Source organism: Mauremys reevesii, linkage group 16, assembly GCF_016161935.1.
Source record: "Mauremys reevesii isolate NIE-2019 linkage group 16, ASM1616193v1, whole genome shotgun sequence".
In the NCBI taxonomy this organism is placed as follows: domain Eukaryota; kingdom Metazoa; phylum Chordata; order Testudines; family Geoemydidae; genus Mauremys; species Mauremys reevesii.
The window spans coordinates 6,039,289-6,283,081 of NC_052638.1; the positions used below are offsets into that span (position 1 = coordinate 6,039,289).

At 56.8% G+C, this 243,793-nt stretch overlaps 9 protein-coding genes across 20 annotated transcripts; 3 read left to right on the forward strand and 6 right to left on the reverse strand.

Moving 5' to 3' along the window:
* Positions 1-30,020: 30,020 nt before the first annotated feature.
* LOC120384653 (chymotrypsin-like protease CTRL-1) lies at positions 30,021-39,132 on the reverse strand. Its single transcript, XM_039503634.1, has 7 exons — positions 39,081-39,132; positions 36,912-37,015; positions 35,372-35,451; positions 34,633-34,714; positions 33,837-34,017; positions 33,494-33,627; positions 30,021-30,333 (listed from the first exon to the last, which is right to left on the reverse strand). Exons 1-7 carry the CDS (start codon positions 39,130-39,132, stop codon positions 30,172-30,174), a joined length of 795 nt encoding a protein of 264 aa, XP_039359568.1. The 3' UTR covers positions 30,021-30,171.
* Positions 39,133-49,457: 10,325 nt separating this feature from the next.
* EXOC3L1 (exocyst complex component 3 like 1) lies at positions 49,458-71,184 on the reverse strand. 2 transcript variants are annotated; one of them, XM_039503411.1, is made up of 13 exons: positions 71,058-71,184; positions 69,071-69,231; positions 66,644-66,863; positions 65,215-65,893; positions 64,912-65,029; positions 62,478-62,603; positions 61,131-61,231; positions 60,064-60,174; positions 59,573-59,714; positions 57,144-57,266; positions 55,703-55,858; positions 53,485-53,609; positions 49,458-51,186 (listed from the first exon to the last, which is right to left on the reverse strand). In XM_039503411.1, exons 1-13 carry the CDS (start codon positions 71,101-71,103, stop codon positions 51,000-51,002), a joined length of 2,295 nt encoding a protein of 764 aa, XP_039359345.1. In that variant the 5' UTR covers positions 71,104-71,184; the 3' UTR covers positions 49,458-50,999. The 2 variants fall into 2 exon arrangements, with proteins under 2 accessions (XP_039359345.1, XP_039359346.1); XM_039503412.1 differs by lacking the exon at positions 62,478-62,603.
* Positions 71,185-79,184: 8,000 nt separating this feature from the next.
* On the forward strand, positions 79,185-97,478 carry E2F4 (E2F transcription factor 4). Its single transcript, XM_039503419.1, has 10 exons — positions 79,185-79,380; positions 83,193-83,302; positions 84,068-84,229; positions 84,995-85,038; positions 88,225-88,286; positions 88,582-88,867; positions 89,481-89,672; positions 92,310-92,357; positions 95,055-95,099; positions 95,402-97,478. Exons 1-10 carry the CDS (start codon positions 79,255-79,257, stop codon positions 95,515-95,517), a joined length of 1,191 nt encoding a protein of 396 aa, XP_039359353.1. The 5' UTR covers positions 79,185-79,254; the 3' UTR covers positions 95,518-97,478.
* Positions 97,479-99,355: 1,877 nt separating this feature from the next.
* ELMO3 (engulfment and cell motility 3) lies at positions 99,356-120,176 on the forward strand. Of its 3 annotated transcripts, none has more exons than XM_039503968.1 (21): positions 99,356-99,377; positions 102,568-102,699; positions 102,861-102,901; positions 103,442-103,514; positions 103,619-103,669; positions 104,096-104,265; positions 105,222-105,321; positions 105,413-105,564; positions 107,265-107,343; positions 108,350-108,400; positions 108,701-108,823; positions 110,392-110,523; positions 111,684-111,788; positions 113,082-113,190; positions 113,473-113,609; positions 114,301-114,464; positions 115,004-115,116; positions 116,109-116,213; positions 116,844-116,926; positions 117,609-117,689; positions 118,806-120,176. In XM_039503968.1, exons 2-21 carry the CDS (start codon positions 102,622-102,624, stop codon positions 119,016-119,018), a joined length of 2,160 nt encoding a protein of 719 aa, XP_039359902.1. In that variant the 5' UTR covers positions 99,356-99,377; positions 102,568-102,621; the 3' UTR covers positions 119,019-120,176. The 3 variants fall into 3 exon arrangements, with proteins under 3 accessions (XP_039359902.1, XP_039359904.1, XP_039359903.1); XM_039503970.1 differs by having other exon boundaries at positions 99,362-99,475; XM_039503969.1 differs by lacking the exon at positions 99,356-99,377 and adding an exon at positions 99,759-99,879.
* A 58-nt stretch (positions 120,177-120,234) lies between these two features.
* On the reverse strand, positions 120,235-130,742 carry LRRC29 (leucine rich repeat containing 29). 5 transcript variants are annotated; one of them, XR_005589142.1, is made up of 9 exons: positions 130,678-130,742; positions 130,152-130,293; positions 125,738-125,839; positions 123,885-124,868; positions 123,468-123,683; positions 122,970-123,182; positions 122,242-122,459; positions 121,879-122,133; positions 120,628-120,727 (listed from the first exon to the last, which is right to left on the reverse strand). XR_005589142.1 is itself a non-coding variant. In XM_039503972.1 (8 exons), exons 2-8 carry the CDS (start codon positions 130,176-130,178, stop codon positions 120,256-120,258), a joined length of 2,166 nt encoding a protein of 721 aa, XP_039359906.1. In that variant the 5' UTR covers positions 130,179-130,293; positions 130,678-130,742; the 3' UTR covers positions 120,235-120,255. The 5 variants fall into 5 exon arrangements, 4 of the variants coding, with proteins under 4 accessions (XP_039359906.1, XP_039359905.1, XP_039359908.1 ...); XM_039503972.1 differs by lacking the exon at positions 121,879-122,133 and having other exon boundaries at positions 120,235-120,727; positions 122,970-123,116; XM_039503971.1 differs by lacking the exon at positions 121,879-122,133 and having other exon boundaries at positions 120,235-120,727.
* A 41-nt stretch (positions 130,743-130,783) lies between these two features.
* Positions 130,784-139,986, forward strand: TMEM208 (transmembrane protein 208). The gene is made up of 6 exons (XM_039503977.1): positions 130,784-130,935; positions 132,318-132,413; positions 133,354-133,413; positions 134,319-134,455; positions 138,158-138,242; positions 139,526-139,986. The coding sequence occupies exons 1-6, from the start codon at positions 130,930-130,932 to the stop codon at positions 139,661-139,663; spliced, it is 522 nt and encodes a 173-aa protein (XP_039359911.1). The 5' UTR covers positions 130,784-130,929; the 3' UTR covers positions 139,664-139,986.
* A 334-nt stretch (positions 139,987-140,320) lies between these two features.
* KIAA0895L (KIAA0895 like) lies at positions 140,321-186,568 on the reverse strand. Its single transcript, XM_039503976.1, has 7 exons — positions 186,438-186,568; positions 184,364-185,002; positions 173,621-173,764; positions 153,798-153,930; positions 151,363-151,668; positions 148,141-148,238; positions 140,321-141,472 (listed from the first exon to the last, which is right to left on the reverse strand). Exons 2-7 carry the CDS (start codon positions 184,931-184,933, stop codon positions 141,308-141,310), a joined length of 1,416 nt encoding a protein of 471 aa, XP_039359910.1. The 5' UTR covers positions 184,934-185,002; positions 186,438-186,568; the 3' UTR covers positions 140,321-141,307.
* Positions 186,569-191,822: 5,254 nt separating this feature from the next.
* Positions 191,823-215,674, reverse strand: LCAT (lecithin-cholesterol acyltransferase). Of its 5 annotated transcripts, none has more exons than XM_039502562.1 (6): positions 215,462-215,673; positions 202,890-203,046; positions 199,179-199,294; positions 195,522-195,617; positions 194,861-195,085; positions 191,823-192,615 (listed from the first exon to the last, which is right to left on the reverse strand). In XM_039502562.1, exons 1-6 carry the CDS (start codon positions 215,613-215,615, stop codon positions 191,978-191,980), a joined length of 1,386 nt encoding a protein of 461 aa, XP_039358496.1. In that variant the 5' UTR covers positions 215,616-215,673; the 3' UTR covers positions 191,823-191,977. The 5 variants fall into 5 exon arrangements, with proteins under 5 accessions (XP_039358496.1, XP_039358499.1, XP_039358498.1 ...); XM_039502565.1 differs by lacking the exon at positions 215,462-215,673 and adding an exon at positions 210,313-210,330; XM_039502564.1 differs by lacking the exon at positions 215,462-215,673 and adding an exon at positions 207,387-207,567.
* A 9,949-nt stretch (positions 215,675-225,623) lies between these two features.
* Positions 225,624-243,342, reverse strand: LOC120384794 (SNF-related serine/threonine-protein kinase-like). The gene is made up of 6 exons (XM_039503839.1): positions 243,212-243,342; positions 239,524-240,153; positions 231,423-231,564; positions 230,760-230,972; positions 229,841-229,978; positions 225,624-228,671 (listed from the first exon to the last, which is right to left on the reverse strand). The coding sequence occupies exons 2-6, from the start codon at positions 240,110-240,112 to the stop codon at positions 227,534-227,536; spliced, it is 2,220 nt and encodes a 739-aa protein (XP_039359773.1). The 5' UTR covers positions 240,113-240,153; positions 243,212-243,342; the 3' UTR covers positions 225,624-227,533.
* Between the last annotated feature and the right edge of the window lie 451 nt (positions 243,343-243,793).

Here is a 243,793-nt window from a genome sequence, read left to right on the forward strand (position 1 = left end):
TCCAACTGTCCGCCAGCCCCTGGGCCTCCCCAGTGGTGCTGGTCCCCAAGAAGGACGGGTCGATCCGGTTCTGCGTGGACTATCGAAAGCTCAATGCCATCACCGTATCTGATGCCTACCCCATGCCAAGGCCTGATGAGCTCCTAGACAAACTGGGAGGCGCTCGTTACCTCACCACCATGGATCTTACAAAGGGCTACTGGCAAGTGCCGCTGGACGCAGATGCCAGGCTGAAATCGGCCTTCATCACCCCCCTGGGGCTCTATGAGTTTCTGACCCTGCCCTTCGGCCTCAAGGGAGCGCCGGCCACCTTCCAGCGCCTGGTGGATCAGCTGCTGAGGGGGATGGAGAGTTTTGCTGTGGCGTATATTGATGACATCTGCGTCTTTAGCCAGACCTGGGAGGACCACGTGTCCCAGGTTAGACGAGTGCTGGACCGACTCCGGGAGGCGGGGTTAACCGTAAAGGCTGAGAAGTGCAAGGTGAGGATGGCAGAAGTATCTTACCTGGGCCATCGGGTGGGGAGCGGCTGCCTAAAGCCGGAACCAGCCAAGGTGGAGGTGATCAGAGACTGGCCCGCTCCCCAGACCAAAAAGCAGGTCCAGGCCTTTATTGGGATGGCGGGGTACTATCGGAGGTTCGTGCCCCACTTTAGTGCCATAGCCGCCCCCATCACTGAGCTGTGCAAGAAGGGGAAGCCAGACAAGGTGGTCTGGACCGAGCAGTGCCAGGAGGCTCTCCAGGCACTGAAGGAGGCTCTGCTCAAAGGCCCAGTTCTGGCAAACCCAAATTTTGACAAGCCCTTTATGGTGTTTACCGACGCCTCAGACACGGGCCTGGGGGCGGTGTTGATGCAGGAGGATGAAAAGGGGGAGAGACACCCCATCGTGTACCTGAGCAAGAAGTTGCTACCCCGGGAGCAGAACTACATGGCCAGCGAGAAGGAATGCCTGGCCATGGTGTGGGCCCTGAAGAAACTGGAGCCATATCTCTTTGGGCGCCACTTCACCGTGTACACCGACCACTCTCCCCTGACCTGGCTGCACCAGATGAAAGGAGCCAACGCCAAGCTCCTGAGGTGGAGCCTGCTCCTGCAGGACTATGACATGGACGTGGTCCACGTGAAGGGAAGTGCCAACCTGATAGCGGATGCGCTGTCCCGGAGAGGAGGCCCTGAACTTCCCCAGGTCACTGGGCAAAGTGACCCCGCTCAGTTCAGTCTCGGAGTGGGGAGAGGTGTGATGGAGTAGGGACTGTTTGTGTGGTTGATAGGTGAGAGCCAGGTATTCAGCTGTAACATGAACCTGGCCTGGGGGAGGGGAGGTCGTCACCTCTGGCTGGGGCTAGACAAAGGGAAGGGTGGAGTGGAGTCAGTCTTCAGTTTGGGAGCTGGGTGGTGGGTTTTCAGGGGATCCTAAGCTGGGATCCAAGCACCCTGAACCCCCCAGAAAGGCCAGATTGAGAGGTCCTGGCTCTGAACACAAGCTGGGCTGTATCCTGTGTTCCTGTTGTTCAATAAACCTTCTGTTTTACTGCCTGGCTGAGAGTCACTGTGAGTCCAGGAAGAGGGGCGCAGGGCCAGACTCCCCCACACTCCGTGACAACTGCCCAGGACAGTGCCCTGAAGAAACAAAAGGGAAAAGACCCGCGTGGGTAAGTGATGCTCAGTGGGGTAGTTTGGAATCACCCAGAGGGATTCTTCTCAGAGCTCCTCCGCTTCTAGGTTCATCTCCAGTGTTTCAACAACCAGAGCAAGAGCCACCTCTAGAAGGTCCTTCGCTGACGGTACCTACACACAGGTATTGGCTGAGAATAACGTGATCGTGGCACCCAGGGGTGGCTCCAGTCCCCAGCATGCCAAGCACAGGGGGCACTCTGCCGGCGCCGCGAGGGCAGCAGGCAGGCTGCCCTCGGCAGCTTGCCTGCGGAGGGTCCGCCGAAGCCGCGGGACCAGCGGACCCTCCGCAGGGAAGCCGCGGAAGGCAGCCTGCCTGCAGTGCTTGGGGTGGCAAAATTCCTAGAGCCGCCTTTGGTGGCACCAGAACTGGAGGTGCCCGAAGTCCATGGCCCCATCACTTTTCCTTTTTACCAGCCGTAAGGGCGAGCGACAGGGGAGGGGGGCAGAGCGAAGCAAGTAGGGGGTTGGCCCTTGGGGGGAAGAGGTGGGGGGGCCTCAGGGGAAGGGGCAGGGGCTCAGGGAGAAGGAGCAGGACGGGGCAGGGCCTTGGGGGCAAGGGAGCGGCACAGGGGGCCATAGTTCGGGCATTGGTGGCACCCCACTTTTCCGGAACGTTTGCCGCTCCTGCTTCTGCTGTGTGTGTTTAATAGGTACCAACATGGGGGAAGACATTAGTAACGGGCTCCTCAGTCCAGCAGAGAAACGTCTAACGCGAGCCGGGGCCTGACGCTGAAGCTAGACAAATTCAGCCTGGAAAGAAGGTGTCAATTAGTAACCGTGAGAGTAATTAACTGTTGGAACGATTTACCAAGTGTTGGGTTCTCCAGTCCGACCATTTTAAAATCAGGACTGGCTGTTTTTCTCAGAGCTCTGCCCCAGGAGTTATCATGGGCCAGGTCTAGATGATCACAATGGTCCCTGCTGGCCTTGCAATCTCTGACAAATGGCCTGTTGATCTCCAGTGCAGCCAGTGGGTTTGCACCCTCTGATTGCTCTGCAAGCCCGTTTGCTGCCAGCTGTGCAGCCCTGCACCTGCCCCCTTCCCCAGCAGACAGCGGGATGCAGGGGCCTCCATGTGCTCCGTTTCCCCCCCCCGAGATTTGGGGCTGAGCTTCACACAGGTTTGGTACCTAGACATTTACCCCTTTGGCTTGAGAAGGGAGTGACCCTGGAGCAGCCTGGGATCCCTGCGAAGCCGGGGGATGAGCTGTAGCCGCATCCCTGGGTCTCTCAATGCCTGGCAGGGGTGGGATTTCAGCCCGCCCCACTGTCCCGCCTTCTGGGGTAGAGCAGCCAATCAGGGCTGCTGCAGGAGGCAGGCAGAGTTCTCTCCCCACCCCTCAGGAGCCCACATTGTTCTCACGGGGGGAGGGGAGGAGCTAAAGAGCCCAGCAGCTAAGGGTGGCGCTGCCCCTTCTCCCCCTGTGAGCAATGGGGACGGGACGGCGCTTCCGCCCCTTCTCCCTCCCACCTACACGCACAAGCACACCCCCCACCCACACACCGACGTCCCCGCGCTTGTTATTGTGTCTGCGTGGCTGGTAGGTCAGTGACGCTTCTCCATAGAAGGGAGGGCCCAAGTAAGGTGACCATTTTTTTCAAATTTAAAACTAGGACATTTAAAATTGGTCGATTTTGGCGGGCTCTGTGTGATGACATCATCATCGAGTTCCCACGGTCGGGCTGTATGTAATGCGCGGGAGTATTATTGAAGAGTCGCCGCGGCCACAATATAGTGAGAGTGTGTGTGCTGAATACCGAGTATTGCCGAGATCCAACGACAAGAACCGTCGTGTAAAATAAAACTAAAACTAGGATAAATTAATAAAATTGATTTAGGCTGGTTTATCAAGGATTGATTTGATGTACTCAATCTTTTGATAAATTAATAATTTTTGATTTTGTAGTCCTAAACTGTACTGGTTACATCTCACGACTAACCAGACCAATGTTCAAAAAACCAGTACTGTACTGGTAAAACCAGTACATATGGTCACTTTAGGCCCAAGACCAGACCCACGAATGTGACTCACGTGTCTCTTGTGTCTAGTACAGAGTCAGACACCAAGATGAACTTTGTTAACACAGAAAAAACCAGCTTGACCAACCACACGGCTGTGCAAGCTGAGCAGCAGGCCATGTGCTCCGGAAACACGGGCTACCTCTTGCTAGCCCAATGGCCTTCTTCCATGTTAAGCTATGCGATGGCACCATTTTCTGGCGGGTGGGGGAGCCAACCAGGCGGAGCAGGGTCAGGGTGTGTGGGGCAGGACGTAGCGAGGTTACGGGCTGGTTCTGTTTCCATGTGACTGGAAGAGGACTGGAGAGCCTGGATAGTCTCTGACGTGGCCTTTGAGCACCAGAGGTGGAAGTAAAAGCCATGAGGCAGAGAACCAACATGATGGTGTCTGTACAGTATCCGGGCAGGTATAACCCCCACCCCGGTGTAGTTCAATGCATCATTTCAATACTTACCGGCATTCGGATCAACCCTGGGTTGGGTCGTGTCCGGAGGTTCAGGCTCATCCTCCAGCTCTGGAAGGACGTGGTGTGGGGACACTGGGGCTCTGTCTGGCTCAGGGTTCACTAGGCTCTGGGTCGCCCACATCCTGGCCTTGCGGTTCAGTTGGGGTGGCCACAACAAACGGCAGTGGTGGCACATTTACCAACGATACGGTCACGCTTCTCATAGTCAGAGCAGACCGAGGTCCCAATCTGTGCAGTCAAATTGTGCTTGGCGTGTCTGCTGGCCAGCCAGATCTCCCTGGAGTGTCCCAGTTGCGTCCTTCCTGAGCACTGGAGATGATCCCTCTTGTGTCCCTGTGCCAAGTTACTTATGGATGGATGGGCACTGTAATGAGTAGCCTCCTCCCGGGCCCCACAAGTGGCCCCTTGCCTCAGTTTCCTCTTGAGTAACCCAAAGGATTCCATTTCAGGCTTTGACTTCAACAAATACCCCTCCTGGGGCCAGTTTATTACAAAAACCTTGTGCAAATAGTCTAACAAAAGTCCCAGACCATAGGCCCTGTCAGCTCAATACCTATAGTTCTTGTTCTCACCCTGCCCCAGCGTCCTCCATCACAGCCAGGCTCCTTATCCGACCTCTTCCATCTTTTCTCAGGTGCACTGACCATCTACACTAATATAGTCACCACTTTGAGAAAATTGTGATACTTCTTGTACGAAGTATGCCTTGTGAAGCGTCACTGGAAAAGCTATAATCTGCTGAGTATTAGTATCTTGTTATAACGTGTATTGACATTGTGGGTGGAGTTATTAAATGTCGCTATACATTATGAGTCTGAGACATGCCCATAGGTTCTCTCTTCAGGAATAACAAAGGAACTGTAAACAAAAGCCTCTGTGTGTCACTCCTGGAGACACCTCAAACGGGATGTATGCAGAAGGTGCAAGCAAAAATTTGCAATTCATATGAAGCCCTGAGGGCAAAGCACAGACACCCTGGAACTGTCTGAGCCCATGACACAACCAAGATTTTTCCAGCCAAAAGGGTCAAGGTATAAAAAGGGAGAACAAAGGCCTCTCTCTCCTAACCCATCTCGGGACTGGTGAATTCTGACAGGGGAGATTTTGAACAAAAGGACTGAGATCCCCGCCAAACTCTTTGGGCCACCCAGGGGGCCGAATAGAAAACTAGCAGATTTCCCACCCCTGCTATCACTTTGGACTTACAAACTTGAATTCACCCGTAACGTGTTTTACCTGCTTTAACCTTTGACTAACTTTCCTTCCTTTTTCTTAGCTAATAAATCTCTAGCTAGTTCCCCAAAGAACTTGGCTGTCAGCGTTGTCTTTGGTGCGAGATTCTGAGCATCCATTGACGTGGGGTAAGTGACTGGCTCACCCCGGTGGGTGCTCAACCCCCCTCTGCCCCTGCCCCGCCCCCATCCTAACCCCTTCCCCAAAGTTCCCACCTCAACTCCGCCCCCTCCTTGCCCTATTCCGACTCCTTCCCCAAATCCCTGCCCCAGCCCCGCCTCCTCCGCTGAGGGGGTTATGTTCCCGCGCCTCCCCCTCCCTCCCGGAGCTTGCTACGCTGCCAAACAGCTGGGAGGTAGGCAGAGGAGCGGGGAGGAGGCGGAGGAGGAAGTGAGGCGGGGGGGAGGGGACCTTGGCTGCCGGTGGGTGCAGAGCACCCACTAATTTTTCCCCGTGGATGCTCCAGCCCCAGAGCACCCCAGAGTCGGCGCCTGTGCTCCTGGCAATGGTATTTCAGCACCCTACGAAAACCCAACATGTCCGTTGGGGAGAACTTGCTCCTTTTACTCCATGGAGTGGGGCTCCTTCCTTTTCCCTGCCCTGCCGCATTGCTGAGAGACACCTACCCTGACCGTGGCGAGTAGCAGAACGACATGCTCTAGCCATGCTCTAGACACTGCCTGTTTCAGGATGGATCATCCAACCTCTGCACTGGGCTCTGATTTCTGCAATTCCCATGATCCCGGGCAGGGGAATAGCAGTGAGTGATGGGGGAAGAGAAGTGACGGGGGTGGGGCCTTGGGGAAAAGAGGTGGGGCAGGGGCGGGGCCTCAGGGAAGAGGCGGGGCAGGGGAGGTTCCGGCACGCCAGCTGGACTGTCTGATTTAAATATTACAAAGTTGGCAACCCTAGTTGCAAGACAGTTTGGATTTGTCTGTGTTATAATAACTAGGCTGGGAAGGAATCGATTTGAACTGGTAAATGTCAGTACACGTTGATTTCACCGCCCCCCGCCCCCTCCCAATGAAAAACATTTCCCTCGATAAGCACTGAAATGCACCGATCGGCAAAGGAAGAACAACGCTGCTGAAGTTCTTCTTTGAGTTTGATCGAAGGCTCTTTACTGTGTATATTCTGGGATGTTGACGGATTGTCTCATAATGGCATTAAAACTTTAACTGGGGGAATCTCAACATCCACTGTCACTAAATAATAGTTGTCTGATCCCTGCACTGTCTGACCCCTCCACTGTCTGACTCGCCCCTTCCCCCCTCATTTTCTGCAGCTGTGAACATTTAAAATAGATAAAAATAAAAAAATGCTTCAACATCAATGTTATCCATCAGAATTATAAACCAGTAACTGAAATCTGCCCAGTCCAGTTAGACCCCGTCAGGCTCTGCTCTGAGCTGGCCTCTGGCACAGCTTGGGAACAGACTGCCCTGGGCACGCTCAGGTGCATGGGAGTGGGGAGGGGAGGGGAGAGGCGGTTGTGGCTGGACCTGAGGAAGGAATCCTGGGGAAAAGACGGTTACTCACCGTAGTAACTGTTGTTCTTCGAGATGTGTTGCTCCTATCCATTCCAGTCAGGTGTGCGCGCTGCGCGTGCACGGCTCTGCGGAACATTTTTACCCTAGCAACTCCGGCGGGCTGGCTGGCGCCCCCTGGAGTGGCGCCGCTATGGCGCCTGTTATATACCCCAGCCGGCCCGTCCGCTCCTCAGTTCCTTCTTGCCGGCTACTCCGACAGTGGGGAAGAAGGGCGGGTCTGGAATGGATAAGAGCAACACATCTCGAAGAACAACAGTTACTACGGTGAGTAACCGTCTTTTCTTCTTCGAGTGATTGCTCCTATGCATTCCAGTCAGGTGAATCCCAAGCCTTACCTAGGCGGTGGGGTCAGAGTGAGATGTCGCGGAGTGTAATACTGCGGAGCCGAAGGCTGCATCGTCTCGTGATTGCTGAACCAACGCGTAGTGGGAGGCGAAGGTGTGGACAGAAGACCAGGTAGCCGCTCTACAGATGTCCTGGATGGGGACATGGGCCAGGAAGACGGCCGACGAGGCGTGCGCTCTCGTTGAGTGAGCAGTGAGGCAGCATGGTGGCACGCGAGCAAGCTCGTAGCACGTTCGAATACATGCCGTAACCCATGAAGAAATTCGTTGCGAGGAGACCGGCTCGCCCTTCATGCGGTCGGCGACAGCTATAAACAACTGGGTCGAACGTCGGAAGGGCTTCGTCCGCTCGATGTAAAAGGCAAGCGCCCTGCGGACGTCCAGGGTGTGCAGTTGTTGCTCACGAGGGGAGGCATGCGGCTTCGGGAAGAAGACCGGGAGGAAGATCTCCTGGTTGAGGTGGAAGGCCGACACCACCTTAGGGAGGAAGGCCGGGTGTGGTCGAAGCTGCACCTTGTCTCCGTGGAAGACGGTGTATGGTGGACCAACCATTAGAGCACGGAGCTCAGAGACTCGTCTTGCTGATGTAATTGCAACGAGGAAGGCTGTCTTCCAGGAGAGGTAGAGCAGAGAGCACGTGGCTAGAGGCTCGAAGGGCGGTCCCATAAGCTTGGCCAGAACGAGGTTCAAATCCCAGGTTGGGGCAGGACGCCGCACGGGCGGGTACAAGCGGTCCAGGCCTTTAAGGAAGCGGGAAACCATCTGGTTGGAGAAGACGGACCGACCTCCCGTAGGTGGACGAAAGGCAGACACAGCTGCCAGGTGTACCCTCAAGGAGGCGACCGCCAGACCTTGCTCCTTAAGGTACCAGAGGTAGTCCAGGATGGTAGGGACAGGGACTACGAAGGGATTGAGGCCTCGTTGGTCACACCAGAGCGCGAACCGCTTCCATTTCGCAAGGTAGGTGGAGCGAGTGGAAGGCTTTCTACTCTCTAGCAGGACTTGCTGTACCGCCGCCGAACAGTCCCTCTCCGCGTGGGTCAACCATGCAGGTACCAAGCTGTAAGATGGAGGGACTGCAGGTTCGGGTGGTGGAGTCTGCCGAAGTCCTGAGTGATGAGGTCCGGCCACAACGGAAGGGGGATGGGATCCCGAACGGAGAGCTCGAGCAGCAGGGTGTACCAATGCTGCCTCGGCCAGGCCGGAGCGACGAGTATGACATGAGCTCTGTCCCTCTGCAGCTTCTGCAGCACTCGGTGTACGAGCGGGAACGGAGGGAAGGCATAGAGGAGGTGATCCTTCCAGGAGTAAAGGAAGGCGTCCGACAGGGAGCCCGGCGAGTGACCCCGGAACGAGCAAAACAAGTGGCACTTCCTGTTCTCCTTGGACGCGAATAGGTCTACTTGGGGAAACCCCCACCTCCGGAAGATTGTGTGCACGACATCTGGACGGAGGGACCACTCGTGGGAGAGGAACGACCTGCTGAGATGGTCGGCCAGCGTGTTCTGCACTCCCGGAAGAAAAGACGCTTCCAGGTGAATTGAGTGGGAGACGCAGAAGTCCCACAGGAGCAGCGCTTCCTTGCAGAGGAGGGAGGAGCGGGCTCCGCCCTGCTTGTTCAAGTAGAACATCGCCGTCGTGTTGTCCGTGAACACTGTCACGCAGCGGCCCTGCAGGCGGGTGCGGAAGGTGTGACACACCAGACGGATCGCTCGCAGCTCGCGGATGTTGATGTGTAGAGCGAGCTCTTGGGGTGACCAAAGACCTTGGGTGTGAAGGTCGCCCAGGTGTGCCCCCCAGCCGAGTGCTGAGGCGTCCGTGGTCAGAGAGGCGGATGGGCGAGGAGGGTGGAACGGGACTCCCGCACACACGATGTCTGGGTCTAGCCACCAGCGTAGGGACTCGAGGGTTGGCTTGGTGACCGTGACCACCATGTCGACCGGGTCTCGATGCGGTCGGTACACCGACGCTAGCCAGGACTGGAACGGGCGAAGGTGGAGCCGAGCATACGCAGTGACATATGTACAGGATGCCATGTGGCCCAGGAGGCGGAGGCAGGATCGCACCGTCGTGGTAGGAAAGGTGACGATGTCTTGAATAATGGAGACCAGTGTCTGGTGCCGAGAGCGCGGTAGGCAGGCCCTGGCCAACTTGGAGTCAAGAACCGCTCCAATGAACTCCACCCGCTGCGATGGGATTAAGGAGGACTTCTCGGCATTGATGAGAAGACCGAGCCATTGAAATAGAGACAGGATTTCTGTCATCTGGTCCATTACCAGCCGCCGAGACGTTCCGCGAACCAGCCAGTCATCGAGATATGGGTAGACGTGTATCTGATGACGGCGGAGGGCTGCGGCAACCACTGCCATGCACTTGGTAAACACCCTCGGTGCGGTGGATAGGCCGAATGGCAACACTGCGAACTGGTAGTGTACGTTGTTCACCACGAAACGCAGGTAACGTCGATGGGGAGGGTAGATCGCAACATGGAAGTACGCGTCCTTCATGTCGAGGGTGGCAAACCAGTCTCCCGGATCCAGAGAGGGAATGATGGTCCCCAGGGTGACCATGTGAAACTTGGGCTTGAGCAGATATTTGTTCAGCTCTCGAAGGTCCAGGATAGGACGTAGCCCTCCTTTCGCTTTGGGGATGAGGAAATAACGGGAATAGAATCCCCTTCCCCGCCTGTCTTGAGGCACCACCTCTATGGCACCCACGCGCAACAGAGACTGGACCTCTTGTAAGAGGAGTTGCTCGTGAGAGGGGTCCCTGAAGAGGGACAGGGAGGGTGGGTGGGAAGGGGGGGGCGAAACAAACTGAAGGCGGTATCCCGACTGGACTGTTTGGAGCACCCAGTTGTCCGTCATTATTTGGGACCATGCCGAAAAGAAATGGGAAAGGCGGTTGTAAAACAAAAGGGTAGGATCCGGTAGGGAGAGTGATCGGCCGTCCCCGGGTGTCCCATCAAAAGGCCTGTTTGGACCCTTGGGGGGCCTTGGAGGGGGCCTGTGGCTGATTGCGTCTGCTGCCAGATGGTCGACAGCGATTTAAGCCAGGCCGCCTGGTGTTGTAGGGACGGTACCGTGGCTGGGCGAAAGGCCGGGAGGGTTGCTGCCTGAAGGACCTGCGCTGTGTTGCCGGTGTATGCATCCCGAGAGTGCGGATGGCTATACGACCGTCCTTCAGGGTCTGGATTTGGGAATCAGTTTTTTCGGAGAACAGGCCCTGAGTATCAAAAGGCAGGTCCTGCAGCGTGTACTGCACCTCCGGTGGTAGGGTGGAGGACTGCAGCCAGGAGATGCGCCTCATAGTCACTCCTGAGGCCAGGGTCCTTGCTCCCGAGTCCGCAGAGTCAAGAGCGGCCTGGATGGAGGACCTGGAAGATTTTTTCCCCTCGTCCAACAGCGCTGAGAACTCCTGGCGGGAGGCTGTTGGGAGCAGCTCTGTAAACTTCGCCAGGGACACCATGATGTCATAGGCGTACCTGGCAAGGAGAGTCATCTGATTGGCGATCCGAAGTTGCAGACCACCAGCAGAGTAGACCTTGCGGCCCAACAGATCCATCTACCTCGCCTCCTTAGACTTCGGCGCTGGGGCGGGCTGACCATGCCACTCCCTGTCATTGACCGACTGTACGACCAACGAGTCTGGGGTCGGGTGAGTATACAAATACTCATATCCCGTGGGGGGGACGGAGTACTTTCGCTCGACCCTGCGGGCAGTAGGAGGGACGGACGCCGGCGACTGCCAGATTGTCGTGGCGTTCTTTTGGATTGTACGGATGAACGGTAAGGCCACCCGTACTGGAGCCTCCGCTCCAATGACGTTCGTAACCGGGTCCTCGTCCTCCTTGACCTCCGCCACGGGGAGATCGATAGCCTTTGCCACGCAGCGAAGCAGGTCTTGGTGGGCCCTCAAGTCTATTGGTGGCGGATCTGTGGCAGATGATCCGGCCACCGCCTCGTCTGGAGACGATGACGAGGATAAGCCCTGGACTACAGCCTCCGTGGATGGATCTTCCAGCGGTTGGTCGGCTGGCTCGGGCTGAAGGTGCCTCTGGGGGTCAGGCGGTATCGAAACCGAACCCAGTGGCGAAGGGGGCGGTCGACTTAAGGTGGCCTCTGGTACTCTGCGCTCGGAGGCAGGGGCTCTTGGGGGGACAGGCACCCCCTGAGTCTCGTATTGGGCCCAGGGGACCCAGAAGCCCCACTGCTGTGCACCCTGAGGTTGACCCTGTAGAGCAGGCGGGAGGTGCCCGTTGCTGCCTGCCCCGGACGCGACCGATGCGGGGCGAGATGGCCAAGGGGGTGCAGAGGCGCTGATGGACTGCGCCGTCGAAAGTGGCAGCCTGTCCCTGAACAGTGCCGAGGATCGGTGCCGGTCATCACGGTACCGGGATGGTGACCGAGACCAATGTCCGCCGCGGTGCCGGGAACTCGACCGGAGCTGGGAGCTCGACCGGGATCTGGACCTGCGGTGCCGGGAGCGGCTGCGAGAGTCATGGTGCCGGGAAGCGGACCTCCATCGGTGCCGACGCGAAGGCGATCGGGACCTGGAGCGACGCCGGGAGTGCGACCGGTACCGCGATGTTGAACGGTACCGGGACTGCGACCGGCGTCGAGACAGCGACCGGTACCGTAATGGCGAGCGGTGCCGGGATCTGGAGCGGCGGGACGGTGACCTTCGACGGGACCGGGAACGAGACCGGGACCGGGAGCGCCGTCTGTGCCGTCCATCCGGAGAAGGGGGCCGAGTCATCATCGCCGGCTTCCCCGCCGATACAACAGCCCGCACCGGCGGTGCCGGGGGCCGGAGGCTCGGTGCCTCTGTGAGCTCTATGAGCTCCCGCGCCGTTGAGAAAGTCTCAGGCGTGGATGGCAGCTGCAGCTCAACCGCGGTCGGCGCCGGGGAGCAAGGCGGTGCCGGACTCGACGGCCCTTGTGGCGCCGGAGGCAACGGCACAGTGCACGTCCTGTGCACGGTCACAGCCGGTACCGTAGGTGGTGGTATTGGCTGGGCTTCTTGACCCTGAGCATGGGTCTTTGCAGCTGCCTTCGCCGGCTTACGCTTCCTGGAAGGCGAGAGGGAGCGGTGCCGGGTCGCCGGTGCCGCTGGCTGAGGTTGGGGAGCCTCGGTGCCGGAGCGGCTCGGGGCCGCCGGTGCACTACGTGCCGATGAAGCCCTCGGTGCCGGCGCGGTCGGTGCCGGGGGCTGGAGCGATGCCTCCATCAGGAGCTGCTTCAGGCGAATGTCCCGCTCCTTACGTGTCCGGGGCTTAAATGCCGAACAGATAGGGCACTTATCTGTCCTGTGACTCTCCCTGAGGCAACGGAGACAGGAGTCGTGAGGATCCCCGACTGGCATATGCCGCTGGCAAGATGTGCAGGGCTTAAAGCCCGGTGCCTTGGGCATGAGCCCGCACCGGTAGAGGAAAAGGGGGGGAAAAACCCCCTTATCCTAATCCTAAAACTATCTAACTAACTGAATAATCTATCTACACTAAGTAATGACAAAAAACTATGTACAGAAAAAGTAGCGAGAGCTAGGGTTGTGGAGGACAGAGAGCACTCCACAGTTCCAACTGGCCGTCACGGGCGGCAAGAAGGAACTGAGGAGCGGACGGGCCGGCTGGGGTATATAACAGGCGCCATAGCGGCACCACTCCAGGGGGCGCCAGCCGGCCCGCCGGAGTTGCTAGGCTAAAAATGTTCCAGAGAGCCGTGCACGCGCGGCGCACACACCTGACTGGAATGCATAGGAGCAATCACTCGAAGAAGAAATTCCCTTTCTGCTCCCCCAGCTCTGTGATGCTGCCACGCTTGACTGCCTTGGCTGGCCCATCCCCACCGCAGGCTCTGGGCTGCACATACCCTGGGAGGGCTGAGCAGAGGGGGCAGCTGGGAAGCAGCATGGAGCAGAGGCCCGGAGACCTGAATGGACAGAGCTGAATCTGGTGGTTTAGCAGTTAGGGCCAGACCTACAGCTGGGTTCAGCCCATCCAGGGTTACATGGCCCGGGGATCAGTGGGCTGAGGGCTCCCTGGTGCCAGCAAAGCAGGTGCCAAGGTGTCGGCCACTGGGGGATGGGTGTGGAAGCCTCCCCTCTCCTCCCTGCACAGCAGGGCTGATGCCCAGGCTTTCCCTGCCACGTCTCTGGAGCCCAGACAGCACCTCACGCACGGCAGAGACCCAGCGTCTCTGCCCAGCCCCACCCAGGGTCTCTCAGAGGTCCGTCATTCGGAGACACCGCTGGCCAGGGCAGGCTGCAGACAGCCGGGCTGCGGCATGCGTGTCTCAGGCACACTTGCTCTTGTGAAGGCAGAAGGGAAGCTCCGGAGCTGGGACCAAGATATTGCTGAAGATGGGCTGGTAGTTTTCGGGCAGGGACTGCGGATTCTGCGCCATCATTTCCAGCACCACGTTCCGGACCTCCTTGGAGACATCGCCCCGCAGATCCAGCAGGATGGAGACGTGCTTGTCGCTGTGGGGAACAGGAAACCAGAGACTGAGACACCGAACCCCTTACCTGCTGCTACCTCCTGGGCCCTGGTGCTCACACGCGGGCCCTCCTCTCAAACCCACGCACCTCTGAGTCCCCCTGAAGTGACTGACACCACGCTGCAGAGCCTGGAGTGACGGGTACTGCACTGAGGGAAGAATCCCTCAGCATCGTCTGTTTCCTCCAGGCGTCCTGTGCAGGGACCTATAAAATTCACGGCCGTGAAAAACATGTCACGGACCATGAAATCTGGTCTCCACTGTGAAATCTGGCTACTGTAGGCAAGGGCGGATTTCCAGTAAGGCACAGTAGGCACGTGCCTAGGGGTGCCAGCATTCTAGGGGTGTCTAAAAGTGAAAAGTGGGTTAAAAGTTTCAGTTTTTATGGAAAACACAAAGGTCAGTGAAGGCGGGGGGGGGCACTGAAGATGCTGTTCCTAGGTGTGCATAAGGTGTAAATCTGGCCCTGATTGTAGGGGGGCCATGGTATTGCCATCCTTACTTCTGTGCTGCCGTCAGAGCTGGGCAGCGGGAAAGCAGTGGCTGCTGGCCAGGCAGCCAGCCCAGAAGCCAGAGTGGTTTCCAGCAGCAGTGCAGAAGTAAGGATGGCATGGGATGGTATTGCCACCCTGACTTCTGTGCTGCTGGCAACGGCGCTGCCTTCAGAGCTGGGTTCCTGGCCAGCAGCCACCGCTCTCCAGCCGCCCATTCTGAAGGCAACACAGAAGTAAAGGTGGCAATAGTGTAACCCCCCACTAGCCTTGCAACCCCCTACGCGACCCTCTTCTGGGTCGGGCCCCCCATGGTTACAAACAGTGATTTCCCTACACCCCCCCAGGGGGGGTGTACACCCCCCCTGAATTTTCCCAACACCCCCCCTAGTTTTGTGAGCTAGTTACATACCAATTTAGTGACCGTTTGGAAATCTGAATTTAAACTGAAACATTAATACACACTTTAAAAGCTTATATAGTGTATGATAAAATATGTGTATCTGAAAAAGTATAATAGATTTGAAAAGTATGAACATAGACTAGCTTCCTTGCTTCCTTATACAGCTGTTTTTTTATGATGTCAGTGCATTCATTTTGGTGATATTGGCCAACCTAATAATTTCAAATGCTGATTTGTAAGCAAAGTCTAAATGAGTTCACCCTGACAGCTAGTGATGAGCTGGGGGCTAAGGCTTCAGGGCCAGATTATATTTACATTCACACCTAATCTACCTAGGTATGCAGCAAACAGAGCTGTGTTGTCCAAGTGATAGATTTTGGCTGGGGTTGGATTACAAACCACTTGAATGTGGGGGGAAAAGGGATGAAATGTTGTTCTTATTGTATGAGTAAAGGGCAGTAGAACTGTGCTTAGCCTGTGATGATTTGAAGGCATCAAGAGAGAGGGTGGGGACCTGTCCCTCTCCACTGTTTAAAGACAGAGCTGATTAGGCTCCAATAGATAGTCTTTTGTTCTGTTAAGTGACCTCTGCAGCTGAAATCACTGACAATCAGGTCTAAGTGCTTAGTCCTGTTGTGGGGATAGTGTTCCTGTGGGTACAGTGTTTTTGTGTAAGAGACGGCCCAGACTGCACTAGCAGCGAGGTTCCCGCACTGAGAGCTCAGCTGAAATCACTGAGAGCTGGTGGAACCTCAAGAGACCAACTCTCAGCGGTCACAGTGGTAGGTGACAGCAGAAGGTGACTGCGCAGGGCCATTGGCAACAGAGTGGTGGAGTGAACGGTGGCACAACGAACAGCCGTGGCCAGAGCAAACTGTGCCTTTTTGTCCCCCACCTGGGAGGTGTACTCACGTGAAAGCACCTCTGAACTCTGAGTCTCCACTGACCAAGGACAACACCGGTGAGTGGAGTGCGGTGGAGGGAAAAGTGAGGGGCACGTTAAATAAACATTTGTTTGTTGGACTATATTTTAGTCACTTTGCTCCAGAATGCTAGATTTGTGACTGGGAATGGAAACTTATATAAATATGTTTCCCAGTAGGCCAAGATTTTTAAAATGCAGTATTTGCCAAGGTTGTTATCTCACATTGTTGCTATCTTGGGAGGTCATTATGTTGGGGAGTTTCTGTACTAAACATTTTTATTATAATTAATTTTTACACAAGAATGGTCATACTGGGTCAGACCCATGGTCCATATAGCCCAGTGCCCTGTCTTACAACAGTGGTCAAGGCCAGGTGCTTCAGAGGGAATGAATAGAACAGGGAATCATCAAGTGATCCATCCCCTGTTGCTCATTCCCAGCCTCTGGCAAACAGGCTAGGGACACTCAGAGCATGGAGCTGCATCCCTCTCATCCTGGCTAATAGCCACAGATGGACCTGTTCTCCAGGAATTTATCTAGTTCTTTTTAAAATCCTGTTATAGTTTTGGTCTTCACAGCATCCCCTGGCAAAGAGTTCCCTGGGTTGACTTTATATTGTGTGAAGAAATACTTTCTTTTGTTTTTTTAAAATCTGCTGCCTATTAATTTCATTGGGTGACTGCTAGTTCTTGTGCTATGTGAAGAATTAAATAAAATTTCCTTATTCACCTTCTTCGCATCAGTCAAGATTTTGTAGACCTCTATCATATCCCCATTAGTCATCTCTTTTCTAAGCTGAAAATGCCCAGTCACTTTAATCTCTCCTCCTGTTTCATACCCCTCATCATTTTAGTTGCCCATCTCTGTACCTTTTCCAATTCCAATATATATATTTTTAGGATGAGTGACCAGATATACACACACTATTCAAGGTGTGCATGTACCATGGATTTATATACAGGCAATATGATATTTTCTGTCTTATTATCTATCCCTTTCTTAATGATTCCCAACATTGTTTGCTTTTGTGACTTTTGCTGCACATGGAGTGGATGTTTTCAGAGAACTATCCACAATGACTCCAAGATCTCTTCCTCGAGTGTTAACAGCTAATTCAGATGCCATCATTTTGTATGTATAGTTGAGATTGCTTTCCAATGTGCATTACTTTGCATTTATCAACACTGAATTTAATTTGCCATTTTATTGCCCAGTCACCCAGTTGTGTGAGATCCCTTTGTAGCTCTTCGCAGTCTGCCTGGGACTTAATTATCTTGAATAGTTTTGTATCATCTGCAAATTTTGCCACCTCACTGTTTACCCATTTTTCCAGATGAATATGTTGAATAGGACTGGTCCCAGTACTGACCCCTCAAGGATACCACTTTTATCTCTTTCCATTCTGAAAACTGATAATTTATTCCTACCCTTTGTTTCCCATCTTTTAACCAGTTACTGATCCATGAGAGGATCTTCCCTCTTACCCTGTGATGGCTTACTTTTCAAAAGTCAATTTAAATTAAATACATTTTTTTAAAATTATATATTTTTTTAGAAATCTAGATCTGTTATGTGTTTTGGTGTAACTTGCATTTTCCTCATGTTAAATTTGCATTATCCTAACAAAACATTTACTTTGTTCACTTTCTTCACATCAGTCAAGATTTTATAGACCTTTAGCATATCCCCCCTTAGTCATCTCTTTTCTAAGCTGAATATTCCCAGTCATTTTAATTTCTTCTCCTATTTCATACTCCTAATCATTTTAGTTGCCCATCTCTGTACTTTGTGCATTTCCAGTATGTCTTTTTTGGGATGGGGTAACCAGATCTGCACACAGTATTCAAGGTGTACATGTGCCATGGATTTATATAGAGGCAATATGATATTTTCTGTCTTATTATCTATCACTTTATTTAAAATGCAAAGGTTTCAGAGTAGCAGCCATGTTAGTCTGTACTGCAAAAAGAACATAAGCTTTCGTGGGCTACATCCGATGAAGTGGACTGTAGCCCACGAAAGCTTATGCTCAAATAAATTTGTTAGTCTCTAAGGTGCCACAAGTGCTCCTGTTCTTTTTAAAAAAGCAAACAGAATGTTGGGAATCACTGACTGCCGCTGCACACTGAGTGGATGTTTTCAGAGAACTATCCACAATGACTGCAAGATCTTTCTTGAGTGTTAACAGCTAATTCAGACTCCTTCATTTTGTATGTATAGTTGAGATTGTTTTCCAATGTACATTACTTTGCATTTATCAACACTGAATTTCATCTGCCATTTTATTGCCCAGTCACCCAGTTGTGTGAGATCCCTTTGCAGCTCTTCGCAGTCTGCCTGGGACTTAATTATCTTGAATAGTTTTGTATCATCTACAAATTTTGCCACCTCACTGTTTACCCATTTTTCCAGATCATTTATGAATATGTTGAACAGCACTGGTCCCAGTACCGACCCCTCAGGGATACCACTTTTTCTCTCTCTCCATTCTGAAAACTGATAATTTATTCCTGCCCTTTGTTTCCCATCTTTTAACCAATTACTGATCCATGAGAGGACTTTCCTCTTACCCTATGATGGCTTACTTTTCAAAAGTCAATTTAAATTAAATACTTTTTTTTTAAATGTATGGTTTTTTAGAAATCTAGACCTGTTATGTGTTTTGGTGTAACTTGCATTATTCTTATGTTAAATTTGCATAATCCTAACAAAACATTTACTTTATTCATATCTTTTTTATATATCTCATTGGTCCTGACACCCCCCCTGTAAATTCGAACACCCCCCCCTAATTTCAATTCCTGGGGAAACCACTGGTTACAAACACTGTGAAATTGTGGAAGCAGGGAAAGAATTAACAAGGATTTGAAGGGGATTTTAATGCATGTCAGTCAGTTAGCAAGAGTTAGGCCAGCTGTAACCCTAATGACGTGAGACTTGTAGAAGCAAGGATAGTGTGAGGCAAGAGGAAAAGAACTGTGTAAAAAGTTATTCTTCTTCGAGTGATTGCTCCAATGCATTCCAGTTAGGTGTGCGCGCCGCGCGTGCACGGCATCTCGGAACTTTTTTCCCTAGCAACCCCGGCGGGCCGGCTGGCGCCCCCTGGAGTGGCGCCGCTATGGCGCTAAATATATACCCCAGCCGGCCCGTCCGCTCCTCAGTTCCTTCTTACCGCCCGTGACGGCCAGTTGGAACTGTGGAGTGCTCTCTGTCCTCCACAACCCTAGCTCTCGCTACTTTTCCTTGTACATAGTTTGTTTAGTGTTAGTATAGTTAGTTCAATAGTTAGTTAGTTAGTGATTTAGGTAAGGATAAGGGGGGTAGTTCCTCCCTTTCCTTCCCCGGTGCGGGCTCATGCCCAAGGCACCGGGCTTTAAGCCCTGCGCAGCGTGCCAGAGGCCTATGCCGGTTGGTGATCCCCACGGCTCTTGCCTCCGTTGCCTGGGCGAAGGACACCGCACGGACAAGTGCGCTATCTGCTCGGCTTTCAAGCCGCGGACCCGTAAGGAGCGAGACATTCGCCTCAAACAGCTCCTTATGGAGGCGTCCCTCCAACCCCCGGCACCGCCCGCGCCGGCACCGAGGGCTTCATCGGTGCAGAGTGCACCCGCGGCACCGAGCCGTTCCGGCACCGCGGCCCCGGTGCCTAAGCCGGCGGCCAAGAAGACCCGGCGCCGCTCGCTTTCGCCTTCAGACAGTCAGCAGCTGGCGAAAGCAGTGGCAAAAGCCCGCACGGAGGACGCCGCGAGAGTGGCTGCGGCCGTGCGTAAGGCGTGCCCTGGGCCCTCGACTCCGGCACCGCAAGCGCCGTCGAGTCCGGCATCGCCGCGCTCCCCGGCACCGACCGTGGTGGAGCCAAGGCTGCCGTCAACGCCGGAGACGTTCTCCTCCGCGCGTGAGCTAATCCGGCTCATAGAGGCACCGAGCCTCCAGCCCCCGGCACCGCCGGTGCGGGCTGTTACATCAGTGGGGAAACCGGCCAGAATGACACGGCCGCCCTCTCTGGACGAGCGGCACGGAAGGCGCTCCCGGTCCTGCCGCAGGTCGCCGTCCCGTCGTTCGGGATCTCGACGCCGCTCCTCATCTCGGCACCGAGCACCATCCCGACGCCGCTCCTCATCCCGGCACCGGGCACCATCCCGTCGCCGGTCTGAGTCCCGGTACCGTTCTCAATCTCGGTACCGGTCGTACTCCCGGCACCGGTCCAGGTCCAGGTCACCGTACCGGCGGTACCGCCGGAGATCTCCATCCCGGCACCGTTCACGACACCGCGACTCGCGAAGTCCTTCCCGGCACCGCAGATCCCGGTCCCGGTCGAGCTCCCGACGCCGGTCGAGCTCCCGGCACCGCGGTGGCCGACGGTCGCGATCGCCGTCCAGCCGGCGCTACTCTTATCGACCCTCGGCTCCGTCGGCGGAGGGACTCCCGTCCTCAGCGGTTCACTCCCTCGGCGCCTCGGCACCGCCTTGGCCATCCCGCCCAGCATCGGTGGCCTCCGGTGCAGACGATACCGCCCATCAGTTGCCGACCCCGCAAGGACTCCATCACGAGCAGTGGGGCTACTGGGTCCCCTGGGCGCATCATGAGGCGCAGGGCACCCCTTTTCCTTTGCGGGATGGGACCGCCGGGACCAGAGTCCCCGAGGCAACAGTTAGCCGACCGCCTCCCTCTCCTCCACACGAGCCCCCCGCTCCTACGGACCGCCAATCAGCCACTCCGCACGACAAAGCGGAGGCTCAACCACCAGCCCAGGTGCCAGAACCAATCGGGCAGGGCGTCTCTTCATCGTCCTCGCCGGACGAGGCGGTGGCAGGTGCTGTGGCCAACGAGCCCCCGCCCATTGACCTTCGGGCCTTCCAGGACCTGCTTCGCCGAGTGGCGGCGGCCATGGGTCTCCCCGTGGCGGAGGTCCAAGAGGATGAGGACCCGATCACCAATGTGGTGGGCGCGGACACTCCCGTCCGAGTGGCATTGCCCTTCGTGAGGACAATTCAAAAAAACGCCACTACGCTCTGGCAGACCCCCGCTTCTATTCAACCTACAGCACGCGGGGTCGAGCGTAAGTACTTAGCCCCCCCAACGGGCTACGAGTACCTCTACTCCCACCCTACTCCGGACTCCCTGGTCGTTCAATCCGTTAACGACCGTGAGAGACACGGCCAACCTGCCCCAGCGCCCAAATCCAAGGACGCCCGCCGCATGGACCTGCTCGGCCGTAAGGTCTACTCCGCAGGGGGCTTACAAATGCGGATTGCGAACATTATGGTCCTTCTCGCCAGGTACGTCTTTGACATCCTGACGTCCCTGGCGAAGTTCACGGAGCTCCTGCCATCAACATCTCGCCAGGAGTTCTCGGCCTTGTTGGAGGAGGGAAAGAGGTCCTCCAGATCCTCTATCACGGCCGCCCTCGACGCCGCGGACTCCGGGGCTCGGACCTTGGCATCTGGCGTGACGATGAGGCGCATCTCCTGGCTGCAATCCTCCACCCTGCCGCCGGAGGTGCAGTATACTCTCCAGGACCTCCCTTTCGACACCCAGGGTCTGTTTTCCGAAAAGACGGATTCTCGGATCCAGACCCTGAAGGACGGTCGCACGCCATCCGTGACGCTCGGGATGCACACGCCGGCGACGCAACACAGACCCTTCCGGCCGCAACCCTCCCGCTACCAACAGCGCTATCGGCCGTATGCTAGCCGGCGACCGGCCCAGAACCGCCGTCGCCCGTCGGGCAATCGGCGGAGCCAGGGGCAGGCCTCGTCCAAGGCTCCCCAGGGGGCCAAGTCCACTTTTTGATGGGACGCTCGAGGACGGCCCATCTCTCTCCCTACCGGATCCTTCCCCATTATTTTACAACCGCCTTTCCCATTTCTTTTCGGCGTGGTCCCATTTGACATCGGACAGCTGGGTGCTGCGAACAGTCCAGTCGGGATACCGCCTTCAATTTGTTTCGCCCCCGCCTTCCCACCCACCCTCCCTGTCCCTCTTCAGGGACCCCTCTCACGAGCAAGTCCTCTTGCAAGAGGTCCAGACTCTGTTGAGCGTGGGTGCCATAGAAGCAGTGCCTCAAGACAGGCGGGGCAGGGGATTCTACTCCCGTTATTTCCTTATCCCCAAGGCGAAAGGCGGGCTACGTCCTATCCTGGACCTTCGCGAGCTGAACAAGTTCCTGCTCAAGCCCAAGTTTCGCATGGTCACCTTGGGGACCATCATTCCCTCCCTGGATCCGGGAGATTGGTTTGCCGCCCTCGACATGAAGGACGCTTACTTCCATGTCGCCATCTATCCTCCTCATCGACGTTACCTTCGATTTGTGCTCGGCAACGCCCACTACCAGTTTGCGGTGTTGCCATTCGGTCTCTCCACCGCGCCGAGGGTCTTTACCAAGTGCATGGCGGTGGTCGCCGCAGCCCTCCGCCGTCGTCAGATCCACGTGTACCCGTATCTGGACGACTGGCTGGTTCGCGGGCAATCTCGACAACTCGTGATGGGCCAGGTGGCAGAGATCCGGTCCCTCTTCAGGCGGCTCGGCCTCCTCATCAACGTCGAGAAGTCCACTTTGATTCCTTCTCAGCGCGTGGAGTTCATCGGAGCGGTCCTCGACTCCACCATAGCCAGGGCCTGTCTCCCTCGCGCCCGCCATCAAACGATGGTCACTCTCATCATGGACCTAGTCACCTTCCCGACCACGACGGTGCGCTCCTGCCTCCGCCTCCTGGGCCACATGGCGGCTTGCACGTATGTGACCGCGTACGCGCGGCTCCACCTCCGCCCGTTCCAGTCCTGGCTGGCGTCGGTGTACCGGCCGCATCGAGACCGCCGAGATGGTGGTGACGGTCTCCAGAGCGACCCTCGAGTCCCTCCGATGGTGGCTCGACCCGGAGATCGTGTGTGCCGGGATCCCGTTCCACCCTCCACGCCCGTCCGCCACGCTCACCACGGACGCCTCGGCACTCGGTTGGGGGGCCCACCTGGGCGATCTCCACACCCAAGGCCTCTGGTCGACCCAGGAGCTCGCCCTCCATATCAATGTCCGCGAGCTGCGAGCGATCCGTCTAGCATGCCAAACTTTCTGCCCCCATCTGCAAGGCCGATGTGTGACAGTATTCACGGACAATACGACAGCAATGTTCTACGTGAACAAACAGGGCGGAGCGCGCTCTTCCCCTCTGTGCAGGGAGGCGATGCTTCTGTGGGACTTCTGCGTGACCCACTCCATTCACCTACAAGCGTCCTTTCTTCCGGGAGTGCAGAACACGCTGGCCGATCGGCTCAGCAGGTCGTTCCTCTCACACGAGTGGTCCCTCCGTCCGGATGTCGTCCACACAATCTTCCGGAGGTGGGGGTTTCCCCAGATAGACCTATTCGCCTCCAGGGAGAACAGGAAGTGCCACCGGTTTTGTTCATTCCAGGGTCGCTCGCCAGGCTCCCTGTCCGACGCCTTTCTCTACCCCTGGACGGATCGCCTCCTCTATGCCTTCCCTCCAATTCCGCTCGTGCACCGAGTGCTCCTGAAGCTTCGGAGGGACAGAGCCCACGTCATTCTCATAGCGCCGGCCTGGCCGAGGCAGCACTGGTACACCCTGCTGCTCGAGCTCTCCGTTCGGGACCCCATCCCCCTCCCGTTGTGGCCGGACCTCATCACCCAGAACTTCGGCAGACTCCGCCATCCGAACCTGCAGTCCCTCCATCTTACAGCTTGGTACCTGAGTGGTTGACCCACGCAGAGAGGGGCTGTTCCGCGGCAGTTCAGCAAGTCCTCCTTGAAAGTCGAAAGCCTTCCACTCGCTCCACTTACCTCGCGAAGTGGAAGAGGTTCGCGCTTTGGTGCGATCAGCGATCTCTGAATCCATTCGTAGTTCCGGTACCTACCATCCTCGACTACCTTTGGTACCTTAAGGAGCAAGGTCTTGCAGTCTCCTCGTTGAAGGTTCACCTGGCAGCAGTGTCCGCCTTTCGTCCATCGCTGGAAGGTCGGTCCATCTTCTCCAACCAGATGGTTTCCCGCTTCCTTAAAGGCTTGGACCGCTTGTACCCGCCGGTGCGGCGTCCTGCCCCGACCTGGGATTTGAACCTCGTCCTGGCCAAACTGATGGGTCCCCCCTTCGAGCCCTTGGCCACGTGTTCGCTACTCTACCTCTCCTGGAAGACAGCTTTCCTCGTCGCCATCACATCCGCGAGACGAGTTTCTGAGCTTCGAGCACTAACGGTGGGCCCACCTTACACCGTCTTCCATGCAGACAAGGTACAGCTTCGGCCGCATCCGGCCTTCCTCCCTAAGGTGGTTTCGGCCTTCCACCTCAACCAGGAGATCTTCCTCCCGGTCTTCTTCCCGAAGCCGCATGCCTCGCCTCGGGAACAACAGCTTCACACCCTGGACGTCCGCAGGGCGCTTGCCTTTTACATCGAGCGGACGAAGCCTTTCCGGCGTTCGACCCAGTTGTTTGTCGCCGTTGCCGACCGCATGAAGGGTGAGCCGGTCTCCTCCCAGAGAATTTCGTCCTGGGTCACCGCATGTATTCGGACCTGTTACGAGCTTGCTCGCGTGCCACCATGCCGCCTCACCGCTCACTCGACGAGGGCGCACGCCTCATCGGTTGCCTTCCTGGCCAACGTTCCGATCCAGGACATCTGTCGAGCGGCCACCTGGTCTTCAGTCCACACCTTCGCCTCCCACTACGCGTTGGTGCAGCAGTCTCGAGACGACGCAGCCTTCGGCTCTGCGGTATTACACTCCGCCACGTCTCACTCCGACCCCACCGCCTAGGTAAGGCTTGGGAATCACCTAACTGGAATGCATTGGAGCAATCACTCGAAGAAGAAAAGACGGTTACTCACCTGTAGTAACTGTTGTTCTTCGAGATGTGTTGCTCCAATCCATTCCAGACCCGCCCTCCTTCCCCACTGTCGGAGTAGCCGGCAAGAAGGAACTGAGGAGCGGACGGGCCGGCTGGGGTATATATTTAGCGCCATAGCGGCGCCACTCCAGGGGGCGCCAGCCGGCCCGCCGGGGTTGCTAGGGAAAAAAGTTCCGAGATGCCGTGCACGCGCGGCGCGCACACCTAACTGGAATGGATTGGAGCAACACATCTCGAAGAACAACAGTTACTACAGGTGAGTAACCGTCTTTTACGACCTTGTAGCTGATAACCAAATATGCAGACTGGTGTCTTCTAGGAGTGAGAAAAATAAGATAGCAGGATGGCTTATGTATAAACAAAATGCAGTTGTTGCTCATTATTGTCTGTATTATTGCTAGTTATTGTCTGTAACAAAAGTATAAAGGCTTGCTGTAATTGTTTACTAGTTGAGAGACCTGTCCAGGACTGGGGCGACCCTGTGTCCTAGGGCACTCCCTCCCTCTATTGTAATTACTAGAGAAAGAATAAAGTATTTGATTTTGCTGCACCCAAACGAAAAGCGAGACTGAGTTTTTCTCCGACAAAATTTACAATTTCAACATCTCAAACGCTGAAATTCAAGCGTTTTGAAAGGCTCTGACCACGAAATTTTCCAAAATGGATCATGACTTGGTAAGGCCCTAGTCATGTGGCTGCATCCCTCCTTCTGCGTCCGGTGCGCTGGGGCAGGCTGAGGCGCCCGGCCAGCAAAGCCGCAAACCAAAGCTCGAGCATTTGTCGCTAAATGATGAACTTTTTTCAAAAGCAAAATCACCCTTTTTTCATTCTTCCAAATGTTCTCGTTTGGGCTGCTTTGGAATATCGAATGTTGGCCATTTCGCTTCTCTCCTTTCAGCCCTTTGGCCCCTGAGCACAAGTGAATGAAAGGAGGAGTGGGGGCTCTTCAGGGAAATGATTTTTCTTTTCTTTTTTTCCCTCCATTTTTTGTTTGGTGCTGGGAGTTTTCAAACCGCCCTCGCCGCCGGAAGAGTCAGAGCGTAGCACAAGGAAAGAGAGGGTGGGATCCACCCCCCACCCCACCCCTGGCCACCAGTCATTGCTTTATCTCGCATGGGGCCAAAATGAACAAAAGGGGGCAGGGAGCCCAAAAGCTCAACATTTGGAAATAAAACCTAACTCTTGTGAAAATCATGGCACAGCGGGCACCTGGCTCTGGGCTGGGCTCAGCGGAGGGGAAACAATCTCCCTAGGAGCCAGGGGCTGCTCTCTGCCCGTCTGTGCCACTCCGATTCGGTGACTCTCTCCTGTGCGCTGCTCACAGGTGAGCCTGGGTGGAGTGGCCAGCGCCAGCCGGCCCGTCCGTAGCTGTGCCTAGAGGCTCTGCCCTGTGGCTATCAGGGATGAACAGGATTGCGAATTCCTCTGGAGAGGTGCTCCAGACGCATGCCTTGGGGTGGGGGTTCAGGCTTACACGGGAGACAGCCTGTGTGAAGGCAGCTCCCCCTACTGGCAGGGCAGGACCGCCCCATGGCCGCCCCGTGTAACGGGCCTTTCCCGCCACGCTGGGTTCGTTACCTGATGTCGGGATATTTTGTCATAAATCCCAGGACCTCCAGGCTGAGCAAGGCTGGGTCCTGGAGGCGGATGAGCTCCTGGAGGGCGAGTATCACCTCGAGGGTCTGCTCACTCTCGGCCAGGCCCTGCAGGAAGGAACCAGCCAGCACAGGGAGCGTCAGGAGCAGGTCAGAGACACAGCGCCGCCCCAGGGAGCCACAGAGCAGCATTGTGCCGGCAGGCTGGACCCCAGCACCGGCTGGAGAGAACTCACAGACACGCTCAGCACCCAGGCCCGATGCATACATACATGTTCCTGTATGTCAGACGTGTGCATTACTAAGCGGGGACATTGCCAAAGACGTGCAATAGGAAGGGTGTTCTGTGATGGTGCTGCGTGCCCAGAGCACAGCTTTGTCCCTTGCTGCTCTGACCACTCCCTTGGTGAACAGTGCCTGGGAGGAGAGGCCACTGCCTGCCTGACGATATTCCCGTCTCCATCTGCCTTTCCCTCAGTCCTCCTATGCACAACATACTGTAGATTCTCTCCTCGGTACCAGACTTGCTGCCGGCTGTGTTCTGAGAACTTTGCACTGTGGTTGCCTTTTGACTGTGGAAGAAATCTGGGCCCAAGTGTAGGTACCTGGTAGGCAGAGCACCTGCCATGAGCACACATGAAGTTGCTGTGATCCTTCCTGTTACCTTTCATGACACGCAGATGCCTCTTGGAAGCCCTCAGGACTGGAGGTCTTGATGCACTGGCTCCAATTTTGTCGCCAGGTCTTCCCTTGCCGTGTAGGAGCTGCTGAAGGTACTCGCATCATGTCCCACTTTGTCTCCTCTCAAAAGGCTGTGCTGTTTGTCTTGAGAAGTGTCCGGTTCTGTGATTTGCCTTTGACCTCTTTTGTACACTAAGGAGTCTCTTGTAGAGTGAGATCGGATCCATGGTAATTAACCTGTAATGTTAAAATGAGTGTATAGAATTATTTATTTTGTGTATTCAGTCTGTTACATGTGTAAATGTATCCCGTGTATCCAATAAACCTTTTGTCCTGGTTCCCTGGCTGAGGCCTGCTCTCTGCCGGACACCCAAAGGAGGGGGCTTTTCTGGGGTTACAGTTGCTGAATGTATCTGGGGCTAAGAGCGATGCCCACCTGGGGCATTTCCCTGCACTCCACTCCTCTCCCAAACACACCAGGTGCGGTAGTGAGTCAGGGACCCTTTACGAGGAGACCTTGCTCCTTCCCTTAAGGAAATGTTGCATTGTCCCCATTAAAATAATAGTGGTCGCCATTTCTGTAGGCTGTCTTCAGCCAAGGATCTGCAAGCACTTGGCAGCGGAGGGAAGGCCTGGAGACGTGAGATCTTCAAAGGTCTCGAAGGGAGCTAGGCACCCATCTCTCACTGAAAGCCACTGGGAGCTGGGTCTCCTTCAACGTACTCTTCATGCTGTCTGGGCAGGACCTAGGATCGTGTGTTTGCGGAAGCGCCCAGCAGATCTTTGGTGCTCACCATTATAGATAACCTGCTGTCCACAAGCACCCCTAGCCAGCAGCACCAAGTCTTGGCTTACCCTTCCCGGCGGCACTGTCCCCAGCCAGCCGGAGCTGCCTAGGAGAGGCTTTCTCTAATAGACGGAGCTCCCCCTCTTGCTTTGATCCCATTGCTCCTGTGTCACCCTGACTGACTCCAAGGAGGCCGAAGGGCGGACACCCTGAGTTGGTGGCAGGTTCACCTCAGCCCTGAGCTGTGGCTTAGCCGCAGGTTGCGCTCTTTGTCTCTCATCTCTCATCCCGCCAGGCCCCGGTCAGGGCAGCTGCTCTTCGGCAAGTTCCCTCCATTCTGTCGCTCCTGGCAAAGGGGACCCAGGTGTGAACCCTCATTCCAGGTGGAGAAAGGTGCTGCCCCCGGCCTGGTGTGACTGTCTACGCAGCCCTCCACCGCACAGGCCTTTGCAAACTCCTGCCTCCATTACTCTCCACTAGTACCTGTCTCTCAGCCATTGCTGCTTGCTGGGACTGCCTCAGACCCATTAGCTGCCTTTCCCCAGGATGTCTCATTGGCTCGGTTCCTGCCCCTAGGTCCTGCTGGGTAGCTCTCTGGCCTGATTCTCCATGCTCCGGAGATGCATGGCTGCCCAAAGGCCTTGCCTGGTCCATGACAAGCTGGAAGCTGATGGGTTTTGCAGTGATGTTGTGAGATAGCTGCAGTTCTTTGCTCATCTCCCAGGCTAGCCCTGATCCTGTGCTCTCACCCCTCTCACTCTATAGCTCTGCTAAACACGAGCAGTCATCTTGCTCTGGCCTGATGCTTCCATTCCCAGCAGGGAGCCCAGTGCATAGCTACTAGCCCGCAGGGCAAGGACCTTCCCATGCTCTTCTGACCTGCTCTCGTTGCCCATTGGGGAAGGCCTGGCACCCCTGCCCCAAGCTGGGACACCCTGCCCTGCTCCAGGTTGCTGGGAGCTGGGTCCTGGCTCTGGTATAAATAAATGCACTGATGCCAGTGGGAGGAGACTCTAATAAGCAGAGTCTGCATATCCTCTAGGGGAAACTCAGGCAAAGCAGCTGGGGACTCCGTGCTTATGCTTAGAAACCTTCACCCCTCAGAGTTCAAGCAGCATAGGAATGTTTGTCTTCCCCCACTGTGATGGGGCAGGGGCACGTCCCCTCTTCCAGGCTGTGGGGAAAGCAGTCAACAAAGTCTTTTGTGCAGTGTGTGTGTAGGGGGCATAAATGCCCTGGCCTGGGGGCATTGGGGGGGCAGTGCTGTGTAAATACAGGGCCTGTGTGTGTGTGTGTGCGCGCTCTCTGGAAATACCCTGGCCTGGGTGTGTGTCTGGGGGGGCAGGGGATGCGGTGTAAACACCCTGTCCTGGGGTGTGTCCAGGGTTTCCTCTAGGGGCTGGCTCTGGTCCCGCTGAGCCGGTTGCAGAAGCAGGCTCTGAGAGCTGGGGCCCGTCCCTGGTTTTGTTTGGGGGCAGAGGCCCATGATTTGGTGCCAGACGCACCAGGTTGAGTTCTGCTGGTGACTGTCACATGCCTGGTGCCCAGAGAACTGCGGGGGCTGCAAGGAGCCAGTGTCACCTCCCCTGCAGGTGGGTGTCATTGTAAGTGGGGAGTGTGGTAAGGGGTGTGATGGGGGGAGAAGCGGGCACCCTTTTCCCTCCCTCTCCTGCATGGGAACAGGACCGCTGGGCAGCCCTAGGGGCAGGATGGGAGGGTACCGTTGCTCCTCGGTGCTCAACCCTCCCCACCCCAGCTCCAAGCCTCCCACCCTCTGGCTTCCTGCGCTGGGACTGACGGACCCCCAGGGATGGGCAGGCGGGTGACGCGCTGGGACCAATGGACCCCTGGCGATGGGCAGATGGGCAATGTGCTGGGACCGATGGTCGTCCCCCCCCCCCCCCGGGATGGGTGTGCGGGCGATGTGCTGGGACCAATGGACCCCCCCTGGGATGGGTGTGCAGGCAACGCGCTGGGACCGATGGACCCCGAGGGATGGGCAGGTGGGGAACGCGCTGGGACCGATGGAGCCCGGGGGATGGGCGGGCGGGCGGGTGATGCCCTGGGACCGATGGACCTCCCTGGTGACGGGAGACGGGCGACGCACTGGGACTGATGGACCCCCAGAGATGGGCAGGCGGGTGATGCGCTGGGACCGACGGACCCCGGGGGATGGGCAGGCAGGTGGGGAACGCGCTGGGACCGATGGACCCCCGGCGATGGGCAGGCAGGTGATGCGCTGGGACCGACGGACCCCGGGGGATGGGCAGGCGGGTGATGCGCTGGGACCGACGGACCCCGGGGTGGGCGCCGCGCTGGGATTGTCAGAGAGGGCAGAGGATCAGGTCTCACCTGAAACCCCCCAGCTGCCTCTCTTGCCCCAGGCTCCTCCCACACCTGGTCCCTCCCGGCACAGCGTGGGGCTGGGCGTGGGTAGCCAGGACCCCCCGGCGCTGCAGGGGCTGAGCACAGAGGAGCTGGACAAAACACCGGCTGCGCAGACAGGTCCTTTATTCCTTTGTACAGGGCCTGCAGGGGGAAGTGCCGGGCTCTCAGCCCAGGGCCCCGAGCAGCTGCCCGCGGGCCCAGGCCAGCACTGCCCACTCTCCCTGGCGCTCCACAGCAGTGTCTCTGCCAGCTGGGCGCTAGTTGGAGGCCAGGACACTGTCGATCCAGGTGCGGAAGGCGCTGACTCGGCCATACACAGCGGGCGTCCGGATGTTGCAGTTGCTAGTTCCCCAGGAGACGATCCCAATCAGGGTCCAGGCCCCCCCTTTCAGGTACACAAGGGGGCCGCCCGAGTCCCCCTGGCAAGAGAGCGGGGCTGATGCGGCACCATGCCAGGGCCCAGTGCAAGAGGGAGGCAGTGCCTGGGCACTGGCAGGGGGAGGGCTCCCTGGGGCACTAGCTGAGTGGGGGTGAGGGGCTCCAGAGGAATCCTCCCCATCTCTGGCCCAGCCGGCCGTGCCCCTCCCCACACCTGTCCACCCTGCCCTGTGCCCCACGCCCTCCTCTATCCACCCTGCTCTGTGCCCCACCCCCTGCCCATCCACCCTGCCCTGTGCCCCTCCTGCCTCCCCTACCCATCCTGCCCTGTGCCCCTCCCGCTGCCCGTTCACCCTGCCCTGTGCCCCTGCCCCCGCCCATCCATCCTGCCCTGTGCCCCTCCCCCTTCCCCTCCACCTCCTGCCCTGTGCCCCTCCCGCCTCCCCTACCCACCCTGCCCTGTGCCCCTCTCCCTGCCCGTTCACCCTGCCCTGTGCCCCTCCCGCCTCCCCTACCCATCCTGCCCTGTGCCCCTCCCCTGCCCACTCACCCGGCCCTGTGCCCCTCCCGCCTCCCCTACCCATCCTGCCCTGTGCCCCTCCCCCTGCCCATTCACCCTGCCCTGTGCCCCTCCTGCCTCCCCTACCCATCCTGCCCTGTGCCCTTCCCCCTGCCCGTCCACCCTGCCCTGTGCCCCAAGCCCTCCCCTACCCACTCTGCCCTGTGCCCTACCCCTGCCCATCCATCCTGCCCTGTGCCCCTCCCCTTCCCCTCCACCTCCTGCCCTGTGCCCCTCCCGCCTCCCCTACCCACCCTCTCTTGTGCCCCTCCCCCTGCCCATCCACCCCACCCTGGGCCCCTCCTGCCTCCCCTACCCACCCTGCCCTGTGCCCCTCTCCCTGCCCGTTCACCCTGCCCTGTGCCCCTCCCGCCTCCCCTACCCATCCTGCCCTGTGCCCCTCCCCTGCCCATTCACCCTGCCCTGTGCCCCTCCGCCTCCCCTACCCATCCTGCCCTGTGCCCCTCCCCTGCCCATTCACCTGCCCTGTGCCCCTCCCGCCTCCCTACCCACCCTTCCCTGTGCCCTTCCCCTGCCCGTCCACCTGCCCTGTGCCCCAAGCCCTCCCCTACCCACTCTGCCCTGTGCCCCACCCCTGCCCATCCACCCTGCCCTGTGCCCCTCCTGCCTCCCTACCCATCCTGCCCTGTGCCCCTCCCGCTGCCCGCTCACCCTGCCCTGTGCCCCTGCCCCCGCCCATCCATCCTGCCCTGTGCCCCTCCCCTTCCTCCACCTCCTGCCCTGTGCCCCTCCCGCCTCCCCTACCCACCCTGCCCTGTGCCCCTCTCCTGCCCGTTCACCCTGCCCTGTGCCCCTCCCGCCTCCCCTACCCATCCTGCCCTGTGCCCCTCCCCTGCCCATTCACCCTGCCCTGTGCCCCTCCCGCCTCCCCTACCCATCCTGCCCTGTGCCTCCCCTGCCCATTCACCCTGCCCTGTGCCCTCCCGCCTCCCCTACCCACCCTTCCTGTGCCCTTCCCCTGCCCGTCCACCCTGCCCTGTGCCCCAAGCCCTCCCCTACCCACTCTGCCCTGTGCCCTACCCCTGCCCATCCATCCTGCCCTGTGCCCCTCCCCTTCCTCCACCTCCTGCCCTGTGCCCCTCCCGCCTCCCCTACCCACCCTATCTTGTGCCCCTCCCCTGCCCGTCCACCCCACCCTGTGCCCCTCCTGCCTCCCCTACCCACCCTGCCCTGTGCCCCTCTCCCTGCCCGTTCACCCTGCCCTGTGCCCCTCCCGCCTCCCCTACCCATCCTGCCCTGTGCCCTCCCCTGCCCATTCACCCTGCCCTGTGCCCCTCCCGCCTCCCTACCCATCCTGCTCTGTGCCCCTCCCCTGCCCATTCACCCTGCCCTGTGCCCTCCCGCCTCCCCTACCCACCCTTCCCTGTGCCCTTCCCCTGCCCGTCCACCCTGCCCTGTGCCCCAAGCCCTCCCCTACCCACTCTGCCCTGTGCCCTACCCCTGCCCATCCATCCTGCCCTGTGCCCCTCCCCCTTCCTCCACCTCCTGCCCTGTGCCCCTCCCGCCTCCCCTACCCACCCTATCTTGTGCCCCTCCCCTGCCCGTCCACCCCACCCTGTGCCCCTCCTGCCTCCCCTACCCATCCTGTCCTGTGCCCTCCCTCCGCACATCCACCCTACCCACCGTGCACTGTGCCCCTCCCTCCGCCTGTCCACCCCACCCTGTGCCCCTCCCGCCTCCCCTACCCATCCTGTCCTGTGCCTCTTCCGCCTCCCCTACCCACCATATGCTGTGCCCCTCCCTCCGCCTGTCCACCCTGCCCTGTGCCCCTCCTGCCTCCCCTACCCATCCTGCCCTGTGCCCCTCCCCCTGCACATCCCCCTACCCACCGTGCACTGTGCCCCTCCCCCTCCTGCCTCCTCTACCCACGCTGCCCTGTGCCCCTTCCCCTCCCCCTCCTGCCCTGTGCCCCTTCCCCTCCCCCTCCTGCCCTGTGCCCCTCCCCCTCCTCTACCCATCCTACCGTGTGCCCTTCCCCGCCCGTCCACCCTGCCCTGTGCCCCTCCCGCCTCCTCTACCCATCCTGCCCTGTGCCCCTCCCGCCTCCTCTACCCATCCTGCCCTGTGCCCCTCCCCCTGCCTATCCACCCTGCCCTGTGCCCCTCCCCCCGCACATCCACGCTACCCTGTGTCCCTCCCGCCTCCCCCTCCCACCCTGCCCTGTGCCCCTCCCCCTCCTCTACCCCTCCTACCTTGTGCCCCTCCCCCCGCCCGTCCACCCTGCCCTGTGCCCCTCCCGCCTCCCCTACCCACCATATGCTGTGCCCTTCCCCCCTCATGTTCTCTGCCCCTCCTGCCTCCTTTACCCACCCTGCCCTGTGTCCCTCACCCTCCTGCTCTGTGCCCCTCACCCTCCTGCTCTGTGCCCCGCCCCCGGGCGCCCCCCCTGCCCGGTGTGTGCCCCTCCCGCCTCCTCTACCCACCCTGCTCTGTGCCCATCCCCCCTCATGCTCTGTACCCCTCCCCCTCCTCTACCCACCCTGCCTTGTGCCCCTCCCCATCTCTGCCCACCCTACCCTGTGCCCCTGCTTTGTGTCCCTCACCTGCACACCCTGCTGTGTCCCTCCCCCCCCCCCCCTGTGCCCGACACCCGTTGTGTGGGTGACATTACAGATCTTTACCTGGCAGGAGGAGGCGCCGGCTCCCCCAGCACAGATCATGGAGCTGGTGATCCTGCTGCCCCAGTATTGCTGGCACTGGCTCACTGTGACCAGGGGCAGGGACACCTGCTGCAGCCGGACGGCCCCACCGCTCGCTGGGAAAGAAACCCCGGATCAGGGCCAAGGGTGGAGACCGACAGATGCAGCCCGCCACCCAGAGAAGTTCTTGCTAGCTGCCTGCTGGTTGCATTGCCATGCTCTGGCCTGGTGCCCCAGCGCTGGGTGCCGCATGGAGCCCATACGGGTGGGCGAGGTCCAAGCCGCCCCCCACCCCCAGGGGCTGGCATCGGCTGTGCGTACGTACCGGTGCCGCTGGTCCGCCCCCAGCCGGTGGTGATGCAGGTGGGGTTGGAGGCCAGCGACTCGCTGGCTGTGGCCAGGCAGACGGGGGACACGCGGGAGTCCAGCTGGGCGGGGGAGGCGAGCTTCAGCAGGGTAATGTCGTTGTTCATGGTGTTGGCGTTCCAGTAGGGGTGGGTGATGGCCTGGAGGGGGGAGGCAGGGACAAGCAGCCCTTAGCGCCGGGGGCGGGGGGACCGCGGCGTCGCCCTCGCTGCTCCCCTAGGTGCGATGCCGTCCTGCCCCACTCGCTCGCTGGAGCCTGCCTGCCCTAGTGCTGCCCCGAGGGACAGGGCTGAGCTGGGCATGGGGCCTCCAGGCAGCTCCCACCCTCACCTCACTAACTGCCTGCTCCCGGGGCACAAGGGACTGGGCCGCACTCCCCAAGGGCTCGCTCCAGGCCGGGCCTCCATGGCTCCCATCGCCATGGGAACGTGCCCATCTCCAGGAGGCGCAGGGCGCCTGACCCAGGGAGCCCCGGGCAGAGCTGGGCAGGGAACATGACTGCAGAGTCCCAGCCCAGCGGCTTGTCCCTACACCCATCCCTGCTGGGTGGAGAATGGGCCCCCATGCCCAGCCGTGCCACCGCCAAGCGGTGCTGAGAAGGGGGTTTGTCTCTGCCAGCCCCTTCTCTTCCCCCAGCAGGGCACAGCCCCAGGCACAGAGCTGGGGAGCCTGCCCCCTGCCCCGGGCTCTGTGGGACTGCCCAGCATCTTGCCCCCTCTCTGCAGAGCCCCAGATGGCATTGGGGGGTGACTCACCTTGGCAATGGATTTGACCTGGATTGGCTCAGCTCCGGAGCTCCTGTCGTATTCCCCAAGGATGGCAAAGTGAGTCCCGGCTCTGCAAGGGAGAGAGCCAGTGGGGCTGGGCACCTGGGCAGAGGGTGCCAAGCCCGCCCCTGGGGATTCGTCCTAGGAGCCCTCACTAGCTCCAGGATCCCCTGTGCCCTCCAGTGGGCCACCTCTGCCTGCCCTGCCCCAGCCCAGAGGAGCTGCCCTGGGGCACAAGCTCTGAGCCCCAGAGGGGCCAGGCTCCAGCCGGAGGAGACAGCACCAGGGAGGCTCTGCAGGGGTGTTTGTTAACGGCGGGTGTAGCGCAGCGTCCGGGTCTCAGGCCCTGGGTTGGCAGCAGGGAACTGGCAGGAAGGGCTGGGGCAGGGGCAGCCCCAGGGCAGGGGGCAGGTCGGCTCTTTGGCTCCATTCTTCCCAGGAGAACAACCTCAGCACTGGGTAGCGGCCCCCCTCCCTACCTCCCCACCCCCCAGGCAATGCTCACCTGGGGAGCAGAGCCACGATCTTGCCTCTGTGCCCAGCTCCCCCATGCCCCAGGCATGCTCTGCTCAGCCCACGGTGCCCCGCTGCCATGCTGGGGCTGGGTGTGGGGCAGCAGCGGGGGTGTCACTCACTGGGGCTGTCCCTGTGCCCAGGCAGAGCCATGGCACCAGCCAATGCACAGTGGCTCCTGCAACTGGCCTGGCCTGCGGCACCGTCTCCTTACCTGACTTGGCAGTGCGCAGCCGTCACCACCCAGTTCTGGTTGATCAGGGAGCCACCGCAGAAGTGGAAGCCGTTTCTGTCCTGGAACGAGAATGGCGGGAGGAGAGGGAGTCTGCGACGGGCTGAGGGACCTACCCTGGCATTTGCCCAGCGCTCCAGGCCCGGGGGACCCTGAGCTGCCTGCCTGCAGGTTGGCACTTAGCCTGCCATTGGCAGCCTCTGCCTCTGGGTAGCTGGCACCACCACAAGCCAAAATACCACCCAGATCCTCCTGCGCTCTGTGCCCTGCCCCCCATCCTGATCCGCAGGCTGGGAGCAGCGTCCGGCCCCTGGGCATGGGGCCCGGCTCCCTCCATTATTCCTCCTTCCTGGCTGTCCCTGGGATCCTGGCCTGGTGCCCACAGGGCATGGGGGGTCCCTGGGGATCCCACTCCAGCCATTGCAGACCCCGCCAGGCCCAGGGCAACATGCCGGCTCAGCACTCATCAGTCCCAGCCTGGCCGGGCGTGCCCAGCTGCAGTGCACAGTCAGGGCCGGCTCCAGGCACCAGCTGAGCAAGGTTGGCTTTTTTCGGTTTGCCGCTCCGGCCACCCTGTAGGGGGCGGCAGTGCGGAGGAGGGGAGCGCCCTGCAGCACAGCCCCTGGTCTTTGGAGCGGCGCGGAGCCCTGGCCGCTCCCCTGCTCTCTCTCCCCCGCACTCCGCTGCACGGCAGCAGCACAGGGAGTCCCCCCGCACCCTGGCTCCGGCTGCCTGGCAGGGGTTTTTTGTTTGTTTTGTTTTTTTCCCTTCCTGCTTTGCTGCTCCGCCCCCCCCCACCTTTTTTTTTTTTGCTTGGGGCAGCAAAAAAGCCCAAGCCGGCCCTGTGCACAATGCAATGGGTGCACCAGTCGGGCCCCCGCCTGCATGCGATCACCCCTGGGCGGGGGGGCTCTCCCCAGGCTTGGGTGTCTGCACCAGCCAAACCGCTTTGGGTTTCTTCCTAAGCCGAAACGCCCAGCTAGGCCGGGGGACGCCCCACGCACAGGCTGCTCCCGCTCCCGCTCCCTGGGCCCTGGGCAGCACTTAGCTCTCGTTCCAGGGGCTGAACTGGCTCGTGGATTAGTCAGGCCCTTGAACCCGCACATCAGAACATCCCTGGGGGGTCCCAGCCTGCGCTGAGCCCGTGCAGAGACCCTGACGGCTGGACTGTCCCACCCTGTGAACGCCTCTGAGCTAGGGTGACCGTACGGCCCGTTTGGCCGGGACAGCCCCTTTTCTAAGCCCTGTCCTGACCGTCCAAACCGCTTTTGGCAGAAGTGGGCATTGGGTCATTTGCTCGCGGTGGGGAGGGCAGGGCTCAGGCAAGCAGCAACGCCAGCCCCATGCAGGATGGGGGGCTCGGGCCCTCCCTGCTGGCCCATGGCCTTAGAAGAGTGACGGGGCAGCCCAGCCTGGGGGCTCCCTGCTCACTGACCCAGCCCCTGGAGCCAGCGCGAGGTGTGTGCTGCGCCGCATGTCAGACTGGGCAGCTGGGCTCCGCGCCGTGAGGAGCGAGCGTTACCTGCAGGGACACTTGCCAAGGCCAGGAGCCGGGTATCGCGTTCTCCCCATTGACGATTCGCTGCAAGCTGTTCACGACTGGTTTGATTGCAGGGACCCCGCAGCCTGGAAATGGAAAACCAGCCCTGATCGGTGTGCAGCGAGCTCCCTCAGCAGCCACAGCACTGCAGGGCTCAGGCCAGTCCCAATCTGCAGGGGCGAGCTGCCCGGGGGTCTGCTGGTCACCGAGGGGTCTGGGCGAGTCACCATGGGGCTGGCGGTCCCTGAGGGGTCTGGGCGAGCTGCCTGTGGGGCTGGCAGTCACTGGGGGGTCTGGGCGAACTGCCCATGGGGCTGGCAGTCACTGGGGGGTCTGGGCAAGCTGCCCGTGGGGCTGGTGGTCACCGAGGGGTCTGGGCGAGCTGCCCGTGGGGCTGGTGGTCACTGGGGGGTCTGAGCGAGCTGCCCATGGGGCTGGCGGTCCCTGAGGGGCCTGGGCACGCTGCCCGTGGGGCTGGCGGTCCCTGGGGGGTCTGGGCAAGCTGCCCGTGGGGCTGGTGGTCACCGAGGGGTCTGGGTGAGCCATCCTGGGGGCTGGCCGTCCCTGAGGGGTCTGGGCGAGCTGCCCGTGGGGCTGGCGGTCACTGGGGGGTCTGGGCAAGCTGCCCGTGGGGCTGGCGGTCACCAAGGGGTCTGGGCGAGCTGCCCGTGGGGCTGGCGGTCCCTGGGGGGTCTGGGCGAGCCACCCTGGGGGCTGGCGGTCCCTGAGGGGTCTGGGCGAGCCGCCCGTGGGGCTGGCGGTCACTGGGGGGTCTGGGCAAGCTGCCCGTGGGGCTGGCGGTCACTGGTGGGTCTGGGCGAGCTGCCCGTGGGGCTGGCGGTCACTCTGGGGTCTGTGCGAGCGTCCCTGTGGGCTGGCGTTCCCTGTTGGGTCTGGGCGAGCTTCCCGTGGGGCTGGCGGTCTGTGGGGGGTCTGGGCGAGCTGCCCGTGGGGCTGGCGGTCCCTGGGGGGCCTGGGCGAGCCGCCCGTGGGGCTGGCCGTCCCTGAGGGGTCTGGGCGAGCCACCCTGGGGGCTGGCGGTCCCTGAGGGGTCTGGGCGAGCTGCCCGTGGGGCTGGCGGTCACTGGTGGGTCTGGGCGAGCCGCCCGTGGGGCTGGCGGTCCCTGGGGGGCCTGGGCGAGCCGCCCGTGGGGCTGGCGGTCCCTGGGGGGTCTGGGCGAGCCGCCCGTGGGGCTGGCGGTCCCTGGGGGGTCTGGGCGAGCCGCCCGTGGGGCTGGCGGTCACCGAGGGGTCTGGGTGAGCCACCCTGGGGGCTGGCGGTCCCTGAGGGGCCTGGCGGTCCCTGAGGGGCCTGGGCAAGCTGCCCGTGGGGCTGGTGGTCACTGAGGGGTCTGGGCGAGCTGCCCGTGGGGCTGGCGGTCACTGAGGGGTCTGGGCGAGCTGCCCGTGGGGCTGGCGGTCACTGGGGGGTCTGGGCGAGCTGCCCGTGGGGCTGGCGGTCACCGGGGGGTCTGGGCACGCTGCCCGTGGGGCTGGCGGTCACCAAGGGGTCTGGGCACGCTGCCCGTGGGGCTGGTGGTCACCGAGGGGTCTGGGTGAGCCACCCTGGGGGCTGGCGGTCCCTGAGGGGCCTGGGCACGCTGCCTGTGGGGCTGGCGGTCCCTGGGGGGTCTGGGCGAGCCGCCCGTGGGGCTGGCGGTCACTGGGGGGTCTGGGCACGCCGCCCATCGGTGGTGGGATCCTGGCTGGGTCAGAGCAGCTGTGCCAGTCTCCCCAGTGTGGGGCTCAGTGCACAGTAGGCGTTGCTGGCACAGCAGGAAGGCTGGTCCCCTGCCAGCTGGCTGAGCAGAGCGAGGGAGCCCCTCTGGCAGTGTCCTCTCGGACAGCAGTGCAGCTAGGGGGGGCTCTGGCACCCAGTCTGTGTGAACAGGTGCTGCCCAGGCCCCTGGCGCTGACAGGGCAGCAGTACCCAGCACTGCCCCGCGGGGTCCCACCGAGCTGTCTCCTCACAGCCCAAAGGGGCAGACTGGCCGTTTGCCCGCGTAGCCCAGGGTCGGTGTCCCGGCTTAGTGGCTACACCCAGCTCCTGTAGCTTCCCCCAGGTCCAAGCCGGAGCGGCCCAGCGGCAGGGCGCTGCCCCTGCACTCAGCCAGGCTCCAGCCGCAGCGCCCGCAGATGGGCATCACTTACCAGAGGCACCCGCGAGCAGGGCCAGGCAGAGAGCCGCGTGCAGGAAAGCCATGCTGGGTCAGTGCTCACAGCTGTGCCGGGCTGTCAGAACCACACGCTTTATACCCGCTGGGTGCCCTGAGACCACCAGTCACGCCCGGAGCAGGGCTGGGCGTCTGCCCCACCTGCTCCACCCAGGCCTTGAGCTGACAGTGACAAGCCAAATATAGCGTCTCCCTGCCCCCGCTGCCCCACATGCGCTGCTAGGAGCCGGCGTCGGCTGGCTGGGGGCGGGCGTCCAGGGGAGAATCATAGAATCATAGAATCTCAGGGTTGGAAGGGACCTCAGGAGGTCATCTAGTCCAACCCCCTGCTCAAAGCAGGACCAAACCCAACTAAATCATCCCAGCCAGGGCTTTGTCAAGCCTGACCTTAAAAACCTCTAAGGAAGGAGATTCTACCACCTCCCTAGGTAACCCATTCCAGTGCTTCACCACCCTACTAGTGAAATAGTTTTTCCTAATGTCCAACCTAAACCTCCCCCTCTGCAACTTGAGACCATTACTCCTTGTTCTGTCATCTTCTACCACTGAGAACAGTCTAGATCCATCCTCTTTGGAACCCCCTTTCAGGTAGTTGAAAGCAGCTATCAAATCCCCCCTCATTCTTCTCTTCTGCAGACTAAACAATCCCAGTTCCCTCAGCCTCTCCTCATGTGTCATGTGCTCCAGGCCCCTAATCATTTTTGTTGCCCTTCGCTGGACTCTCTCCAATTTATCCACATCCTTCTTGTAGTGTGGGGCCCCAAACTGGACACAGTGCTCCAGATGAGGCCTCACCAGTGGTGAATAGAGGGGAATGATCACATGCAGCTACCCACAGCTGGCGGCAGGCTGCCCCTTCCCAGCCCCGCCCCCCTGCCACCTGACATGGGGGTTGGGACACGTGTGAAATGAGTTGCGGGAGTCTCGGCCTAGCCCTCAGTTTGGCACATGGGGTATGACTGGCAGAGTCTCACCAGCTGGGCCCAGGGCTGGACTAGCAGGGGGCAGGCAGGTAGGTCCGAGAGGCGTTGGCAGAGACGTGAGGGTGCCCAGGGCTGGACTAGCAAGGGGCTGGGACCAAGGGACAGCTGCAGATCTGTGGGTGTTGGGGCAGGGCTCATGCCTGGCCAAGCTGCATGGGGGAGCCTGGCCAGTCCCTGCCCTGACTGGGCCTGGCAGAGCATCCTGGCACGAGCACAGATCTCCTCCACCAGGACAGTTACAGCTCTGCTCACTCGGACACCCCCCTGCACCCGATTTGGCCCCTGGCAGGTGGAGAGTGGCGCAGAGCTTCTCTGGCACAGGACAGCTCAGAGCAGCCTTGGCATTGGGCTGGTTTTCTCTGGCTCATGTCCAGTGCACCTGTGGAGGCCTCACGCTGGCCAGCGGGAGCAGGTGGTGGTGGCACCTTCTTCCCAGGGGCTGCGAACTCTCAAGGCCGAGCCAGCTCTGCTGGGTTTGCGTGCTCAGGGACCTGGTGTGTCGCTGGCAAAGCAGGCACCAGCTTATACCAAAGTCCCCATGCTCAGTGGTGGATTAGCTGCTGGGCCAATGGGGCCTGTGCCATGGGGCCTTGGCCAATTGGGGGGCCCTGGAAAAATGGGTACCCCCATGCCCTGACCCACCCAGCCACCTGGTGCTCCTGCCAGGAAGTGGGGTTGGGGCATGGGGGCAGGGCAGGGTGGAGGGACTGTTGGTGGAAGAGGGGAGAGGAGGCCCCCACTTGCTCTGGCCCAGGGCCCCACAAATCTCTAATCTGCCCATGCCTCACTTGCTAGTGACAAATCCAGCCGGCATCACCCCGATGGCATTGGCAGTATGAAAACAAGCATTGGGTTCAGATGTCATCGAGCGCTTGTGAGTTGCTGCCTGCGTTAATTTCATGTAACTGCTGTGGCCCACACTGTGAGTACTGCTGAGCATTTGCCCTGGGAGCCCCCGGAGCTGGGAGGCACCAGCCAGGAGAGAGACGTGAGTGAGTGTGAAATGCTGTCTGCCAACAAAAGGTGTGATCCTCTGCCCAGCCGAGCCGGCCCAGCGACACCAGACCAACTGTCGGGGAACATCAGCGGCCAAAAGACTCTGTTAATGGCTCTTGCCCCGTGCAGCAGAGATGTGCTAACGAATTATTCCTTGACAAGGGGAAACTATCTCAATGCTGCTTGGACTCTGGGGACCAGGGTTTCTAGGCATAAGCAAGAGATCCCCAGTGTTTAGCCTGGGTTAGCCCTAAGAGACATATACAGCTTGCTTATTATAAAAGCTTTGTTACTCTTTGCCAATTAAGAGTGTAACTCATTTGTGTGTGTATTTACCTGCTTTAACCTTGTAAAGACCTCTGGCATTTCCTTCCCCTTGTTAAGAACTCTGCCGATGGTTTGTTACAGGATTGGCTACAAGTGTTGTCTTTGGTGTCAGATCTAAGGTGCGATTGTCCTGGGGTAAGTGACGAGTCCTTTGGGACTGGAAGTAACCTGACTATTGCTGTGATCTTTGGTGTAGGGGACCATCTCTCACAAAGGTGGGCTCACCTGGGTGGCAAGACAGACCGAGTGCCCCCCAAAGCCCACACCCCGCTCAGCCTCCTCCCCCAGAAGCCCTGCCCACATTGCACACCCAGCCCCCCTTGCCCCCTGTGATGGAGCGATTCTGGCGGGACCCAACTGAGAGTGCCAAATCAGGACCAATTGCTCAAACAGGGCAGTCACAGCCCTAGGCTGGGGTTTTTCCACCTCTAAGGCAAACCAAACCAGCCAGACAAAAAGGACTTTGGTCTCACCCCACTGGCTAACCACAAGTCACACAAGCAATTTCCTTAGACACTCCAGTCTCCCAGCATCACCACCAGTGCACTCGTCCTGGGGATGAATGGTTATGAAAACCAACACCCCAATAAAAGAAAAAGGTTCTCTCGATCCCAAAGGACCAAGCCCCAGACCCAGGTCAATATACACATCAGATCTTACCCACAAATCACGCTGTTGCCAATCCTTTAGAATCTAAAATCTAAAGGTTTATTTACAAAGGGAAAAAGGTAGAGATGAGAGGTAGAATTGGTTAAATGGAATCAATTACATACAGTAATGGCAAAGTTCTTAGTTCAGGCTTGCAGCAGTGCTGGAGTAAACTGCAGGTTCAGATTAAGTCTCTGGAATACATCCCCCACTGGGATGGGTCCTCAGTCCCTTGTGTAAAGCTTCAGTTTGTAGCAAAGTCCCTCCAGAGGTCAGAAGCAGGATTGAAGACCAGATGGAGATGATGCATCAGCCTTATATAGGCTTTTCCAGGTGTAAGAACTTCTTTGTCCTCACGGTGGAAAATTACAGCAAAAATGGAGTCTGGAGTCACATGGGCCAGTCCCTGCATACTTCACTGAGTCACAAGGCGTGTCTGCCTTCTCTCCATGGGTCAATTGTGTAGCTGATGGTCCTTAATGGGCCATCAAGCAGGCTAAGCAGAGCTAACACCAGCTTGTCTGGGATATCACCCAGAAGCACATCACCAACTTGACCTACAGACAGTATAGAGCCAATATACATAACTTCAACTAAAAATGATACATGCATACAGACAGCATAATCATAACCAGCAACCCAAACCTGGTCTTAGACACCTTATATGACCCCCTTTACCTGAGATTTGGTGCCACTACAGGACCTTGGTTGCAACCCATGTTCTATATGGTCCCAATTTATATCAATAACGTCACACCCCCCTTGCCTATGCCTCGCGCTTGTTCACCGCCTTCCCCAGACCCCCTCCTCCCCCTGCTCATGCCTCTGCACCTCCTCCCCCCAGCCCTCCCTGCCCACCGGCCGGGAGCCAGCCAGCCAGCCACTCATACGGGCATTCCTCTCGCCCCAGCCCCCCTCGCCTGCCAGCCGAGCCAGCCGGCTGCTCACAAGCCTCTGCCCCCTCCCCTAGGACCTCCCCGAGCCCAGCCACTCATGTGCTCACCCTCGCCCGCCTGCCGCCCACGCGCGCCTCTGCACCCTCCCCCGCGAGGCTCCCATGCGGGCGGAGCTGGGATGGGAAGAGGCCAAGTGGGACCGGGGTCTCAGGGGGGGAAGCGTGACGGGACCCCAGTCGGGGCTCCCACCCTTTCGGCGATGGCGCGCTCCAAGGGCTGCGGGCAGGCAGGCTGTGTGGAGAGGCTTCGCCTTCCCTGGCCTTTTCTACCCACCGCCTGTGCATCGAACTCCCAGCCAGTGCGGGGTTTGTGCCCTGGCTCACAACAGCAAGTGTCCCTGCAGGCCCCGGGCGTGCAGGGGCTGTTCTGAGAGGTCCCTTTCGCACAGCCCCTGCCAGGGTGCCCCAGGACCTGGAAAACAAAATCATCACTGGCGAAGTGTCCAGATGACACAAACACTGGGGGAGTGGCAAACAATGAAGGGGCCGGGGCCCTGATTCACAGCAGTCTGGGTCGTCCGGGAAGCTGGTCGCAAGCAAACGGCTCAATGTGAACGTGTCCATCTAAGAACAAAGGACATAGCCAGACCTACAGACGGGGGCACGTATCCTGGTGGATTTGGGGTGGGGGGCGGGGGGGGGATAAGCTGTTGAGCAGGAGCTCCCAGGGGGATGCTGTGGGCGAAGGAGCCTTGGCTGCATGACCAGGGCTGTGTCAAGCAGGAGCAGAGCGGTTATTTTACCGCAGTATTCGGCGCTGCTGGAGCCCTGTGGCCAGTTCTGGGGTCCCGACTCAAGAAGGAGGTTGATGCGGACGGCCATTTAGGGATGGCGGGCACCTTCCCCGAGTTGTGGACCATGTTATAATTTTACGAATAATTTTGCAAAGTTTGCCAATGGATTTATCAGTGTGTCTATAAAGGGCTGAGGGCTCCCCCCGGTGGACATCAAGTGAGCCCCTGAGCTGGGCTCCAGCTGGGGTGTGTGTGTGTGTGTGTGTGTGTGTGTGTGTGTGTGTGGTCACACAGCCCCTCCCCTGAGCTCCTTTGATGTCGACAGCCCGTGGCGGGGGCTGCTCTGCCTGGCTCGCACACCCTGTTCTGCGCCTGGTGGGCGCTCCCTGCCATGCCTTGGGCTTGCTCTACCCCAGGCTGCTACTTTGCTGGACTTTCCTGGGGAGAGGACAGGGGTAGATTGCTGGTCCCTGGATCCTGAGGCTTCTTCCTCCTCCAGGCTGCGGACTGCACCCCCCTCACCCACACCCCTTTCCCCCAAAAGGATTTGAACTAATGCTCTCAGACCCGTATCTGCCCAGGGGAGCTATGTCACCTTTGGGGAGTTCATCCTATTTTTGAGAAGTTTTCTAACCTTTCCCAACTGAAGGCTGCTGCTGTCCGCCCTGCCCTCACTCGACACCAGCGCTTTCCCAGACATGATGTGGGATTCTTGCTGTAATGCCCAGGACAGTGCCCTGAAGAAACAAAAGGGAAAAGACCCGTGTGGGTAAGTGATGCTCAGTGGGGTAGTTTGGAATCACCCAGCGGGATTCTTCTCAGAGCTCCTCCGCTTCTAGGTTCATCTCCAGTGTTTCAACAACCAGAGCAAGAGCCACCTCTAGAAGCCCCTTCGCTGACGGTACCTGTGCACAGGTATTGGCTGAGAATAACGTGATCGTGGCACCCAGGGGTGGCTCCAGGCCCCAGCACGCCAAGCACAGGGGGCGCTCTGCCGGCGCCGCAAGGGCGGCAGGCAGGCTGCCCTCGGCAGCTTGCCTGCGGAGGGTCCGCCAAAGCCACGGGACCAGCGGACCCTCCGCAGGGAAGCCGCGGAAGGCAGCCTGCCTGCAGTGCTTGGGGTGGCAAAATTCCTAGAGCCGCCTTTGGTGGCACCAGAACTGGGGGTGCCCGAAGTCCATGGCCCCATCACTTTTCCTTTTTACCAGCCGTAAGGGCGAGCGACAGGGGAGGGGGGCAGAGCGAAGCAAGTAGGGGGTTGGCCCTTGGGGGGAAGAGGTGGGGGGGCCTCAGGGGAAGGGGCAGGGGCTCAGGGAGAAGGAGCAGGACGGGGCAGGGCCTTGGGGGCAAGGAAGCGGCACAGGGGGCCATAGTTCGGGCATTGGTGGCGCCCCACTTTTCCGGAACGTTTGCCGCTCCTGCTTCTGCTGTGTGTGTTTAATAGGTACCGACATGGGGGAAAACATTAGTAACGGGCTCCTCAGTCCAGCAGAGAAACGTCTAACGCGAGCCGGGGCCTGACGCTGAAGCTAGACAAATTCAGCCTGGAAAGAAGGTGTCAATTAGTAACCGTGAGAGTAATTAACTGTTGGAACGATTTACCAAGTGTTGGGTTCTCCAGTCCGACCATTTTAAAATCAGGACTGGCTGTTTTTCTCAGAGCTCTGCCCCAGGAGTTATCCTGGGCCAGGTCTCCGGCCTGGGCTCTACAGGGTCAGACTAGATGATTACAATGGTCCCTGCTGGCCTTGCAATCTCTGACAAATGGCCTGTTTGCACCCTCTGATTGCTCTGCAAGCCCGTTTGCTGCCAGCTGTGCAGCCCTGCACCTGCCCCCTTCCCCAGCAGACAGCGGGATGCAGGGGCCTCCATGTGCTCCGTTTCCCCCCCCCGAGATTTGGGGCTGAGCTTCACACAGGTTTGGTACCTAGACATTTACCCCTTTGGCTTTAGAAGGGAGTGACCCTGGAGCAGCCTGGGATCCCTGCAAAGCCGGGGGATGAGCTGTAGCCGCACCCCCGGGTCTCTCAATGCCTGGCAGGGGTGGGATTTCAGCCCGCCCCACTGTCCCGCCTCCTGGGGTAGAGCAGCCAATCAGGGCTGCTGCAGGAGGCAGGCAGCGTTCTCTCCCCACCCCTCAGGAGCCCACATTGTTCTCACGGGGGGAGGGGAGGAGCTAAAGAGCCCAGCAGCTAAGGGTGGCGCTGCCCCTTCTCCCCCTGTGAGCAATGGGGACGGGACGGCGCTTCCGCCCCTTCTCCCCCCCACCTACACGCACAAGCACACCCCCCACCCACACACCGACGTCCCCGCGCTTGTTATTGTGTCTGCGTGGCTGGTAGGTCAGTGACGCTTCTCCATAGCAGGGAGGGCCCAAGACCAGACCCACGAATGTGACTCACGTGTCTCTCGTGTCTAGTACAGAGTCAGACACCAACACAGAAAAAACCAGCTTGACCAAGCACACGGCTGTGCAAGCTGAGCAGCAGGCCATGTGCTCCGGAAACACGGGCTACCTCTTGCTAGCCCAATGGCCTTCGCACTCTGGCTTCCTCTCCTCGGCCTTATGATGCCGGTTCAGTGAAAAATTAAGACTAAGGGGGCGGGATGAAGGTAATTTACCAGAAAAGTGCCTGTAGCTAAAACACTCTTCTTCCATGTTAAGCTATGCGATGGCACCATTTTCTGGCGGGTGGGGGAGCCAACCAGGCGGAGCAGGGTCAGGGTGTGTGGGGCAGGACGTAGCGAGGTTACGGGCTGGTTCTGTTTCCATGTGACTGGAAGAGGACTGGAGAGCCTGGATAGTCTCTGACGTGGCCTTTGAGCACCAGAGGTGGAGGTAAAAGCCATGAGGCAGAGAACCAACATGATGGTGTCTGTACAGTATCCGGGCAGGTATAACCCCCACCCCGGTGTAGTTCAATGCATCATAAGAACATAAGAACGGCCATACCGGGTCAGACCAAAGGTCCATCTAGCCCAGTATCTGTCTACCGACAGTGGCCAATGCCAGGTGCCCCAGAGGGAGTGAACCTAACAGGCAATGATCAAGTGATCTCTCTCCTGCCATCCATCTCCATCCTCTGACGAACAGAGGCTAGGGACACCATTCTTACCCATCCTGGCTAATAGCCATTTATGGACTTAGCCACCATGAATTTATCCAGTTCCCTTTTAAACATTGTTATAGTCCTAGCCTACACAACCTCCTCGGGCAAGGAGTTCCACAAGTTGACTGCGCTGCGTGAAGAAGAACTTCCTTTTATTTGTTTTAAACCTGCTGCCTATTAATTTCATTTGGTGACCCCTAGTTCTCGTATTATGGGAATAAGTAAATAACTTCTCCTTATCCACTTTCTCAACATCACTCATGATTTTATATACCTCTATCATATCCCCCCTTAGTCTCCTCTTTTCCAAGCTGAAAAGTCCTAGCCTCTTTAATCTTTCCTCGTATGGGACCCTCTCCAAACCCCTAATCATTTTAGTTGTCCTTTTCTGAACCTTTTCTAGTGCTAGAATATCTTTTTTGAGGTGAGGAGACCACATCTGTACACAGTATTCGAGATGTGGGCGTACCATGGATTTATATAAGGGCAATACTATATTCTCCGTCTTATTCTCTATCCCCTTTTTAATGATTCCTAACATCCTGTTTGCTTTTTTGACCGCCTCTGCACACTGCGTGGACATCTTCAGAGAACTATCCACAATGACTCCAAGATCTTTTTCCTGACTCGTTGTAGCTAAATTAGCCCCCATCATATTGTATGTAAAAACCAAGATTTTTCCAGCCAAAAGGGTCAAGGTATACATCATTTCAATACTTACCAGCATTCGGATCAACCCTGGGTTGGGTCGTGTCCGGAGGTTCAGGCTCATCCTCCAGCTCTGGAAGGACGTGGTGTGGGGACACTGGAGCTCTGTCTGGCTCAGGGTTCACTAGGCTCTGGGTCGCCCACATCCTGGCCTTGCGGTTCAGTCGGGGTGGCCACAACAAATGGCAGTGGTGGCACATTTACCAACGATACGGTCACGCTTCTCATAGTTAGAGCAGACCGAGGTCCCAATCTGTGCAGTCAAATTGTGCTTGGTGTGTCTGCTGGCCAGTCAGATCTCCCTGGAGTGTCCCAGCTGCGTCCTTCCTGAGCACTGGAGATGATCCCTCTTGTGTCCCTGTGCCAAGTTACTGATGGATGGATGGGCACTGTAATGAGTAGCCTCCTCCCGGGCCCCACAAGTGGCCCCTTGCCTCAGTTTCCTCTTGAGTAACCCAAAGGATTCCATTTCAGGCTTTGACTTCAACAAATACCCCTCCTGGGGCCAGTTTATTACAAAAACCTTGTGCAAATAGTCTAACAAAAGTCCCAGACCATAGGCCCTGTCAGCTCAATACCTATAGTTCTTGTTTTCACCCTGCCCCAGCGTCTTCCATCACAGCCAGGCTCCTTATCCGCCCTCTTCCATCTTTTCTCAGGTGCACTGACCAGCTACACTAATAAAGTTCCCACCTCAACTCCGCCCCCTCCTTGCCCTATTCCGACTCCTTCCCCAAATCCCTGCCCCAGCCCCGCCTCCTCCGCTGAGGGGGTTAGTCCCGCGCTCTCCCTCCCCCTCGGCCTGCGCTGCCTGCCAAACAGCTGGGAGGTAGGCAGAGGAGGGAGGAGGAGGGAGGAGGAAGTGAGGCGGGGGAGGGACCTTGGCTGGTGTGGGTGTGGGTGCAGCATTAATTTTTTTTCGGATGCCTCCAGCAGCACACCCCCAGAGTCGGCGCCTGTGCTCCTGGCAATGGTATTTCAGTGCTTTGAGAAAATTGTGATACTTCTTGTACGAAGTATGCCTTGTGAAGCGTCACTGGAAAAGCTATAATCTGCTGAATATTAGTATCTTGTTATAACATGTGTATTGACATTGTGGGTGGAGTTATTAAATGTCACTATACATTATGAGTCTGAGACATGCCCATAGGTTCTCTCTTCAGGAATAACAAAGGAACTGTAAACAAAAGCCTCTGTGTGTCACTCCTGGAGACACCTCAAATAGGATGTATGCAGAAGGTGCAAGCAAAAATTTGCAATTTATATGAAGCCCTGAGGGCAAAGCACAGACACCCTGGAACTGTCAGAGCCCATGACACAACCAAGATTTTTCCAGCCAAAAGGGTCAAGGTATAAAAAGGGAGAACAAAGGCCTCTCTCTCCTAACCCATCTTGGGACTGGTGAATTCTGACAGGGGAGATTTTGAACAAAAGGACTGAGATCCCCGCCAAACTCTTTGGGCCACCCAGGGGGCCGAATAGAAAACTAGCAGATTTCCCACCCCTGCTATCACTTTGGACTTACAAACTTGAATTCACCCGTAACGTGTTTTACCTGCTTTAACCTTTGACTAACTTTCCTTCCTTTTTCTTAGCTAATAAATCTCTAGCTAGTTCCCCAAAGAACTTGGCTATCAGCGTTGTCTTTGGTGCGAGATTCTGAGCATCCATTGACGTGGGGTAAGTGACTGGCTCACCCCGGTGGGTGCTCAACCCCCCTCTGCCCCTGCCCCGCCCCCATCCTAACCCCTTCCCCAAAGTTCCCACCTCAACTCCGCCCCCTCCTTGCCCTATTCCGACTCCTTCCCCAAATCCCTGCCCCAGCCCCGCCTCCTCTGCTGAGGGGGTTATGTTCCCGCGCCTCCCCCCAGAGCACCCCAGAGTCGGCGCCTGTGCTCCTGGCAATGGTATTTCAGCACCCTACGAAAACCCAACATGTCCATTGGGGAGAACTTGCTCCTTTTACTCCATGTAGTGGGGCTCCTTCCTTTTCCCTGCCCCGCCGCATTGCTGAGAGACACCTACCCTGACCGTGGCGAGTAGCAGAACGACATGCTCTAGCCATGCTCTAGACACTGCCTGTTTCAGGATGGATCATCCAACCTCTGCACTGGGCTCTGATTACTGCAATTCCCATGATCCCGGGCAGGGGAATAGCAGTGAGTGATGGGGGAAGAGAAGTGACGGGGGTGGGGCCTTGGGGAAAAGAGGCGGGGCAGGGGCGGGCCTCAGGTAAGAGGCGGGGCAGGGGAGGTTCCGGCACGCCAGCTGGAGTGTCTGATTTAAATATTACAAAGTTGGCAACCCTAGTTGCAAGACAGTTTGGATTTGTCTGTGTTATAATAACTAGGCCGGGAAGGAATCGATTTGAACTGGTAAATGTCAGTACACGTTGATTTCACCGCCCCCCACCCCCTCCCAATGAAAAACATTTCCCTCGATAAGCACTGAAATGCACCGATCGGCAAAGGAAGAACAACGCTGCTGAAGTTCTTCTTTGAGTTTGATCGAAGGCTCTTTACTGTGTATATTCTGGGATGTTGACGGATTGTCTCATAATGGCATTAAAACTTTAACTGGGGGAATCTCAACATCCACTGTCACTAAATAATTGTTGTCTGATCCCTGCACTGTCTGACCCCTCCACTGTCTGACTCGCCCCTTCCCCCCTCATTTTCTGCAGCTGTGAACATTTAAATAGATCAAAATAAAAAAATGCTTCAACATCAATGTTATCCATCAGAATTATAAACCAGTAACTGAAATCTGCCCAGTCCAGTTAGACCCCGTCAGGCCCTGCTCTGAACTGGCCTCTGGCACAGCTTGGGAACAGACTGCCCTGGGCACACTCAGGTGCATGGGAGTGGGGAGGGGAGGGGAGAGGCGGTTGTGGCTGGACCTGGGGAAGGAATCCTGGGGAAATTCCCTTTCTGCTCCCCCAGCTCTGTGATGCTGCCACGCTTGCCTGCCTTGGCTGGCCCATCCCCGCCGCAGGCTCTGGGCTGCACATACCCTGGGAGGGCTGAGCAGAGGGGGCAGCTGGGTAGCAGCATGGAGCAGAGGCCCGGAGACCTGAATGGACAGAGCTGAATCTGGTGGTTTAGCAGTTAGGGCCAGAGCTACAGCTGGGTTCAGCCCATCCAGGGTTACATGGCCCGGGGGTCAGTGGGCTGAGGGCTCCCTGGTGCCAGCAAAGCAGGTGCCAAGGTGTCGGCCACTGGGGGATGGGTGTGGAAGCCTCCCCTCTCCTCCCTGCACAGCAGGGCTGATGCCCAGGCTTTCCCTGCCACGTCTCTGGAGCCCAGACAGCACCTCATACACGGCAGAGACCCAGCGTCTCTGCCCAGCCCCACCCAGGGTCTCTCAGAGGTCCGTCATTCGGAGACACCGCAGGCCAGGGCAGGCTGCAGACAGCCGGGCTGCGGCATGCGTGTCTCAGGCACACTTGCTCTTGCGAAGGCAGAAGGGAAGCTCCGGAGCTGGGACCAAGATATTGCTGAAGATGGGCTGGTAGTTTTCGGGCAGGGACTGCGGATTCTGCGCCATCATTTCCAGCACTACGTTCCGGACCTCCTTGGAGACATCGCCCCGCAGATCCAGCAGGATGGAGACGTGCTCGTCGCTGTGGGGAACAGGAAACCAGAGACTGAGACACTGAACCCCTTACCTGCTGCTACCCCCTGGGCCCTGGTGCTCACACGCGGGCCCTCCTCTCAAACCCGCGCACCTCTGAGTCCCCCTGAAGTGACTGACAGCACGCTGCAGAGCCTGGAGTGACGGGTACTGCACTGAGGGAAGAATCCCTCAGCATCGTCTGTTTCCTCCAGGCGTCCTGTGCAGGGGCCTATAAAATTCAAGGCCGTGAAAAACATGTCACGGACCATGAAATCTGGTCTCCCCCGTGAAATCTGGCTACTGTAGGCAAGGGCGGATTTCCAGTAAGGCACAGTAGGCACGTGCCTAGGGGTGCCAGCATTCTAGGGGTGTCTAAAAGTGAAAAGTGGGTTAAAAGTTTCAGTTTTTATGGAAAACACAAAGGTCAGTGAAGGCGGGGGGGGGGCACTGAAGATGCTGTTCCTAGGTGTGCATAAGGTGTAAATCTGGCCCTGACTGCAGGGGGGCCATGGTATTGCCACCCTTACTTCTGTGCTGCCGTCAGAGCTGGGCAGCGGGAAAGCAGTGGCTGCTGGCCAGGCAGCCAGCCCAGAAGCCAGAGTGGTTTCCAGCAGCAGTGCAGAAGTAAGGATGGCATGGGATGGTATTGCCACCCTGACTTCTGTGCTGCTGCTGGCAACGGCGCTGCCTTCAGAGCTGGGTTCCTGGCCAGCAGCCGCCGCTCTCCAGCTGCCCATTCTGAAGGCAGCACAGAAGTAAAGGTGGCAATACTGCAACCCCCCACTAGCCTTGCAACCCCCTACGCGACCCTCTTCTGGGTCGGGCCCCCCATGGTTACAAACACTGTGAAATTGTGGAAGCAGGGAAAGAATTAACAAGGATTTGAAGGGGATTTTAATGCATGTCAGTCAGTTAGCAAGAGTTAGCCCAGCTGTAACCCTAATGATGTGAGACTTGTAGAAGCAAGGATAGTGTGAGGCGAGAGGAAAAGAACTGTGTAAAAAGTTATTACGACCTTGTAACTGATAACCAAATATGCAGACTGGTGTCTTCTAGGAGTGAGAAAAATAAGATAGCAGGATGGCTTATGTATAAACAAAATGCAGTTGTTGCTCATTATTGTCTGTATTATTGCTAGTTATTGTCTGTAACAAAAGTATAAATGCTTGCTGTAATTGTTTACTAGTTGAGAGACCTCTCCGGGACTGGGGCGACCCTGTGTCCTAGGGCACTCCCTCCCTCTATTGTAATTACTAGAGAAAGAATAAAGTATTGGATTTTGCTGCACCCAAATGAAAAGCGAGAACTGAGTTTTTCTCCGACAAAATTTACAATTTCAACATCTCAAACGCTGAAATTCAAGCGTTTTGAAAGGCTCTGACCACGAAATTTTCCAAAATGGATCATGACTTGGTAAGGCCCTAGTCATGCGGCTGCATCCCTCCTTCTGCGTCCGGTGTGCTGGGGCAGGCTGAGGCGCCCGGCCAGCAAAGCCGCAAACCGAAGCTCGAGCATTTGTCGCTAAATGATGAACTTTTTTCAAAAGCAAAATCACCCTTTTTTCATTCTTCCAAATGTTCTCATTTGGGCTGATTTGGAATATCGAATGTTGGCCATTTCGCTTCTCTCCTTTCAGCCCTTTGGCCCCTGAGCGCAAGTGAATGAAAGGAGGAGTGGGGGCTCTTCAGGGAAATTATTTTTCTTTTCTTTTTTTCCCTCCATTTTTTGTTTGGTGCTGGGAGTTTTCAAACCGCCCTCGCCACCGGAAGAGTCAGAGCGTAGCACAAGGAAAGAGAGGGTGGGATCCACCCCTGGCCACCAGTCATTGCTTTATCTCGCATGGGGCCAAAATGAACAAAAAGGGGGCAGGGAGCCCAAAAGCTCAACATTTGGAAATAAAACCAAACTCTTGTGAAAATCATGGCACAGTGGGCACCTGGCTCTGGGCTGGGCTCAGCGGAGGGGAAACAATCTCCCTAGGAGCCAGGGGCTGCTCTCTGCCCGTCTGTGCCACTCCGATTCGGTGACTCTCTCCTGTGCGCTGCTCACAGGTGAGCCTGGGTGGAGTGGCCAGCGCCAGCCGGCCCGTCCGTAGCTGTGCCTAGAGGCTCTGCCCTGTGGCTATCAGGGATGAACAGGATTGCGAATTCCTCTGGAGAGGTGCTCCAGACGCATGCCATGGGGTGGGGGTTCAGGCTTACACGGGAGACAGCCTGTGTGAAGGCAGCTCCCCCTACTGGCAGGGCAGGACCGCCCCATGGCCGCCCCGTGTAACGGGCCTTTCCCGCCGCGCTGGGTTCGTTACCTGATGTCGGGGTATTTTGTCATAAATCCCAGGACCTCCAGGCTGAGCAAGGCTGGGTCCTGGAGGCGGATGAGCTCCTGGAGGGCGAGTATCACCTCGAGGGTCTGCTCACTCTCGGCCAGGCCCTGCAGGAAGGAACCAGCCAGCACAGGGAGCGTCAGGAGCAGGTCAGAGACACAGCGCCGCCCCAGGGAGCCACAGAGCAGCATTGTGCCGGCAGGCTGGACCCCAGCACCAGCTGGAGAGACCTCACAGACACGCTCAGCACCCAGGCCCGACGCCCATGGGTGCAGCTCAGTGTCTGTCATAGAGTCATAGACTCTAAGGTAGAAGGGACCATTATGATCGTCTAGTCTGACCTGCACAACACAGGCCACAGAACCTCGCCCACCCACTCCTGTAACAAAACTCTGACCTGTGTCTGAGCTATTGAAGTCCTCAACTCGTGGTTTAAAGACCTCAAGGTGCAGAGAATCCTCCAGCCCCCCCGGGCCGATGTGCCCACGCCTGACCCCTCCACAGGCCTAAGAGAGGGGCGATCCAAACTCCCGCAGCCAGCGCTTGGCTCGGCCTAGCATCGAGAGGCCGCCTCCTAACCCGAGCTGGGCAAGATGGTTAGCTGCCGAACAACGCAGGTTTGGATTCGTGAATCTGTGTCATGGTCACCGAAGAGTTTCGACCGAACTGAACCGATGGAAAGGTTCCAGGCATGTCGAAAGGCAACGTTTCGACCCGACAAGAAAAACTGGTTTCGATTTCGGGCATTTTGATAAGAGGCAAAGGAAAGGAGGACGTGCGTCACAAAACAGCTGGAGGCGGAGGAGACCAGAGGCGGCTGTATCAGCTTAAGCCCGGTGGGTAGCATGCGCCCCTAGCGCGTGGGAGATCCAGTTTCAGTCCCCCCAGGAGGGGTTTGAACTGGGGTCTGCCCGGTTGCAGGAGTGCTCTATCCAGTGGGCTATGTGATATTCTGGAGCGGGGCTGTCTCAAGCTGTGTTACTTGGTATATTTCAGTAGCCCATGGAGCAGGGACTTGGGTCTCCCACATCCTAGATCAGGGCTGGGCAAACGTTTTGGCCCGAGGGCCACATCGGGGAATAGAAATTGTACGGGGAGGGGGGGGGGCATGAATGCTCATGAAATTGGGGCTGGGGCGTGGGAGGGGGTGAGGGCTCTGGTTGGGGGTGTGGGATCTGGGATGGGGCCAGAAATGAGGAGTTCAGAGTGCGGGAGGGGGCTCCGGGCTGGGGGGGGAATAGGGTGCGGGAGGGATGAGGGCTCTGGGATAGGGCTGGGGATGAGGAGTTTGGGGTGCAGGTGGGTGCTCCGGGCTCAGACCGAGGGGTTTGGAGGGCGGGAGGGGGATCAGAGCTGGGCAGGGGGTTGGGGTGCAGGAAGGTGTGCAGGCTCCGTCTGGGGGTGCGGCCTCTGGGGTGGGCCTGGGGATAGGGGGGGTGAGGGCTCCGTCTGGGGATGCAGCTGAGGATGAGGGGTTTGGGGTGCAGGAGGGTGCTCCGGGCTGGGATTGAGGGGTGCAGGAGGGTGGGAAAGGGATCAGGGCTGGGTCAGGGAGCTGGGGCGGGAGGGAGGCTCAGGGGTGCAGGCTCTGGGCCGCACTTACCTCAAGCAGCTCCTGGAAGCAGCAGCATGTCCCTTCTCCGGCTCCTACGAGGAGGCGCGGCCAGGCAGCTCGGCACGCTGCCCCGTCTGCAGGCACCACCCCTGCAGCTCTCATTGGCCGCGATTCCCAGCCAATGGGAGATGCGGGGGTGGTGCTTGGGACAGGGGCAGCTTGTAGGAGCCAGAGGAAGGCCATGCCGTTGCTTCCGGGAGCCGCACAGAGTGGACCCCAATTCTGCTCCCCGGCTGGAGCGCTGGAGCGGGACAAGCCCCAGACCCCACTCCCCAGCAGAAGCTCAAGGGCCAGATTAAAATGGCTGGTGGGCCAAATCCGGCCTGTGGCCCATAGTTTGCCCACCCCGTCCTAGATCCACCAGGCGAGAGTTGTTCTTACACACTTTCCCTGGCCCCATGATCACCCACTGCCAGTGTGAACGACTGTGAATTTCCACTGGGGACGGCAGCAGACAATTCCCTATCCCTGTGTGGCTGAAACGTTTCCGTCTGCCTCCACCTCAGCCGGCCACCATGACCACCCACCGGCGGTACTGACCCGCAGGCCTTGACCTCGCATCTCTGGGGCTGCAGCTTCCCTTACCAGGTTGTGGAAAAGCTCCCGCAGCTGGGAGGCATCCTGGAGCAGCCGGCTGGAGAGCTGGGTCCGCTCCTCGGCGCTCCGGCACACCATCTTCTTCTCCATGAGCGCCCGCACGTAGTGATTCATGACCAAGTGCTCGCTCTCGGCCAGCAGAAACTAGACTCCAGCAGGAGGGGAGAGCGAGAGACAGTGAGACAGGAAGGGGAGAGGGGGGACCTGGGGCAACCGTAGCCAGCAGCAGCGTGGACTGAGTGGGATTCCTGCCAGGCAACATGGCAGCACAGGGCAGGGAGCCACGGCAGCCCCTGGCACCACTCAGCAGCACCTGCAGCAGCCTGGGCATCTCCGCGTGAGGAGGGCAGACGGGCCCGGCTCCACAGGAGGGGAAGGGCTACGTGTCTACAGCAGCTTGGCTGGGTGGCCTACGGGAGGGAAGAAGCTGCAGGGTGATCCCGGCAGGAGGGGGAAGGAGCACGTAGAGCACCCCCGGGGGTGGCGCCGCCAGCACCGGGGTGCGATTCGGGCGGCTGAGCACCAGGGGCATCTCCTGGCAGTGATCTGAGCTGTCTCCCAAAGCTGAAGACCTGAGGAAGAGCTCCGGGGAGCTGGGGAGCTCGTCTCACTTACTTCCAGAAGCTAGTCCAATAAAAGATATGAACCCCCCGCACCATCTCCCCAAGGCAGGTGCGACGCCCCATCAGCCGGGGCAGGCCAGGAGCCCAGCATCCGTGCCTGCATCTGTGGGGCATCCGTGCCTGCATCTGTGGGGCATGGGGAGAGCGAGCCCTCCGGCAGCCAGGCACTGCTGGGGCCAGGAAGGAGCAGCTGGGGCAGGTTATTTCAGTGTTACCCCCACCCCCCGCTTTCTCCCCTCCTCTCTCCAGCCCCGCCCTGCTCCCCGCAACCTCCTTGCTCTCACTCCCCAGCCCTGCTCCCTTCCCCGTGGCCGGGCTGTGCCAGCTGACTCCATTACCCACGCCAGTGTCTGGGGGTGGGGGGCAGGGTCTGAGGGTGGGGGGCAGGGCTGGCTTGCTCTCCAGCCTGTCCCTCTGGGGCCACCCCTTGTGCCACTGCTGCTCCTGCCTGCGGAGAGCTGCTGCCTCCACTGTCACCTGCTCCTCGGAAAGTAGCCAGGACGCAGGAATGTGCTACCTCGTCCGGCCCCTGCAGAGGGGCAGCTCCAGTCTGAAAACCAACTGCTCTGACCCCCAGAAGGCCAGCTCCTCCCCGGGTCCCACTGGCCCTGCTCCCGGGCACGGGGCTAATGCAGTCCCCGTGGGAGGCACCATGCCTCCTGGAGCTCCCCAGTGTGCAGGGGCCATGCTCAGCACCCCGCCCCTCCCAGGGCACAGCATGCACCCCGCCAAGGGGAGCCAGCCACGCCAACTCCACGCAAATGGCTCGACAAGGAGAGGCCCCCGGCACCTCTGGAGCGCCGTACCGTGAAGACGGGGTTCCTGACGTGGGAGAAGTCTCTCATGTACTTGTCGATCACCTCGCACATGCTGTTCACCAGCTGGGCGCTAGACAGCCACTTGCGGGACGGCAGCTGCACGTACAGGGGCTGAAACATACACAGCACCCACAAGGCGTCAGGCGGAGGCTCAAGCCCATCCAGCTCGGCTTGCTCCTGTTCCACTGGTACCTCAGTGGGGTGTTAAACAGCAGCTACTCAAGACAGGTATTTGTAAATCAGCAAGTCCAGATAACTTGCATCCAAGAGTTTTAAAGAGCTGGCCGAGGCGCTTGCTGGCCTGTTAGTGTCGTACCCCTCCCTCCTGCACTAGCGGGACAGAATGGTGCCCTGGGGAAAGAGACAGCCAAGGAGAAGGCAGCTCGAGCTGGGGAGGGGCCGGGGGCTTGGAACCCACTCAAAGGGTCAGTTGGAAAAATCTGTTCGAGAAGGAGCCGACTTGAGGTGCTGAGCTAGCAGGTGAACTGGAACCTGGGTAGGAGGGGAAGTGACAAAAATAACAGGAGAACAAATGCAGGGAACTGGGAAGTGAGGAGGAGGAAGGAAGGAAGGAAACAGGAAAGGTTGCAGGTCGGAAGAAGCAGTAAGAACAAGAGCTGGGTACGTGAGCAGCCTATTAGAGCAGGCCGGAGAGGGAAATAAAATCTCCGGCCACGCTGGAGAGAGTCTCAAGGCAGAAAGGAACGGCAGTGGGACCGGTGGGACAGGGGACTGAGCGGAAAGCTCTGCTGCCTGCAGACAGATCCTGGAAGCAGCAAACGAGACCCACCCACAAGGGCCCTAAAGGACATGGACAGGCAGAGGGACCATTTGAACTTCTATCGATGGATACAGTTCAGACCCCGCTAGGGGGACCAGACGTCCTGATAAAATCGGGACCGTCCCGCTGTTTAGGTGTTTGTCCCACGTCCCGACTGATCTTTGGTCGGGATGCAGTTTGTCCTGATATTTCGCTCCGCCGGCAGCACTGGTTTTTTTGTTGTTGTTTTTGCTCCACCGGCAGCACTCGGCTTTTTTTTTTTTTGCTCCACCGGCGGACCCCCCCCTGCAATGTGTCCCAATATTTTCTTCCTCTCATCTGGTCACCCTAAAGGTGCCTAATGGACACGTGAGGGCCGGCAAGGTGAAGAGCCCCCGCCTGTGGATAAACTCAGTGGAAAGAGGTCCAGGCACAGGAATAGCGAATCTACGGAGCACTTCAAGCCGAAGAGAAGCAAAGAACAGGCCAGGACTCACAGCCACGGAGAGGAAAAGCTGATTCTGCTCTGAAGTGACACAGGCTATTGGTAAGAAATCGCTTTTGTTCTTGTTGACAGCACTGCATTTGGTACTAGCGGCACAGCGCGCACACAGAGCTTAACGAGTGGGTAAGCAGTGCTGTGGTGTAAGTAGTAGGGCTTTGCAATAGTCTAGATTATTTATGCTCCTGGTACAAGATGGGAGTTTTCCCTTATAAAGTCCTGAGAATTTAAAAGGATCCCTTTTGTCTTGGTTGACTGCCTCTCCTCACAGTGCAGCCTAGCCTCGCCGGGTCTGTGGGGCAGCACGTTCCTGTCCATTCTCTGTAAGTTTGGAGCAGTGGGAACGCTCCAGACGACTGGAAGAAAGCTATCGCTCTGCCCTATTTTAAAAAGGGTAAAGGGGCTGACCTGGGTTGCTATCGCCTGCCATCAATTGCGAGGCAAGATAATAGAGCAGCTGATACCGGACTCAGTAGGGAATGAAAGGAGGGTAATGTAATTAATACCAATCAACATGGGCTTCTGGAAAATAGATCCTATCAAAAGCTCTTTTGTTGATGTGGTCGCACGTTTGGTTGACGAGGGTAATGGCGGTGCCGTAATATACTTTGACTTTTGTGAGGTGTTTGACGTGGTACTGCACAATGTTTGATTAATAAACTAGCCCAGGGGTAGGCAACCTGTGGCACGGGTGCCGAAGGCAGCACGTGAGCTGATTTTTAGTGGCACTCACACTGCCCGGGTCCGGGCCACCGGTCCTGGGGGGGCTCTGCATTTTAATTTAATTTTAAATGAAGCTTCTTAAACATTTTAAAAACCTTATTTACTTTACATACAACAATAGTTTAGTTCTATATTATAGACTTAGGGAAAGAGACCTTCTAAAAACGTTAATGTGTATGACTGGCACGCGAAACCTGAAATGAGAGTGACTAAATGAAGACACACCACTGCTGAAAGGTCGCCGACCCCTGAACTAGAATGATCTAAAATGAACAGGGCCCCCATTAACCGGGTTGAAAACTGGCTAACTCCAAATGGGGCTGTAAACAGGAAATGGTCACCTAGCAGGGGTGTCTCCAGGGGGGTCCTGCAGGGAATCACTTCTTGGCCCTACGCTGTTCCCGGCCTGCAGCCCCTCCTGGACGTGTGTACCTGCAAATCCAGCAGCAGCTCCTCCAGCAGCAGCCGGCAGGCCTTTTTCTGGGCCCTGTCCAGCGCCGTCTGCAGGGAGGAGGGGATTTCAGCGGGCTTGGCCAGAGATGCACTGCCGGGGTGCAGAGTGGAGATGGAAGAGCTGGAAGGAGAAAGGAGGAGCTGAGGGATGGACAGCTGGGGCAGAGGGCCTGGGAGAAGGGGAGCATGTGCTCTGGAGAAAGGGGGGAGGAGCTCTGGGGAACAGGGAGTGGAGGGCAGGGAATCAGGCCTAATAGTGGGGACATGGGCTCTGGGGAAGGGGTCAGAGCCAAGACGGGAGTGCAGGGGCTTTGGGGAAACAGTGGGTCTCGTGTCCCTGGGGGCGGGGGCTCTGGGGTAGCAGTGAGGGGGATCTGTGCCCAGTGTGGGGGCCGTGTGCTCCGGGGAAGCAGTGAGGGGGGCGGGATTTGGGTCGTAGGGAAAGAGCTGCCGGTCCCCTGCCAGGTTACCTCAGCGCCATGTTGTTGTTGAGCAGGGCCAGCAGGTAGGAGATGTAATGCTTGGGCGTGGATCGGTCCTTCTGGTGCTCCTTCCCGCACTCCCCCAGGGCCTCTCGCAGGCTAGGACGCAGCACATGGGACCGTGAGGGCTGGCAGAGAGGGGACCGGCCCTGGAGCTGGAGGGCACCGGAGACTCTCTCCAGGGGAGCCCTCTGCCTCTGGCAGCAGCTGCTGGGGCGCCCGGGCTTCCCTGGGTGGGCGAGGCTGTGAAACGGGCTGTGAGCCCTGCATGGAGCCCAGCGGCTGGGCAGATCAGCCTGGTGCCTGTCGGGCATTGCACAGCTTGGCACGTGCTCAGCCTGGGCGATCCAGCCGCTGTGGTGCTGATGTCTGGAAGCTCCTGGCGCGGAGCGTCCCAGTGCAGGGGGGTGGGTGCTGGGCAGGCTGGAGCACAGGGCCCCGAGCCTGAATCAGCTGCAGCAAGCGCTGCTGAGCAGTCGCCAGGTAACTGCCTCCCTGCAGGACGCGGCCTAGGGAGCTGGGGGAGGGGGGGATGTATCCCGTTACGACGAGGGTCACGTTTCCTCATTCCCAGCCTCACCCTGCCCCACCCACCCATGCAGGGGACAGGGCACGCCATGGGGCACACCTAGGGCTCCCGACTCCCTCCCACGCAGCAGCCAGGCTGTCCCCGCTGTGCCCCACATAGCGCCTGCAGGAGGAGGCCAAGGAGAGCAGCGCCTGAGCAGACAGCTGGGGGGTGGGGTCCTAACAGCCGGCTAATACCCCCCAGGGCCGTAAGGTCCATGGAGGGTGAGGGGCTGCGGAGGGGTACCCAGGGGGAGGGTCCTTAGGAGCCATGGCACGAGGCTGGGGGGACGTGGGCTGAGTACCCAGGAAAGGAGTGCCCCTGGGTGCCCGACCCCGGAACAACCCAGCGCTCCAAGACACTGCAGTACCCTGGCCTGCCCCCCACCCGAGACGGGCGGCACGGGATTCCGCCAGCCTTTGCCATCCTGGCCTGGAAGGCAGCCTCAGGGAGTGGGGTGGGGGGGCACCCCAAGGACACCACTGACCTGATCAGAAAGGCCTCCAGCTCGTCCATGGCCATAGCGTAAACCTTCTGCTGCAGAGAGTCCGCGACCAGGGACGCCACCCGGATGTTCTCATCCAGCATCTGGGCAGGGAGAGCAGGAAGTGGGGTCACTGGCTCCCCCCACGTCCCCGGCTGGGGCTCTGACACTGCTTGCTCGTGAGGCTGGACGCCTTGGCCCCCAGCTCTGGGCTGGCTGGGCCTGCCCCTGTGCTGCCTCAGTGCCAGGCAGGGCAGAGGGCAGAGGAGGTTGGTGCTGCTCAGATCCTCCAGGGATCTGAGAAGCCATGAGGGCAACCTCCCTAGCCCAGCACAGCCCAGCTACCGCAGGGGAGAACCCCCAGCCCAATCAGTACAGGAGCGGCAGGACTGAGCCTCCGGCAGAGTCACATCCCGAGGGGGAAAAGGCAGGTCCTCCGGGGAGCCCAGAACCGGGCCAGCCCAGTGCAAGGTCTAGGGCACGAGCATGGAGGGAGGAGCAGGTGCCCCAGGGTTCCAGGTGACCCCTAGCGATATGGGCCTGAGGCACAGAACAGCTCTGCAGGCGGAAAGCCCAATGTGCCGAGAGCGCTCGGGTAATGAACCACGGCTGGGGGCAGCACCCTGTGCCCTGCCCAGCTCCTCACAGGGCACGGCCAGGCCCCTTGCCCTCCTCTGCCCCCTCATAGGGCACTCCCAGCCCCGATGCCCTGCCCGACCCCCGCACAGGGCCCTCCCAGCCCCCTGCCCCGCCCTGTCTGGCCTCACAGGGCATTCCCACCCCAATGTCCTGCCTGACCCCCGCACAGGGCACTCCCAGCCCCCTGCCCCGCCCTGTCTGGCCTCAGAGGGCATTCCCATCCCGATGCCCTGTCCGACCCCTCACAGGACACTCCCACCCCCTGCCTGGCCCCCTCACAGGGCACTGCCAGGCCCCTTGCCCTCCTCTGCCCCCTCATAGGGCTCTCCCAGCCCCCTACCCTGCCCTGCCTGGCCTCACAGGGCATTCCCACCCCGATATCCTGCCCGACCCCCTCACAGGGCACTGCCAGCCCCCTGCCCGACCCCCTCACAGGGCACTCCCACCCTGATGCCCTGCCCGACCCCTCACAGGACACTCCCAGCCCCAAGGCCCTGCCCAACCCCCTCATAGGGCATTCCCACCCCAATGCCCTGCGCCCCCCCCGATGTCCTGCGCCCCCCCCTCAGGGCACTCCCACCCCGATGTCCTGCCCGACCTCACAGGGCACTCCCACCCCGATGCCCTGCCCGACCCCTCACAGGACACTCCCAGCCCCAATGCCCTGCCTGACCCCCTCACAGGGCTCTCCCAGCCCCCTGCCCCCCCCACCTGCATGACGATGACAGGCAGGGCAGACTGGAAGAAGCCCAGATGGTCCATTTCTGGTTCCTCCTCTCGGAACCACTCCTTGAACTCCACCTCCAGCGTGCGCCGCATCCACTCAGTCACGCTGGCCTGCCCGCCGGGAGGACGAAGAGGTGAGATGGGAGGCCGGGACCCTGCTCTGCTGCAGGAGCTCTGAACGCCCTGGGGTGGCCACAGCCGCCCTACTGCTGAGACTGCAACGGGGCTTATGTTTAAAGCCGAGCCGCTCTACAGACACACGTGCGCAGTGAGATGGGGCTGCCCCCTCAGGGGCAGGGTGAACATTTGGGATTATTTGCTCAAGGGGCTCCTGAAATATGGCCCATCCCCCTCTCCCCCAAACTGATCTGCTTTCCCGTGAGCCTTGGTTTGCAGAGCTAGAGGAAAAGCTCCAGGCAGGATCCACGTCCAGCTACACTCCCTGCACCACCTCTGCAGAGCCCCCATGCCCGGGGCCAGGAACCGGCTCCCAGCGCCATTCACTCAAAGCTATTGGACTCCCTGCCTGGTTCTAGGGAGTGGTGCGCAGGGCTGCGGTGAGCCAGGCCTGGAGCGCCAGCTGGATTCAAAGCAGAAGGGCACGAACCTCCTGGGGCCACACCCGGCAGACCTCACCCGTGTGCCTCCCTGCGTGTCCTAGCGCCCGCTAGTGGAACACCAGGGTGTCTCCCACCACAGGGGCCTGTGCCCACGGGGGAAGCCAGGGGATGGGGGCACAGCAGGAGAGATGAGCGGATGGCTCAGGCTGGCAGGTAGGACCGTCTCTCCAGGCAGCACCACCGTGTGCTGGGAAAGGAAGGCATCCCGCTGACGTGGTGCTGAGGGAGCGGGCACAGGGCAGGCAAGGTCAGGGCATGTTCGTTAGCTGGCGTGGCTCAGGGGGCAGCAGCGTTTGTCTCTGTTTCCCCGCAGTCGCTCCAGCCTTGGGGGTGAGGCTGTGGGCTGGAGGGCACGCAGGGCAGAGAAGCAGCTCCAGAGTAGGGCACAGCTGCAGTGACAGAGGGGCTGTGCCCACGGGGGGCAGCTGGGGAAGAGGCCACAGTGGAGGCTAAGGAGGAAAACTCTGAGCGGCGAGAGCGGTTGGGGAAACTCCCCGTTTGCCTTAGCTGGGAGCTGGCAGAACCCTCCTGAAGGGTCGCAAGAACTCGTGGTGGTGGGGAACGGTGCAAAACGAGCCGGAGCCTGAGTCTGCCCAACCCAAGCGCCCGCCTCGTAGAACTCAAGGCCTGTGTTGCGCTCAGGCCTGGTAGACAAGAGATCCGGGTAATCAATTAACCAAAATGGGCTTGTCGGAAACTAAGCCTAATTAGTGCACAGAATAATGAGGGGCTGGGCTGTTCCACCCACTGCTCCCTTGGGGGCCTCCGAAAGACGCTGGGGGGAAGCTGGCAACAAAAAGAAATGGAGGGAGTGGGCTTCACCATCATGGCTGCCACCCCTGCTGTCTCCTGGGCTCCCGGGATCCATCATGATGTCATTGTGCCAGAGGTCCTGACCTGACCGGGCCAGAGGGAGGGACCCAGATCAATCCCGAACACCAGCCGGGAGGTGAGAGTTTGTCACCCCCCTCCTCAAGGTGTCCTTTCCTTCCCTCTTGAATTTCCTCTTCCCTACCTCTCTCCTCTTCCCTTCTGTCCCATAAGAGTCTGGCTTAGCCGGCCGATGCGGCAGAGTTTGCAACGCTGCTGTTAGCCGGGGACCAGGGAGGCAGTTAAAAGCAATGCCCTGCACAGCCCGACGCTGATACCAGCTTGCCAGCTCTCGGAGCGGCTGATCGGCCTGTGGGCTGGGCCCGTGCTTCTCCAGCAGCCAGGCTACCAGAGAGAATCGGCACCCGAGACACATGCTGCGTTTTCTCTCTTTGCTGTTCTGTCCTCTCCCCTTTTGTGTGTCTTGCTTTGTCTTCTCGCAAACAGGATCAGACTTTATCAGCAGCGGCAACAGCTCCAGCCCGTCCCTACTAACTTCTGCTCTTTGCCCCGGAAGGACAGTTATTCCCACCTTTCCACCCTTCCTTCTTGTCTGTCTCTTTAACCAAGGGTTACAACGGTTGTCACTGCTGAGTTTGCCGTGGGACTAAGCAGGCTGAGGTCTCTGTGTGCCAGCCCACGAGCCTCGTGTAACACTGTCTAAGACTGGATATTAACACAGCTGAACCCCGAGGCAGCGGAATGGGCTCTTCCTAGCCCCGCCATTGCAGGGAGCTTGGCACGGGACAGAGGGCAAATGAATGGGGGAGGAGGGGCCCAGCAGAGCACACAGCGCTGCGGCGGGGGGGGGGGGGGAGCGGGGAGAGACACACTGTCATGGCTTGACTCTCAGGTTTTGCTAGGCCCGAAATGGGTAACTCTAGCCTGGCGTGGAACGCTTGCAATCACATCCTCCCCAGCTCACTCACCTTGACTTTCCCCACGTATTTCCTCTCCATCTGCTCCACCACCTCTGGGGACACCAGGGGGCCCAGGGTTGACACGTCCACCTCGGGGAGAAGGTCTGGGTGACCCATCATTTCCGGGCTGTGGGTAGAACAAGAGGAGCCAGTGAGTAACAATGTGCTCCAGGCGGATGGATGACTTCCAAATCGAACTTCCACATGCCCACGGGTGTGCGCGCACACCCCCCCACACACCCCCACCCACCTCTCCGCCAGCCCAGGGCTCCTCACACACATCCCGAGCTCCCCGCCCAGCCTAGCACTGACCTCTGGTACACATGCAGAACCCAGCTGAGGAGCATGAAGATCTCTTGCTTGTCCAGGTCCCTGCTGAGGATGTCCTGCAGGTGGTCGGAGAGGCCCTGGTGGTACATGCGGGTGCAGATGCTGAGGATGTCATAGTGAGGTGGGCAGCACTGCACCATCAGGTCTTTCACCACACGCAGCTCCACCAGGATGTCGCTCTGCAGCGTGGCCAGGTGCCGGCCCAGTCCCGGGCCCTTCACGTCCACATGAGCAGCCTTGAAGTGGGCAGCAGCGATGGTCTCCTGCATGACCTGGTAGAACCGCTGCCTCCAGGCTTTGGGGCGCCCAGGGGCGGGGGAGTGGTGGGCATGGGGACCCAGCAGCAGGGCATCATCCACGCTCTCTTCTCTCTCAATGATCCGCACGGCAGAGACGAAGAGGGCCGGGTCCTCCCGCACCAGCCTCACGCCGCCGCCCACGATGCGCCACAGCTGCTGGGCCAGTGCGTCGCTCAGCTCCTGCAGGCCAGCGAAGAAAGACTCCACCACGCCCAGGGCCTGGTTGCTCGGGAGGCTGCTGCTGCCGTGCAGCTGGGAGGTGATGTCCTCCCGCAGGCGCTCCAGCACCATGAGCCCGGCGTGGGCCTCCAGGAGCTGCTGGCCGTGGAGGAGACGGAGGGACTGGGCAAGGAGCTCGTGTACTGCGCGGAGAGGAGAGATCCAACAGTCTGGACCCCACGGGAGCCAGCGCCCGGCTGCTCTGCAGGGACAGCAGCAGGGCCCAGCGCCGGGAACATGGGATCCCACGCTCAGCGCAGGCGAGGAGGAGAGACACTCTCTGAGCAGGCCCCCTGGAAACCTCCTGCGGCCCCCCACAGGCAGTGTCAGCTGCCTGCCTGTGCCCGGCACCACGCTGGGCAGCTGCTCAGGTGGTGGGGTGGACACGGGACAGGACTGGCACTCCCTGAGCAGGGAGCTCCTGGCTAGAAAGCCTGGGTCCTACTGTCGCCAGACAGGCAGCTGCGCTCCCAGGATGTGCTTGGCCAAAAGGGCCCAGACTGCCCGGGGCTCTGTGGGAGCAAGATATGCCCCTGGCAGGCGCCGCTGTGCCCACGCCCCTCTCCTTGCCAATGGGGACTTTGTTCAGAGACCCACGTCCGTCTGCTGGGACCGCGTGGCTACGGGGGCATAGCCAGGCCTGCGCCGTTGCGGGCGACTCTGCGGAGCCCTGGGAAGCCTCGGGCCTGGGGATGCCCTCGTGGGGCTGGGTGCTCTTGCGGTTAGGAGCAGGGCTGGGCCGTCGCTCCAGCCCCCTGCCTGACAGCGGCCCAAGACCTGGCTCCTTCAGCCACCTGCGGGGCTCAAAGCCGGCAGGGCAGCCAGGCCCAGCGCCTGCGCAGGAGCTGTGCCGCACACCAGGGCACGCTGAGGCCCGGCTCGGTGCCCCTTACCTGAGGAGAGCTGGGGCAGCGCCCGCACGACGGCAGCCAGCTGCGTGTGCTCCGTCACCACAGCCCGCAGCGGCGCCAGCCTCTGGAAGCCCTCGGCACTGCCCAGCAGGTGCCATCGCACGGCGCAGAGGTCCCGGCGCACGCTCCGCACGTCCCCAGCCGCCGAGCGCAGCTGCTCCAGCCCGGCGCTCACCCCCTCCAGGTGGGACTGCACGGTCGACTGGCAACACACAGGGCAGGGACGGTGAGCGATGCCCAGCCCCACAGATATGGGGAGAACCTACCCACCCCCACCACGCTCCCCCAGCGCCCCCTAAACTCAGCCCCTCCAGACTAACCCCACCATACACAGCCCCTCCAGATCTCCCACTCCTCTCACCCCTCCCTACATAGCCCCTCCAGACCCCCTCACTCCCCTCACCCCTCCCTACACAGCCCCTCCAGACCCCCCACTTCCCTCACCCCACCCTACACAGCCCCTCCAGACCCCCACTTCCCTCACCCCACCCTACACAGCCCATCCAGACCCCCACTCCCCTCACCCCACCCTACACAGCCCCTCCAGATCTCCCACTCCTCTCACCCCTCCCTACATAGCCCCTCCAGACCCCCTCACTCCCATCCCCCACCCCTACACAGCCCCTCCAGACCCCCCACTTCCCTCACCCCACCCTACCCAGCCCATCCAGACTAACCCCACCCTACACAGTCCCACCAGACCCCCACTTCTCTGACCTCACCCTACACAGCCCCTCTAGACTAACCTAGCCCTACACAGCCCCTCCAGATCTCCCACTCCTCTCACCCCTCCATACATAGCTCCTCCAGACCCCCTCACTCCCCTCACCCCACCCTACAAAGCCCCTCCAGACTCACCCCACCCTACACAGCCCCTCCAGACCCCCCCCTACCCTCACGCCACCCGCCACAGCCCCTCCAGACCCCACTTCACTCACCCCACCCTACACAGCCCTCCAGACCCCACACTCCCCTCACCCCACCCTACACAGCCCCTCCAGACTCACCCCACCCTACATAGCCCCTCCAGACCCCCCACTCCCCTCACCCCACCCTACACAGCCCCTCCAGACCCCGCAAACCCCGCACCCCACCCAACACACCCCCGCCAGACCCCCCCTCCCCTCACCCCACCCTACCCAGCCCCTCCAGACCCCCCCCTCCCCTCACCCCACCCTTCACAGCCCCTCTGGACCCCTGCCAACCCATAATTACTCTCTGATCCAAGGACTTCTTTATGGTAACTTAGTGGGAGTATAATGTGGGTGTGGGGAGCATGGGAGTAATACTGGGGGGCAGCAGGTGTGGGGGGGTGGGCATAATACTGGGGGAGGGGCGTGTTGGCACAGGGAGGGTCAGTGTAATACCGGGGGAGGGGTGGGTGGGTGCAGGGAGATTGGGAGTAATAGCAGGGGAGGGGCAGGTGGCCGCGGTACTGTGTGGGAGGGGTATGTCCATGGGGGGGGGGACATGTCAGCGGGGGGAGGATGACGATTTAGGGGGCTGGGGAGCGGGCTGCCCCCTTCGGATGTTAATCGTGAGGTGCACATCGCAGCCACAGCTGCCGTGGCCCTGGGGGAGTTTGCCGTGCCGTGACGGCACCCAGAAATCCCACCCCCATTCCGTACCCACTCTCCTCCGCATGGCTCCTGGGTTTAGACATTAGAGCCAGTCCAGCCAGGAGATCGTCTCCGAGCAGAGCGAAGAACAGCAGCTCCATCCCCTGGCCTCCCCCGACCCGCTCGGCATCCCCCTTGCCCGCTACCCCAGCACAGGAACTGCAGCGACCCCCTGCCTTGGCACGGGCCCAGGGATGAAGCCTGGGTCTCCACTCATTCTGGTGATGAGCCGGTGGTGGGAGTGATGCTTATTGGTCAGTTAGCCCCCCCGCTCCTTTTTTTACTTTGAAAGGTTGAGCTCACAGGCCAGTAAGTCAAGTCACGGGCACGTGATCAGAAAGCCTTGGCCTCTGCAGTGTCATTGTGATTCGGGCCAGACGCGCATTTTGGTCGTGGCCCCAGTTCAGCGCTATCCCTGCAGCCTGCGCTTGGTGTGGCGGGAGAGGTTCCAGCCGGAGAGCGCGGTCCTTTCCCTACAAGCCGCGGCTCCTTCCAAAAACGCCTCTGACTTCAGGCCTGCAATTTCTCCCACTAAAGGCAAGTTTCCTGAAAGAACCAGAAAAAGCCCTGGGCTCGGTCCTGGGAACGCTGAGCAGGGTCCTGGGGTGTTTTCGTGCTTTGTAATGGCTCCGGGATGTTTGTGTGCTCCCGCCGTGAACAATTCCAACCTACCCTGCATAGCACCAGCTGAGAATTGGTTTCGAATGGACTAAGTGTTAGTAAATGGCATACGCTCCCCTGGGGTAAGGAATCCCAGGCCTCTCTGGGCCTAGGTGCCCTGAGCACCCACCTTTAGCCGGGATTGGATCGAGCTGTTCCGCTGGGCCTCCCGGCTCCGGTAGTGTCCCAGACCCTCCAACTTGTCCGGGCGGTAAAACACCCCCGAGGCCCATTTCAGAGCAGCTCCTCTTGCTAACTTCTCAGCCTTCTCCGCTTCTGGCCATTCCTCAGCTAGGGGCAACGTTATCAGTTAAGAAAACAAACCCGAGTCTCCTTCGCGGACAGGAAGAGCATTTCCACTCCAGCTGCTTCCCCAGGACGGAGGCACAGGAAGCAGGGTGTGGACGTACACATGCCTGCACACACGGACATGGGGACAGGGACAGACAGGCAGGCACACATGAGGCTGTGGGGACACACGGGCGCTCAGCTACCACCATGGTGAGAGACCTTATAAAATCCTAGAGCAGTGAGCCTAAGGCCAGCCAGACGCACAGTAGGGGACGGGGACAGCCAGGCACACATGTGCACAGGCACACCCCAGACACGTACACATGGGGACAGCCAGACGGAGTTGCCAAGTGTCCCTCCGCCTGCCTGTGTGCACGGCCCGACTCCACACAGCCCCTCGAGGCTGCCCCAGAGCTCGTGCGCCCTGTGTGATGGCTGCGCAGAGCGCGGAGGTGCCCCGTGCCGTGGCTTTGCTGTCTGGGAGCCGCCGATAGGGGCCTGCAAGCAAGGCAGTGACTCAGCAGGAAAGATACTGACAAGGGCTTAGCGAGCAAGCAGGGAACGCGGCAGGCTGGGGTCAGTCCAGTCCTACCCACTGAGCATGGAGCCTGCCCCTCCCCCGGCATCGCCCACCACTGCCTCCCCAGCAGCCGGTTATGGCCTCTCCCCTGAGCAGCCGTGCCAGGGATGGGCAGCTCAGCTGAGCTAGGAACAAGGAGTGCCCTGAACACTGCCCCAGCTCCAGATACAGTGGGGGAGAAATGCGGGTCCCCGAACCGGCCTAGAGGCATGTTGGAGGGCGCCTGGCCCCGGGTGTCTCTTCAGGCTCCTAACAAGCCTGGTTCTGTGTGCCTGACTCAGACGGGGTCTGTGAACCAGAGCCGCCCTCCCCAGGTCCTACGCCCCTAGTCTGCGGAGCAGCGCAGACCCAGCTGGGGACGCTGCCTGGCACCTGCCCTCTCTCAGCACTGCTGCTCTCCTGGCCAGGCACTGATGATGCTGTGGACGTGCCAGGGGCTGGCACAAGGTTCTTCCCCAAACTCGGTGCTGCTTCTCCCGTCACTTCCATGCCCCCGCATTCGCCAGCAGCTCCCCCCACGCAGCGGCCCGTGGGATTGGCAGTAGTTATTGACACGGTGGCCACGCCTAGCGTCTGCCGGGGCAGGGCACCGCCAGGCCCAGGGGAGTGGCAGAACGGCAGCCCAAGGGCCTGGGGGCAGGAGGAGATGGATTTGTGAGGAACGCGAAAGAGCTTTGGGACAAACTGGCTGACACGGGGCAGAGATGGCGGCAGCTTGCTGCCGGGTGGGAGCGCCGTGCGGGCAGAGGGGTTATTCACAGGGTGACTCGCGGGGCTGTGATTAGGGGCAAGGGGATGATGGGAAGGGAGGACGCAGGCTGGCTACTGGGGAAAGCTGCTTGCCAGTGAGGGGTTCGCCAGGCTGTGGAGTCACTTCCCGGGGAGCCCCAGTCCTGGGACATTTAAATAACACCGGCCTAACGCCTCGACACTGCACTGTGGGAATAGATGCTTTGCCATATAAACCCCCTGCCCCAGCCCGTTGCTCTCTTCCCAAGGGCAGGGCAGAGGCAGCGATCCTAAACGTACCCAGATGGCAGGCAGGGGAGATGTACACCCCCGGGGCAGGGGATTACCCCCATCCTCACTGCAAAGGGCAGGAAAGCCTACCCCACCCTGACTGTGACAGGTGACTGAGAACCCCCCCAGACTTGGAGCCAGGCTTCACCACGGTCACTCCAGTGCAGGGAGTCCCTGCATGAGCCCTGCGCCCTGCTGCCCTCCCTCGAGCTGCAGTTCTCCTTACCTCTGGGGCTGCGGGAGTTCTCCTCCTGCTCTGCAGACATGCCCATGGCTCCAGCCGCTGTGTGCAGGGTTCAGAGGACAGGGCTGGGCTGAAGAGAGGAAGCACAGCCAGCAGTTTCCTTCAGTGATTCCACTCACAGCTCCTCAGGGGCTCATTGTGTTACTGCAGATACACTCAGGATGTCGGGGCGGGGGGGGAGCGGGGAAGGGGGAGGCAGCTAATGCTCTTGACATTTTTCACTCTTTGTGAATGTAAATCGTTCCATGCACAGCGTCTGGCTGGGGGCGGACTGTGTGTGCATAGCTGTTTGTGCATGCCTGGGTGTACATGTCTTTGCATGGCAATGTGTGCATGGCTGTGGGGGTGCATACCACGTGTGCTTGGCTGTGTGTACATGCCTGGGTGTGCAGGGTGTTGTGGCTGCCTTTGCAGCGGCATGTTTCCCATCATGTACCATGTCACTGCACCTGTATATTTTTGTGCATGGATCCGTGTTCCTATGTGTGTAAGTCCGTGGTGGATGTCTCTCCAGTTCCCTTATGCCTGCTACCTGCTGTTGCCATATGCTTGTGTATGTGGCTGCCTGACTGTACAACATGTGTGCATCTGTCTGCGTGTGGCTGCCTCTGTTCATACCACAAGTGCTGTGTGTCTTGGAGCGTGCTTGCGTTCCTACTCTATGGGCATGTGTCTGCCCCACTGGCTGCTTGTGTGTATATTGTAGTCCACCTCAAAAACCTGCCTAGCATGGAGTTCAGGTGCTGACGTCCATCCCAAAATAACAGACATACAGGGAATCCCAAGGTAAGGGGCTTTCAGTAGCTTGAGAAGTCACTTTGGGAACAGGAGCTGTTCCCAACCTGCTCTCTGAGTCCAAATCCACCCCCTTCCCAGGGTTTGGTTTTATGACCACGGAAATTAACAACAATGCAACCTTCTCCCCAGGCTGGGATGCTCCTAGAGTTCCTCCCTCAAGCAAAACTGCTCAGCCCGCCCCCTAGATCCTCTCTTCCCACTGAGCCACTCCCATCTCCTGGATGGAGCAATGAGTCACCTGCCTCTGCGAGTCAGCAGGACTCATTTAACCCTTTCCCAGAACCCCTGCTAACTGGGCACAGTGTTTCAGGCAATTCTGGAGAATTACACCAAAGTAATGGTGAAAATCTCTGGATATTACCACAAAATAATCACAGAAAGGGAAAGAAGAAATGCATAAGGCCTATTGCAAATATGAACAACAATGCCATCCAGAAATATCCAGGAGCGCCGGCAGCCTTTTGGCGCCCTAGGCGGCGGAAGATCCCGCCCCCAAAATGGCGCCCCCGACAGAGGCGGTGGAAGGTCCTGTCCCCGAAATACCATCTGTATAGTGCAATTTCGCTTATAGCCCGGGACCATGCATGGATCCAAAACTGAGAACCGCTTAATTTCTTCCTTCCAGTCATATTATTAACATTTAGGACTCTCATGAGTATGTTTACTAAGTGGCGTCGCGCCGTCATTGGTGGTTTCAATACGCGCTATGATTGGTAGAATCGCAATGTCACTGATGCCGCGACTACAAAAATGCTGCTATTATAAATTTGCTGCCCGTGCAAATTTGCCACCCCAGGCCAAGGCCTTGTCGGCCTAGGCGACGATACGCTGCTGCTGAGGAGCTGCGCAGGTATCACTGCTGCCTCCAGGCTCTGGGTCAATCTGTGACAGACTAAGTTTTGCAGGGACTCAACCGTGAAGGTTGTTTTGCTTGGTACCAGCTAGATCACAACACCACCGAGGCAAAACACCTGCTCATGCTGGCAGCTGTGCTCAGTTGTCTAGAACAGAGCATAGGGTCGGAGGGAAGCAGGCTAACGTTGCATCTCTACAGCCAACTAATGAATATCTGAGACACACCCTAGAGGCTTATGTGTTGCACGGCACCCAAATGCTGACGGGATTCCACTCTGGCTCAGGCACCTGAAAAAACTCCCTGAACTTTTATCATTTTAAGGTCCAATAAATTATTTTTTGGAAAGCCCTTTAACTAGGTCTTGCCAATTATTCTGGGGAGACTGGCCCTGGAAATGGGCTAAGGAGCTGGGGTATTTATGATAAATACAGATGACAGCTATTTGGTGATAATGTGTTGATCAACTGCAATACTCACAAGCACCCTGCCTAGCATGGGAAGCATCACAGAGCTTAATGAGGCTGTGAGATCACAGCGGATGGAAGATGGCCAGAAAAACCAAAGCATTTTGCCTCTAGGTATATAATGATTAGTGAAAAGAATCATGTACCAGGGCTGGGCTGGGAAAACAACGAAAACTATATTTCCAAATACTGGGCCAGATCTTCAGCTGGTGTACCTCAGAAAAGCTCCATTGATTCCAATGTATTTATTTTATTTGAAAAATGTCATGAGATCTGTTTCTATTTGTGAATTCTCCCTCAGCTTGTATAAGACAGAGGCATAATTTACAAAAGTGTTAAATATTTTTTTAGGACTGTCAAGTGATTAAAATAATTACCCATGCAATTAATCGCACTGTTAGCGAATAATTGAATACCATTTATTTAAATATTTTTTGATGTTTTCCACGTTTTCAAATATATTGATATCCATTACAACACAGGATACAAAGTGTACAGTGCTCACTTTATATTTATTTTTATTACAAATATTTGCACTGTAAAAAACAAAAGAAATAATAGTTTTCAATTCACCTAATACAAAGACTGTAGTGCAATCTCTTTATCATGAAAGTTGAACTTATAAATGTAGAATTATGTATTAAAAAAACCTGCATTCAAAAATAAAAGAATGTAAAATTTTAGAGCCTACAAGTCCACTCAGTCCTACTTCTTGTTCAGCCAATTGCTAAGACAAACAAGTTTGTTTACATTTGCAGGAGATAATGCTGCCTGCTTCTTGTTTACAATGTCACCTGAAAGTGAGAAAATGGCACTTTTGTAGCCGGTGTCACAAGATATTTACGTGCCCGATGCACTAAAGATTCATATGTCCCTTGATACTTCAACCACCATTCCAGAGGACATACATCCATGCTGATGATGGGTTCTGCTCGATAACGATCCAAAGCAGTGCATACTGATGCATGTTCATTTTCATCATCTTAGTCAGATGCCACCAGCAGAATGCTGATTTTCTCTTTTGGTGGTTTGGGTTCTGTACTTTCCACATCAGAGTGTTGCTCTTTTAAGACTTCTGAAAGCATGCTCCACACCCCATCCCGATCAGATTTTGGAAGGCACTTCAGATTTTTAAACCCTGGGTCAAGTGCTGTAGCTATCTTTAGAAATCTCACATTGGTACCTTCTTAGTGTTTTGTCAAATCTGCAGTGAAAGTGTTCTTAAAATGACAGGGCCGCCCAGAGGATTCCGGGGGCCCGGGGTCTTCGGCGGCGGGGGGCCCTTCCGTTCCGGGACCCGCCGCCGAAGTGCCCCGAAGACCCGCGGCGGGGGCCCCCCGCTGCCGAATTACCGCCGAAGCGGGACCCGCCGCTGAAGCGCAGCCCGGTCTTCGGTGGTAATTCGGCGGAGGGGGGCCCCGCCGCGCATCTTCGGGGCACTTCGGCGGCGGGTCCGGAACGGAAGGGCCCCCCGCCGCCGAATTACCGCCGAAGACCGAGCTGAACTTCGGCAGCGGGTCCCGCTCCGTCTTCGGCGGTAATTCGCCAGCGGGGGGTCCTTCCCTCTGGAGCGGAAGGACCCCCCGCCGGGGAAGACCGGGAGCGGCAGAAGCTCCTCCGCCCGGCCGCACAAGAGTTTGCCGGGCACCCCGGAGCGAGTGAGGGACCCCGCTCCAGGGGCCCCGAAAAACTCTGGTGGGGGCCCCCGTGGGGCTCGGGGCCTGGGGCAAATTGCCCCTCTTGCCCCCCCCTCTGGGCGGCCCTGTAAAATGAACATGTGCTGGGTCATCATCCAAGACTGCTATAACATTAAATATATGGCAGAATGTGGGTAAAACAGAGCAGGAGACATACAATTCCCCCACAAGGAATTCACTCCTAAATTCCCTCTAAGCTGTGAGGGCAGGTGGCTATGCAGCAGCCTATTAAGCACCATGCAGGCACTCAGGGCTGCGGTGGGGAGAAATGCCTCTCCCCCAGCCCTGGACCTGCCACAGCCGGGGGAGAGGCACCTCTCCTGCAGCTCCCACCCAAACCCAGCCCAGGTGCTGCTGCGGGGAGAGATGGGGAGAGTCCTCTCTCCCTGCTGTAGCCCTGGGGCAGCCTGCACCCCAAACTCCTCATCCCTGGCTCCAGGCCAGAGCCCACACCCCCAGCCAGAGCCCTCACCCCCCCGCACCCCAGCCCTCTGCCCCCTCCTGTACTCTGAACCCCTCAGCCCCACCACCGCCACATGGATTTTGTTATGTGCACCAATATGGAGGCGATGTGTCACACATCACCTCCATATTGGTGCACATAACAAAATTCATTCCGCACACGCATGGGAAAAATTAGAGGGAATACCGGTTCAGTCACAAATTTAATTACCACGTTATTTTTTTAACGAGCATCATCCGCATGGAAGCATGTCCTCTGGAATGGAGGCTAAAGCATGAAGAGGCATGTGAATCTTTAGCGCATCTGGCACGTAAATACCTTGCAACACCGGCTACACCAATGCCATGGGTAAGAATGGTGTCCCTAGCCTCTGTTCGTCAGAGGATGGAGATGGATGGCAGGAGAGAGATCGCTTGATCATTGCCTGTTAGGTTCACTCCCTCAGGGGCACCTGGCATTGGCCACTGTCGGTAGACAGATACTGGGCTAGATGGACCTTTGGTCTGACCCGGTACGGCCTTTCTTATGTTCTTATGTTCTTATGTGAATGCCTGTTCTCACGTTTAGGTGACATTGTAAACAAGAAGTGGGCAGCATTATTTACTGCAAATGTAAACAGACTTGTTTGTCTGAGTGATTGGCTGAACAAGAAATAGGACTGAGTGGACTTGTAGGCTCTAAAGTTTTACATTGTTTTGTTTTTGAGAGCAGTTACATAACAAAAAAAATCTGCATTTGTAAGTTACACTTTCATGATAAAAAGATATGGTACTTGTATGAGGTGAATTGAAAAATACTATTTCTTTTGTTCATCATTTTTACAGAGCAAATATTTGTAATAAAAAATAGAAAGTGAGCACTGTACATTTTGTATTCTGTGTTGTAATTGCAATAGATATATATGAAAATGTAGAAAACCATCCAAAAATATTTAATACGTTTAAATTGGGATACTATTGTTTAACCGTCAAGTATCAGAGGGGGAGCCGTGTTAGTCTGGATCTGTAAAAGCAGCAAAGAGTCCTGTGGCACCTTATAGACTAACAGAAGTTTTGGAGCATGAGCTTTCGTGGGTGAATACCCACTTTGTCAGATGCATGTAGTCGTTTATTGTTTAACCGTGCGATTAATCACAATTTATTTTTTAATCGAGATTAACTTTTTTGAGTTAACCACGTGAGTTAACTGCAATTAATCGACAATCCTAAATTTTTTTACAAAATTGCCAAAATCAGGCTATTAATCTTCAATGAATATCATCTAGAAGAGCTCTAGAACAGTCAGGATTTTATGGTTTACTCTGTGTAGAAATGGTAAGGTGTTTATAACATGATGGGGAGGAGGAAGGAAGTAATAGATACACGTACCGGTTTGAATGTTCTCTGATGGGAGTTCTAACTTTATGGCAATACCACTCAGTACAGGAGAAGGCTCAACATGGGAGTCAGAAACGGGCTGGGATCATGCTGCCCTTCCTATATTTCTACATGGGTGGTGGGTCCTGGCCTAACTGAGAGAGGGTCCAGGGAGGTTTGCAGGAGGAGGGGGGGTCCTTGTGTGGCAAAAGCTGAGAACCACGGGACTGATGGACTACACTAGCTAGAAACCCTGGCAGAAAGTTTGGTATTTCTGTATTTGCAGGAATAATAAAGCACGGTAGTTTCATAAGAGCAAAATTCAAGGTTTGCATCTTTTCTTCCAGACAAAACCCCATGTGTTCAATATACCACACTCTGACTGTATCCCTTTTAGCGCCTGGTCCAGTGTCCATGACAATCAGTGTGAAGACCCCCATTCACTTCAGTGGGCTTTGGACTGAGCCCTCACTGACTCCCACAGATGCGTACTCCTTCTCTCATGCTCCACTGCCTCCCACATGGACCCTCCCTCTCCCAGAGGCACAGGCCTTAGCTGCACTGAGGTATTTTGCTAAAATTTCTCACAGTCCTTACCACTGGTGGAAGAATTGGTGGGAGTGCTAGGCAGGGTGACCAGATGTCCCGATTTTATAGGGACAGTCTCATTTTTTGGGATTTTTTCTTATATAGCCACCTATTACCCCCCACCCCCATCCCATTTTTTTCACAGTTGCTATCTGGTCACCCTAGTACGAGGGTAGACAAAATATTGGTGGCTCCTGACATGTTAAGCACTACAGTGTGGTCTATATCTAAAACGTAGGTTGACCTAGCAACATTGCTCAGGGATGTGAAACATTCACCCCGCAAGAGATGTAGTTAAGCCCCCAGTATAGCCACTGCTAGGCCAAGGGAAGAATTCTTCCATAAACCTAACTACCACCTCTCGAAGGCCTGGAAAACCCCCTTTTGTCACTGTCGCGAGTGTCTACACTACAGTGGCGGAGCTGCAGCAATGCAGCAGTAGCTCTTACAGTGAAGTCATGTAGGCCTGCTCTGAGCAAGGTTACATGACATGGTGATTGAAGTAATTCAGAGATTCCAAAGCCTGAAAGGACCATTGTGATCATCTTGTTTGATCTCTTGCATAGCTCAGGCCACAGGACTTCCCTGAATTAATCACAGACAGAAGTGCCAGCAGTCCCTGGAGCCATCTACACCAGCACTCTCACCGTCCCTAACAGCAGCCAAACTAAGCTAGAGGTAGCAACGGTGGAAAACTTTAGCAAGGAATTCCCCGTAACAGACACAGGCGTATTAGAAACACGCACACATGCCTCTCGTCGTCCCCAAACAGATCCCACCATGGCGAGAGGTCTGTGGGGCCAGGACTCAGCAGCGCTGCTACACTAAATCTAGCCAGGCCTCGGGCTGGCACAGGGAAGGACAGGAGAAATATCAGCGGGTGCCAGCGATGAAACCTGCGAGATCAAAGATGGCACTGTGGGCTGCATCAATAAAGGGAAAGGAGAGTGGCTGATGTAAACATGCAGTGAGGGGTTACCGGAGCCAGAGAATATAGATGAGTGTCAATGCTACCAGCTAAGAGTGGGTTCCAATGGTTAGAGTAGGGGGCAGGGCTGGGAGTCAAGACTCCTGGGTTCCATCCCAGGTCTCGGTGGGGGGCTGGGAGTCAGGACTCTCGGGTTCTATCCCAGCTCTAAGTGGGGGGCTGGGTCTAGTGGTTGGGGTGGGGGGTTGGGAGTCAGGACTCCTTGGCTGAATCCCAGTTCTGGGCAGGGAACGGGGCCTAGTGGGTTAGCGCAGGAATGGAGGCCGGGGGCCAGGACTCCTGGGTTCTTTCCCCAGCTCTGCTACCGCCTGGCCGTTATGTACAGTCTAGCCCTGACCCCCGCTTTGTTCTGCTGAACATTCCGGCTGGGCGCCCCCTTAGGCTGCTGGGGGCGGCTCTGAGCGTACCCCTGCCCGCTCCCCCCGCCCTTCACACCCCTGCGATCCCGGCCCCAGGAGGCGCTCGGGCAGCGCGGGCACCGCTCCAACGCCCCAGCGCAGGGGCACCCCGGGGGCCCGCGGGCGGGGACCGCAGGCGGCACGGGAGGCACCGGCTAAGCCCGTGCAAGGGGACCTGTCGCACGCAGGTGGCGGGTGGCGGACGCCGGGCGCGGTGCCAGCTCCTGCTGCTGCGGAGAGACGGGGCGCGGGGACCGGCCAGCCCCGGCGGGGGCAGCGGCTGCAAAGGCCGAGAGCCGGCGGGCTGGGTCCGGTCAGTGCCCTGCCCCGGGGTCCGCACGGGCGGGGTGACACGAACCCGCGGCCTCGCTCCCGCAGCCCCGCGCGAGCGGGCCCGGCCCGGCCCGGCCCGGCCCTCGCCATGGCAACGGGCTGGACCCGGGCCCCGCCCCCCGGCACCCCAGGCCCCGCCCCGGGACGGGGCTCTTCCGGAGGGCTCCCGTCGTGCCCCGCGGGCGGAAGCGGAAGTGGAAGCGGCCGGGCTGACCGGAGCAGCCGGCGCGGGGAGGCAGATGGCGGAGTCCGGGCCGCAGCCCCTGGGGGCCCCGAGCCGGCACGAGAAGAGCCTGGGGCTGCTCACCACCAAGTTCGTGTCGCTGCTGCAGGAGGCCAAGGACGGCGTGTTGGACCTCAAGCTGGTGCGGCCCGGGGGGGGGAAGAGCGGGGGGGTAACTCTCCATGGGGTGTCGGGGGGGGGCTGTAGAGTAGCTATTTGTGACCAGGCAGGGGTATCAATCCACGGGGGGCATCCAGAGGGGGCAGGAGGATTTCTGCCCATCAGGGGGTATCTGTCCATGGGAGGTTGCAGAGGGGCAGGGGGGTCTGTAGGGTGTGACGTGGTTACCTTGGCTGCCAAGTGGGGGCTGTGTAGGGCCCAAGCTGTTGTGAGGCCAGGCTGAGGTGTGCCCCGTTTGGTGCCCTTGGGTGCTAGGCTGGAAGGATGTGCACTGGGGGAAGTAGTGATTAGTGCCATGGGGCTGGGTGCAGGGCCTGGGTGGAGCCCTCCGTGTCAGCCATATTACTCGGGAGTATTTCTAAATATGTAAGTTTCCCTATCATAATTGCATAGTGACACAATGTGAAAGGAGTTGCCCCCACCCTTGCAAAAGAGCCAAAACCCTGCCCCAGGAAAACTCTTCCAGTGTGCCCTGAAGGCCAACACACCCGGTTTGTGTCCCACCTACAAGGGAAGCAATTTCCAGAGCCAAGGGTCCCATCACCTAGAACATAATATCCCGGACCAAATCCAGGACCTGCCAGCCCTAGCACAGCAGCTCATCTCAGGTTGTAACACAGAGAAACAGCACTAAATTAAGCAGACCCCAACTTGAAAGGGATACACAGATCAAAATCAACCCCTTGCGTTGTATCCGGGACCTGACAGGAAACCAGTGCCATCTGCAGGGCACAGGGAAAGCACTGCTAAGCAAGGGGGCATGCACTTCTCACTAGCTGAAGTTTCCAAATGATCTTTAGGGTTAGCTCTGGTAGAGCACTCTGTCTCCTCCGGCCTGAAGCTGATAAAGGCCTGGATGCTTGGGGAGGGGAGGAGCAGAGAGGAAATCAGACCATTTCTGGCTGAAGCATTGGAGATTGCATGTAAGTGATGAGATGAACATGCATTTCTCACATCACTGACACCAAGCTGCATATTTATGCATCACAGAAGCGCACTGCACAGTCTGTCCCCAAAGCTATCTCACCCCACCATGTCCTAGATCACTAACGTGCAGCTCACAGCACCCTGATGAGCAGCCTTTTCAACATATACGATTCTGGGGGGAAAAGAAGTTGCTTTGGATAAACTGAAGCTCAGGATGGGGCAGGTGATTGGGGCTGCGAGGGACAGACTGGAGGGGGTTAAGCTGAATGTCCTTCTATGGTGCTGGGCTGCAGCCTGCCTTCTCAGCCTCCTGAGCATCCTCTACCCCTGGGAGCTGCTGCTTATCATTGTTGGGGTGTGTGTGTGTGTGGGGGGGGAATAGGGTGCAGAAGTGACATTTGGGGTGGGCATCTGTCTCCCAGAACTGTTGGCACCTATGAGAGGCTACCAGCATCCTCCAAGTAAGTAGAGGTGACGTCATTTACCTCAGGTGCTGGCCATGGGGAGAAGCTCCCAGCTGCGTCACTGTCCAGAGAACTAAGACAGTGGAATGCTCGTTCTTCAGAACTGGGTGTCTCTCTGGGGTTGTCTGTCTGAGTAGAGGCACTCTAGGGAGCTGGATGAATCTCCCTGGGATCTGCAGTGCTGCAATTGCTGTTCTAGGCAGCAGGCATGGATGTAGGCATCCACTTGGGAGCCCAGGGTGGGATTACTGAAAACAGGAGGCTTAATAGATCTGGGAAGGGCTGTGGCCTGCTGGCTGAGTGCCGATAGAAGGAAGCACTTTTGCATCCAGGTGTGGCTGGGATGCAGCAGAACTCCTCTGAAGCTGGTCAGAATTTCTTTGATCAAATGTGGGTTTTCTTTTGTTTTTTCTGGAACATGCTGATTGTCAAAAGTGAAACTTTTCACAGAACCTGTCCGTTTTGAGGAAACTTTTGTCAGGCAGGTTTTTCAGAACCAGTCCGAGAGAGACCTCAGCGTAGCCAATAGCATGCTGGTTAGGACTGAGGTGAATACCTGAACCACTGGGCTATAGAGTCATTCTCTCTTTCTTTGGCCCAGTGAATATTTAATGGAGTTTAAGGGCAGAAGGAACCACTAGATCATTTCATCTGAGCCCTGTATAGCACAGGCCACCACGCCCAAAATGGAACAGCTCCAACAGATCCTCTCTGCTGCTTCACCCTTCGGTCATATTTGGATCTTGCTCTCACTGAGGCTCCACTCATGGGCAGATAGTGGGAAGTCCAAGTGCCTGTACAGTCCGGGTCCAGTGAATCAGAGATGCAAAGTGACCTGTCTTCTGTATCCTGCTATCAGATACAGCCCAAAGGCTGCTGCTCGCTCGCTCCCCAGAATTCTGTGGTACCTCCATCAGGGAACCCTTGAGACAGATCAACAATTACTCATTACTGCCTTTCTGACCTGGGAGGGAAAATAACAGAGCTAGGCAAACACAGCCATACCTACAGCAGAGGAGTCATCCGTGCCTTGTACTGTGTGGTATTGAAGGTAGCTTATGGATGGAGAATTGGCATAGGCACTTTATCCTTGTCCATTGGAGATCTTTGTTCAAAGTAAGCAACACAGTCTCCATGTCATACCCAGTGCCTAAACCTAGGTCTTGTCTACACGTGAAAGTTCTACCAGTGCAACATGCATCAGTGGAGTTACACCCATATATATCACACCAGCTGTGTATGTTCACACTGGTGACTTCTGTCTGGCTTCAGATATATGCAGGAGGTGACCAAATATGTTTACATTCTGTCAGAAAAGTGGTGTGAGTTTGCTTCAGCAATGGCTGGCAAATGGGAGTCATGTTTGTCAGCATCATTGGAACAGATGAGTGGCTTCGGGAGCGCTGCTGTGTAGAAAGGTGGCCAGACATGTCTGTTCTGCAATATCCAGTGCAGTGTGGCACTGGGTTTGTTAGTACAGACGGGTGATGCGTCTACATTGGCCCAGCACCGATGTAATACCCACATATGCGGGGTTACTTGGGATGGGAGCTGGAGTCAAGGGACTCGTGTTAATGTGCAGCAGTTCCTGCCGACCGAAGGACAGTTCCACCAGTGGAACCTTCTTGTGTGGACACTGGGCCCGACATCCAAGAGAGTCAAGGAAATCGGAGGACTTTGGGTAGTACAAGAGCTGCCTCATCACAGCCTCTCTAATCTGCTTAAAAAAAGAATAGAGCCTGGGGCTGAAATTTTGAGGGCCCAAGGGGTGGCTTTTTGTGCATGGGCTGAACAATGCCCATTTGAGAGATGCTGGCAGCTCACCTGAGGGAGGCAGTGACACTTTCCACCCAGCGTCATGGAAGTCAGGGGGAAAAGGCCTGTGGGACTATCCAGCCCATCTCTCTAACAGTGCAGAACTGTTGCCTTTAGTAGACCCAGTTTCTTCTCTCTCCCCCACACCTCCCCATTCCCGTCCTTCGTACCCTCTGGGTCTGACCAGTCAAGAGCATGCATTCAGTTTGCAGGTCGCCACACAAAGCTTCCCTAGAACATGGATGTAACATGTATTCCCCTCCCTCCCAACATGGCATTGTCATGGAGATGAGCCATCCGCATGGAATCCAAAGGAGCTGGGGAGGTGGCTGGGTTTGGTCTGTGATTGATGAAGTGTTATAGTCAGTAACTGTGGGGCAGATCAGTGATAGTTTTGATGTCCCTGGGAACGGTATCTGATCTGTAATTTGAGAAGTGGGGGCACAAAGGAGATGTGGTTAAAGCAGGGGGGGCTGATCTGTAGTTGGGGTGATGTAATGTCCGTGGCCATGGGGGGCAGAGCATAACTGGGAATTTCTGGAGTCAGCCGTCCACCTCTAACCCCCAGGCAGCGGATACCTTGGCGGTGAGGCAGAAACGGCGAATCTACGACATCACAAATGTTCTGGAGGGCATTGGGCTGATCGAGAAGAAATCCAAGAACAGTATCCAGTGGAAGTGAGTGACTGAGATGCTCTGAGCAGTGTGGGAAGATTCTGGGAGGAGGGTTCCTCTCAATGCTCCTCTCACTTTGAGGCCTTACCCACAATCCACTCCCCCTGTTTCCCCCTCTGAAATTTCCCACCCTTGCTACCGCTGGCACAGCTCCACCTGCAGGAATGGTGGCAGAGGTAGCAGAGCTGCGGCTTCAAGCTTTGGTTGGCATTATGAGTGCAGTGTCTGCCAGCTGGTCTGCGCTAGCGCTCCCCTAGCTGAGCTGTGCCAGTAGCGGCTATGGGGAATTTGAGGTGGAACTGCTACTATAGACGCGGGCCGGGAGCCATTTCCCCAGCGACTAAGGTATGTAGCTGTTGCTTCGGGTGCATGCTAGCTACTTGCAGGGGCTTTGACCAGAACAGATGCCTCCAACCCTTACCCTGGTGTTGAGAGAGGAAGGATTCTGCCCCCAGTAGGAGGGTAGGCTTTGACCCTCTTGTACTGGAAGGAGGCTTTGGTGGGGAGATGGGAGGTCTGGGGCCTCTGACCCTGGTGTACGATGGGAGATGGTGAGGGGAGCTAGGGGCTCTAGCTGTGGTGCTGGAGAATGGCTTTGGCACTGCTGGGAGCTGGTGAAGTGTGGAAGAGCTGGGCTCCAACCTGTGTGTGTCAGGAGAGGGCTGGGAGTGGCTCCTCTTTCCAAGGCGGTGCAGTCAGTGCCCTCTGCAAATCGTATTTTCTCCCTTAATGAGGCTGGGCCACTCATTCCTCTCTCTGTCTGCGCAGAGGTGTGGGCCCGGGCTGTAACACTCGTGAGATAGCGCACAAACTCATTGAGCTGAAGGCAGAGATAGAGGACCTGGAGCAGCGCGAACAGGAGCTGGAGCAGCAGAAGATGTGGGTCCAGCAGAGCATCAAAAACGTCACAGAAGACGTTCAGAACAGCAGATATCCTTTCAGCACCCCCAGCTCCCGGTTCGGTTCCTGCTGATCTCCTCTTCCTCCCCCAGGGCTGGCTGCAGGCTAGCTGGGCCTCCAGTACTAATGAGCTTACATTTCTATAGCACTTTCTCATCAAATCCCGCAAAGCATTGCACAAATATTACTTGCACAGCACCTAGCAGGATGGGCTCCTGGGAGTACGCTCGTACAAATAATTAATAATAATAGCCAGCCCTGAATGCATCCATGTCTGGGGTGGCACACAGCAGCTGATTAACAGCATGCTGTAACATGACCCAGCAGCATACAACAGCAAGTAAAGCAAACTATCCATGTGCCACTGCAGGGAATGTTTGGGGAGGCAAGTGTAATCAGCTGGGTTGGAATTTCCCCAGGACCACTGGGGACTGCTCCACCTTTGGGGAAGGTGTGTTGGGATGTTTAGAGAGCATTTCACCCAAAAGACCCCACTTCTGGTCCCCTAGCACCATGTTGAGGCATCGCTTCAATACAGACTCAGGTCAGAAATGCCTCTTTGAGTCATCAGTGCTACGTTCTCAAGCATGTAGCTGCTCTGGCAGGTTTCCTCTGAGTGCTAACCCTGCTGCAGGTAGACCTTTCCTCCAGACCACTTCAGAGGCTCTGGTGCGGGCATTTAGCTTCTTCTAGGAATTCCATTGTCTGCATGCAGGAAGGAGACACTACACCAGGTGCTCTTTGAATTCTGTGTGCCCACAGGAAGCTGCACCTTTTCTCCTTAACCACAGGAACGTTAGCCTATGTGACGCACGAAGATATCTGCAAGTGCTTCACAGGTGAGGTGATGGTGCTGGGCCCCTACTGGTCTCCCGTGGCCTGAGGCAGCAGACCTACCTGGCTGTCCCAGCTTTGCTCCCCCATTTCCCAGGAGGGAGATGGCCGTAGATCCTAGCTGGTCCCCAAGATGTGCTCTCTGTGTCCTCCGTGAAGAGACAGTCCTGCATCTTCTCCCACAACCCTAGGAATCAGCTGCCACTAAATTCAAGCTGTATCATTGCAGTCAGAGGAGTCCCAGTCAGAGGAGTCCCATCTGGGAATGGGACTGTTTTGTGCAAGGTGCAGACGACAGAATTCCCTAGAGCACACTTGCAGTAGGGGGTTGTCTGCTCTGTCCCTTTGTATCTGGGGCTATGTTATCCTATAGGGCAGGTTTTTAATTGCAGGATTTCAGCTTTCCTTGGCAGGTCATCCCTTCCTAGGGGAGCCGTAGCAGAGCCCTCCCCAGGGCTGAGATGTGCTGCTTGGTATATCTCCTATTATTATATGCAAATCTCCTAGAACTGGAAGGGACCTTGAAAGGTCATCGAGTCCAGCCCCCTGCCTTCACTAGCAGGACCAAGTACTGATTTTTGCCTCAGATCCCTAAGTGGCCCCCTCAAGGATTGAACTTACAACCCTGAGTTTAGCAGGCCAATGCTCAAACCACTGAGCTATCCCTCCCCCCTGACTGAGAAGAGCCAGCATTCCTTTTTCTTTGCCTCATTTGTACAAATAAATGCCTTTATTTCAAAGGCCCTGGTAGATCCAAGGCCCTATGTGATTTCGCCTCCCCCTGACTGTTTGGTCCTATTTCTTTCTGTGCTCCTCCCACTCCCCTTTCCTTCGTGCACTTCCGTTGTCCTCCCCTCTCTTGACTCTGTGCCTGACCTGTTGCTTCCTGGGCTTGCAGCAGTTTCTCTACCTACTCACCAAGCTCTTTCTCTCTTCTCCTCAAGAGCCACCTTCTTCCAGGAATCTTCTCTTGTTTTCCTTCCAGTAACTTGTGCACAGCAACCCTCAGCTTTCCTGCTGTGCCGTGTCTGGTCTCTGACTCCTTGTGTAAAGCACCAGAAAGATGTAAGGCACTAAATAACTTGTAATCGCATGGGAGGATGTGATGGAACAGAAGTAGACAAATGTTGTGTGGTAGCCATTATGTGTGGGAGGCAATTGGGGTGCAAGAGCCCAAGTCTAAAAGAGTTCAGAGGTTGCTTGTCACTTCTGCTCTTCAGAGCAGATTTACATCTGAAGCCAAACCTCACGCTGCAGTGGGAAGGCCTTGCAGCTGGACTCAAGGTCACGATTGTCTTTTTGGGAGCGGATCTGAATTATCCAGCTGTTTTAAAACAGACATCTCAGCCTGTCTCCTCGTGGTGTTACAGGGTGATCCCAGCTGGCCTCCCAGGGTGAAACTGATCTGTGTGTAGCCAGAAAACATGCCTTGGGTAGGAGACCTGACTTTCCACTCTCGGTGATCTTTGGAGAGCTGCTTTGCTGGGTCTCTTGTATCGCAGCCTTGTACTTCAGGCTGAATTCCAACTTCCATTCCACCGTGCCCCCTTTTCTCAGTAAATACCTTGTGGGCTGAAATTTCCCTGTTTGGCCCTATCTCAAATGTGAATTTATTTTGAAAAACTGAATGAAAATAGGTTGCGCTGTTTCTTAGACTGAGTGGAAAAAATACTGATTTACCTTTTGTCGCTATCTTAAAATTTTCAGTCAGAAACTCGAAAAAGATCAAGGCACAAACATCAGACGTGGCTTGTTTCTTGAGATTTAAAGATCAAGGCAAATTTGAAACATGTTCAATAGTTGTTGTAACATTGAAAGTTTGGAATTTAAGCATCTACTTTAGGACTCTTCTTTCCATATTTTAATCTGTTTTAAAGATGTATGTGGTAAGGATAAATTGCTGAAGATTCCCCACTTTACAAACGGCACACGGTTTGGCAATAACTTTAGTAAGCCAAGTTGCTTTGGGCCAGGGAATTTACAAGGACAGCCGTTAGTTACCGGGCTGAGATCAAAGAACGTTCTCTCCCACTGTTCTTCCTTTCTTGTAACTTCTGGGATTTTCCTCCCTTTCACCTATTTTTATTAATAAACCACTTGACGTTAAAGGCAAAACACTAATTCATGCCATGTAAAGGCTGAGATGTCAGTCATACGGGGGCCAGCATGATACTTTTAGTCTTATTTTCCATATTAAATATGAACTAAGTGCACATCTTTGGAAAGAAAGGTGTTAAATGTCTAAGATTCTGCAAGGCGGTGGCATTCCCAGCTCAGCTCGGCACATGCTGGGCATGGGCCCCGACTGCTCCCTTTGTGGTGTCCTTTCTTGCTAACTTCAGTAACTCACACAAACTTTGACCTGAACTTGGCTGTTTCTGGGGTCACTCCCTGCACAGGTCTCTCTCCCTGCCCCTAGCTCCCTTTTCCTTCGGAGACGCTCAACCCCTCTTTTCTTGCTACCAGAGTCCTAGCGCTCGACACAAGAGCTCTGAATCGCTGGCAGGGTCCTAGGACAGCTACCTGGAGATCATATCTGAGCGCTCTCTCTCTCTCAAAGGAGTCAAGCATCTGCGATCCTGTGTTGGCCCTACTGACAGCTATTGCTGGACTCAGCGTCTGCCTGATTTCTGAGCTTTGCTCACTGCCTGCCTGCTTGCCGTCCTGTTGGCCGTTTCATTAGTGGCTATGGGGCATGTTTAAAAACCAGCGCAAACAGCGTTAATCCACATAACTCCCTGTTCCTTTGGCTCAGCACTTGCTGACTGTGGAAACTGAACTGGGGCCTGGCGCAGAGAATAGCCCTTCCTTGGGAATCAGGCTGTGTTAGAGGGCTGAGCTGCAGTGCTGGGGAATCTCCAGGGAGGAGGAAGGGCATATGCCGTTCAGGATGGCCATACAAAGTGTTCTCGGATCATCCTGGTCCTGCCCTGGGAGGGACCTCCATGACGTGTGCGTGTGCTCCTGCCCGTAGCGCTCTGGTTCCTGTGTTTAGTTTCCCCGGGGCCGTGTGTTGGGCCAGGGGTACGTTGTGAAGGATGGGTGGTGATTCCCCAGTAAGGCAGGGTGGCCAGTCCTGGTTGGTGAGAGTGCACAGGAGTTCTCCTGGGAGGGGCTGGGTGAATGACAGCCCACACTGGGCCCAGCAGCCAGAGGCATCCCTTCGAGTGCTGATCAGTCTGTTTTCACAGGAGACACCCTCCTAGCAATTCGAGCCCCGTCAGGCACTCGGTTGGAGGTTCCCATTCCCGAGGTGGGTGCTGTGTTTGATCCGGCTGGGATGGAGGTGGCCTGGGTTGGCTGGAGTTACTGGAAAGACGTGGGCATTGCTTGCTTGCTGTGCTGTTGGGGAAGGAGGATCGTTCCGTCCGAGTGTGCTGGAGTACGGGTAGCTGTGGGAGGAGAGGGAGCAGCTGTCTGAGGGAGGGAGGTGCTCCTGTAGCATGCTGAGCCATTCCAGAGCGCGGATCTTGCCCCGGGAAGCTAAAGTCCTGTTTTGAGGACTGCTGTTAATTGTATCTGGGTACTTTGCTCCCTGATTTCCTCAGGGCCTGAACGGACAGAAGAAATATCAGATCCATCTGAAAAGCACTAGTGGTCCAATTGATGTCCTCCTCGTAAACAAAGATGCTTTGAGCTCCCCCCCTGTGGTGCTCCCTGTCCCTCCCCCTGAAGACCTCATTCAGTGCCAGCCAGTCGTGCCCGCTAAACCACAGAGATCGCCTGTTGCCCACTTCCAGGAGGCATCTGTCCCCAGCAGTACGCACCCGTCCACGCCCACACCGACCAGCACTCAGGACCACAGCTCAGCTGCACAGAAAACAACGAGCCCAGGTGAGCAAGGAGTGGGATGGTGGCCGGGCGAGTGGGAAGGTACCAGCTAGCAATGGGGGAGGCTTTTTAGAAGTACTTTGGAGTTCATACGGGAATGTTTCCGAATGTCCAGATACAGCTAAACGTGGATCCCCCCGTCCCTGCCAGAGTTGTTCTCTAGTCCATTGGATCCTCCCTGCTCCGCCCTACACCTTCCATGGCTGTGGGCGTATATGGGAGCTGAAGTGCACTGACTAGAGCACTGAGTCAGTCAATTCCAGCCCTTACTTCCTGTTCTGATTGGGGCCAGGCTGGCCGTCCCCTCATTGCCGTGACCCCTCGGCTGGGCTGGGCTGGAGACAGTGCTCTCAGCCAGCAAGATGCCAGCAGGTGCTGGGGGCAATAGGAGAGTTTAGGATAGTCGGTGTGTGCTAGGGACACAGGCTCGTCCGGGGCATTGAGAACCAGGCAGAAAGCCCTCTGTCTGTGGACATGTCAGTGTCTGTTGCACTTAGGCCAGGTTTGTTAACGAGGGGGCAGCGGCTGCATTTGCTGGGGGCTGTGGCTGCTGCTTTGGGGTCACGTATTCTGGAGTCCCCTGAAATCCCCCCTCCCTCGTGTGTGTGTGTAACAGAATGCAGCGTTTCGGCAGCAGAGTCCAAGAACAGCGGCGACTTTGACCCTCTCAGCTCGGTGGCCGCGCCAGCCAGCCAGCCGCCGGTGTTAGATACGCAGCCGCTCCAGTCATCTGCCTCGCTAGACAGCAGCTCCGTCCTGCCCAATCCCTCTACCTCCTTTGAGCCAATCAAGCCAGATCCCACAGAAAGTGAGTATAGCCTTGGGCTCCTGGGGGACTCTGCCGCAGGCAAGGGGCTGAAGTGCTGTTGGCGCTGCCCAGACAGGGCTGAGCTCTGCTTTGCTTTCTGCTGAGAGGCTTCAGTCAAGCCATGCAAGCTGGGATCTAAAGGAAGAGGCAGGCAGATCCCTGCACCCCCAGGGGAGCTGCGTGCATGGCGGCGGCGAGGGTGAAAAAGCTGGCGGAGATGGCTCTCTGGTGAGACGCTGTTTACTGTCTGTGTTCTGACACTGGTAGCAGACGCTCTGACCCGAGAGGTCCCTTCTGGACCCCCATCTATCCATCCTGTTACCTGCCAGCGGTGCAGGGTTCTCCCCTAACAGTCCCTTCTGCAGTGCTGTGTCCAGTTGTGTCTCATCCTTTCAGCTGTTCCCTTGGGAGGGTTCTCCTGATAACTAGCCTCCCTCTCCGCTCTCAATTTCATCCCATTCCTCAGGGTTACAGTCAGACTGAGTCTCTCTGGAAGGACATTCATCTCAGGTATTGACACTGCTCTGCTGAGAGAGCCATGGGCCCCAGGAGAGCAGCCTGCTCCGGAATGGGACCTGCCAGCTGTTTCATGCAGTGCGGCAGTGTAAGCAGGAAGTGGAGCCGTATCCCTCTAGGGACGTGAGAGAAGCCGAGCTGGACTACAGCCAGGCACCGCAAACAGCCTGGCTCTGTGGGGAAGGGCTGGGGGCTCTTTACTGGCAAGCGGCCAGGATGCTTGTTCTGTTTCCTTTCCAGAGCACAGCTCCCCTGCCGCCCTGTGGTGGCTCTGGAATCACCCCGGGGGCAGAGACCCTGTGCTGAATTGCCAGCCCCTGGAAATTCCACAGGCTGAGCAGGCAGGATTTGAAGAGGAAAGGAGAGGGTGTGTGGCAGGGGGAGGCGTCCCACGCTGTTGTGCCTGAAGCAGGCTGAGAGGAGGCGATGGGGAGCCGGGAGAGGAGGGAGTGAGGCGGGAGAGCAGAGAAGCAGGAGGGATGAGAGTCTCCACTGCTTCCATTGATGGGCCTGGTCAGGAGAGACAGGCCATTGCATGGCCCCTGCCCCATAGTGTTGGTATTCTGTGCTGTGGCCAGAGAGGGCGGGGGGCTAGTTGCGAGGGTGCTTGCCTGGGACTCTGGGGGTCTGGGTTCAGTTCCCTGCTACACTAAAGACTGCACGTGTGACCCTGAGCCAGTCACTCAGCCTCAGTTCCCACACCCGTGTGATGTGTGTGAGATAGCTCGGCCCTGCCGCGCTGGGGTTGAAAACATGTTCGTTAAAGAATGCGAGGGGCTCAGGGGGGCTCGCGGAGTGGCCTGTCGATAGGAAGAGCTCTGGGCCGCACGTGAGGTCCAGGAGCTCAAGAGGGACCAAGGGAGGGATTCCCGGGGTTGGGGTCGCACCATGTTACCTGATGGCTCCACAGGCCACAGCTGTGGGAGCTCCTCGAGGTTTAGGCCTTGTTGACTTGGTCTTGTGGTGTGTCCTGGCGACTAATTGAAGTGCCAGTGGCTGTGGTGAGAGGACTAGGACATAGGGCGGAAGGAGGGCTAGGGGAGAACAGGATAACAAGGAAGAATGGGGAGGCTGAGATAAGGAATGACTCCGGTGTCTGGCTGTGGAATAGTCTCCAGGGATCTGCTTGGTTTGCTGAAGGCCAGGCCGGATAGAGCACTAGGTGAGCAGAACTCTGTGTAGAGTGACCAGATGTCCCAATTTTATAGGGATAGTCCCGATTTTTGGGTCTTTTTCTTATATAGGCTCCCATTACCTCCCACCCCCTGTCCCGTTTTTCACACTTGCTGCCTGGTCACCCTATCTGTGTGCTCCTCCTTCCTTTGACATAGACTTGTGCTCCCGAATCTGAGCTGATGTTCAGGGGGGAGAAAACACTTCCCCTCCTGGTTGTGAAGAGGTAATAAGGTGGTAATTGGAGATATACCAATCTCCTAGAACTGGAAGGGACCTTGAAAGGTCATCGAGTCCAGCCCCCTGCCTTCACTAGCAGGACCAATTTTTGCCCCAGATCCCTAAGTGGCCTCCTCAAGGATTGAACTCACAACCCTGGGTTTAGCAGGCCAATGCTCAAACCACTGAGCTACCCCTCCCCACCCTTGAAAACATGACCCAGGTGTCACTGCTGCAGTTTTGTGATCCTGAGTCTGCAGGCAGCCTGAAACAACAGCTCCGAGAGTAATAAACCTCCAGCTTTTTAGTGTAAATGAAGCTGCTACAGAATTTTCAGCTGGCAGCACCAGCGTGGGCTGGAATGCCGGGTGCCTGGTGCCTACTTTAGGTTCAGCTGGCCATGTTGTCTGGCACCGTCCCTGTATGGGAGGGAGCTGTCCAGGCAGGCAGGGGGGCTAGCTCTTATGGGTCACTTCCCCTCTCGTTTCTCTGAGTCTGGGACCCGCCCTCTGTAGAGCCCCTGTTTCCCCCCCTCCAGGGATGCGGGTTGGTGGTGTGGGGACTGGGATGGATGGCAAGCGGCGTGCTGGGAGAACGCGTACTGGGAAGTGTGCCCAGCCACAGTGTGGGTGACTGAGGACGGGGGCCCTAGGCGGGGCTGGCGTGTGCTGTCGTATTTCAGACCTTGCATGGCGCAGGGCCAACCAGTCTGGTTCCTTGTCTTTACAGTGCTGGAACTTCCCAAAGAACTCTCGGAGATGTTTGATCCAACACGAGGTACGCTGATCCTCCTCACCGCTGCTGCCCTCTGCCTGCCCTCCCTGTGCTCGGGGACGGGCTCTGCTCTCCCTCCCTTTCTCAGCTCGCCTCGACTGGTCCTTGGCACAGGAAGGAGGCCGTGCACAGGAGTCCTTTCTGGTTCCTCTAGGGACCTGGTTCTGTGCAGTCTCTGTGCTTACTAGATGCTGAGCAACCTCTGCTGGAGGCTTCTGGGGTGACAGCGATTAATCTGTTCAGACCCTGTCTATACTGGTGACCAGTGCTGCCAACAAATGGTTATTGCCAGTGCATCACACGTCGGCCCAATCTCCCCCTCGACCCCCATACTAACATAAAATGGTGTCCTAGGCTCCCCTCCTGCTTGCCCCCATCTGGTCTGTAGTGTCTGGACTAAGGTGATAAGTCAGACCCTGCTGTTTCAGTTGTGCACAGGGCTCACGTGTACAAATAATCTGGAGTGGGGGGCCGGCCTAGACTAGTCCCTGCTCTCTGCAGTCCCCCACGGTGCTTGTCCTGGTGCTGCTGAAGACTGGCCATGGGGTTTGTGGCTCTCATCTCGCCCAGCTCAGAGGCTGCCCCGTTGGCACCGTGGGTTAAAAAGCCTGGGGCCGTTGGCTAGTCCCCTGCAACGCTGAGTGATGCAGCTGAAACAAGGGTGAGGAACGCCAAGGAAGTCAGGCTAATGTAGGCAGCAGGGGCTTCATGTTGCTGGTTCTTCTCACTGGAGCTGCTCTCCTGAGCCCCTGGCATGGTGCTTCCCAGCCTTGCTGTGAAGATGCAGCTGGCCTGGCTGCCTCCAGAGAACAAGCTGAGCACACGCCACTGCTTTGCAGCACTGGGGCACGTCAACCAAGTGCAGCACATAGAGAGTGTCCGGCTGCCATGGCAGGTCACCGCACAAGAGCCGTCTCCATGAAGCGCTCCCCTCACCCCCCCGGGCCTGCCGGGTGGGCTTCAGTCACGGGTTGTGGGCTCCCAGAACAGACTCAGCTGGTGGCCTATGAAACCCTCTGTGCTAAATGTCCAGCACCCCTCTGTGCTTTGGGCTCCCCCCGCCAGAGCATGCGTGTGTGACTCGGGTGAAATGCAACCAGGCGGCAAATCAGGCTGTACCGTGTGAACAGCTGTAGCACCCCAGCCTGCCCTGCCTAGCCGACTGCTGGCAGACAGTCATGCAGATGTGCCGTGCTGGTACACAGTGAGTGCCATGCCAGGGCCCTCAGGAGATAAATACTCCCTGTTCTGGGCGATGTTTTCCATGATGTGGAGAGGGAATGCCCCAGATCCTGCAGGGAAGGTAAATGCAGCAGCAGGGGACAGGTGCAGTTGACCTCGGGGGCTGCTGGTGAGACGTCCATAGAACAGTCTTTCTGCACAGACCAGTTGTTAGTGTTAAAGCGTAGGGTTTGACATGCGCAGTGACTACGGGACCCAGAGAGATGGAGCCTGCAGCAAATATCCCTCCGACCGTCGCGTCTCTGCGTTCTAACAGTACCGTGGCCTGGGTGCTGGGTTGGTGCTGATGGCTGGGGGGTTAAAGTTCCTGCCCACTGGCATGCAGAGGAATTTTTCATTTGATATGTGTCGCTTCATAGCTCACCGTTTGGTTTTCAAACATCCCACCAAGCAAGCAGGACCTCGGCAGTGCCCGTGATGCCGTTGCTGTAGGAGACTTAACGACACAGATTTTGTATTTAATTTCCCCTATTTTAAGGAAAAGGAAAAAATCCTGCATGGTTTTGGTTTTGCAATTCCCTTCGCCATGCTGAATCGGCTGGGGGAGGGGCAGTGCTTCTGCGGCTGTTTGCAGACCATCCTCTGGGGAGCAGGGAAGCATGGATGTGGCTGGCCCGGAGAACTGATTGTCCTAGGGGCTAGTTGGTCAAATCTTTGTAGGTGCACATGGGCGCAGCTTAGGTCCAAACCTGTTCACATTTTGACGACTGTCTTGGTTAATAGAGAGAGAGACAGCGATCAGACGTGTGTTTTTAATTGCTTAGTTTTTATTTTTAATCTCTACCTCCCCAGTAAATCCCCTGCCCCCACACATGCAAGCAGTCACTTGTCCTCAGTGAGGACTGTGAACTTGCCAAGTTTCAGTGGGCCAATTTTAGCCACTTTTGCTGTAGTCTCTTTTTAAAGAAGTGTTTGGAATATGTTCAGGCTGGGGAAATGTGCATTACTGGTGCTAGGCCGGCCGGGGGCGCCGTCGCGGGGGCGAGGCTCGGTCCCCGGCCGGGGGCGCCGTCGCGGGGGCGAGGCTCGGTCCCCGGCCTGGGGGCGCCGTCGCGGGGGCGAGGCTCGGTCCCCGGCCTGGGGGCGCCGTCGCGGGGGCGCGGCTCGGTCCCCGGCCTGGGGGCGCCGTCGCGGGGGCGCGGCTCGGTCCCCGGCCTGGGGGCGCCGTCGCGGGGGTGAGGCTCGGTCCCCGGCCGGGGGCGCCGTCGCGGGGTTTGTCATGCTGGAGCAGGCACAAGAATCTTGCAGGATTTTTTGGCCCAGTTTCTCTCTGCCACGGAGTTAATGGCTCGAGTCCTGTGCTCCTGTTTGCTCCAGAGCTACCTGTAGTTCAGGTCTGGGACTTGGCTTCCATGATACTGGGAGGAAAGAACTCGGGGGAGGGGAAGGGTATTGAGGAAGAGCAAGACTAGGCGCTGGAAAGCAGAGTGCGCCCCTCACCCTGCTGTCTCCCCCCAGAATGTATGAACTCCGAGCTGCTGGAAGAGCTGATGTCGTCCGAAGGTGAGTTGCTGGCGTTTGTTGCCTCGGAGCTCTTTTTTTTTCCTTTTGGGCGGGGGGGGGGGAGACGGGCTGTCGTTTGTACGACGTCTGGCATTCGGGGGGCAGCCCCACACTGTCTGGCGCTCAGTCCCGCCTCGCCTCAGGCAGAAGAACTCTTCGAACAGACTCTGCCCTCAGTTTCCTCCTGCGGACGAGGAGTGGGATGTGAGAGCTGAGGTCTCCCTGTGAGGCTCCAATCCGGGGGTGGTAGGTGGGATGGTTCCCAGGCTTGTAACAGTAGGGCCCTGCTTTCTCTTCAACAGTATTTGCTCCCTTGCTCCGCCTCTCCCCTCCCCCCGGAGACCACGACTACATCTACAACCTGGATGAGAGCGAAGGCGTCTGCGACCTCTTCGACGTGCCTATCCTCAACCTCTGACTCCCCGGCGCGGCGGCCGGGCTGGTGAACGGACTGTTTTGTAGCTGGCTTTGGAAAGTCTCTTCGGATTCCTTTTGTGCTAGTGCTGGATGAGAGTCAGAGGGGCTCTTGGCCGGACTAGAACCAAGACATGGACTTGTGGACTGGGAGCCTCCCCGTAGCTTCTCTCTTCCCGTGTTGCACATGCCAGGTCCTCGAGTTACCTCACCCTGCTGCATCTCTGTCTCTCCACTGGATCCTAGGCCTCTTCCGAAAGGCTCCGTGTTTGAACCTTCCCCGTACAGCTTTGCCCATGTGCCTCTCAGAGCTTCCTCCCATCGGCATGCCTTGGATTTCCTGCACTTCCACAGGCACTTTGCATCTCCTAGGCATCAGCTGCTAGACGGCGTCTTAGTATGATGGTCAGTTTGCAAGCCCAGAAGTAGTTAGTGGGCGGCAGCCTCGGCCCCTCTCTGATTAGGGTGGCCGTGCTCGGCTGTGAAAATTGGCCCTGTGAGCTCTGGTCCTCAGTGACTCCAGCTAGTTCATTTGACAAGTGAAAAGCAATTGGCAGCTGCTAGCTGTGCTGGTCCTGGGGCCCAGGAGCTGAGCTGAGTCATGCATTCTCCCTGCCCCCTCCCTGGCAGGGTTGGCGATCCTGCATCAGGCCTTGTTAGTTAAACCTCTGTGCTGATGCATGAAGAGGCTCCATTTCCACTCCCTCTCCTGGAGCTGTGCTGAGGGGCCATTTTTTCTGACATCTGGGAATCAATCTGTCCTCCCTGCCTTGCGCTGGAGCCTGGGTCGGCGTGGCAGGAGGCGGAGGTGGACCCATTCGGTAGCACTTTGCCATGACAAGTTGGGTCTGTTTTGCTGAAGCACAGCAATGTCCTCTGAGGCAGACCAAGCATCTGCTCCAGGGCGGGGCTTGCCAGTGTGTTAGGGGTTCTTCCCCTGTGGCCGGATGCCTTTGCTTTCCATTCCTGATCTGGTGGCAGGGTGCTACCTGGTGTGATGCTCTCTCTGCGTCTCCCCCCTCCTGCCCAGTTTTTCCTCATCCCTTGTTAACGGAAGGTCTCTTGTAATTTTTGGCGATTTGAGGCTCCCTCTGCCTTGCATGCCTCTGAATTTTGGTCACTGGAGTAGAAAGCCCCTCTGCAGGTGGCGCAGTCAGCCTCTGGGTTTGCACTGTGTTTGCCAGGCTCCACCTCCCCTGATTCGGGATTTGAGAAAAATCTTAGCTTTGCACCTTTCTTGAACATCCGACTGCAGCAGCTCTCCTGCTTCTGCTGGCCGCAGAGCTGATAGTGCTGGGGCTGGATCTAGAAGGGCCACTGCCTGTCCTCTAGCAGCTCTCAGCCGCCCCCCCCCACCCCCACCCCAACAGTTGACTGCTCCCATCAGCCACCTGGTCTGTCTGTAGGATAGAGCCAGCTCTGACTGCTACCCAGCGAGAGGGGAGGAGTCAGGAGATCCTGCAGGGAACGCTCCCTTAGAGAACAGGTATTGGAAACCCTAGAGGAGCAGTTGGGGGGCGGGCGTCTCCTTTTCCGGTTCTGCTGCCAGCAGTGAGCAGCTAGTACTGGAGAGAGAGATGAAGGTCCCAGAGGGACAATAGGCCTCCAGATCCACATGCACCAGTTCCTAAACCTCTCTCCTCTTTTGCATGGGAGCTGCTTGGAACCTGGGGGCCAGCGTGTGCGTTAGCCAAAGGCCAGGGCCTTTGAGAGTAGCTAGAGTTCTCTGTGTACTGCCTGGCCTTGCTCGCCTTCAAGCTGTTGATCTCTTGCCATCAGTTAGATGATGTTTGGTAAAGATATTTAGTGAGAATTTACAGTAGCAAATGAACTTGGATTCGTATATAAAGATTATTTTTATACCTTTTGCAGCGAAAGAAAATTGCCTGTAATATTTGTACAGTGTTCTCGGAGTGAATAAACTGAACCTTTCAGAGCCTCCTGTCAGCCCTTGAGCACAACCAAGCATTGTCCAGTTGGCCATTTCTTCACCCAGCCACCCTGTGGGTGCTGCAGTGGGGTGCTGGGCTTGCCGGCCCGCACCCCTCGAGACGGGATGCCCTCACTTCCAGGGGGCTCCTGGGCCAGCTGCTGTTCACCAGCGGCAGCCGGTCTATAGTTGGGGTTAGTCTGAGCATTTTAGAGTTGTCAGTTGTGTGTGGGGACATATCCACGGTCAGACAAGAAGTGAGGAAATCCTTGGCTGGGGCCGGTGTCCCAGCTCGCTCCTGGAGCTCTAACCATTAGGGACAGAGGCCAGCAGGCCATCTCCTGCACGTGCTGTGCCCCCTGCGGAGGTGCAGTCTGCTCTGTGCCTGGCTGTGAGGGCAGGGGGAGGGGGCTCTAAAACATGAGTTTTAGAGCAGCTTATCTGGGTTTAGCAGCTCCTGGCTCTTAACCAGTTGAAGCCAGAGCTCACTGGCCTGCTTTATGCTGAAGAGCCGTGTGCAGGTAACAACTGGGTATGGATCCGCCCTCCCTTCCGAGCTGAGAGCAGTCCTGGGCCCCGGGGAACCTGGGCCCCCTTCCCCTGACTAGGCCTGAGCGCTGGGCAGCGGGAGCAGGTGGCCATGAAAAAAGAGGGTCCTGATTTAGAACTAGTCCTGCTGCTGTAGGGGGCTGGGGCAAGCACCCCCTGCCATGGCCTTTCCCCGGGGGAGGGGGGAGGGACTGAACCCCAGACCAGCCCATGAGGGAGCCAGGGATTGGGCTAAGTGCGAGGGCTGCCCCAGGATGCATGGAGATCTGCAGCTGAGATGTGGGTTTTACCCACGGAAGCTTATGCCCAAGTAAATCTGTTAGTCTTTGAGGTGCCACCGGACTCCTCATTGTTTTTAAGAAACAGCTGGACAATCAGAGGCATTTGTGTATGCGTCAGTGTCGGCAAGATGGGGATTACTTACAGAAATACGGATTTTTAATACATTTTGAATTCCCCGGGGGAAGAGAGGGACTCGCTTGACTAGAATCCAGAAGAGTATTAGAGGACTCCACCCCTATTGGAGATATGGATTCCTTGGGCGAGGTAACAGAACGACGAAAGCTCGTGCAGCCTACAGGCTCAGAAACAAAAGGGCAAAGTACAGGAACCCCAAATGTATTTATTTCATTTAATTACTTTCATTTCAGGTGCACAGCTCCTGAGATTTGCGGTCTTGTGGTTACTCTATCGTGGGGTTGTATATCTATAGTAAAAATTACAGTAGAAATTTGCCATTGAGAAGCGTGTCATATAAGATAATATAGGGCCCTTTAGGCAGGGCTGGCTTTATCATTTTTGCTGCCCTAAGCCCCCCCCCCCCCCAAAAAAAGCTGCTGGGACTTTGTCACTCCAAGCACGAACAGAATACTGCGCCTTAGCACCTGCTTCCTCTGGGGGTGCCGGGAGCCGGCCCTGCCTGTAGTGAATATTTGAGACCTAAAGTTTGTGCACCCGTGAGGCTGTGAAAAAGCTGGGGGTGCTGCTGGAGGGAAAGGGAACATTAGTGGATCAAAGGAAACCGGAGTTTTGAGAGGAACAGGGGAACTCAGTCAGCCTTAAAGTCACATGATCCCCGAGACTAAACTTCGATATTGGAAAAAGCAAAGAAAAACGTCGCATTAAAGATGCACGTTGCCCTGTGCGTAGGCAGTGCTGGACTTAGGGTGACCAGGCAGCACATGTGAAAAATCAGGCTGGGGGTGGGGGGTAATAGGAGCCTCTATAAGAAAAAGACCCCAAAATCGGGACATCTGGTCACCCTAGCTGGACTAACCCAGCGAGCGGGGAGTGCCGAAGCTAGGGCGAGAGCAGGGGGTGCGGTCATGCCTCGCCCCGCTGAGCCCCAGGCCCGGGGGACTGGCCCCGCTTGTTCGGCACACGGGGTGAGGCCCCTGGACACCCAAGGGGATTAGGCGCCTGTCACAAGCCGGGAGTCCCGCTGTTCCGGCCGGGCCGGTCAGTGGCTGAAGCGACGGGTGAGGTAACGCCCGCGGCGATGGTGGTTCAGCGCTGCGCCCGGGCGCCCCTCTGCCGAGGCTCGGAGCACGGCGGGGCTCGGGGCGGGGAGCCGGGCCTGGCCGGGGTGTGCGAGAGGCTCCAGGGGCTCCCGGCGCGGGGCTGCCCGGGGGGCGGAGCGGCACCTCCTGCGGGGGCCCCTGCCCCGCCCCCTAGTTCTGCAGCCGCTGCCGGCGGCTCAGTGTCCGGATCTGGGGTAACCGCCCCCCGGTCCCCCCAACGCCGGCCCCGGCCCCCGCCCCCACAGCAGAGCGCGGCCGGGTTCGGCTCCCCGGGTCCCTCCCGCCTCCCGCCCCGCCCCGAGGGCGGAGACCCGCGGCCCCGACCCGGAACTGCAGGCGGCGGCGGCTCCGCGAGGTGCCCGGGCCGGTGAGTGCGGCGGGGCGGCCCCAGAGCCCTGCCCCGGGGGCCCGTGGGGGCGGGCTGGGTGCTAGGTCCCAGGGGTGTGATGGTCCCGGGGGTGCAGTGGCCCCCTGGGGTGCCCTATGGAGGCTGGGGGCGGCCCAGGTGCTATGGCCCCAGGGGTGCGGGTGCCCTGGATGCTAAGGTCCCAGGGGTGCCCCATGGAGGCCGGGGGTGGCCCAGGTGCTATGGCCCCAGGGGTGGGGGTGCCCTGGATGTTAAGGTCCCAGGGGTGCCCCATGGAGGCCGGGGGTGGCCCAGGTGCTATGGCCCCAGGGGTGGGGGTGGCCTGGGTGCTATAGTGGGTGCTAGGTCCCAGGGGTTGGCCGGGTGTTATGGCCCCAGGCGTGGGGGTGGGCCGGGTGCTAGAGCCTGGGGGTGGGCTGGGCCGGGTGGCCCTTGGCATCAGGCACACCAGCTGTTCCTTCCCTCCGGCTCCCTGCTCAATGGCGGGTCCGTGTCCCCTCCGCTCCTCTCCCTTTCGGGGTTGGTGGGTGTAGCTGAGCTGGCAGCCCGAGGCTCGGTTACCCTGCCTGGCTCTGCCCGGCCCAGGGCACACATGCTCTGGCAGGTTCAGCCTGGCTCTGTGCCAGCCGTACGCTCCCAGCCAGGGGTTGGAGCTAGCTGGGCCTGTCAGCCCCATGACCCGTTCCTGCGGTGCCCTGTCCCTGCCCGCTGTGGTCGTGCTCTGCATTGCGAACATACCAGTTATTCAACCAGAGCCGTAACTCGCTCCGAAAGGCCTGCAGGTGAGCGGCAGAGCTCTCTGCAAAGCGTGTCTGGCCCCACCAGACGTTCGAAGGAGAACAACCCAACCTACCGCAGCCAGCGTGGTGCGAGGCCGCCAATGGGCACGTTTAGGCCATGCTGTCAGGATAATACAGCCACCACCGGGGAGGAGACAACGCGGGCGCCGTTACGCAGAACGCTGCAGAAAAGAAGCCACATCCATCACCCATCCGCTCGGAAGCCTGGACACGCCAGCAGGAGACCGAAACACACGGCGAATGTTGGCGGACGCTCTGACCGCGTGGGAGGATTAAAAAAAAAACCCCTAACTCTAACCCTCTCCTCAGGCTGGCTGCTCGGCATCCGCCGGCTTGTGCTCAGTCGATTTAAACACCGCTGGGTGTGTCTGCACAGGGACAAAGAACCCACCGCTGGCCCCGGCTCAGCTGTGTAGATGCTTCAGCTGGCGCTCTGGGACCCTGCGAGCGTGGAGGGCAAAGCTGCCGCTAGGAATAAGCAGACTAAGCAATTGCTTAGGGCCCTGAGCAGCTCCAGGGAGCCCCCCATTTGCTTTTGGGCGGGGAGGGGGGGATATTCCTGCTTAGGGCCTGCAATGGGCCGGCCTGAGCTGGAACCACTGCACAGCAAATTTTAGCTCCACCTCCTGAGCCTTGCGAGCCTGGCCCAGGTGCGGCCGAGCCGTGGGACTTTTAGCTGTGTAGACCTACGCTAACGGGCTCTTGGCTGGAGAGGATTCTGCTGTCTGGTCGAACCCCACGTATGGAACCCGTCGCTCGGCGATTCGCAGGGAAGTGACCAGTGGTGTGGGTTTGCCAAGCCCCGCTTGACAGTCGTCGTGGGTTCGCTTTTGCTGTTGCTCTTCCTTTTTTCCCTTCCTGGCTGCCCTCCGCTTTTTCTTTCTCTTTCCTGAAATAGCCGGGGGATCTCTTTTCTTGCAGTCTTCAGAGCCGGCTTCCTCTTTTCTCTTTCTCTGCCTCTGCCTCCTCCCTTCCCACTCCTACCTTCCAGGTATTCTCTCTCTCTCACCCCCTATCAAATCCTACCAGCCTCTCCTACCCCTTGTTACCAGAGCCCTGCTGAGCAGCTGACTAACTCTGCTGGCTGCAGGGTGATGGCAGAGCTGGGGGGAGCTCTGATCAGGGCAGTTCTCTGCCCTCTCTCTGGCTGCTGCCTTTTCTGCTGCTTTACCCCTTCTCCAGCCTCTCTTTGAGTTCCCTGCCGCTGCCAGCAGGTTCTGGGGCCTGCCGGCAGCTTTCCCAAGTGGCCTCTGAATGAAACTGACCGGCTGCTTGAGGGTCAGTTTCTACGGGGCTGCTGCTTGTGGCCTCTCTCAGCCCCAGCTGAGGCGGGGGAGACGGAGACGTGTTTACATTACTGAGCTGATGTCGAAAAAGGCCCCCTAGGCACAGCACAGGTCCATGGAAAGGGTGTTTCTGCCGGCGTAGTGACTTGCCTCCCTGACCAACGGTAACGGTGCCAACAGAAGCGCTGTGCTCCTGCGTGATCCAACGCAGGCTTGGATTGCGCAGGAGAGAGCGTTCTCCTCCCCCTGGCTGAGTGGGGTTTTCAGGCTGTGCCCCCGGCCGTCACGGCACCTGATGGCCCTTAGCGTCGGCTTCCGCGTGGAGCGCTGCTGGTGCCCCGTGTGCTGATGGCTCGTGGCTGCTCCCATCTGCCCGGGATCCCGCTGGTCCCCTGCCCAGGGTGGGGGGCCCCTGGAGGACTGTAATTCTGTGGTGCATTCATTAAGCCCTTGTTCATCGTCCCCGTGCCCAGGTGCGTTCCCAGTGGTGGGCGTGGTGCCACCTGGCGCACTCGAGGGCGTGCCAGTCCCACAAGCGTGATGCAGGCGGGTGACTTCTGAGCGGTCGTCGCGACTGAGTGACCCCCCCCCTTCTCTTTCAGGAGTTGCTGTGTGGGGCGGGGAAGGTTCCGCGCAGGAGCCGGAGAACCGGGACCATGGCGCCCCCCAAAGACGTAGTGAAAATCGCCATTCAGATGATGGGAGCCATCCCGCAGCTCATCGAACTCAACCAGGTAACATCCTGCCTCCTGGAAGGCCCAGCTGGCATGGGGGGGGGTCCTGCTACTGGAGGGGCTGGCAGGGCAGGGCTGTGTCTCGTGCTGTGTGCTCGGTTCTGTGCCGGGGGGCGACGCCTGGGCCATGCTCCCCACACGCTGTTTCTCTTTGTTTTCAGACCAAGCCCCTGGCTGCGGTTGTGAAGGAGGTTTGTGACGTGTGAGTAACTCTCCTGGCTGCTCTCTAGCCGTGGCAGTTTGGGGGCTGTGGTAAAAGCCGCCTGGGCAGCTGTGGGGAGTTCATGGCCCTCCACCTGCCCTGGGGGGAGGACCCAGGTGTTCGAGAGCAGCCCCTGGCCCATGTCCCTGCCCCCCAGGGTGCACCGCCAGGGCAGATGGAGAGTCCAGGGCTCCCCACGGTGGCCCAGGCTCTCTGGGCAGCTCTGACCCCAGCCCCAGTTTCTGGCCAGGCCAGGGGGGTGGAGCCTTGGGGGAAAGGGAGGAGCAGGGGGCAGGGCCCTGGCGGGGGCGGTGGTGTGAAGGGCCACAATAAATCTTACTCCGCCTCTGTTGGGGACCATCTCTGAGAATGAGCAGGCCCTTTGGGGGCCGTCTCGCCCCTCCCCCAGCTCTTTGGCTGGCCCCTCTGCTCCCCACCCAGAGCGTGTGCCCTTCCCTCGGCCCAGCTGTGTGGCACGCCGGGCAGCCGGCAGGCAATGAGCATGGGTTGGGGGGGACCTGTCTCTCTCTCCCGCTGCAGGTGGAACCTGGGCAACGCCGAGCACTACGCCCTGCAGTACGTGGACGGGCAGCAGACGTACATCACCGAGTCGGTGAGTGGCCGGCAGCGCGTGAGGCCCTCGCTGGCTCCCGGAGCCCGCTGGCCGGTTCCGACCTACAGATTCTTCATCCCGTGTCCTTGTCTGTCTCCTTGTAGAACCGTGCGGAGATTAAGAATGGGAGCATTCTGCGGCTGACCACTTCTCCGGTACGTCCCGCCCGTCTCCTCCTGCCTGCTTTGTGACTGGAGAGTCAGAGCTAGACACGGATCCTGCCGCTGACTCGCCGTCGATCCCCCGTGCCTCGGTTTCCCCAGCAGTAACGTGGGGATAAGGATACTGACCTGTCTCAGTACAATTCTAGGGGGATTTGAGGTTTGACTAGTGTCTGTAAAGTGCTTTGAGATCCCTGGTGCCAAGCAGTGTTGCTATTGCTCAGGTCCGGCTTCCCGTTTCAGCTCCCGCCGTGGGACTGCTCTGGCCTGACCCCTCTGTAGTGTAACCTCTTCACCCAGTCTCTCCCTATGGGATTGTCCTGGCCCAATTTCCCCCCTCACCCTGTTGGGATTCCCAGTCCCTGATGTCCCCTCTTGCTGTTCCTGGTCTCATGCGGTGGTCTGACTCTGGTCTGGCAGGATCAGGAGGCAGAGCGGCTGCACAGCGGGATCCGGAGTCACAACCTGGACGTGAAGGCAGACTCCCTGAAGAAGCTGGCGAACCTCTCCCGAGACATCACCTTTGCCCAGGAGTTCATCAATAGGAACGGCCTGAAACAGCTCTTCCTTATTGTGGAAGAGGGGAACGAGTGAGTGAGTCGCTCCTCTCTGCCCCTCCCAACATCCGATGAGTTCCCCTCTCTGCCCCCACGTGCCTGGCTTGTCCGTTCCCCAGCCCCCTCCCCTGCGAGGCTGTGCAGCCAGGGGAGGTAGGATGCCTTTGCAGTACGCGCTCTGCATGCATTGCATGCACCCTTGTGCTCTGGGAGTCTAGCCTCCGCCTGGGGCCCTGGCAGGGCAGGACTTGCCCCTGGTAGGTTTGTCCATCCCAGATGTTCCATCCCTCCCCTGGGGAGACTGGATCTCACGGCCAGGAAATCTCCTGATGATCATCCTGCGTTGTTCTGCGCCCCATTGCTCTAGTCACGGCCTCCCACGTGTACCCCCCTAACTGATCCCTCGCCCTCCTTCAGTGTGACCCCCCCCCCCGGATATTCGCCGTGTCCCTCTCCGTCATCGCTTGGCCAGGCCGGACAGACGTAGCTCTTCGGCTTCTTCCTCGGTCTCGGCTTTTCTTTCAGCAGGTGTCAGTGTTCCCTGGGGCCCCGCCGGGCAGCCTGCACTTTCCTGGCTCCACGCCGGGTGTCGTCTTGTCTGGCAGCGCTGCGTGTGCGTGTCGTTAGACTCCATTGTAGAGCATGTGCCCGAGGCAGCAGAATTCAGGGGTTACCCTGGGTTTCCTTGATGCTTGTAGGCTTAACTGTGCAACCTTAACGTCCTGTGTCCTTGGCGCTTTCCGGGTCTCCAAACTCCTCCTTGGGCTAAGCCAGAGGCTGATTTCTTGTACCAAGTGTTCTCTCTCCGTTGCTCATCTCCTGTCTCTTTCTCTCGCCCTCTCCCTGTTTTCTGTCTCTCTAGGTGTTTCTAATGTGCCCATCGCTGTGGTGTCTGGGTGGCTTTGTCCCTGCTGCCCCGGCCTATCGAGCGGCGTTTCTGTGGGGTTCCCGGGCCCCCTCTCACCATGTTTGCTGTTCTGTTGCTCCAGTATAGGGGAGATTCTAGCTCACACCCTGAAGGCCTTCATGGAGCTGATGGAGCACGATTTTGTCTCCTGGGAGACGCTGAGTCCGGCCTTCATCAAAAAAGTAGGTGCCTCCCTGGGGCCTTTGCGCCCCCCGCCGTGCCGTGGCGGCTGAGCTCGGCGTCTCTGACCTCCCGTTGCTCCCGTTGTTACAGATAGTGAGGTACGTCAACACGGGTGGGATGGACGCCTCCGTCCAGCAGCTCTCTCTGTCCATCCTGGAGAACATGGTCCCGAGCAGCCGCCCCCTCTTTGAGCTGGTCAAACATGAAGTGACCCTGGATCGCCTCCTCGCCCACCTGCAGGTGTAAGTACAGCCCCGGGCGCCGACTTTCAGCGTTCACCCCTGCTTGGCCCTGAGGCCCCGCCCCCTCCCCTGAGGCTCCGCCCCTGCCCTGCCTCTTTCCAGCCGTGCTCCTCCCCTTCCCCCCAGTGCCTCCTACCCGCCACTGAACAGCTGATTGGCAGTGGGCGGGAGGTGCTGGGTGGAGGGGGAGGAGCTGATGGGTGGGGCCTGCCGAACAGCTGATCGGTGGGTGGTTGCTGACCATGGAGCCGGCACCTATGAGTACAGCGCAAGCCATGATCCCATCCTGCCTCTGCCGGCCTCCATCTCCTCGGCCTGCCCCGCTTCCCTGGGGAGAGCAATCCGCAGCCTACGCCAGTTCCCTGCACCTCCGCCTTCCTTCTCCACTATGATCTCAGCACAGCCCGCTGGGCTACGGCCGGGCAATGCTCTCTAACCCGCCTCCCTCGCGGGGACTCGCCCCTCGGGTGTTTGGTAACCGCGTCCCGGCTTAGCTACGTGTAGTTCTATATCTCCGTCCGCCTGGCTTGCTCCGTGTTGCCCCCTCCCCCCCCCCCCCCCCCCCGAGTTTTGCTGCTTCTCCAGGCTTCCCATCTAGCTCCGGCTGGGAACGAGCTCCCCGGTAGCCCCCAGCATGCCGGCTGCGCATGCACTGTAGCCAGTTAGAGACAGGTGGGCCTGTTTGCCCCTCTGCTCCGGCACATCGCAGACCCTCACTCCTTTGCTGGGTGTGCTCATTGCAAGGTCCCTCAGCACTGCCGCTCGCCGGCTTGCGCTCTCCCACGGACTCTCTGGCACCAGGAACACACTCAGCATCGGGGTGCTGTTGGAACTGCACCCCTGGCCGATCTCGGGGGGATCTGAGCTGGCGGAGTCGTGTGCCAGCTCTGAAATGAGCCGCAGACTCTAGGCAGTTACAGCCCCCCAGGAGAGCAGAGTCTGGGGGTCCCAGCAACCCGAGCTGGTCCTGACTTGTTCCTGCCCTTGGTCCGGCCGGGTCTGTAGCGAACACTCTCTGGTTTCTCCTTTATCCTCTTTTCTCCACTCCTGCCCCGGCCAGCTCGACTCCATGCGGCTCTGGGAACTCTGGGCGTGTGGCATCGCCCTCTCCTGCCCCCGGTGAGCCCGGCCAGCCTCCCCCTGACACGGGCTGAGGGGGCAGCTCCTTGCCCTGCTGTCCCTCGCCGGTTCTGGAACGGCCCCCGTCTGCCTGGCTGGGCAGCAGGGTGCGGGGAGCTCCCCCTCCTGCCTGGGTATAAGCCCTGCCAGCATGGCGCAGGCGCTCGGGGCCCGTCTGCTGACGCACAGCCTGTCAAATGCAGGCGGTCGCCTCCCCTGCCCGCCCCAGGCCCCCTTCTCCCTGCACTGTCGGCTGGGTCGTGCCCTGGCCTTCCCCACCCCAGTTCTCTCTCCTGGCCCCTGAATGCCCTTCAGTCTCTTCGTGCCCACTCTCTGCAGGGAGCCCGCTGCCCTTATGGTGCCCGCTGTGCCCTGGCACCGGGCGCCAGTGGAACATCCCCTGATCTGTACCTGGCTCGCAGATGCCTCCGGCCGGCTTCCCCGCTGGGAGCTGCCTGCTGTGTGCAGCCCGGTTGCATGGGGCTGGTGGGGACAGCTGGGCTGGGAGATGAGCTGGGGGAGGGCGGCTCAGGCCCACCCTCCGGGCTAGTCACACTAGTGGTTCGTTTCCTTGCCCCTAGGACCAACCAGCAGCTGCAGCTCAAAGCCATGGCGCTGCTCATCGCCCTGCTGCTGAATGCCAGCGACACGGAGAGGAGGGTAAGGTCCCCCAGCGCTAGCCATGCCCCGGGGCTCACTGTGGGGCTGGGGGCGAAGAGGAATGCAATCTGGGGGGCAGTCACTGGGCTGCGAGCCCTCTGGGAAGGGCTGTTTGGGGCTGGGGCAGGGGAGGACGGGGGCTGCCTGTCCGTGTTGGAAAAGACAGTGGTCAGGTCAGGGGAGCTGTGCCAGGCCCGGCTTGACCTGCCTGCCAGGGGTGTCGCCCTGCTGGGCTGCTCCATGAGGCGCTTTGCCTAGGAATGTCCCAATGCTGCTAGCGCCAGCTCAGCTCCCGGGAGGGGGCGATGCCGGAGCCCTGGCGTAGAGACGGGCCAGCGTTCTAACTACTGTGGTGTCCGACCCCCCTCGGGCAGGTCGGGAAGACGCAGGGTCTAACAGCAGTAGCTGGTGCCTGTCTGCACTAGGGCTCCGGCTGGCTCCACGGCCGATTGCAGCCCGGGGCGCTGGCTGCTTGCCTGGAGCATCCTGCTGAGTCGCATTGAGCTCCCAGCACCACGGCCCTGCTCCCCCCCGGCTGCTGCGGAAGGAGACGCGTGTGGCCAAGGGGCAGACCAGGGCAGCTGGGCATGGGCCTTTGCTCTGCCTGCCCCACCTCTCCCCTTCGAACAGCGGCACTTCCGTTGCCCTGCGCGGCACCGAGAACGTGGCAGGGACTAACTGGCCAGCTGCTTTATTGCCCTCTGTGCCCTGCGCAGAGCCCCGCAGAGCCAGCACCCGCAGGGTCAGGCCGTGCCCGCCCCTCCGCTCTCTGGACTTCCCCCCGAGCAGGAGGCGCCCGGGCGCTAGATCCTTTCGTTCCCTGCACGCCCGTGTGGCTGTTCTCCTCCCCCCCCCGCCCCGCCCCGCCTGAGCAGCTGGCCTCGCCCGCTGGGTTGGTGGGGAGAGCGGCTGCTGGAGGCAGCCGGCCGGCGGCTGCGGGGAGCTCGGTGCAGCGGGCGGGGCTGGGCTGGGAGCCGCGCGTCTCACCAGCTCTCTCCCTTCCTAGGACATGATGGGCTATCTGGGCGAGAGGAACATCCGGCAGTTCATTCACAAGGTGAGGATGCAGAGAGCTCCTGCCTCACGCCCCTCCCTGCCCCTGTGCTCTGCCCCCTTGCGGCTGGGCTGCCCGACCCCTAAGCCAGGTGTCTGTGCGCCCAGAGGCGCCGCCTGCAGCATTTCTGTCCCCTTCCCTCTCCTGCCAGTGCGGCTGTGCCCTCCCGCTCCCCGCCCTGGCACCTGGGTGCCTGCAGCTGCGTCTGTCCAGTGCTGGCCCCAGCAGCTCTCAGCCTGGGAGAGGGGCACGGAAAGCTGGGCTCAGGCTGGGGTCAGTGACGGCCTTTGGGGGTTCCCGTAGAACATTATCCACGCCTCGGAGCCGATGGGGGATGAGATGGCCCATTATCTCTATGTGCTGCAGTCCATCACCCTCAACCTGCTGGAGCGGAGGATGCGGACCCCCATGGACCCCTTCTCGCAGGTCTGCCGGGCTCTTCTCCCCCTTATCCCCTGCGCGGGCCTGTCGGGTGAGCTCTCTCCCCCTCTCCTGGGTCTGCCCTGGGCGCTCTCCTCCTCGGGACTCTTCCGCAAAGTGTCCCCCTCCCACCTTTCCTGCCCCTGCCCCAGAGAGCTGAGCCCCCCATGGCGCCAGCCTCTCTGCCATTACACTGCTCTTCTGCTTCCAGTCCTGCTGAGAGTTGGCTGGAGGGGATGGTGCTACCGCCCCCTGCTGGTGGAGGGAGGCAGGGTGGTGCTGTCCCAGGGGTGCCCAGGTCGCGTAGGGCTGCGTTTGGGTGCTCAGCACCCACAGCTGGAACCGGCCTTTCCAAGGGCTCGGCTCAGCTCCCGGGGTGGAACCCATCTCAGAAGAGAGAATTACAGCTGGAAAGGTGCAGAGACGGGCAGCGCAAACCATGTGGGGGATGGAGCAGCTTCCGTACGAGGAAAGATGAACAAGACTGGGACTGTTCGGCTCAGAAAAGAGACGACTGGGGGGGGATATGATGGAGGTCTCTAAAATCATGGCTGATGTGGAGAAAGTGACTAGGGAAGTGTTATGTGCCCCTTCACACAAGACAAGAACCGGGGTCACCCAATGAAATTAACAGGCAGCAGGTTTAAAACAAACAAAAGGAAGGACTTCTCCACACACCGCACAGGCAACCTGTGATGGGATGTTGGGGTGGGATCTGAGTGACTACAGAGAATTCTTTCCTGGGTGCTGGCGGGTGAGTCTTGCCCACATGCTCAGGGTTTAGCTGATCGCCAGATTTGGGGTTGTGAAGGAATTTTCCTCCAGGGCAGATTGGCAGAAGCCCTGGGGGGGTTTTCGCCTTCCTCTGCAGCATGGGGCACGGGTCACTTGCTGGAGGATTCTCTGCAGCTTGAGGTCTTCAAACCACGATTTGAGGACTTCAATAGCTCAGACATAGGTTAAGGGTTTGTTACAGGGGTGGGTGGGTGAGATTCTGTGGCCTGCGTTGTGCAGGAGGTCAGACTAGATGATCATAATGGTCCCTTCTGACCTTAAAGCCTATGAGTCTATAACAGGGTTTGTAAAAGAACTAGCTAAGGATGAGGGGGGTGTCCCTAAGCCTCTGACTGCTAGATGCTGGGACTGGATGATGAGATGTCACTTGATAATTCCCTGTTCTGTTCATTTCCTCGGAAGCACCTGGTGTCGGCCACTGTCGGGAGACAGGACACTGGGCTCGATGCAGCTTTGGTCTGACCCTATGTGGCCAGTCTTGTGTTCTTATGTACTTGTGCCTCCGAGCCAGGCGGCCTGGTCCCTCCGCCGTCCATGGGCTTGTTCAGCTGGGCCTCCTTCCCCTCTCCTGGGTTGGGACCCCGCAAAGCTCTGGTGGTGGTGTTTGCTAGCTGGGGGGCTGTGGTCCCAGGGGCGCTAGACGGGGAGGCCTGGTGGGGCCCCTTTCTTTCCCAGCAGGGTCTGAGCTCTGCCTGTGGGGTGGGGCTCGGGGCGGCAGCCCTTTCCTGGCCTCGCTAGGGCTGGACTGAGGCATCGGCCGGGCCCTGCTCTCTCTGCAGGAGCAACGGGAGCTTCTCCAGTTCCTGCGCCACAGCGCCTTCGAGTCGGAGAGCGAGCCTCCTGCCGGCACCGTCAGCGCCGAGCGCCGGCGCTCCGTGTGCGTCACCGACTTCCGCAAGCTGGGCTTCCAGGTGAGTCGCGGGGCAGGCTCCCAACCGCCCTGCCCCGAGAGCTGCAGGGGTCATGTCCTCCTCGGCTGGCGGCGGGCAGCAGCTAAGAGCGAGTCGCGGCTGTCTTGCGAAGGCAGGAGCCATGCAGAAGTGTGGCAGGCGCTGGTTCTCCCCCGGCAGCCCCCGCCTCTCTTGCCTTGGCAGGAGAACCGCGACCAGCGCTTGGCTTCTGGCAGCGTCGGGACTGCACCAGGGTGTGCTGGCCCCTTAAGGGAAGGCCTCCCCCCTCCCTGGTCCGGCCCTTCAGGAGAGGGGGTGGAAGGTGGGGGCTGTGGGCAGGAAGCAGTGCATGCTGGGAAAGGGAGAGGGGTTTAAAAACTCGCCTTCCTGCTCTGGGTGAGAAGGCGCCTGGAGAGCCCAGCAGCAGCGTGTCCTTCTCCCAGAGCCCTTGCCCCTGGGTACAGGGTCTGGCCCCAGCCCCTCTAGAGGGCAGCTCAGTGCCCACCCCTCGAGCGTGGGCTTGGGCCTGGACCAGGCAGTGACACGACTGTCCTCTCCAGACTCCACTGTCCCTGCTCCCTACGGCTACGTCTTCCCTGCCCCTTCCACGGGACACGTCCGCAGCCCCCTCCCAGCTCTGGTCCTGGCTCCATCCCCCCGGCAGGGGAGAACCCCTACCTGGACCGTGGCCTTGCACCACATGAGATTGCAGGATCCTTCACGTCAGCCAAGAGGTGCTGGAGGACTGGGGCTCTGGGGCCAGCCTGGGCACCCGGCGCAGGCAGGAGAACGTACAAATGGCAGCTCCTCCCCATGTCCGATGGCCTCGCTTCTGTGCGCTGCATGTGTCCAAGCCCATCTGAGCTCAGCATGCCCCGCTAGAGGCCTTCAGTACGTGCTGCTGGCTTGGGGAGCCTGCGTCCTGCCCAGGCTGTGCGTCCCCACGAAGAGATGTGGAAATCTCATTCGGTTCTCACTGAGCCGCCTGGCTCCATCTCAGCCCCTCGTTCCCCACCGCGCAGCACAGCGAGGTCTGTGGAGCCGTCGGGAGCCCGTGGGACAGTGACCGATACGAACCGACTGTCCGTATCAGCGTCCGCCACAGCAGCCCTCTCCTTTGCACTGGGGGCTCTTTGCATTATGGTCAGTCACGAAAGCTGCGTCCGCTTGTGTCCTCCCAGAACTACAGTAACCCTGCCCAGGACCTGCACCGCGCGCCCCCGGGACTGCTGGCCCTGGACAACATGGTCTTCTTCTCCAGACACTGCCCCAGCGCCTATAGCAGAGTGAGTGTGTGTTCCCGGCTCGCGAGCTGCGCCCCAGCCACAGCCCTGGGAGGTTTCTCCCAGCTCTCCGGGTTTGCCTACGCGTGGCGCTATTCAGAAATAGTTAGTTCACTTCAAATTCCCTCCCTACCTTAATCTGAATTAACTTTCCAGTGTAGACGAGCCTTTATTTCTCGTAGCTGGAGAGCCAGCGCCCCCTAGCAGTAGGTCTGCCTGGGCCTTCCTATCCTAAGGCCGTTTTGTCAGTTATTCGTAACATCCTCAGCTGTTCGGCCAACGTTCATGCTGCTTTGTCCCTGCCTGAGGCTGGCGGGGTCGGGGAAGGGGGGTGTTGAGCCAGGCTATTTTGGAGTGCAAGGAAAGCAGCAACTACACTTTGGGTACAGATATTGGCGGTGTTTTTGTCCCGCTCTCGTGCTGAAGCAGGTTGGGCACCTGAACTTTCCTGTGGCCCTTGGGGAACCAGAGGGGATTTCAGCGCTGCTAAAAACTTTCTCTGGTTCGGCCGAAATAGAATAGTGTAAAAATCTTCACACGCGTGGAGTAAAAGCGCTCAGGAGCCTGGGCGGGAAACGTGGGCAAATTCTCTCCTTTGTGCTGTACAGGGGACAGACTAGCTGAGAACAAGGGTCCTTTCTGTGTGTCTGTAAAACCTACAAATAAATGCAGCTCAGGTCCTGATAGCAGCACGGCGTCCCCCCGGGCGCTGAGCAGCCCTGGCGCTGGGGGCGGTGACGTAGTATGGATGGTACCGTAGCGCCCTGATTCTGGAGCTGGCCGAGATGCCAGTAAAAACATTGTGTCCCTGAAAAATGCCTGTGGGGGGCGGTGGAGTGGGGATGCGACGATGCGTGTGGCTGTGGGGGGGGGGAAGGGTGGTCCCATGGCGGGGGGACGGGGTGGCGGGCGGGGCGGCCGGAGGGGTGCCGCAGGGGTGCCGGCGGGACGGTGCCGAGTGGTCTCCTTGCACTGGTCTGCCCGTCCCGTCTCCATGCGTCTCCTTTCAGTTCCCAAGCGAGCTGGGCTGCTTCGGGGCATGATGCTTTCTCATTGATTTCTCGCTGCCACTGAATTCTAACCCGCCTGCCCCGGGGGGCCGGGATCCCTTTGTGGGGCACCCGAACCCTGAGCTTCCTGACCGTGGTGCAGCTGTGGGAGCCTTTGGGCTTGGAGGGGGTACGCGGACCCTACCCGTCACTGCCCTCGCTCGCCCTCAGAGCCGCCCCTGCCTGGGAGAGCTCTGTGGCGGCTCTGCCTGCCTGGGGGAGCTGTGACGGGGCCTGTGTCTCTCAGTTTGTCCTTGAGAACAGCAGCCGTGACGATAAACACGAGTGCCCGTTTGCCCGGAGCAGCATCCAGCTCACCCTGGCCCTCTGCGAGATCCTGCATGTCGGGGAACCATGTGAGTGCACGGCCCCTTGCGTCTGCTAACGTAGCCCGTCCAGAGCCCCACAACGCCCGGCTGAGTTAGGGGGTGGGCGCAGCTGAAACCGGTGGGCATCACAGATCCTGGCTGGGTTAGGGGGTGGGCGCAGCTGAAACCTTGTGGTTGTCCTGGCTGCGGGGGGGATGGGTGCAGCCATACCCTGCGGGCATCATGGTCCCCATTTCCGGGACCTCCTGGTTGTCGAGGTTTTCCAAAAGAGCAGGGAAACCTGGTCCCATTGTGTCCTCCTTGCCTCAGGCTCGGAGACGGCCCAGGCCTTCTACCTCATGTTCTTCGGTCAGGACCACTTCTTCCAGGAGCTCTTCTGTATCTGCATCCAGCTGCAGAACAAGACCTGGAAGGAGATGCGTGCCACCCAGGAGGACTTCGACAAGGTGAGCCCCACGCTGCCATGGAGCAGGGTGTCCAGGGTCTCACTGGGCAGATGGGATCTGGACAGATCTGCACTGTGGAGCGGGATGGTGCCGTGTGCCCCGCAGAGGGTGGGGAGTGGGGTTCCGTGCTGGCGGGGCGGTGCCGTGTGCCCCGCAGGGAGTGTGGGGGGCGGTGAAGCGGGGTCCCATGCCGGCGGGACGGTGCGGCGGGGGGGGGGGTGCCGGCAGGACGGTGCCGTGTGGGGAGTGGGGACCGATGCCGGCGGGACGGTGCCGTTTCCACCGCAGGGGCATGGGGGGCAGTGGAACGGGGTCCCATGCTGGCAGGATGGTGCCATGTGCCCTGCAGGGAGCATGGGGGGTGGTGGAACGGGGTCCCATGCTGGCAGGATGGTGCCATGTGCCCTGCAGGGAGCATGGGGGGTGGTGGAACGGGGTCCCATGCTGGCAGGACGGTGCCGTGTGCCCCGCAGGGGGTGTTGGGGGCGGTGAAGCGGGGTCCCATGCTGGCAGGACGGTGCCGTGTGCCCCGCAGGGGGTGTTGGGGGCGGTGAAGCGGGGTCCCATGCTGGCAGGACGGTGCCGTGTGCCCCGCAGGGGGCGTGGGGGGCGGTGGAACGGGGCCGTGTGCCCTGCAGGGGGCGTGGGGGGCGGTGGAACGGGGTCCCGTGACAATGCCTTGCGTCCGCAGGTGCTGCAGGTGGTCCGGGAGCAGATCACCCGGACCCTGTCCCTCAAACCCACCTCCCTGGAGCTGTTCAAGACCAGAGTGAACGCGCTTAACTACAGCGAGATCCTGAGACTGCGGCAGACGGAGCGGATGCACCAGGAGGAGACGCTGGCCGTGCCCGTGCTGTGAGTGGGAGCGGGGCCGGGGCACAGGGAAAGGGACCCTGGCTCTGTATCAGGGGCTGCAGGGGGAGCCCCCTACTCTGCCAGTTGGGGCCTTGGAGGTTTGGGGTCCCTGCTCTGAGCATTGGGGGGCAGGGTCTGCGGTCCCTGCGCTGAGTACTGTGGTGGCGGGGTCCCTGCACCGAGCACTGTGGGGGTGGGGCGGGTCCCTGCGCTGAGCAGTGGGGGGAGGGGTCGGCAGTCCCCGTGCTGAGCACTGTGGGGGCGGGGTCCCTGTGCCGAGCGCTGGCGGGGGCAGGGCGGGGTCCCTGCGCCGAGCGCTGCGGGGGAGGGACAGGTTCCCTGCACCGAGCACTGCGGGGGTGGGGCGGGGTCCCTGCGCCGAGCGCTGCGGGGGAGGGACGGGGTCCCTGCGCCGAGCACTGCGGGGGTGGGGCAGGGTCCCTGCTGTGAGCGCCGGCGGGGGAGCCCTGCCAGCCCGCTGGGGCTCAGCGCTGCGCTCGGGATGTACCTGCCCATGTCCCATCTCGCCCGCTCCCCAGGGAACTGCGAGAGAGGCTCAAGCCCGAGCTCCTGGAGCTGATCCGCCAGCAGCGGCTCCTGCGGCTCTGCGAGGGGACCCTCTTCCGCAAGATCAGCAGCCGCCGCAGACAGGGTGAGGTCAGGGGCAGTGCCACGTCCTGGCGCGCTGGGCCCTGACACCCGGCGGACGGAGGGGGCGCTTGGCACTGTGGGGGGAGTGGGGAGTGTCCCTCAGGTGGTGGGGGAGGGGTCCGGGTGGGCACGCCTGCGGGGGGCAGGGAGAGGGCACTGACGTACGTTCACTAAACTCGGGAGACCAGCGTGGCTGAACTGGAGGAGCTAAGGGAGACCCCCCGGGACGGTCCCACCCCCGGGCTGGCAGCCCCTGTGCTGTTGAGGAGGATGAAAGTCTCAGGGTAGGAGAAGTTCAAGCAGGAGGGTGGGAAACGATCCCAGAATTGGGACCCTCCCTCCAGATGACGCCATGGTGTCCTCTCGCCCTGAGGATACCCCGCAGCAGCGAAGTAAGGGCGGCTTGGTGTGGGGAGGTCATCGCAGCCTGAAATATTTCCAAAGGGGGGTCCCAGCAAAAAAAAGCTTGAGAATCCTGGATCTAGACAGACTTGCGTGCAGTGCTGGGGAGGAGCCGGTGGTCATGGTACGTGTCGCTACTGATGACACAGGGAAAGGTAGGAGAGAGATCCTGGGGGTCAATTTTGGGTTGCTAGGTCAGAGATTACAATCCAGGGTCTCCATAGCAATATTATCTGAAATGCTTCCAGTTCCATGCACAGGGCCGGTTAGACAGGCAGAACTGCAGGGTCTCAATGTGTGGATGAGACGACGGTGTAGGGAGGAGGGATTTAGATTTACCACCAACCAGGGAACCTTTTGAGAAAGGAGGAGCATATACAGAAGGATGGGCTCCACCTCAGCCAAAACAGAACCAGATTGCTGGCCTGTAAACTAAAAAGGTCGTAGAACTGTTTTTAAACTGAGGGCTGGGGGAAAGCCAGCACGTGTGGAGGAGCACACGGTTCGGACAGAGACACCCCTTAGGGGAGGAGGAGACGTCCGTCTGTGGGTGAGCTGGGGGCCCTGACTGCCGCTCCCTTCCCGTCCCAGATAAGCTGTGGTACTGCCGCCTGTCCCCCAACCACAAGGTGCTGCACTACGGAGACGTGGAGCAGGGGGTGCAGAGCCCCCCCATCGAGAGCCTGCCGGAGAAGAGTACGTGACAGCCAAGGGGGGGGGTCGTCCCTCAGAGGGGATGTGATCGCGGGGTGCTGAGTAACAAATGGGGGAGCGTCGATCGGGGGCTTCTGTTCTCTCTGTAACAGAGCAAGGGATGGTTGGTGACAGTGGTGGGAAATTCCAAGCGATGTTCTTCCCACGGGGCGGTTAGCCTGTGGAACTCATGGCCACAGGAAGCTGCCGAGGCCAAGAATTTAGCAAGATTCCCAGAGCGCGACTATGGAGTGGCCAGAACTGGCATCGTTCAGGCCAACACTCAGCCTAGACAGGATATTACCTGTCCTGCTTTTGGGCTTCAGCTGGTCTCTGTTAGAGAGCAGGGGCAGAGCGTCCCCATCTGCTCCTGGGGTTTGGGCACTGAGAGGGATGGGACTCCGGGTAGATGGGCCTTGGCCCTGAGCCTGCCTGGTGGGGCCTGGGCTGCTGGCATGTACCCGCCCTGCCCAGCACCCAAGGGGGCTGCCTTTCCTCGTGTGCTTGTCTTGCCAAGAGAGCTGTGCTGGGCTCCCTCGGGGCGAGTCTGCAGGGGCTTGGGCTGTGGGGCAGGGGGTGGGGGGAGCATGCTGGGCTCTGCTGAGCGCCTCTGCCATGCCTCTGTCCCCCCAGTTCCCGTGGCCGACATCAAGGAGCTGCTGGTTGGCAGGGAGTGCCCACACATGAAGGAGAAGGGCTCCGGGAAACACAACAAGGTCAGCAGCTGCTCCCTGCCCGGCCACTCACCCCCCCCCCCCCGCACACACACACAGGGCTCTGTACAGGCATGTGTCTGTCCGCGGGGTCCCAGGGGTGGGGCTGCCTGATGCCTCCCTCTGCTAGTTATCCACTGCGCTGGTCCAGGGAAGGCAGAGAGAGCAGGGATCTGAGCAGGCGCATGCTGCAATGGCAGCGGTGAAGGGCCAGCAGCTGCCCTGCATTGGCCACCGTCAGGGTCTTGCACCCCCCGGGCCGGCCAGCCGCGCAGGACCCAGTGTATAACCTGAACAGGGCAGAGCATGAGAGCCCAGCAAAGAGGTGCTGAGAGCGAACACAGCTGGGTGCTCCCCCACGGCCCAGCGAGTTCACCGGCTCCTTGCCCCGGGTTTTCCCTGCCTGGAGATTGGGAGTCACTGACACCACGTGTAGGTCTGGCAACTCTCCAGGGGCTTGTCTACACGGGCATTACTTGGCAGCCAAATAGACAGCACCCCAGCTTGCTGCACGGCATCGTCCCGGCATGGCAGCCCAGCCCTGCGACCTGTCACCGCAGGGTACAGCCCTGCCCGCTGCCTTCCCGGGCCCTGTGCTCTGCTGCACAGCCCTTCCTGCCCTCGCTGTGGCCGCACCCAGGACCGGCTGCCGAGAGATTGAGACGTGCCTGCCGTTTCCCCACAGGATGTCCTGGACCTGGCCTTCTCCATTAGCTACGACGTGGAGGAGTACTACCTGAACTTCATCGCCCCCACTCGCTACGAGGTGAGCCGCTGCCTGGGGCCCGTCGGGCCGCGTTCTAGCTCAGGCTCTGCCGTCGGCTTGGTGGGTGACCTGGGCAGTCTCTGCCCCTTTGTCTGTTTCCCCATCTGTGAAAGAGGGAGGCGGCTCCCCTTGGCAAACCCTGTGAGTGGAGGGTGCGTGGCAGGGCTGGGGGGGTCCGTGCGGACGGACAGCAGGAAGCAAGGTGGGCACATGGCCCAGAGCTTGTTCCCTGGACACGGTGGTCTGAGCTGTAACTCTCTGGGTGAGCCAGCAGTGCCCACGCCGCTCTGGGCAGTCCCACCCCACTGCCGGGGTGCAGGCAGTCGAGCCTTTGTACGTCGATGTGGCTGTGCCTTGGGGAAGGCAGGTTCTGCAGTTCACTGCCCAGGCGTCCTCAGAGGCTCACAGACCAACCTGGATGAATGGGAAGTTAGTTTCCCTCAGCCTGGGACAGGTGAGGGCCCTTGGGGATGGGCTTGAACAGACATCCAAGGGCGAGGGGTGTTGTAGGATCGATTGGGGGGGATGTGCATGGCATGGATCAGATTGGGATGGGAACACGGCACAGGCTGGGAGGAGATGGGCCTGGCCCTGCATCGGGAAGGGATGGAGGAAGAGGTGTGGTGATGGATGGCAGGGGAGTGTGGTGGACGGACGTGGAGTTAGGAGGAGGCGTATGAGATGCCAGATGCCTCTGAACGGGGGGAGGGTGCACGGTGGACTGGGTGGAGAGATGAATGCAGCGAGGGGGGCGCATTGGGGGACAGGCATGGGAGGGGACCAAGGCGTTAGCACTGTCCCTGCCTGGAGAAGACACTACACGCCGCTGGCAGCCATCCACGCAGGACTGAGGTTGAACCAGTGTGACTTTGCCACTAGCCAAGGGCCGGGGGGTCAGACCTCTGCATAGATGCTGGGGGCCAGGGACTGAGCTGTGGCTGCACAAAGCCAGCTGCCGGAGCCCTCCCCGGCCTGCTGCTGCCCCCTGACCTGTCTGAAGCACGTGGGCGAGGGGCCCACCTGGGGTGGATTGGGGTGGACGGGAGGCAGGCAGGGTGGCTCAGGCGGCGGGAGCGACTACCCCGAGGCTGAGGCCAGCTTTCGGTTGCCCCTCAGTTCTGCCTGTGGACGGACGGCCTGAACGTGCTGCTGGGCCGGGAGATGACGAGCGAGCGAACCCAGAGCGAGCTCGACATCCTGCTCTCCATGGAGCTCAAGCTGCGCCTCCTGGACCTGGAGAACATTCCCATCCCCGACGCCCCTCCCCCTGTCCCCAGCCCCCCCAGCAATTTAAACTTCTGCTATGACTTCAGCCCCCACGAACAGTGAGGGCCTTCGCCCCGGCCACGGTGCTCTCGCTCCCTGAGCCAGCCCCAGCTCCCGGCCCTGCTAGCGGCAAGTCTGGGCCAGGGGGAGGAAGGGAAAACCTGGCTCCCCCCCCCCGTGGCCCCTCTTGCTGGGCAGAGAGCGAGTGGGGGAAGGGCTGGTGGGCGAGGAGACTGGCTCCGACCTGGGCTGTGATCCCTTCCCCCCTTGTCCTGGTTCTGCCCTGAGGGAGCGGCTGAGCCTGCCCCTTCCCCGTGCTGCCCTGACCGAGTGGGGCTCACCCCAGTGCCTCACTGCCCCGGTGCTGCTGCTGTTACTGCACCATGGGGATGGCCTGGGGCTCCCCGCTCCCCACGGCAGCCTGCTCCTGGGGGGGGTTGACAGAGCCTTTGGCTGGTGCCATCCTCCCGCAGGAGTCCTCAGCTGCTGCGCTGGTACGATACGGGACACCTGGGCACGCCACGTGCACCAAGGTGGTGCCTGAGCCGGTACGATCCTGTGCTGCCCCACGCTCCCCCTGCCGCTCTCTGGGCACAGGATGCACAGTGATAAGTGACAGCCTGGGCAGGGGGGCTGGTGCCTCTCCCTGGCCCAGTACCTGCTGAGGCTCGCGCTGCTGCTGGCTCATCAGCCAGAGGCCTGGCTGACACTCAGCACCGCCCGAGGATGTCACGCTGCAGGGCAGGGCCAGCTGGCGCCCTGAGCGTTGTCGTGGTGCCAGCAGCCCCCGTTATTCTTTATGGACATGAGGGCGTTCGGGGGCTGCGGTGTTAAAGCTGCTGGGGCCAAATGGCGGAGTGACTCACAGCACAAGAAAGGGAGTCGCTGCCGGTCCCCCCTGCGAGCCTGCCCGAGCTGGGCCTGCCCGCGCCTGGCTGGGGGCAGCGGATGCTGGGCAGGGGAGGGCACCTGCTGCAGGCTCCGCTGTCACGCGGGGCTGAAGGCTGCACACTGGGAGTCCTGGCCAGGCTGCCAGCCCCCCACCCGACCTGTGGCTCAAGCTGCATGAGGGGAGCCGAGCCGTCCCTGGTCCCAGCCCAGCACGGTCTGTCTCGCCCCTCCTACCATCTCCCCCACCCCGCGACCCACTGCACCCCTCAGCCAGAATGCTGCACTTACTAACCGGCCAGCCTGCTTCCCTGGCCCCTCGCCCTGCTCTGTCCCGCTCCGGCCTGGTGCCTCTACTGAGAGGGAGCCCATGGCACCAGGCCCCCCCCCCATACGTGGGACTGTAATAATACTAAGGGACTAACCTGCCTGACTGTCTCAGCACTGGACCTGCCCTGGGGCTGGAGAGGGCTGAGAACAGATCCCTTCCACCCCCCAGCACTGGGGCAATAAACACTTGTACGGAGAAACCCACGGCCTGTTTTCTTAAGGGGGGGGTTGGGTTTCCAGCTCGATTCCTCTGGGCTCCCTGGGCTGGAGCCTGGTTGAGGGCAGAAGCAGTGACTGCCGCGTCGCAGCCGCGTCGCACCCCCCTCAGGCAGTGCTGGCAGAGGGTGGGCTGGGGCACTGCACAACAGCACAGGGCAGGGGGCTGTTTGAATTCAAGAGTTTTATTAGAGCACTGGCCGCATCGCCGGGTAAAGGCGCCACGCGCCGCTTTGGTGGAGTCTGACGTGGGGCGGGGTCCCCAGGAGGGTCGTGGTGTGAAACAGAGGCCAGTGTGCTCTGGGGGCAGGCATAGGCTGGCAGCACAGAGCTTTGTCCTGGCACAGGAGAGAGGGTGGTGAGCCATCCCCCTGCTGCTGGAGGGGGAGAGCGGGCAGTGAGACACCCACACGCACACACCGCTGGAGGGGGAGAGCGGGCAGTGAGACACCCCCCCACACACACCGCTGGAGGGGGAGAGCGGGCAGTGAGACACCCCTACACACACACACACACACACCCCGCTGGAGGGGGAGAGCGGGCAGTGAGACCCCCCCACACACACTGCTGGAGGGGGAGAGCGGGCAGTGAGACCCCCCCCCCTCCACACACACACTGCTGGAGGGGGAGAGCGGGCAGTGAGACACCCCCCCCCACACACACACACTGCTGGAGGGGGAGAGCGGGCAGTGAGACCCCCCCCACACACACACACTGCTGGAGGGGGAGAGCGGGCAGTGAGACACCCACACACACACACACACTGCTGGAGGGGGAGAGCGGGCAGTGAGACCCCCCCCACACACACACTGCTGGAGGGGGAGAGCAGGCAGTGAACCATCCCCCCCCTCGCCCCACCAGAGGGGGAGAGCGGGCAGTGAGACATCCCCCCCTCGCCCCACCAGCGGGGGAGAGCGGGCAGTGAGACATCTCCCCTGCCACTCTGCCTCCCAGAGAGCAGGGGGTGGGCTTAGGCAGTGAAGTCCACCCCCGCCCCCCCTTTCCAGCACTAGGCTTAGTCCCGAGCTGCAGTCTGTGCTGGGGAGGAGTCGCTGGCCTTGGCCTCGAGCACAGCCGACTGCATGGAACAGCAGCTCTCGCTGCCCCATACTGCTGAGGAAGGAAGCACCCAACCCCTTCAAGGGGCTTTATCACCCTCGCCCCCTGGCGCTTTCGGCTTTTCCCACTGTCTCAGCCCTGAGTGACCAGCTGGGGACCCCTGGAACTCACTGTGGAGGTGCCAGGCCCCAGTGGAGGCAGCCTGCAAACAGCCCTGCAGACCAGCATCTCCCAAAGGCACCCTGGGGGCGTGCCGGGGAGGGAGCTCAGGGCCAGGCCTGGGTCTCTGCACACCCGGACCTTGGCAGCAGCCCAGCTAGGACTCTCTGGCCAAGGGGTGTCACAGAACCACCACTCGCCCCCCAGCCCAGGCCAAGACGCCGTGGAGCGTGTCCCAGCTGGGAGCGGGACGCGGGAAGCAGCAGCGCACCCATGGGGAAGGGCCTGAGCTGCAGCATCAGCCGTTCTCCGAGCTGCCCCGGACAGGAGGGATCTGAGCCTGCCGCTTGGCCCCGCTCACAGGGTGAAGGAAAGGTCTGCTCCACCCACAAAGCGCGACTGGACACACGGCTGCAGGGGCAGCTGGGCCTGGAAAAGCTCAATATCGGCCATGCTGATCCCATGGCACATGGCGACATCCAGGCTCTTCAGCTGTCTGCACTCCCTGCTGATGGCCACCAGTGTCCTGCAAAGGAGACAAGTTAGGGCTCTCTTCCCCCGTCCTCCCGCCTGCGGCAGGCAGGGCGACTCCCCCTTGAAGGCCAGCATCAGAGGAAGGCCTCGCCATACTTACTGGCCTGTGAGCTGGCTGCAGCCAGAGATGACCAAGTGCTGGAGTCTCCGTAGAGAGCTAGCGGCCTCCACGAAGCCTTTGTCAGTCAGCTTTCCACAGTGACTCATGGACAGCTGCTCCAGGCTCTGGCAACCCCTGGCCACCGCTACCAGGCTGGCGTCAGTGAGCTCCGGTAGCAAGCTGAGGGACAGCCGCCTCAGGGCTGGGAGGCGAATAACCTGGATGGACAGACGGATGAGAGCCCATCGGGCAGAGCTGGCCTGAACCTTTCCATAGTATTACAGCCGTTGTGCCCACCTGAGTCCCAGCACATCTTCACCACCGGCTCCCGGCCTGGGCAAAGCTTGCACAGAAAACTTCAGAGCAGAAAGTGTTTGGCAGGAGAGAAAAGGCATCCTCAGCCCGGCTCCCCCCCCGAGCCGTGGCACCAGGGAGCTCTGAGGAATGAGGTCTTACCCCCAATCTCTCCCTGGGTCAGTACCGCTGCTGGCAGGGCAGCTTCTAACCCAGCCAGCCGCACGGCAGCTCCCCAGCTGGAGAAGCAGATCGGAGCCTGATTCCTCCGCCTCGGCACCCTGCGTCCCGTGGGCGCCTGGTGGGCAGTGGTGACGCGATCTGGTGCTGAGACGGAGCTGTTAGCACCCAGCAGCGTTTCCTCTGGTACGTGCACAGGAACACGCAGCCCAGGAGGATTTCCCTGGACAGCCGCTGGGCTGTGCTCCCCATACCTTGGTGATGCTGCGGTCAGTCAGCTTGCTGCAGGCCATGAGGTCGAGCTCTTGCAGCTGTCCTAGCGCCTGCAGGGAGGCCCGGTGCCGCTTCCGGGACTCGTTCCAGGCAGAGTCACTGAGGACCTTGGGATCCTGCTCCAGGTTCTGCAGGGGCGGCAGGAAGAATCCCATGTTACCGAAATTCCTGCTGAACTGTGGCCCTGCGTCCTTCTGCCAAGAAAAGGGACATGTTGCTGAACCAGGGGAGCTCTCGGCCTCCCATCCTCTGAGCTGTGTCAGGGCCTGGGCCTGGGCCCCCAGAGAGGAGGAACAGCCCCACGGACGTTCCCGTTCCATGCTGGCCCCCTGCAGGAACCCGAGCTGTGACTGCGCTGCCACCACCTCCAGGCAGCCTCGTGTCTGGGCACAGGCTGGCCCTTGGCAGCCCTCAGAGAGCCCCTGCTGCCTCGGCTTACGCTCCACGGGCATCAGCCAGGCTCCGGGGCAGGCTCTCACCTCTCTGCCATGGTTACGCTCCTCTCCGGGCTCCTCTACGCCCAGGAGGCCCCAGTCCGTCAGCTCCTTGCACCAGGCCAGTCGCAGGACAGTCAGCCGGGGGAGGTGGGAGGCAATCGCTTGGATGCTCACGTTGGTGATGGAGACGCAGGAGGAGAGGTCTAATACCCGCAGACTGGGGCTCAGGGACCTGGCCAGCGAGAGGACAGAGCTGTCCTGGGGAGGAGAAGGGAATGAGCTGCACTGAGCAATGCCAAGCCTGCCCTATTGGCCAAGGCTCTGTGCAGGAGAGAGCCCCACGTGGCCAGGGCCTCCCCGGTGGGGCAGAGCCTGGCGGCCCGGCTGCAGGTGAAGGGGTCTGGGACTGAAAGGCAGGGCCCTGCCCCCTCTGCCAATAGCAGGAATTGGGGAACTTACTCTGAGCAGAGAGCAGAAGGCAAAGCTGAGGGAGGCCAGGTTAGGCCGCAGCTCGGGGGCGGAGCACACTTTCACCAGCTCACTGCCGCTCACGAGGCTGCACTCAGACAGGTCCAGCCTCTGCAGGCTCCGGAGCTCAGCAATGCCCAGGAGACCCCTGTCCGTCAGCCGCTGGAGCTTCCCCAGGCACAGGCTCTGCAGGGCTCGCAGCCCCGCTGACACAGCGAGGGCAGCCCGGTCGGACAGCTCAGAGCACCCAGTGAGGTCCAGCGCGGTCAGGTGGGGCTGGTGCGTACAGAGGAGGCCGATGGCCTCGTTGGAGAGGTCCCTGCAGTTCTGCAGCACGAGTTCCCGCAGGCGCAGCCCCTCCACTTGCACCAGGGACCTCATCGCCGGCGAGGTGATGCTGGTGCCGCTCAAGTCCAAGGCCCTGAGGCTGCTGGCCCGCTCCTTCAGGAAGCGCAGGAGGTTGCGGAAGGACAGCAGGGCAGAGGAGTTGTAGTTGCTGGACCCGCGGTAGGGGTCAAACTCAAAGGTGAGGTGGCAGCGAGCCAGCGAGAGCCTGGCCAGGCGTGGCGCGCAGCCTGTCAGCCGGTTGAAACTGAGATCCGACAGGTAGCGCAGGCCGGCCAGGTTCAGCTCCCGGAGGTTGGTCAGTGCTCGCTGGGCTTGGCTGATGGTCTCTGGCTTGGAGAGCAGCGTCCCGGACATGAAGAGGCTGTTGCAGCCACTCAGATCCAGCGAGGAGAGGCAGGGGCAGGCAAGGAGGAGGTGCACGAAGGACGTCTCGGTCAGGCTGCTCCCACGCAGACACAAGCTCTGCAGGTGTGGCCCCAGGTGACAGGAGACAGCCTGGATCACGTCCCGGGAGACAGTGGAGCTGTCGAGGCTGGTCAGGCTGATGCAGCTCACGCGCCGTCTGGCCAGGCTCTCAATGGCAGCCAGGGAGGCAGAGGTGGCTGGGATGTTGTACAGGACGTTCTCCTGGAACCGACAGGAGAGAGGCTGGGGGGGAAGGCAGGGCAAAGGCGCTCCCCCATCCAGGCCTCTAGCAACGCCCCCAGGAGGGGAGGCAGGACTCCAGGGAGAGATGGCTTGGGGGAAGCACTGGGGACACAGGCTAGCACAGGCCTTGAGGCTCCAAAACCTGGGTCTGGGGGCAACAAGGGAGGTACCCTAGGCGCCGGAGAGACAGCCAGGGAACAGCCCCTTAGTTGGGGGCAGACTGAGCATGTGCAGAATGAGGCAGTGAATGCAGATCCCAGGGAGTGACCACAGGAGTGCGAGCCTGTGCACTGCCTGAGAGCTGGGGCGGGGGGGGACTGAGTGCTGCAGGGAGCTGAGGGGGTGGGATGGGGCGAGAGCTGCAGAGTGAGCCGGGGGCGGGGGGACTGCATTCAGGTATGTGCTTGGCCTGGCTCTGTAACTCTCCTGTGCTGTCTAAAGGGGGCGTTAGGAAGTTCCTTGCCAAGCCACTGCCCTTGCTCTACCAGCCACCTGGTGCCACCCAGAGAGCCCACAGGTAGGTGAGGCTCTGGGGGCCTGTGCAGAGTGGCTGCAGAGGCCTGGGAACTCTCAGCACTAGCTTTGGGGCCGGGAGCCGTTGGCTGTGGAGTCCTTCGTCCCAGGAAGGGGGCCACACGGCAGGTCTTCTCTGAGGATGGTGCCCTAGAAGTCCTGCCGCTTGAAGCAGGGACTGGACTCGGCCCAGAGCCGACTGCCTGGGCACGTGTGGGATCCAAAGGTGGGGGCCGATTAACACAGGCTTGTAGCCGGTCACACGGGGGACGCAGCAGGACTGGGCCAGTGGGCACGCCGCGCGGATGAGGGCTGCAGGGAGGGGTGGGCTTTACCTGCCGCAGGGAGTCCTGGGCCGCAAAGTACCAGGTGTGATTCACCAGAGAGGCCTCCTTCCTGTCGGCAATGGGCAAGAAGCTGAGGATGTAGGTGATGACCTGGGAAGAGAATGGGAGACGCATGGGGAAGGGCCCCAGAGCAGGACTTACGCAGCACAGAAGAATTAGGGCATTTGCTGGGGAAGCCGTGATTGGAGAACAGCAGCACTGAGACACTGCTATACAGTCACAGCATAATTGATGCCGTGATGTCTGCCTGTGTCTGCAGCCAGCCTGAAGCAATAGCTCTGAGAGCTGTGAACTACCTTCTTTGTGCAGATGGTGTGTGAGCTCTGAAATGCTAATCTAAATGGCAGTATGCTGAACTGTCTCACTCCAGTCCAGACAATTTCAGCTCAAACTTCCAGCTCACGTCTGTATCCCACAATCCCAAACTGCCTCTCTCTCCTTCCCAGGAGACAAAAGCCCCAGCTGTTCCCGACTCTGGTGCCAAAGGAGCCAGCTTCCCCCAGACAGCTTCCACCATGTTGTGCTATATTATCTACACAAAACTCTGAGTATGCTGTCAACTTAGAGACAGCGCAAAATCAAATGATCAAATTCAACCACCCAGAGACGCTGCACTGGTTCCATGAGTCATTGTCCTGTTTAATGAATCAACAGACCACCTCCTTGTTTTAATTTCTCTGAAGCTTCTGCCCAATTCCCAGGCTGCTGCATGGGAGTGTTGAAGAATTCAGATCAAGTTTGCCAAGCACATGGCCCTGAGGAGAAATGAGGATTACCTCACCCCACCCTGAAGTGTGACCACTTCTGTGGTGGGACACAGCAGCTGGGCATGCACAGAGATGCTGCCCAGGCATGTAGGACAGGAAGTGAGGAATGCTTTATCCTAGTATGCTTGCAGGCACAGTTCCCAACCTCCTTTTCACCCTGTGATATTTCATGTGCACTTTGGCCAGTGCTGTCTCAAGGGTGGGCACTAACTGACAGAACTGAAGGAATGATTAGGGGGCTGGAGCACATGACTTATGAGGCGAGGCTGAGGGAACTGGGATTGTTTAGTCTGCAGAAGAGAAGAATGAAGGGGGATTTGATAGCTGCTTTCAACTACCTGAAAGGGGGTTCCAAAGACGATGGATCTAGACTGTTCTCAGTGGTAGAAGATGACAGAACAAGGAGTAATGGTCTCAAGTTGCAGAGGGGGAGGTTTAGGTTGGACATTAGGAAAAACTTTTTCACTAGTAGGGTGGTGAAGAACTGGAATGGGTTACCTAGGGAGGTAGTGGAATCTCCTTCCTTAGAGGTTTTTAAGGTCAGGCTTGACAAAGCCCTGGCTGGGATGATTTAGTTGGGTTTGGTCCTGCTTTGAGCAGGGGGTTGGACTAGATGACCTCCTGAGGTCCCTTCCAACCCTGAGATTCTATGATTCTATGATACTCCGCACAGCTGTAGTGGGAGCAAGGCCAGCTGGGATCAGGATTTTGTTTGGCTGCAGCAGAGAAGTTGTAGTTACTGAGTTGGAAACATCCATGTTGTTTTCATTCCTTGATCAGAAGCTCGTGCCTCCACACTAAAGGACAGAGAGGTCCAAGAGTGGTCAGAAAAGCCTAAGTGAAAACAGCATGGCCTGCTTACATGATGAACAAACCTACGTGGCCTGGGATGGGGCTGTGATGGATTTCGAGCTGCCTGTTTTCATGGATCCACTCCAGCTTTTAAACATTTCCTTGGAAGGACCCCTTCACTGTGCCAGATCCGCAAGGGGTCTCACTGTTCCTTCAGGGTAGGCCAGGCAGCCTCAACGCTTCCAGGACTGAAGCTTTAGGCTCCAGCACTCCTGCCTCACACCATGAGCTCCACCCAGCGAGTCCAACTGAGACAGACTCCTGGTCAGAGACCGTTACACTCTTCTGGGACCAGCACACCTCAGCCAGTGTTTGCAGTGACACCAGGCAGAGGTGGGTTTGTTAGTCACCCAGAAGACAGCATCGGGAAGTCCTTAGGTTAGTACAGACAAGCAAAGGTTAAGACATGGTCCATCCTGGCCAAGCCAGTGTTCACCCAGCCATGCTGCCTGGAATCCATTTCTGGCCCTCTCCCTCGGTCAGTTCTTTGTCAGTCCCAGTCCCAGGTGAGAGCTGCTGAGCCTCTCCAAAAGCCAGCTCTGATCCCCCTTCTGCCAACCCATGCTGAGCTGAGGTCACATGTTCCACCTGCCAGAGATGCCAACGTCCTTGGGCCTCCCATTGTCATTCTGGATCCTCCACTGATATGGGCCAGCTTCAGCCAGTCCTTTAACGCCCCATTCATCCCACCCCAGCCAGTTCTGTGACACACACACCTCTCTGCTCCTGCTCTGCCCTAGGTGTACAGTTAACTCTTCTGCACCACGGGGTGGCAATCCCACGCTCAGTAAGTTACTGCCATGCACATCCTTCATAAACATATTATAGACCAGTCCCACTTCACCACACCTGTGACGCTCCCTGAGCACTGCATCAGGGCCAGGCCACTGGGGAGCTTCCCCAGGCATCTGCTGAGTTAGTTCAATGCCAGCATTGTCAGAAATGCCCTAGGAAGAGGGGGTGGGTCCCTGCAAGCACCTGAGAGCCAAGGCAAGAGCCCTTCACTTGGCTGTTCCAGCCTGACTGCTGGCAGAGCTCACCAAACTATTCCAAACCCAGGAAACTGCCAAGAAAGGCCCTTGGCTGGCCTAAGGACCGGGGGCGTGCGGGGGGGGGGAAATGTTATGGGGAACAGTCGTCGTCCCGCACCAGGTAAGGACTCTAGACGTGTAGACTTTTGTTGTTATAAAATCCCTTTTTCTCTTATGCTCTGCTCGGATCCTGAGGCCACACAAACACTGCTCTGGTCCGAGAGAAGGCAGTTTGGTTACTAGCTCCCCAAGGGAAGACCCACAAGTGCCGAACCCCATCACACCGGCAGGGTGAGCACGGTCAGTCCACGGGGCCTGCAGCCCAGGCCCTGGTATAAGAGTGACAGTATCATCACCAAGTCCCACAGGGGTTCAAAGGCATTGAAGGAAGCTGAGGGAGGCCAGGTAATAAAGGCAGATAAGCAGTGTGGAGAATTCTAGTGAAACTGTTCTGCCAGTCTATTGCTTGTTACTGTTAGGTCATATGACTCTGGGTCATAGCAGAGCTGAACGTTAGCTACTCTTATCAGCATCCTTAATGACTCCTCTAAAGGGTGTTTCCACAGCAGCACTATCCTCACCGTACAGAAGATGGCTGAATACTTTATGTGCTTTTTAAACTCACACCAGCCTCTTGATGCAAAGGTTTCTAACACAGAGCCACATCCCGTGGAATGCTGAGCACTCTCAGCTCCCTCAGAAGTCAAAGTTATCCCAGTGAAATCAAAAGGAAACTGAGGATGCTCAACACCCAATAGAAACACCCAATGGTAAGTTTGGACCACAGAAGAGGGTGTCTCAGGACTTCTCCTTAGTTCAAAGATCTGCACCTCTCGAGTCCTTTACCAGCAGAGGTACCGTGGCCAGAAATTCCTTGGCTCAGCCTGTGTTCCTTGCTTTCCCCTTACATTGTCCCCGAAGGGGTTAAACTAGAAGCCAGAGTACCCACAGCTAAGGTGGGGCTCGGGGCCTGCGTGGGTACAGAGTTTTATGTTTCTTAATATAAACAAGGCTCTTTACAAGAAAAAACCCAAGAAGAGGTGCTGGCTGATTTGGAGTTTTGGTAATGGGAATCCTGGGGGGCTCGGGGATGAGGGGGGGCATCCCACATCCCAACAAGGGCCTGAGCCAGGAAGTCTGAGCCCTGAGGAAAAGCTGCCTGAGCTAGAAGCAGCGACTAGATTCTATCCAGAGCCAACTGTCTGGGAAGCACGTGGGACCCTGCTTGCAAGAGACCTAGTGATCATAGAGAAGGGCCCTGTGCCAGGTTATAACAGTGTCTTCTCCAAGTGAACAACTTACTGGGGATTACTGCAGTTGGCTGTGAACAGCAGCATCCCTTCAAGCACTGCACTGGAGTGTTTTTATTGCAGGCTGTGGCCACAGAGGCATACACATTCGTCCTATAATGTGTGGTAAAGGTGTGATGAGCCCTGAGGAGCCATTGCCCTCTCTGAAGCCATGAGGGAGCAGCATCTCTGGTGGAGTGAGTCCCTGTCCCCGGCGAGCAGGACCGACACTGGTAACACAGACACCAGCAATAACATTCTAGCAGCCCATTTAGATGACACAGGCTGGGCCTTGCTACCAACCTAGAGCCCAAGGAAACACAGGAGTGTTGTCCTAATTTGAATCCCAGTTCTAGTCATATGAACTCTTGTGACCCTCCAGACACTGACGGGACTTGGAAGTGCCACAGGGGTCCCCCATCCAGCCCGCTGCCATCCAGCCTGAGCTATCAGAAGGTGTTACCTCCACCGGGAGCCTTCGTGTCTCCATGCCGGTGTCCAGGGGACAGCAGCTGCATCTGCCCCTTCTTGGGACCCCCAGCACGGATTGCTCCTGCTCAGGCCCAGCTGCTCCCCTCGGTTCGTCCAGGCGAGTGCCTCAGTCTCTGGAGTCCAGACAGAGCTATCAACACCTGGCCCTCCCCAATGCCCCCATCCTGTCCTACTGCCTCCACCCCCGTCTGTCTGTCCTACTGCCCCCACCCCACTGCCTGTCCTACTGCTTCCACCCCCTGCCTGTCTGTCCTACTGCCCCCATCCCCCTGCCTGTCCTACTGCCTCCACCCCCGTCTGTCTGTCCTACTGCCCCCACCCCACTGCCTGTCCTACTGCTTCCACCCCCTGCCTGTCTGTCCTACTGCCCCCATCCCCCTGCCTGTCCTACTGCCCCCACCCCTGTCTGTCCTACTGCCTCCACCCCTGTCTGTCCTACTGCCTCCACCCCCCTGTCTGTCCTACTGCCCCCACCCCCCTGTCTGTCCGTCACTCACGCCGCTCTCCGTCCCTCCCACTCTATCCCGGTGTCCGTCCCACTCACTGCCAGTCTCTGCGCCCGCACTTCCGGGTTCACCATGGCAACGCCGCAAAGCCTGCTGGGAATGGCAGTCTGGTGGGGGGTCAGAACCCCGCCTCTTTCCCAGAGCGCCGTCTCGTCCCTTCCGCTTCCGGTGACGCGGGCCCGGCGCCGGAAGCTGCGCTAGTGCTGAGTTGGAGCCGCTGCTGCCGGGGGAACTGGAGCCGCAATGGCGGTGAGGGGCTGCGGGGCGCCTGGGGATCCCGCAAAACGCCGGGCACGCGCTGGGGGCGGCCTGAGCCCCCCTCCCCCCACCTATGGCCTGGCCTGAGCCCCCCTCCCCCCACCTATGGCCTGAGCCCCCCTGTCCGCCCCGCCTGGACCTGGCTTGAGGGGACCAACACCCCTCCTCCCCCGTGGCCTGGTCTGAGTCCGCCCGCTCCGGGCTTGGTCTTTGCCTCCCGCCCGCCCCCTGCCCTGTACCCCCAGTCTGCCCCTGGCCTCCTCCTCCTGGGCCTGGCCTGGGCTCTCAGCCTGACACTCCTGAGAGTGAAACAGGAGAGTGTTTCGCTGCGCGAGACCCTATCGCTGCTCCCCCACGAGGGCTGCACAGCAGGGTGTGTGTGTGTAGGGGGGGTGATTGTAAAACCACAGAAAATTGTGAGGGGATCTCGGGGGTGGATGTAGAACGTGATGCTCGTTTATTTAATTGACATGAGTTTGATTGAGTGCCTCTTTAGAGCTGTGAATGGATCCCTCAAGGGTAGGGTTATAATAGACAACATGCAGATAGGGGCCTTCAGGAAAGAAAGGGGAGTGATAGAGATGTTGCTGTGCCCTGTCCAGCCTGTAGACATCAATGACTGACCAACTGTCTCGAAACAGTTGTCCAAACCAGAGCTCCAACTGAACAATGGAGATAGAAACTGGGGATGATATGCTCACCCACATAAGCTGGCCTCCAGAGAAACTGACAACAGTTAGAAGCACATGGCAATGCTTGGACTTTGCAAGTGAACTTAGGATAAACAAAAAATGTTCGTCTACAAAATGCCCAAAGACCAGCAGACTAAACTATGCTTTATAAATGCTGGGGTAGAACCCACGTGGTGCTCTAGACTGCTGACAAACACAGGAGCAGAAGAAGCCTATAGGGCTTAAGTGTCATTAACAAAAGCCACAGGATAAATATCGACCATCCGAAAACTACTATGAAAATGACCTGACAGCATAATCCAACCCATCCTGGAATATGGACGCAAAGCCAGGGGCCCAACCTTAACGGCCATCTACAGCAGCTGGGGCAAGAAACCTACAGTCCTGCAAGCAAATGATACACGTGTACAAGAACTCGCCCAACGACGGCTGGACAGAACGGAGATTTTTTTTTCCCCTTTAGCACCATATGAAAAGAGCACTCAGTGTCTGGTGTCTCCACACTCAAAGCAGCTAAATGACTACGCTCTATGATTACTCCAGGCCTCAACAGCACTGCCTTTGGGATCAGTGACAGTGGGTTGTGGAGGGGTGTAGGCAGGAGGAGCTTTGGGGAAGGGATTGAGATGTGAGCAGAGGGGTGCAAGGATGTATGTGTTAAAGGCTGCGCTCTTTTTCCAGCCAAAGGGGAAGGTGGGAACCAAAGGGAAAAAGCAGATTTTTGAAGAGAACAAGGAGACGCTGAAATTCTACCTGCGGATCATCCTTGGTGCTAACGTGAGTGTCTCTCTCCATCAGTCTTCTAGGGCTATGAATTCCTGTCTGCAGCTACTGGCTGGAATGGCAAATCCCAGCATGTTGGGCAGGACATTGCTTCCTTCCCAGATGCCTATTCTGTCCCATCCTTCTGTGGGGCCTGATAGCCCTAAATCCTGTGTGGCCTTGGGGATCGAAGGGTTGGGGGAGATGAAGAAGGGATTCCTCTGTTTCAGTCAGGGCGAACGTGAAAAGAGCCGTATGGCCTCACGTAACTTCTGCACTTAAGGGCTGTAGGGGGAGCAGTGAGTCCCCAGAGACCTGGGGAAAGAGCTGACACCTCTGTCTCTCAGAGGAGGTGGAATGGTTTTAACTTCCAGGAATGGATTAGCAGGGAGGGAGCTGACCCAAACCTGGCCTGTAGTGAGGGACTGCAGGTTGGGAAGTGCACCTTCTCCCACCCAGCGCTCTGAAAGCTCGGGGGTGGGGAAGACTTCCTTTGGGTTTTTATTTTCTGGGGAGGAGGAGAAATGTACAGCCCCACAAACGACAGAAACAGTCTCCAAAACTCCATATATGTATTGGCCTATGGCGTACTGCAAAGGCAGGTGTGGCTAGGAGGGATGAAGGCGCTAAGAACTGGCACTAGGAAAGCAAGGAGCTCTCCTTCGCCTTAAAGCTTTCACCCCTAGTCAGACTAACATTTCTGCTCTGCTGGAGCCAGCTCATAGGCTTGGGGCTTGCCTGGCTCTGAAAACTGTCTGGATCCAGCTTCAGCTTTCTGACACCAGGGAGCTCTCTGGAGCTTTCCTTTTCCAGCGTCGTAGGGCAATGGATCTTGGAGAAGCAGGCAAGGTGCAAGCATGTTGGGAGAAGGCGCAAAGCTGTCCCGTCCCTGAGGTGTTCCTTCCCCTCACACTCGCTCATTCTGGCTGCTTGGCTTTATTTCCCTTGTCTTCAGGCCATTTATGCAGTTGTGAACCTGGTGATCTTCTACACAACAGCCTCCTTCTGGACCTGGGTAAGTCCCTGATCTCTGACCCTTCCCTGTTCAGGGTGGAGGAAGCGAGGGGGTAACACCTGGAGGGGTATTTGTTCCATTCTCTCGCCCTTCCATCTGCTTCTCCCTGGGGCTGTGAGGAATCGTTACTGGCTGTTCAAACAGCGACCCTCAGCTCTCCTGTTGGGGTTAGTGTGGAGTTTGGCGTTCACTCACACTGTCTGGGGCCTGGGGCCCCCATTGTTTCCAGGTTGCTCTGTTAGGCAGTGCATTAGCCACTAGAGAAGACTAAGGGGGGACATGATAGAGGTATATAAAATCATGAGTGATGTTGAGAAAGTGGATAAGGACAAGTTATTTACTTATTCCCATAATACAAGAACTAGGGGTCACCAAATGAAATTAATAGGCAGCAGGTTTAAAACAAATAAAAGGAAGCTCTTCTTCACACAGCGCACAGTCAACTTGTGGAACTCCTTACCTGAGGAGGTTGTGAAGGCTAGGACTATAACAATGTTTAAAAGGGGACTGGATAAATTCATGGTGGCTAAGTCCATAAATGGCTATTAGCCAGGATGGGTAAGAATGGTGTCCCTAGCCTCTGTTCATCAGAGGATGGAGATGGATGGCAGGAGAGAGATCACTTGATCATTGCCTGTTAGGTTCACTCCCTCAGGGGCTCCTGGCATTGGCCACTGTCGGTAGACAGATACTGGGCTAGATGGACCTTTGGTCTGACCCGGTACGGCCTTTCTTATGTTCTTATGTTTCCCTGGACACACAGACCCTGTGAGGGGCTTTTACCCAGCTGGGACGAGACGATCTTCCCTGATCAGGAATGTCAGTACAAATCGTTGCTCTGGGGCTCTGCTCCTGCCGCTTTCCCTGGGTCGCTTTCATGTCTGACCTTTGTTTGCTTGTTGCAGGTTGCGTTTGTGTTTAGCATGGTGATCTACGGTGCCAGTTACCGCTCCATGAGCTCCATGGCAAAGGCCTCTTTCACGGACGATGGCAACCTTGCTGATGGGGGAATTGACCTGAATATGGAGCAGGGGATGGCAGAGTGAGTGTCCACACCCACACGAGTCCAGGTGAGCAGGACCTGCTGCCTGAGCGCGTACACAGACCCATTTACCACTGAGAGCATGGGAAGAAGCAGAGCAGAGCCTCGGCTCTGAGGCCGTCCCACAGAGTTCACTTGCTCTCCCCAGTGGGGAACTTTCTAATCATTCTTGTCATTTGCCAAGAATCCGTCGAACTGTCCTCGTTGCTTGAACGTCTAGCTCTGTCTCCAGGAAGTGAGTAACGGGCACCCCAGGAAGTGTGCTAGGCTGAGACAGTGACTTGTGCTAGGCTGGGTGGGCGACCGTACCCAGCTGCTCCACCAACTCCTCCCTGGCCCTTTGGCTTCTCTCCTGGGGTGTTACATCCTCTAGCAGAGGACAGCTCTTCCTCTGCCCTTTGAGTGAGGGGGATGTTTAGGGTGCATAAAATCTTTACCCTCTCCAGGGTTATAGGGTTCTTTTCCTTGGATTGGCTGCCTGAAGTACCTACACAAGAGTTGTTTCCTTAGAACAAAGCAAGACCTATTAAAAAGAGAGAGGGTGGAATTAGAAGCCTGCTTAACAGACCTGGATTTATACATCTGAGCTAAGCGAATTCAGGCACCCTCAGCTTGCTTACAGGAAAGACCAGGCAATTGTGTGTGGTCAAGAGCAAGTCCTTGCTCTCCGGTCTCTCCTCGGAGATCCAGCCCCACGCTGTGCAGAGAGAGTCAGTCCCCTCCCTCGATCCGCTCCACCTGTTTGTCAGATCTTTGTTAAAGGGCCTCCTCATCCCAGGGGAGGCATTCTGGTTGTGTCTGTCCCTTCCCCCACCCTGCATCTGCCTGCTGTTTCGATTGTCAGCTCTCTGGGGCAGGGACTGAGTGTCTCTGTATGTGTTCAGTGCCCAGCCCTGTTCTTGGGCCTGGGGCGCTCCCAGGAGGAAGAGAGGGGCTGGGGGTGGGGGCAGGCAGTCTGCTCCAGGGGTGAGCTGGGTAAGTGTCAGAGTGGGGGGGATACACACAGAGTCTCACTCCTAGGGATGGAAATATCATTTAAGAAGTTAACCGCTTAAATGATTAAAATTATATCGTTGAACCGGTTAACCGAGGTGGCTCTGGCAGGGCTGGGGGCTGAGTGTTAATGGTTACGGTCGGTTAACGGTCAGCCTAATGTTAACCGTTGAACCTTTTACGTCCCTAACTCCTTCACACGGTGCCCTGTATGGTACAGTGATGTCGCGGCGTGTCCGCTGGTGCCAGGACAATCAGAGGGGGTTCACATGCAGGCTTGGGCAGATGGCACCACATTGCTGTATGTTCAGGAGGCCCCCTTCTGACGGACAGGCAAGAAATGGCACCTTTTTAAACCTGGAACTAAAATTCTGTGGAAAACACTGAGGGGAAAAACTGAATTCCACTGGGAGGCCCAGGGTGGCATCCCCTCCCCGAGGGCATGTCTGCAGCATTGAATGTCAAGGGCCCCGCTGAGGGGTGGGAATGACAGAACCATCCCAACCTGACGGCACTGTTGCCATCACCACTCTGTGACTCCTCCTGTTGCCCTCTGTGTCTGTTGCTCATGCGGGCAAAGTTGACATTGCAGCTAAATCAAAGACTTTCTCAAACTTTCTGTGCAAGGGAGGACTCGGGCAAGGGGGGGGGGGGAGAGGAGGAAGTTGGCTACCACCAGGAAAAGAAACTGCTCGTGTGTTGGTGCAAGGGCTGTTTGCACTATAGCTTCTCGTGAAACTGGCCTGGGTATCGCCACCTCACCCACTTGGTTTCTCCCTTGCCTCCTTACTACTTAATGTCTCTCTTACTCTCCTCATTGACCACTTACCTCTGGAAAGCTTGCTGGGGCCTTTGTGTGACGCACACTGTACAGGACAGAGTGGTAGTGAAAAAACGGCACCACCTGATCTTTTGTGAAATCCTCAGTACTATGGGAAATTGTTTGGCTGGATAATGTGTTGCACCAGATGTGACACATGGCCTGGTGCTTCACAATACAGCTGTGTGATTGGGAATGGATTGGCAGGGATGGGACTTTTATTGGCTTGTTCTAAAAAGTGAAGGTAAATGATTGTATATGTCCCTCGAACCCACAGCTCATATAAGTTCTATCTTTCCTGTTACAACTGTCCTAAGTTACTTTTGCCTGGGCAGTAGAGAGAGTTTTTACTTGCCTGATGTACTACAATTCACTGCCTAGAATAATTTTTGTCCAAGATAAATAATAGTGCATGCAAAAAACCACTATTAATGCAGCATAGATGTGCTAAGAGACACCGAAGTCACCAAATGCAGTTACCGTTTACTGCTCCACTCTGCCCCCTTGTGTTTGTGCATTGGAATAGTCTCCAATGATGCGATCTCTGGGTTTTCCAGTATTTTACTGTGCACTTTCTCCCAGCAGGGTCAGAATAGGTGTGCAGTGTGTTAGGACTAATGTGCTGTACTCTCAGCTCTTCAGTTCATGTCAGTTTGCCATTTGAAACACTCCAAGAAGCATTGTTACACTCCCCTTTCACCTGACAGTCCTGTCACGTTTTACTTTGCCGCAGGAACAAATGCTGACTTGAAACTGCTTTTTGTACAGTACTGATTGAAATGTATTTCCAGCATCTCATCTAACCCTGAATTGGATTTTGTACGTTCCTCGAGGATGTGGTGTGGGCAGTTGTTACTTGGGAGATCTAGGTTCAGTCCCCGTGGACTGTGGTGAGGAGAAATTCATTCCTGTTTGCGAGGTGCTCACGTGCTGTGTGGTCAGGTACCCAGAGAAGCTGTTTCCAAATGCTGGGCAGCTCTGTGCGTTACTGCATACAGTGAGACATGCTAATTCCTACTGGTGCAGTGTCTGTATGCCAGCCCGTTGGTTTCTTACTCTAGTACGTGTTGTTTCATGTGAGTGCCGGGGGGCTGTTTCTCTTCTGTGCACATTACAACAGTCTGTGTGTGTCTGAGCTGTGTAGAAGACAAACGCATCATGCTGTTGTGAGAGCTGCGATTCTGTAATCAAAGCAGGTGTTCAGCCCACCCCTGCCAATGGCTCTCGCCGTTTGTGTTACCTCAGTGGTTTTGTGTGTGGGAAATCGGGGGGGTGGCAGGGGGGGCCTGGCCTGGGGTCAGATGAGTAACGGGCAGTTGTCCCTGTGGCTCAGTTTGTGGCCGTTGAGGTATGTTTGTCCATGGGATGCTGCATTGTGTTAGCTCAGCAGCTGTGTCTGGAAATGGAGAGTGCGTGCAGAGGGGCTAGCTGCTGTGGCATGGCATTAACACCTCTCAGGGTCCTGTGAGCGAGCAGGCTTCGTGCAGAACACAGGCCAAAATTCATATGTAGCCGCCTGTAACGGCGTTGAGCATTTTTTTTCTCCCATTCAGCCAGGCCTGCCCTGTCCCTCCACTGGGGAGCCCAAGGCCCTGTTTGAGTCTTCAGCCAATTGTAGTTAATCCAGGAGACGCTACTTCTCCGAGGCCCTAACTCACCTGGCAGAACGGGGAATTTAACACACAGCTCCCCTGTGGGCTAAGGCTAAGCCAAAGCCAAGGGACTGTTCCTGCCCAAAGGGGAACGGGGAAGGGCTCCAGGGGAGCCCAGGAGCTTTGCAGTGGCAGCAGAACTGTAGTGTTAACGGGGTTTGCGACTGCCGATGTTCAGTACAGAAAACGGGCCCTGGCTCAGTGCAATTAACCTGTTGCGTTTCCTGTCCCTCTCAGGCACCTCAAGGATGTGATCTTACTGACAGCCATTGTCCAAGTGCTCAGCTGCTTCTCCCTCTATGTCTGGTACTTCTGGCTCTTGGTAAGTCGTTCGGGCCCTTCTCCCTACGCCCAGATTCAACCCTTGCTCTCCCTTCCAGCTCTGCTCCATTTCATAGACTCCAAGGCCAGAAGGGCCGAGTCTGCCCACCTGTAGAGCACAGGCCAGAGACCTGCCCCAGCAGAATTCCCAGAGCAGATTTTAGAAAAACCGCCAGTCTTGATTTAAAAATGGCCAGGGATGGAGAATCCACCACGGCCCTTGGTAAACTGTCCCAGTGGTTAATTACTCTCGCTGTTTACCCCTTATTTCCATTTCATTTCTCACCCTCCCTTCCCAGCCTGGAGCTGGGTTTTGGTAACCCATGCAGCCCTCCCCCAATCTTCTCCAGATGAGAGAGTGCCGTTATGCACGGGAATGCTGAGGCCTGCCGGGTTTGGGTGCCACCTCTCTGAAAGCCCTTGGACAGTGAGAGGCCCAGAGGGCAATGATAGATGGGGCAGAGTCCAGGCTGTCTTGGGATGCGCATTGTGATACTTTACATGTGTGTGGTGACGGGGTGAGCTGTGAGTACTTACCTGCCTTTGCTTGACTGTGTTTGTGCAGGGGAAACCCTGCCTGAACTGGGGAGCTGCTGAGTGCTCAGCACCCCTGCAAATCAACTTTTTTTTTTTTTTGGACCCTTCTAACTTATCAATGACTTTAACACCTGGCCCAGGGAGACGTACATCAAAACAGAACTTCCTGCATAGACTGATTAAAAATCCCAAGCTGATTAGTACCTAGCTTTGTCACCAGTGGGTCTGTGTGGCAGAAGCCACCCGTTATAAATGGCTGGCTGGCTAAAAGGTAACTCAGAATATTTCCCTTTGTCGGCGGAGCGGCCTCGTGTCTGACCCCTGCACTGGGCGGCTTGTCAGGAGGAACAGACTGAACTGAATAAGCACTGAAACGGAGTAGCCCATATTCTCCTGTTCCGAGGAGCAGCCCTCCTGGAAGGGGGGCGAGCCCGTTGCTGGGAAGGGGGGCCTGGTCTGTGGAGGTCTTAGGAACTGAAGCCAAGGTTTTCATAACTAGGCTCCGATCATGAGGCCTCAAGTCTATATTTAGGCCCCATAAGAAGTGGGTGGTTCTCAAAAGTGCTGAGCCCCTGCAGCTGCCATTGCCTCCGGCACGTATCTAGGGGCACCTTTCACCAGCACTAACGTCACTGAAGACCTAGATCCAGGGGTCATGTCCAGTTCTGGATGGAGAATCAGCTTCTCCAGAGCTCTGCGGTACCTGGTCCTACAGTAACTGAGTTTGCTGCCTGTTGTGCTTTGTAGGCTCCAGGACGGGCTCTCTATCTCCTGTGGGTGAACATCCTGGGGCCCTGGCTCACGGCCGACTCTTCAGCTGCCACCCAGGAGCCAAATGAGAAGAAGCAACGCCGCCAGGAGCGCCGCCAGATGAAGCGCTTCTAGCTACACACGTGGGGGTGGATTAGATCTAATTCACCATCTCCACCTTGTTACTTCATCAGGGATGCGATTTAAACCAATCAGAAACCGTCACAGTGTCTGTCACCCTCTCATCGATCCATTCCACTATAAAGGCTGCCAGAGACTTCCCTTGACTGCTTCTGATGGTCACATCAGGGGCTGCTCCACCACTTGGGGCCTTACTTGACAAGGGGGAGGGAGGTTACGATGGGATATGTGTAAATAGCTTTTTCAAGCAATGGTGTAAGGAGTTTGGGGATTGGAATTGCCTTGTTGGAGGAAATATATTAAAGAGGAGAATCTAAGCGCTGGGACTGGTGGCCAACGTTCGCTTCAGGGTCAAACTTTGCAACAACAAAAAAATCACCAGCAGGCAGAGATGAGAGCTTGAAAATGTCATGCTGCCAAGTGAAAGTTTGACTAAGTTCTAAGCAATGGAGAAAGGATGTTCAGAATGGAACTGGCCACTCTCACTGAGCTATCACTGACTGGGCTGGGACCATTCACAATAGTCCCCCAGCACTGCCAGAAAGCTGGTGCTCAGATTTCAAGTTCTTGGGTGACACCGTCCCCCGTTTCTTCGCTAGTCCCCCAGTGAGGCCTCCAGCATCACTGACACTTCCCATGTAAACACGAGTGGAAAAAAAATCTTTATTGGGGGGATTAAAATCCTCCTTACAGTTGAGGAATGGAAGGGCAAAGGCATTTTTACAGGCAATGTCTGGGTGGGAAGCAAATAAGCAGTTGACTGAGTTCTGGTGCTGACCAGAGCACCTGCTGATGAGGAAATACTGCGCTGTCAGAAGCTTTTCATGGCATGCAGCCTAAATTTGATTTCTTTAATAATATCCAGTCCCCTCTCCCCAGCTAGAGAAGTCACTCCTAGCTGTATGGTTTCCCCTCTGCCCAGGTACTACAGCGCTGAGCACAGGACAAGAAGTGATATAGACGAAAACAGCCCTGGTGCTCCTTCACCCTCTCCTGGAGTGCAGCACTCGTCCAGCTCTGCTCCTCCAACACCTCACACCCTTCCACCTTCCCTGACCAATCTACCGCTCCCTCCTAGGGTTTTAATCTATGATCTGCAGACTTCACAGTCCTCTCAGTGATTCCTATAGAACATTTCTGATCTCCACCTTGGATTTGTTTAACTATCTTCCATCATCCTTCCTTCCCCCAGTGTAGCGCCCTCTCCCTGCAACAGCATTTAAAACCCCCACCCCCAAAGCACCTGTGGTGCTAGTTCCCTCCCGTGGCATTGCATGCATCTTAGCCATCGTCCCCTCCCCCCACCCTCACCGCCGCATTCCATACTGCTAAGCCATGGCCTGCTGCAGGAATCCACACCCGACCAGCTCTCCCTTGGCAGGACCCGATGCTGAATGGCTGGGAGGAAGCTCTGAAATGGCAGCCTCCTCCCGGTGAGGACTGACCTGCCGAACAGTCACAAAATGAATAATACACACACAGACCCCTGGGCACCCTAAATGCTTTGGACGGCTGCAATCAGACACGTACACAAGACAACTCCCTTTTGTGCCTAAGGCTTCCTGTCTGCAAGGCAGTGTGGCCTGGGAAGTGGGACACTGCCACAGGGGCAGGCAGGTCAGGGCCCTGCAGACCTGGTCAGTCCGGCAGCAGCTGCTCAAGCTCCTCCTCGTTCAGTCTGTTGGTGGCGATGATGTGGTCAAGCTGCTGCCTGTACCGTTCCATGTCCTGCATGAAGTGGGGGATTCGCGCCTTCTCCAGAACCCCAAATTTCTTCAGCTGATTCACATCTTCATAGGAGACCTGGTGGAAAGAAAACACATGTTTCAGGCCATCCATCCAAGGAGATCGCTGCACACACGCAGCCCTGCATGCGTTCTGATTCACTCACCTCCTGCTATAGCATCTGGGGGAGGGCTGCTAACTGTTAGCTACACTAGCCCGGGCCTTACTGAGAGGCCCCACATGGTAGCAAGAATGGATGGGACGTTCCCAGGAATTCCAGGCACCGGAGCTACATGGTCACTCTCTGGCCAGGAGGGCTGGGTGGCTGTGAACCACCGGCTCCAGACTCTAGGGTCAGGGGTGACATGGAGGGGTCATGGAGAGGCTTCCAACAGCTACTCTTGTTTCTCACTGCAGTGCACGAGACCTAACGAGCTGTGCAGCTATTGGAGCCTGGCAGGTCAGTTTCCCCTTTGGAGCAGAAATGGCTGATCTGGAGGCACGTGACACAGAACACAGGCAACCCCCTCTGGCAGGCCCAACAAACAGCAGCTCCTGTGTCCTGACAGGAACTTTGCTTCAGCCCTTGAGCTTGCACCTGCTGGGGCTGCAGCGAGGGCAAGGTACAGGGTGGGACGGCACAGCCTTGCTCAGCCATAGAACAAACAGACGTCAGCACGCCCCTATCACTGTGCCAGGGACCAGAGCACCGACCCTAGGCCTCCATCAGCCATGCAGTGAGAAACGGGGGTCAGGCCAGAGCTTCAGAACTACACATCAGCCTCCGGAGGCCCAGGCCAAGCCAAGCCAAAGGCGGCCCGACAGAGTCTCTCGGGTGTAGTGACTGGCTTGGGAGAGTCCCCAGATAGGCTGGGTAATGTGCTGCGTTTTGTCACCTCACACCGCTGGTTCCTCAGCTTTGTGATCAGGAAAAACGCAGGCCCAGGGTAGCACGTGACACCTGTGTCTAAAAGCTCGTCTGTGCGGTAGCGATACGGGAGCGGGACATGACCGGTTCCAGCGGGCGAGAACCGATGCTCACACGGCCAGGCTTGAGCCATCAGAATTAGCCTGGGGCGAGCCTGTCTGAGTCTGCTCAAATCAGCACCATACGAGGGGGGGGCACAGGTGCCAACTTCCCCTCTTTTCCGTGGGTGCCCGCCCCTCCCCCAACCCCACTCTGCCCCTTCCATGAGGCCCCGCCTCTTCCCCATTCCAATCCCTTCCCCAAATCCCTGCCCTGGCCCTGCCTCCTCCCCCTCCCTCCCTGTTTGGCAGCTGCCGGTGGAAGGTAGGCTGAGGAGCAGGGACAAGGCATGCTTGGGGGGGAAATTGGGGGGAGGGGTGCTTGGCTGCTGGTGGGTGCAGAGTACCCACTAATTTTAACCTGTGGGTGCTCCAGCCCCGGAGCACCCATGGAGTTGGTGCCTATGGGGGCAGGGGAGGGAGAAAGCATAGCGACGTTTCCCCTTCCAGGGGAGTAGAAAGGTGTGTGACAAAGCACCCGGGCTGCAACCTGCTCTGGAACAGAACTGCTGATACTTCCTGATTGGCGGGTGGTGAACAGGTCTATTGTTGCCATTACCCACATCCAGAAAACGGCCTCTGCGATGGTGAGTCCGAGGGACCGTTTGTGATCACTGCTGAGATGGTTCACTAGACATTTCTGAGAGCTGGGAGGGGGGGATGCTTTGAGCACTAGTCCATTATTGATGCAGAAAGTCCCCAGGTTCATTGGACTGGCACCTCTCTGCTTGTTTAACCAGACCATCGCAGCAGTGCTCTCCATGGACACTTGCACAGAGTGACCTTCGGTGTGAGGCAGATACGCTTGACGGGCCGGGTGACCAGCTGAACTCTCTCAAACACTGATGTGGAGACAGAGATCCTGAGCCTGAAAGTCCTCCCTGGCCAATAGATGAAGCATCTGTGACTAGGGACACTGAGGGGAGGGTTGGGGAAAAGGGAACCCGTTGTGTACACTGGCAAGGTCCATCCACCAGTCCAGGGATGTACACGAGTCAGCACGTCCTGTGGATGCCGAGTGGGACAGCAGGCAGACGTCAACCCCCTCTGCAGGACTCTGCGGAGGAGTCTGGCACGCTGAGCCACGTACGTGCAAGCTGCCACATGAGCGAGCAGTCTCAGGGAACCCCTCCCTGTCATACGAGCATATGCTCTGCAGTCTTTGTACGAGACCGATACTGCCTGAAACCTGGCCTGAGGTACGGAGGGGCTCGGTGTGATCTGCTCAAGAGACACTCCTGTGAATTCAACTCCCTGTACAGGGGGAAGAGAGTTACCTACTGAGACCCACTGGCGCCTGCCAGGAAAGGGGTCACTGTCCTTTACAAGCAATGCCTGGCTCAGACCTGACAAACTCACTGTGCCTAATACACTGCCTCCAAGGTATTTATCCATGAAGGGCGGGCAGCTTGTGAGGTCTCTGCTGAAAGCTTGTAACTTACCGATCCTCAATCACTGCAAGATGTGTGCACGGGTTATTTTTAAGGGATAATGCAACTAGATTGAAAATTAGGCCCTTACGGGTCTTGAGGAAAGCCCATTAAAGTGGGAAGTGATTGCCACCCCCCTCGCTGGCTAGCCAATTACATACCGTAGAGTGCTCTTGTCCACCACTGCAGCAGCCCAAACGGTCAGTGGCAAACCATCAACGATAACCCATAAGTCCACTGAAGTGAGATAGGCTGCTAAGGCAGCGAGGAGACGCCCTCCGCAGAAAGGCAAAGGACTGATTCAGTGTCTCACAGGGTGGAGAGAGACATGCTGCAGCCTCCCGCCACCGAGAAAGAACCTGGGTGAGGGGTGATGATGCAAGGAAGATGCTGTCCTAGCTCCTGGGGACTAGGACAGGAGAGAATCTACTTGATTGGCTAGGAAAGGTAACGAGTACTAAGTGTCAGCCCTAGGTTGTGTTCTATGGTTGTTTTATGTCACCATTTGTTTCCATCACTCAGACTTGTTTCCATTCTCTCAAATTTCTTTTTCATAGAAATTCAGGACAGGAAGGGACCTGGATAGGGCGTCTAGTCCAGTCCCCTGCACTGAGGCAGGACTAAGTATTATCTAGGCATCCCTGGCAGGTGTTTGGCAAACCTGTTCTTAAAAACCTCCGACAACAGAGATTCTACAACCTCCCTAGGCTATCTGCGCCAGTGCTCGGCTACCCTTCAGTTAGGAAGTATTTCCTAATGTCCAACCTAAATCTCCCTTACCGCAGTTTAAGTCCATTACTTTTTGTCCTGTCCTCAGTGGTTAAGGAGAACAATTTTTCACCCCCCGCTTTATAACAACCTTTTATGTACTTGAAGACTGTTGTTATGTCCCTCCCCTCCCCACCAGGCTTCTCTTCTCCAGACTAAACAAACCCAATTTTTTCAGTCTTTCCTCACAGGTCATGTTTTCTAGACCATCATTTTTGTGGCTCTTCTCTGGACTTTCTCCAGTTGGTCCACATCTTTCCCAAAGTGTAGTGCCCAGATGTGGACACAATACTCCACTTGAAGCCTTACCAGTGTAGAGTGGAAGAATTACTTTTTGTGTCTTGCTTAACAACACTCATAGAATCAAGGAATATCAGGGTTGGAAGAGACCTCGGGAGGTATCTAGTCCAACCCCCTGCTCAAAGCAGGACCAAACCCAACTAAATCATCCCAGCCAGGGCTTTGTCAAGCCAGGCCTTAAAAACCTCTAAGGAAGAAGATTACACCACCTCCCTAGGTAACCCATTCCAGTGCTTCACCACCTGCCTAGTGAAATAGTGTTTCCTAATATCCAACCTAGACCTCCCCCACTGCAGCTTGAGACCATTGCTCCTTGGTCTGTCATCTGCCACCACTGAGAACAGCCGAGCTCCATCCTCTTTGGAACCCCACTTCAGATAGTTGAAGGCTGCTATCAAATCCCCCCCTCACTCTTCTCTTCTGCAGACCTAATAAGCCCAGTTCCCTCAGCCTCTTCTCGTAAGTCATGTGCCCCAGCCCCCTAATAATTTTTGTTGCCCTCTGCTGGACTCTCTCCAATTTGTCCACATCCTTTCTGTAGTGGGGGGACCAAAACTGGACGCAATACTCCAGATGTGGCCTCACCAGTGCCAAATAGAGGGGAATAATCACTTCCCTCGATCTGCTGGCAATGCTCCTACTAATACAGCCCAATATGCCGTTGTCTTTCTTGGCAACAAGGGCACACTGCTGACTCATATCCAGCTTCTCGTCTAGTGTAATCCCCAGGTCCTTTTCTGCAGAACTGCTGCTTTGCCAGTCAGTCCCCAGCCTGTAGCAGTGCATGGGATTCTTCCGTCCTAAGTGAAGGACTCTGCACTTGTCCTTGTTGAACCTCATCTTTTGGCCCAATCCTCCAATTTGTCTAGGTCACTCTGGACCCTATCCCTACCCTCCAGTATATCTACCACTCCTCCCAGCTTAGTGTCGTCTGTGAACTTGCTGGGGGTGCAATCTATCCCATCATCCAGATCATTAATAAAGATGTTGAACAAAACCAGCCCCAGGACTGACCCCTGGGGCATTCCTCTTGCTACTGGCTGCCAACTAGACATCGAGCCGTTGATCACTACCCGTTGAGCCTGACGATCTAGCCAGCTTTCTATCCACCTTATAGTCCATTCATTCAGCCCATACTTCTTTAACTTGCTGGCAAGAATACTGTGGGAGACCGTATCAAAAGCTTTGCTAAAGTCAAGATATATCACATCTACTGCTTTCCGCATATCCACAGAGTCAGTTATCTCATCATAGAAGGCAATCAGGTTGGTCAGGCATGACCATAGGCGGCAGGTTATACAAATGTGTGGTGCTCGGGCTCCAGGAATATTCAGGGCTGGGGGCCCTGCTCCAGCAATATTTGGAGCTGGGTCTCTTCCCTGGCCCTGCCTGGATCGGGCCCCGGACCCCGTGGGTCTCCCCGCCCCACCCCGCCACGCCACGTCCCTGCCTGGAGCAGGTCCCAGCCCCCGCCTTCCACCCCTCCCCCTGTGTGTCCGCCTCCCCCTCCCCCCCCACCCCCCCGCCGCGCTGTGTCCCTGCCTGACAAAAAGCAGTGGCTGCCTCTCCCCTGCGGCTCCTGGCAGAACTGCTGTCTGCTGCCCCAGGGTCCTAGTGCCTGCCCTCCACTAATGGCAAGGCAGGCTGCCCTTACCCTGCCCTTCTGCCCTAGCCCTGAGCCTCTCCAACGCCCCAAACCCTCATCCCCAGCCAGAGCCCTCATCCCCCCGCACCCTAATCCTCAGCCCCAGCCCTGAGCCCCCCCCGCAGCATGAACCCCTCTCATCCTCAGCCCCACAGCCCTCACCCCACACCCCAACCCTCTGCCCTGAGCCCCTCCTGCATCATGAACCCCTCATCCCCAGCCCCACAGCCCTCACCCCTGCACCCCCTCCTATCCCCAAACTCCCTCCCAGAGGGTGCATCCCCTCCCCCTTCCCACACACCCTTTCCCACCCCCAAACTCCTTCCCAGAGCCTGCACCCCTCACCCCTTCCTATGCCCCCACCCCAGCCCAGAGCCTGCACCCAAACTCCCTCCCAAAGCCTGCACCCCTCACTCCGTCCTGCACACCCACCCCCTGCCCCAGCCCGGAGCCTGCACCCATCATCCAAACTCCATCCCAAAGCCTGCACCCCTCCTGCACCCTAATCCCCAGCCCAGGATCTGCACCCCAAACCTCCCCCCCCAAGCTCCCTCCCAGAGCCTTAGGCAGGTGGGGGCGGAGTTTGGGGGGGCGGAGTTGGGCGGCGGGTTCTGGGCACCACCAAAATTTCTACAAACTTGCCACCCATGGGCATGACTTGCCCTTGGTGACTCCATGTTGACTGTTCCTGATCACCTTCCTCTCCTCCAAGTGCTTCAAAATGGATTCCTTGAGGACCTGCTCCATGATTTTGCCAGGGACTGAAGTGAGGCTGACTGGTCCGTAGTTCCCTGGGTTCTCTTTCTTTCCTGGGGCACTATATTTGCCTTTTTCCAATCGTCCGGGACCTCCCCCCCATTGCCATGAGTTTTCAAAGATAATGGCCAATGGCTCTGCAATCATGTCAGCCAACTCCCTCAGCACCCTTGGGTGCGTTAGATCTGGACCCATGGACTTGTGCATGTCCAGCTTTTCTAAATAGTCCTTAACCTGTTCTTTCACCAGTGAGGGCTGCTCACCTCCTCCCCATGCTGTGTTGCCCGGTGCAGCAGTCTGGGAGCTGCTCTTGTCTGTGAAGACTGAGGCAAAAAAAGCATTGAGTACTTCAGCTTTTTCCTCATCATGTGTCACTAGGTGCCTCCCTCCCCTCAGTAAGGGTCCCACACTTTCCCATACCACCTTCTTGTTGCTAACATACCTGTAGAAACCCTTCTTGTTACCCTTCACATCCCTTGCTAGCTGCAGCTCCAATTGTGCCTTGGCTTTCCTGAGTACATCCCTTTCCCCAGTAATTTCCTCTTCAGTATTTGTGCTAAATTCCATTATTTAAGAAGAGGGTTAATGACCAAAGCTGGGTTTTTCATGTTAATCTCCTGAGTATTTACATTAATCAAATAGCAAAGTTTACGATTACGTCCCTGAGACCAAGGGGAAGAACCCTGGTTATTGCACTGGCTGGGGGTGTAAAAACACCACATAAATAATCCATAAACTGTGGCCCATCCTGCAGCAGAACCGTTCCCATGTACTGATTTCACACCAGGAAACGGGTTCTGTCCATCACTCCAGGCTGTTACCTTGCCCAGAGCTGCCAGCAACCGGAAGTCAATAGTCTGCCGATGCCTCAGGATGCGGAGAATTCCATCCAGATACACTTGATCCTTACTGAAACAGCCTGGAAGAGAGCAAGGAGGAGAAATGGGAGCCCAGCCACCTCCCAACATGCTGGCTGCTGTGGACCTAATTTTCCTCCCACCCTGGTGCAAATCAACAGCATTTCAACGGACGTCAGCTGGGGGGTGTCTGTACTTGGAGCGAGGGATGCAGTGCCCAGCTCACACAGACATGCCGTGCTGGCTCTCATCAGCTACAAGGATCATAGTGTAGCTGCAGGAGCATGGCAGTGGCACAGGCTGGCCACCCCAAGTACAAACCCGCCCAGGCCCCCTGGGTACGTACATGGGGCAGCCAGTGCTCCTGCGGCTACACTCCTGCTTGTAATGTGCTGGCTCGATAAGCACTACCGTGAATACGTCTCCACACGCTCAGCACTGCAGCCCTAGCTCCAAGTGTAGACATCCCTTAGCGTTAGACTAGGAAAGAGCTGGTGTAAGTGAGGTCAGAAGCAAGTCCAGTGGGCTGGGGTCAGTACTAGGACCAGCCGTCTCCAATATATTTATTACTGACCTGGAAAAGGGGGTGAAGAGTGAGGAGATGAAATCTGCTTAGGAGAAAATTAAAGCTCTCGCTGAAAACTAGAAGGGGTTTCCTGGGCCTGCTTGCAGGTTAAGGGGCTCTGAGAGAAGCTGTATGACCTGGTTTCTTCAGACCAGTGGTTCTCAACTTGTGGTCCAGAGACCCCTAGGGGTTCACAGACTATGGCTAAGATCTCCAAAGGGGTCTGCACCTCCATTTGAAATCTTTAGGGGGTCTACAAATGAAAAAAGTTTGAAAACCACTGTTCTAGACTCTCCTTTATACTCCAGCTCAGCAGGTTTCTGTGGACAACACAAGCTTAAGGATGGTAAATGTCATTTTTCCCACCAACGTTAGGAAAACAGCCCTCTGTTTATCTGTATCCTCTACAGCATACGCGTAAAAATACTGCTCAAGTCTCTGAATGTATGTTGCAAAATCTTCCTTTTTTCCCCCCATTAAATTGGAAACACTCCAGACTGCAGTAGGTAGCCATTTTATCTCTACTCTTCATCGTCCTCTTTTATTTTTCTTTCCTAAAGAAGCTGTCCCAGCGTTCTGTGTTACGTTCCCGGCGCGCGCACACACACACACACACACACAATACTCTTTCTGCAGGCTGCCATGTAGTGCTAGGTCATTTCTTAGACTATGTCTACACTTCGAGCTGGGGTGCAGCTTGAGGAGAGACAGGGTGCTAAAACCAGAGCGTAGCTGTGGCAGTGCAAGCTGCAGGACGGACCAGCCACCCCTAAGTATGTACCTGTCTGAAAGTCTGGCACATACTCAGCATGCCTAGCTCATGGCTACACTTGATTTTTAGTGAGCTAGCTGGGTGAGAGCTGCCTCAAGCTGGGAATCACACCCCTAGCTGCACGTGTAGATGTACCCATAGAGTCCAGATCCCAAACCCAAAACAACCAAAAAAAAATGCAGAGAGAGACAAAGCAGGCTGCTCCCTAAGACAGAGAGAGGCCTAACTCATCCCACTTTGCTCTAGGCTGGCTTTCCACAGACTGACTGTTGCTATGCCCAGATCACACACTTCCCTACCGAGCCCCCTAGCCTGCAAGCAGGAGCAGGAAACCCATTATAATTTAAAGTGGTAGTGCTGGTAATGGTAACATAGTTTTCAATACCCCACAAGTGACGCACTAGTAGAGGACTCTAATGTAGCAAATAAAGTCAGAACAAAATCCAAGGACTGGACATTGAAACTAGATGAGGGTAATTAAGTGCAGGGAGGGATGGCTCAGTGGTTTGAGCATTGGCCTGCTAAACCCAGGGTTGTGAGTTCAATCCTTGAGGGGGCCATTTAGGGATCTGGGGCAAAAATCTGTCTGGGGATTGGTCCCCCTTTGAGCAGGGGGTGGGACTAGATGACCTCCTGAGGTCCCCCCCCCAACCCTGATATTCTATGATTAACCATTGAAAAAACTGACAGAGAGGTGTGGTGGATTCAACGTCTCCTGGAGTCTTTAAACAACGACAGGAGCAGCTGCTCAAAAGTATTCCAGTGCCTAGCTCCCAGTGAAACCAATGGGAGTCAAGCGTCTAAGTCCCTCTGAGTGATGGGGCTGCCGCAGGGATCCCTGGTGACATTCTCCAGCTGTGTACGCAGGAGGGATGGTCACAGTGACCCCTCCTGGCCCTAAAATCTATGAAAAGCATGAGCAGCGGCAGCGCTCTTTGTAATCTCGGTATCTCGATGACCCTCTACAAGGGCTCTGAGTGTTAAGTGTAAGTATCTGTCTGACAAACACACAGGCTGGTTCCCCCAGCTGTGACGCATGGGAGCTGTTACTATCACCCAAGTTCAGGGCTCCGGCTACCGCAGCGCTGCCTTGGACTCTGCGTAACACTTCCTGAAAAGCCCTGGACAGACCCAACTCTGCAAGAGCTACAGCAAAAAGTGAGGCTGAGGTGCCGGCGTGGGGGCGTCAGAGGAGTTATGCATAGAGACTCCATATCCTACAGTCCATCTCGTCAGTTTCACTGTTGCCCCTCTGCAGGCAGCCAGTTTCTCTTCTGGCTCAGGTGGGTCTCTCACAGCCAAATGACAGGGGCAGAACGGCTGGGCTAGGATCTGAGGCTACTTTTTTAACTCATTTTTGCAGAGGACTTAAAGGGATAGTGTCACCTTCAAAGCTAGTCAGAGCGACACAAGAAAGGCAGAACTCTTCAGGGCAGACCCTCTCCTCCCCTCCCCCCCCCGCCCCCGCCAGGGTGCCCCCTTCCCCAGCCACGTGAGCTCAGCTTAGAAAGGAGCTGCTGGCAGGGGCCACCACGGATGCCACAGCCAGAGCAGGGCCCAGCTGTGACACGACGGCCTTGTACTGTTCTCATGCTGGAGCCTGTGCTGATCGGTGTCTGCACCATCCCCCTCCTGCCACCTGCCCTCCATGCTGACCCTCCCTTTCCTGCCAATCCCCAGCTAAAACAGCAACCCCCCAGCCCTGCACAGCCACAGCAAGAGACCCACTGTGCTCTGATGAGGAACAGAGACTCACCCCGGGCAGTAGCAGAGCTGGGAACAGACCCCAGCCTCCCAGCCCAGTCACCAAGTCCCATTCCCACCCACGGCAGTGGAGCCATCTGCCCACCTGGCTGCGAGGTGTCCGTCTGGCCTCGTTTTGCCCGCACGCAGTACTCCCAGCGGACGCGGGCGTCCTGCACGTACTGCTCCAAGTGCTGGAAGAGCGCGCTGAAGGACATGTGAGTGGCCTGGTGGACGGTGTAGTAGAGCAGTGCTGCCCGCCACAGAAAGGGCTGCTTACGGAAGAGGACACTGTGCAGACTAGCCAGGCCTTCTTCTGTGGGGTTAGCAGGCTTCAGGCCGTACCGCTTACGGCCCTCCAGGCTGTGCCAAGGCTGGCGGGCGTTATTCACCCCACGGATGTAGTGAGTGCCTAGAGAAGACAAGGGAGAGAAATCAGTCAGCTACAACCCGTGTCTCGCGCACCCCGTGCAAAGCTCCCGGGCAATGGGGCTGGGAAATCAGGCGCATTGGGGGGAAATCGTTCCCCACGTTGATAAGGGACATGGCGAACTCCCCCTACCCCACAGCTGCTCTTTCAGCAGATAAAAGTCTAAGAAAAGCTGGTCTCTCTCACCAACAGAAATTGGTCCAAGAGAAGGTTTTACCTCCCCCACCTTGTCTCTCTGACAAAACCGCTGCCATTTGATCTTCTCCCTCAGAGCTAAGGGGCACAGCAGTCACTAGCTGGTGGCAGGAGGCTGGAACAATACTCAATTAATCCTTTGATATCTAAACTGTCCCCCAGGGCCAGATGGCCTCACTGCTGAGATTAACAAACTTTTACAAAATCTAGGCTCCATGGTTCAATAACTAGACATGAACAACCCTCCCTCAGGCCTCTCTCTAGAGCAGTGCTTCTCAACCAGGGATCCGGGGCCCGCTGCGGGGGCAGTGAGCAGGTTCCAGGGGCTCCGCCAAGCAGGGCCAGTGTTAGACGTGCTGGGGCCCAGGGCAGAAAGCTGAAGAACCACTGTGCAGGGCTGAAGCCCGGTGCACTGAGCCCTGCTACCTGGGGCTGAGCTCAGCAGGGCCCCCTGTGGTTTGGGGCACCGGGCAATTACCCTGCGTACTCCCCTCTAACGCTGGCTCTGGCTTTTATACGGCATTGGTGGGCCACGGAGTTCTTATAGCATGTTGGGGGAGGCCTCAGACAGAAAAAGGTTGAGAACCCCTGCTCTAGAGCTCCCCCCACCACTTGCACTTGGGATGCCAAGGTGGCACTGGCACCCCTTCCAATGTGCGTCTTTCTCCCTGCCATCTCCCATCCTAGCCCTGAGAAAGCACCTTCTGGGAGGGGACACCTTTGTCTGGCCCCTTCTGGCTGAGAGCTCTGAATGGTCTTTCCATGGGCACTGAATGAGGCAGGGTCCTATGGAAAAAGTAGCATGTGATCCTGTATCCTAATGCATATGCACAAGGAGACCAAAGGGAGGTTGGAAGGGGAGCCCTAATTCTAGTGCTTCTGAAGGCTTGATTTTGCAACCCTGGTTTAATGAATCATAGAATATCAGGGTTGGAAGGGACCTCAGGAGGTATCTAGTCCAACCCCCTGCTCAAAGCAGGACCAATCCCCAGACAGATTTTTGCCCCAGATCCCTAAATGGCCCCCTCAAGGATTGAATTCATAACCCTGGGTTAAGCAGGCCCATGCTCAAACCACTGAGCCATCCCTCTCCTTGGGTGTAACTGTGTGTGACTATAGTGGTAGTGCTCCTACGCTGCACTAACACTGCCCTAGCACCATCCTGCCCTGTCCTAAGTCTGCACTAACACCTTTTCAACTCATTCCAGCACTCGCGTTAACCCTCCCTCACAGCAATGGGCATGGCCGAGGGTGCTTCGGCTCTTCCAGCCATCAGTGCCACGTGTTCATGCCACCGGGGGGGGGGGGCTCCTGCTCCCCAACAGATACGGCTTCGAAGAGGGCTCTGTACTTGCTGCCAAGGGGCAACTCCCCCTTGGGGATCACAGAAGAAGAAAGAGCCATTTTGCAATGAAAAAAATGTCCACTGTGAAAAATTCTGAGCAGTTTTTCTTGGCATCCTACCCCCGCCTGCTGCCCTAAACAACCCCCTCTGTGCCTCCCTCCATCGGCATTCTCCATGCAGTGCCGAGTCCTCAACCCACCGTTGTGCAGAGCCAGCTCCAAGGGGTCCTGGCACTGGATCCAGTCAGCCTCTGCAGCCCCTCACCACCTCTGGCTCTTCTCCTCCCTCCCTCCTATCGTCAATAGCTTTGAGAGGTTGAGGTGCTCCCAGTTCATGGTTTTATTTCCAGTGTGGTTACCCCAGAAGCCTATAGGGAAGGACGGCTGCCTCCTGGCTCTGTGACGTGATAGGCTCCAGCCTCCTTCTGCCCACCCCACCCCACAAAGGCCATGCAACATGCTGCTCCATTTTATTCCCTTTCAACAGCAGGAGCGTTAATTCCAGGCGAGTCCCCACGTGGCTCCACATCCCCGGCGCCCCGCATGGCCCATGCCTCCAGCCCGGCTCTGACCTATCTCGTGGCGCAGCATGCCCTCCAGCCAGTATTGCCGGGCTCCGGCCAGGTTGATCACCAGGGTGGGCCGGCTGTTCTCCACCATCATCACGGCTTGGGACAGGAGGTCCTCGGTCAGATGAACGACCACCTGGGGGCAGATGGAGAATAAGGGTCAGGATGATGGCATGGTCACAACTGGCAGCCCCATGCACACCTAGGTGATACTGTGCACTCCCAGGAGGACTATCAAAATTTAGGTGGGCCATTATAAGACAAAAGCTTTGTTAACTGCCCAGTCCACTCATGGAGCAGTACGTGCCGGCCTCGTCCATTGGCTTTGAATGCTGGGAGCAGGAAACAGAAATAGTTGATGGGGAGATTTTTCATCTCTTTGCTGTTTGAACTCTCACAGGGCAAGAGAAGCCAAACTGAAGCCAGAGATCCCCAGGGGCTACCTCCTGAGTCTGCCCTGAAAGACACTTGGAATTGACAGATCACTACAATTCTGTCACTCTCCGAATCTAGGTGATAACTCATTTCTGTGGGTTATTTGCTTTCTTTAACCTGTAAGTAACTCATTTCTTTTTCCTAGTTAATAAACCTTTAGATAGTTTATTACAGGATTGGGACAGGCCTTGTCTTTGGTGTCAGATCTAGGTAGCAATTTATCTGGGCTAAGGGATTGGTCTCTTGGAACTGGAAGCAGCCTGAATATGGTGTAATTTTGGGTGTAAGTGACCATTTATCACTAAGTTCAGTTTGTCTGGGTGGCAAAATAGACTGGAGAGTCTCACAGGACTGTCTGTGCTCCCATGGGAATACTGGTATGGTGATCCAGGAGTTCACGTTTGGTACTAGGTTGGTGAAATCTAATTATAGAACATACCACCAGTCTGGGGTGTCTGCCCTATTTTTGACAGTCTGCCCTGAGGTTGTGAGCCACTCCAGGCTGTGTGACAACTTCTTCTTGGAGCAGTTAGTCCTGGAGCCCATAAGGGGGAAGGGGGAGTTATTGATTTAGTCCTGAGTGGCACAGGATCTGGTCCAAGAGGTGAACATAGCTGGAACTGCTCAGTAATAACAACCAAAATGTAATTAAATGTAACAGTCTTGTAGGGAGGAAAATACCAAAGAAACCCATCACAGTAGCTTCAAAATGGGGGAATACACAAGAACGAAGAATCTAGTTAAATGGAAATTAAAAGGAACAGTCACAAGAGTGAAATCCTTGCAAGCTGCATGGAAACTTTTTAAAAACACACAATAGCAGCTCAAACTACACCTCTACCCCGATATAACACGACCCGATACAACACGAATTTGGCTATAACGCGGTAAAGCAGCGCTTCGGGGGGGGGCAGGGCTGTGCGTTCCGGCGGATCAAAACAAGTTCGCTATAACGCGGTGTGATTTTTTTGGCTCCCGAGGACAGCGTTCTATCGGGGTAGAGGTGTATATGTATAGCCCAAGTAAAAACAAAACAGTAACAGGGCCAAAAAATCTTCACCACTAAACAATAGAGTAAAAGAGGAGACAAAAAGACATCCTTTCAAAATTGCAAGTCAAATCTTACTGAGGAAAACAGAAAGGAACATAAACTGTGGAAAGTCGAGTGTAGGTAGAACTAGGCAGGCCAAAAACAGAATTTGAAGAGCAACTAGCAGAAGACACAAACACGAACACATTTTTAAAGTATACCAGAAGCAGAAAGCCTGCCAGGCAATCCATGGGGACACTGGATGACTGAGGTGCTAAAGGAGCACTCAGAGAAGACAAGGCCCTTGCAGAGAAGCTAAATGAATTCTTTATATCACTCTTCAGAGCAGAGGCTGTGAGGAAGATTCCCATAATTGAGCCAATCTTTTTAGGTGACAAATCTGAGGAACTGTTCCAGAAGCACCAATAGAGGAGGTTTGAGGAGAAATTAAACATTAATAAATCACCAGGACCAGATTAAACTAGCTAGAGACATAAAGAGTAACAAGAAAACATTCTACAAATACATTAGAAGCAAGAGGACGATCAAGGACAGGGTAGGCCCATTACTCAATGAGAGGGGAAAGACAATAACAGAAAACGTGGAAATGGCAGAAGAGTTAAATGACTTGTTTGTTTCAGTTTTTGCCAGAAAGGTTAGTAGCGATTGGACATCTAACATAGTGAATGCCAGTGAAAGTAAGGTAGGATCTGAGGCTAAATTAGGGAAAGAACAAGTTAAAAAAATTACTTAGACAAGTTAGATGTCTTCAAATCGGTAGGGCCTGATGAAATACATCCTTGAATACTCAAGGAGCTGACTCAGGAGATATCTGAGCCAGCCACCAATTATCTTCAAAAACTCATGGAAGGCAGGCAAGATTCCAGGGGACTGGAAGAGGGCAAATATAGTGTCAATCTATAAGAAGAGGAATAAGGACAACCCAGGGAATTACAGACCAGTCAGCTTAACTTCAGTCCGGAATGATAATGGAGCAGATAATCAAGCAATCAATTTGCAAATACCTAGAAGACAATAAGGTGATAAGTAACAGTCAGCATGGATTTGTCAGGAACAAATCACAGTCAAACCAAACTAATAGCTTTCTTTGACAGGTTGGCAAGTTTTATGGATGGAGGGGCGGCAGGGAAGAGCAGTAGAACTGGCCACCAGTTCTTACTCAAGCTTTGCCAGTGGGGCTTGAATTCACAGTGGAATTCTGAAAGCTGGCATGGATTCTGGTATCACTGCATGGAAACCCCGCATTATAGTCCCTCTGCTGAATTCTCTTTTTGAGCTGCTTCTAGCTTACATCATTCTTCACTGACAATAGTCAAATCACCTGCTAGGATTCTCTCTTTTAAGACCAAGTCTTTTGTCTTAATTTTGTGGTGAGGAAGAGAGCTGTACCCTGGTGGACTGCAGTCTAGGTCCAAGTACCCTGGAATTGGCTGCGTTACCTCAGGCAGCTCCCTTCCTCTCTCTGCTGTGCCTCAGTTTTCCACTCTGCAAATGGAGGGTGATGACAACTCTATAAAGTACTCTGGGAGTTGGTAATAGAGTTTGCTATGTGCCATAAGCAGAAAGTGTCATTCAGTCTTTGCAGCATCAGAAACAGAATCTCCACAAAGGAGATTCTGAGAATGGGATTTGGGTCTTTCTAATCTTTAACGGCAGAAGTACTTTTGTAGTTTTCAGGCGGTTTGTACCCGGTGGCACAGTGATAAGATGTTAGCTTCAGAACACATTTCTGTAATTCCGAAGCTGCTAAAACCATCCCAGTTTGGAGTCAAGAATTGTGACCAGTGATTCTGTGTCTGTGCTTAAAGCAGAATTTCTCTCCTACAGAAACTCCTGGAATTTCTTCACTCCAAACAGAACGCTGTGCTACATCTGAGCACATTTTTTAATCTGCTTGACTTGAGGTTCTGAAAGTGACTGGCTGGCCTTTTGGTCCCATCTGCCATTTGTGAGCAAACCCACTTCTCCCCACAGGTCAGGCTCCACCTGGACATCAAATTCTACTAGCACCTTCAAAGAAATGAGGCTATTGGTCTGCATCAAATGTCTTGTGACATTCTTCACCCTTATCCGTTCTGAACAACCACAGTGCAGGGTTTTGAGTTTGTGGGATTTTTACTGTAGACAGGACAGAAGAAGTTTTCCAGTTAATGAAGTAACCAGAGCTCACTAGGATCTCAGCGGTGACTTGTGACATTCTTAGTATCTCTGTTTTCTCTGGCAGAGGCCTCAGGGGCTAAGCTCTATGACCCACTAGTGAAAAAAACCCTTCTTTCCCAGAAACACAGACCCTTCAAACCACGGCGGAACAGGACTAGGTCTCTCAAATTAGCTGTCATTTACATCTGTAATAAGTATCTCATCCAGGCAGCCAGTAGAACTCTGTCACACTGGGTCCCTTCTGTGCGGAACCACAGCCAGAATGTTGGCTGCCTCATACGTCAGCCTCGTATAATGGCCAGTCCATGATTAGAATGCATTACATGATTGCTAGATTCTTGTTTGTGCGCCATCTGCTGGTGAACTTGAAAAAACCAAGTAGCCCATTCCTGCTCTCTCTGATAGGAGCAGCAGCATCGGCTCACCTGGCTTGGGGAACTTTTGTTCTAAGTCCAGCCAGAGGTTCCCAATTACCTTACAGTCCCCACAGCCAGAGACATGGCTAGCCTATACTGAAACACGCTCTCTGGTGCCGCCTGCCCCAAATATTCCATAGCTGACCGTCAGGGCCGGCTCCAGGCACCAGCTCAGCAAGCAGGTGCTTGAGGCGGCCGAAGGGAAGGGGCGGCACGTCGGGCTCTTCAGCGGCAGATCCCTCGGTCCCTCTGGGAGGGAAGGACCTGCCGCCGAATTGCCACTGAAGAAGAAAGCGGCGCGGTGGAGCTGCCGCTGATCGCGATCACAGCTTTCTCTCCCCCCCACCCCGCCGCTTTGGGTGGCAAAACCCCTGGAGCCGGCTCTGCTGACCAGGCACTTTGGCTCACCAGCTCCTGGGTCAGAACCTACACAGGTTAACTTTGGCCCAGTGGTCTCAGCCTCATCGAAAGGCCAGCACGGGGTGAACAGTGTGGCAGATCTAAGACGAACTTTCAAGGACATCAGATAGTGTATTTGCCTTTGCCTGATTTAAGCACAAGCCCCAGTGATGGACCTGTTACAATGAACATAGTAATACTGTTCACCTTATTATTCCTCCTTTACCTTCATTTCCCCACACACCTCCCACCTGCCATTTTCTTTACAGTCTCCACGTATGTGGAAATGACTTTTTGAGGCCTAACCCATGAACACGTGGGGTTGTTTCCTGTCCCAATGAACTATGCAGAGTGAGGGGGCAATATGGGAAGTGGCCCAAGTAGAGGATTTGGGTCTGTCCTTCCCAAGCAGCCATGTATGTACCAGTGCATGGCCCAACCTGACACAAGCAAAGAACTCCTCCTCCTCCAGTGCCCTCTGGCACTTGTGCCAGTGGCTACACCTAGAGGAAGGAAGTCCTCTGCTCATTCAGGTTTTGCTTCTGCTTTAATAGTTCTTATTCACTGTGCGTGTCACGGTCCCAAACCTACAGATTCCCCTGCAGTAACACGTCCCAGGTAGGGACTGCCGCCTTGAGACCCACTTTTATCCATCCTGTCTTCCGTCTCTCGTGGTCTCCCATTTAGGAGCAATAAGGGCTGAGACGTGCAGGCTGAGTTCCCTTTGGCCTTGCCTGTGATGAGGCACCCGCATGGCAGGACTTGCTCTTGGGGACTTAGGGAGGAACATACCCTTGTGGTACATTTATAACGATTGGTTTGGGGACCGAAGGAGATTTGTGGGGGATGCTCTGGGCTCTTGCTAATGTTTGTCTCTCCTATGCTCTTCTTTCTGGGGTCTGCAATGGAGGGGCTGCTCTCTGAAGCCTGCAGGCACATGGTATTTTAACACCTTCATAAAGGGCAAAGCAGTTTCTCAGGGAAAACGAGACTACCAAGTGTGACCCTAAGAGCCCCTCACTGCCAACTAGCAAAGGGTTCACTGTTCTGTAACAGCAACTCCTGACAGGCTGTGACCATGCTGCCTGTGGGAGCCAGCTGAGGTCACTCAATTAGGGTGAACTGCAAACAAAACGAGGCAGACAAACCCCAAATGCTGGTGGATATTCCAATACTTAAATTTACCAAGCCAGCACAGAACAGCTTCTACAGTACCTCACTGGTTACTCAGAAGTTCAAACTATGCAGTTCCCTTAAAGTGCCCAGCCTCAGGCCTCCATCCAGACACACGTCAGATATGATGATGATTCCTGAAAATCTTATCTCATCATATAAAATAAAAGATTCTTCCAATCCCAAAGGGTCAGCCACATACCCAGGTCCAATTATAACTTAGATCTTACCCAAAATACACGCCTAATGCCAATTCTTATTAACTAAGCCAAAATTTATTTAAAAAGAAAAGAGAGAGAGTGTTGGTTAAAAGATCAATATACAGACAGATTTGAATTCAATTCTTGAGGTTCAGATACATAGTAGAGATGAGTATGTAGTTGCCAAAAGGTCTTTTAGAAATAGTCCATAGGATATAGTCCAATGTCTCCTGTTCAGGGTGACTCCAGTCAATGACTGGGGATCTCAATCCTTATGGCTTAAGGTTTCCCCCTCTTGAAACCCAAAGCAGATCTGAGATGAAGAAGGACCATGTCACAGGGTTTTTATACATTTTCTGCAGCCTTTTGGCCTGAGAAAACAATAGGCTTAACTTCTCTTCTCCTAAACATTATGGCAATTAGCACAGGATAATTTATCCATTAAACAGTTCAGATACAGGTTACCACAACCTTCAAAGAGACATATAGACAATAATACTGTTTCACTTAAGTATCTTCCTAAATGTTAATATTCCCTTTTTGATCTTTGACTCAAAGCTATAGCAATAGACAAGACTTGTTTGCTTATATCACAAGACCTGAGCAAACTTCTAACTCTAACAATGCAGACTTGCATTTCAAAGCTCTATTCATTTACGTATCTTCCTAACCAGTTTCTAAAGTTTGGCCATGGGTCAGGTCAGTCTGTGAGATAACTAACTCTTTCTGGCCCTGTCACCTTTCAATGAGATATTATATTAAACTCATAACATCACACAGGCCTCACAACCTCACCACCCCTAGCACATGGCTGACATAGTATTTATCCATACAGGTGGGGTCGTCAATAAAAGCCAAGGTCACATTGGTCATTAACATGGTTGTGACATATATGTACAAATACCATGTACAATGTTTTGTGTGCGTGTGTGTATACCGAAAATATATTCCTAAGGAAGTCTGAATCAAGGGAGGATTGAGAAACAGGTTTCAGCCAGACAAAGGATATATGTTCACCTCTCTGCCTCGGGGCACATGTAAATGAAGCACTAAGCCCCTTTACCCTAGGGACAAAACAATGAATTTTGGGGGTTATAAGGAGAAGGCAAAAGGACACCTCTTTATCCTGCAGCCGAGGAAGGAATTGGACAGTGTGATCACATTCATGAAAACAGGATGCCAAGCTGCCCTGGTTGGGAGCACTGTGAAGGACATACAAGTGAGGTAAGGCTCCTTTTAGACAAGTGGTTAGGCTGTAAAAGTTAGGTTTGGTCTCTAGAAAGCGTGATGGGTTCTGTTTTATATATAACCTTTCTGTTTCCATTATCCTTACTCGGTATCTCGTAAATCTTTATCTTTGATAAAAAAACTTGTTTTCACTATGAATATATCTCAGTGCTGTGATATTATATAGGCGCTGATCCTCAGTTGACTCAAACAAGCTGGTGTGTATGCTGTCCCCTTGGGGATAGCAAACCTGATATTTCTGTGAGTAGTCAGTGACAGGAGCTGGATATCACAGGGGAATTGCAAGTCTCTGACTTGCAGGCAGGGGGGTAACAAGGGGACTGACAGTCCTGGGAACTCGAAGAAAACATCACAACAAGGCCCTGGGAGCCACATGGATCAAGCACAATTGTGTAAAGCCATTTTTCAGAGCATTGTCTTCCGCTCTTTGGGCTGGCTCTCCTTGACCGGCAGCTGTTTTACACTGTCGTAAGCTCCACTAGCTGCAGTGGGGTCACAGCCCAGTACGGACCATGGGTCTCTTTGCCACAGGTTTCTCCAATACAGCCTGGTTCAGCTGAGTAAACGAGGGTTGGAGCTTTCAGCACGATAGTCCACATCTTTCTGCTCACGGAACCACTGCGCACGTCAGATAGGGAAAGGAACTAGAGAGGCAAAGTTGTTATTTCAACTAATGGTGATTTATTGGAAATCCCGTGTTAAACAAGCAATGGTTTGACAGACACTGCAATACAAAGGGAATGATAACAGTAAAACATCTTCTGATGAAAAGAACCGACAGCAAACCCACCAGGGTGTCCCAAAATGTCAGTGCTCAGTGACGCGCCAGGTGAACTCAGCACTTTGGGCTGCAGTGATGGCTGGAGCTGCAAGGCACTTACAGTTAAGGTTGCTGACCATTTCCATTAAAAATCCCCTCTTTCCACTGGTTTTATTTTGGGGTGAAGGTTTTCAGCTTGGAAAGTCAAAGCTTGCCATAGTCCTTAGTGAGGAGAAGAGCCTTTCAGTTTTCCAGCAAAAAATCAACTTCAATTCAGCTGAGCTATGAGGCTGTAATGATACTTTGCACCTGTGCTGCACCTACTCTACGAGTCTCTGTGTTTCATGCACATGCATGAATGAAATGGCACTCTGCCTTAACCAACAGGATATTTTGAGATGAATTCCGATCTTGGCTTGCTTTTTGAGTTCTTGTGTTGGTGTCCCAGGCCAATGGGGGCGGTGGGAAGCGGCGCGCGCCGGGGGACGCACTGTCTGCGGGATCCCGCCGCCCCCATTGGCCTGGGATGGCGAACCGTGGCCAGTGGGAGCCACAATTGGCCGAACCTGCCGACGCGGCAGGTAAACAAACTGGCCTGGCCCGCTGGGGGCGGGGGGGTTACCCTGGCGAGCCACGTGCCAGAGGTTGCCAACCCCTGGGCTAGCCAAACCATCTAAATAAAAGAACCTTAAGGTTACAAAGTGGAACACTCAAAAGTTTAGAAATGCCAGGAAGTTAAGGTTGTCCGAGTAACCTTAATTCTGACCCATGTATGTGTGTGATTTATGGTACTACAGTGCAGTCTTTAATTACATGATCACACGCTATTGTTTCCCCCAGGAGCCCTATCTCATTCAGTGCACAGGATGGATGGGGCTCTGGGAATGAGGCAAGGGTCCCATGGATCCCTGACTTGTTCTAATCCAAATCTGTTACAGCAGGACAAATCTGAAGTAAATCCATTAAAGTCAATGAGTTTCAAATCTGCACCAGCCTCACTGAGAGAAGAATCTACTTCAGGAGTGCAGGCAGGACAGTGTGCTGTCACGAGGCTGGGCTGCACGCATTTAATAGAATAAAAACCATCTGTTGTGGAATGACAGAGTGAAAAATAGTGCCTGGAACTTGCAGAGAAAGGGGTTGATTTCAGTTTGGTTTGGCCACAAGTATCGTGTGTGCACATCTGCTCTACTAAGTTATTTAAAAATAAATGTAGCAACTTCCTTCTTCCACTGTGCAATGTCCAACCTGCACACCGAAGCAGTGTCTCAGGACAGCACTTTAAGCATGTGCAATAGGACTTGTGTGTGTCCGTAAGTGCTGCCTTCACTAGGGATGCTTTCCTGAGTCAGGGCTTGAATGACCCCGTGATTCCACAGAAACAGGAGCATGTTGTCGTGCAGTTAAAGACTGCCTGATCCCCCACTGTCTTCCCTGCATGTCATCATTGACACCTGTGCTAAATGCCTGTAAAACACTCCCACGGGGCGAGTGGACAGTTCTGATCTGACAATGTTTCACTCCACTTTGTATTTATTTTTCACATGTCTAAATGGTTAGACAAGTTGGAGGGCAGTGCAGGGTCAGAACCTGTATTAGAATGTCTATGCACAAGAGGACTGAGTTAAGGGTGCTGGTGCAAACTTATTGTAGCTATTTCCTGATTTCTAAGGGATTCAATTTGCAATCTTAACAGCATTTAACCAAGTTTCTGTCTGATAATCCAGTGTCCCATGCCAGGTCTGTGTGATGGTGAGGATGTGTTCCAGCTGGGGCTGAGGTCAAGGTAAGTTCGGCCAGAGTTAAATGGAACGGAGCTAGAGGACACTGCATCACCAAGGTTGTTCTCCTGCTGCCCATGCAGGAATGTCCCAGTTCAATGCCAGCAACAGTGTCCTTCTAAGGAAACTTGGTGCCTGCAGTGCAGCTGTTGACTCTGATGCCAGACTCAGTCCTAGCCTGCTCTTCTGCCCATCTGGTGTCCAGTGCCCTGCCCAGACCTGCACCATATTTCTGACACTTCTGATCCGCTGGTTTTGTAGGAGGAACGAGCAGGACATTCTCTCATCAGCCTGCAGATCTCCACTGTCAGGCCATCAAGGAACGCACACTCCTCCGCTGGCAGGGAGGGCTGGGCAAGGTGTTGGGCAGGGAGGGCTGGCAGTTGGCCCTGTATGAAGGAAACAAGGAGGATTGAATTTAGAGCATTAAATCCTGGGAATGCGCAGGAGAATACGAACTGCCCAGCAGGATCAAAGTTCTCCTGTTCTAACAAGAAGTGCTTTCCCCAGGCCGGGCAGTCCATGGTGGGACAAGAGCTCACCTCTGGGCCAGTCTTCTTTGCCTGCCGAATTCTCTGTTGTTGGATGAGCAGCTGCCATTCACGCTGTTCCTGTATCAAAAAGCGTGACTCCTCCACAAAGCCCAGGGCACCGCTGAAAATCCTCGTTATCTGGCTCTGGCTGGGCTGTGTGGGGAACAAGGAACCAAATTTTTTGACAAGTTCCCCATGTAGCTGGGCAACTGGCTTCCCAGGGAGTCAGGGAGCCCGAGCCACCTGCCCAGGGAGCCTGGGGCCTTGGGTCATGGCAGCCCGCCAGAGGGCCCCAGGATCCTGGGAGCCCTGGTGGCACCAGCAGCCAGCCAAGTGGGCTCCTGAGGAGATGGGAGGGCAATCTGTCAAAACCATTCTGCTGGGACATTTCTGATCAGCTCTAATACAAGAGATTGCGACTTACAATATTCAGTGTGTGTAGCAGGGTGGTCCCCTGCTCCTGCCCTGAAGGGCTTAAAACAGCCCAAGAGAGGGCTGGGGCTGGGGCAAGAAGCCTGGGCTGATTGGGGACAGTAGGCTCAGCTGTGGCCATGCCCCAGTCAGGCCCAGCTGGCCCCTAGAAGAGGCTGTGAGCCAGAAGCCCAAAAGTCTCTCTAGCTACAGAGGGAGAAGGGCCTGGCTGCAGGGAGCTAGACATAAGGTACCTGAGTGGAGCAGGGCTGGGGGAAGGCAGAGGAGCTGGGGAGCTCCAGCCTGGAAAGCCCCAGGCTGCGGCCTAGCATTGGGCTAACGGGTACTGGGGGTTGCAGAGGGCAGTCCAGGGGGAGGCCAAGGCAGCAGGTCCAAACCCTCCTTGCCAGTGATGAGTGGCTGATACTGCAGTCTGCCCCAGGGCACGGGGGCTAGACCATGACTGGCAGTAGCCCTATTCTGAGGCAAGGTGGGGATAGAGGGTGGGGGTTCCCTGGGGAGGGAAGACCCTAAGACTGGGGGGTTACTGCCAGGGCGCAGCACCCCATGTAAAAGGGCACCGGGTCCAGGAGGGACACAGGGGCCAGAGGACAGGTGGATCACTGGCCTGCAGAGGGTGCTCCGGAGCTGGAACGAGCTAATTCCCAGGAGTCACCAGCAGGAGGCACCGCAAGGGTGAGTCTGCACGTCTAGTGTGACATATTTTCCACTTTCAAAGAACCCACCTTTGTGGGCTGCATCACAGGAAATGAAAAGATTTCTGAGTAGGGGAACAACCCTTCTTTGAATTTTTCCCTACAAACTGCAGGATACTCATGTCCTTTACAGCCCCGCTCTAGCTTAGCCGACTCTTCTCCACACAGATGTGGTTCATGCAAACTATGGGGCTTAAATGGAACTGGTAAAGATAACTCATTACCTGCTTCGTGCCAGACTAGTCTGATACCTTTCTTTGATAACTGAGTTTTTAGACAAGGGAAATGCGGTAAATCTAATGACCTGGACTTCAGTAAAGCGCTGACATGGCACCATGTGGGAAGCTATTAGTTAAATTGGAGAAGATGGTGATTAGTACAGAATTGTGAGGCGACTAAGGAGCTGGCTAAAGGGGAGATGACAACAGGTTGTGCTGAAAAGTGAACTATCAGACTGGAGGGAGGTTACGAAAGCTTATGTCCAAATAAATCTGTTAGTCTTTAAGGTGCCACCGGACTCCTCATTGTTTTTAAGAAACAGCTGGACAATCAGAGGCATTTGAGGGTGCAATATTTACAGCTGAAACCACCTTGGCTACCGAGCAGCACAAAGATACCTTCTTTGACCAATGCACCAGGGGCTAACGTCAAGAGTGAAGCATTCTTTAATACTCCATGTTCTGGGTATGCAGCAAAGGGGTGGCTGCTACCTGTAAAGATGCGCTGGGGAGGGCTAGGAACGCAGGACACGATTCTAGATACTAACATGTCCGAGTGTATTTTGTCAGGAGTCCTGGCTGATCAGTCCCCAAGTGGGGAATGCCTACTTTCTGCAGACTGTACAGAACTGTCCCTGTCTCAGGCCCCTATCCTGGAAAGTTTGGGCCATGTGAGATTTTTCCCAAGGTACCACAGAATAGTGGGAGGATCACACAAGTGTTAACAAAGAGTCACCAGCTCTCACAATTTCTTCGGGTGACGAGATTTCAGCCAGCCTGGAGCCAGTCGGCAATGCTGCAAGAAGCTCCACTTCCTTACGAATTTCAGCCCTGCCTGAGAGAACCCCTCCTCTGACTGGCTGCCTTCCCGACTGCCCCACCTTCTGGGCAGGAGCAGCCAATCAGGGCTGATACAGGAAGAAGCCAAGGATATTTCACCACCCCACCCTTCAGGAGCTGAGAGGAGGGTTGCAGCTCAGGTGGTGGCTTGAGTCCAAGCCTGCCCGGCTCTGAGCTCAGGTGGTTAGCCCATGCTGCAGTGTGCAGCCTGCTATTTTTAGCATGTTGCCTTGAGCAGAGCTAGCTCCAGTCTGTCTACGGGGGCTTGGAGGCACGCTCCCAGCTGCAGGGTAGACACACCCAGTCAGTCCTGTCCTTCATACACCAACTGTCTCCATGGGCAAGGCCAGCACAATGCAGAATGAAGCCACGTCAACGACCACTTTAGCTGCATATCATAACAGTGCAATACTCACCAGTATAGGCAGGGAGTTCCTTTGCTGCAGGGAGTGGGAGCAGCTAGAAGAGTCATGGACAGTGTGGGGAGGTCTCTATGAGCTCTTGCAACATCACCTCCGCCCTGAGCCAGAACAGAGCCAGACAGGGTCAGGATCTACGGCCTGAACCATCCTGAAGGAAGTCTTTAATACTCAGCATCAATTGTAAGGCAAAAAGACTTACCAGTGGAATGCTCCTCGATCCCAGATCAGTATATCCCTTGATGCCCAGAGACCAGGGATAGAGGGAGGATGGGAGCTACACCCTCACTGCTCTGGAAGCCACTACCACTGCTTGGCCCAAGCAGCCCATTAGGGTTCTCTGCAGTCAGCTTCTGACTGGTCAGGGCAGGGGTGGGGGAGGTGAGAGAGCTGGGCTGCTGCAAATGCTAATCTAGACACTCACAAGTGCTTGGTCCAGGATTTAAAGTGCTCTGGCTTAGTCTAGATTAGCATTTGCAAAGGTGTTAACTGCCAGTCACCTTGAGTTCCAGTTTAGACACAGCCTAGGTGGGGAGGAGCCCCCTTTGCAGCCCACTTGCAGTCCATCACTGTGGTGTCAGACTAGGCTGTTGGGTGAGGCTGGGCTCTAGACACGATCAGTGGTGCTTCATCGACACGTCTGACTGTATATACTACTGCTATTGAATGCAGCTCCTCAGGAGACCCCAGAATTGCAGGTGGGGATCTGGCTGGGGACAGGCAGCTAGAGGACACTGAAATTGTGTCCACACCATATTAGTTCCCTGTTTCCTGGCTTTCAAGTACTTGAATTTTCACTACAACGTTCTGATCATGTTTAAATTAAATGGTGTGGCTGAGATTCTGTGCTGCCACTGGCGGAGACCCAGCATGCCTGGCCCAGGCCAAAGGTAGAGTGGCCTCCCGATTCTGATCTGTTCTGGGAGCACTCCCCATCCCACTCCCGGTGTAACTCAGGCAACCCTGGGGGCTTCTGTAAGTTATGGCAGCCTCCCAGGAATACCTCAGCAGGGTATAGCAATGGGCAACATGGCTCCACCCTGACTGCACCCCAGCCGTTAGAGGGGTGCCAGTGTAGGGCTACCTCAGGCAGAGCAATGCAGTGCCTGCACGGGGTGGGGGGGGGAGGAGGAGATACTCCACTGAGCCCCGGCGAGTTGTGTATGTTTCCTACACTCTGCCGGAGTGGCATATAGGGCTGGAATCCCACACGGTCTGTTCACAACCTCAACTGTCCAATTCCACAGGGAAGGATAGTGGGATGCCAGAGAACTGAGCGATGTGAGGAGCTCTTAAACTCTGCAGCTATGAAAACATACTACTTCAGTTAAAAACCCATCTTGGCAAATGGGACACGAGCTTGCGGAATCTCTGTTCTCATTTTCACCATCTGGAAAAAGGGGCTGAATGATACTTGCTTCCACTAGGTCAAAAGGTGATTTTTAGTTGTTGTTGTTTTTTTTGCGGGGTGCGGGTGATTAGTGAACCAATGGGTCAGTTTGTGTTGGATGTTCATGTTGAGTCGATAGGAACCTTCTAGGTAAAGGCGTTACCTCTTTGGATCAAACAGCAGAAATCCATGCAGTGGTGCTAGGAGTCCTGGCTTTACACACTGCTCTGATGAACAAGGACAGAGGAATGAGCTTGGAGTCACAAGCACCAACTTTTTTCAGCACCAGTGGATGCTCGTGCCCCACCCCCCGGCCCCTCCTCCGCCCCAACTCCACCTCTGCTCCAAAGTCCCTGCCCCAACTCCATTCCTCCCTGCCCCATTGGACTCCTCTCCAAATCCCCGCCCCGGCCCCACCTCCTCCCCCAAGCATGACACGTTCCTCCTCCTCCCCCCTCCCTCCCAGGCTTGCCACATGAAACAGCTGTTTCGCAGCACAAGCACTGGGAGGGAGGGGGGAGAAGCCGGAGCCGGCTGCATGCTCAGGGGAGGAGGCAGAGGCGGAGATGAGTTGAGGCCGGGGAGGGCAGCGCGCTGCCAGTGGGTGCTCCAGTCTTGGAACACACAGGGAGTTGGCGCCTATGCTTGGAGTATATTGTCGTATATTGTCTTGAGAAGTAGTAGGAGAAAGGATTGGATCCAAAAGACACATGGTCTATTACCTTCAGGAAATTCAACTCCTAAAACCACGACAGTGTGAACTAGTTGGTTTGTGATGTGCTTACCTGTCTGAAAAACTCGGTCACTGCAGTGACAGAGACATTGGACAGATTAATCTGCAGGACAGGTCATCTTTTAGACCTGCTAGCCTTGGGTGTGTATAAATGTCACACTGATTGGCCTTGTTCCAGGGCCTCTGGCAATCCAAGGCCTACGCTGTTACGCTGCTGGTAAGTACAGCATTCACTAGGAGTGAGAGTAAATCTGATCTTGCCCAATTACATTCTTGATGGTTGGCCAGTGCCAAACAGAGGAATGGGAGTCATGTCTAATCCAAAATCCTCTTACACCCAAATCTTCAACACCAAGCTACATACTGCCTGATCAACTACGAAGCAAACACTCTTGTCATACCAGGAGGAATTCTAGCACGTACAGACCCTGTCAGCTGGCTACACCCTTCAATCAGCCTATGCCAGTCAATGTCCGCACAATCAAACGCTGCTGTTGGTCTGCAAATTCTTTATAAAATCTTACAAATTGTTTGAATTTCACCACAGAAGTGAGATAAAGCCCACCAATGATCTCTGGGGGAACATGCAGCGGTGAGGGGGTGTTACTTCATTTAGAGCTCTGTAAAATATTTTTAGGTGAGCTGTGTCACTTCCGCGTATTGGAACATGAATTACATTCATAACTTCACGTCTTAAAGTTAACAATCAGCCCCACTGAACAAACCCCAGCCGAGACTTGTATTTATTGAAGCAAGTTTCCTCCCGCAGTGCTTTCAGGCCCCTGCCCCTTGATGCTGAAGTTGCTTTTCTAATTTCCAACCCGCTCACGATGAGCTGCAGCTCACTTCCCCGTCACCCCAGCAGTCTTGTGCAGTGCTGCAGCTCTGTCACACACTGACATTTCTCCAGCTTCCAGCACAGTGACTCACTGACCTCAGGCCCTAGCTAGCCTGACCACTGCTAACTGATGTTAATTACTGTACAGCATCACAGCTGAAACACATTACCATAAGATATCCCACTGAGTGGGCCCTGGTGACTAAAGATAGCAGATCCTCATACATTTTATATATGGCATGTCTGATATAATATACACTCTCAGCTATAATGGGCCAGTCAAACTGTGCTCAGTGCAGGACTTGGAGTGGGGTAAAGACAAAAGCAGCTTTATGCCATCTTGGTACATGACCAATTCCAGGGCTTCCAGAGGACAGATTCTGACCCCTGGCACAAATTATGGCAGTAAGGGCTGCTCATATATATATGTCCTGCTCTGTAATGGCCCCAAAAGGGCTCTTACCCTGATGGTGATCGCTGGTGCGTGCCTGCTCGTGAGTTCCCAGTGTGACACTGTGGCCAAAAGGGCTAATGTGAATAATGGATGTGTAAACAGGGGACTCTCAAGAAGGAAAAAGGAGATTATTTTACGTTTGTATTTAGCACTGGAGCGACTGCTGCTGGAATACTGTGTTCAGTTCTGGTATCCCTAATTCAAGAAGAATGTTGAAAAACTAGAGAGGGTTCATAGAAGACCCACAAGAACGATTCAAGGATTGGAAACCATGCCTCACAGCAATAGGCAAGGAGCTCAGCCTATTTAGCTTACCAAACAGAGGTCAAGGGGTAACTTGATTACAGTCTAAGTGCCTAGGTAGGGAACTGAAATTTGACAGAAGCCTCTTCAATCTAGCAGATAAAGTTATAACAATGGCTGGAAGCTGAAGCCAGACAAACCCAGACTAGAAATCAAGGCTCAATTTTTTAACAGTTAGAGTAATTAAGCATTGGAACAACTTACTATGGGCTGTGGTGTATTCTCTGTCACTAGAAATGTTTAAATTAATATTGGATGTTTGATTTCAGGAATTAATTTTAGAAAATCTTAATTCCTGGAATAAAACAGGAATTAATTCAGGGGACTTCTCTGGCCTGTGTTATACAGATCAGACAAGATGACCACAGTGGTCCCTTCTTCCTTAAAAGTCTGTGAATCTGTGCCCCCTATGGTATGGGGCCAGGAGGGAGTGGCGCAGAGCTGCGCTAGCTGAATCCTCAGCAGTCCTTTTAGGGCAGCTTTCTGCACCCTGCGAGCCATGAACAGAGCTCAAGATGGGCCAGTATTGGCTATATTTGGTTAGATCTTTGGCTCCCATATTTAATATGAGGAGCAGCTGTATAAACTAAGATAAATGTGTATTTTTTTTGCACGTTTTACAGCTGCCACTGGGCTCACTGGTGCTCTGGTATAACTCCACTGTAGTCAAGACAAGGGTGCTTGCTTCCACAGGAACTGGATTTAGTCCACAAAGGGTGAAAACTCAGCTTGGTAACACTGTGTTTTGGAATCAACATGATTTATGTAGTCACTCTGGATATCACTTTTACGCCAAAATGCCTTGAGGCTTTCCTGTGCCACATTCCTAGAACTGTTTGTGCTACAGTTTGTTAACATCTTCCTGGTTCTGAAGTGCTCAGAAGTGAAAACAATATTTCCAGCTGCAGATACCAGAGCCATATAGAGAAGTGCTATTAAAACCCTGCTACTCTAGGTGACGCTCCTGCGGCACAAAATTACATCAGATTTGTTTGCAGCCACTTCGTGTGGCAAGCTCACACTTACTTACCCACTCTCACTGCTGGGTTCTAAGAATCATGGGTTCCCAAATTTCTTCCTCTCAATCAATAGCTATGTTTAATTTTGGCTTTGTTGGTATATGTGACGTTGCACTCTATATGATTTTATGAAAATATGCTAATATAACTGGAATATGCTTCATGCAAAAGGTCTCTTGTAAGGTATCATTACAAAGCTTATAATCTACTGAGTGTGCTCATCCTCTTTGTATAAATGTACCACTCCTGTATCTGAAACTAGAAATATGAAATAACTCTGAGGGTCTATTGTAATTATGCAAAGTGTGGGCCATTAATGGTGGTTTGGAATCTTGATGACTCCCATTAACCAAGGCAATTGACTGCAGATGGCTCTGTTTTACCTGTAAGTCTTCCTATATACATGTGTGCTGGCAAGTGGGTAATGAGTCTTACAGTGAAATGTGATCATGTCACCTGAACTGGAATCCATCTTTAACCTGGCGCTTTTCCATTGAGAAGGGGGGAATAGGAACCCAGAGGGACAAAGGATTCCCGCCTTATGCAAAAGATATATAAAGGGGTGGAACAGAACAAAGGAGAGCCATCATGAGGAATCCCCTAGCTACCACCTGAGCTGGAACAAGGGGATTGTGCCCAGACTAGGAAGGCGTCCAGTCTGTGAAAGAAATATACTGAAACATCTTTCAGGGTGAGATTATCTGTACTCAATTTTATTACTGTATTAGGCTTAGATTTGCATGTTTTATTTTATTTTACTTAGTAATTCAATTTGTTCTGTCTGTTACTACTTGGAACCACTTAAATCCTACTTTCTGTATTTAATAAAATCACTTTTTACTTATTAATTAACCCAGAGTACGTATTAATACCTGGGGGTGGGGCAAACAGCTGTGCATATCTCTCTATCAGTGTTATAGAGGGCGAACAATTCATGAGTTTACCCTGCATAAGCTTTATACAGGGTAAAACGGATTTATTTGGGTTTAGACCCCATTGGGTGTTGGGCATCTGAGTGTTAAAGTCAAGAACACTTCTGTGAGCTGCTTCCAGTTAAGTCTGCATCTTTGGGGCACATGGTTCAGACCCTGGATCTGTGTTGGAGCAGACGGGCATGTCTGGCTCAGCAAGACAGGGTGCTGGGGTCCCGAGCTTGGCAGGGAAAGCAGGGGCAGAAGTAGTCTTGGCACACCAGGTGGCAGCTTCCAAGGGGGTTTCTGTGATCCAACCCGTCACAGTATACATCGGGGTCAGCAACCTTTCAGCAGTGGTGTGCCGAGTCTTCATGTACACACTCTAATTTAAGGCTTCGCGTGCCGGTAATACATTTTAACGTTTTTTAGAAGGTCTCTAAGTCTATAATATATAACCAAACTACTGTTATATGTAAAGTAAACAAGGTTTTCAAAATGTTTCAGAAGCTTTATTTAAAATTAAATTAAAATGCTGATCTTATCAGTTTAGTGTGATCCTTGCCCTTGCTTTTCCTTGCTGAGTTTTCCAATGTCTGGCACGTATTTGGATACTTTAAGCTGCACATGGGCTTCTGAGTTATAAGTTGATAACCAGCTGGCAGGAGGTCAGTGGCTGGAACCCCAGATCGGCAGCTGAGGTGAGTGGAGCTGGCGGCCGGTAGGGCTGAGCAGGGCTGGAAGCCTGGACCCTGTCTGGCAGGGGGTCTGCGCTGGAACTCCAACCGGAAGCAAGGTGAGTGGGGCTGCGGCGGGGACCCCGGCTGGCAAGGGGCTAGCAGCTGGAACCCCAGAGCGGTGGCAAGCTGAGCGGCTCAGCCCCCCCTGGGGTTTCAGCAGCCCCCAGCCTTACCAGGGGTCTCAGCCCGCTGCCAGCCTGGGGTTCCTTCACCCAGGCCAGCAGCTGGTGCTAAGAGGGACTGGCGGCGGGACCCCGGCTGGCAAGGGGCTAGCAGCTGGAACCCCAGAGCGGTGGCAAGCTGAGCGGCTCAGCCCGCCCCGCTCTGGGGTTTCGGCCACCAGCTCTTACCAGCTGGGGTCTCAGCCCGCTGCCAGCCTGGGGTTCCTTCACCCAGGCCAGCGGCAGGCACTGAGTGGAACCGGCGGCGGGACCCCGGCTGGCAGAAGCCAGCAGCGGGAACCCCAGAGCGGCGGTGGGCTGAGCGGCTCAGCCCGCGCAGTGTACCATCAAAAATCGGCTCACGTGCCACCTCTGGCATGCGTGTCATAGGCTGCCAACCCCTGGTATACATCATACTTCTGAGTCCAACTCTTCTTTTCTCTGTTATCCCTACTGATCTGTGCTAGCAGTGGTTGTGGTGAAGGTGCTTCATAAACAAAATGAAGACAATTATTACCTCTCCCACACAGCCCTCCTTCTGCATGTACTTCCGGATAATAGACCAGATTTGGCACTTGCTCAGCACTCTTCCACCAGTGGCCACTTCAAAGCGCTCATAAGATCCGTACTTCTCCAGGACGGCATGAATGATCCCAGTTGCCTGCCACACACACATAAAAGAGAGTTAGTCTTTCCCCAAGCCACCTCCTACAGTTTCAAGTGCAGCCTCCATAGCTATACACAGATTTCCTTGGGCTACGCCCAGTTAAAGGAATACCTGATAAAAGAATCAAATGGCTGACCGCTTTTGATACAAAAATATATACAATGTCTTTGTGTATGTTATCATACACAAAGGAATAACAGATAGATAAGAGTTGGTTGGGAATTTTTCAACATTTTGGGTTTTTGGTCAGAAAATGTCGATTCTTTTGGAAGGTTTCTCAGGTCCAGGAAAGAATTTCTGGTCAAACCAGAGAGAAAGCATGCTTCTAGAATAGCCAATAGCCTCCTGTGGTTAGGACACTCACCTGGGATGAGGGAGACCCAGGTTCAAGTCTGATTCAGAGCAGGGACTTAAACCTCAGTTTCCCACATCCCCGGTGAGTGCCTAATACCAGTGGACTAGTGACTATAACAGGCCTCCCTCTCCCTCCCTACACCTTTTCATGAAAAATTTCCAAATGGCTCAGGTTCATCCTGCATTAGACAAAAAACAAATTCAATCGCAAATGGAATTTTGTTGCAGCCAATAGACAAAAAACATCACGATGGGTGGTACCTGCCATCCCCCTCACTCTAGAACATGACTTTAGTGTCCTTCTGACATGCTAGTCCCGAGCCTTGGCCAAACAACTCGTAACTTTACTGGTGCTTGGAAATAACGTCTTCACAGCACAGGCATCATTTTTTTAGCCCCCTTGAAATGCTTACCAGGAGGTTATTTAGGAAATGCTTACCAGGAGGTTATTTAGGAAATGCTTACCAGGAGGTTATTTAGGAAATGCTTACCAGGAGGTTGCCTTCCTGCTAGTTTCCTAACAGCCCTGCTCCACTATTAAATTAAGTCCACTCAAGCACACAGTGCACAATCCAATCACTCAATATAGTCCTACAGTAACTCTCCCAATAACCAGCTCATTTGTGACAGGTTTCAGAGTGGTAGCCGTGTTAGAACTGACCCCCCACTTGGTAAGGCAACTCCCATCTTTTCATGTACTGTGTGTATATTTCTGCCTACTGTATTTTTCACTCTACTGCAATCAGGAGAGTGTAGGTATTAGTGGGGGAAGGGATATCTCAGTGGTTTGAGCATTAGCCTACTAAACCCAGGGTTATGAGCTCAATCCTTGAGGGGGCCACTTAGGGAACTGGCGTAAAAATCTGTCTGGGGATTGGACCTACTTTGAGCAGGAGGTTGGACTAGATATCTCCTGAGGTCCCTTCCAACCCTGATATTCTATGATTCTCCCTGCATGTGATGAAGTGGGCTTTAGCCCACAAAAGCTTATGCCCAAACACATTTGTTAGTCAGGTGCCACAAGTACTCCTCATTGTTTCAGCTCATTTGTAGTATTGAGAAGTTATTACAGATCAGCCCCACGCCCTTCACACTTAGCTCTCCCACTTGTAGATCTCAAAGCAGTTGACAAACAGACACAAATAGCCCCACTTTACAGACAGCATATCCAACCACCCACATGCAAAGTGCTTTTGCTCAAGCAATGTTATCTGGTGGATCAGCTGTGGGTCTATTAATGCAGTGATCTTGGTTCTGTTCTCAGATCTGCCATAAACTTTGTGTGATCTCGTGCAAACCACAGGCCACAAGGCTGCTAATGTTCAGAGTCTAACTCGGTCTCAAGGATATGTCTGCACTGCAAAACAAACCCCACGGCAACAAGTCTCGGAGCCTGAGCAGCACACTTGGCCTTGTGGGGCTCACACTCTGAGGCTAAAAATAGATGTTTATTCATTCCCGCTCAAGTGGGAACCTGGGTTCTGAGACCCTCTCCCCATCCCGGGTTCCCACGTGGGCTAGAGATCAAGCTCTGAAACATCTACACTGCTAAAATAGCCTTGTAGCACCAGCCCTGCGAGCCCATATCAGTGTAGATGTACCCAAGGTGTCTACCTGGGACCTGATTTCTGGAAGTGCCAAGTACCCACAACTCCAGCTGAAGTCAATGAGAACTATGATTGTTCAGTAACTCTGAAAAAAATCAGGCCCAAGCTGTTACAATTGGCTACCTAAATAGTGAAGGACCCCCAATTAGTGGCCATTTTTAAAAGTGTTGGTCTTAACCTTTTTGTGCCTCAGTTACTACTTCATCTGAAAAGCGTAAGCAGCTTATTTTGCCAACCTCCCAGGGAAGAGGTTTGAACTGCAGACAATGATTAAGGCCAGCCAGTGGAACCCTAAACTATACAGGAAGGACAGGTCAGGTCAGAGGTGGGGAGTAGCACCTAGCAGATTTCATAGAAATGAAAAAGAAATGTTTTGAACTGACAGGACCTACCAACCCCAAGTCCTAACAATACACCTCTACCCTGATATAACGCTGTCCTCGGGAGCCAAAAAATCTTACTGCGTTATAGGTGAAACCATGTTATATCTAACTTGCTTTGATCCACCCGAGAGCGCAGCCCCCCCGCCAGCGCTGCTTTACCGTGTTGTATCCGAATTCATGTTATATCGGGGCGCATTAAATTGGGGTAGAGGTGTACACATATACTAGTGGCCTCCTGATGAGGAAAAGGGAAAGCATAATGTTGTAGGAGACCAGAGAGGCAACTATCTCCAACAATGCAGCGATAATGGGTGACTTCAGTTCTGCATACGTGTCACGTCTGTCACAATGGAACAAGAATTAAAGAAGCAACCGCTCACCATTACAAATCATTGCTTCTTGGAACAGCTAGCTTTACACCAGAAGAGGAGAGGCTATTCTTCCATTAGTCCTAAGCAACACACAGGACTGCATATTTCTTTAACAATCAGTAAAATCAACATCCTCGGGGAAGGGATTGTAAAACTTTAGGAAGATGTAATGTATGATCCGATTGACTAGCTGTGGTTCTCCTTTTTAAGCCAAAAGGAAGGAATTAAAAAAAATCACGGTTTGAGCATGTAAACGAATTCTACAACCATAACCACAAGAGGCATGCGGAGCTCTCACTGAAAAGGAGGCAAGAGAAGAATAAACGACATGCTTAATTGGTAAGGTTAGAGAGGTTATCTGAGCCAAAGAGGTTACCCTCTAACAGTGGATATCCAGCCCAAGGGAAGCAATGGATAAAGAGAACATAGACTATAGAAGCTAAAATGGAAAGTCAGAGGAATAATAGGGAATTTGAAGAGCAAACACCCAGCGATGTAAGAACAAGAAATTCTTGAAGTGTATTAGAAGCAAGAAGTCCTGTTGACCACCAGAGGTAAAGAAAGCAATTAAGCGGGTAAGAACATTGCAGACAAGTTAAAGGATTTATTTGCATCAGTCTTCACCATAGATGACTTTAAGAACATAAGAACGGCGATACTAGGTCAGACCAAAGGTCCATCTAGCCCAGCATCCTATCTTCCAACAGTCGCCGATACTGGGTCCTTCAGAGGGAATGAACAGAACAGGTAATCATCAAGTGATCCTTTCCCTGTTGCTCATTCCCAGCCTCTGGCAAACAGAGGCTAGGGACACTATCCCAGCCCATTCTGGCTAATAGCCATTGATGGACCTGTCCTCCATGAATTTATCTAGTTCTTTTTTGAACCCTGTTATAGTCTTGGCCTTCGCAACATCCTCTGGCAAAGAGTTCCACAGGTTGACTGTGTGGTGTCTGAAGAAATACTTCCTTTTATTTGTTAAACATGCTGGCTATTAATTTCATTTGGTGACCCCTAGTTCTTGTGTTATGAGAAGAAGTAAATAACACTTCCTTATTTACTTTCTCTACACCAGTCATGATTTTATAGACCTCAGTCATATCTCCCCTTAGTCGTCTCTTTTCCAAGCTGAAAAGTCCCAATCTTATTAATCTCTCCTCATACGGAAGCCGTTCTATACCCCTAATAATTTTTGTTGCCCTTTTCTGAACCTTTTCCAATTCCAATATATCTTTTTTGAGATGGGGCAACCACATCTGCATACTGTATTCAAGATGTGGGCGTACCATGGATTTATATAGAGGCAATATGATAAAGAGAATTTCTGTTTTATTATCTCTTTCTTAACGATGCCCAACATTCTGTTCACTTTTTTGATTGCTGCTGCATCCATTGAGTGGATGTTTTCAGAGAACTATCCACAATCCAAAAATCTCTTTCTTGAGTGGTAACAGCTAATTCAGACCCCATTATTTTATATGTAGAGTTGGGATTGTGTTTTCCAATGTGCATTACTTTGCATTTATCAACACTGAATTTTATCTGTCATTTTGTTGCCCAATCACCTAATTTTGAGAGATCCTTTCGTATCTCTTCGCAGTCTGCCTGGGACTTAACTATCTTGAGTAGTTTTGTATGTTGGGGAGTTAACTTAATATTTATTACTTAAAAAGAATAGGTATCAAAAGAGGAGGTTCTGAAACAAAAATTACAGAGCAGCGAGTCACCAGGACCAGACAGTATTAATCCAGGAAAGCGGAATTAGCTTCTGAGGTACTACCAAAAATATGCAATCTCCTAAAAACCAGCAGCTTATACCAGAAGACTGCAGGGGAACAAACATTATACCTATCTTGAAAAACAGTACTGGAGGAGATCCTATGAATTATAGGCTTGGGAACCTTAATTCAGTGCAAGGAAAACTGGTTAACACTACATGTAAAGAGAATTACAAAACCACATAAATAACACATGGTAGAGATGGCACAGCTTCAGCTGCAAATGACAGTCTGTGTCTGAACTATTTTTACTTTTGTTGTGTGGATAAAGAACCAGTTTACATGATATTAAAAAAAATTGACAAAGAAGCAAATTACATAGTCACGAGGCGAGAGGCAACTACTCATGCTTAAGAACTTGGCTGAGTGACAAAGATTCTCAGGAGTAGGAACAGATGGTCAATTTTAAATACTGAAAGTGATCACTAGGATATCTCAAGGTTCTGTACTAGAACAGGTGTTTAATATTTATTATCTGGAATAATGGGAGAGCAGTGAGGTGGCTAAAGTTTCAGATAAAGGTATATAGGTCAGTCAAGACTAGAAAATTTAGATTGAATTGAACACTTAAAATTCAGTCTTACAATGAAAAGTTATGCGCATTGGATGGAATAATCTGAATTATTCATACACTTTACTGGGTTGTAAATTAACGGTAATCATCCAGGAAAGAGACTTGTGTGTCTCTGCAAACAGCTCAATCTGCAGCATCAGCAAAAGAAGCAAACAAAACATTTAGATGCAGGAAGAATGAGAGAAAATAAACCTGAAGATCTCACAATACCATGTCATAAATCAACACTTCCTCCCTTGGGATACTGTGCTCACTCTGGTCTCCCTGTCACAAAGCTATAGCAGAAATAGGAGTGGTGGAAATGACGAGAGGCTGAAAAGTTATCTGTATAAGGAAGACAGAAAAGACTGGGGCTTATTAGTTTAGGCCAGGGGTCCCCAACACAGTGTCTGTGGGTGTCATGGCACCTGCCAGGGCATGTAAGTGCACCCATGTACTGGCCGGCGGACGAACATCCACCGAAATGCCGCCAAATTTCGGAGGCATTTCAGCGGCGATGCCTCTGGATGACACCGCTTGTCGGCGGCATTTCGGTGGATGCTCGTCTGCCGCCACAGTCCTCCGTGGCTCGTCGTCTGGGCCTGCCAGACGAAAAAGATTGGGGACCACTGGTTTAGGCAATATCTACACTGCGCACCTTTCAGCGACACAGCCGTGCCGCTTAAAGGTGCGCAGTGCAGCCGCTCTTTGTTGGCAGGAGATTCAAAGAGGATGAGATATGTATAACAAAAACATCCACAGTTAGAGCAGACAGATCTAATAATATTTAGGAATCAAACCCACCCTGCTTCAGCCTATAGATCATGCACTAACTGCTCTGAGTTGGGAAGAAATGTCTCTTATGTGCAGATTACATAATTATCTATTGTTATAGAGTTTCTTCCACTGTCTTCCTCTGAAGTACCTGGAGCTGGCCATTGTTTGAGACAGGATGCCAGACTAGATGGTCTGATCCAGTATTGCAGCTCATAAGAAGGAAGAATAGATCTCAGGACTTCCTGGATCCCAGACCACTGCATGGCCTCCTGGACTATGAGATAGTGTGGGAAAGAACTCAGAAGCCACTGTTGCCCTCCTTTCACTAGAACCTAGATGGCCCTTAACCTTTTGGAAATTAGTCTTTACAGGTTCTGGGTGATTCCAGGGACTATAGTTTGTAATTACATGTGCGCAATTCAAACACGTATCTTCTGAACACTGCTCTGAAAGAGGTATTAATTGTATTTCAGATACAAAGTATACATTTTCAAATCCTCATAACTTGGCCAATTTCTCACACTTAACCTCTCTTTTAGGGAGGGCTATTTGCATATCAATTATCAGCCCTTGATCCCCAGCCATCTCAGCACTAAGGCACACAGAAAGTTAAGAGTGTGTGTGTGCATACATGTACACAGCACATTTTTACCTCAGTCTCCTCTCATTCAAATGATTGAATGTTATTCGCTCAAGCTTATATACTCAATGACCACGTGTGGTAGAGACCAAGCCTAGAAAATTTCATCCCAAAAAGTGAAAGTTTCAGAAAGTTACAAGCAATCGAAACAGGAGGCTAGGCTGAAAACTGTTATACAACCTTAACTATAGCAGGTCACAACCATCAGCTGCTAGAATATTCACTGAGAAAAAATAGCAGAGTTAAGGTTGTTACCACCCAGCGGAGCCTTCTGCTCTTAATATCTTTCCCCAAAGAGATAAGAAAAAACAACCCCCAAACTTAGTGCTCTGCGTACAAAAGCAGCACTGTTAAGGTGCTGTTTCACACACAAGACAAACACATCTCCCTCCAGTTCCTAGATGCACCATTCATTCTTCTGGGAGCCGAGCATATTTACTTAAACTACACAGAAATCATTGTGAGAAATCCCCTAATGCATGGCTAGTCTTTAACAGCGACTGTGCCACTGGAAACAGTAGGAGAGGTAACTTGTGTGCAGTGTGATATGTCAGCCAGCAGCAATCACTCCCCATATCAAGTAAGGAGTTCTTATTTATTATTTGTATTGCAGTAGCAGATACACAAACAAGGGAATCCAGACAGGCACATCATATCTTACTGGAGGCATATCAGAACTCACAAAAATCATCTTGACCACTCACCACACAAAAGACCAACGTCCTCCAAGACACAAATGACTTCCTCCACAAACTTCACAACATTAACAGCCTCCCTCAGAACACCATCCTCGCCACCATGAATGCCACTTCCCTAAATACCAGCATCCCTCAAAATGACAGCATCGCTGCCTGCCTCAAACATTTACAAGACAATGGACATCCCTCAGATAGCACCCCAGATACATGGCCAAACTCATCTATTTCATCCTAACCCATAACAATTTTACATTCAACAAACACTTTGTCAAAACCAGGGGAACAGCCATGAGTACCAGGATGGCTCCCCAATATATCAACCTCTTCTTGGGTTCTTCTTGAGGAAGAATTTCTGGACAAATGCACCATGAAACCAATGATATACCTGAGACACATTGATGATATTTTCATCCTCTGGACAGATGGCTTAAACTCACTCATAGATTTCCATCACAATTCTGACAATCACCGCCAGTCCATTAAACTCTCTCTGGAACATTTCCACACCAGCATCAACTTCCTGGACACCCCCACCAGCTTCAACAATCGAACCCTACAGACAATTATATACAAGAAACCCACAGATCACCACACTTACCTTCACTGATCCCCAAATACACCAAGAAATCTTACCTACAGACAGTTGCTAAGATACCACAGAATATGCTCCAAGGAGAAAGTCTGGAATATACACCCTAACACACTGAAAAACACCTTCATCAAACAAGGATGCTCCACCAGAGAAGTAGATTGCATCCTGGAATGGGCCATCTGAATACCTTGAGAGAACCTGCTTTGGTACAGAAATAAAACCCCTTCCAACCACACACCCCTAGTTGTCACCTACCACCCCACACTGGAACCTATACAGGATATTATCAAACAATTATAATCCATCCTTGATGGGGACCCCATCCTGAAAGGAAGAATCCTGAATTCATACTTCTGGCCTTCAAACAACACCAACCCTCCAAGCTCCTCACAGACCAGAACACACCAACTCAAAGCAGCACCAGACACTCCCAGAACAACAGTTGAAAAACCTGCAGACAAATCATCACTGCTACAATGATCAACACCCTCACAACACACCTTTCAAGATCCGTGGGCCCTGCACATGTCTATCACAACATGTGGGGTACCCCATCCAGTGCACTCAATGCCCCACAAACAACTGTATGTGTGAAACCAAACACTCATTATACTTTTCATGAACTCACACAGGAAAATGATAAAAGACAAAACACCCTGTCACCTGTGGGTGAACACCTTTCACAAAGCAATCACTCTATAGGTACATCCACACTACCTGCCGATCCGGAACGCGCTCCCCATCGACTCCGGAACTCCACCAGGGCGAGAGGTGGAAGTGGAGTCGACGGGGGAGCCGTGGCCGTCGATCCCGTGCCATGAGGACGGGAGGTAAGTCGAAACAAGATACATCAACTTCAGCTACGCTATCCCTCCCCTCCCCTACAGGCCTTAGTCTGACCCATGAGTACTCATCCTCAAAGGAAACCTGCCAATCACTTTCAAGGGATGAGCCTAGGAGCTTAAATTCATAACTCTGCTAGACAGGGGTGGGCAAACTTTTTGGCCTGATGGCCACATCGGGGTTCCAAAACTGTATGGAGGGCTGGGTAGGGAAGGCTGTGCCCCCGCAAACAGCCTGGCCCCCACCCCCATCAACCCCTCCCACTTCCCATCCTCTGGCTGCCCCCCTCAGAACCTGCGACCCATCCCGGGACCCCATGCCCCATACCATCCCCCTGGGACCCCACCCCCATCCAATGCCTCCTGCTCCCTGTCCCCTGACTGCCCCCTGGGACCCTCTGGCCCCTTATCCAACCCCCCCTGCTCCCCGCCCCCTTACCATGCTGCTCAGAGCACCAGGACTGGCAGCTGCACCACCTGGCTGGAGCCAGCCACGCAGCCGCACAGTCTAAAGCACCGGGGCAAGCCGGCAGCTCTCACAGCCACTCTGCCCGGCAGGAGCTCGCAGCCCCGCCGCCCAGAGCACTGGCAGCATGGTGAGTTGAGGCTGTGGGAGAGAGGGGGCAGCAGGAGAGGGACTGGGGGCTAGCCTCCCCGGCCGGGAGCTCAAGGGCCAGGCAGGACGGGCCTGCGGGCCCTAGTTTTGTCCACCTCTGTGCTAGACACTAACAATCATGTACTGAAAAGAGACACTTTGTAACAGACTAACCCCCTCTTTTTGTCCTATGACTGCAGAAGTGTTAATACTACCTTGAATGGTCCCTTAGAATATGTGCTAACTACTTATGCTAAGCAATCTGTTCCATTTTACATTTAGCTGGGACACTGGGAGTACCTTTCAAAGACCTGGAGGAGAGCTCTTGGTGAGGGAACAAGCTTTGAAGCTTACAAACAGTTGTTGATCCAATAAAAGATAATATCAATTTTCCAGCCTAATCCGACTGCATGTAGATTTTAGAGAAGATTCAAAATTCTGCTTTAAACAAGAAACACGGTGCAGTCTTAACTACGGACGGATTAGCAGTTGCTCCATAAAATAATAAGCTCAAACTCAGTTAACGTTGTTCTAGCTGCTTTAATTCTGAATTTGAAATTTTGGGCTCATACAGTTTCACACCAATGTATCCTTTCTTTTTTCCATTTTATTTATTCTAACATACCAACTTTTTGCAATCTACAATGTGGGGTAATGACCACTATGCATCAGTGTACAAGAGCACTCTGGACAAGACACAGCCCAACAAACTTGGAGACGGAACAGAAATATCTGAAATATAAAAACGAGGGCATCAATTATTCTATTCAATAAGGCGGGTTTCTTGGGCTATGGCTACATTACGCAGCTTTTAGCAACACAGCTGTTTGTTGGGAGGACAAAAAACTTCCACTCTCGACAAGCGGCACATTAGCTCTCCTGCCGACAAAATGCTGTTCAAACCGCTTGTCGCTGGCAAAACTTGTGTCTTTCAGGGGTGTGTGGTTTTTTTAACACCTCTCACAAAAGTTTTGTTTTTCACTTGCCAATTTAGACAATGCCTTAGGATGAGCCCTTCGAATGAAGGCATGTTCCAGAAAACCAGTCAAACGATTATTTAACTGTTGCAGTATGTGATAGACTCAGGGAATTGCTCTGACAGAAGGATATCCCCTCCCCCACCAATGCTGGAGGAGCATTATTCCCTGGTTCCAGCCCTGGCTTTACCTAAGGGAAAGCTATCTCCCAGGTGTCAAACCAGCCCACCTCCTTGCTAGACAGGGGAGAGGGTTATCCCCTGGGTATTGACCTAATCTGGCCCCTTGCTGTGTGGTGGCTTTAGTCTCAGGGCAAGAAGACAGTCTGGCGTTTTGCTGTAAGGGGTGGGTGGGTTTGTGTGTCCGTCCCTTAGGGTAATGAGCCAACCTGCCTGTGGGAGGGGTGCTCAAGGGACTGGTTTTTACCTGTGTAATGAACTGGTCTGATGCATCGCTGTATTTCTCCAGCACAGCCGTGGGGACAGGCTCCTCATACTCAAACTGTGGGTTGTAGGTATAACAAGACTGGAAGAACTTCTCTCTCTCCTTGTCAACATTCAATGGCCTAAGGGCCACCAGCAGGCAAGGACTCCTCCTGCTGACGCTGATCTCCTCAGCCTTTGGCCTGGCAATATGAGGCAGGGAGGCCGCACTGCGGATTTGTGCACGTGCCCGGCCACTACTATTCACAGTACAGGTGCTCTCGCTACGGCGCATCCAGCTGCAGGGGCTTGGGCAGGCAGGGCAGGTTTCTGACAGCCGCCTGACCTCAGGCCTTGCTTCTGAGACCTTGGAGCACTTGAGCCTGGTAGGTGTTTTGAGCCTTTGGCCCAAGTGGGTAGGGTCTGAATCTGGAGATGGCGAAGGGGAGAGGTAGGAATAGAGTCGCAGCCCATTGTGTTCAGAGAACTTTTTCCCACCCCTCTCACGCTGGGGGCTGGCACTCAGGACATTGCGATGCCGCTCATACGATTGCGTCCCCGAGTCCAGCACCATCTTCCTTGACCAAAATCCTTGTCGAGATTACATCAAACCAGGCGCTCTCCTCTCATCTCAGCCTTGTACCTACAGACACACACAAAGAGATGCAGGAACTGCACAAATAACCTCAAAAGAGAAGTCTCCTAGACACCAGGATGCTGTAACTGTGATGACACCGTAGTTATGAGGAAAAAAATACCTCTCTTCTTCCCGAGTAGGTTGACTCTTACCTACATCTGCAGGTAAATTCCCCACATCCAGAAGTTCAGTAACCCCTGAAGAAGAGCTCTGGGTAAGCTCTGAAGATTGTCTTTCTCTCACCAACAGAAGCTGATCCAATACAAGATATTACCTCACCCATCTTGTCTCTCTAATTACATTTTTAGCCAGGCATGCAATTCTGCACGTGTATGCAAACAAGCATTCTCCATGCAATGTTACATTGCACATATGGTGCATGTGAGGTCACTCTATGTGGAGGACACTGTTCTTTTCTACAAAACAGCATCCTCCATGCACATTCAGGAGCCAGACACAGTCATCCCACAGGCACAGCTTTCCTGGGGCATGCAATGCATGCCTTGCATATGTGCCACTGGAACTATATGCACTGAGAGGGCATTTCCCAGTCTTGTTTTCTTGCACAATGGGTAACTAACATCCCTCACCCAGGCTGCATGGACACTTGGGGCAGCAAGTGGACTGAGGAACTGCTGCTTCTTTCACAGAAGGTCCTGCTGCCACTCATTTTGTACTTTGCCCAGGAAAAGAGTAGCCTAAAGTATGCTGGGAAGCGGATCAGGCAGCTGCTGCTAGGAGAACAGCCTGTGAAGCGGTACTGGAGGGTTTTTTGTGATGATGGAGGTGTGCAAAACGTTAGGGTGAATTAAGTCAGGACAGGAACAAATTAAATAACTGTTCAGGCCATGCTGTCAGCAATCAAAGGTCAGGCAAGGCCAGAATGAAGTTTGCCCGAGGAACCTTAATGCTCCCCCCCCCCCCCTTACGATGAAGTCTTTACCGGCACCGCCCCACGCGTGTAGTTCTTAAGCCTGTGGGTGGGGGCTGGGGCAGCCCCCCGGGCGCAGGCTGGTGTAATGGGGGGGCTGGGCAGGGCCTGTTAGACGGGCCTGGGGGCAGGGGAGCGCCCGTGGGGCGGGGACGGCAGGGGCGCTGCGGGGGCGGGGATGGCGGGAGCGCTGCGGGGCGGGCACGCGGCCCGAGGCACAAAGGCCTGTCACGTGCTTGCCGGGGCCCGCGCGGACCCGCCCCGAGACCACAGGCCCCTCCCCCAGGCCCTCTGTGCCCCGCTCAGCCTCCCCCTCCCGCCAGGGGGCGCCACAGCGCGCGGCCCCCCGCCACGCCCGCCCCGCCTCCTCCCGCGCACGGAGCCGGCCGCGCGCACCGCGCGGGGCACGGCTGGGGCAGCGGCCCGGGTGGGAGCGAGACTCGGTCCGGCCCCGGGTCACAGCCCGGCCCCGCCACCCCGCCCCGCTCACAGCCCAGCCCCGCGTCTCACCCCGGCCAGGCCTCGCGCAGCCCGCAGCCGTCCGACATCCCGGCCCCGCTCACCGCCCCCAGCCAATGGCGGGCCGACCTCGAATGGAGACCCAATGGGAGCGACTCAGGGGGAGATCGCCCCGCCCCGCCTTCCCATTGGCCAGGCGCAGCCGCGGGGCTCCCCCTCCCACCGGGGCCGCGCGAGACGCTTGTGCTGCGGAGGGGGCCTCCGGCGCGCGCTCCTGCCCCTTGCTTCAGTGTGCGCGCGCCTGTCCCCGGGACCTCCTGAGGGGAGGGGCGGCAGCCCCCTCCCAGAGACCCTGCCTAGCCCTATATGGAGCCTATAGGCTCTATGCACCCTGGAGACCCAACCCAGCCTAGCCCCTATATAAGCACTCTATAGCCACTCTGCACTCGCCCTATAGCCTACGTGCCATGATAACACGCTGTCCATTCCACCGGTGTGTCAACAGGATGTTCAACAACAGCTGCTAAAGCTGGATGTTTTTAGATTGCAAGTCTGGATAACTTTTATCCAAGAGTTTTAAAAGAGCTGGCTGAGGCGCTCACTGCACCAGCCATGTTGCTTTCCAATAAGTCTTGGGACATTCCAAAAGACTGGAAGAAAGCTAATGTTGTGCCACTATTTCAAAAGAGTAAATGGGATGACCAGGGTAATTATAGGCCTGCTGGTCTGACCTTGATCCTGGGCAATATAATGGAGCGGCTGAAACAGGACTTGATTCCCGCCCCCGCTTGCTTGCAACACAAAGGAAAGGCTGTGAAGCTCAAGACAACTTTCTGTCTGTCGCTAGACACCTGAATCTGTGTGGGGCAGAAGAATGACCTGAAACCCTCTCCCCCTGGCTGAGGCATAATTGCCTCAGGCCTGATGCTGTGACTATGGGAGCAAGCTCATGGCCAACCCTCACTGGGAAAGCAAAGGCAGCGTTGAGCCCTGTTGAGTGTGGGGAGACACGGGCAGGGAAGGGGGATTGCCAAACATGGTTGTCCTATCCACAGGTAAGAGAAACCCCATAGAAGGGTAAAGCAGCCGGAAGGCTGTTGCTGATAATGGACACATGGTCACAGTGTGGTCAGGGCCATGGTGGATTCTCTTAACCAAGAGACCCTGAATCACTGCCCACCCAGGGGTGGGGAGGACTCTGTCCTGGGGGTAAAGGCAACACATTAACCCCAAAATGGGAACTGGGTCCCTTGCATATACACAGCCCTGGGGTTGGAACACAACTCCAGAGGGGGCCTGCCAATGTGGGGGGTGCTCTGCATCACCAGAGCCCAGACATATGGCTGGGTTAAGACCTACCTTGCAGAGGGACAAATCTACACTGATCCCCCCTCCCCCTCCCCAAATGCTCAAGGGGTCACTTCCTACCCCAAGCAAGGGATAAGATAAGAACACCCCAGCGTACAGCCAAGATGGCGGACACATGCAGGAATGTGGGTTTACTGCCCTCCTCGCTCCCTGGCAGACGAGGACAAGGAGGCAGTGGCAGGACTCCATCCCAGTTTCAAACCCCATGGTTTTGGGGTGGCAAAAGGATGAAAACTCCCCATGTGCATCCTGCTGGTGCCATCTAACAGACCAGACCTAAGGGAGGATGTGAAACTGCTCTGGATTGTGTATTGGAAGTTTGATTGATTAGAAACTGTGCTGTAAGAATCATGAAAGTGCCTGGTAGGACAGCTACCAGGGGATCGGAAATACAGTGTTTCCAACTCTCATGATTTTGTCATGTGTCTCATGATAATTATTGTTTTCCTTAAAGCCCCACCTCCTGAGGTCAAGTGGAGGCGTGATGATTTCAGCCTTCATTCTTAAAGAAAAAGTAAATTTCTAGCCCTCGTGGCTGTAGAGAAAACTTCCAAATATGACCCCAGTGCACTCTAAAGGCTCAAAAAGCAAGAGGCAATGAAAAGAACACCCAAGCTATTATTTTTACAAAATCTCATGATTTTAAAGCCAATCTCATGATTTTTGGTGTGCCTGACTCATGATTTGTAACATTTGGCAATACTGGAAATAGGCTGTGGCATCTATGACTGTTTGTGTGTTCAAACTTCCCCAGCTCACTGGTTAAAGTGACCCTGCTCAGTTCTGTCTTGAAGGGGGAAGAGATATGACAAAGTGGGAATTTTCTGTAATATTTTTATAAATACTATGTGTGCCTCAGTTTCCCTCTATGTTGCATTGCTACCCAGTGGGTGTAAAATGGCCAACACTGCTCTTGGAACAGCACAGGAGGCAGGAGGTGTGAGTGTCACCTCGCTGTCTCTGGAATGAAGAGAGTCATTGAAGAACTGGCTCAATTCAGGGGTCCAACAAGACAGAGAGACGCCCCAAGGATTGAATGATCAACACCTAACACAAGAAACCCAGCAGGTGGGGCTTGGGAACTGAGCTGGAGAGAAGGGTGTCAGAAGACTGGACCTGGAGGGACTCAGGAACAAGGACAGAGGGACGTTTTGGAGGGACTCAGGAACAAGGACAGAGACTAGCACCAGAGATGAGTTCATCACAGCTTGGCTGGCCCATCGTGGCGCTGGCTTAGCCAGAGTGGACTATGGCGTAACTCCTGCCTATCCGAGCTAACCCCAGTGCGTTCAGGTTCGGTCACCAGGTGATGGTACCGTGGTTTGGACAGGCTGCCTGTGTTGCTGTGAATACTCACTGAGAGCACTGCGCCCTGACGGGGGACAGCACAGATCTCCCGCAGGAGTCTGGCGGGGCTGGATTCGGTGCAGGGAGCCACGAAGAGAGACGGGGTCACTGGTGCCGACAGCCCAGTCTCTCAGTCTTGGAGGGCACAGGCCTGCCCTGGTGGAACGGTGTGGGGCCTTGGGGCCCGGCCCACTACAGGGGCACTCCCAGCAGACTGGTTACAGGCTGGGGCATAGACCAGACCCAGGGACCGCATGACAGGGTATGCTAAGGAGCTTGGCTGAAGCTGGAAAATCAATTTTCCTCAACCCTGTAAGAGGGGGCTTGCATGTGAAGAGTGGAAGACCCCCCCAGCCCAGAAGAAAGCCCCTAAGGTGTGGATGCTGGACCTTAAAACCCACAATGGGCCAAAAGAAATATGATGAGGTTCAACAAGGACAAGTGCAGAGTCCTGCACTTAGGACGGAAGAATCCCATGCACTGCTACAGACTAGGGACCGAATGGCTGGGCAGCAGTTCTGCAGAAAAGGACCTAGGGGTTACAGTGGACGAAAAGCTGAATATGAGTCAACAGTGTGCCCTTGTTGCCAAGAAGGCTAATGGCATTTTGGGTTGTATAAGTAGGGGCATTTCCAGCAGATCGAGGGATGTGATCATTCCCCTCTACTCAGCACTGGTGAGGCCTCATCTGGAGTACTGTGTCCAGTTTTGGGCCCCACACTACAAGAAGGATGTGGATAAATTGGAGAGAGTCCAGCGGAGGGCAACAAAAATGATTAGGGGGCTGGAGCACATGACTTATGAGGAGAGGCTGAGGGAACTGGGATTGTTTAGTCTGCAGAAGAGAAGAATGAGGGGGGATTTGATAGCTGCTTTCAACTACCTGCAAGGGGGTTCCAAAGAGGATGGATCTAGACTGTTCTCAGTGGTAGAAGATGACAGAACAAGGAGTAATGGTCTCAAGTTGCAGTGGGGGAGGTTTAGGTTGGATATTAGGAAAAACTTTTTCACTAGTAGGGTGGTGAAGCACTGGAATGGGTTCCCTAGGGAGGTGGTGGAATCTCCTTCCTTAGAGGTTTTTAAGGTCAGGCTTGACAAAGCCCTGGCTGGGATGATTTAGTTGGGATTGGTCCTGCTTTGAGCAGGGGGTTGGACTAGATACCTCCTGAGGTCCCTTCCAACCCTGAGATTCTATGATTCTATGAATGTTTGGAGTGCGTCAGGGGAAGAGTTACAGAGCTGCACAGGGAGTTCTGGGCAGGAGAGACGGGACGGGAGCAGTGGGACGGGAGCCCAGTTTAGGTGCGGGACGCCCTAAGGTCAGAGCACGCTGACCTGCATGGGGAGCGAGACCAGCCTTGCACTGCAGGAGAAGGACCCCGGATGCCTCTAGAGGACTCTGACCCCAGCTCAAAGAATGCTCGGGAGTGGTGAGGATACTGAGGCAGGGAAGAGCGTGGAGGTTTAGTGTTTTTGCATAGACCTGTGCATTTCTGGTGCGATTTAGTAAAGAGCAATGGCGAGGGGGTGCTAAGACAGAGGATCTGCACCCCAAGAGTGGGTCTGGAGACCCCCAGTAAGGGCAGTGCCTGGGCTCTGTTCAGACTCCAGCAGCTTAAAGCACATGGGGATTCAGCATTTGGATCCTCTCAGCAGTATGCTCAACGGGCTCTCCTGGGACTCTGACACCTTCGGAAAGAGAAACAGGGGCGCAGCTGGCAAAGAGGTGTTTACGCAGCGTTCCTCAGTGCCCTGGGCAAGCACGTCAAGGCCACTGCATGCTCTGCAAGCCCCAGCCTGGTCTGGCTGGAGTGATCCTAGCCTGGCCTCATAGTGCTTTATGCAGGGGCCAGCCCCCTGCTCCAGCGGATACTTCCAGGGAGGTGCTTCTCCCACAGGCCAGAGGCAGCTCTCTGTCTCCTGCAGCAATGCTTCCCACTAGGCCTAGTGATGGTGGGCTTGTGATGGCCGCAGTTAGCAAAGGCCCAGCCCCAGAGGCGTGTGCCGCTGCAGGCGGCAATAAGGGCATGCCCGGAAGCAGAGCGCTTTGCACAGTTACTGCAGAGAACAGTGACCATTTGTGCAATGGCAGATGCTGTCTGAACGTCACGAGGGAGAGTGCTCCCTTTGGTCCCTGTGCACAGCCTGGTGGGACCCCAGACATGGGGCACTGGCCCCTCACTGCAGTCAGCCTCAGTCACAGGCCTTAAAGGGCGTGGCACATGCACTCAGTTACCCAGCTGCCTGTGGCCCTCCGGCTCTAGGATGGGGGCAGGATCCGTTCTCTTTGAGCTGAACCGCTCAGCTTCTCAGTGAGGCCCCTGCTTTGCAGCGCCCCTTGGGCACAGATTTCTTGGGTACAAGTCCCAGCCTGCCTGCTGCAGAGCCCAGCACAGGGACCAAGGGGGCACAGCTCAGACCTGGCACTGCCCTGTGGCCAGAGTGGCTTGGTGAGTGTGGTGCTCTCTCCGGCTAGTGGCACCTAGATCACCTAGAGATTAATGAGTCTGCTACAGCCTTGGCTAAGAGCCACGCGGCTTTTAGCTCATGCAGTAGAGGCTCATACACTAAACTTCGGAAGTCCCAGGTTCGATCCCACCTGCCAACAACTGGGGTCTGTCGGCATTACACTCGCTGGCCAGTGATGGCAGTGTCATGGTGACATCTGCCAGCGTGATGGAATTAGCTGGCAATGCAGTTAATTACCCATCTGATAATATGCAAGTAACAAGCCTCTAATGTGTAATTAATCATCATTCACAAAACAAAAGCCAGTCATAGCAGGAGTGGGTGCTGCTTTGCCCTCCACAGGCACTCGGATTTGAACCCTTTGCTGGAGGGCAGCCGGTTGGGAGCAAAGCTGACCCTCACTGCCTTCAGTTCATTTTGGGGTTCTTAGTGGCCCTCCGACCAGAGAGGTTCTTCCTGGCCCGTGTTGGCTCCGGGTTGGGTGGGAAGAGGGTCTTTTTCCCTCCCTGCTCTTCCGCACTGGCCTGGAAGCTGCCCAGCAGAATCTCGTTGATGTAGCTCAGTGTTTGGTTGTTGAAAACCATATTGAGGTGATCCACTCCCGGCAGCTCCATCACATGCACTCGCTGCTCCTGCTGCTTGGCCCATCGGTTGCACAGCTTCATGCTGCGGGTGCTGACGGTGTCATCCCCGTCCCCATAGACCACGTCCACGGGGTCCTCATAGGGGAAGTGCTCATCATAGATGTAAGTCTCCGCTGTTGGGAGGCCGGTGCCGTAGAGGCAGTAGGTCTCCACGCCAGGAGGAGGCAGCCCCTTCAGCAGGTCCTTGGTGTCGTTCCACATGTACCAGCCATCCTCAAAGTTGACATCGAGGAAGAAGCGCCGGTAGTCCCGGTACGTGTAGTTGTAGGACGGCGTGGAGATAAAGACGTGTGATTCGGGCCAGGCTATGTTGGTCGGGAACATCCAGGGGCTTGTGGTGGCCATGCGCTGTTCCTCACGCAGCTTGATGCTTGTGACCATCGGGATGCCCTGGTTATCTCCTGCAATTCACACAGGCACTTGTCAGGAACAGCAGCTCTAGCAAAATTAACAGATGTCCCAAGGGTCCCAAAGCCGTGTACAGACTATGTATACAGAGATCATTCACTACTGAAATGCAGCCGTCACTGGGGGGCAGGCAAGGCTGCTACTCAACAGATACGCTGTAATTCAGGGCAGGAGGCCAAGAGAAATATTGTTTTGAGGTAAAACTATTGGATTTTTGGCTAATCCAAATGATGGAACATCCTGCAGCACAGCCCTCAGCACCTTGTAGCACTGGGGTCAGTTCTGACTGCATGGGGAGGGCGCCCGCTACAGAGCACCCTGCCCTGCTGCAGCACAGCACCCTGTAGCACCGCACTGGGGCATTGGGGTCAGCACTAACTCTAAGGGGAGAGCGCTCCCTATGACTCCCCGACACCACTCCTTACAGCCACAGTCCTTCCCTGCTGGGCATCTGTCCCTGCTTCTCTAAGCCCAACCTGAAGTATGTGTGTTGGGGGGGATGAGGACAAGGTTTTGTGCTGGGGGAGTTTCTCAGCTGGTGGTGCTGGGTGTCCGACAGGAAGGGAAAGGGTCGTAAGCCTGTGTTAGGTTTTCTAAGCTGTCTCTGTGTGTGTGTTGCAGGGGGAGGGTGTTTCCAAGGGTGTTGGTCAGAAGAGCCAACTCTCCTGGTTTTACTGCGAGTCTTGCCATATTTGGTGTATTTTGGAAAGACCCTGCTCCTGGAGTCCTGTGATTATTCCGGAGAATGTCAGTGTCCTTTAAACCAAAAGGAAGTTTCTGACCCTCCTTGCTGTGGAGAAAGGCATGAAAACATGACTCTAACACAGTCCTAAAGGCTCAGAGAACAGAAGGCAAAGGAAAAGCACCCACAATGTCTTTTTTTTCCCCCCAAAATGTCATGATTTTTAAGCCACTCTCATGACTTCTTGAGGTCCAACTCATGATTTTTGAACTTCTGGGATTGACAATACTGGGTGAGGGCTCAGTTGTGTTCTGAATGGGGGAGAGACTGAGTAGGAAGTAGAGGGGTTCTGCATCTCAGGGAAGAAGGTGTGTGTGGGGGGGTGTTGGGGGTAGGGCTAGGGGAGGATTAGAGTGGGGAGGTGTAATGTAGAGGAAATAGTTTAAAGGACCTCCCTGTCTTCTGCAGCAGAAGCCACCAGAGCCCTGCCAGAGCAGCAGCGTATACACCGAGCTGGGCCTTGCTTAGTTCGTTCTTTGGACCCTAGCTGCATCTGTTGGTTTCCTCATCTTCTGAACGTGGTGTAAAGAGAGCACAGACACAATGGAGAGGGGACCGGCTGTGATGGCAGGGTTGGGTGTGGGGGAATGCAGCCAGTTGGTGAGTGAGGGTGGGCATAGGGCTGGTCAGAAAAACTTACAACAAAATGTTTTTTGTTGGGAAATGTCAGTTTGTTTCAATGGGGACTCATTGGCTGTGATGCAGCTGTCATCAGGAGAGGACTCTGGTGCACGATGGGATTTCTGGTGGGGAGAGAGACCTACCCCAGACCAGCCTATGGGCCACATTGTCATCAGGCCAGAGAACAAAACAACCAGGCTCTGTAGGCCACTGGGGTGGGTGCGCACCTGGGATGTAGGAGACACAGGTTCACGGCTCTGCCATTCTAGGGCAGTGCCCTGATGCAGGGTTATAGAGTCAGTTTCTCTGGCCCAGGGATTATTTACACAAAGTGGAAGAACTTCAACAGGACAGTCTGGGAGAGCCCTGGCCTGCTGACTAGGGCTCCCACCTAGGAGGAGGGAGAGCTTAGTTCAAGTGCCCCCAAATCAGGTGGAGCAGGGTCTTGAAGCTGGGTCTCCTGCATCCTAGCTGCCTGCCCTAACCACCAGGCAAGGGGCTAGTCTGGGGTGGGGGAACTGTTTCCCAAGGGGCTGTAAGTGCAGTGAATTGGGAGGCGGGTGTGCGTGGTGCGTGCAGGCAATAGCAGGTAGAGCTTCAGTGGGAGTCTTTACTGTTGTTTCCTCCCCTGCCTGCTCTGAAGTGCCCGTCCCTGGCCAGTGTGGCAATGCTACCCACAGCAAACTGGGCGGGCTCCCTGTGCCTGGACGCCTGCTCCCTCAGGGGCACTGCGGTCAGACTCCAGGTGGTTGGCGAGCTCCTGATGGAGCCGTTTGCAGACCTTTGCCCACCCTGGGGGCTCTACAACAGATTCACACCTCCCCATTGCGCCATGAAGGGAAGGCAGGAAGTGGACAGTGGGAGCCATTACCCACCGGAGGCCAGGACGAGCATGGACTTGACGGCCCCGCCCCAGGGGGCACCGAGGGAGATGAAGCCCGCGATGAACCGATCTTTCCAGGCCTGGGGCTGCTGCAGCAGGAAGTAGAGGATGTTGAGGTTGCCCAGGCTGTGCCCGAGCAGGAAGACCCGTTTCTGGTAGGCGTCATGCATCTCCTCAATCAGCGCCTTCAGGTTCTGGAAATACTCAGGCTGCTGGTCTGGGGAGAGAGGGGCATCGTGCCATGGGCCGGCAGGAGCCCAGCCGGGGGCAGGTCCCTAGAACCCAGCACAATGAGAGACCCAGGAACCCAGGCCTGGACCCTCCAGTGGAGGCAGAAGAGGAAACATACTGGGGGGCACTCATACAGGCCCCCCCCATGAGAGGATCACTCCCTGCCGCCCCCCCCAGCCCCAACGATATGATCATTCCCTGCGGGGTTCCTCCTCCCACATCTCTCCCAGCATGGCCCCCCCTCCCCTCAAGGGTGTCTCTTTCAGGCTCTCTCACCCTGCTCCCTGTCAGGCTTTCTGGCCTGGTCTCCCTCCTGGGCACGGGGCTCTCCCTGGGCGCCAAGATACCTGTGTGGGTGCCCTTCCGCCTCCCTCCCTGGCTGTCTGGGCGGAGGTGGAAGCTGGTCCCAACTCTGCACTTACTGGGTCCAATCCTCCAGTCGTAGGTGGCAGCCCGTACCGTCTGGTCCCGCACGTAGCCATTGTTCACCAGGTTCTGCACCAGGGTGTGTAGGTAACCTACAGAGAGACAGCGCGGAGATTGGGGGGACCCCAAGAGAGACAGCATGGAGGTAGGGGGACCCCCAGAGATACAGGGCAAGGCTTGTGGGGCTCCAGGGAGATACAGGGTGTGGGGTGGGAGGCTCTAGAGACATAGCATGGGAGCTGGGGGCAGCCCAGAGAGAGAGTGGGTGGGGGGAGACAGATAGCACTTCCTGGTGCAGACACAGCGTGGGAGCTGGGGGTCCCCGGCCACGTACTGCTGTCATGATATTTATTTAAAAGGTGACATGTAACAGATCGTTTGGAATCTAACAACACTCTGGTCGTTAATACCACTGTGAAATGAGTGTCACAAAGCTGTAGGTGAAATTACGGATGCTTTCTGATCTTACCTCTTGGAAACTGTAACTAGACAAAGCCAGACACAGGTGTAGCGTCTCATGAGGGTTTTGATAAGGTGAAGAAAACCCTCTTCTGGCTAGTCCAGATTTTGAACTCTGTACAGATGCCCCAGATGTTGGTTTAGGTGCTGTATTAATGCAATCAAAGGGAACTAACAACCCTCCCCCGCCCCCGGTTAGGCTATCTGCACTCAGGCAGCTTCTCTTTAACAAGAAGTTCAGGGTCCCAGCTGACCACTCCCCATTGCTTTGCTTGCACAAAACCAAGGGATCCAATTCCAAGCTGCTACGGTGGAGCATGACACTGCAAGAATATCACACATAACGAGGCAGCAGATACCCTGTCCTGCATGCTTGTATGGCGCTGGAGGCCAGGCGTCCGAGCGAGGAGGCAGCGCTGGAGCAGCGGAAGCTTGCTGAACAGGACCAAGGCAGGCAGCTCACACCAGAAGAGGAGGGCCATGGGACCCAGGAGGAAGGACTTAATGGCATGCCTGATCAGGGGCTAGCAGACCCCCAGATGTGGGTATGATGGACCCCATCATTCTGCCTGTAGCCTGAGGCATTCTGGACACTAAAGGTTACTCTGGGATTCTGACGGGGGGAATGTGGGAAGTGATTTTTTGGATGTGTTGTTTTCTGTAACAATGTGACAGGGTTGAGACTGAGGGCTCAGGTACAAGCCTGCCATGGCCAGACTCAGTGGTCGAGGGGGCAAACCCTCCCTGGGGAAACTGAGTCAGGGTTGAGTGTGTCTGTGGCAGGATCTGCTAGGAGTGGGGGACCCTGCCATAGCTAAGTAAATAGCTGTGGGCTAATGCCCCACTGTGAACAGGGAAGAGTGCTGGGAGTGGCAAGACTCTGGCACAGCTGTGGGCCAGAATGCCACTGAAAGCAGGGAAACTGAGGCACAGCTGGATGGTTCTGTGGCCCAAAAATTGTAGGGTGCAGTGAGATACTGGCACAGCTGAGGGTAGCCAGGGGCCAGCACTCTGCTGTGAGACAGAAGAGTCAGGATGGTAAGAGACCTGGTTTCCCACCGTTAGGGGTGGCAGAACCCTTTACTGGCCTGGGTGACCCAGATGGGGGAGAAGCAACCACCAGGGGAGCACGGATGCTAAGCGCAGGAAAGATGCCACTCAGTCTGTGGGCTCCGGGGGACTTTGAACCAACGTCTGCGGAGTAGCCAGTGGCTAATCCTACAGGAGGGGTGACAGACTGCTCTGTGCCAGGCCTGAGACTCGGTTACCTAACTCACTGTTGTCATAACCTGTACATACAACCTGGTAACACCCTGGTCCCGACACTCACTGTGTGGTGTACGTATGGGGTGTGTACACAGAGTTATAAATGTGTGCGAGAATAATGTTCTTAACATGTGTTTGGTAAGCAACGCATAACCCGCTCTGTCCCAGACAAAGGAACGTGGATTTGCTTGTCTGATCATCAGGCAAAGACAATGAAGGTAAACAAAGCCATCCGGAGGGTACCTGGGAAAAGACCACTCGACGGGGAATGAGAGGAGAGAGAAAAAGCCATTTTAGCATCTATCACGTGAGGGACTAAGCGCCAGCGTTCTGAAATCACAGAATGTTGGATCCTTCCACCATCTCTGGGAGCTGAGGCGAGGTGAGAAACCTGCTCAGGCAAAGCCTGTCACTTGCTGAAATTAAGTTTTAGTCTCAGAAATGTATTTTTGCTTTTGTTTGCTTGTAACCCTTCCTGTCTGTATCCCTTCTACTTAGTAAAAGCGGCAAAGAGTCCTGTGGCACCTTATAGACTAACAGACGTATTGGAGCATGAGCTTTCGTGGGTGAATACCCTCTTTGTTGGATGCATGTACTATATGAAGTAGTATTCACCCACGAAAGCTCATGCTCCAAAACGTCTGTTACTCTATAAGGCGCCACAGGACTCTTTGCTGCTTTTACCAAGTAGAAGGGATACAGACAGGCCAGCAGGCTGCCTGCATGCCATGGCTCCATGCCGCTCCTGGAAGTGACTTGCTGCTGGCACGTCTCTGTGGCCCCTGGGGGGAGGGGGACAGTGTGTTTCTGTGCACTGCCCACACCCACAAGCATCACCCCTGGCCAATGGGAGCTGCGTGGGACGGTGGCAGCGTGCGGAGCCACCTTCCGCCCCCCCCCGCCAGGGGACTCAGAGTCGTGCCAGCAGCTGGCCGTTTCCAGGACCAGCATGGGGCCACACCATGCAGGCAGCCTGCCTGAGCCCTGCTGTGCCAAGGCCCTCCTTAGCCTGGGGCTGTGGGCTGCAGCCCCTAAAGTCCCAAATTTCCCCCAACCCATCGGCCCTGCACTTAACCCTATGGCTTTTTGTTTAATGTGCTTGTTTTTCTTTTAATATGATCTGACAGTGCTGTGATTGACACACGAGTGTCAGACAATCCCTAGTTAAATTAACGAGCTGCTGTTTACTGTCTCTTTAAAGGAGCAGCAAACTTCATTACTTCTGTGAGTGCTCTAGGAGTGGGCTGGGCAGTGCAGGGCAGATGGGTTGGGGGAAATTCGGGGCTGGGGGCACCCTGTGGAAGGCAGGGTGTGACCTGCCGGCTTGTCTGCTGGCTGTGGGTGTCCAGGCTGTGAGCCACACGGCAGAGCATTCCAGGCACCCAGAGTTGTGGGGCAGGTGGTGACGTAGCCTCTCGCTGGCCTGGGTTGAACCCCAAAGCATCACGGGGCCCCTGGCCCTTCACCCAGACTGCGTTCCTCCCCACTTCCTGGCTGTGGGCAAGCTCCTGCCTGGCCTGCCCAGTGTCTGGGTTCCTCTGGCCAGAGGCGCTGGCGCAGTGTGTTCTGGGCACTGGGTCCCCTCACTCCCTAGTGGCATTGGACAGCCCTCTGCTCTCAGACACGGGTCACTGCACCATGGGCTTTGCAGCGATCTCACCTCCCCTGGCCCTCAGCTTCCCGCCACCCCCTCCCGGCTGAGGGGTCTGGATGTGCAAGAGTCCCAGAGCTGGGACAGACTCAGGGATAAGGGGTAATGGTCCTGTGCTTCAGAGAGCCCTGCAAAGCCAGGCCTGGGCAAATCCTGCAGCAGCCAGGGACCCTTTTCTACGGCTGGGCGGCAGCAGCAGGATCAGCACCCTCGGGAGCTCCCCCCAGACCCCGGGGACCCCTCACCTTGGACACCTTGGGAGAAGGGTGCCCCTCACCTGCCAGCTTGCTCTTGTCCAGGTATTCCACCGAGTAGGTCTTGCCAAAGCCGGGCACGCGGATTTGCACCCCAGGCGCGTTGGACATCTTGCCGGTGCTGCGGTTATACACCACTCTGCAGGGACAGGACAGGAGATGGCAGGTGGGTGGCAGATCCTCTGGGTGGGGACAGAAATCCAGGCAACCCCCACCCCGCATGGGAAACACCCTGCTTGGGAATTCAGGCTGGGGGTTGTGAAGAGGGTTTGGTTCTGTGGCCCATTGCTTGCCACAGGGTGGGCACGTGTCAGCCCTGAATAGCCGAAGAGGTGGCTGTTAAGATTTTGTGTTATTCATGGGTATTCAGGCTCGAGGAGCACATTGTGACCAGTCTGTAAATCACGGGCCAGAGGATCTCACCCAGGAATCCCTGCATCGGCCCCAGCCCTCCCAGGTGAGCTAGAGCGGCTCAGGTGCATTGCAATGGGCAGAGATGAGTCCTGGTCAGCTAGAGCAGAAATCCCTGGTGAAAATGCAGGAGACCTGCTGTGTGGGGTTAGGGGATGGGGAAGAGGTGCCCCATAACTTGGCATTTCCTGGCTTTTTAGGGTTTGCCACACTGACCCAGCCTGACCCCTCCAAGGTAAAGGTTTGGTTTTGTTTATGTAGGAGGATTTCAGGTCGGGGGGGGGGGCAGGGATGCCCTCCAGACTCTGCCTCTGGCGTGTGGGGACAAGGAGGGAGCACCCATGTCTGAGGTTGCAGGGAAGAGGGGGTTAATTCCCAGCTCCAGCACAACAGAGCCTGCGCTCCGGGATGGGCGGAGCTCTGACCTGTGCCCGCCAGGCCAGGCCTGGCTCTCAGAGCAGAGGAGTCTCTGTCCAAGCTGCACAGCTTTAACACGCTGGAGAGCCCCCGGCCCTGGAACTCAGAGCGTCTCAACCCCGGGAACCTTGGCCATCTCTTCCCAGCCGAGCTGAGCACCGTCACATGGGCCCTCTTCTGACAGCTTCCTAACCCTAGCACACAGGGGGCAGCCCTCTTCCCTGAGCGCAGTCTGCGGCTTCAGAGCCGCTGGAAACAATCCGGCAATCTCGACTCAGCGGCAGCCTCACGTTCACACGGCTAGCAGAGCCCTCAGGTGTACCACAGCGTAACCGAAGCAGGCTCCCTGTTTGGGGGAGGGGGAAGCGGTCCTCGTTAAAACAGCCTAGGGGAAGGTGCACTGTGGTGGGAGCCAGGAGACCATGAGGTCAATTCTCTCCTCGTCTACTCACATCTGTTTATATTTGCATGTGTGTCACAGCCCTGATTCCTGAGCAACACCTGGGGGTAGGTAAGAGCCAGCCTCCCCTATAGTACAAATGAGGTAACTGAGGCGATCGCCAGTCACTCTGGGAATAGAAGCCAGGTCTCTAACAGCAGACCCCTGTCGCAGACATGTTACCATTCAGAATACTGCCGCTAACCACTAGCCCACACCCCCTCCCAGAGCCAGGAATAGATCCCAGCCCAGACCTCTATCACCTGAGCTTGAGGAGCTCGGTGACCCTCTAAACATCGGCTTGTCCAACGCTAACAGTGAAGAGACCGAAGGCAGCAAAACCTCTGAGGAACGGGAGCCATTTTCCCAAAGGCAGCTTGTGGCACCAGTCCCGTTGGAAACAAAGGGAAACAGTAGCTATCCACTCATCTTATTTCCAGTCTGAATTTGTCTGGCGATCATCCCCACAACTCCCAAATCTTTCAGAGTCCCTGTTCCCCAGAGTCAAGTCCCCTCCCCTGGAGTGGTGTGCTCCTTGATTTCTAGATTTATATTTTTTATTATTTTATATTATAAAACCCCTGTGTTGCTTGTGTTTACTACGACTAAGTTTACTTTTTTTACTTTACACAGAGAGAGAGAGATTCAGACTGCTGAGGTCCTCCTAGTAATTTACCACTTCCCCCACTCTTGGGTCACCAGCACCAGCAAACTTGATGATTTTATATTTTTTATATTTTCTGCCAGGCCACTGATACAATTTTAAATAGCGTAGGTCCAAGAGCCAATCCCTGCTGGACCCCACTGGAAACATACCCCCTCAGTGACAATTCCCCATTTACAGTTACATTTAGAGACCTAGCAGTTAGCAGTTTTAATGTGTGGCTGTGGTCCCACCCACCTCCACCCTATCACGGAGACAGAGTTGAGGGAGGAGGGAGAGAAAAGGCAAAAACCAAACCCAGCACAGCTGGTGGCAGAGCTTGGGTGGTCCTCAGCTGAGCAGAAGGCAGCAGCCAGCAGACTGGACACCACCCCCTCCCTCCCCCAAGAAAAAAGGAGTCATGATGATGATCCACTTTTGATGGGACTATTTCTTATTAGCCCGTGTGAGCCAGCAGGGGGGCCCAAGCTTCCCAGGAAAGAAAGAGAAGAGAGCCCCCCCCCCCTGGGGCAGCTCATGTCTGTCCATGTCTTTTGTCTTTGTTGATAGCCCCAGAAGCTGCACCAGCATGGTGGAAGAGCCGCACAGCGCAGGGCAGAGGCTGGGAGAGTGCAAGGCCTGGCCTAGAGCGTGCCTCGGGAGAATGTCTTCAGCAGCCAGACTGCAAAGAGCTGACCTAGAGTAATTTGGGCCCCTCTGCCTTAGGGAGCAGCCTGCTTTGTCTCTGTCTGGTTTTGGTGTGGTAGGGTTCTGGAGGCTAAGGAATAAAGCTGTGTCTAACTTCAGTTTGTATGTTGCGAATATAACACCTGCGGAGGTTAAGAAACCATTCAATGACGGGGGCTAGTCAGAGTTCAGTGGCCTGCCTTTGCAAGCCCATGGCCTAGATTTATAAGCGCTAGATTTATGGGAGCTCTCACGGGCCAGGAGCTTTCCTTAATTCCACTTCCATTTTCCTAGTGCTCATTTCTAGGCCTCGCCACACCCCGTCTCACTCTACAGACCTTCTCCCTGCTCTCCAGGTATTTGCAGACCCTCACCATGTCCCTCTGAGGAGCCCCCAGTCCCAGCCAAGTGGCCACACTTTGCCCTTCCCCAGAGCCCATACCCCCCAGCCCGTGAACCTCCTCCGCTTCCCTCTCCATCGCGCCCACCTGGGGATGGCTTTTCAGGACGGAGGTGCCCAGAAGGGGATGCAGCTTTTCAGGCATGGCTGCACCAGGGCCCTACAGAGGGATGGGGCAGAGCTGCTGCTCTTTGGGGGCCTGTGGCTCTCCCAGCTCCCCTGTCCCTCCCAGGAGCAGGGCTTTTACCCCAAGCACTAGCTGAGTGCTCAAGGGACTCCCAGTGCAGCAGAGCTCTGTATTTCCATGCAGCGTCCCTGCATTCCTGGGGCTCAGTCCCGAGGGCAAGGAGCCTGCGCAGCTTGGGGGCCGAGCAGGCTGCCGTGGCCAGGGCTCCCGCCCCGGGGCTCTGAGCTGGTGTCACGGCTCTGTGCTCACAGGACAATCCCAGGAGAATTCTGTCTTCGCTGAGGTAGCTGGGAGTTCCAGGAGGCCCTGGCTACTGGGTTCCCCGCAGCCCTGACTAAAGCTGCATCTCAGACGCCCTGGATGGACCCGGCCTGATGTGGCTGCAAGTGTGGAGGGAGGGCAGCACTCAATGGCGCTGGGTGAGTGGGTCCATCCAATGCCCCGATGCCAGTCAAAGGGCTCCCCTATGGGGCCAGCTGGCACGGTGCCAGCGAGCTGGGGCTGGCAGGGACTCTCCAAGGGGAGCTCCGGGGTGGGGTCGGGGAGGTACCTGGTGTTGTCGATCCAGCAGGCGACGCCAAGCGGCAGGAACATGTGCAGGTTTATCCAGAGGGTGAAGTAGTCCTCGGTTTTGTGGTGGCACATCCAGTTCACTACATTTGGCTTGTCCAGCTTGGCCTCCAGCTGGTTCCCCAGGTACGCGGGCACTGCAGGCACCAGAGACAGAGAGGAAGCAGCCAATCAGACCCCAGCGCGCAGCACGACAGGCCCTGGGCTCTGCTGCTTGGGGTCTGCCGGGCTGCCTTGGCTCCACAGCAGCCCTCAGGAAGCATTGGCAGTGCCAGGAGGGCTGCACCTGCCAGCCCCCATCTCTGCTGCCTAGTGTCACCATGGGGCTCCCTCAGGCTAGGGCTCTCCTAGGTGGGTGGGGCCTGCACGGTGCCAGGCAGGGACATGTTCAGACTGGGACACCTGTAGGGGGACAGGGACCACATGGGTGCCTGGCAGGGGTGCGCTCAGGCTGGGGCTCCGCCCCCATGGGCATGGCTGCACAGGGGTTGCACCAATGTAGCTGCCCCCCTGCAGCCCCTCAGTGTAGACACGCAGCACTGGTATAAGAATGGGTGCATCTCACCCTGGTTTGAAACCCTGCGTGGGTGTGTCTCTCCGGGCACTGGTGCAGACCACAGGCTCTGGCTGCATTGTGGTGGCCCGCTCTCCCCGGCAGCACTTGGGTGTCGCTTTGATCCTCTCCCGGATGAGCCCCAAAGCCATTTTCGGCAGGCCAACCATCCCCGGCTCCCCTAAAACCCAGCGGGAGAGTTCGGATTAGTTAACTGTTGAGGGGAATTCAGAAAAGCCAGTGGCGCAAAGCTGACAGCCAGACTGTGACTGGTCAGTGGAGCTGGGGCTCCTGCCACGGCTAATGGACTCCTCCCCAGTTCAGCCTGGCAGGAGGAAAGCAGCCCAGGGCTGATGCAGGGGGGCCCTTGGGTGGGGACCGAGGGCTGTTGGGTGGCTGCAGTTGGGATTGAAGGGCACCAGCAGAGCTGTGGGTAGCGATTTAGCTGGATGCGATGCCACCAGCCTCTAGCTATGCTGTCTGGCCCCCATGAGCCCCAGGCTTGCCGGGACACAACGTCACACAAGAACATTAGATAATTATTAAGGGAATTTGTAAGAGACTCCAAAGGTTATTACGGAGCTCAAGGGTGGCGGGCCGGGCAGAGCTTCTGCCAGCAGCCCGACGGGGGGGATGGGCTGGCAACCCGAGGATCTGTGCCTGGGGATGCTGACAGGACTGAAGACTCAGGTCCGGAGTCGGGCCCCCAGCTCTGCCCTGTGCTTCCAGCCTGTTCAGAGACTCAGCACTGGCACAGGCTGTCCTAGGACACCAACTCCTCCAGGGGGGTTTAGGGTGCTGGGACAACAGGGCCACGGGGAGACCAACCCGGGCACAGGAGGGGCCGAGGCAGGAGGCTGCTCTGGCTACAGTGTCACGACTGGGACGACGGCGGTCAGACCTATAGGTCAGAGCAGGGGTCAGGTACCAGGAGATCAGAACATGAGGTGGGTCAGAGGGTGAACTGAGTCAGGCATCAGGAGGGTTACCAGGAGATCGGGCTCCAGGTTACAGACAGCAATCGAATAGCAAAGTCGAGGGCAAACCGGGGCCAGAAGCCAGAGCACAGGGTCTGGAGTGCAGTCAGTCAGTCTGTGTTGTTACTCAGTCAGCTCCTCTTCATGGCTTCCTGGTTTATATACTGGTATCGGCCAATCAGGGGACTGTGAGGGGCTGCCACTCCAGTCCCACTGGGCGGTACTTCCTGTTGAGCTCAGCCTCACAGGGTCTTCCTGTGGGTACCTCACCTCAGCCTCCCACGGCAATATGGAGGTGTCAGGAACCCAGAACCTCTACAGGCCTCAGTTCTAGCTCTGTAGTGTCTAACATCCAGCAATTGAACTCCAAACCAGGCCCCGCTGATGCTCCTGGGGCCAGGAAGGTTCCCTGAGTGAAGCCCAGCCTGCGGGGAAGTGTACCTTTAAAAGGCTCTGACAAGAGCCAGTTGTTGGAGTGTGCAGAGGCTCATGTCATGCAGTGCTGGGCAGCTAGAGCTCAGACACTGACAACAGCAGAGTTCTGACAGGCACTGCATGATCACTGAACCCCACGTAGAGACCCTGAGTAGAAGAATGGAGCAGGCCAAAGCCCCACCAGAGCTGAAACAACTGGAGAAGGTTTAAACCAGGCTTGACTCTATCTGCGGGCGATGGGCACCAGCAAAGAAGAAGGTAGCCTTATTTCCGACAGCAGCTGGTTCTGAAGCGCTGTTAGCTCAGGCAGGGGAGGCTAACTATGGAACTGTAGCACAGAAAGGTGAGGAGTGGTGCACTCCAAGTCAAAATGAACCCTAGGAGAGATGTTTTTAAGCAGAGAGAACAAAAAGAAGGGTGAATGCAAGAGAAGTCTCATGACTGATCTAAGACTGAAGAGCCAGTCTTGCCATTTTAACTGAGCACCAGATAAGAGACCAGGTCATGATCGGGACCTGGGACAAAAGACTGTCCAGTCCCAGATGCAGTGTGGACTGGGCTTGCTGCACCTACGGCTCAGGATGAGACCCTGCAGAAAGTAATGAAGGCTATTTCCAATTGAAGTGGGTTTGTCACTACTAGGTCCTGTTTAGCGGCACCAGGATGGTGATTCCTAAAGTATTGCAGAAAAATATGCTAAGAAGGATACATGAAGATTATTTAGGGATTGACAACCCTAGGAGAAGGGCCAGAGATGTATTACGCTAGCCTCAAATGGACAGTGACATTGAAGAACCTGTCAAGACTTGTTGCATGTGCCAAAAATACAAGCTAAGTTAAGCAAAAGAGCCTGTGTTGTGGCATAGGAAAAACTGGCCCCCTGGAGCACGGCAGGCATCGATTTGTTTACATTGGCTGGAAAAAACGTTGTACTTGTCCTAGACGATGATTCTCACTTCCCTACGGCAGCCTTACTAGAAGATACTACAAGTAAGCAGGTTCATAGCAGGTGCATATCAGATTTATTTTTGCTAGACATAGTATACTTGACATGCTAATATCTGACAACAGGCTGGGGTTTAGTGAGCATGAATTTAGCAGTTTGCAGCGAAGTACAGGTTTAGATGTGTAACTGCTAGTCCCCACAGTCCCTAATCCAGGGTTTTAGGTTGAAGATGGTGTCAGAATTATAAAGTGCCTACTGAAAAAGGCTGCAGAGTCAGACTCTGATCCATATGTTAAATTATGGAAAGGCACCAGGGAACATAAGAACAGCCATACTGGGTGAGACCAAAGGTCCATCCAGCCCAATATCCTGTCTGCCGACAGTGGCCAATGCCAGGTGCCCCAGAGGGAGTGAACTTAACAGGTAATGATCAAGTGATCTCTCTCCTGCCATCCATCTCCACCCTCTGACAAACAGAGGCTAGGGACACCATTCCTTACCCATCCTGGCTAACAGCCATTAATGGACTTAACCTCCATGAATTTATCCAGTTCTCTTTTAAACCCTGTTATAGTCCCGGCCTTCACAACCTCCTCAGGCAAGGAGTTCCACGAGTTGACTGTGCGCCGTGTGAAGAAGAACTTCCTTGTATTTGTTTTAAATCTGCTGCCTATTAATTTCATTTGGTGGCCCCTAGTTCTTATATTATGGGAACAAGTAAATAACTTTTTCTTATTCACTTTCTCCACATCACTCATGATTTTATATCTCTATCATATCCCCCCTTAGTCTCCTCTTTTCCAAGCTGAAACGTCCTAGCCTCTTTAATCTCTCCTCATATGGGACCCGTTCCAAAACCCTAGTCATTTTTGTTGCCCTTCTCTGAACCTTTTCTGATGCCAGGAAGCACGGGCTGTCACCTGCTGACATTTCATCCAACAGAAAACCGAAAGCAAGAGTGCCTGCACTGTTAGAAACTGACATCAGAGTCACTGGGACTTGTAGTCCCCAGTGACTCTGACGTATAAAGAGACAGATAAGGCAAAATAAAAAACTCAGCATGATTTTGGGTCATAGGAGCTACCACCACTTCATTAAAATGATGCAGTGCTTCTCTGTGAAGGGAAACAAAGGTTGCAAACAGCTGTGGGGTCCCAAGAGGTTTCCCTGTGGTCATGTGAGGTTGTCACCGCAGATGGACACATACTATGGTGTGTGGACAGGAGGCAGAATCGCCTGCCTAGCAGTTAGGGCCTAAGGTGGCAGGTACACCCGATGGCTCATCTCTGGTGGCCTTGCATCAGCTTCCCTGAGTCACTTCCTACCTAGCCCTGACCAAGCTGCCCAGCTGCCTTTTAAACCTTGCCTCCAACCAGAGCATGCTCAGCATGGGAGGAGAAGTGGGGCCTCCTGAGCCCGGAGTTGCTCCGTACCCCTGTCCTGTCCAGTGAGGGGTTAATACACCTTGTCACACCTCCCTCCTCACAATCGGTGCTGGGGCATGGTCCTGTGGTTCTTGTGCCCACAATCTCTTGAGAAAAAAATCTGTGTTTTCATGATCCTTACCCGAGCTGGTGAAGGCTTTCAGAGCTGTACAGCTGCTGGGAGAGGTACCACCACATAATCCAGGGGTTGGTGTCTTTCATGGTGTTGAGCCATTGTAGCGGCACATGGTCGGTCACTAGCCGAAAGGCATTCATTCCCCCACAAGTAGCACCTCAGAGCGTCCATTTCACTGCTAGGGCCTCCTTCTTGATGACTGAGTAGGTGGTTTCTCGCAGGAACAACTCCCTGCTGAGGTACCTTCTGGGTGTTTTTCCTCATCCATGTTTTGGGGTAGCCTAGGCCCACTTCGGAGGTCTCTGTTTGGAATGTAAACTTCTTGGTGAAGCCAGGGTGGGTGAGCATGGGTTCTCAGCTCAGCTGCTCCTTTAGCTCCTGGGAGCTCCTCTCACAGGTCACCGACCACAGGACCTTCCTTGGGGGTTGGTGTTCCCTGCCAGGTCTGTCAAGGGCCTTATTGGAAAACCTGGGAGGTGGGCGGGCACAAGCCCACCCACTTCTAAAGGCCACTCCCCCAGCCTAGCAAGAGGGACCACTGGACCCAGGAACCAACTGATTGCGTGGGGCAACTAATGAGAAAACAGGGTAGGGAGTGGTGGTCAAAGGTTCAAAACAAGGGTACCGGATGAGGACACCAAGCAGAGAAGCCCGGACAGTGCCCACTGCTCCTCAAAGCTGTCAAGGAAGCCAGTGGACGCTGCCCAGTGGAACTCTGCCCAGCTGCGTGAAACCAGGGAGGAATGGAAATAGGCCCCACAGTCGCAGAGCACCCCTCGTCCAGCATCCTTCTCCTGGTGTTATAGATGGTGACTTTGGCCAAGGGCAGGAGGAGGTTGACGAGGAGGTCTCGCAACTTTGTGGGGCCGCGGATAGGGTGTGCGAAAAAGTATAGGTGCGGGGAGAAGTGCCAGCATAGGGGCTGCAACCTGGCGCATTCATGATAGCCGTGCGCCAGGTTCTCCCTCACACCGCAGAAGGGGCGGGCCTCGGATGTAGGGGTGAACCGCGCCAGATACACGCCCGCGCTCATGGCTCCATGAAAGAGCCGCCAACCAATGTCCCCGGCAGGTCTTGGGACCAAGGTGGAATAGAGGCTAGCCCACCGGGGCACCTCACCCGCCACAGGTGGTAAATAGTCCAGCCACTTTGTGTCAATAGTACACCCCCTGGAGTACGGGATGAGAGGGTGAGGAAACGCAACGTGTGGAGCACGAGCGTGTACAATTGGTACCTGGGCGCGGTTCGGAAGCAAACCGGCCGCAGGGTGCGCAGCCAGCTCGGCATATAGGAATGGGGAGGCTGGGGGGGCTCGCGGAACAGGGGCCCGATAAAAAGGCCCGGGGTGAGGGGTGGGCGGGGAGCGCCCTGTCGCAGGGCCCGCCGCAGGAAGATGAGAGAAAGGGGCGACAAGGCAGCACCCACCCCCTGGAGTACGCGCAGGGGGGTCTCTCAAGGGCACTGGGATGGTAGTGAAGTTGGGTATGAAATGCTTGTAGGAGCCCGCGAGGCCGAGGAAGCGCTGTACCTGGTATTTTGCCATGGGGGTGGCACATTGCGCCGGGGCCTGCTTGTTATCAATGAGTGGTCTCAACCGCCTCACTCCTACTTGGGTCACCTCTCGCCGGGCCAGCCGGCATTGGGTCGGGTTGGCTGTGAGCCCTGCCTCCTGAAGGGCTAGTAGTATGGCTGATACGTGCCTCGGGTGGTCTTTGCAGCTCTACCTGGAGATGATAATGTCGTCAATGCATGCTGGGGCGTACGACCCAGACGGGGCATCCTTACCCCCCTCTTGGACAGTGTGGCTGGGTGCTCGCCTTCCAAGGCTCTCCTTGTAGCTCCGCCACATGCTGCCTCAGTTTCCCCTCTCATCGGTCTCCTCAAATGCTCCAACCAGGCCATAGCATTTAAAAATAGTCCCCTTCTGGAGCGGGACCCCTGGTGTAGCTCTTGGAGCACACTGCTGGCCTCGAACAGCTGCCCCCATCCCCGCTGAGCAAGTCTGCCAGCAGGCTCAGAGGTCTGACCTGTACATGATGGGCACACAACCCTTCTGACCAGGCTGTACCAGTGACTCGCTAGGGCAGGCTGGGCTCCCAGTCACTGCATCTCTCTGCCCCCCACCAGAGACAGGGCACACAACCCTTCTACACACACACACACACACACACACACACACACACACACACACACACCTTGCTCAGAGGCAGCATGCCATCCACACGCCTCCCACATGCTGTCCACATGCCATCCACATGCCTCCCACACACCATCCACACACCACTGGCATGTTGCCCAAACATGTCCTATACAGCCTTCACATGCCACCCAAGTACCTCCCAAACGCTGCCCACTCACCTCCCATATGCTGATCATATGCTTCCAACATGCCTCCCACATACTGCTCACACAGGGAGCTCAGAATGGTGTTTTCTCACATGTCAGTACATGTCAAATACACGGAACATGCCACCCACATGCCATCCCCTCAGGGGAGATGACAGCGTCCCTGGGGTGGCCTTTCGGACACACATGACCACAGACTGAGGGCTTTCTTCCCACACCCTGACTGCAGAGACAGGCGGTTCTAGGATGTATCGGGCAAGGCATTTCCAGGAGAGATAGGGAAGTATTAATGCCATTGTACAAGGCACTGGTAAGGCCTCATCTGGAATAGTGTGTGCTGGTCTGGTCATCTGTGTTCAGGAAAGATGAATTCAAACTGGAACAGGTGCCGAGAAGAGCTGCTAGGATGATCGGGGAATGCAGGGTCTGTCATATGAGAGGAGACTGGAAGAGTTCGGCTCGCCTAGCCAAAGGGGGGCTGGTTTGAAGCTGAGCTTTATGAGTGGGATGATATGATGAGGCTGCCTGTGATAGCAGGGACTGGATTCAGTGACCCAGCAGGTCTCTTCCAGTCGGATGTTCTCACCTCTCCAGCTCAAGCCGGTCTCTGCCCTGGGACAGCATGACTCTTCAAACACAACCCCTCCCAGCTGTGCATGGGGTCAGACAAACAGGGCAGAGTCCAGCAGCAGTGTGAGATCAAACAATGCAGCAGCTTCCACGAAAAACGCCAGCCCAGTCCCACTGGGCGACACGACGGGGCAGGCCTCTCTGGCTGGCTTCCCTTGTGGAGCGTGGGAATGCTCCTTCCAAGCTAGGGGTGGGCGAAGCTTTGGCTAAGAGGGTAAGTGACACACATGCAGGGCGGAGTAGGGAGGTGATGTTACCTCTGTATATGCCACCGCTGGGACCATTACTGGATTCTGTGTCCAGTGGTTGTCCACACTTCAAAAAGGATGTTGAAAAACTGGCAAGGGTTCAGAGCGTAGCCATTAGAATGATCTGAGGTCTGGAAAAACCTGCCTGACGGTGAGAGACTCAAGTATTTCAATCTATAAGAGAAGGTGAAGAGGTGATTTGATCATGGTCTGTAAGTACCCATGTGGGAAGGAGATTTCTGATCACAGAGGGCTCTTTGATCTAGCAGCCAAAGGCAGAACAAATTCCACTGCCTGGAAACTGAAACTAGACACATTCAGACTGGAAATAAGGTGTAATTAACCACAGGCCCCTGGCCCTGACTGGAGCAGAGCCCCCATGGGACAGATAGGGCTGCGATAACATGCTGTCAGTGGCTGCAAGACCTCTTTCCATTTGTACAGCTGACGCCTCTTTCCCAGGTCCAGGCCAACTCTTCTGTTACCGAGTGCTGTCCTACACAACCCCTCTCACCTAGCGCCCGGCTCCGGCACGTTACACCAGTGGAGAAAGCGATAGCAGAGCCTGGCACAAGTGAACTTGGTTAGCTGGAGAATCCAGCTCCAGTTTTCTAGTAGGGCAGATCCAAATTGCCACCACGCTGCCTTTCAGACCGAATGTGCCAAACCGATGTGCTTGGCTGTGCTGTCTTTAATCACTGTAACTTCGAACCACTAGAACACAGAGCCAGGACTGGAAGCCGGGGGTCCTGAGCCCCAGCACTCTACTGCTGTCTATCAAATACCTGTGTAACCCACTGGCAAACTGTGGGACCAGGCCCCCTGGGCTCCACCTGACGTGTACCCCTTTAGTTCACATGCAAGAGCTCTGTGTGGGGGATGTGACGATTGAGGGTTCAAACCCTGCTGGCTGCACGTGACGGAATTTCTGGTTGCCCGTTTTCTTAAAAACAAACAAACGAAAGCGCCAACGTCTGTATAATTCACAAATGGAGAAAACAGCCTTTAAAAGCTTTTACAGTTAAAACTGTCAGCGCTGGTGCAAAATACAGCAAAGAGCAGTGACCCCTAGGGTTTCAGTCACTTCTCTGCCACAGACTTGCTGGGTGATCTAGGGCACTTGCTGTGTGCCTCAGTTCTCCATCTGTACAATGGGGCTAATGGCACCCCTCCCCCGATTATGAGGTGCACAGATGCTGTGGAAGTAGAGGCCTTATAAGTAGTTTAGAGACGTGGCAGCCATCTTCCCCGAGGTTGCCCATGGCATCAGCTCCATTGGAAACTATGGGAGACAGTAACCACTAGGGGGCACTTGCCCCCAGTAGCAGTCTCTGCTGAGTAAGCTGGAAAGCTTCTCTCTCTCACCAACAGAAGTTGGTCCAATAGAAGATAATTTACCTCACCCACCTTGTCTTTCTACTGAGAGCCAGAGTAGCTACAAAACCAATGGGAAATGTTGGGCCTCATGTAAATTATGCGAAATTGCAGCCACTTTTGTGTAAGGGAAAATTGAATTTAATGGTTTCCAGTGACAGGAAGCAACCACTAATCAGTTTGCTTAATTGTGCCATCATTTCTGCAAACACACTTTCATCACGAGCGCACCAAGAGTTTGGACAACGTGAATAGGAAACCAGCCACTTGCTGGTGAAAGAAAGTCGGAAAAGGGGAAAGACGGCCACCAGGATTTCTTAACACTCCCATTATTAATTAATGGTAACTCATTAAGGAATCAATGTAGCTGACAATCCACAGAAAGTTCCAACTTTACGCAGAGAACCCGGGCAGTAAATCTGGGGGGGAGACACGCTCTTCTTCACACGAACCAGAGACATACAATCCCTGCTGTGAGTGACAGCTGGAACTTCATCGTAACCAGTCAGAGGCACTACCCCGGGCCTGTAATGGACATGCCACTAGTGCAGATGAGTGAGTGGAGGGGAAGAAAGGCTCAGAGCCACAAAGGTGCCTAAATACTGATGAGGATCTGGGCCAGGTGCCAGACGCCTTTCCTACCAAGAAACGGTGGCCTCGCTGTCAGTGTGGGGCTCACGCTGGCATAAACACAGTTGTGACTGACCAGGCAGGCGTGTGCGCTAGGGAGGTCAGTAACAGAGCTGTTTTCTCTCTACTGCACGGCAAAGCATGGAGATTGGGAGAGGTAGATATACTGGAGGGTAGGGATAGGGTCCAGAGTGACCTACACAAATTGGAGGATTGGACTAAAGAAATCTGATGAGGTTCAATAAGGACAAGTGCAGAGTCCTGCACTTAGGACGGAAGAATCCCATTCACTGTTATAGACTAGGGACCGAGTGGCTGGGCAGCAGTTCTGCAGAAAAGGACTGGGGGTTATAGTGGACGAGAAGCTGGATATGAATCAACAATGTGCCCTTGTTGCCAAGAAGGCTAATGGTATATTGGGTTGTATAAGTAGGGGCATTTCCAGCAGATCGAGGGACGTGATCATTCCCCTCTATTCGACATTGGTGAGGCCTCATCTGGAGTGCTGTGTCCAGTTTTGGTCCCCCCACTACAGAAAGGATGTGGACAAATTGGAAAGAGTCCAGCGGAGGGCAACAAAAATGAGCGGGGGGCTGGAGCACATGACTTATGAGGAGAGGCTGAGGGAACTGGGCTTGTTTAGGCTGCAAAAGAGAAGAGTGAGGGGGCATTTGATAGCTGCTTTCAACTACCTGAAGGGGGTTCCAAAGAAGATGGAGCTTGGCTGTTCTCAGTGGTGGCAGATGACAGAACAAGGAGCAATGGTCTCAAGTTGTAGTGGGGGAGGTCTAGGTTGGCTATTAGGAAACACTATTTCACTAGGAGGGTGGTGAAGCACTGGAATGGGTTACCTAGAGGTGGTGGAATCTCCTTCCTTAGAGGTTTTTAAGGTCTGGCTTGACAAAGCCCTGGCTGGGATGATTTAGTTGGGGATTGGTCCTGCTTTGAGCAGGGGGTTGGACTAGATACCTCCTGAGGTCCCTTCCAACCCTGATATTCTATGATTCTATAAGTAGCTCAGGGACAGAGACAGGAATGGGGTGTGGCATGGGGAGCAGTTCAGGAAGAGGGACAGGCTGGGGGCGCAGTGCAGGGAGTGGCTCAGGAAGAGGGACAGGCCAGGGGTGCAGTGTGGGGAGTGGCTCAGGAAGTGGGACAGGCAGGGGGCGCAGTGCGGGGAGTGGCTCAAGAAGTGGGACAAGCAGCGGATGCAGTGCAGGAAGCGGCTCAGGGACAGGCCGGGGGTGCAGTGCAGGCAGTGGCTCAGGAAGAGGGACAGGCAGAGGGCACGGCGGAGGAAGAGGGACAGGCAGAGGGCGCAGTGGCTCAGAGAGAGGAACAGGCAGAGGGAGCAGTCCAGGGAGTGGCTTAGGAAGAGGGACAGGCCGGGGGCACAGCGGAGGAAGAGGAACAGGCAGACGGCGCAGTGCAGGCAGTGGCTCAGGAAGAGGAACAGGCAGAGGGCGCAGTGCAGGCAGTGGCTCAGGGAGAGGGACAGGCCGGGGGCACAGTGCAGGGAGTGGCTCAGGAAGAGGGACAGGCCAGGGGTGCAGTGTGGGGAGTGGCTCAGGAAGTGGGACAGGCCGGGGGCGCAGTGCAGGGAGTGGCTCAGGAAGAGGGACAGGCCAGGGGTGCAGTGTGGGGAGTGGCTCAGGAAGTGGGACAGGGAGGGGGCACTGTGCAGGGAGTGGCTCAGGAAGTGGGACAAGCAGCGGATGCAGTGCAGGAAGCGGCTCAGGGACAGGCCGGGGGTGCAGTGCAGGCAGTGGCTCAGGAAGAGGGACAGGCAGAGGGCGCAGTGGCTCAGAGAGAGGAACAGGAAGAGGGCACAGTGCAGGCAGTGGCTCAGGAAGAGGGACAGGCCGGGTTTGCAGTGTGGGGAGTGGCTCAGGAAGAGGGACAGGCCGGGGGCACAGTGCGGGGAGTGGCTCAGGAAGTGGGACAAGCAGCGGATGCAGTGCAGGAAGCGGCTCAGGGACAGGCCGGGGGCGCAGTGCAGGCAGTGGCTCAGGAAGAGGGACAGGCCGGGTTTGCAGTGCAGGCAGTGGCTTAGGAAGAGGGACAGGCCGGGGGCACAGTGCAGGCAGTGGCTTAGGAAGTGGGACAAGCAGCGGATGCAGTGCAGGAAGCGGCTCAGGGACAGGCCGGGGGTGCAGTGCAGGCAGTGGCTCAGGAAGAGGGACAGGCCGGGGGCGCAGTGCAGGCAGTGGCTCAGGAAGAGGGACAGGCCGGGGGCGCAGTGCAGGCAGTGGTTCAGGAAGAGGAACAGGCCAGGGGTGCAGTGCAGGCAGTGGCTCAGGGAGAGGGACAGGCCAGGGGTGCAGTGCAGGCAGTGGCTCAGGAAGAGGGACAGGCCGGGGGCGCAGTGCAGGCAGTGGCTCAGGGAGAGGGGCAGGCCAGGGGTGCAGTGCAGGCAGTGGCTCAGGGAGAGGGGCAGGCCAGGGGTGCAGTGCAGGCAGTGGCTCAGGGAGAGGGGCAGGCCGGGGGCGCAGTGCAGGCAGTGGCTCAGGGAGAGGGACAGGCCGGGGGCGCAGCGGAGGAAGAGGGACCGATGAATCACTGAACAGCAGGAGAGAAAGAAAAGCACAAGGAAGGCCCCGTACCAGTTCTCTGTCCTGTCCCCACACTGGGTCCCAGGGCAGAGACCGGCCTGCTCGGTGGCTGCAGCACCTGGCGCGCGAATGACGCAATCCTTCCAAAGGATTGTCCTGTGCTGGCCGGGCCGGGCTCCTTGGCCTGCTCCTTCTCCCCCAAAGCTCTCCGAGCACCAGGTGCAGGCTGCCCTCAGCGCTCAAGCAGAGCCCCCAGGGGATGGGGAGTGTCTCCCTGCTGCCGTGCCGGGGGTGACCTTACCGAGTACCACGGGTGGGGTGCTGTTGGAGGGGGTTGCTTCTGGCGTGGCGCTGGGAGGGAAGAGCACATTGAAGAGCCAGAAGTGGGCCGTGGGCTGCGGGAGCAGCAGCAGCGCCAGCGCGAGCAGCGGAGCCCTGAAGCCTGCGCTCCCCATGGCAGGTCCGGCTGGGATCCCTTCTGCACCTCGAGCAAACAGCCTTTGCTTTTATCAGAGCACCGGGCCAGGCCAGGAGGCGCGGGGGGGGAGGGGAGAGCCGCAGGGGGACGGCCGGGAGGGGGAGGGAGAGCGGAGGGCAGAGTGACTGCGCTGCACACACCGTCCCCAGTCTCCCGCTGCAGCCAAGGGCTCTCGGCTCACCTGGAAACCAGCCCTCGGCCTCCCAAAAGCAGAGACACCCAGAGTGGGTGCCCACCTCTCCCTGAGCTGACCCCCACCGAGGGCTGGGGACAGCTCCCCTCCCCTGACAGCCCTGGCCAGCCCCACCACAGGTCACGCCCATGGGAACGCAGCGACTGCAGGCTGGCGCTACCGAGTGGAGCCCTCCGTTACCCCACGGGGCAGGGCGCTGGGGCAGCAGGGATCCGGCCCGGCCCAACGCTGGTGTCTCTGGGCCACGGGTCGCTCCCCAGGGGCCCCTGCGCCTGTGGCCTTTGCACTAATTTGTCCCGCACAGCCCAGGCTCTCGGGAGCTCAGCAGGGGCTGTTCTGCAACACAGCAGCCAGACCATGCTGCTGCTGCCCACGGGGGGCAGGCCCCATGGCCCCCATGGCTGGGGAGAGTCTGCCCACAGCCAGCAGCGCTGCTCCACAGTGGGTAAGTCAGGGAGGTGGAGAAGACTCCTGTCTGCGTGTGTGTCACACACACACACACACACACACACACACACACACAACACACACATCACACACTCTTCCACCCTTTCACACAGCCCACATACACACTTATACACCCCTTCAACCCCCCACCCCCCCCCCCACTTACACACATCTACACACGCCTCACACATACCACACACAACACAAAACAATTTTTTTTTTTTTTTGTTTCTTTTTTTGTAAATTTTTGGATGAAAAATTTGGACACCACACAAACAAATTTTGATGAAACACGTTAGTGGTTAAACCCCACTTTTTTGCTTTGCTCCCTTGTGTTCCCTGCCCCCCTGCCCCAGAGAGAAGAGAAGAGGAGAAGAGGGCTGCCCCCAAAAAAAAAAAAAAAAAAAAAAAAAAAAAAAATGGCACACACAAGAAAGCCCACAAACATTTGCATTTTGGTCGGAAAGGGGTTTGCTGCTGAACTCCGGTTCAGCTGCCTTGAACTCCTGAGCACCCGTCCTGAGCAGTAAGCAGCAGGCTGGGAGTTGCTGGAGCCACCCGTGGGTTACGCCTGCATGGCAGATGTACAGTGTCTCGGCTGTGCGTATATATCACAATAGCTTTCGCTTGGAGTGGCTCTGTGCAGTCACACGCAAAAAAACGACAACCCATCTCTCCCATGGAGCTGGCATTTCCAGAGCCCAGCCCTTGCTTCTCGTTCCCTTCCAGACCAGGAAAGTGCAATTTCCAGGACCCCAGCAGGCAAATCACTGCCTGCAGAGCAAAGGTGACCCCTCCCACATAACCTTAACTCTGCCCTGCCCTGGGGAGTGCCTCAGGGACGTCTCAGTACTGAGGGCCCAAAGGCGGGAGCTGCACCATCAGGCTGTGGCTTCGTTCCCGTTGGACTTACATAATGGGTCAGTAAAGCCGCCTGAGTGGCTGGCGGCCCCACTATCCCCCGGCACACCACGCTGGCGGACCGAGCGCTCGTGAGTGCTGGGATTGGGAACTGGTTCTTGGTGCCAGACCTGAGATCTCCGCTGGGGCAGCCCCCTGGAGCCAGAGATGGATCTGGCCACAGATTCTCCCCTCCCTTGGTGCAAAAAACAGGGTTTGAGACAGGCTGCATCAGATCAGTGGCCCTGGGGCCAGGCACCCAGCCAACCTGCAGATTCTGCGCCGGAGAATGAGCCAGCCCAGACCCACCTGTGCATCGTTAATTGCCGATGTAGCTGAGCAGCAATTAGGCCAGGAGCAGCTTGGCTAATAAAGGCTTATGAGGGCTGAGGCCACAAGCCCCCCAGCTGCTGATGGTGGACGTGCCTCAGGAAAGCCGGGTAGGAAGCTAGTCCCTGAGGCGTCTCCCTGGAAAGCAGAGGCTCCTGGAGAGAGGAACAGGCCTAGGCAGATGATGCGCCCAGGCAAGGCACTGGGGCAGCCCAGCAGAAGGAACTGGGTATGGGATCTCCTGGGGCAGTAAAGAGTAAAACGCTGTTGGGGGACGACTAGCGTCTGGCCAGAGACCCAGGCTCCAGGCAGGGATCTAACCTGAAAGTGCCCCCGGGCTGGGCCGGCGAAATAGAAGACTGATTAAGATGGGGCAGAGAGCTGCCAGTGGGGCAGCTGACTGAAGCTTTCCCTGAGGTTTTTGGGTTGCCCTTGTCTGTTGAATGAAGGGGGCCCTCTGACGAATGAGCTCTTTCATACTAGAGAGGCCACCTTGGTGAGGGGAAACTGAGACTGGGACTCCCCTGCAGGGCTGCTCCTCACCCTAGGGGGTGTGCCAGGGAGCTCTCCATGCCATTCCAGGCCCCGGATTCCCCTTCAAGCGCTAAGCTGGGCCCCACAGCAGCATAGCCATTTCATGGCACCCGATGTGGCAGATGTGACTGTGGAGAGGTGGCTTTAAACAGGAACAAAATACTGCTGCAACCTTGACCGTTAGTCAGCCCTGCATAGGCTAGGTGCTGCCAGGGGCCCCGACACCACAGGACTCGCTTCTTTCAAACCGGAGCAGTAACAAGCTTTCTACCCAGCCCACCTGAGCGAGAACTTGCTGCACTGGCTGGGTTTGCTGCTTGCTTGTTTGTGAGTGTCTCTGTGGGGAGGCGGGGGGGCTGAGCAGGGCAGGCGGGGAAAGCTGTCACGGGGGCGATTGCATTTAGCTCTGGACACGGTGATTGCAATTTAGCTCTGGCAGGAGGGAGCCTGTGGTCCCCGTGGCAGTTCTGTCTCCCGCACTCACGAGTGGCCCCTGGTGGTCGTCCGTTGTGCCATTCCTGGGGCGTTTGTCTAGACTAGCAACACAGCCGTGGTTTACTGGGGTCAGGTCTGTGTTAGCCAGCCCTGACCTCAACTCGGGGCCTCGGCCGTGGGTCACAGGGAGGGGAGGGTGATCTCTCCACTTCCCAGCCCGGTCCCACAGAACCAGGACAGCCCTTGGCCCAGGCTCTGGCTTCAGCGGGGAGCCCCTGTGCAGAGCAGCACCCTGGGGTGGGGTGTTCGTGGGTCCTGCACTGCCAAGGAGATGAGTTCCACAGAGTGCCATGAGGCTACCTACAGCTAACGAGTGGTGCCCAGCGGCCTGGGGGCAGGCATCTGGGATGCCAGGCCAGGGCCCAGTCAGAGCGGGGGGTGGCGCTGGTGGTGGGGGGTCATGTGAGCTGTGGCTATCTGGGCAGGTCTGCAGCCCAAGGGCCGGGGTGGCTGGGAGGAAATCAATCTCTGCCCTGTCTCTGGTGCGTGGGGCTGGACCAGGAAGAGTGGGGACAGCTGGCTCTGGTGGGGACCATCTGAGTGAGCTACTGCAGCCTAGGACTCCTGCCATGGGGGCAGTGGTGGGCTGGGCTCCAGCCTCCTGCCAATGGGGAAGGGCTGGGTTTGGCATCCTCTAGCAGAGAGGATGGGGGTGGGGGGAGTTCCTGGGAACAGCAAACACCCGTTCTGGGGCGTTTGGGGGAGAGAGTGGGAATTTGCTGCGGTCTCCCAGCCCCTCCCTGAGCCATGGTTTTATTGCTGGGGCGGGGGACAGATGGTGACCCCAAAAGTTACTTCTCCCATCAGTCCCTGGCTTCAGCTACTTTTCACCCTGAGGGCGTCTTCACTGCAGACCTAACCCGGGCTCCTGCAGTCTACTGGGCAGAACAGAACCGAATCTGGTCCACATGGCGGGGGTAGGGTCCCTCTGTCTGGCGGGGGGTGGGCATGGAAGCGGGCGGGATTTACACTCGAGTGTCAAGATGTTTAAGAACATTTGCCAGGTCTAAGAATGTTGGTTCACCAGTTTGAATGGCAGAGGTGATACTAACGTGCCCTTTCTCATGAACAGAGGATGCAATAGTTTATTTTTAATGCAGAGTTGGCGTCATCGAGCAGTTTTGTACTCCCGAGACAATAATGCCAAAGCAAAACTCTTTTTGATGAATAATTCAATCCGGCTCTTTCCCCGCAGACAATCCTGTGGATAATCAGGGAGAGCCAGCGAGTCGGTGTGTGCACACGAGGCTCTATGCCAGCCCAAGCAGTTCAAACAGAGCAGGCTTCTTGCGTGTACCGAATGACAGTGCAGTAAACGACGACGGCGTCTCGCCTGCAAGCTGCAGGCCTCCGGCACCAGGCAGCTCGGTCACAAAACAAGCCACCCATGGAGTGCAGCTCTCCGCGCAGGCGATGTCCGGGGGAAGTTAGAGAGCTTGGCGTCCAAGTTCTAGGAGAGGCCGACGGCAAGGTCCCAACCTTGCCCCAGCCCTGTTATGCTGGTAAAGGGGCTGGAGTGGTGGAAAGGGCCCTGGAAAGCTGGATCTGACCAGGGGAGGAGTCCTTGGGGCAGGCTGTGTGGCAGACGTGCAGCTGCCTTCCAAGGCCCCCCCGCCCCCCGTTACAGGGGCATGCTGGGGTAGTGTGGCCGCATGCAGCATTGTGACCTGCAGGGCTGCCCCAGGAGGCTGCTGGCATCTAGCCAGGCCCTCGGGGCTGTCTGGGGCGGCCCAGGATTGGGGGGTCATGAGGGCCTCCTCTCCGAGGTGCAGCCCCGAATCTCTCGGGGTGCTGAGAAGAGTAAAGCAATGGCTGAGGGGGGTGCTCACAGATTCCAGCCCCTGCTGAGCGTGGTGGGGTTCACCGGTTAGGAGAATGGCAGTCACTGGAGGTGTCTGTAACTGCCCCGCCCCACTCGTTAACCCAGGGCCGTCAGCGGCAGCCCCGCGCTCTGCTCTGAGTTATCTCTAGCAGACATGGGGCAGGAGAGCCAGCAGCAGACCTTGGCTGCAGGGAACTGGCTCTCTCAGTGGGATCGGTCCCTCGCCTCTCCTCTCTGCAGGAGCTTCGCACCAAGTCCATGGCTGCAGGCACTGGGCGAAGGGTGGGCTGGCCAGGCCAGTTACCTGCTGCTGCTGTGTCCTGGCCAGGTGCTGAGTTCAACAAACGTTTGGGGTGGACCCCAGGCCTGGGCGGGAGGCGGCTCTTGGGGCCTCGTTTATTTTTCAAACATCAAGCGATCAGATGGCTTCAGCTGCTCCTGCCAGTCTCTGGGGGTGGAGCCAGTGCCCTCCGTGTCACTCGGTTCCCTGGCCCGTGGGAGGGAGGGTGCCTGAGCCACGTGAGCCGACGTCTGCCCTCCCTGGGTCCCCGCTTCACTGTAACAGCCGGTTCCCCGGGGCTCTGGGAGCCGTGTGGCCGGCACTGGCACCTGCCTGGTCGATTCCCTGCAGGAAGGCCCCACTCACAGCCTGCCCAGCTCCAGCTCTGCCCAGCTCAGCGGCCGCTCTATGACCAGCTGCTGCAGAGGCAGGGTTGGGTCAGTGGATGGGACCCACATGCCTGGTGTCTGCCCTGCCCTGAGCTGTGGAGTTTGTCCACGGGAAGGGCTATTTCTTCCCAGCTCGGCAAGGCCCAGCGGACCCCGCGGCAGCCTCGCCAGCAGGCACGTGGGGGGCTTTGAAGGGTCTCTGATAGCGGGACCCAGGTGTGGCGAAGAGGACCTGCTAGTGCGGGCTCTGGCCTGGTCCCCCGCCGGGATTTCAGCCGAGTCCCAGCCCTGGCTCAGGCTGCCAGCGCAGTGGGAGCTGGGTGGGCGTTCGTTCTCCCACCACAGCAGGGATGGAGGAGCTGCTGCCGCCTGTGGTGTCTGTGTCCTGCCCTGCCCAGCTCGTCGGGACTGAGCTTTGCCCAGGCTCAGCTGTGCAACCCCCGTCCCCCCTCCAAGGGACTGGCTCTTCCTGCTCTCTGAGCAGCTGGGGAAGACACAGGCCCTGCCGTCTTTGCGCGGGCACCAGGCCTCATCCTGGGAGTGCCCCGTGTCTCTCGCTTGTTCTGAGAGCCGCTGGTGCATCTTAGCGTCCCAGTGCAGTGAGCCTGGCCATGGCTCTTCCCCAGAGGGCTGCAGCAGGGGCCGCATGGAGGCAGGGGGGTGGCGGCGGCTTCTGAGCCGTGGGCGTGCAATGGAAGTGAGCTCCAATGGGAACCTTGGGCCGCCGGCAGGTTGCATTTGAGCCGGGGGCCAATGTGCAGCGTTGCCATGGGGCCTGGTCCCCGGGTGGCTGCGTGTGCTCCAGAGGGGAGGCCCGTGGGCCAGGTGACTGCAGAGCAGCGGTGTGCAGGAAGGTCACCGGGCAGGGCAGGGCAGTTCAGGTAGGAGCTGCTGCCACGGGGGATAGTGGCGGGAGGATGGTTGGACCCAGCATGTTTCTATCTCATGAGCAACCAAACCCGTGTAGCTCCCCCTGGCGTGACGCTGGTTGCAAAGCAGGCGATGGGGCTGATGTAAGCGTGGTGGGGCAGTGAGCAGAGGGGGCATGAGGGGGACACGGGCAGGTCCTGCTACAATAGGGGCGGTTCTCTGGGCACGCTGAGCTGGCACGGGCCATCCCATGTGTGGCTTGGCCTGTCTGCACTAGGGTGACCAGATGTCCCAACTTTATAGGGACAGTCCTGATTTTTGGGTCTTTTTCTTATATAGGCTCCTATTACCACCCCGCCCCCGTCCCGATTTTTCTCACTTGCTGTCTGGTCACCCTAGTCTGCACCAGGAACAGCCTGAAGGTGCTTTTTAGATGGAGTTTGCTAACACGAAGTGGAACAGCATCTACCAGCAAGGACCACCTCCCTCCCCTCCCCCCCCGGGCAGGCAAGCTCGCTGCACCCGTGTGGGTGGGGAGGGCAGGCCGAAGCCCAGAACCCTGCGTCTCTTGGGCTGACAGTGCCCGAGGCCGATAGGCAGGGGGGGGGCTAGCGCAAAGGGCGCTCTAGCAGCGCAGCTGCCGCCACCTTCCACCTTCCCGTGTCCCTGCGGGTTCCGCCCGCCCCCGTGCCTCCCCCGCATGCCGCTGCCAGGTCCACCGGAGCGCCGCCCGAGCCCGGGGGGCCGCCCTGCGCGCGCGGCGCGAGCTGCGGAGCTCAACCGAAGAGCGGGAAGGCAGTCATGCCTGCGGCTGCAGCCGCGCCGGTCCTGTCCCGTGGACTGACCGCAGGCATGCAGCCGGGCGCGAGAGCCCACGCCAAATGAACGACCCCCAGGGCCGCGCCTCTGCCGCGCGCGGCCCGCTGGTGCCTAGAGCCGCCCCTGGCTGCCAGGGCAGACAAGCCGTGGGGCTGCTTGAGGGGGGTGCAAAGGGCTGCTGGAAGGTCCGTCCAATGGGCATTTTGTGCCTGTTTCTCTGACGCTGCCTCTCCCTCAGCAGCCAGAGGGAGGGCTTAGCAATCCGCAGCCGCCCACCCTCCTGCCGCAGGCCCGGGCGTGGCACCGCAGCCAGGAAAAGTCGGCAGGAAGCAGCTGCTCGGCCAGGGCCGAGGGTTAGGGGCGTTCCTCGACTGCTGTTGTGCAGCTGTCTGGGATTTCCAACAGTTCCCCAAATCCTCTCCTCGCCCCAGATGTTGCTGCCGATGGCTGGGCTGTTCCAGCCTCTGGCATCTGGAGCGTGAGACCCTCTGCGTCGCTGGGCTGTGACTCCTGAGCTGTGAATGAAACATCCTGGCTGGGGTCCCTCTGCCTGACAGCTGCCCCTGGGACCCAGCCTGCAGGTGACTCCAGCTGGCCTGGCCTGCTGCTCTCTGCACCTGGGTTTCATGCTCCCAACAGGACAGGTGGCTACTGTCCATGGGCCCCTGCACCTGGCAACGCGGCACCTGGCTGCATGACCCTCCCATGCCCTGCCCAGGGGTGTTGGCTCAGAGGGGAAGCTCGCCCCTTCCCGGCTGCCATGGCTGGCAAGAGAGACTCTCTCCCCAGGGTCTTCCTGCCAGCAAGACCCTGCCCAACTCCATCCAAACGTTTGTCTCCTTGAAACTGCCCCAGGGAGGGGCTGGCACAGGGCTGGGGGAGAAGAGGTGATTCGTGCTCAGGACACCCAGGATGGGGAGTGGCTGTGTCCCATCCTGCCCAGCAGGACTGAGCTTTGCCCAGCCCACCCTCCCCAAGGGACTCTGAGCAGCTGCCCCTGCCACCTCCCGTCCCAGCCTGTGGCTCTCGCTCCAGCTATTTGAGCCAGGCCCCAGCCTTGCGTCTGGCTTGGCTCAGACAGTTCTGAGACTCCCTGCAGCTGCTGCTCCCCAGGCCCTGGGACTGCCTGGCCTCCCAGCCCCCCGAGCTGAGGGGGTGCCCCCTCCTGAGCCTCCTTCCTCAGGGCTCTTCCCACAGGGCTGTCCCTTAGACCCCCAGGCCTGGCCTGGGCTAGACACGCGACCTCGGGCATTATTACCTGCCGGGTGGGGGAGCTGATCTTGGCGGGAGGGCTGTCCCAGCCAGCAGGGACAGTGCCATGCACGGCACAGCCGGGTGTGACACTCACGTGTCATGCTGGGCGCAGGGAGAGAGCTCCCCAAAGGAGTCAGCTTCTCCCTGCAGAGGAGCCCTGGCACCTGGCCTGGCAGGTCAACGGGCACCACCAGCTGTGGAGAGAGGGGCATCAGCCATTGCCATAATCTCTCCCTGCCCCAGCTAATGTCCAGGCTCCTGAAATGATTTCAAGTGTTTGTGCAGCGACAACAAAGCATCTAATTTTTTGTTCACAAGATGGCACCGCTAATGATAGGCAGGACCATGGCTGGAGGGGGCAGTGCCCTGATCCACTATGGCAAGTGGAGGGAGGGGGGGCCTGGGCTGGGAGTGCAGCGGCCTGATGCAGTATGGCATGTGGAGAGGGGTTCCTGGGCTGGGCGGGGGGCAGTGCTCAAGCCACTGTGGCATGAGAGGGCAGCGCTTTGATTTTAGATTAATGTAAGAAAAAACAAAAGGAAAGGAAATGTGCTCTGGCTGTGGCAGGGTGCTGTCCTCACCCCCTCCCACGCCTGGCCCAGTGTGGCCCTGCTCCATGGCACATCCCTCGGCCTGGGCTGTGGTGCAGGCACTCCCTGCCGTGCCGTCTCCAGTACCCATCGCAGGGAGACTCCCCTCACGCTCGTCATTCTGCTGGATTGCAGGGGCCCAGTGCTCCTCCACTCCTCAGAGGCCAGGGCAAACCACCCCTGGACTGGGCTGGGTAAGGCCAGCAGCCCCCTGCTGTGAGGGTCTCCCCGGCTCTGAGGAGAGAGGGGAGCTAAGAGCCACAGTTCCTGGGCCCCAGGCACAAACAATCCCCGCCCCCCCCCAGCACCTGCCTCTCCATGCCAAACCCACCTCTGCCCCTAAACCCTTAAAGGACCCATGATGTCTCAGAACAGGGGTTGACGGGCCCCATCCCCACTACTCCTTAAAGGCAACAGACCCCCCCTTACCCAACCAATGACACTGTGCACACGCCTTTGCCCTTCTAAGGGGAACCTCCTTCCTCAGCGCCTGGCTTCACTGCTTGTTGGTCCTGCCTGAATTCGGGCTCTAAAGCCCTCAGAACAGAGAGTTTCTCTCCCCTGCCCAGCCCACTTTTGGGAACCTGAAAATAACCTTTGGTGAACAGCGGGGGGCGCTGGCACACACAGCCTGGCCTGGCAGTTTCCTCAGAGGTTGGGCACCAACCAGCCTCTCATGAAATGCTGCACTGGGAATTTTTTTGATGTTTCTTTTACAGGGAGCTCTGGCAAGCAGCAGTGACGTTTGGGCTCTGCTTAATATAACTAGGGTCAGTTCTTGAGGCAGAGTCGTTCTCTGGGAACTGAGGATTGTGCCCAGCCTGCATGCTGTTTGTGACCACCTCTGCTCCAGGCCTGCTGTGTAAAGTGAAAATAATCAAACTGCATTAAAACTATACCCAGACTCAGCGTCACCCATATCTGCTCCAACAAGAAGCCAACCCGCAGAGCCCTGGCATCTGTTACCGCTTGGCAGAAGGCAGCAGTATAAAATAGGACATTAATCCTGATTGCTTCTGCTCCTCTCTCTCTGGCAGCCCAGCAAAGGAAACAGAGACGCCCTTTTGAAATCAAGAGCTTATTTTACTGGAGCGACTTGCTTTGGTTCCCAACTGGACCCGATCCATTCAGTGCACATTATGCAGAACTCAGCAGCGAGCTCTGTCTTCAGACTCTATTCACAATTCATTTCTTGCCAGCAAGAAAACAAAGAGATAATAAATAGAAAGCTTATCGTTACAGGGGTCTGGAGGGAACAGATTAGATTGTATACGTGTGTGCGCGTGCATGACATACACCCTCCCCCACATCCCCCTCGGCGAGTCCCCGGAGCAGGGGCCACTTTGGCTCCAGGGTGGGTGAGTACGGGGATGGGAAATGCTCCTGAGGCCATGCATGGCTGGGGCTGGAAGCGCGGCGTGGTGCCCGGCGGGCAGGGGAGGGGGATATAGCAATCTCTATTTAAATTCCATTAAAATAGACTATTTTAAAAAATTATTTCTAATAGTTATAAAAACACCCCAGGCAGAGCCAGGCGGGCTGAGGCAGCAGCTGGCTGCCTGGGCACTGAGCGCTGCCCGATGCGCCCCCAGGACCAACGGGATGTCAAGCTCTAGGGGCACAGCCTGGCTGCCAAAGAAGGAAGAAGGTGCATCGAGGGCTGGCAGGCCTCCCCCAGCGAGGTGGGGCTTCTCCAGGCTTGTACGACCCCGTGTGCCCAGCGCACAGCACGCTGGCATCACTGCTACACACTGGCAGGCATCTTGGGGTGCCGCAATTTGGGTTCCATCAGCACCTTCCTTCCTTTGCTCGCAGAGGCAGCCACGGGCTAACCCGGCTGTGAGCCCTGGAGCCGGCGGTGCGCAGGGGAGGAGGCTGTGCGTGGCATGGGCACGGCTCCTGCTGATCTCTGTGGCTCTCCCGCAGACCTTGCTGCCCCCAAGGAGTCCCTGGTGCAGAGACCGGGGGAATATGGCTGTGTCCTGGGGCTGCCGGGGCCTGTGGAGCAGGTTAGAGCAGCTCTGAGGGTCACCCTAACTTGTGCCCCAATCACCGTGGCCCTCTCCAGGGCGTTGGACTGCCCTGCACGAACCTGGAGCCTCACCAGCATCTGGAGATGGTTCTGGGCCAGCTGGAGAGGCATTTCCCAGGGTGCTTTGCAGCCCCTGTGCATCCTTTCAGCCAGCAGGTGCGAAGGGGCCCTGGGCTGCTTCTGGTGCGTGGCTGCAGTGGAGGGGAGGCTGGGTTCCTCCCCAGAACAGGAGCATTGGCTTCCGCTGTTAACCCTTTGGTAACTGGCCCAGATTCTGCCCCAGGGAGGAGCAGTGCAGCTGGCCCTCGGTGCGTTCCCTTGGGGATCTGGGTGGCTGTGCTTCCTGGGATCCCACGAGCTCTGGCTCGGGAGCAGAGGAGCACGGCTGCTGGCCTGTGCAGCTGCAACCACGCTGGTCTTTATGACAGGCCAGGGCTTCCAGGAGACCATGCAGCCAAGCAGCTTAGCCCCTGTGCGGATCCCAGCCTGCGGCTGCCCTCTGCCAGCTGCTGATGTCGGACCTACCTTTGTGGGGGCTCGGGGGTCAGCACGAAGGCAGGAATTTTGCAGGAGCCCAATGTGCCGCTGCAGGGGGGAGCTGACAGAGCACCGGCAGCCATCCCGGGTGGGCGAGGGGGGCGCTCTCCGTGAGACCGGCCAGCCAGGTGGCTCCCGCCCGGCCAGCGCGCTCTGTCGCCGTCCCAGGGCCCACGCGCATGGCCACGGGAGGAGCCGCGTGCTCAGCGTGCTCCCAAGGCAGGGCCCTGGGCCGAGGGAAGGGAGAGCGGGCAGGACTGGGTCCGAGTCCGGCCCGAGGGAGCTCTGTGGGAGCAAGAGACCGAGCACGGAAGCAGCGTGTCGTTCCTTAGCCCTGCACCTGCCAGCAGCCCCTGGCCTGGGGCCGTGCGCCGTCACTTTCCCAGCGCTGCCCGGGCCCCGCCTAGATGACGTGGCAGCAGTTGAACTGCCCCAGGGACAGCAGGCTCTCCTTGGAGCTGGGCCGGATCTTGAAGGCCAGAGCCTTCTCGCACAGCGGGAACTGCAGGAGCCTGTCCTTCAGGTGGGTGCTCTTGTTTTTAGCAGGGTCTAACTTGATCACGTTGTCGGCCGTGGTTTCGCCGCCGGCGGTGCCGCCGCAGAGAGTGCTCTCAGCTGGGTGCCTGTGGGAGGAGCCTGTCTCAGGGGGCCCGTCACGTTGCCTGGACTTGTCTTCTGGAACTGGCATCCCCCTGGAAGTGGCCTGGAGGCTCCCGGAGCTCCCGGCAGAGCCAGCGACGGGGCCCTCGCAGCTCCCTGGATACGGGGCCTTGCCCACGTGCCCCAGGCTGCCCCCATCCTCCATTTCTGTGGTGGTGGTGTCCTCCTCCGGCCCCGAGCTGCCTTCAGTCTGGCACCTCTCCAGACCCGCTCCCCCGCCCTCCCCCTCTGCCGCCGGCGTCCCCGCAGGGAGGGGGCTGGGGGCGCGCTCCCCAACGCTCACGCTGAGGTTGTCCGTGGCCTCCCGCGCCGCACCGTGGCTTGTCGCCTCTCGGGGCTGACCCAGCTCGCTCCTGGGACTCGGCGCCCCCCTGAGAGGTGGCAGCTGCCAGCTGCTCCCCGGGCCCTGCTCCAAGAGGCCTGGCTTGGTGGCCCCAAGGCTCTTCTCCCCCTTACTGTGGGCCACAGCGCTGCGGCAGAACAACAGGGAGACCCTGGAGCTCTGGAAATCTCGCATTTGCTCTTGGTTTAGCGAGGAGCTTCTCCGTCCCATTGCGCTGGCCTTCCCCTCCTCCTCCTCTTCCTCCTCCTCCTCCTCGCAGATCTGCTGCAGGGCCGGGGTGCTCTTGGCCATGGGGGCGTCCGCCAGGGCGGGACTGAGCAGGGCTCGGACCAGCTGCTCATTTCCATGGAGGCCGGGGGGCGCGTTGTCGTCCCCCAGGGCAGAAAAGGAAATGGGTCTGCCATTTCTTTTCCCAGAATCCTCGGCGGCAGCCCGGGGCTGGGGGCTGGAGAAAGCTGCCAGTCTAGCTGGCATCTCTGCGAAGGGCGAGAGGTCCCGGGTGTCGCCCATGGTGCTGAATGGGTCCGACAGGTTGGCGCTGAAAGAGAGGGGAGCGAGCCCAGGATCAGGCCCAGGGTGGGAGTAGCTGCGGCAGGGGCACTAAGTGACTCTGGGCTACCCGCAGCATGGATCCAGGGCTGGGGCCGCAGGAGGCTGGGGCTGGGGAAGAGCCCATCACTGTGGCTGCTGGGCGCTCAGGCTGAGGGGGTGCAGCAGGCCGGAGCCAGCGTCGGATCGGTACTACAGCTGCCCAGCCAGACCTCCTAGGCCCTGGCACGATCCCCAGGGCCCTGGACAGGAAAACCTGGGGGTCGGGTACCCCACACCCGGCTCTGTGCCAGGCCGGATGCCATCCCCCCAGCCTCCCGCGGCCCCAGCCCTGGATCCATGCTGCGGGTAGCCCAGAGTCACTTAGTCTGGACGAGTCTGGGCCCCAGTGAAGTGACACTAGAGTCAGTGGGGCCAGGATTTCATCCCACGTCCCTGGGCAGCTCCAGTGAAGGGCTGTGGTGCCACGCACAGCACTCTGCTGCCGGCGCCGTGGGCTCCCCCCGCACAGCACGCCTGGGGGACCCTCGCCGGCGGGTGGGGCCGGCTGTGCTAGTGGCCCCCGGGGCGGTGCCCTGGGGCTGAGCTGTGGCCTGTCCCAGCCAGAGGCCGCGGGCTCTCCCTGCACAGCACGCCTGCGGGGACCCTCACCGGCGGGTGGGGCCGGCTGTGCTAGTGGCCCCGGGGCAGTGCCCTGGGGCTGAGCTGTGGCCTGTCCCAGCCAGAGGCCGTGGGCTCCCCCTGCACAGCATGCCAGCCTGGGGCTGAGCTGTGGCCTGTCCCAGCGGAGGCCGCGGGCTCTCCCTGCACAGCACGCCTGGGGGACCCTCGCCGGCGGGTGGGGCCGGCTGTGCTAGTGGCCCCCAGGGCGGTGCCCTGGGGCTGAGCTGTGGCCTGTCCCAGCCAGAGGCCGTGGGCTCCCCCTGCACAGCACGCCTGGGGGACCCTCGCCGGCGGGTGGGGCCGGCTGTGCTAGTGACCCCGGGGCAGTGCCCTGGGGCTGAGCTGTGGCCTGTCCCAGCCGGAGGCCGCGGGCTCTCCCTGCACAGCACGCCTGGGGGACCCTCGCCGGCGGGTGGGGCCGGCTGTGCTAGTGGCCCCTGGGCGGTGCCCTGGGGCTGAGCTGTGGCCTGTCCCAGCCGGAGGGCGCGGGCTCACCTGTTCTGCACCTGCTGGGCCAGGTTGTAGACCAAGCTGAGCTTGTGGCTTTGCTTCTCCTGCTTCTCCCGGAGGATCCGCTCCGCCAGCAGGAAGTACGTGGCCGTGATGTGGTTGTAGCGATCGGCCTCCAGGGCCCTGGGGGGATGCAAGGCACAGGTGAGAGCCGCACGCCGGAGGAACCCAGCAGGCCCCAGCACAGGGCTCTGGGCGCACTCCAGTGCAGCACTACCCAGGAGCGGCATGCTGGCTGCTCATGGCATGGGGCACACCAGAGCACTGAGCTCCACGCCCTGGGCATGGCCCCACTGCCCCTTGGTCTGCAGAGAACGGCCAGTCCTGCCCTCCCCCTGCGCCCCACCCCGGTCTGCTGGGGAACCCCCTGCTCTGCCACATCCCCTGCCCTGCTCCCTTAGTCTGCAGAAAACAGCCTGCCTTCCACCCCCCTGCTCTCCTGGCCTGTCCCCCGGCCTGCAGGGAACCCCCTGCTCTGCCCCATCCCCTGCCCTGCTCCCCTAGTCTGCAGAAAACAGCCTGCCTTCCACCCCCCTGCTCTCCTGCCCTGCCCCCCTCAGCCTGCAGGGAACCCTCTGCCCTGCCCCCCTGCCCGGAAGGAAATGCCTCTCACACCCAAAAGAGCAGCTGCCCTGCTTTCCGGGGGGTGGGGGTATTGCTGGTGCCAGAGGACCTGCCTCTCTCTTGCACAAGGTCTCCATCGCTCCGCGCAGGGGCCGGGCTGGAGATAAGTCACTCAGCCAAGCCCTGTGCAGAGCTCCCTGCCCTCTGTCCATGAGGGATGGGGAGATGCCAGGGCCAGGGCACCACACAGACGGGAGCCTGCCCAGAAATAGCCCAGCGGGAGATTGGTGCAGCGATCCTGCTGCCCGCCTCCCCCCACCCCCGCCCAGCCGGCACTCACTCCTGGATGACATCCCGGTCCGCTATGTTCCCACACGTCATGGCCTGGATGATGATGTCATGTTCCTCCTCGGACACCCGCTTGTGCGACGTCAGGGGCAGCAGGCAGCGGCTGGCCGGGGAGGGGTCCACGCCCTGCAGCCAGGGGTGCGTCTCAATCTGCTCTAGGGAGGCCCGCTGCTTGGGGTCCCGCTGCAGCATCCTGCCGATCAGACTGCCAGAGAGCAGAGTGGGGCAGGGTCACAAGCCGGCCCAGGAGTGAACAGCCAGGAGACGCTGCCCCAGGCCCCAGCAGCACCCGCAGCGGAGACGCACAGAGCCACAGGCTCCGAGGCCAGATGGGACCATCAAGTCTGAGCTGGAGAACCCACCCAGCGATCCCCGGGCCAGCCCACAGCTCCAGGCCTCTCTGGAGGCTGGGGGTCTTTCTCCAAGAGCTGGAGAACGCACCACGCCTCTGGGACAATTGTTCCACTGGTTCCCCGTCCTGGTAAAAATCTGCACCCTCCTTCCCTGCTGAACCTGAGCCCTCAGATCTCCCTGGCACTGAACTGGGCTGTGCAGGGGTGTGAGCAGCCTACCCCATACCCCCCGCATGCCCTTGCGGACGGTGGCGCCGGGCAAGCCCGGAGGAGAGGGGGCGGAGGAGGCTGGGGGTGCATACTCAGAACACTGCGAGGACACGTGGGGCGGGATGCTGTAGCGGCAGTCCATGATCATGGTCAGCGTCTCGCTGTCGTTGGCCTCCTGGAAGGGTGGCTGGCCGCACACCAGCATATACAGGATGACGCCCAGGCTCCAGACGTCTGCAGAGAGAAGGACACAGAGAGCTCAGCCCACTGTGGCATCGGGCCAGGAGTGTGCAGCTGGGATGGGGCACGGGATCCAGCAGGGGGGACGGAGCCAGCCACTGGGGCCGAGACGGCCCTGGCACACACATATCCAGGTCTACTCCCCTGCAGCCACGGCACCATCTCTGCAGTACAAACAGGTGTGAACCAGGCAACCCCTGGGAGGCGGGAAGCTTCCCGGAGGCCTGGAGAGGTCTCAGGCCTGACCTGCACAGGTGAGTTGTATGAGGAGCATGTGATGGGGCCAGGGAGGGGCTCCCTGCCCCGGCCCATGGCCTGGTTTGAGCCTGCCCATTCTCAGCTCTGTCTCCCTCCAACCAGCACGCTGCTTGCGCCCCACACAGCGCCTGCTGCATTGTAAGATGTAATTTGGGAGCCCTGGGCCACGACTGCGTGACCACGTGTCTCCGTCTCTGGCCTGGCCCCGCTGGCTCCCCAGTCCCTCCGGCTCTGCACGGACATTTCAGAGCACTTTGCATTCACAGCCAGTCCCTTCACTCAGCTGCATCTTGAGCCAAGACTCGAGAGCTGCATCTCCAATTTGCAGGCCCCCAGCTGGGCCAGCCATTTCCAAACTGATCTGAGTCCTCCTAGGAACAGGAAAGCATTTGGAAAATTAGCCCTTCAGCAGAGTTGCTGCTGCAGCCTCCATCCTCACCAGCTCATGCCAGGCTAGGTGGGTGCCCCAGGAAATACCTGCAGCAGCTTGGTGCACTGCTCCAGAGACCCCCAGGGGAAGAGACTGGAAGTTCAGAATGAGGGGGCTTTGCAGCGGCATGGTGGTGCTGCTCACAGGGTAGAGCTTGTGCTGTCGCTTTGATGGGGTAAAAGAGGGAGCTACCCCAAGTGCAACTGACACTGCCTGAGTCTGCAGAGAGCCTGAGCCCATTGCTCTGAGAGGGGGGAGCTGCCCCGAGTGTAACTGACTCAGTGACGCTGCCTGGGTCTGCAGAGAGCCTGAGCCCATTGCTCTGAGAGGGGGGAGCTGCCCCGAGTGTAACCGACGCAGTGACGCTGCCTGGGTCTGCAGAGAGCCTGAGCCCATTGCTCTGAGAGGGGGGAGCTGCCCCGAGTGTAACTGACTCAGTGACGCTGCCTGGGTCTGCAGAGAGCCTGAGCCCATTGCTCTGAGAGGGGGGAGCTGCCCCGAGAGTAACCAACGCAGTGACACTGCCTGGGTCTGCAGAGAGCCTGAGTCCATTGCTCTGAGAGGGGGGAGCTGCCCCGAGTGTAACTGATGCGGTGACGCTGCCTGGGTCTGCAGAGAGCCTGAGCCCATTGCTCTGGGAGGAGGGGGGCTGCCCCGAGTGTAACTGATGCGGTGATGCTGCCTGGGTCTGCAGAGAGCCTGAGCTCATTGCTCTGAGAGGGGAGCTGCCCCGAGTGTAACTGATGTAGTGACGCTGCCTGGGTCTGCAGAGAGGCTGAGCCCATTGCTCTGAGAGGGGGGAGCTGCCCTGAGTGTAACTGACTCAGTGACGCTGCCTGGGTCTGCAGAGAGCCTGAGCCCATTGCTCTGTCTTTTCATTCCCGTCCCGCTCAGATCACACACAAACACTGAACAACCCCAGTGCCAGTGTGACACCAGGGGGCACTTCCTGACGCCTTTCACCAGGAGGAAACTATATCTTCCTGCCCTTGGTTTGCTGGTTCTTGACCCGGTCCCTGCTCTAGAACCCAGCTGGGATAAAGTGGGATGGAAGGACGGGGGGTGGGGGACCGGGCCAGGGATAGCAGGGGGCTGCAGGTGGGGCTCGAGGAGCACCTCTCAGAGCAGTGAGAGGAAGGCTGGCTGCATTTCACCTAACTGCATTGTGCCTGTCTGCAGCCAGCGTGTTTCAGTCCCATGTCACCCCCATGGACACGGACTATCACTGAATCCATCCCCAAGGGCTGCCTTGAGGCACAAGCGGGGAGGGCTGCGGGGGGAGTCAGAGTCCACCTCCAGCTGAAGCGATTACCGGTTATTTATAGCACGGGGGCTCTCTCTCCTGCGGGGCGTGGGCAGCTCAGCTGTTCGGGCACTGGGACTTGTGCGTCTGCTCACACTCGGCATGCGGAAGGCTTTGCTGAGCAGGGGCACGGGCAGCGGGCACTGCTGGGGGAAGCCTCCAGGGAGCCATGGGGCAGAGCTGCGTGTGCATGCCCCACACAGCTGGGAAAAGGGATAAAGGAGCGGGGATTACGGGGGCCACAAAGCCGTGGTGCTGACACGTCAGCGCCTCTCAGGGCCTTAAGCTGCTCAGGCTCCCTGGGAAAGCGGATTGCGTCCAGGAGAGCGCGGGGGGGGGGCGGGGGAAGGGCAGCAGCATCACACACAGACAGGGCCAGGCCCCCAGGGGAGCACGGGCTGGATCCTGGCACCCACTATTGGAGCACTGCTCGGGGGCATCTGTGCCACCCAGGCGCTGTTTGGTTCTGTGCCAGTCGGGGAGTGGGCTGCAGGGGGGACAGTGGGGCTGGAGGCTCCGTGCCAGTTGGGGGTGCAGGGGGGGGCTGAGAAGGGGACAGTGGGGCTGGAGGCTACGTGCCAGTCGGGGGTGCAGGGGGCTGTGAGGGGACAGTGGGGCTGGAGGCTCCATGCCAGTTGGGTGGGGGCTGTGAGAGGGACAGTGGGACTGGAGGCTCCGTGCCCGTCGGGGGTGCAGGGGGGGGCTGTGAGGGGGACAGTGGGGCTGGAGGCTCCGTGCCAGTTGGGTGGGGGCTGTGAGGGGACAGTGGGACTGGAGGCTCTGTGCCCGTCGGGAGTGCAGGGGGCTGTGAGGGGACAGTGGGGCTGGAGGCTCTGTGCCAGTTGGGTGGGGACTGTGAGGGGACAGTGGGGCTGGAGGCTCCATGCCTGTCGGGGTGCTGGGGACTGTGAGGGGACAGTGGGACTGGAGGCTCTGTGCCCGTCAGGGGTGCAGGGGGGGGCTGTGAGGGGGACAGTGGGGCTGGAGGCTCCGTGCCAGTCGGGAGTGCGGGGGGGAGTGTGAGAGGGATATTGGGGCTGGAGGCTCCGTGCCAGTCGGGGGTGTGGGATGCAGCGCTGGACCCCAGAGGCTGTGGGGTGGCTGTGCAGAAGCACGAGGGGCCCAAATCCAGCCGTTGGGGAGCTGGCAGGGCTGTTGGGGACTGGCGCTTCCATTACCATTCAGGGTGCTCGGGAGGGGCAGAGGGTCGTTCCTGGGTGATGCAGAGCTGGGGTGGGGGGCAGTGGCCTGGGGCTGGCTTGGGTGAAGAGGGGCTCTGTTTGTTCCCCCTATGGACACCAGCTGGCCCCGTATCTGCGCTGGTCACAGCGACATGGAGACCACCAGAAGCTGGAGCTGCAGTTCTGTGCCAGGGCTCGTCCCCCAGCCATCCCCCCGGCAGCACCAACTCCTGCCCCCCTCCCCACACAGGCCACGGCCGGGGGATCCCTGTACATCAGCAGAGCTGGGGAAGGGCAGGGCCCGGCCGGGTCCACCGAGCTGTTGGGGCCTCACTGGGCTGGGCCAGCTGCCCAGCCAGGCTCCTTGGAACAGGAAAGGCCCTTCCTGCCATAACCCTCCAGGCTCCGCTCAGCACAGTCTGTTCCTGAGCGCTTCCCCGGGCCCAGTGACCCCACCCCGAGCGGCCCCACGGCTCTGCCCAGCCCCTGCCCACACCCCCGGGCCACACAGAGACGGGGTCACTGCCACAGGGAACAGGACTGGAGGGGAGGGGGCAGGCAAGGCCAGGTCTTTCTGCAACACTGGGGATGCCCCGGCGACTGCCAGGGCTTCAGCTCCAGGAGGCCAGAAGGCTGGGCCAGGCTCTGCGTTACTGCCCGCAAATGGGGGCCCTGGCCACGGGGCCCCACCTCGGGGGTGGTGAGAGGGCTGCCTTCCCCCCCAGAGGCAGGGGCAGCAGCAGGGTCCCTCTGGCCGGGCACCCTAGCAGCTGGGGTGTATTGACATGGGGGGTGGGGCCTGTTGTGTGACTCCTCCTGCTGGGGTGGGGCTGGCGGTGTCCCCCCGCACCAGCAGTGAGACTGGGCGTTACTAGCTAGAGAGGTGCCAGGGCAGCTTGCTCCTCTCGCGTGCAGCCTCCAGCAGTGCAGGGATCTGGGCCGCAGGGGAGGAACCCGGCCCCAGGAAAGGCAGGAACCAGGGCTCGGAGGCAGCGAGCTCTCGCCCCAACTGGCCACCTTGAGCCAGCCCCTGCGTCAGGGAAGCGACAGCCTGGAGGGGGGCTGGAGGGGCCAATGCCACCATGGGCACCGCAGCCTGGAGCAGGAGGGACACCGGGGCCTGGCTTGTGTCACAGCATGTGTGGGAGGGGGAGCATCTCCCTCTGCTCCTTCTGGGTGCCACACGCCTCCCTGGGCCACCAGCGAGGGGGCTTAACCCTCCGAGTGCCAGCACAGCCTCCTCCGCCCCAAGCCAGCCCCTCACCAGGCTCTACATACTCGCTGCTTGGTTGGCCTTGGCTACAAACTGCCCCGCCCTGCCTCACCCCACACTCCCTGCGCATTCCCCATACGCCACCTCCCGTCCTGTCCCCTCCCCGCATGGCCATGCTGTGCTCCCCGCCACGGGGTGGGGCACGTGCATGGTGAGCTCCAGCCCTGATCCTCTCCCTTGCAGCCCAGGCCCAGCCCCCCTAACCTTTCCATACAGTGGAGGGGCTCCCTCCCCACCCCTACGGGCACTCCAGCTACTCTGCCGCGGCTCTTCGGCACGACGGGCCCTGCTGGGGAGGCACCTGGCCGGTGTCACACTGCACCGCCCTCTTTTGGGCTGCTTTGTCCCCAGCCGGTAAGGGGCCAAAGCCGGACACGTCGGAAAGATGAGGGGCGAGGGTGCAAACACCATTTCCAAGAGTGCCCTGCTCCGTCCCCACCAGCGTGATCCACGTGCAAGGTCAGGCCAGCGGGGGTGGGCGGCACCCTCTTGGAAACGGCATCCCCTGTGTATATGAGGTCACACTGGGGGCAGGGTCACAGTGGGAGGTGGGGGCCATGCAGTTCCCGGAAACGCCCACATGTCCGGTGTTCCGGGCACAAGGCCGCGGCCAACCTAGGCACTCGCCACCTCTCCAGCCCCTTCGCCACTCCCCATCGAAGAGTCCAAGGGCTCGCCCCTGGTCTTCATGTGCTCCACCGCCAGGAGGAAACAGAGCTTCCTCAGGGGCCAGCCCCAAGCTGTGGAACGAGCTCCCCCAGGGCCATCCCAGACCTCCCGCTCCCAGTGCTGCTCTGCTATCAGCCCAGACACTTACAAACAAACCTCCCAGAGCCCGCACTGCTCTACCCTGGCACACGTACAGAGAATGAGCCCCAAGTCACTTAATGCAGGACTGCAGGGCATTCAGACACCACGGGATAAGAGCCTTTGTAGAACTGAACAGAGTGGGCCTCAAAGCCATATGCCCCTCTGCCCGCTCCCAGCCACCCCCATAGTTAACAGCACCTGGCCAGGCTGCAGCCCATGGCACTTGGGTTCCCTGCATGGCTTTGTGCCAGGGCAGCATAGGCAAAACACATGGGCGCTCCCCCTCCACGCACATATCTGCAGTCATCTCCATACTCTGCCAGCAGCGATTTTATGTTTTCTTCCAGACAGCTGATAAAGGTATAGACAGCTGATAAAGCAGCACCAGCCCAAGAACAGATCCCTGGGAGACCCAGTCACAGTTAGGTTTTCAGATCTATCAGTTAGCCAGTTTTCAGTCCATTTACCATGGGTTACACTTATTTTGAAGAGCGCTAATTTTTTAATCATGTGGAACTAAGTCAAATGCTTTACAGAAGCCCAATTCAGTTATATCCACACAGTGATCTCATCAAGAAAGCAAAAATGTCAACTTGGTTTGGCAAGACCTAGCCTCCATAAAACCACATTGACTGGCATTAGTTATGCTGTCATTCTTTACAAATTGGATCCCATATCAGCCTCCTCATGATTTAGCCTGGGATCAGTGTCAGGCTAACTGAACTGTCATTTCCCGGATCACCATATTTACCCTTTTTAAACATCAGCACAACAATAGCTTTTCTCCAGCCCTCTGGAACTTCCCCAGCATTCCAAGTTTGGTGAAAGTGAACATCAGTGTCCCAGACAGCTTCTCAGCTAATGCTTTTTATATTTTTAGGTGCAAGTTATCTGGTCTTGCAGGTTTAAAAGGTTTTACTTTAGCAGCTGCTGTGAAACATTCTCCTTAGTTACTACTATAATAAAAAAAGAATTTCATTACCCCTGTGAGCCATGAATACATCACCCAGCTTCTTCCCAAATACAGAACACAAATATGTTCTGAACACTCCTGCTTTTTCTGCATCATTATTGACAACTGTACCATCCCCACCTACTATCGGACCAAGACCACTACCAGGAATTCTGTTGTTCCTGATCTAGTAAACATTTCCTTTTTATTGTCCTTAACCTACTGGCCATAGATTTTTCATTGATACTTTTAGCTTCCTTTTTCAATTGTCTGCATTTCATAACTGCTGATTTATAGTAATTGCATCAACTTTCCCCATATATATTATTATTGCTGCTTTCACCTTCCCTTTTAATCTGTTTTTTTTGTTTTTGTTTTTAATCTGAAGAAGCCTTCTTTCATGATTTTGGGATTGTGGTTTTTTTAGGCATCTAGTAAATTATTTAACAGCTCCCAATTACTGTTCATGTTCTGTTCCAATTTTTCTTCTCACTCAGTTTTGCTCATGATTATTTTCAATTTGTGGCAACTGGCCATTTCAAGCACTAAGTACATACATTCCTGGAGAGGACTATTTTCTGCTTGAACATAATGGATCAAATTAGATCATAATCATTTGCACCTAGGCAACTACTAATTTTTAATTCAGTGATCAATTCTTTACCTGTCAGAATGAAGTCAGATACAGAACCATCCCAAGTTGGTTGCAATACCTTTTGAGTCTGAAAATGATCAGCTATAATTTTTTGAAACTCCCAGGAGTCCCAATTATCATTCACATTTGCATATTCAAATATCTCCTCCTACTCTGTTTTGCTCATGATTGTTTTCGGTTTTGGGAAGTTGGCCCTTTTAAAGAACCACGTACATATATACACCTGGATGGGACTACATTCGGTCTGCACCTAGCCAATAACATTAAGTCATCATCGCTTACACCTAGACAACCATCACATTTAATTTGCTGCTCAATTCATCTGTATGAGGAATGACCCCAAGTTGGTTGTAAGAATTCTTGAGTTACAAAGTCATGTATAATTTTTAGAACCTCCAAGGATATCTTACTAGTGGCAGCATGAAAGCTCCAGCATGTCTCCCCCTCCACAGACAATGAAATCCTCCTCCCCTCCCCGATAACACCGTCTTTCTTTCTACACATTAGGGATGGGTGTTTAAGCAGCTGCTCATCCTGCTCCCTTGTCCGACTGGTCTCTATAAAAGTCGCCACCCAGTATCCTGCCTTGTGACACGTCATTAATACGCTGACCCAGTTAATACTCCTGCCCCTCTGAACTGAGCTGTCAGTCACTAGTGTAGGGGGCAGGATCTGTGATGTCCAGGCCACGCCCCTTCTGCTCACTCTGTCCTTCCTGACCAGAGTGCATCCAGTGACATTAACATCCCTGTCATGTGACTCCTCCCACAGAGCTGAGTGACACCAATCACAGCCAATCTCTAATTCCTCCCTTGTTGCCCATGCTATATGAGCCCCTGCATGCCTCAGGCATCCCCAGTGGGATAGCTGCCCCCGCCTCGCAGGGACATCGGGAGGGGATGTCCATAAACGTGGGCGAGATGCTCAGGTCCCAGGCTGACCGGAGCCTTATGCACACATTGGTAATGAGAATGCGGGACCTGTCCCTAGCCTCCCATCACCAACCCTCACAGATGTGCCCGCTCAACGCTCCGGGCTATGCCAGCCTCACCCAAGCAACCCGCCGGGGAGCCAGAACCCTGGTGACGTACCTACGGCTGGGGCGTCGTACTCATCCCCCAGCAGGATCTCGGGTGCCGAGTAGGCCAGTGAGCCGCAGCTCGTGGTGAGCATCTTGCCGGGCTGGAAGCGGTTGCTGAAGCCGAAGTCAGTGAGCTTGACCACGCCCTGCTCCTGGAAGAAGACCACGTTCTCGGGCTTGAGGTCGCGGTGCACCACGTGCAGCTTGTGGCAGTAGGAGATGGCGTGGACGATCTGGGCGAAGTAGTGCTTGGCACGCCCCTCGGCCAGCCCGCCTTCGTGCCGCATGATGTGGTCGAACATGTCGCCGCCGTCCCCCAGCTCCAGGATGAGGTAGAGCTTGGAGTGGGTGTCGATGACCTCGTAGAGCCGCACCACGTTGGGGTGCTGCACCAGCTTCATGCAGCGCACCTCCTGCAGCAGCTGCCCCGCGGAGCTCACGTCCAGCTTGCTCTTGTCGATCACCTTCACCGCCACCTTCTCCCCCGTGAAGACGTGCCGCGCCAGCTTGACCACGGCGAAGTGGCCCTTGCCCAGTGTGCGCTCCAGGTCGTAGAGGCCGGCGATCTTCCCTTCGTAGCAGCCCTTGGCCCCCGCCATGGCTGCACCGGAGCGTCACAGGGGGCCGGGCATCAGGGAGGCTGGGCACAACAGAGAAGCCACTGAGCACAGGGGGCACCAGGCACACTCCCTGCCCAAACACCCCACTGAGCACAGCGGCCATCCCACTCCCCAGACACCCCACTGAGCACCTGGGGAACCCTGACCTTTCCAGCCCCACACCCATGTGCGCAGCCCTTTGCCCCCAGAGTGCCCCGAGCAAAGGGACCCCACCCCCTTGGTCTACATTTTCACAGATAGAGCCCAACTCTCCTTCACAGAGATCCTGGCTCTCACACATGCCACGTGTTGCTGACTCTCACAGTGCAAGGAGCTGCCCGGGGCCATAGGAACACCCATACTGGGTCAGACCAAAGGTCCATCTAGCCCAGTATCCTGTCTACCGACAGTGGCCAATTCCAGGTGCCCCAGAGGGAATGAACTGAACAGGGAATCATCAAGTGATCCATTCCCTGTCGCCCAGTCCCAGCATCTGGCAAACAGAGGTTTAGGGACTCCCAGAGCATGGAGTTGTGTCCCAGACCATCTTGGTTAATAGCCAGTACTGGACCTGTCCTCCATTACTTTATCTAATTCTTTTTTGAACCCAGTCATACTTCTGGCTTTCACAACATCCCCCGGCAATGAGTTCCACAGGTTGACTGTACAATGTGTGCTCATGCCCATGGCCTGTGCAGGATGGCAGGTGGCCCCATGCCGCTGGCATTGGGCTGCTGCCCAGCTCAGACCAGACCTGAGCTCTCGCTCTGGGTTCCCATGGGGGTCACACCTTGACCCTCAGAGCCTGGGGCCTCCTCTCCCCTCTGGGCTGAGCCTATAACTGCCCCGAGCTCCCTAGCCAGTAGTCTGTACACGTAGCCACGCTGGGATGGGGTTTCCAGCAGCCGCACGGCACGTCGGCCCAGAGGCTCCCCCAGCCAAGCCGGGGGGCAGCCGCAGCCCCCCATGGGGCGTTACTGATTTATGTGAGCCACAATGCTGGCCAGGTGCCACTGGGGGAGGGGTGGGTGTGCACAAGAAGTCTCCCCCCCTTGCAAGTGCCAATAGAGTGGGGTGTTCCATGAGGCCAGCAGGCTGTCCCAGGGGGCAGGGGCCCAGTCCGCGTGGTTCCGATTCCTGGTCACCCCGGTGAGGGTTGGGGGCTTTCAATATTTTCCCAAAACAAACCGCTGGCACGAGCGACCTTTGGCAGCAGAGGGGCAGGGGATGGCAGCTCTGCCGCTGCCCCTCACTGCCGACCTGCAGCTCCCCTACTACCCTGGCGCTGCCCCCCCCCTCCAGCTCTACCCACAGTCCTAGCTCTTTGGATCCCCCTAATTCCACCCCAACTATTCTTAGTCCTAGCACCCCCCCGTCAATGCCCCTCAATCCTGACCTGCAGCCCCCCCAGTACTCCAGCCACTGCCCTCCTCACGTACGCTCACAGCTCTGCTGACACCCCCCAGCCCTGCCAGGCCCCTCGGTGTGCAGGGCAGCGAGGTGTTTGCAGACTGAGGGCTAAAGGCAGTGAGCACCTCGGTGCCAGACAGGTCACGCCAGGCTGCCAACAGCAAGGGCTGGTATCACAGAATATCAGGGTTGGAAGGGACCTCAGGAGGTCATCTAGTCCCACCCCCTGCTCAAAGCAGGACCAATCCCAACTAAATCATCCCAGCCAGGGCTTTCATAGCGTCATACTAAGTGCGGGGTGTTCACAGGGCCAGGGCCTACGCCTGGAAGCCAGGGGTTAGCAGGTGGGGGAATGTGGCCAGTTGCATGGTACCCAGAGCCATCCACACCACAGCTGTTGTCAATGACCATCACCTGGGCATAGCCTGGGTCACTTGGGGCTCTGGGGTCACTGGGAGATGAAGGGGAGTGAGCCCAGCACAGGGGAACCCCACAGAGGGGAGGGGGCTGTGGAAATCCCTCGCTGCCCTGGGGCTCTGACCCACTCCTGGCATCACAGCTGCGTGTCAGGGAACTGGGGTTCCCCAGGAGGGAGGGGCATTGTCTGGGGGCCGTGCCCCGGGAACACTGCGTGGGGTAGGGCCTGCCACCCCCGAGACACTAATGCAGAACCAGCCCAGCTCCTTGGGCTGGCAGCGTGCCCATGTTTGGCTGGCGGGCTCCTTGTGCGCATTGTGTTGGTACACACGGCACACGCTGCTGGGAGGGGGACTTCCTGGCATCTGCCAGCTGATTTCCCCGGCTGCAGCGCTGCTCCCCCATCACAGGAATGAGGCCGGGTTCTCCTCCGGGGGAGGGCAAGGGCACAGCACCCTCTGGGGCGGGCTGGGCGACAGGCTGGGCCCTGGGCCCCCCCAGCCATGGGTCAGCAGCCCAGTGCATCGCACAAGCGTAGCCAGGCTGGGTCAGGACTCGGGCAAGGGCCTTGCCTGGAAAGCCAGGGTCCGGGGCGGGGGGCAGTGATTCCGGGGGTGGGTGCGTATCTCTCTGAGCGAGTGCCCAGCCAGCCCCGCAGCATGGCAGGGCTCCCGGACACTGCTACACACCCGAGCACGGCCCCAAGAGCCCGGCTCCATTCCTGCGCTTCCTGCTCTGCGGGCCGGGCCGCCTGGCAGGGAGCCCCGGCCCTGCCATGGCCCCCCGTCCCCCCGGCCGCAGAGAGCCCCGGCCGTGCCGTGCCCCCACCATGCTCCCGGCCGTGCCGTGCCCCCGGCTGCAGAGCGCCCCGGCCGGGCCATGCCCCCATGCTCCCCGGCCGTGCCGTGCCATATCCCCGGGTGCCCGCAGGAGCTCCGGCCGGGCCGTGCCATGCCCCGGCCGTGCCCCTCGGCCCCATGGAGCCCCGGCCGTGCTATGCCGCCCCCGACCCCCCGCAGGCAGCCCCGGCCCCGCCATGCCCCCCCGGCCGTGCTATGCTCCCCGGCTGCGGAGAGCCCCGGCTGCGCACGGCCCGCAGGGCGCGGGGCTATAAATAGCAGCCGCGCAGAGCCCAGGGCCGCGCAGCGCAGATCGGCGCGCAGCAGCGGGCAGGTCCCAGCGCACCGGGCAGAGCAGCCGCGCAGGCCCCGGCCGGCCCAGCCCCCCGCGACAGACCCCCGGGGCCCGCGCCGCCCGCAGCCCCCGACTCACCCGGCTCCCGCCGGCGGGTCTGGGCAGGGTCCCCGCGCTGACGTCGGGCGCCGACCGGGCGGGCGGGGCTGCGCGCACAGGCCGGGCTGGAGCCGGGCGCTCTGCGGGAGGCGGCGGCGGCGGAGTCCCGGGCTGGGCAGGGCTCAGCCCGCCCCTGCCGCGGAGCCGCGCAGAGCCGGAGGCGGGTGATTTGTCCCGCTGCGCCTGGCGCTGCACGGACCCGCGCAGCGCCCCCAGGCCCGGGGGTGGCTGCCAAGGGCTCGGATCGCCCCCTCCCCAGGGACAGGCAGTTCCTGAGGGACATTAACCTTCACATTTCACTGAGCAGCAGCCCGGCCCCTGCCCCCCCGCAGGGGCTCCCAGGCTCCTGGATGCCAGGCAGGCAGCCCAGAGGGCAAGGGGCCTGGGGTCTGGCTGCCCCAGAGGCTCAGGCACTGGGAGCCCAGCCCAGGACTTTCAGCCTCCCAGCTCCAGGCCAGGAAGCCCTGAGAGTCCCCAAGATTTCTAGACTCCCTGCTGCAGAGCCAGGAGCTGAACCCCAGCTAGAGCTGGGGGTCCCTTGGCTTCCAGTCTCCCTGCTGC

Coding starts and splice junctions, on each gene's coding strand:
- LCAT (XM_039502562.1), bottom strand. CDS start 215,615: ATGGGGAGCGCAGGCTTCAGGGCTCCGCTGCTCGCGCTGGCGCTGCTG. Junction 203,047..215,461: donor CACCCCACCCGTGGTACTCG/GTAAGGTCACCC, acceptor TGGTGCCTGCAG/TGCCCGCGTACCTGGGGAAC. Junction 199,295..202,889: donor TGCTGGATCGACAACACCAG/GTACCTCCCCGA, acceptor CTGTCCCTGCAG/AGTGGTGTATAACCGCAGCA.
- KIAA0895L (XM_039503976.1), bottom strand. CDS start 184,933: ATGGTGCTGGACTCGGGGACGCAATCGTATGAGCGGCATCGCAATGTC. Junction 148,239..151,362: donor GACGGACACCTCGCAGCCAG/GTGGGCAGATGG, acceptor GCTCTCTTCCAG/GCTGTTTCAGTAAGGATCAA. Junction 141,473..148,140: donor TGCTGGCAGCTCTGGGCAAG/GTAACAGCCTGG, acceptor TCTTTCCACCAG/GTCTCCTATGAAGATGTGAA.
- E2F4 (XM_039503419.1), top strand. CDS start 79,255: ATGGCGGAGTCCGGGCCGCAGCCCCTGGGGGCCCCGAGCCGGCACGAG. Junction 79,381..83,192: donor GCGTGTTGGACCTCAAGCTG/GTGCGGCCCGGG, acceptor TCTAACCCCCAG/GCAGCGGATACCTTGGCGGT. Junction 89,673..92,309: donor CAAGCCAGATCCCACAGAAA/GTGAGTATAGCC, acceptor TTGTCTTTACAG/TGCTGGAACTTCCCAAAGAA.
- LOC120384653 (XM_039503634.1), bottom strand. CDS start 39,132: ATGGCTTTCCTGCACGCGGCTCTCTGCCTGGCCCTGCTCGCGGGTGCC. Junction 37,016..39,080: donor CCTGCTCGCGGGTGCCTCTG/GTAAGTGATGCC, acceptor TTCCATTTCCAG/GCTGCGGGGTCCCTGCAATC. Junction 35,452..36,911: donor CTTGGCAAGTGTCCCTGCAG/GTAACGCTCGCT, acceptor TTCTCGTTCCAG/GACAGAAACGGCTTCCACTT.
- TMEM208 (XM_039503977.1), top strand. Junction 133,414..134,318: donor CAGCCTCCTTCTGGACCTGG/GTAAGTCCCTGA, acceptor TGCTTGTTGCAG/GTTGCGTTTGTGTTTAGCAT. Junction 134,456..138,157: donor ATGGAGCAGGGGATGGCAGA/GTGAGTGTCCAC, acceptor TGTCCCTCTCAG/GCACCTCAAGGATGTGATCT.
- LRRC29 (XM_039503971.1), bottom strand. CDS start 130,178: ATGGAGACACGAAGGCTCCCGGTGGAG. Junction 124,869..125,737: donor CCCAGGACTCCCTGCGGCAG/GTAAAGCCCACC, acceptor TGTCGGTTCCAG/GAGAACGTCCTGTACAACAT. Junction 123,684..123,884: donor CCTTCTGCTCTCTGCTCAGA/GTAAGTTCCCCA, acceptor TCTCCTCCCCAG/GACAGCTCTGTCCTCTCGCT.
- ELMO3 (XM_039503968.1), top strand. CDS start 102,622: ATGGCGCCCCCCAAAGACGTAGTGAAAATCGCCATTCAGATGATGGGA. Junction 103,670..104,095: donor TGCGGCTGACCACTTCTCCG/GTACGTCCCGCC, acceptor CTGGTCTGGCAG/GATCAGGAGGCAGAGCGGCT. Junction 116,214..116,843: donor CGAGAGCCTGCCGGAGAAGA/GTACGTGACAGC, acceptor CTGTCCCCCCAG/TTCCCGTGGCCGACATCAAG.
- EXOC3L1 (XM_039503411.1), bottom strand. CDS start 71,103: ATGGGCATGTCTGCAGAGCAGGAGGAGAACTCCCGCAGCCCCAGAG. Junction 65,030..65,214: donor GTTCTGCATGTGTACCAGAG/GTCAGTGCTAGG, acceptor TTCTACCCACAG/CCCGGAAATGATGGGTCACC. Junction 55,859..57,143: donor TCAGGAACCCCGTCTTCACG/GTACGGCGCTCC, acceptor GCTGGAGTCTAG/TTTCTGCTGGCCGAGAGCGA.
- LOC120384794 (XM_039503839.1), bottom strand. CDS start 240,112: ATGGCGGGGGCCAAGGGCTGCTACGAAGGGAAGATCGCCGGCCTCTAC. Junction 231,565..239,523: donor GTACGACGCCCCAGCCGTAG/GTACGTCACCAG, acceptor TTCTCTCTGCAG/ACGTCTGGAGCCTGGGCGTC. Junction 230,973..231,422: donor GTGTCCTCGCAGTGTTCTGA/GTATGCACCCCC, acceptor GCTCTCTGGCAG/TCTGATCGGCAGGATGCTGC.